At 43.0% G+C, this 255,530-nt stretch overlaps 5 protein-coding genes and 2 non-coding genes across 15 annotated transcripts; 5 read left to right on the top strand and 2 right to left on the bottom strand.

Moving 5' to 3' along the window:
- Window positions 1–51,120: 51,120 nt before the first annotated feature.
- Window positions 51,121–57,173, bottom strand: CCR1 (C-C motif chemokine receptor 1). 2 transcript variants are annotated; one of them, XM_015459656.3, is made up of 2 exons: window positions 56,373–56,955; window positions 51,121–53,569 (listed from the first exon to the last, which is right to left on the bottom strand). In XM_015459656.3, exon 2 carries the CDS (start codon window positions 53,502–53,504, stop codon window positions 52,437–52,439), a length of 1,068 nt encoding a protein of 355 aa, XP_015315142.1. In that variant the 5' UTR covers window positions 53,505–53,569; window positions 56,373–56,955; the 3' UTR covers window positions 51,121–52,436.
- Window positions 57,174–76,343: 19,170 nt separating this feature from the next.
- LOC529196 (C-C chemokine receptor type 1-like) lies at window positions 76,344–211,851 on the bottom strand. 3 transcript variants are annotated; one of them, XM_024982753.2, is made up of 3 exons: window positions 211,533–211,851; window positions 98,671–98,853; window positions 76,344–78,782 (listed from the first exon to the last, which is right to left on the bottom strand). In XM_024982753.2, the coding sequence occupies exon 3, from the start codon at window positions 78,715–78,717 to the stop codon at window positions 77,632–77,634; it is 1,086 nt and encodes a 361-aa protein (XP_024838521.1). In that variant the 5' UTR covers window positions 78,718–78,782; window positions 98,671–98,853; window positions 211,533–211,851; the 3' UTR covers window positions 76,344–77,631.
- On the top strand, window positions 115,830–149,793 carry CCR3 (C-C motif chemokine receptor 3). 3 transcript variants are annotated; one of them, XM_005223030.5, is made up of 2 exons: window positions 115,830–115,926; window positions 146,146–149,793. In XM_005223030.5, exon 2 carries the CDS (start codon window positions 146,157–146,159, stop codon window positions 147,231–147,233), a length of 1,077 nt encoding a protein of 358 aa, XP_005223087.1. In that variant the 5' UTR covers window positions 115,830–115,926; window positions 146,146–146,156; the 3' UTR covers window positions 147,234–149,793.
- On the top strand, window positions 158,158–158,230 carry TRNAS-GGA (transfer RNA serine (anticodon GGA)). Its single transcript has one exon. It is a non-coding gene; the product is annotated as a tRNA-Ser (tRNA).
- On the top strand, window positions 169,196–169,267 carry TRNAY-GUA (transfer RNA tyrosine (anticodon GUA)). Its single transcript has one exon. It is a non-coding gene; the product is annotated as a tRNA-Tyr (tRNA).
- A 21,286-nt stretch (window positions 211,852–233,137) lies between the features above and the next one.
- On the top strand, window positions 233,138–241,291 carry CCR2 (C-C motif chemokine receptor 2). 4 transcript variants are annotated; one of them, XM_024982933.2, is made up of 3 exons: window positions 233,138–233,204; window positions 234,437–234,518; window positions 237,473–241,291. In XM_024982933.2, exon 3 carries the CDS (start codon window positions 237,484–237,486, stop codon window positions 238,594–238,596), a length of 1,113 nt encoding a protein of 370 aa, XP_024838701.1. In that variant the 5' UTR covers window positions 233,138–233,204; window positions 234,437–234,518; window positions 237,473–237,483; the 3' UTR covers window positions 238,597–241,291.
- Window positions 241,292–249,803: 8,512 nt separating this feature from the next.
- CCR5 (C-C motif chemokine receptor 5) lies at window positions 249,804–252,990 on the top strand. Its single transcript, NM_001011672.2, has 2 exons — window positions 249,804–249,918; window positions 251,652–252,990. The coding sequence occupies exon 2, from the start codon at window positions 251,663–251,665 to the stop codon at window positions 252,719–252,721; it is 1,059 nt and encodes a 352-aa protein (NP_001011672.2). The 5' UTR covers window positions 249,804–249,918; window positions 251,652–251,662; the 3' UTR covers window positions 252,722–252,990.
- The last annotated feature ends 2,540 nt before the right edge of the window (window positions 252,991–255,530 follow it).

Here is a 255,530-nt window from a genome sequence, read left to right as displayed (position 1 = left end):
CTCCTACTCTGAGGGAGACGGTCATCTGTCTTTCTCCATCTGACCCGTAGAGAATGGAGATGTCCTCTACTATTCATTCTCTCTCAAAACCACACATCCCTGGATTTTTAGTTCAGCGTGGCTGCCTAGAATAGGGCTAACATCTGCCAGCTTTCCTTACATCTGAGTCTTGCGTTGGCCAATGTGATGCAAGTGAAAGTGATCTGCGGGAATTCCAGGTTGTTTTAAAGGGACAGGGGCTTGTCCTCTGGGGTTCCTATTCCTCCCCTACTAGTTGGGATGCAGACATGCTTTGAGCCCTCTCAGGCAGCACCGACGAGGACGCCACCTCAGTGCACAGAGCAACAAGACGGAAAGAGCCTGGGCCCTGACACCTTTACAGAATAGAGCTTCCGTGTGACCTCAGACTCCTATGTGAGAGAAAAAGGAAGCATGTACTTGTTTTAGGCATGTTAGTGGGTTTTTCTCATGGCAGCTAAGATATTGTTACATTTAGGAAATTGCTATTGCCTTGAAGCTGGCCACCCTAACCAGAAAGCCTATAGCTGGGCTCTCTTAGTCAGTGCCCACCCTTCACCCAATCAGTGGCCACCTTCACACACAGAATAGTTTAGTACTGCTTCCCCAGGAGCTCTGGGAAGGGACATACAATATGGCAGGGCAGACATCAAAATAAGGACTTTGCATGGCATTAGTTAAATGTCACAAGATGTCGATGGATGAACAGAAAGGGATGTCAACTACGCTTGCCAAAAAATCTGAGGGGGTTCTTAGATGGCAAGCAAGATTGAAAACCATCAGGGTGCATAGCCAGAAATGCAGGCCCAAGGGCACGAGGAGCGGGGATGTCAGAAACAGGGCCCTTAGTCTGCTCCCACAGCAGCCGCAGCTCTGCCTCTTTCCGTGTTGCAATCTCACATCAAGGTCTGTAGTAAGTGATTCTGAATGGCTTAGTTAATGCTATTGCCTTGGTTCGTCAGTTCCCTCTGCATCGGGCCATGTCATAACCCACTAGGAGTGCATGGGAGGATATCCACTCCTGGGTCCCTAGGTGGTCACCTCTGCCCACGGTGGGGTAGGCGTGTAGAACTGCTTTCCCTAGGGGTGTATGTAGGAGGTGTGTGCTGCAGGCCAGGCAGTGTCAGCTCAAGGGGACACAGAACACAGACAAAAAAACACCTACAGGATCAAGGAATTAGCAGCAACTTCTTCTGGTGATTTTGGCAGATTATAGGATTGAGGAAGATCTATTCAAAGCAAGAGAAGAGACACAGGATCGGATGAGGCCAGCTGCTAAAGGCATGAGCCAAAAGTGAGGCCCCAGGCTTCTGCTGGAGTGGGCACAGGCAGTACCCCATCTCTGAGTAGGGGGGAAGGATGGGGAGAGTCTAACTAGAACATTGCAGAGAGGACTTTTGTTTTAGGGGGATGAAAAGAGGCTGGCAGGCCCAGGGAAGAGCCCTCCCCTTCAGGTACAAGATAGACCTGAAATCTCAGAAGCAAGACCAAAGCCAGTTTTCAAAAGCGGGACGTGAGGTCTGCCCGAGGTCTTTCCACTTTTCTGTCAAATTCTAGCACAAGATTCCCTCCCACTCTGCTCAGTTCATCCTCCCTCCTGCCCTGCTGCCAGCATTTTTTCATTTGTTCTTACTCTGGCCTCTAACCATGGCTCACTGACTGCCTAGACAAGGCACGGCGGAGTCTGGCTTTTTCCTCCTTGGGGAAACTGCTGGCAAAGAGGGGCCACCGAGGCTGTGCTCCTTCTCCTTACGGTTTCAAAATAACAAGCAAGCTGGAGAGATGAGACAGACATCCCACTGCCTATCAGCCACCCAGTCTCTTCTCTTTTTTTAAGGAAAAGAAATCCAAATGTCAGTTTCTTTCAGCTTGGCTGTCGTCAAGGGACTAAACAGAAAGTAACGGACAGCAAGGGAATTTTTCAGAGGAACTGGTTTGGCTGGTAGGAACATTATTTTTCCCCTCTCCCTCTTGCTGCTGGCTCAGAGCACAGATGGGCTGATTCTCTAGGATCCCTCTTCGATAGTAAAGTGACCTTCAGGGTGGAGACCACCTGCTGAATTGGAGCAGCAGAGACATTGCACTTGGATCTATGCTGGATCCCAAAGAGTCTGGAGGGTCAGCCTCAAGGTTTTTTGAGCTAAGTGGGGAATAAACTTCCGTCTAGTGGAAGACTTCACCACTCAGTGTGTGTCATGGACCGGAAATGTGACTCCCCCTAGGAGCTGGTTAGAAATGCTGAACCTTCTAAATTCAGATTCATGTGCACATGATGGTCTGAGAAGCACGAACTTAAGCCACTATTATCATTACTGTTCACTTGCTGTGGGCAGCTGCATCTAATTCCTGCACAAAGAGGAGATGATTCCTGTGTGGGGTCATCTAGAAAGTGGGGCTAAGAATGGGCTGCTGAGAAGCTCACCATTTTCTCCCTCTTCCAGAAAAAGCATGTGTGACTCTCCAGCAAACCCTCATCTCCCCAGGCCACGCCATGAGGGGTTTGGGGAGCCTGCGCCGTGTTGTTCTGAGCCCAGGTTCTTGAAAAGCAAGGTTTCTGTCAGCGGCAACTGCCTCCATAACCTGACCTACTCTGTCTCCAGAACCAAGAGTGGCAGAGGGTGGAGCTTAAGAGGAAGAAGGTGAGGGGGGCCCACAGTCATTTTGAAACCTTAAGGCATCATAAAATAGATCATCCTTCCAGGAAGCCTTGGCCTTCTGCTTCTAAACTGAGGCGTTTCTAGACTTTGTTTCTGGGGTTGACTGTCACACTCAGCCCATGGTGAGTCAGATTCCATTGCCTAGGAGGGTCACACCCTGATACAAAACTCTAGGAAGTGTACCTCCCAGCCTATCTATCAGGTGAAAACCTCCTTGGGATGTCTCCTAAGGATGACATTCTGGAAAATGGTTCTCCACACGCTACCAACTGGATGCTATTGTTCAAGCGAATCACTTGAAAACATTCAACCCTAGGCAGGCAACTGAAAGTAATGGTGAGATTCAAGGAGGTATTGTTTTAAGCCCTAGTTCTGCAGTAAAGAATCTGCCTTCAATGTGGGAGACCTGAGTTCAGTCCCAGGACTGGGAAGATGCCCTGGAGGAAGGAATGGCAATCCACTCTAGTATTCTTGCCTGGAGAATCCCATGGACAGAGGGGTCAGGCGGGCTGCAGTCCACGGGGTCACAGAGTCAGACACGACTGAGCAACACTTCTTTCACTTTTCTGCCCTTTACTACCTTTTCATCTAGAACAAGTTTCTATTCCCCTGCTCAGATGGTAAAGCGTCTGCCTACAATGCGGACCCACATTCAATCCCTGGTCGGGAAGATCCCCTGGAGAGGGAAATGGCAACCCACTCCAGTACTCTTGCCTGGGAAATCCCACGGATGGAGGAGCCTGGTAGGCTACAGTCCATGGGGTCGCAAAGAGTCGGACACGACTGAGCGACCTCACTTCTTCAAGTTTCTATTAATAACCTCTCTCTAAGCCTTCTCTCCAAGCTTCTGGTAGCCTTTTAATAAACTTCAGTTCTGTGGGAGTCAATCTGGGTTTCCCCATCTGTATGCGGGAGATATAATAACAACAGCAGGTGAAACCTCTTCTTTGAAGGGTTATTGTGGGCTCTGGTTCTAGACCTCGTGCACAGTGAAATCCTCAGTTTTTGATGTGGGTAGGTGCGTGGACTTCATAGGTCTTACACCCCTGGGCCTCTGAAACTTTAATGTCCAAATGTGTCACCTGGAGATTTTGGTAAAAGGCCATTTCTGATTCAGCAGGTCTGGCCTGGGATCTACGATTCTGCAAATGTAAAATCTCCATGGGGATGCTGCTGCTCTTCTGGAGGCCACATGTCCCACAGTGAGACTGTAGACTCTCAACGACAGTGAGGTACATCTCACACCAGTCAGGACGGTCATCATTAAAAAGTCTACAAATAACAAATGCTGGAGAGAGTGTGCAGAAAAGGAAACTCTCCTACAGTGCTGGTGGGAGTTGGTACAGCCACTATGGAAAACAGCATGAAGGGTCCTCAGAAAACTAAAAATGGAATTACCATATGCTCTAGCATCAGTTCAGTTCAGTTCAGTTGCTCAGTTGTGTCTGACTCTCTGCAACCTCATGGACTGCATACATCCTGATGAAACTATAATTCAAGAGCACCCCTATGTTCATAGCAGCACTGTTCACAATAGCCAAAATATGGAAACAATCTAAATGTCCATCGACAGATAGATGAATAAAGATGTGCTACAGTGGAATACTACCTAGTCATAGAGAAGAATGAAATAATGACATTTGCAGCAACTTGCACGGACCTTGAGATTATTCCACTAAGTGAAGTAAGTCAGAAAAAGACAAACACCATATGATATCACTTACATGTGGAATCTAAAATATGGCACAAGCAAAGTTATCTACAAAACACAGACTTGCATACATAGAGATCAGACTTGAGGTTGCCTAGGGAAAGTGGGTGGGGGAGGGACGGGCTGGGGCTTTGGGATGGGCAGATGTAAGCTGTTATATATAAGATGGATAAACAGCACACTACTGTATAGCACAGGAACTATATTCAATATCCTGTGATAAACCATAGTGGAAAAGAATATTAAAAAAAAAGAATGTCTATATGTGTATAACTGAGTCAGTTTGCTGTACAGCAGAGATTGGCACCACATTGTAAACTATATTTCAGTAAAAAAAAAAAGACTGTAGACTCTTTATTAGTGACTTATGGATATTCCTCAGTTACTGTCCCTCAACTGTTCCAAACTTGACTCCACAATTTCAGACACTATAACCACAAAAACCAAAGCAATTGCCATTTTTTACATGACCTCACCATAAGGTTTTTCCTTCCGTTTCTTTTGTTATCGTTGTTAATAACCTACTACCGGGAGAACTTCATTTTGGATAAAATGCCCATATCCTGGCCATGGCACAGACAGATGATGTTTAACCCAGCAGGTAACAGGATGTAGTTCCATCTGGTTCCTGGTGGTGTGCAATTTCCCCATGTGTAGAGGACAACTTTCAGTTTGATGGGGCAATTTTTACTGTGGCTATGTCTTTCAACACACTTCCTTCTTTTCTTGCAAAACAAAGGATGACTTACCCTCTCTTGCAGACCACAGCCTAAAAGAAACCTCAATGGTTTCTTTGAGGCTTGGGCAGGGCCTGGGCACATCCTTGGTCCTCAGTGTGTGAGGTTTTTGGTTTTTATCTATGTGAGCCCCAGGATATAATCTACATGGACTTTACTTTCTGTTGGAATGAACAACTGCAAACCTGTTAGAGAAACATGAGGTTTGCAACACCTCAGAGCTTCAGATTTCAAGTGGAAGTCTCCTTCAGCCCCTCAACAAGGATGGAGAATAGAATCCAGCTATTTTGATAGTCAAGAATGCCTGGGTCACATGATCTCAGTGGCAATGCTCAGAGTTGCTAGATACTAAGAGACTCAAGGAGAAGGCAATGGCACCCCACTCCAGTACTCTTGCCTGGAAAATCCCATGGACGGAGGAGCCTGGTTGGCTGCAGTCCATGGGGTCTCGAAGAGGCGGACACGACTGAGCGACTTCACTTTCACTTTTCACTTTCATGCACTGGAGAAGGAAATGGCAACCCACTCCAGTGTTCTTGCCTGGAGAATCCCAGGGACGGGGGAGCCTGGTGGGCTGCCGTCTATGGGGTCGCACAGAGTCAGACACGACTGAAGCGACTTAGCAGCAGTAGCAGCAGCAGCAAGAGACTCAAAAGCTTTGGGAGCTGAACAGAGTCTGAGAACTTTTGAAGCTATCTCCTCTATGATTCAGATGTAGAAACCAAAGTCAAGAGAGGTTACATGATTTGCCCACAGGCACACAGCTAGCCTGGCCTTCATGCTTATCATAGGATCATCCCACAAGTATTCCAGATTAATTGCTTTGCTTTAGCATTCCCATTATCTACAACTTACAACCATCATGTGATAAAAATAATATGTTATTAACCATTTCTCTCTTTCCTTTAGAAATTTTTCCATTATGGAAACAACAAAAACCAGTATAACTGGAAAATATAACAGCATAATTGGAAAATAGAGGAAGACAAATCACCCGCACAATTTCATTTTGACCCCATATTCCTAACTGGTACTATAAAATCTTCTGGCATTTAAAAAATGTTGCTATTTGATTATTAAAATATAGGTTTCTGGAAATAAAAATTCAAACAGTATAGAAAGCCATAAAAAGTAAGTCTTCTTAATACATATTAGTACGATCAATGGGCACATGAAAAGATGCTCCAGATCACTAATAATTACAGAAATGAAAACTACAATAAAATACCACTTCACACTGGTCAGAATGGCCATCATTAAGAAGTCCACAAATAACAAATGCTGGAGAGGGTGTGGAGACAAGGAAACCCTCCTACAGTGCTGGTGGGAATGGAAGCAGGTGCCACCACTGAGCAAAACAGTATGGAGATTCCTCAGAAAACTAAAACTAGAGCTGCCATATGATTCTGCAATCCCACTTCTGGGATACACCTGGACAAAACTATAATTCAAAAGGCTACATGCACCCCAGTGTTCAGAGCAGCACTACTCACAACAGCCAAGACGTGGACACAGCCTAAATGGCCGTCGACAGATGCGTGGATAGAGAAGAGGCGGCGCACACACAATGGAATACCCCTGCTGCTGCTGCTGCTGCTGCTGTGTCCGACTCTGTGCGACCCCATAGACGCAGCTCACCAGGCTCCCCCGTCCCTGGGATTCTCCAGACAAGAACACTGGAGTGTGTTGCCATTTCCTTCTCCAGTGCATGAAAGTGAAAAGTGAAAGGGAAGTCGCTCAGTCGTATCCGACTCCCAGCGACCCCACAGACTGCAGCCCACCTGCTGAGCCATCATTCAAAAGAATGAAATAATGCCCTTTGCAGCAACGCGGGTAAACCTAGAGACTGTCATACTAAGAGAACTAAGTCAGAATGAGAACGACAAATACCTTACGACATCCCTTATACGTCGAGTCTAAAATACGATACAAAGGAACTTAACTACAAAACAGAACGTTTTCTGTTTGAGCTTCCCGGGTAGCTCAAACAGTAAAGAATCTGCTTGCAACGCCGGAGACCTGGGTTTGAGGCCTGGGTTGGGAACATCCCCTGGAGAAGGGCATGGCAACCTACTCCATGTCCAAGGAGAATTCCTCCTCTGTCCCCCTTTGGCAGGCTACGGTTCATGGAGTTGCGCAGAGTCGGACACGACTGAGTGACCAGCCCTTTCACACTTTGGTGAAATAGAAAGAGACTTACAGACAGAGAACAGACCTGTGGTTGCCAAGGGGGAGAGGGACGGGGAGAGCTGAATTGGGGGTTTGGGACTAGCACATGCAAACTTATGTACAGAACGGGTAAGCAACAAGGTCCTATTTTATAGCACAGGAAACTGTACTCAGTCTCTTATGTGTGTTAGTCGCTCAGTTGTGTCTGACTCTCTGCGACCCCGTGGGCTGCAGCCTGCCAGGCTCCTCTGTCTGTGGGATTTCCCAGGAAAGAAAACATAATGGAAAAGAGTGTAAAAAAAAGACAAGAAGTCTTTTTCCTCACTCCTTTCCTAGCTTTTCTTCTAGTACGTATCTTCTTTTGATTCTATTTCTTCTTGATATTTTAAAATAAACCACTGCACCTTATGTCTTCATTTATCAGCTTGAGGCACTATTTACAGACTTCGTTTTGACTTGTGAGTAACTTATTCACTTATCCACCCCCTTTCTCCCATCTCCAAATCACTGACTGCTGTGTATTTTTACTGCTTCTGATGGTTACCCTTATGATTTTACATCACGCTCAATTTCTATTTATTGACCCGTTAATTTTAGCTAGTGATTCTAGATTCTCCACTATGTAAGACTGAAGGGCTTCCCTCGTGGCTCAGCTGGTAAAGAATCCTCCTGCAATGCGGGAGGCCTGGGTTTGATCCCTGGGTTGGGAAGATCTCCTGGCGAAGGGAACGGCTACCCACTGCAGTATTCTGGCCTGGAGAATTCCATGGCTGTATAGTCCATGGGATCACAAAGAGCTGGACACGACTGAGCGAGTTTCACGTTCATGCTTTTCATGGAAGATAGGAAAGTAATACTCCTTTACTTCCCTCTTCGCTTGCTCCTACTCCCATACTCTCTCTCGTCCGTATCACTTCTTTAACGCTGTCAAGGGTTATAGTACATGCATTCTGTTTAGTAAAGTTGTCCTCCACGTTTTATCAGTAAGTTAATTCTGATCATTGAAAGCCAGTGAACCAACAGTATTTAAAGTATAAAGATAATGTAAATATTATTCCCAACAGAAGCTGCTGTTATGTTGAGTTCTGCAGAGGGGAATGTTCCAAAATCAAGGTCAAGTGGGGTTTCTTTTCTTGAACTTCACCAACTACATACACAAAAACATACTTTTTGGTGAGTTTTATATTTGGGCCATGAGATTCTCTATCAACTACCTCTCTCTATATTTCTCTCTATATATTTTTACAACTTACTGTTTCTGAAATCTTTAGTTGATTGACAATAAAAGCATATGCCTCCTTTGTAATACAGCTAGTTTTAATTATATTATTTATTCAGTTCAGTTCAGTCGTTCCGTCGTGTCCCACTCTTTGCGACCCCATGAATCGCAGCACGCCAGGCCTCCCTGTCCATCACCAACTCCCGGAGTTCACTCAGACTCACGTCTATCGAGTCAGTGATGCCATTCAGCCATCTCATCCTCTGTCGTCCCCTTCTCCTCCTGCCCCCAATCCCTCCCAGCATCAGTCTTTTCCAATGAGTCAACTCTTCGCATGAGGTGGCCAAAGTACTGGAGTTTCAGCTTTAGCATCATTCCTTCCAAAGAAATCCCAGGGCTGATCTCCTTCAGAATGGACTGGTTGGATCTCCTTGCAGTCCAAGGGACTTTCAAGAGTCTTCTCCAACACCACAGTTCAAAAGCATTTATTACAAGCACCAAACTCTACTGACTTTTGACTAGGCTAACTGCACATCTGGGGTGGAGTTTCTTTTAATCACATTTCTAGTTTGGTTTTATGGGTTTTAGTTTTCATATCTTTCTCTTTCTTGGGCAGTACATCATCAAATAATTTCCTTTTCAGAAGGTGTCTGGGAGTCTGAGTTCCTGTATGCTTTTCTCCTCCACACTGGATCAATAATTTGATAATGCATCAAATTCTAGGTACAAAATTATTTCTTTGATCTTTGAAGGTAACTGCTCCATCTTCAGGCACTGGTGTTGCCGATGAGAAGACTGATGTTAATCATCTTACACTTTCGTTGGTTACGTGTCTCTGTCTGAGTGCATTTAGCACTTCTTATACCCAGTACTCTGAAATTACATGAGATTATTTCTATGGATTATTCTTTATTCATTATGCTTGGTACTTGGGATCTTTCAAACCGAAACCTCTGTCTTTCTCCCATGCTGGGAGATATTCTTCAATTATTTCTTTATTTCCTCATCTCCATTTTCACTCTTCCCCTTTCTCTCCTGAAACTCTTGTTACATAAACATTTGCCCATCTGGATTGACCTTTTGTGTATTTTATCAAGTTATCCACTTGTCAATTTACTCTCTATTCTGCAAGATCTTCTAAACTTTATAGTGTAGTCTATTGTTTGAATTTTGTTTTTTATTCCATGCATTATAATTATTAAAAATATAGTTCACAAGTGATTTAAAACAAACTCTTTCCTAGTTTCCAACTGCTCCTTTTTAGAAGACTGTTGTTGTCTTATGGATGCATACTCTTGATTTCCCACAAGGATAAGTCTAGTTTAGGGTTCTTTTTGTTCTCATTCCTCAGGCCCTCCTTCTCCAGGCTCATTTGTTCTCAGTACCTGTCTCAGTCCTTCCTTTTTACTGTTCTGTGTGAATAGGGCCCATCCCTATTTATTTGCACCAGGCTGGGTGTTACTTGAGGTAACTGCAGATCATTTCCTCTCCTCTGAACAAGAAGGCTGATAGTGAGCCTTCTGGGTGTGGAAGGGGAACTGGGGGGCTTCATGTTCAGCTGGGAGAGCAGGGAGAAGGCAAGCGGGCTCCACCCATCCCCACCCTACTGTGAGCCCTAGCCGCTCCCTGTCAGCTTGCATTTATTTGGAAAAATGATTTATCCAGCTTCACCTTTGTGGTACAAACTGCCTCTTCTGGGCCACAGCGTTGGTGCTCAGTGGGGCGGGGAGGGCTGTTCCCAAAGCATTTTAGGTGCTTTCCATCAGTCACCTCCTTTCACACACACTCTGGTCTGTGTACTTGGCACCTCTGGGGCACTGATGAGAAAGCCCCATGCTACCCTGGTCACTAACGTTCACTCTGACAGCTGCTCCCGAAGTGCTATAAGCACTGGCCTCCAAAATTCAGATTTTACAGGCAGTATTCCATCCACTTGCCATCTTTACAAATTCATCATCATTTGGTCTGCTGCCCTCTTCTCTATACACAGTGTTGTGATTTTATCCACCCCTGGAACTCTTAATCTTATTTCCACAAGTTTTCAAAAGAGAGGGGTGATAAATATGGTTGGCTGTCATCTTGAATTTAAAAAAGTCAACTATTACTTAAAATAAAATTTATTTTAAATGAAGCTTAATTTCTTGGTTATAAAGTGATATACATTCATGGTAGATAACCTGGTAAATAATTAAATAATCCAAATATCCACAACTGTCCTAAGCTTTGGGGTAAATTATATTCTAATGACATGATATGGTATAATATTGCATTTTACCAGCTCATTAACCTCCACTTTTGTAACAACACAATGTTCTCTCTCTTTATCATATTCTGTTCCAGTTATTTCTGGGTGTTTACAAGGGAAGGCTAAGAGAGAAGCATATCTCTGGAAAACATAGATAGGACACAATGTGGTTTAATAATGTATTATTTATAACATTGAAAATTTGGGAAAATATCCAGCAATAAGAAAATAACTAAATTATGGTTGAGTCAACAAATACTTCCCAAACAAATGGGGGCTTCCCTGGTGGCTCAGTGGTAAAAAATCTGCCTGCCAGTTCAGGAGATGAGAGTTCGATTCCTGGGTTGGGAAGATCCCCTGGAGAAGGAAATGGCAACCCACTCCAGTATTTTTGCCTGGGAAATCCCATGGACAGAGGAGCCTGGTGGGCTACAGTCCATTGGCTTGCCAAAGAGCCAGACATGACTGACCGACTAAAACCAACCACCAACAACAAATACTATACAGTTCCCAAAAGTGATATATGTGGGCCATTTTTAATGATGTGAGGTAATTTTTAAGGTGAAATACTCAGTGAGATAAAGGACATAAAATTGTATATATCACATGATTTTGATGATATAAAACATAACTATTCATATTAATTAGTGCTATCAGTGAGAGAAGAGGTTATAAGCAATGCTGTTTTCTTCTTTATACCTGTGATGAGTTTGTTTTTAATCTTTGGTATGTTGGTAGAAAGGGTTTCTACTCTGGCAACTGTCCTTCCCCATCTACTTCTTTAAAACTGGGGATTTAAGTAATACTTTTCAGAATCTGTCCACTCAGCTTCCAGCCCACATCCTCCTGCTCCCCACCCGTTTCCCATTCACACTGGTTCTGGGGGAAGGGACTCTCTGGTGTCAAGAATTTTCTAGTTCTGCTTTTGACAGCACTTCGCAAAGCAGTACATCTTGTGACATTTGCTCCTTTATTGGTTTGATATCTGCTGATGTACTTGTTTTGTTTTGTCTTTAAAAAACAAAAACAAAACACAAACACAAAACTTTGGTGGTTATTACCTTTGTGAGGGAGGGAGGATTTCAGAGCTGTTTCTACTCCCACATCTTCCCTGGCCTCCTCATGTAATTAATACACAGGCAAGCCACAGCAACTCTCACTGATTTCACCCTTTCAGAAAAGAGAAACATAAAGCTGAAAACAGCTTTATGTTGTTTGGTTCTGTTTGTTTTTAGTAGCTGTTTACACAAATGTATTGGCTTGAATGGGGTCCTGATTTGACCTACAGTCAAATACTCCTTAAAGTACTAGAAGGTCAATGAAGTGAAGTCGCTCAGTCATGTCCGACCCTCAGCGACCCCATGGACTGCAGCCCTCCAGGCTCCTCCGTCCATGGGATCTTCCAGGCAAGAGTACAGGAGTGGGGTGCCATTGCCTTCTCTGAGAAGGTCAATGAGGAGGACATTAACGAGTTTTCTCTCTACTCTGGTTCGGCCTGTTGGGCTGGCCTACAGTATTCCTCTGCCTCAGACTTGCTCTTGCTTTGGGTCCAAAAGATGGCACAGTCTATTTCCAGTTCTGGGCAGGAAGTGATGAAATGGAATAATGAGGACATCCATCTGGTTGCCTGGAGACCTGGGTTCCGATCTCCCCAGTTGACAATTGTGCAACCTGAGGTAAGTGAAATCCTCAGTTTCCTCCTCTGGGGCAGGACAGCATGCAAAGGGGAAGACTTTGAAGGCCTTAGTTTGTTTAGTATGGTTTCATTAATAATGGAAATAGCAACCACCATTCATGAGAACCATGTATGTTTCTGAGCCAGAAATAATTTCTAATCTTGGGGTCACTGCCACCAAGGGAATGATTTTGCCTGGAATATGGATAGGGAACTCAAATCAGAAGCATGGAAGAAGGAGTCCCAGATTAGAGAATATGATATGATTGTCTACAAATATGAACTGTTGTTAAACAAATCAACAGGACTTGTTCTGATCAGCAATAGCTGTGTAACAAGCCACCCCCAACAGTGGCTTAAAGCAAAACCAACCTGCAGGTGATGGGGCAAGGCAGTTTTTGTTCTGTTGGGGGCTGCAGAAAGACAGTGGCTGGGGCAATGGTTATTGTGAAGCCTTCTTCACTCATATGACTACAGCCTTGGCTTAGAAGACTCGAACAGAGGGAGCTCAATCTATTCATGTATCCATGTATAGATCTATTCACCTCTCTAGTCTCTCTAAGAGGGCTCCCCAAACGGCTTCAGAGTAGCCAGACTCCTTACAGCTGGAACCCCGGAGTGAGTGTCTTAAAGAGACACTGGCAGAAGCTGCGCGGTCTTTTCTAATCTGACTTTAGAAGTCACACAGCATCGCTCCTCCCATGTTCTATTCATTAAGGCAGCCACTGGGCCTGTCCAAGTTCAAGAAGAGAGGACACAGACTCTACTCCTTAACGTGAGGTGTGTCAAAGAATTCACAAGCATGTTTCAAAATCATCACAAGATGCAAGGAAGAATTAATATCAGCAGTACATATTTACAAAATGAAACCAAACTCTGATAGTCACATAACTGCCTGTCTCACAAAGTGTGCAGAGATGTCCTGACCAGAGTCCCCTGGCCTAAGCAGAAACCTCACATCTATACTGGAGGGGGCAACCAGGAGCCAGAAGACTGGTTCAGGTTCCAGTTCTGTTCTGTTGAGCTCTGCAACCCCTGGACATATCCCTTTAGCTTACTGGCCTTGTTTCCCCTGCATATGCTGAAGAGTTGTGTTGAGGCTCTAATGAGAATATGTTTTGTAACAGCAAAGTGTTCCACAGAGCCAGAGATAAACTCCCCACTCCTGTTTCTTGGCTCTTGTGAACACTGATGAAGCCACAGGCCCTGAGAAGCCCCAGTCACATCAAAGTCTAGACCTCTGGGAATCTTCTGTCTGCTCTGCGTGAGAACTGTTGTTTCTTGCCTGTAGCCCCAATTCTACTTGTATCAACAAAAGTGGTCTGTTTACTGGGTTCTTCTTGGTGGGATGGAGAACATGGCGTTCATGCCACACACTTGACCAAAGGTAGATGTGCCTGATTGTAATCACCTCTGTATAATCTTTATGTGATCATTTCTCCAGTGCAGAGGGAAGAGATTCCCTATACCTGCCAGCATAAGGCTGGACTCAAGGGCTGAAGTGGACAGCGCTTTGGGACCCACTGAGTTTGTGCTGGGCTTAACGTCTAGTGGCAGAAAGGCTAATGTGAAATGGACAGAGGAGAATTTCTTCACTAACTCTGTAAATTTAGACTTCCAACAAAGACTTGCTATTATTTTAAGGGGCCAAGTTTGCTTCTTCTAAAAACATTAAAACTAGTTCAATTCCCTCCTCATCTACTGACTACCACTCTGGACAGAGCAGCTGCACAGTGGCACACAGTTCCATCTCTCAGCGCTCCCTCTTTATAGAGAGGACACAGAAAGCCGGTTGCATGCATGACCTGTGATTTAACAAGGGGAGAATAACATACGACTGGCTTGGTACACTGTCTGAAAGCGGAGGGCCATGGTTATACAAGTTTTAAGTTTGATCTGACCTTCATCATCCATTGTCCTGTGTTACTATGCACTGTCACACATACCTACACTGGTGAATTTTAAATTGGTTCCATATTGATGGAAAGTCATTTGGCATACATATGAAAACCCTAAAATATGTAAATACTATTACCCAGAAATTCTGGTTATCCTAAGGAAAAATCATGGATGGTCACTGCAGTGATACATAGAAGAGAAACTCTGACTCTTAAACACTCAGCTCTACATGACTTTGAATAAAGCAAGAACAGTTAATGTCTGTATAGCGCTTATATGAGCCAGACACTGTTTTAAGTACTATACATATTTTCACTATTCATGGGGCCCAGTGAGGATTAACCCCGTTTTATAGAAAAGGAAACTGAGGCTCAGAGAAGTTGATTTTCGTAAGGTCACCAAGTCAGGATTTCAACACAGGTGGTCCAACTGCACAGCCCACAGTTTTAATCATTGTTCTCTACTTCCTCAAATAAACCACAGCCCATAAGCATTAAAAAGATATTATACACAGCCTCACACCATACACAAAAATAAACTCAAAATGGCTTAAAGACAAGTATAAGACAGGACACCATAAAAGTCTTAGACAATAACACAGGCAAAACATTCTCTGACATAAATTGTACCACTGTTTTCTTAGGTCGGTCCCTTAAGGCAATAGAAATAAAAGCAAAAGTAAACAAATGGAACCTAGTCAAACTTAATACAGCAAAGAAAACCATTTTAAAAAAATGAAAAGACAACCTATGGAATGGTTTGCAAATTGATGTGACTGACAAAGTCTTAATTTCCAAAATATACAGTTAGCTCATATAACTCAATAACACACAACCAAACAACCCAGTCAAGAAACAGGCAGAAGACCTAAGTGGGCATTTCTCCAAAGAAGACATACAGATGGCCAGTAAGCACATGAAAAGACGCTCAACATCACCAATTGTGAGAGGAATGCAAATCACCCCAAACCGGTTAGAATGGCCACCATCAGAAAGTCTATGGGGACTTCCCTGGTGGTCCAGCAGTTAAGACTGTGTTCCCAGCGCAGTGACAAGGGTTTGATCACTGGTCAGTGAGCCGGACCCCACATGCTGCAACCAAGAGTTCACACGCCACAACCAAGATCAAAGATCTTCCACAGCTGTGACCCAGTGCAATCCAATAAATAAATGAATATTAAAAAAAAAATAGTCTACAAATAACAAATGCTGAAGAGAGTTCGCAGACAAGGAATCCTTCTACACTGCTGGTGGGAGCACAAATTGATGAAGCCACTATGGAAAACAGTGTAGAAATTCCTCAAAAAACTGAAAATAAGAGTTGCCGTATGATCCTGCAATCCCACTTCTGAACACGTAGGCAGACAAAACTATACCTCGAAAAGATCCATGCACCCCAGTGTGCACTGCAGCACTATTTACACCAGCCACGACGTGGAAGCAACCTAAGCATCCACTGACAGGTGAGTGGATAAAGCAGATGTGATATGCTGTGTAACAGAATACTATTCAGCCATGAAAAATGAAATAATGCCATTTGCAGCAACATGGGTGAACCTAGAGATTATCATACTAAGTCAATAAGTCAGAACGAGAACGACAAGGACCATATATCACTTATATGTGGAATCTAAAATATACAAATGCACATAAATGTGAAAGAAAAACAGACTCATAGATATAGAGAACAGACCGGTGGTGACCAAAGAAGGGACATGGGGGTGGGGGAGGGACCGTCTTGGAGTTTAGGGTTAGCAGATGCAAACTATTACATACAGGGTAGATAAACAACAAGGTCCTATTGCACCGCATAGGGAACTATATTTGATATACTGTGATAAACGGTAATGGGGAGAATATGGGAAAGAGTGTATACATATATATATAACTGAATTATTTTGCTATACAGTAGAAATTAAAACATTATAAACCAACTATACCTCATGAAATAAAATTTAAAAAAATGATGTTCTAGAAGAACACAGGAAAATGTAGATAAGATCAAAATGACAAAGTGGCTTACAAAGCAATACAGTCAGTCTGATTCTTACTTTTTTTAAGGTATATACAAAATGGACAAGAGAAAGCATAGAAGAATGTCCATCAAGATGGAGGGATTGTGTTTTAATTTTTTTCTTTCATAGATTTTCTATAATGACTATTTCTTGCTTTTGAAGCAAAAAAAAAAAATGTGAAGCATCACAGTCATTTAGTTATTCAGTTGAAATGGTGGGAGGTGGGAAGGAGCAGGGGCAGTTGGGGTTCGGGGAGAGTAGGAAGGCGTCATGAAAGAGGGGCTGTTTGGGCCTTGGAATGGCACCAAATTCACTAGGAAAGCAACGGAGGACATGATGGTGGCTCTCTGCTGCTCTGCAAGCCTCTTTTGCCTAGAGACATGGAGTCACAGCCTCCTCTTGGAATCTTTTTTGCAGTCTCTTTGCTGCCATGCCTGCATCCTTTCTCTTGGGGAGGGGTCTGGAATGTAGCAGTGGTTTCCATGGTGCTATTTCAGAGAGAATGAGTCCTTCTACTCAGGCCACACTGCCTCCGTGACACCCCCGACTTGAGGCGGGGGATGGGGTGCTGTGGAAAATGCCTGCGGTTTGCAGAAGCAACTCTGGAAACATCTGCAATCTTCCACTGCTGGAAATGACTGTGCTTCATGCAGAGGTGGGATGGCTTAGGTGTTAAAAGGGCGCCCCGCCAAGAGTACTCTGAGACCACAGAAAGAGACCCCCCAGGGGCACATGGAGTGGCCATTTCAGGGCTGGCCCTGTGATGAGAGTCAGTTGCACACTTTCCCTGTGTGCTGAGTCCCTGCAATGCATCTCAGGGGCTCTGGACCCCATACAGAACTTCAGACATCATTCACAGGGATGAGAACAAGCTGTATCTGGCAGGTTCACCGGAAAAACCCCACCTCTAACTGAACGAAAGGCATCCAATCACCCCAGCAGGAAAGCAATCTCTCAGGTCTGGAAAAAATTCCCTTTGTGTCATCCATTGGTCACCACCAGTTCCCTAATCATTTCCTTTGGAAACTGACTGTGGAATCTCCCGCAGAATTTAGGGAAGAAGACCCAAGCCTTGCCTAGTTCTTAGTGCCTTGCCATCACCTATGGAAGGGAAAATTTTAAAACTCAGCTTTCCTGGTGGCCAAAAAAGCAAAGAAACTTCCTCCCTTGCTTTGATACATGAGAAACCTGATAAATCTGTCCTCTGTCCCTTAAGATAGAACTTAAGTATCTGGAAGAGCTAAGTAAAGCCTTTTGCAGCTTTAAAACCCAGGAATGTTTTTTAAGTGCTCAATGTTTCTGAGATCTCTTTGAAAGATAAACACCAAGAAAAACAGCGCCCTTATCTCCTTGTTACCATGGAGTTCAGTCTGGGCACCTGCTCCAAGCTGTACCTGTTAGCTTGTCACAGTGAAGTGAAGGTCGCTCAGCCGTGTCCAACTCTTTGCGACCTCATGGACTTTACATTCCATGGAATTCTCCAAGCCAGAATACTGGAGTGGGTAGCCTTTCCCTTCTCCAGGGTATTTTCCCAACCCAGTTCTCCTGCATTGTGGGCGGATTCTTTACCAGCTGAGCCACAAGCAAAGCCCAAGAATACTGGAGTGGGTAGCCTATCCCTTCTCCAGCGGATCTTCTGGACCCAGGAATCAAACCAGGGTCTCCTGCATTGCAGGCGGATTCTTTACCAACTGAACTATTAGGGAATCCTGCTTGTCACAGAGACAGAGGCAATTTAGATAGAGGCAATCAGCTAGCACAGCTGCCCCTGCCTCCCAGTTAGCAGGTGAACTTGGGTGAAGTATGAGAGAATGCATAGCAAATGGTGCTGCCCGGTCCTCCTCCTGTAAGACAAGCTGCCGCCCGTCTTAGGCACAAGTTCACAATGGGTGTAGCCACTAGGTAGAAGCTTTCCTTCTGCCTTTGTAATCTCATCAGTGGGTGCCTGTGACACACACACTTATTCAATAGTAAGCCTGTTTTCTTTCCTTTCCACTTACGTGGAGAGGATTCTCTGGGTTGGCAGAATGTCTAATTGTCCCCAATATCTGTGAGCAGCAGATTTGCAGCTGGTTCAAAGGCTGTCCATGACCTGGTACTAGTTATCCTGGCTCGTGGGCAACCCTCCAGTGCAGTGTGCTCATGCTTCAGGACACCTTCACTGAGGAATGAACAGTTTCCTCTCTCTGTTGGCTGTCCCTTAGGGCAGCCCTAAGTCCCACCTTCCTGGTGCCACAGGAATAGGACAGCGGCCCTTGCCCCAGCAGTCCCTCCCCCAAAGGCTGGCAGCTCTGGGTTGAGTTTAGTAACTAGGCTCTTCTCCCGTCTTACAGGCCTGCCACACAGTGCTTCCAGGCCTTTCTGGCCAGGGCTGTCCAAAGCTGAGATGCTGCCAGATTTATCACCAGTGCTAGGGCACCTGTGCCAAGGGAGCCCTAACATACATCAGTGAGGCACCAGCCTGCCCTCCCACTTGGAGAGCTGGGCCAGTGGGTGGCAAGGAGGTGTGCTTTGTGGTACCCTCCACTTCGGCAGGAAGATCCTGTGCCTGGCTGGGTGAGGAGACCACACCAGCGCTCAGCTGTTGACTTTGCTCTCCAAGACGTTCTTTATGTAAAGATCTCTGAGCCCAAACCTGGCTCTTTCCAGGATGTTGGCTGGCGCGGTGAGTAAACGAGAATGGAGGGCAGGTGACACAGGCATCTGGAAGATTCTGGGACCCTCTTCTTCTCTCGCTGTTGTTCTCTTTCTCTCCTTTCCTCTGGGGGCATAATCCAGAGAGAAACCAGGGCTGCTTGGTTTTCCTTCGAGCCATTTTGACACAGCTTCTTGCTGCTCGCGGAGGTGCACTTGTGTTAACATCCTTAAGAAATCCTAGCCCCCTCTTTTCACCCTGTTCAGGGCCGTAAGCCTCTAGGATAACTCATTACATGGTCTGACCCCAAGTCATTCATATGTGGCCTTGGAGGAGGCCATGGGGAGAGGTCTGTGTTTTGGTTACATGCCAAGTCATACGCAAGGATGAGGATGCATTCTTGAGGACAGATTCAGGGAAAAAAAAAAACAAACCTGTCACCCCCTAAGTCTGTTCTTGACCTCAGCTCCTTCTCACTTTCTCATGAAGACAGAACGTATCGATTTCTTCACTTCTCTCTAAAAAAAAAAAAAAAAGGACTTCCTCTCAAGATTCTGGTGATTGCTTTGAGGATCCTTTTGGAGTGAGAAGAATTAAGGTGAAGAAACACAATTTCAAGGGCACACGTTATTATACACAATAGATATATCCCAGAATAATGATTGCTGTGGGGGCAATTCCTTTTCAAATGCAGGAGGTAGGCTTTACTATTAAGTCTTCTAACATGCTTGTTTGAGTAGGACGCATCCAAGGATAATGGAATTACTGATCCAATACTTTCCCCATTTTGAAAGCTGAGCTGTTTACATACTAGATTTTTTTTAAAGCTCTTCAGCGCTTTAAAAAAGATAACGTGTTCTGCTGCAGCACCCTGAGCTACCTGTCTTTACTCTGTGATGATAAAAGTAATACATGCTCAAAGTATCGGTTTTTATACAGAAGATTTTTCTTTGAGTGTATTTAAGTGTATCAGCCTTTTCCTTTATGATTTGCATTTCCTTTGTGCATTTTATTTCTTGTGGCAGCCTGCATAAATGGCCACACTATTTTTGATCCAATTATTCTCCCTCTATGCAGTGTGTCTCTGCAGCCCCTCCTGTTAGGAGGTGCACTCTGTCTCCATCCTTCGTCAGTCTCACTGCTTGCTCTGGCCAAGGGAATGCAGTGGAAGAGATGCTGTGGCAGTTGTGAGCGCAGAGGGCGGCTCTCTCTTGCAATTCCGCCAGCTGCCATGGAATGAGCCCCAGCTGGCCTCCTGGATGATGAGGTCATATGGCCCCGAGACCCGGTGGCCCCAGCCAATTGCGTTTCCAATTAACTGGCAGCTGGCCATAGTTCATGAGTGAGCCCCGAAAGAACCATAAGCACTGTCCAGATAAGGCTGGCCTAAACAGCCAACCCACAGAATCATCAACAACAAAAGATGGGTGTTTCAAGCCATTAGGTCTGGGACTGGTTGGTTAGGCAGAAATCTTTAAGTAAAACACGTCTTGCTGAAGAGAGTCTTTTCGGTCTTGAGATCCTAAAGGGAATTCTATAATTCTTTTCTCAAAGTTTCTCCAATTTGCTTTTCACACTAATGTACCATACTCAATCTGGAATTATTTTTCTGTATGAGGTAAAGAGCTAATATATATCTGCTCATTGCTTCCTATATTTTTGAATTCTTGAAATATTTCATAATACATATTAAAGTCATTTAAAAACACATAGTGACTATTGAAAATTTAGGGAAATAGAACAAAAATAAACTCAAAACTTCAGCAATAGTAACACAACTTAGCAATAACCATTTTTAATGTTATGAGGTGAGGTATTCTGATCTTTTTTCAGAGGGGTAGGTGAAATACCATTCTTTTTTCACTTTGCACTGCATCACATTTCCCTATGTCATTTCAGTTCTCCATAATAATTTTTAAGATCACATACAGTTCGTCATATGGGTATACTGTAATTTATTAACCAGGCACATATTGTTAGGCACTTAGGCTGTCTCCCACTTTTCAGTATGAATGTTAGTACAATGTTGAATATTCCTGTACAAATATCTCTGATTAGTTTTTTAGGATCATATTTAGAAATGTTCCTGGGTGAAAAGGTAAGAACCATTTTAAGAGCTAATGTACAGTTAGCAAAAGATACTCTCCAGAGAGGCTATGTCAGTTTCCAGCCTCCACCATCTGTCAATGAGCAGGTCCATCCAACCACATGCTCCATTCCCATGCTTTTGCTAAGATGAATAATCCAAACTCAGCTGATTCATTTAGTCAGAACAAGATCACACTCTGATGAGAACACAAAAATTGGAAGAAGTACATAGCAAGAAGGAAAAGTCTGTGATAATGAGAATGTGTAGTTTCAGTTCCTCCTCTTAAATTTATTTGACAAAGATACTGTCCCAGTTCACTGTCGCCATCCCTGCCCCACTACACACGGCGTGAACCAAGAGTCAGAATCAGATGTTTGGGACCCAGGAAGGATTCCAACTGAGCTGATACTCAGAGCAAAAGAACACACTGGGGCATCAGCCTCTGTGCTCAGGAGGGTGCACCAGAGGGTGCAGATGATTGATCCTATCAGTGTCTGTTATTAGCCACAGGCTGGGAACCCAAAAATTACCAGCCTACAGAGAAAATTTCTAGTCATGAAGATAAGAGCTCTTATAGAACTCAGCTGCAGGGCACCATCAAAGCCCAGGGACATGTGCTCCATGTAGCTTGGGATGTCAGGGACAGCCTCTCAGAAGAATGGGTGTCCACGGTGGTCGGTGAGGAGTAAGCAGGGCTTAGCCAGGCAAAGAGAGGAGCAGCCTAGGTTCTAAGTAATTACAGGATATCCACAGTGCAGGGCAAAAGGTGGAGAGCTGGTGGAAGGGAGATGGGGAGGAGAAAGGGGCCTGGTCATGGAAAGCTTCCCATAACTTGCTATGAAGTCTCATTCTTTACAAGACCCTATCTGATCTGGTCTCACCATGTTTCTGACCCCATCTCCTACTCCTCCCCCACCCCAAACACTCTGCTTCAGTCACGAGTCTCTCTGCTCCTCTTCAACCACACTTCCACCTCGACCTTTGCACCTACTCTTTTATCTGCCCAGAATGCTCTCCCCCCAGATCTGCATATGGCTTCTAATAACAGAAAATCTGAACAGACCTATAACTAGAAAGGAGATTTAATCAGTAATCAAAATATTATTGATAAAGAAGAGCCCTAGATCAGATGACTTAACTAGTGAGTCCTACCAAACATTTAAAGGAGAATTAGTACCTATCCTTCTTAAATTCTTATATCTATGAGGCCAGCATTATCCATTATACCAAAGCCAGATGAAGAGACAAGAAAACTGCAGACTAATATCCCTTATGAATACTGATGCAAAAACCCTCAACAAAATACTAGTAAACCAAATCAGCAGCATGTTAAAAGGATTGGAAGTCATGGATGGATATGAGAGTTGGACTATAAAGAAAGCTGAGTGCCGAAGAATTGATGCTTTTGAACTGTGGTGTTGGAGAAGACTCTTGAGAGTCCCTTGGACTGCAAGGAGATCCAACCAGTCCATTCTGAAGGAGATCAGTCCTGAGTGTTCATTGGAAGGACTGATGTTGAAGCTGAAACTCCAATACTTTGGCCACCTGATGCGAAGAACTGACTCATTTGAAAAGACCCTGATGTTGGGAAAGATTGAGGGCAGGAGGAGAAGGGGACGACAGAGGATGAGATGGTTAGATGGCATCACCAACTCAATGGACATGAGTTTGGGTAAACTCTGGGAGTTGGTGATGGACAGGGAGGCCTGGCATGCTGCAGTTCATGGGGTCGCAAAGAGTCGGACATGAATGAGCAACTGAATTGAACTGAAAAGGATTATACACCATGACCAAGTGAGATTTGTTCTTGGAATGCAATTATGGCTCAACATATGAAGCTGAATCAATATAATATGCCACATTAACAGAATGAAGGAAAACACCCACATGATCATCTCAGTTAATGGAGAAAAAGCTTTTGACAAAATTCAACACTCTTTAACATCTTTTCATGATAAAAACACTTGACAAGTTAGGAATAGAAGGCATGTGTCTTAACAAAATAAAGGCCACATATAAAAAACCCACAGCTAACATCATACTCAATGGTGAAAAAAATAATGCTTTTCCTCTAAGATTAGAAATAAGAAAAAGATGTCCACTTCTGCCATTTCTACTTAACATTAGAATTGGCAGTTTTAGACAGCTAAGGAAAAAAAGTGAAAAGTGAAGTCGTGTCCGACTCTTTGCGACCCCATGGACTGTAGCCTACCAGGCTCCTCCGTCCATGGGATTTTCCAGGCAAGAGTGCTGGAGTGGACTGCCATTTCCTTCTCCAGGGGAATCTTCCTGACCCAGGGATCGAAGCCGGGTCTCCCCCATTGCAGGCAGATGCTTTACTGTCCAAGCCACCAGGGAAGCCATCAAGGGGAAACAAAAAAAAGTACATGCAAATTGGAAAGTAAGAAACAAAATTATCTCTGTTCACAGATGACATTTAAAAAATTTTTTTACTTCTTACTTTCCAATTTGGATGCACTTTTTTTAATTGGAAAGTAAGAAGTAAAATTATCTCTGTTCACAGATGACATGGGCTATTCCCTGGTAGCTCAGCTGGTAAAGAATCTGTCTGTAATGTAGGAGACCCCAGTTTGATTCCTGGTTGGGAAGATCCACTGAAGAAGGGATAGGCTACCCACTCTAGTATTCTTGGGCTTCCCTGGTGGTTCAACTGGTAAAGAATCCACCTGCAATGCCAGAGACCTGGGTTTGATCCCTGGGTTGGGAAGATCTCTTGGAGAAGGGAACTGCTACCCACTCGAGTATCCTGGCCTGAAGAATTCCATGGATGTATAGTTCATGGGGTCACAAAAAGCTGGACACGACTGAGTGGCTTTCACTTGAATAGATGACATGATCTTATATATAGAAAATTCTCTCTCTCTCACACACACATAAACGGTTAGAACTAGTAAATGAATTTAGCAGAGTTGCAGAATATAAAATCAACACCCTCAAATTAGTTGCACATCTATACAGTAACAACTGAACAACCTGAAAAGGAAATTAAGAACACAGCTACATGTATGACAGCATCAAAAAGAGTAAAACACTTCCATGGAGATGAAAAGCTTGTGAACTGAAGACTACCATTGCTAAAAGAAATTAAAGAAGACACCAATAAATGGAAGAATATCCTGTGTTCATATATTGAAAGTTAATATTGTTAAGATGTCAATACTACCCAAAGTGACCTACAAATTCAAAATCCCAATGACATTTCTTTTCAGAAATAGAAAAATCCACAATAAAATATATGTGGAATCTCAAGGAAACTTGAATAACCAAAATAATTTTGAATAAGAATGAAAAAGTCTCACACTTTCTGATTTCATAACTTACTACATACGAAGCTACAATAATCAAAACAGTATGGTAATAGAATAAAGACAAACACACAGATCAACTGAACAGAACAGAGAACCTAGAATTAAACTCTCACAAATGATTTTTAACAAGAGAGCCAAGACCCTTTGTTATGGATTGAACTGTGCCCTAACAAATGCATGTGTTGAAGTTCCAACCCTAGTTGGAACCCTAGTACTTCATAGTCAAAGTGAAGATGCTCAGTCGTGTCTGACTCTTAGCGACCCCATGGACTACAGCTCACCAGCCCCTCCGTCCATGGGATTTTCCAGGCAAGAGTACTGGAGTGGGGTGCCATTGCCTTCTCTGTTAACAGCAGCTAGGCATATTATATTTACTTTGAGCTGGTATACTTGGTGACAGCCTTAGTGCCCTTGGACACGGCGTGCTTGGCCAGCTCCCCAGGTAGCAGCAAGCGCACTGCAGTCTTCCAGGATCTCCCTGGATGTGACAGTCAAGCGCTTGTTGTAATGCGCCAGGCGCAATGCCTCGCCAGCGATGCGCTCGAAAATAAGGTAACCGTATTTGGACAGAAGGTCTTTAAAGAGGTGATTAAGTTAAAATGAGGCCTTTAGAGTGGAACCTTAATTCAATATGATTGATGCTTATAAGGAGGAAGATATATGGTGGGGGCAGGGGCAGGGGTCACAGAAGAACGATCTTGTGAAGAGATAATAAGAGGGCAGCCATCGGCAAGCCAAGAAGACAGACTTCAGAGGAAACTTGGGTTCTTGGACTTCCAGCCTCCAGAACTGTGAGGAAATAAATTTCTGTTGCTTAAGTCACCCAATCTGTGGTATTTTGTTACGACAGCCTAGAAAATTAAAACAACATTCAGTGGAGGATAGGACAGTCTTCTCAGTAAATTGTGTTTGGAAAATTAGATATCCACCTGCAGAAGAGTGAAATTGGACCTTCACTTTTTACACTACATTAAAAAAATTAACTCAAAATGGCTCACAGACTCTGAGAGGAAACATAGGGAAATGTTCATAACAATGGATTCGGCAACCATTTCCTAAATATGGCAAACTGCATTTCCTCAGAATTTAAAACTTTTGTTCATCAAAGGATATTATCAACGAAGTGAAAAAGCAACCCACAGAGTGGGAGAAAATATTTGCAACTCATATATCTGATAAGGGATTAATATCTACAATATACATAGAATTTGTAAGATTTAATGATGACAACAGCCCAATCATGGGCAAAGGATCTGAACAGACATTTCTGCAAAGAAGATATACAAATGGCCCATAAGCACATGAAAATATGCTCACTGTCACTAATCATTAGGAATTACAAATCAAACCTACACTGAGATGCCACCTCACACCCGTTAGTACAGCTGTTATCAAAATACCAGAGACTAACAAGTGTTTTAGAGGATATGAAGAAACTGGAACCCTTGTGCACTGCTAGTGGGAATGTAATTTGGTGCAGCTGCTGTGGAAAAAGTAAGGCAGTTGCTCGGAAAAGTTAAGAATAGAATTTCCAAATGACCGAACAATTCTTCTTCTGGGTATATATTCAAAAGAACTGAAAGCAGGGGCTCAGACTCAGATATTTGAACACCAATGTTCATAACAGCATTACTCACAATACAAGGTAAAAACAACCTAAATGTCTATCAACAGATGGATGGATAAAATGTGGTATATACACACAGTGGAACAGCTTTTAAAAGGAATGAAATTCTGACACATGCCACGACAAGGATGAATCTTGAAGATGCTAAGTTTAACAAGACAGAGAGAAAGGGACAAATGCTGTATGATTCTACTTGTAAAAGGCACCTAGAATTCATAGGCAACTTCAAAGACAGAAAGTTAAAGTAGTGGTCATCAGAGACTGATAATGGGGACTTTGGGGTTTATTGGTTTTTGGCTGCATGGTTTGCGGGATCTTAGTTCCCCTTCCAGAGGAACTGAAATCCCTGTGCCCCCTGCAGTGGAAGTGTAGAGTCCTAACCATTAGACCACCAGGTAAGTCCTGATAATGGAGACATTTTAATGTTTTATTTCTAATTGGTATGGTGTTTCAGCTGGGGAAGATGAAACAGTTCTGGAGATGGATGGTGATGCTGGTAGCACAAAAATGTGATTGTACTTCATGTCACTGACCTGCACACTTAAAATGGTTAAAGACAATCTTAAAAACCTGGAAGTTTGGGGCAATCTGTTACAAAACTTTGGAATTTATTTAAACTTTCTGTTTGAACTGGCTCTGGCAGGAGGGGGGAGGATACCACCCGGTTCCTGTCAGGCTACACCCAGGGTGGGCAGACTCCTTATTTCTGCCTGCAGAGGTGGGGGTCCCAGCTGCCTCCAAGACTTCCACTGGTACCCCCTGGCCAAGAAAGGGTAGGAGTGTCTCATTATTGCCTCCAAGTGGCTTCCACTGACTACAAGGTGGATGGGGCGATGGCCTTTTTACCCCTTACAATGGTGAAAGCCCTGACTCCCCAAAAACCCTCCTTTGTCAGGATGGGTGAGGGCAGCTGGTTCCTGTCAGAAGAGGTGGAAGTAAAGGCTCCCCACATGGTCCCCTCTGACTTCTAAGGAGAGGGGATCTCATTACAGCCCAGTGGAGATGAAAGCCCCCCTTCCTCCTGGGCATCCGCTGATGCCACCCCAGCAGGAAAGCTGAGGAGCACAGGGTCAGGTGGGAGCTCTCTCCCTCCTTGCCTGCCGGTGTCTCCTGTTTGCCGGCCTCTTCAGCTCCTATGTCGGCATACGTGAGGCCAAAAGAGAACCCAGGGAGCTCACCGCTATGTTGCTTCTTGGTCCTGGGGCGCCTGGTCAGTCTGCCGCCTTCTCTCTGAGACAGGAGGGAAGCAGGCAGTACATGCCCTTAAAGACTGACACAGCTGGTGAGGAAAATTGGAGACAACAAAAACTGGTTCAAACTGATTAGGTCCAAGATGGTGGAAGATTTGACTTCTGGTAGACCTTGAGCCTCATTACGTGCTCATTGTCATGTATTACCTTAAGCTCAAAGACAAAGCCACAGGCACCATGACAGTGCCCAGGCCAACCATAAAAGGTCAAAAAGTGGGCCAGTTCCTGGAAAACCCCTACCTTTCCCTGAATAGATGAAATAATCCTTTCACTCTTTAACCTATGAAATTACTGAGTCCATAAACACCAACCACCTCATACTTCAGGGCCACTCTCAGTTTTGTGAGACAAACTGCATTGTACCTATGGAAGATGTGTCTCTCAATAAATCTACCTCTTACTTAGCATTTTGTCTCTCACGAATTCCTTCTGTGCTGAGACAGAAAAAGCCCGAGTTTCTTTAAGTCCTGAGAAAAGTTGTGCATTTTTGGAGGTTGGGAGGACTAGCCTTGGGCAAGGGAAATGTAGATCCTGAAAATGGAGGTAAGAATGGGTCAAGGGTACAGGTAAATGCTAACGAGGCAGAATGACTGTTCCAGTAGTTTCTGTCTCCTTCAGGAAGGAAAGGGTGGGTGGTAGGTGATGATGGAAGTGTAGGGTGATGGGCTGGTGGAGAATGAAGGCTTGGAATAGCCATGGGGAACTCTGGAAGAGTCTCCTCGTGTTCATGTGTAAACAGCAGCCATCAACAGCAACAGCAATTGGTTATGCTAACAATTACTGAGGGTATGCTATTTGCCAGGCTCCGACCCTTTCAAAACCTTATGACAGGCACACACTTTTGGGATTCCCAATTACTGATGAGGAAACCAAGCCTTACGGAGATGAAGAGACAAACATTTCCAGGCCTGAAATAGTACAGCTAAGATTTGTCCACATGGTGTCTAATTATTGATACAGCTCTCTTGGGTGCTGAGGGTCTGGCTGAAATGACTGCCCATGAACTTGTGAAGTCCTCAGATGTGGGTGAATTTCTCTAGGCAGTTGGGCATAAAAACAGAGGTGGAACGGCTAAATAGTAGCAGGGCTGGGGCCTTCCAGGCTGAGGTGGCAGAGGACAGTGTGGAGAATGTATTGACAAGAGACGGACAGAGGCAGTAACCATGCACCCTGATTGGATCAATAATTAAGTCAAGACAGCAAGGGAAATGGCAGGTCCAAGGTGTCAGAGGTCTTGATGGGGTTGAAGGGAGGTAGAAGTAATGGTAACAAGGGCATGAAGAGTAGGAAATAAAGGAAGCTGTGGTTAGTGAGGGAGATGTTAACGATTTCCTTGTAAAGCAGATCCTGGAGGTGACAATGTTTAGAGTGTGGGTGACTGAGGGATGGGGAGGGCAAAGGATTTGAGGTCAAGAAACTCAAGGGTGGAGAAGTTCACTTGCCCAAGATCACTCAGCTAGCCACTAAGAGAGAGGGGGTTTGTTTTTAAAAAAAATAATTCAAGGATACTTGTTAAAGCACAGTAGGCACACTTTATTTAAGAGGAGGCTGTACAAACCAGTGTAGGGCCTACTGGAATGAATTCTGCAGTAGGGCAGGGATTGGGGGCTAAACTCCAAATAGCAGAGTGAGCAAATGGAAATGTATAGCCAAGGAACAGAGAGTGAGGGAGCAGTGGATGAAGATCACTAAGTGGGAATGCCAGAGGTAAACAGGTAAACTCTGTAGGCAGGCCAGGGTGATCAGACACCACCTGGGGCTGGTGGAAGATGAGGAATCCAATCAAGTATGGAGGATGGAGGTTCCTACTAAACCAGCTTAGCAGGGTTCTAGCTAAAACTGGATTTTACAAGGAAGTGCAGAGATAGGCCTAGGAGAAGATTCAGCAGGCTGACTAAAGTTTGGTCAAGCAAAGAATCGTGGTCGGATTTAAAGTAGACTCCAAACCCAGAGAGGAGGAGCTGACAAGCAAGGGGATGAGGAACAATGGGAACAATGAGGGAGGGAGGGCCCAGGCAGATGCCATTAGTCTCCAAAGACAGGGGTCTTTACCAGGGTGGATGAAAAATATACCCATTCCATTAGGGAACAAAGGATGCTGCTGCAGCAGCCACTGCAGCCACCCCAGCTGTGCACCCGGAGGGGATTCAGGATGGAGGAAAGTCAGATACTCGCCCTAGATGGCTAAGGTGCAAATCAAAGGAATGATTTCAGTGGGTCTAGACTCTTGCCTCCTCCTGTACACAGAAAAGTGCTAAATTCATTAACTGGAGATGTCCGGTTTTTCCTTCAGTTCAGTCCAGTTCAGTCGCTCAGTCGTGTCCAACTCTGTGCGACCCCATGAATGGCAGCACGCCAGGCCTCCCTGTCCCTCACCAACTCCTGGAGTTCACCCAGACTCACGTCCATCGAGTCAGTGATGCCATCCAGCCATCTCATCCTCTGTCGTCCCCTTCTCCTCCTGCCCCCAATCCTTCCCAGCATCAGGGTCTTTTCCAATGAGTCAACTCTTCACATGAGGTGGCCAAAGTACTGGAGTTTCAGCTTTAGCATCATTCCTTCCAAAGAAATCCCAGGGCTGATCTCCTTCAGAATGGACTGGTTGGATCTCCTTGCAGTTCAAGGTCTCAAGAGTCTTCTCCAACACCACAGTTCAAAAGCATCAACTCTTCGGCGCTCAGCCTTCTTCACAGTCCAACTCTCACATCCATACATGACCACAGGAAAAACCATAGCCTTGACTAGATGAACCTTTGTTGGCAGAGTAATGTCTCTGCTTTTGAATATGCTATCTAGGTTGATCATAACTTTCCTTCCAAGGAGTAAGCGTCTTTTAATTTCATGGCTGCAGTCACCATCTGCAGTGATTTTGGAGCCCAAAAACATAAAGTCTGACACTGTTTCCCCTGTTTCCCCATCTATTTCATGAAGTGATGGGACCAGATGTCATGATCTTAGTTTTCTGAATGTTGAGCTTTAAGCCAACTTTTTCACTCTCCACTTTCACTTTCCTCAAGAGGCTTTTTAGTTCCTCTTCACTTTCTTTTGATGTTCTGACTACCTGGTTTTTGTTGCAAAACTCCTATATATCCTGGGCTCCCCCTTACTTCTTTGGAATCGTCCCTCAGAGCTATCTGTCTTCCAGGCTTAAGTCCACAGAAATTCCCTGAATAAAACAGAATTCTCAAATTTTAGGTTTTGCCTTTCTTTTCAGTGGACACAAGTGTTGGTTAGAGCAAAATCAGGGTGAAAGAAGGATACTGCTACTGATGCTCACATCTGCAGGGTTCACTCCCAGACTGTGTGCTGTGCTTGGTACTGGGGAACACGGAAATACAGGGAGCAGGTGCTGCCCACAGGAAACTCACAGAGCACATGTTCAAAACAGAACGATAACCGCTAACTGCTGTTTGGGACAGGCAGCGAGTGACTGTCTTGGGCTGCAGGGAGGGCTGGGGTGGCAAGATCAGCGTCAGGAGCACCTGCAACAAGGAAGTGATGCTCAGGCTGCCTCCAGGGGAGGCAAGAGAGAGACCAGCCCCAGGCTCAGCAGCTGGAGCTTGCCCCCTGTGGACAGATACTCCAAAATATAGGAACCAGACAGAAGCTGAGATTTGCCCAAGTAAGAGATAAACAGACCATGTATTCCACATTCTCAAAGTCAAGATCTTACCATCTACACATGCACAGAAATGCTCCTTGAAGGTCAAAAGGGAGGGGTGTCACTCCATAGGCCTCTTTGGTAGAATCAATCTTGGCTAAGGGGTGTGTATGTGTGCCCACATGGAAGGAACCTGAGATAAACCAAATACGGACTCAAAGCCAGGCAGAACAAGATGACTGGCCAAAGGAAACCCAGAAGAAATGCCGCATATGAATGATTCACCCTACCATGAGGGTGTGGCTCCCTCTCTGAGCCCACCGGTGTGCCTATCCACACGGACTCCTTTTCTTCTGAATAAACACTTCACTCGTTCCACTACTTCCCATCTCTATGTGGACATTCATTCCTACCCTGCTGATGGGCCAGGGCGCCGTCGGTGGCTGCTGCCCCTGGTGGTTCAGTGGCCAGGATGTAGCACGCTCACTTCTGTGGCCGGACTTCAATCTCTGGCCAGGGAATCTCAACCCCTGCTTCAAGACCCTGCAGGCTGAGGCCACCCAAGATCACAGGGACCTTTACCTGGTGGGAACCATGGGTCAGCATCAACAGTGAGATTGAAGGACAGTGCAGAGAAAGGGCCTGGGGGTTCAGGGGCCTCCGAGGGCCTGGCCTGGGGTGCATACTAGGGCTGATGAGGCCAGGCAGGGGCCTCACAAACTATCTTAGATCCTGTCTGAACCTTGGCCTGAATGGCCTCGGTGGAGGAGAGTGGTTGAGAACAATTTACATTTTTTTTAAAATGTGAAAAAGCAGATGACCAAAAAAAAAGAGCCCAATGACTTCAACTATATAAAATACAGTAGTAGACTGTACATGTAAGAATAAGCAGGTTCTTAAAGCAGGATTCCGTTCTCTTTCTGCTTCAGTAAATTTCCTTTGTTATGACCAGCACACTGTTTTTACAACAGAACATGGTTAAAACAAAAAGGAACAAGCATGGAGTTATCAGAATCACTTTTTCCAGACTGGAGAGAAGTCACAAGAAACAATAGAGATGCTTACCCCACCAATCTGTCTCTTCTCTGCCCCGAGGCAAGGCTGCTCAGTGAGGCTTCCTAATCTACAGAAGAAATGCAGTTCCAAGAAGGACTAGGGGGCAAAGAGGGGAAGCGGCAGGCCCGACTGTGAAGAGGTAAAGGGTTCCACACTCCTAATTCTTGCACAGAAATGCACCTGCCTGAAGAGGAGACATGGGCTAAGAAAGGCTGAGGGCTCTTCCAGATGAAGGGCAGCTGGGGAGACTTGGCAACTTGACACAAAGCAAGAACCCAGACTGGATCTGAATTACAGGGAGACATAGCTCACCGGGCAGCTGGCAACACTTGAATATGGACTGTGGACTGGAAAACAGCACTGGATGAATGTTACATTTCCTGACTTTGATCACTGATCCGTGGCTACATAGGAGAATGTTCCTGTTCCTAGAAAATATGCACTGAAGTACTTAGGAGGTCTTCAGGAACATGGTGTCTGCAACTTAGTCTCAAAATTTTTTTTTTTTACCCGGAAAAACAACATATGTATTAAATACAGAGGAAGAGGGGAACAATAATACAAAAGGTGGCAAATACTAACAACTGGCAAATATGGATAAAATGTTCTCTGAACTTGGGTCCTTTGATCCATTTTTGAAATGTCTGTGTATAAATTTGAAATTATATCAAATTTAAAAACTTACAAAGAAGCAAAGGCAGGGGTCAGGGTTGGATTCTGCTTAGGGCTGGAATCTAAACTCAGGGTGAGAATAAACTCAACTTTGTGAAGGGAGCAACTGAACCAAAGTTGGGTTTTTTGCTTTCTTTAGAATCATTCTTTGCAAAAGACTGACTTAAATGTGTTCTTCAAGTATTATTAATAATAATTATCGACCTTTGAGCTTCCCTTGCAGCTCAGTTGGTAAAGAATCTGCCTGCAATGCAGGAGACCCAGGTTTGATTCCTGGGTTGGGAAGATCCCTTGGAGAAGGAAATGGCAACCCACTCCAGTATTCTTGCCTGGGGAGTTCTGTGGACAGAGGAGCCTGGTAGGCTGCTGTCCATGGGGTCGCATAGAGTCAGGCACGACTGCAGCAATTTAGCATGCATGCATGCAATGGAGAAGGAAATGGCACCCCACTCCAGTATTCTTGCCTGGAGAATCCCAGGGACGGAGGAGCCTGGTGGACTGCCGTCTATGGGGTCACACAGAGTCGGACATGAGTGAAGCAACTCAGCAGCAGCAGCAGCATTTGCTTTATAACTGCAAGTCTGTACCTCTTAATCCCTTCCACCTATTTTGCCCAAGTTCTGCTAAGATTCTCACAGGGTTTACAGAGTAAACTCTCTATATCATTAATTTTTGACCAGAGGCTTCTGGACTGAAGGTCACCTGGGAGCAGTATTTCCTGAATGTCCCGTTTAGTTGATTAAACTTAATGGCAACAAGGAGAACAGAATTGCTTTGTGAAGAGAGTGCAACATCCATGTGCTTTGTGCAGTGTGATGAAAGCTGCCCCTCCTGGGTCTCCTTGTGACCTGGAGCTTTAGGGAGGGAAAAATCATTTCACACGAGGAGCCAAAAGCCTTGGGAGGGAAAGGACTGCACACATTAAAAGCTGAGTGAACCTGGCTGAGGGGTCAATGGTGACCGGAAAGGATGAGGGCTCTATGGGCAAAGGTAAACGCGCTGGGGGGAAAGGGGTCTGAGCTTGATTCCAGGGCCCAAGGCTTTGAGGTGTGTGTGTGTGTGTGTGTGTGCGTGCATGTGTCCGTGCATGCGTAGCAGTGATTCTGGAATAGCTGGCAGCTTAGACTAGCAGCCCTGGACAGGCATGGTGTCACACCTTGTGAACGATGGCTGAGCACGTGTGAGCTGAAGGAGCGACAGTGTTGGGGGCCAGTGTGTGACACCTGTAAGGGGTCCGGATGGAGCCAGAGCAGTGAGGACATCACTTCCTGAACAGGCAAGTGTCCTTGAGGCTGAGCCCGTTCGGGCTTCGACAGTGACGGGTGTGCTAACACAGTTTGCACCATAGCCCCATTCAAGTTCTCTCCCGGCCTGCGTTTGGAAGAAGGACTAAGGCTCTTTAAGTCCCCTAGGTTCTTCCACAATTTGAGAAGGGTGGGGCCTCAGAGAAGAAAGCTATATCTTCCTGAACTATTAACTGGTGAAGAAAAGTGTTTCTACCTGGGGGGTGGGTTATCTCCAAAGAGGTCATGTCAGTTCTGTCTTTGGAACTTGGTGGGTGGGTGGACTGCATTTCCTTCCTCTCGTACTGAGGCTGGCCTGTGACTACTTTGACCTAATGTTCTGGAACTCTCCTGGCTCAGGTCTTCAGGCCTGGCAGCTCCTGCTTTCTTCCTCTTGCACGTTCACTCTCGGCTGCTGCTTGCTGCCTCTTGAAATCCAGTGTCCTGCAGTGAGACGCCCAGTGCAGTCACACAGAGGGGCCTCATGGAAAACTGAACTCTGATAAACAGCCAGCACCAGCTTGCCCGCTGGGTGATGGAGAGACCAATTTGGAACTTCTAGCCATCCCAGCACCCTGGTCAATGCCACACGAAGCAGAAGAACCGCTCGGTCACTCGCAGAACCCTAACAGAGAGTAAACAATTTTGTTATTGTTAAGCCATGAAATTTTAGGTTTTTCTTTTAATGCAGCAAATGACAGCACATAATCTAAGCTGGTCAAGTGAATGAGGCAGGAAATGTACAGAAGCCTAATCAATGAGGTCACGTCCCCAGTAAGAAAAGTGACCTGCTCAGGTCACAAAGCTGGCAGTTGAAACAAGGCTGAGGGCCAGGTCTTCTGAAATCTTCTCCTTTCTGTGCAGGAAGACACATTACTGTGACAATTAGAAACCTGAGCCCTTATTGACGGACTCCCCTGTGCCCTGTGCTTGCTCCGTGGGGCTCTCCCTCTGAGACCCCACTGAGGCTCTACGCCCTCTGTTGTCAAGACTGTGGTCAATACCCCGCCTCCCCGATGAGGAAACAACACTGAGAGGAGGTGAAGCATTGTCCACGGTCACAAGGCTATGAAAACTGAGCTGGAATTTGAACTCAAGCTTAACTAAATGGGCCCCAGTGCCTTCCCCTTCGTCACGGGATGAGTTCAGAATTCTGGTTGTAGTTGTACCTGTGGATAAGTTCAGTTCAGTTCAGTCGCTCAGTCGTGTCCGACTCTTTGTGACCCCATGAATCGCAGCATGCCAGGCCTCCCTGTCCATCACCAACTCCTGGAGTTCACCCAGACTCACGTCCATTGAGTCAGTGATGCCATCCAGCCATCTCATCCTCTGTCGTCCCCTTCTCCTCCTGCCCCCAATCCCTCCCAGCATCAGGGTCTTTTCCAATGAGTCAGCTCTTCACATGAGGTGGCCAAAGTACTGGAGTTTTGGCTTTAGCATAATTCCTTCCAAAGAAATCCCAGGGCTGATCTCCTTCGGAATGGACTGGTTGGATCTCCTTGCAGTCCAAGGGACTCTCAAGAGTCTTCTCCAACACCACAGTTCAAAAGCATCAATTCTTCGGCGCTCAGACTTCTTCACAGTCCAGCTCTCACATCCATACATGACTACTGGAAAAACCATAGCCTTGACTAGACGGAACTTTGTTGGCAAAGTAATGTCTCTTAGGCTTATCCAAAGCCTAACATTCCTCGACGTGGCATTTACACATTATGTGAACTTCGCTCCTTTTTCTTGCGAAAATGAAGCGCGCCTCCCTTGGCCCTTCCCTGCTCGGCACGCTGTCACTGCTGTGCAGTTCGCGTGAGTGGAATTCAATGTGACTGCTCATTAAAACGATGAGATACTCTGCAGATGCTAAATCGTAATTCATGTTGAAATGTATTGGTTTTAAACCAAAGTTTTATGAAAGAGCTCCTTCTGCTTTTCTTTTCTTCTGTTTTTTAAATTGTAACTAGAACTCTTCCTGTGCCACTGGAAGTCCTGGCTGGAGTGTATGGACTGACGCGCTTGCATCTGCCTAGTCCTGTGACTGGGGCCATCAGTTGACACCTACAGGGTCCCTGAGAGCAGGGAGGGGAAGATGGTCATGCCTCTGTGACTCACAGGCTCCTGAGCTACCCAGCAACACTGTCAAGTTTCCCTATTCTGTGCCGTGTGTAGCTCAGACCCTCTCACTCTAGAATTCTGTTACCTTCCCCCAACCCCCACAATCGGCAGGTGACCCGCCACTTTTTCAGCAAGAAAACAGAAGCCAATAGGACAAAGCACAAACTTCCTGCTAGAAAATGTCCCTCTCCACCTGCACTTTCACGTCCCTGGGCCCTGTTCCCAAGGGACGCTTGGCCAAGGCAAATCCTGACTCCCTCCGCAGACATGACTCCATCAGCTTTGCCCCCACCTTCCATCTCTCCCTCTCTGTAGCTCAAGCCTTTCCCATTTGATCAAGTCTTGATAAAGTCCTGCCAGTGGCTGCCCAGTCTCTCCCTCCCTCCATAGCTGACCTGGAAGCCAGCTGCTCCTCAACCACTCAAATCTGGCATCTGCACTCCCCACTCCCCACTCCCCTAAAGCTCATCACCTCGCTGTCACTTGTTAAATCTACTGGGGGTTCTAAAGGCTTCCCCCTGCCAGGCTGCTCAGCTGCACCAGAGAACCTGACCACACATATTTCTTGAAAAGCTCTATTTCCTGACCTGGAAAACATCCCTATCTTAGCTTCTCTCCTACCTCTCTGTTCCTTTCAGCCTTTTCTTTGCTTGTCTCTTAAAGGTTGTCCTTACCTTGGTTTCTTGCCCTTTCCTCTTGTCACACAGTCTCAGGACCCCAAGACCTGGCGGGGAGCCAAGGAGAAACTGTACACGAGTGAGTCGGGCTGGGCAGGAGCAGGGCCTGGGGAGTGAAGCAACCAGGGGCCTTGCACCCGTGGAAAGGTGGCAGCAGCAACTCAGCTCCAGCAGACACCTGCCAGGAGCAGGGTCGGCAAAAAACATTTTTTTAAGGGCCAGAGAGCAAATACTGTAGACTCTGTGGGCCAAGATCTTTGCCGTACATTCTTCAGTCCTGAATATTCATTGGAAGGACTGATGTTGAAGCTGAAACTCCAATACTTTGGCCACCTGATACAAAGAACTGACTCCTTGGAAAAGACCCTGATGCTGGGAAAGATCGAAGGCAGGAGGAGAAGGGGACGATAGAGGATGAGATGGTTGGATGGCATCACCGACTGGATGGACACGAGTTTGAGCAAGGTCCGGGAGTTGGTGATGGACAGGGAAGCCTGGCGTGGTTCAGTCCATGGGGTCACAAAGAGTTGGACACGACTGAGCACCTGAACTGAACTGAACAACCTTCTAAAAATGTAAAACAAAGAAATCTTATGTCTAGGGTCACACAGGCCCAGGGCTGGGTGTGGCGCCAGTTCAGACTAGTTTGCTGAGCTGTGCACAAGAGTGAATACAAACCCACAGTGGCCAGAGTTCCCAGTGTCAGGTTTCGCAGAGAAGCCAGAAAGCTGGATTTTTGTTTGAAATCTTAAATGCCTGCATTTAGGCGATCTCTGGCAGCACTGCCTCCAGGTACCCACTGAGCGTCTTGTAGCCACATGTGGTAACCCTAGAACTCAATTCATCAGCAGGCTCCCTGTCCAGGTTGGGCTCACAATCTCAGCAAGTGGCAATGCCCTTGAGTGAACTGCTCAAGACAGACACCTGGGGGCCTGCCCTCGCACTCTGCCCACTTGGCTCTGTCCTCAGTGCCCCTCCCCGGTGCCGGGTCCCCACCATTTCATCCCTTGAGGACAACCTCCTCCTGATAAGAGAGTCCCTGTCTTATCCTTTTCCATACTTTCTGCAGCCAGGATGATGGTTCTAAGATGCAAACCTGGGCACGTCACTCTCAGGTTGAACACTCATTCGCTAAGCTTCGGTTGACTTACAAGGCTTCTGGGGGTCTGGGCCCTCCTCGCCCGCCCCGCCCCATCCTGCGCCTGTCTCTGTGGGCTACTCTCAGTTCCTGAATCGAGGAAAGCCCCCTCTCACTTCCAGGTCTTTGCATCAGCTGCCCTGGCATAGCCTTCACTCCACCCCACACACAAGCTGACAAATTCTTCCTTGAACCTCATCTTAGAGTTATAAACCTTCCCAGATGTCCCCATCTCCTGCCAGCTGGTGTTCTACCTTTCTTTCACCTAACAGCTGTACTGAGACATAAATCACATGCCGCATAATTCCCCATTAAAAAAAAGGCAGATGCCTGGAGGGGTAGACGTGGGCAAGGGAGTATAAGACCTTCCACCGGGGCATGGGGAGAAAACAGAACTGCTCTTTATATTTATTTTTATATCATACTTTGGTCTCCTTTTGGTGTTATTCTAACCTAATATACCAGCGTAGTAGAGCGCAGACATGACAACGAATAAAGACTCGTGTGTTGGAGGTACCCGCTCAGCGCTGTGACTGTCAGCAGCCTGCAGTCAGGAGTGCAGAGACCCCTGCTTCCTGTTCCATCCCGCTGCCTCCCCTTTGGAGGAGAAAACACCCCACCTGTGTGCGACAGGGGCGGCTCTGCCTAAGGGTCTGAGCTTGTCTCCAAGCTGCCCACCCTTCCTCCCTCCACTGCTTTGGGTTTGGCCCATATCACCTGTTTCCCCTTGTCCCTCAGCTGATCTGTCTGCGAAGGGGCCTTGGAGTTGCAGAGGCTCCCCCACCCTCTCCCTGCACGGAACTGAAAAAGCGCAGCTGCATTTCCAAGTAACATCACGCGTCGAAATAGAGAAACCAAGCAGACAGACAGCAAAATCAACACTGTGGAAGTCGTGACGAGACACCTCCGAGAATCTTGCGTTCGCTGTTCCTTGTCCTCATCCAAACGCACTAGGGCTGCTCTCCTAGGCCTCCTTCCTTTTGTCTTTCTCACCGAGTCTCACAGAAGCCTCAGCTTTTTGCCCTTTGCACACCCACGTACACACATGTGAGCACATGCCAGAATTCACGTCTCCCTCTGCCCTGTACCCACCACTCCGATGCCACTGTGCCCAGTGAACTTACTTTGTGCTACTTCGATCTCTACAGCATTGATCTCTGGCTTCCTCAAGGGAGAGGAAGTGAATACAGCTCAACAATGCCTGTCAAATTTTTAGTTCTCTTATAGTGATTATTTTATAATACTTTGCAGATTCATGTTCCACGTGGCATTTCCTGTTTGCCAATTTTGAGGGTGAGAATACAAATTAGGAAATCAATGCAAAGATAAAGAGTAAAATGGATCTTGACACATTGGGTCACTGAACTCAAACCAACAAGAAGAGATTTAAGAGGAAAGAAAGAAAATTCATGCTCTGATACTTAAAACACTTGTCAGGCACAAGAACCAGGTGGTAAGATCAGAGATAGATGGCACTTCAGGGAAAACAGTCATCTTGTGATCAGGCCATGAGTGACAAGTTCTTAACTTACAACTAGGTCAATAAGAAGCAATTGGATAACATTTGCTAGAAAACTCACAGCAAAGATCTGATTATCTCTGGGCTTAGGTAACAAATGGACTCTGCTCCCCATCTCCCACCCCAGTCAACACCTGGGGGAAAACAAAGGGCTACTCTGGATAAATCACCTCTGGGTTAAGTTAAGAACCAGCGTGGGAAAGCATCCAACAACTAACATAGGAAAACCCAGCAGTCGCTTCACACCAGGTAGCTCCTCTAGATGTGAGTGGTTAGAGATAAGGCCTTAGTGTTGATCCTGGTCTTTTTCCAGACGCTCTTCTGTTCTCAACATCTGTGGTCCAGCTCTTGATCTCAGGCTGGTCAAATACTGGCTGACTCTGACAAAGGGCACCCTCTCTTTCTGAATGCATGGAAGAAAACAAGTTCTCAGTCAGTGGAAAAACGCAAAAGGGGTGGAAGACCTTCTGCTGGCTTATTGCAGAGAGTATTACACATTGGAAATGACCTTCCAAGGAATCTTTCAACCTCCAAAAGGGTCAAACATGGAACTGAAAGTCATGAGTGTGAATTCTCATCCTAGTTTTGAAACATTTATCTCAATAGTTGTCAATAAATTTTTAAATGTTAAAAATAATCTATGCCATGAGGACATCTAGGGATCAAGTGTCTGGGTGGGAAAAGAAGTGTACAGGATAAACTGCTAATTGACTGTATGACCAGTTCTAAGAAGGATGGGAGCTGTGTGGGTATGGGTGTGAATTGGTATCTCATTGTGGATTTAATTTGCAATTTGCATTTACTTAATGACTAAAGAGTTAAAAAGTTGGCTTAAAGCTCAACATTCAGAAAACTAAGATCATGGCATCTGGTCCCATCACTTCATGGGAAATAGATGGGGAAACAATGGAAACAGTGACAGACTTTATTTTTTTGGGGGCTCCAAAATCACTGCAGATGGTGACTGCAGCCATGAAATTAAAAGACACTTACTCCTTGGAAGGAAAGTAATGACCAACCTAGATAGCATATTCAAAAGCAGAGACATTACTTTGCCAACAAAGGTTCAAAGGTTCAAAGGTCTAGTCAAGGCTATGGTTTGTCCAGTGGTCATGTATGGATGTGAGAGTTGGACTGTGAAGACAGCTGAGCGCCGAAGAATTGATGCTTTTGAACTGTGGTGTTGGAGAAGACTCTTGAGAGTCCCTTGGACTGCAAGGAGATCCAACCAGTCCATTCTAAAAGAGATCGGTCCTGGGATTTCTTTGGAAGGAATGATGCTAAAGCTGAAACTCCAGTACTTTGGCCACCTCATGCAAAGAGTTGACTCATTGGAAAAGACTCTGATGCTGGGAGGGATTGGGGGCAGGAGGAGAAGGGGACGACAGAGGATGAGATGGCTGGATGGCATCACCGACTCCATAGACGTGAGTTTGAGTGAACTCCAGGAGTTGGTGATAGACAGGGAGGCCTGGTGTGCTGCAATTCATGGGGTCGCAAAGAGTTGGACATGACTGAGCGACTGAGCTGAACTGAACTGAACTGACTCAAGATGTTGAGCATCTTTTCATACTTTATTAGCCATTCATAAATGTTCTTGGTGGAATATCGGTTCACATCTTTTGCCTATTGTTTGCTTGGGTCCATTGTTTTTTTTTTTTTTTTCACTTAATATAGTAGACATTTTCTTTTTTTTTTTAATTTTATTTTATTTTTATTTATTTATTTTTTTTCCCTCTAATTTTATTTTATTTTTAAACTTTACATAATTGTATTAGTTTTGCCAAATATCAAAATGAATCCGCCACAGGTATACATGTGTTCCCCATCCCGAACCCTCCTCCCTCCTCCCTCCCCATACCATCCCTCTGGGCCGTCCCAGTGCACCAGCCCCAAGCATCCAGCATCATGCATCGAATCTGGACTGGCAACTCGTTTCCTACATGATATTTTACATGTTTCATTGCCATTCTCCCAAATCTTCCCACCCTCTCCCTCTCCCACAGAGTCCATAAGACTGTTCTATACATCAGTGTCTCTTTTGCTGTCTCGTACACTGGGTTATTGTTACCATCTTTCTAAATTCCATATATATGCGTTAGTATACTGTATTTATGTTTTTCCTTCTGGCTTACTTCACTCTGTATAATAGGCTCCAGTTTCATCCACCTCATTAGAACTGATTCAAATGTATTCTTTTTAATGGCTGAGTAATACTCCATTGTGTATATGTACCACAGCTTTCTTATCCATTCATCTGCTGATGGACATCTAGGTTGCTTCCATGTCTTGGCTATTATAAACAGTGCTGCGATGAACATTGGGGTACACGTGTCTCTTTCCCTTCTGGTTTTCTCAGTGTGTATGCCCAGCAGTGGGATTGCTGGATCATAAGGCAGTTCTATTTCCAGTTTTTTAAGGAATCTCCACACTGTTCTCCATAGTGGCTGTACTAGTTTGCATTCCCACCAACAGTGTAAGAGGGTTCCCTTTTCTCCACACCCTCTCCAGCATTTATTATTTGTAGACTTTTGGATCGCAGCCATTCTGACTGGTGTGAAATGGTACCTCATAGTGGTTTTGATTTGCATTTCTCTGATAATGAGTGATGTTGAGCATCTTTTCATGTGTTTGTTAGCCATCTGTATGTCTTTTTTGGAGAAATGTCTATTTAGTTCTTTGGCCCATTTTTTGATTGGGTCGTTTATTTTTCTGGAGTTGAGCTGTAGGAGTTGCTTGTATATTTTTGAGATTAGTTGTTTGTCGGTTGCTTCATTTGCTATTATTTTCTCCCATTCTGAAGGCTGTCTTTTCACCTTGCTAATAGTTTCCTTTGATGTGCAGAAGCTTTTAAGGTTAATTAGGTCCCATTTGTTTATTTTTGCTTTTATTTCCATTATTCTGGGAGGTGGGTCATAGAGGATCCTGCTGTGATATATGTCGGAGAGTGTTTTGCCTATGTTCTCCTCTAGGAGTTTTATAGTTTCTGGTCTTACGTTTAGATCTTTAATCCATTTTGAGTTTATTTTTGTGTATGGTGTTAGAAAGTGGTCCAGTTTCATTCTTTTACAAGTGGTTGACCAGATTTCCCAGCACCACTTGTTAAAGAGATTGTCTTTAATCCATTGTATATTCTTGCCTCCTTTGTCGAAGATAAGGTGTCCATATGTGCGTGGATTTATCTCTGGGCTTTCTATTTTATTCCATTGATCCATATTTCTGTCTTTGTGCCAGTACCATACTGTCTTGATAACTGTGGCTTTGTAGTAGAGCCTGAAGTCAGGTAGGTTGATTCCCCCAGTTCCATTCTTCTTTCTCAAGATCGCTTTGGCTATTCGAGGTTTTTTGTATTTCCATACAAATTGTGAAATTATTTGTTCTAGCTCTGTGAAGAATACCGTTGGTAGCTTGATAGGGATTGCATTGAATCTATAAATTGCTTTGGGTAGTATACTCATTTTCACTATATTGATTCTTCCAATCCATGAACATGGTATATTTCTCCATCTATTAGTGTCCTCTTTGATTTCTTTCACCAGTGTTTTATAGTTTTCTAGATATAGGTCTTTAGTTTCTTTAGGTAGATATATTCCTAAGTATTTTATTCTTTCCGTTGCAATGGTGAATGGAATTGTTTCCTTAATTTCTCTTTCTGTTTTCTCATTATTAGTGTATAGGAATGCAAGGGATTTCTGTGTGTTGATTTTATATCCTGCAACTTTACTGTAGTCATTGATTATTTCTAGTAATTTTCTGGTGGACTCTTTAGGGTTTTCTATGTAGAGGATCATGTCATCTGCAAATAGTGAGAGTTTTACTTCTTCTTTTCCAATTTGGATTCCTTTTATTTCTTTTTCTGCTCTGATTGCTGTGGCCAAAACTTCCAATACTATGTTGAATAGTAATGGTGAAAGTGGGCACCCTTGTCTTGTTCCTGACTTTAGAGGAAATGCTTTCAATTTTTCACCATTGAGGATAATGTTCGCTGTGGGTTTGTCATATATAGCTTTTATTATGTTGAGGTATGTTCCTTCTATTCCTGCTTTCTGGAGAGTTTTTATCATAAATGGATGTTGAATTTTGTCAAAGGCTTTCTCTGCATCTATTGAGATAATCATATGGTTTTTATTTTTCAATTTGTTAATGTGGTGTATTACATTGATTGATTTGCGGATATTGAAGAATCCTTGCATCCCTGGGATAAAGCCCACTTGATCATGGTGTATGATCTTTTTAATGTGTTGTTGGATTCTGATTGCTAGAATTTTGTTAAGGATTTTTGCATCTATGTTCATCAGTGATATTGGCCTGTAGTTTTTTTTGTGGGATCTTTGTCAGGTTTTGGTATTAGGGTGATGGTGGCCTATTTTATTTTTAAACTTTACAATATTGTATTCGTTTTGCCAAATATGGAAATGAATCTGCCACAGGTATACCTGCGTTCCCCATCCTGAACCCTCCTCCCTCCTCCCTCCCCTACCCTCCCTCTGGGTCGTCCCAGTGCACCAGCCCCAAGCATCCAGTATCGTGCATCGAACCTGGACTGGCGACTCGTTTCATACATGATATTGAAAGGTTGTTGTTGAATCACGCGAATACACCGGGATTCTTGGCCCCCGGAGGAGAAGAATTCAATCCGGAGCCAGAGACGAGGCTTGATCGCTCAGAGCTTTTGTGTAATAAAGTTTTTATTAAAGTATAAAGGAGATAGAGAAAGCTTCTGACATAGGCATCAGAAGGGGGCAGAAAGAGTACCCCCCTGCTAGTCTTTAGCTGGATGTTATATAGTCACTAGCAGTCTGTTAATGAAAGAAAGGAATATCTTAAAATTCAGAATGGCACCAGGCCCCTCACCCATAAGATGCATTTTGGGATAAATGGTTTATCCTGGGCCATAAAATGATTAACTTGAATCTTGAAGAAGGGCAGACCACCATACAAATAGTTTCATTTACATAGATTAGGGGAACAATATCCATACTGGTTTGTCAAGTAGGTTCTGGGCCAAGAGGCGGAACCGACTTGGAGACAGAGTTTGGGGTAAAGGCATAGTACATTAGCATAGCTTAAGACAAACATTTCCATAAGAAAAAGGCATTGGTTATCTCTAGACTCGAGAATAGCTAACTTCAGGCGAAACCGGGTGTCATTAGGGCAACACAATATTTTAAGAGAAACCTCCCTTTAAATTTGTATAGAGAAGGAAAAAATATTGCTAGTTTGTTTCCTCCTGCCGCTTAAGAGAGATAAAAATGTCTGACACTTGCAGGCTATTTCCTCTATTTGGAGACCCCTGGCCTTCCTGCCTGTTACCCTCTCAATATTACACATGTTTCAATGCTATTCTCCCAATCTCCCCACCCTCTCCCTCTCCCACAGAGTCCATAAGACTGATCTGTACATCGGTGTCTCTTTTGCTGTTTCCATTGTTTTCTTATTATTGAGTTGTATGAGCTCTGTGTAAATTCTGGTTACACGCTGCATCCGACCTGTGTTTTGCAAACATTTCCTCCTAGTCTGTCAGTCTATTTCCTGTCGTACAGTGTTCTTTTGTTCTTGTTTTTTGGCTGTGCCATGCGGTACACAAAATCCTAGTTCTCAAACCAGGGATCGAATCCATGCTTCCGCAGTGGAAGCTTGGAGCCCCAACCACTGAAACGCTAGGGAAATCCATCTTTACGTGTTCTTAATGTTGTCTTTTGAAGTGCGAAAGTTCTGAGTTTTAAAGAGGTCCATTTTATCCATTTTTTTTCCCATTTATGAACTATGTTTTTGGTATTGTACATAGGAAATCTTTTGCCTAGATCAAAGTCTAAAGATTTTTTGTGTTTTCTTCTAAAAGTTTACTTATTTTCTCTCTTACATTTAAGTGTATGACTTAGATTTTGCATACAGTGTGAGGTGAGGGTCTAAATTCATATTTTTGCAAACACAATTGTCTTATTATGAAATAGTTTTCTATAACATTAATGTTGACAGGAACTTATTCCATTTCATGAACATATTTTAAATAGCAAGATCCTGATAAATGCTTAACAACTGTCTCTAAAAAGAAACAAAAACAAACAAACCAAAAAAAAAAAAAAAACCCAAGAGCCCTAATAAGTAGCACTTACGAATTCCCCGGGTGTATATAATCCAAACATTTCCAATTTCAGGTTACCAATGTTACATAGTATCATGGAGTGGGGACAGATCTCACAACTGGCTCTCATGAACTGCTACAAGTTGGCTGCAGCACATTACTGAATCTATTTAATCAATACCAGGGCCATCGGAGGAGTTTTGTTTGCTTCCTGTGTTTTTCAGTATGTAAAAGATGTCCCTCAAAGCAGGAAGCAGCAGTCTGTTTTCTTCCCTGCTATAAAAGAATGCTGGCCCTCCAGAGAGTGTTACTTCTGTCTCACAATGAGCACAACTATGGCAGCAACCTCCCTGTGGCCGTATTTAATAATGCCCATCATATTCACCTTCAGGACAAGTCCCCACCTTACTTCCTGAAAAAGATAAAGAAAACTCAGTTTTGACCAAACGGAAGTACAAAGCTGCTTGAACTTCTGCAATTTTGCAAAGACACACATTCAACATTTAAATTATGGGGTTGACTTCTCTTTTCCTCCCTCTTAGGAACCAAGTATCCAATTAAGCAAATGCGGTAGAGTCAAATATTGGTCTTCACAGGCACTGAGGTGATGTCAATTGTGAATGGCCACAATGTGTCAGCTTCCTGAAGGCATCTGGGCTTCTGAGTAATGTGAGGAAATAACTGGGGTGTGACACTATTTCAAAGAAAATGCACGCAATCTTCCTTTTGAGGAAAACCTTTTTTTTTTTTTTAATAGAAAATTATTTAATTAGTATACATGTGTTCCCCATCCTGAACCCTCCTCCCTCCTCCCTCCCCACACCATCCCTCTGGGTCGTCCCAGTGCACCAGCCCCAAGCATCCAGCATCGTGCATTGAACCTGGACTGGCATCTTGTTTCATACATGACGTTTCACATGTTTCAATGCCATTCTCTCAAATCTTCCCACCCTCTCCCTCTCCCACAGAGTCCATAAGACTGTTCTATACATCAGTATCTCTTTTGCTGTCTCGTATACAGGGTTATCGTTACCATCTTTCTAAATTCCTTATATATGCATTAGTATACTGTGTTGGTATTTTTCCTTCTGGCTTACTTCACTCTGTATAATAGGCTCCAGTTTCATCCACCTCATTAGAACTGATTCAAATGTATTCTTTTTAATGGCTGAGTAATACTCCATTGTGTATATGTACCACAGCTTTCTTATCCATTCATCTGCTGATGGACATCTAGGTTGCTTCCATGTCCTGGCTATTATAAACAGTGCTGCGATGAACATTGGGGTACACGTGTCTCTTTCCCTTCTGGTTTCCTCAGTGTGTATGCCCAGCAGTGGGATTGCTGGATCATAAGGCTGGATCAAAAAAGAAAACCTTTTAAGAAGTGAAAATAAAATGAGGGGGTCCCTGGGGTAGATACTCTTCATATAGTAGTTACTAAATCCCTGTTTGGAGCTCTGTGCAATTATGCAGCTCTATGCACATTGTTCGGAGAAGGCAATGGCACCCCACTCCAGTACTCTTGCCTGGAAAATCCCATGGACGGAGGAGCCTGGTAGGCTGCAGTCCATGGGGTCGAGAACAGTCGGACACGACTGAGCGACTTCACTTTCACTTTTCCCTTTCATGCATTGGAGAAGGAAATGGCAACCCACTCCAGTGTTCTTGCCTGGAGAACCCCAGGGACAGGGGAGCCTGGTGGGCTGCCGTCTATGGGGTCACACAGAGTCGGACACGACTGAAGCGACTTAGCAGCAAGCAAGCAATGCACACTGTTACAAAGTAGGAAGGGGCAGAGACCTGGGAGGCTGGGGAGGGTGAGAGACGAGAGGGACAGGGGACACTGGGGACTAAGAGTGTGGTACCAAGAAGGTTCCGAGCAATTACCACTACCCCACAGAGCTTCAGCCCAAGTCTTTATAACTTATAACTATTATAAGCTACTCTTTTTGCTTAATATGAAAAGCAAGGCTCAGGGACATGGTGAAGCCCTTATCTGGCATCTTCCGGTATTTATATACCTGTGTTTTAAAACTGTGCTCACTGTGTGCACGGGGCCCCTTCTGAACAGAAAACTCAAACTCAGCATTTTCTCATGGCTCCCGCTCCAGCCTCCATGCCCGCCCAGCACTACCTCCTGCTCAGGAATGCTGATGCTGGATGTTCTCGGAAGAGGCATCACTCCTTTTCTTTCCTCTGTCTCTTTCCCTGCTCTTCTCTCTGCTCTTCCCTCTCTCTTTTCCTTCATCAATTCTTTTCACAAAGAATAGTTATTCTTATGGTGTGCTCATTTGAAGTGCTGGAGAGCGCTGAAAGAAGGTACAGAACAAAATAAACCCCCAAGGTGGTGCTTTGTATGGCATCCTCAGAGTCACGCCGAAAGGCCATGCCCAGAATCCCCTGCAGGGTCCAGGTGAGCGCCTGCAGGAGACGACTGCTGTGTGAGTTTCAAGAGTGAAGCAACAGGCACAGTGCTGTGCTCTGAAGGTGATAGCAGGGGCCGGTGTGCTGGCTTACAGGCTCCGCTGATGGTGTAGGGGAGTGTCTGCACCCAGAGTCCACTGCTCCTGCGTCCTGGGGCACCGAGGCATCACCAGGCTGAAAGTGCAGGTTGCCCTGCAGGTCCCAGTGTGTCCTATGGGGTCTGGTGGTGCCCTCTGGAGCCCTCCTCTGCAGTGATGACTCAACCCTGGATGCGGAGGCAACAGCCTGCACAGACTCACCGACTAGCTCCCACAGCGGTATACACTCCAGTTCCCAAACAAACCCGTACCTCCAAAGGTTCCCAAGCTCTCTCAGTTCATCATGCCCTTATTATCTTCATACTTTTTGTTCTCAGTGTCCTGGACCTAAATACCCAACAATTCCACTTCTTATGTGGTTAGATCCAAACAACTGAAGCATGCTTGAAAAGACAATCCATATAAATCGAAAAAAATAATATTTGATTTTTTTGGGGGGGCACCCTGCACAGCTTGTAGGATCTTAGTTCCCTGACCAGGAATTGAACCCAGGCCCTCGGCAGTGACAGCACAAAGTTCTAACCACTGGACCACCAGGGAGTGCCCTGATTTTATTTTTAAACAGTCAGTACAAGTGGGATATGTGCAGCTGCTGGGCATGGCCCAGCTTCTCAAACCTTGGAATCCCACTGGGCACTGCCATCCTCATTTCCTCTTTCTCACTGCTTATCTCAAACCACTGGAAACCCTGCTCTGCAAAAGACATGACAACTTCGAAAGGCATGTAGTACAATCTCATATTGGAATTGTCAACTACCTCACACTAGTAGTTCCTGTGGTGTCCAAGAAATGTCAGGGATCAATTTACAGCCCTTGAAAACTGAAAGAGTTCCACGGCACTCTCGTGAATGCACTGAGACCCCTGGGGGTGGGGGAGGGACAGCGAAAGGACAGAAGATCCAACTTAAAGGGAATCTCACTAGATAGATCTGGGACAATCTGTGCATCAAAAGAAACACAATATTAGGTGGTATGCCACTGGAGAAAAAAGGGAATCCAGGAGGTAGCAATAATATATGTAAATACACACATGAGTGGGATAGAAAAGATTTAGAGTGTCAGCTAATAATAATCACTTATGGATTAACATGTACAAAATACAGTGGGGAAATTTGGTAAACACCTTATAAAACAACGGATGAAGTTTAACATCTTTAGTCGTGAGGCGAGTTGGCAGCATATGCCTTCTGATATTGAGAAGAACACAGCATCACTGCTGTGATTGTCCTGATTTTTTGAATATGTGAATCTAATAAACGGGAGAACATCAGTAAATTCCAAACAAGGAACCACTTGTCAGGTTAAAAAAAAACCGTGAAAGTGTAGTTTTTTGTGTTACAAAGTGATGAAGTCACAAAAGGCCCATATTCTTGAATGAAGGAAACTAGAAAGACAAGGGGACTACATGGAACAAGTGGTTCCAGATCCTGGGACACTAAAGGACATTGCTTGCAAAGTGGACAAAATCAGAAACAGGGCTGTGGATTACATGGTGACGCCACACCTATGTTAGTCTCTAGATTTTACTGTGCGGGAGTGCATCCTTGCCTAAATAAAATTATCTCAAAGTATTATGCTAACAGGTGATGAGGATCCTATTTGCAACTTGCTCTCAAAGAGTTCTACTCTGATGCTGGGAGGGATTGGGGGCAGGAGGAGAAGGGGACAACAGAGGATGAGATGGCTGGATGGCATCACTGACTCGATGGACGTGAGTCTGAGTGAACTCCGGGAGTTGGTGATGGACAGGGAGGCCTGGCGTGCTGTGATTCATGGGGTCACAAGGAGTCAGACACAACAGAGCGACTGAACTGAACTGAACTCAAAGAGTTCTGGAGAAAAAACAGTATCTTTCTGTCTAGGATGAAATGGAGACAAGAGTTAAGAACAACAATATAATGAGGCGGGGCTCTGATCATACAGGAGTGGGGAGGGGAGGGAATGGGAGACAGGCATTCCCTGTTGGGAAGGGCTGGAGGTGTCCTGAGTGACCAAGGAGGTGTCTGGCAGGAGCAGTCAGATCTCTCATCTGATGGAGCTGGAGAAAGGTCACCCCCACTTTCCTTCCTGTATTTCATTTAATCCTCAGAATAGCCTCAGAGTGTATATACTACTCTGATCCTTATTTTATAGTGAAACAGTCATCCATTCAACCAGCAGTTACCGAGCTTGCTATGTGTTAAACTTCATTGAGTTTACACAAAACAAATGTTAAGTGTGATTGGTTGTGTGTGTGTGCACACCCATGTGCGCACATGCATTTAGAAAACAATACTGGAAGGTGATGCACTAAATTACTAATATGCTAAGAGGCCTCATTTGAATAGTGGAATAACAGGTGCTTCCATTTTCTTCTTTGGGCTTTTTGCTTGTTTCCAGCTTTCTACAAAGAACATAGATTGCCATTGTAATAAGTTTAAAAATAAGTATTATTTCAAAACTTGAATTGGAGAATGTTGTGAAATAGTTCTCATTGTGATACTGTAGTGGATCAAATATTATACTTTGATTCAGTGTTATTTTACCAAAGTAGTAAACAAATGTTTCTTAATTCCATTAAACCTCCTCTTCACACTGCAGAAAAGGCTGGCAGGGTTACATGTGGAGAGCTGACCCTGACCTTACCCCTGAGGCCTGTATTCGCCCACATTTCCTGTGTGGAAGCATAAGCCCAGTGCAAACTGACTGCTTCCTCCTTGCACACAAATTCCCTACACCTTCATGACATCATCTTCTTTGCATAAAGAGGAAAACACAGTAGGTCCCTGAGTGAAAGAGCGATTTGGTAAGACCCCCAAACTCTAGCGTCCACCAGAAAGAGGCCGCTCAGTGGTGTCACTGTGTTGTTAGGTGGGACCCCCGTTCACTTAGGCTGCTTTCTGACTGAGGGGGTCCTGCCCCACCTTTGCTGTCCTGGCCCCGTGGGCTCGGAGGCAGGTCCCCCTGCCCGCTGGGGCTGGGCTGACGTCCATGCACCTGTCCACTGCACTGTGCTAATAGCTCAGGGAGGGCAGACGGCCCTTCTGCACCCGTGTCTCCTGGGGCTCAGAGTGCTGGGTTTAAACAAAGCAGGTCCTTGGTCACTGTTGCCGGGCTGAGTTGATTTGCACGAACAATCGTGAGGACACTGGCAAATGAATTAGGGTTCATTCCAGAGGTAGAATTCAGCGCAGGTCCCAACGCCGAAGCTTAGAAATGATTTATTGCCTGGGAAAGTGATCCCAACATGCTGCTGCTTAAAGACAACAATAGTAGAAGAGTAACCACAGTCAAAGGTCATCTTGCTTATAAACATAAATAGGCACAGGGAAGATAAAAGTAAAAGAGATATCAAAGAATGTACAGTGCTGTTTCTGCCTAGGGGATTATGAATGATTTTGACATTTGTTTGTCTTTTTTCTGTTTGTATTTTTAAGCTTTTCCAGTCAACGATTTATGTTATTGGAAAAATTATTTTTTAGAGAAATGTACAACTGAGGGAAAAGGGAATAAAGACATGTCTCACTTCAGGTGAGAGCTGAGGCGTTAAGGACCTTTAGGGTAAATGAATTTCTTTGAGTTAAGGGCTCCTTGACTTCCTACACTGACAGAGTCGCCACCCCTCCTGGTAGACGTTGCCCTCCCTGCCAGCCTCAAACCCTGTCCACTTGCACACGAGGTCACTGTCCTGGTGCTGGGTCTAAGGTGGCAGCCAGAACTCTGACCCATAAGCTACAAGGCCTGCATGGAGGTCCAGAGGACGAAAAGCGACCCTGTCTCCTGTCGCCTCATAAGAATTCCCGCAATAAAGCTCTCAGAAATTACTGCTGCATCCCTCAAGTGATAGGGAAGAGAGATTCTGAAAAATATTCACAAAGACAGAAGTACAGCATCTTATACATTTGGTCTGTGTCTAGCCCACTGCCTGAATTCTTCCAGTTCAGTAGCTATAAAAATTCTACCCAAGGGCTTTCTTAGCTCCACTGCCAACAGCAGTTCCCCAATCCTATTTAATGCTAGGTATCAAGTTCTTCCATCAGGAGCTCGAGGTTCCTCATGGTTTCCAAGCGCCATGGGGGTTGGGTGGAGTGGACGGAGGAGGCCGCAGACTCCTGCTTGGCTCTCAGCTCAGAGCAGAGGCAGCTATGGAAATCAGTTTCCAAGGTTACCGGTGTTGAAGGCGGTGGATGCTCAGTGGCTGGTTCACTAATTAATGTTAATGTTCACAAATCTGAACTCCTGTTTGGGACTAAGCCCTTCTCTATCATCCTTTGTCCCAGTCTTCTGTGATGTCCCATTTCATGTATTCATCTCCTTTCTACAAAGAGAAGTTCATGGAGAAAATTCAAATGCCAGAAGTGATTTTGTCCTGAGCAGCTTGGAATCCCCTCAACCCCATGTGGTTAGAATCCCACATCAGGTGACAGAGTTGCTGGGAGACCAAGCTGCCTCCTCCCCAGCCAGCGTGCCTGGCAGGTCGCTCTTGCTGGGTCCTGCATCCGCCTCCAGGGGCCTGAGTCAGAACCCAGCAGAGAGTTCATGCTCGCCTGTGGAGGGAGACATGGAGCTGACCCTCTCCAGCCTCTCTGTGGACAGGAAGGGGAACCACTTAGCCAGGTGCACAGCCACCAGCCGGTAGAACAACTGCCGCAGGTACTTGCGGAACCTCTCGCCGACAAAGACATAGATCACAGGGTTGATGCAGCAGTGAGTGTAGGCGATCACTTCCGTCACTTGAATGGCCAGGTCCAGCTGTCTGCTCTGCTCACACTTACGGGTGAACAGGGAATCCTGGAAAGCGGCAACGAACACACTCAGATTATAGGGCGTCCAAAAGAGAAAGAAGATGATCATGATGACAAAAATCAGACGCACGGCTTTGGCCTTCTTCTCATTTGGTCTTCTGAGCAGAATCTTTATAATCCCTGTGTAGCAGACAATCATCACCAGCAGAGGCAAAACCAGGCCCATGATGTTCAGTTTCAGAGCCTGGAACTGCTTCCACTTTGTGAAGCTTTCAGGAGGAAAATGAATACTGCAGGTGTGGTGGGTGAACTCCCACTGGGTCTTGGAAAAGTACAAGCCGGGGACAGAAGCCAAGACGGCCAGGACCCAGACGACAATGCTGGTGATGATACCAAACGTGATAGTCCGAGCCCGCAGAGCAAACACAGCATGGACGATGGCCAGGTACCTGTCGATGGTCAGCAGGATGATGAAGAAGATCTCGCTGTACAAGCCCATGAAATAGAACCCAGAGAGCAACTTACACATGGCATCTCCGAAAATCCAGTCATCCTTCACCTTGTAGTCGATCCAGAAGGGCAGCGTGAAGAGGAAGATAAGGTCAGAAATGGCCAGGTTGAGGAGGTAGATGCTGGTCATGCTTTTGAGCCTCTTGTATTGCATGAGGACCAGGACCACCAGGATGTTGCCGACCAGGCCAATGACAAACACCACCGAGTACAAGGGGGGCAGCAGCTGGGCCCCAAAAGCCCTCTCCTGTGCCTTCTGGCATGGGGTCGTGTCCCCATAGTCGTATTCTGTGGTCATGTCATAGTCCTTTGCGGTGGTTGAAGTTTCCATCCTGGCTTCTCCCACGGGTCAAGGGAAATGTTTCCGTATGTATTTGCTGTTAGAGGCAGTGGGCCCTGGACAACAAAAACAAGGCAGTGAGTACACATCCTTAACCCCTGGACAGCTGCTTACTAGTGCGTACTGTGTACCACGCCCTGTGGAGCCAGGGAGACCCAGGTCCTCTGCCCTCATGCAGCCTGTAGTCTACCACACTAACAAACAGGGCGTGCACACATCGCTAACCCAAGTGCTCTGGCAGGGAGTGCCCTGAAGGAGACGTCCAGAGGACGGAGAGCGCAGACAGGGGAGGACAAGGGAGGCCTCACGCGTGTTCACGACCAAGGCTTCCCGAGGGCTTCCCACGGACTCGGCGTTGGGCTCAGTGATAAACAGCCCTTGAGGGGGCACCATGGTCATTCCCCATTTTAGAGGTGAAGGCACACAAGATGGGAGCAAAGCTGCTGAGAACAAGAGCTGGAGCTCAAACCCTGGTGCGTGCCACTCTCAGGCCCATTCCTGAAACCCCCTGCTCTCCTCCCCAATCACAGGGCAGTGACTGCACTGTGGCATCCCCAGAGGAGGCTGGGAAGGAAAACGGTTCTGGACGAAAGTCCAAAACTTACTAACAGATCTTTCTGGCTCTGGGGGCTAAAAAGATTCTCAGCCAGGGGTGATACAGTGCCGTGGGGGCACAGGTAAATGTGAATGTTTTTTCGGTTGTCACAAAAACCGGGGGTCACTACTGCCATTAGGTAGCCAGGCCGAGGATGTATCGCGATGCAAAAATTACCCTACAGCAAACACAAACAGTGCCGCCATAGTGAGATCCTAGGAGGCCAACCCATCCGCCGGCCTGACTTACGCCACACGGTCCTCTGTGGTCACCCAGGTTCTCTGAAGACCCCCTGAGAGAGCCGTGAGGGGGAGTCAGTAACAGTCTGGGAGGAGTGGGGTGATGTGGTAAGGAGAGGGGGCCCTGGGGAAAGAAAGGCTCAGAACAGCCTCAAGGCAGGAAGTGGCACACAGTGACCAGACACAGGGCGGAATTCTCCTAAAAAAAAAATCTTTAGATATTTTCTAACCAGGGTTGCCTCAAAACAAAACTAAAACTACTAGGTAGCCTGCCTTTGTAGAACATCTCCAGCCCCTGCTTTTCAGCACTCCCTTCCATCCTTTCCAATCACTTATTGAAGACTCCTCCCCGAAGGGAGCACAGGTTTTTGTGTAACCTACCATCTCTATGACTTCATGTAAGTTAACCTACCTCCCTGAGCCTCGGTTCCTCATCTGTAATGTGGGAAAGTACCCTTACCTTGCAGGGCTAATGTAAGGCAACGTCTGAGCCTTGCCCTGGAAATTATCAGGTTCTCAGTAAATACGAGGGGACCTCCTTCCCTGCAGATGCCCTGCTCTGAGGCCTGGTGCCACCAGGATGCACCCCACTCCCTATAAGTCTCCCTGTAGTTAATCTGGAAAATGAATTCTGCTTGAGAGTGATGGACATTGACAGTCCTTTCCGTCTGCACTGCACTGTGAACTTTCCAAAATGCTGCCATCAATCTAACTGATTTGACCTAAACATCGATCAGTAAAGTGAGTGGTACCTGTAGCATAATTTCCATCTAAAATCTTCAGACTCCATTGCTCCTCTTTCCACAGACCTTAATGAATGCTTCCTGCTCACAAAATTCACATTTCTGCAGTGGCATTCGGGGATTAAGGCACAGGGGGGTGAGGTGCTGCTGGGCCCCCAGGCTGGGGGGTGGTCATTTCCCATCCAATCCATCCTTAGGGCTCTCTCCTCCATCTCTGAACTTGCATACAGCCAGTCAAGCCTCTTTCTGGAGAAACCCAGGCTGCCACTCACTAAACAAGCTGTGCTGGCAATTTCTGATTTCTGCTGCCCCTGCCAGTGCCGACAACTTCACGTGGCAGTCAGCACTTCTGGGTGGGCTCTCAGGCTTACTGTGTTAGCAGGGGCAGCACAGACAGCAAGGGGTGCGAGGCTGAGCCCGTGAGCCCAGTTTCTGGGGAATGTTGGCAAAGGTGGAGGCAAACTGCGTCAGCACTGTCAGGGGCCATCTGAACAGAGTCACTTCACACCCACTCCCACCTTCAAGCCAGTTCACTATTCCCCACTTGCTGGGCACCAAAAACAGCTCCTGGGCATGTTGTCCCTAAAGGGAGATGGCCTGGGGTGAGGCCCTGGAGGCGAGACCCAAGGAGCATGTTGCCATGTCACGTGCCAGTCCGTCTGCAGTCTGCTACTAACGTCTGCCCCAGGCCGTTGCCCCAGTGGTCCAGCGCCAGCACCCTTTATCCTGGGAGTTGGTGAAGCCTCTGGACAGACAAAGGGCCGTCTGTGGTGGTGGAAGATGCCCAGGCCTGGTGGGGTGCAGGAGCTGGCTTCTACTGGTTCATAAGAGCCAGCCGTGAGCAGCTGTTCTGCATCCAGCATGCTGGTGACTCAAAGTCAACCAGAATGGGAATATTTACATATGGGAATCGGCCATCACTAGAAATCAGGGCACGTTTCTCAGGAGAATTAGCTGATAAACACTTACCAGTGCATCCATGCCCTTCAGTCTGAATAGCCTAGAGTTGTCCTGGAGCCAGAGTGGGGACTTAAGGGTCAGTGAGGGGCACAGAGCCTGGTGGTCGGCTGTGCAAACTTCTGGGGATTTCTAATCCTGAAAGTCTGGGACCCTCCAGACCTACTGGAGGAAAGGCTGAAGTAGATGCCTCCAAGTAGCCCCCGTGTCGCTTCTCTTCAGAACAAAATTCTGACCTTCCTCTTCTTTAGAACAGAATGGATGCCCCTTGCCCTCCCCTGCGCCCCCCCACCCCCACAAGGAGGTCACCTGGCCAGCTGCCTACCTTCTGGTGGGTGAGATCTTACTTTCTTCAAAGACAGTCTACAGTGCTGATTCTGGGGCTCCTTGAGTCTAGCCTCTTAAGAAATTGTCTCAGTATCAGATCATCTTTGCATCTGCAAAGCTTTTACTAATTAGTATTATCCTTTTGCTGCAATTTCCTCTTATACCGTGTTTGGTCTTTGAGTACATGGGGAAATTTGGCAATTGTCAGTGTCTTGAATAGCTTTCGCCAGAAAGTATGTTAATAGTGGGCTGACTTTTTAATCAGTCATCAACAAGCAATCATACAAGAAAGTATACTGTTTTTAGAAAGAACAAGAATCAGCTCAAAACAAAAACAACACCCTATTTTACATCTGAGCACTCATATAAATCCATCCACCCTCAGTATTGCTATACAAAGCACTGCCTTTCATGCATTGGTGGGTTACTTAGGCATTTGACTGGCTCTCAAAGAACTCCCCATCTCTGTGGAGACGGACTGATAAACAAGTCATGTCCTGCAACAGGAGAACTACAGTCCAATCTGGCCACATGCAAACAACGGTGCCTTCAAAAATAACTGACAAGACCGAAGAGACAAGTTCTACTTACTCTGGCTTCAGGGGACTGTGTCCACGAAGTGTTTGTTTCTGAAGCTTTTAGATGCTTTAAGAATTCAAGGTCAAGGTCCTGAGTGAGTCGGAAGCTGTCAGTTTCCTGTGTGATGATGGAGATAGAACTCCAGGTCTCAGGCTTTCAGAACAACAAGAAGGGGACAAAGATCTTCTTTCTTGTACTGCTGGGTGTCCAGTTCCTGAATGCCAAGTTCACTCTAAGGTTTTTTCCTGCTCACTCAGCTGTACTTCTCCTCAGGCGACTCTGCTTTAAGGGGATTGGGTGGTGGGGCTGGGTGGAGTTGAGCAGGGTGAGGTGGGTGGCAGTGAATGTTTCTGGAGCTTCTGAAGCAATCGAGTTCTTGCCCTCAGTAAGTAGTCTTCCTCTTCTTTTTTTTTTAAAGATTGCAAATGGAAGGATTTAAACAGAAAATCTGGGTTCTGGGTCTTCAAAACAATCTGGCTCTACCAGCCCTAGAAGGGCAGGGGGTCATTTCTCTTTGGCACCCCCATGTGCCTGTGCTAGCAACTGCTCACCGCCCCTCTCTGCTCCCCAGTCTGCCTCACAAGCCCCAGGGAGCGGCTCTATGATGAAGAGCCTCCCGCCTGGAGAGAGTACAGGTCTGTTGGATGGCTGTCGGCTGTCTGGCCCCTTCTCTTTGATCTTACAGATTTCCTTTTTGCATCTCATCCATGACAATTGATTCTGACCCAGTCCTCTCTTTGCTTCTCTTTCCTGTCGCAATGTCAATATCCTAGAAAGCTTATGCTCTGTGTAACCAAGAAGGGTGAGGCCAGGCTCCTGGGCTGCAGGGATCCTGTCTGTCAATGAGGCGCACCTTTCAGATTCAAAAGCTACACCAGCAGGTTAATTTCCAAGAGAGGGGATGCAGCGTCCTGACCTTGGAGCGCTCTCTGTTGCCTAATCCTGGGACACACTCGCTCTCTCCAGGGCCAAGGAAGTTGCTTCTGGTCCCAGGTCACATTCAGACACCAAAGCCCAATGGGTGAGCGTCCCACAGATGGACAGAAGGGCCTTTGGGGTGTACAAGTGGCTCCTAGGCAGTAGCCCTCTGCCACCTCCCCATCACCCCATCTCGTCCCCCACCCTCCCACTCCATTCCTCTTTGTTTAATTTCCTTCCCCAGGCTCTCTTTCCACCACCCTTTCTCATGCCATAGGCTCTCTTGGCCCTCCAGCCAGAATTCTACAACCCCAACCTGCCAAACCACAGGGAACGGTCCAGTAGTCCCTCTGCTCTGCTCAGCTGCCCCCTTGTGTGGGTCAGGTTGCAAAGTCAAAGAGGGTGCTGTCGTCCACGCACATCTCTCTCATCCCGCCCGGATCACCAAAGAGACGCTTCCTCCATGAAGCCTTCCACTCTCTATAGCAGGAAGTCATTCGTGACAGGCAGGTGGTGGAGCTCAGAGAGCTTTAAGATTTTGTGGGGGGTGGTGGTGGTGGTGGTAGAGTTTCCCTTATTCACACTTTATCGTATAGGTTGGACATCTGGACAATAAACAGCAAGGCACCACTCAAAATAGCTCAACAATGAAAAAGAATAGAAAGCATAATTTTCTGGGCTTCCCTGGTGGCTCAGTGGATAGGAATCTGCCTGCCAGTGCAGGGGACATGAGTTCAATCCATGGTCCAGGAGGATCCCACATGCCACGCAGTAACTAAGCCTGTGTGCTATGACTACTGATCCTGTGCTCTAGACCCTGGGAACTCTTCTCAGGCATGAGAAGAACCTATAACGCATCTCTAGGAAAAGTCTCTGAGGCCACAGAGGATCACCTATGCTGCAGTCTATCACTCACAGCAAGTCACAGAGCCAAGCCACAGACAAGGCAGTCAGGAAATAGAATCTGCCTTTTCAGGGGAAGAAATAAAGTCACATTGTAAAAGCCAGTGTGTACTGAGATGGAAGAGCTCTGAAGCCATATTTATCTTCTGCCAAAAGCACAGCTTCCTCTAGCTCCCTCATCCAGGGTTCCTGGAATTCCTGTCCTCTGATGGGCCTGTCTTGCCCCATCCTTAGCCACTCACTCCATTGATCCTCCCTAATCCTGGGATTTTACCATCATCCACATCTGTGTCCTTTCTGTCTCGGGTCCCGACACCCCAGCCCCTTGCGCCCCACCCACCTTTACTCCTCACTCCTCGAGCATCTCAGCTCCAGGGGTTCTCGGGTCCCGACACCCCAGCCCCTTGCACCCCGCCCACCTTGACTTCTCACTCCTCCAGCGTCTCAGCTCCAGGGGTTCTCGGGTCCTGACACCCCAGCCCCTCGCGCCCCGCCCACCTTTCCTTCTCACTCCTCGAGCATCTCAGCTCCAGTGGTGCTTTGACCCCAGTGTAACCACTGACGTGTCAGTTTCTCCTGACCCTCAGCCTCCTCGTGCCCTTACTTCCACCTTAGAGTCCAGGGGCCATCGTCACAGTCCCTCCCATACACACATCCTCAACGCCTTCACTCTTTTCTGATCTGGTTGTGTCCACCTGGCACAAACCCAGTCCTGATCAGATCCGAATCCCCACTGGCACTGTGAAGTTGAACGTGGCTGGAGGAAACCACACAATGGAACTGACTGGGACTCCCCTAAATTACTGATGGCCACATGCAAAGGGTCCCTCATGCCCATCAATGGCTTTCCCCGTCTGAGACATTATGTCACACTTTCTGCCTTTTCCCTGAACCTCCAGCACCACCTCCATCATCCTCAGTCTTAGCTGATGACCTTGTTCCCCATGTCAGCAAGAAGACAGAAGGCTCAGAAGAGACTGTTTACATATCCCACCTCCCTTCCCATCCACCCTTCTCTGGCCCTTCTACCTGCCTCCCTCCTGCCATGCGGATGGATTCTCCATGCTCCAAGCCCATCTCGTCCACGCTGCCCGGGATCACATCCTCTCTCATCAGCACGAGGGCATCATTCTAGTCATCGTCTCCAGTATCACCAGTTTTTTTCTGTCTGCCAGATTATTCCCATCAGTATACACACAAAGCTCTTACTTGATCTGAAACAAATAAGTAAAGAAACAAACAAGTTAGCAAGCAAAGTCTCCCTTGATTCCACTTTCAATTCTATTTACTGATGCATTTCTTTTAAAAAATATTTTATTTATTCCACTGTGCTGAATCACAGTTGTGGCACATGGGATCTTCATTGCAGGATCTGTAAATTGTGGCATACATAATCTAGTTCACTCGCCAGGGATCAAACCTGGGCCTCCTGCATTGGGAGCAAATAGTCTCAGCCACTGGACCACCAGGGAAGTTCATCTAATTCCTGATTCATTTCTGCACAGCTCTTTGCAATACTCAAAAGAGCTGTCTTCATTTGCATCCAACTCCACTTCACCCCAGTTTCTAGAACCTGCTCTCCCCTAGCCCCCAGTGATTTCGTCAGGGTCATCAGTGACCTTCCTGTGGCTAAATCCAATGGTCAGATCTCAGGCTGCACTGGACCTGACAGCTCAGCACATTTGAAACCATTGTTGCTCCCTCTTCTTGATACTCTTCCTCTGTGTGTGCAGGATCCCGGTCTCCTGGCTTTTCCCTCGTTTCTCAGGCAGCCCCTTGTCAGTTCCCGCTGCTGGTTTCTGCTCAATCTTCCGGCTTCTTTCCTGGCACGCACCAGGCCATGGTCCTTGAACCCCTCTCCTCCCAATCTACAGTCACACCTTTGATGGCTCTATTCTCTCTCATGGCTGAAAATGTCATATCCACTCTGAAGAGGCCCAAATGTACATCTCCAGCCTGCCCAGCTCCCTCAAATCTAGGCTCACACCCAACACTCTGCTCAATGTCTCCACCTGGTTTTCTCAAAAGCTTTTCAAATAGAATTCCTGATCTTCTCTCCAAATTTTATTGTCGCTGTCATCCACACCTGGAGGTAAATGGCAGCTCCATTCTTCCGATGGAAGCCACCAAAACCTTGGAGTATCACTTGAATCCACTCTTTGGAACCTGACCTGCAATCTTTTTGCAGAATCTGTTGACTCCACTTTCAACATACAAAGACTTCAATCCCTTCTTGCTTTACCCACTGGCCCCAGTTTGGTCCAAACCAAGCAAGACCACAGTCTCTTTCCAATACAGCAGCTGGAGGGATTCCTCAAGGGTTACTTCAGGTCAGGCACACCTCCTCCAAGTCCTTACATTGGCCTGCAAGGCGGTTCACCACCTCCCTCCTCCCCTCTCTGACTTCATCTATTAGTTTCTCCTTCGCTCACTCCATTCCAGCTAAACTGCCTCCCAGGGTGCCTCTGAACACGCCAGGTGCCTTTCCACCTCAGCGCCCTTGCATGTGCTGTTTCCTCTGCCAAGATGCCCCTCCCCCACATGCCCGGGAAGCCTGCTCCCTCACCTCCTTCATTTCTACACGCGTGCAATGCTTTCTCAGGAAGTGTTCTCTAACCATCTTATTAAAATTGAATCTCCTCTTCTCCCACCTGAGAAGTCAATGACCCCCTTCCCAGATTTACTTATTACTTTCTGGGTTACATATATTTAATATGTAGTTGTTGTCCAGTTTCTCTCAATGTAATGACAGCTTCCTGAGGAATGTTCCCTCTTTTGTCCACTGCTGTAGCCCCACACAGCAGGTGCTCAAGAAGCATTTTTTGGCCATGGTCTGCAACATGTGGGATCTTAGCTCCCTCACCAGGGATGGAACCTGTGCCTCCTGCATGGGGAGGGTGGACTCTTAAACACTGGACTGCCAGGAGTCCCACAGTAAGCATTTCTGAATGGCTAAATTGCAAGAAATTTACAGTCCAGATACCCAGAGAGCACATTAGCAACAGCTCTGCAGTTTATCCAGGACCCAGGGCACTACCATCTTTCTAACACACACGGATCAGCGCTGCTCACGGCCACGAGATGGCTGAGCTCATCCAGGCATGATGACATCTAACAAAAAGTGCTGTCTCTTCCTGCTGTTGGTTCTTAGAAACAAGGAAGCTCGCAGCCATTTTGTAAGAAAACATCCACTTGGGAGCTGGATTCTCGGCAGTGAAACCAGGAGACAGTCCCTCCACCTGGCCTCCCTGGGTAGGGCTAGGCAACAGTGACAGGGAAGGGATCAGCCCCTCTCTGTAGTTCTTCTGCCTCAGGGAGCTGCTCAGCAGGAAGCAGACACTGGGGGGCAGGATTTGAGAGGCTATGAACAAAGGGGGAGCACTGTATCTCCTCCCAGCCTCTTTCCTCCTCTCCACAACCTACTTCAATACAGGGGCCTCTGGGGGTGGTTCCTGTCCATAGAGCCCAGAGCATGGCCACTGAGCCCACGAAAGCAGATGCCAAGGGCTGCTAACCAGCCGGTGACAGTTCCCTGAAACAGTACCTACAAGCACTGGGTGCTGGCTCACTGCTAGGCGGGAACTCAGGAAGGAATGAAGACGGTGAGTATGATCCTTTCTTTGTACCTCAGATCTAAGCTGCAGACCGTCACATGTACACATATGCACCCACCAACTCTATCTGCTCTGAGAGCTCTAATTCATGGTTGCTGCATGCTGGTATTCATTCCCTTCCATCTCATTTCTCACATGTCTACCAAATGCCCTCTTTCCTTGCCTGTTGTGTGTGCTAAGTTGCTTCAGTTGTGTCTGACTCTTTGCGACCCTATGGACTGTAGCCCACCAGCCTCCTCTGTCCATGGGGATTCTCCAGATAAGAATACTGGAGTGGGTTGCCATTGCACTAAGGGATGGAACCCATATTTCTTATGTCTCCTGCATTGGCAGGTGGGTTCTTTACCACTAGCACCATCTGGGATGCCCCTTTGTCTGTTCAGTTCAGTTCAGTCAGTTGCTCAGTCATGTCCGACTCTTTGCGACCCCATGAATCGCAGCACGCCAGGCCTCCCTGTCCATCACCAACTCCCGGAATTCACTGAGACTCACGTCCATTGAGTCAGTGATGCCATCCAGTCATCTCATCCTCTGTCGTCCCCTTTTCCTGCTGCCCCCAATCCCTCCCAGCATCAGAGTCTTTTCCAATGAGTCAACTCTTTCACATGAGGTAGCCAAAGTATTGGAGTTTCAGCTTTAGCATCATTCCTTCCAAAGAAATCCCAGGGCTGATCTCCTTCAGAATGGACTGGTTGGATCTCCTTGCAGTCCAAGGGACTCTCAAGAGTCTTCTCCAACACCACAGTTCAAAAGCATCAATTCTTCGGCGCTCAGCTTTCTTCACAGTCCAACTCTCACATCCATACATGACCACAGGAAAAACCATAGCCTTGACTAGACAGATCTTTTTTGGCAAAGTAATGTCTCTGCTTTTGAATATGCTATCTAGGTTGGTCATAACTTTCCTTCCAAGGAGTAAGCGTCTTTTAATTTCATGGCTGCAGTCACCATCTGCAGTGATTTTGGAGTCCAAAAAAATAAAGTCTGACACTGTTTCCACTGTTTCTCTATCTATTTCCCATGAAGTGATGGGACCGGATGCCATGATCTTCGTTTTCTGAATGTTGAGCTTTAAACCAACTTTTTCACTCTCCTCTTTCACTTTCATCAAGAGGCTTTTTAGCTCCTCTTCACTTTCTTCTGTAAGGGTGGTATCATCTGCATTTCTGAGGTTATTAATATTTCTCCCGGCAATCTTGATTCCAGCTTGTGTTTCTTCCAGTCCAGCGTTTCTCATGATGTACTCTGCATATAAGTTAAATAAGCAGGGTGACAATATACAGCCTTGACATACTCCTTTTCCTATTTGGAACCAGTCTATTGTTCCATGTCCAGTTCTAATTGTTGCTTCCTGATCTGCATACAGATTTCTCAAGAGGCAGGTCAGGTAGTCTGGTATTCCCATCTCTTTCAGAATTTGCCACAGTTTATGCGATCCACACAGTCAAAGGTTTTGGCATAGTCAATAAAGTAGAAATAGATGTTTTTCTGGAACTCTTTTGGTTTTTCGATGATCCAGCGGATGTTGGCAATTTGATCTCTGGTTCCTCTGCCTTTCCTAATACCAGTTTGAACATCTGGAAGTTCACAGTTCACGTATTACTGAAGCCTGGCTTGGAGAATTTTGAGCATTACTTTACTAGCATGTGATATGAATGCAATTGTGCAGTAGCTTGAACATCCTTTGGCATTGCCTTTCTTTGGGATTGGAATGAAAACTGACCTTTTCCAATCCTGTAGCCACTGCTGAGTTTTCCAAATTTACTGGCCTATTCAGTGCAGCACTTTCTTTAGTCAGCATTTTATTTCAAGGACACAGAGGCTTGTTTAACCTCCCTTTTTCTTTGATACTCCTCAGTCTTGAGGACTGAGAACAGAAAAGGAAATAAAGCTTTAGATTCCTCAGTCTTGATGACAGAGAACAAGAAAGGGAACAAAGTTTTAGATTGAGAGGTTAATCATAAACTTGGTAAGGAAACTCAATTTTAGTTCCCTTTGTTTCAATTTTCCCCAACTTTTTGAGAGAATGGGTTGATAAACCGCTCTGGTTACTTCCTACTGACCTGGGGGCATAGTCCTGCCTAATTTGGGGAAGGGACAGAGCTGAAAAGAATCCTAAGTTTCAAGCTTAGCATCAATACTTCTTATTCAGAAAACATTACCTCTATCTTTGATTGCTTTGTTGTAGCACATGGAGAAACATTCAAAATTATTAGATGTATTACAATGAAGAAAACGTTTAAATAACACCTTCGAAATATTTTTTAAAAGAGTGGTATTTTAGATGGCAATCAGGAAATTAAGTTTTGGAGTGTTTACTTTTTACTTATATATTTAGTAACCAAGTAGCCTTTTGCTCAGTGGCTATATAGCTTGAGCTGTCTCATTTGCTACTACTATTTTTTAAAGTAGGAGTTTTCATACTTAAAAAGAGGACATTGAGACCATATGGGTGCAGTTGGCAGCTGCTAGTACATATGGTTTAGAAGACGGTTGATGGTGTTGTGAAGTATGATCAAGTTTAGAGAATTCAGGTTTTCAGTAACTTAGAAACGTGTCTGAACACACATTCATAATAGCCATGTAGTTCCACTTGGGATGTCTGAATCATGAAATGAAATTATTTCATTTCAATTTTTTAAATGTAATTTTTTAATGGCTAAAGCATGTTTAATAGGCCACAAAAGGCTGGTCTGATTCGCCTGAAGTTCAAATTCAATCATGTACAAGTCAGAACAATTTCCCCATACCGCAACATGTGAAATTTTCTTCCATCATTTTCCCCCCTTTAATTGCAAATCTTTCCATAAACATCACTGATAATCAAAATAGTTTCCCAACATTGCCAAAGTGGCCAAGTTGCCTCCTCTGGGTCCATTCATGCACCTTGATGCTAGGCCTCTTTTTTTCCCCTAGTTCTCCATGTTGGGGGAAAACTAATCAGATATCATTAACAAACTCAGAGGCATATTAATGGGGAAATGCTTTGCAGGCTATGCATTTATCACTTGCACTTAATTGTCACATAACATACATGTGCTTTTAGCAATAGACTTAAAATAAACAGTGATACATGTCATGAATAGTTATACTCTGTGACAACTTCACTACAGAATTTTCTTTTCATCCTGAACATTGGGGTGTAAGTATGCTTAGAAGTAAAATAACTTTCCATGATGACAGGAAGACAAACATTCAGTAAACAGAGCAACTGAACTGGTTGGCTAATTCTTACAGTCCTGGTCCAGACTTATGTCAGCTGTCTTCTACTGCTGTTGTCTCCGTTTCATCTGGTGTGGGTATCCTTTGGGGTTAACAGTCTTTTCTATAGATAATCCTATGTGGACGCCCTTCTTAAATGGGAAATATGGAATTAAGAGTCAATTCCCTTCAGTTTTGTTGCACATGTGCTAGTCAAGAGTACCTATAAGGTCCTTCTACTTAGCTTGGAGATAGTTTGTTAAATGATATCTTTTCCAGTGTACATAATCTCCTAGCTGCAGGTCACAAGACATTTGGTCTTTATCCAAAGAAAATCACTGTGATCAGACTTAGAAACAAGCTTAGAATATTCTTTTACTAATTCAGTTAAACTTTATAATAATGTAACAGCAACAAGGAGCCATCCTGGACAGAGATAATAAATACAAAGCCTCAGTACATACAAAACTTCATGATCCACAAGAGTTTAATATTGAAATGTAATTTTCTTCTCTAGATTCTCTTTATTTCTATGAAATATAGCAAAATTAGACTGATTCACTTAAAATAGGTCTGTTTTCAATAAACATGACCAAATTATTCACATGAGTGTAACTTCCCATATAAACTCTTTCAAATTGATTGCACTGGAACTTAATAGGAATCTCAGACCGAACTTTTAAAATGCCTCTAAAGGCCAGAATAGCCATGCCAATGGCCTGCCTTAAAATTCTTCCTGTGATATTTATGGATTGGGTAAATTTGTCTCTTTTCCAGGTTTATGAATATTTAAATTCCTGCACATGCCAAGAGATAGTCTTTCCTATTCCCCTGATAAAGTTGCTTAGAACCAAAGGGTCTCTGATTTCTAGAGGAACCAGACAGAGAGAAAAGAAAAATACTATAAGTTTACCCACAGACATAAACTAGCAAAATGTTGTAAATCATAAGTAGCTGAGTAAGAAGGATTTTCTATATATTAAAAGCAAAGATGAAAAAGCCAGTAGTGGACCCGCTGGTGGTTCAGTGGTTAAGAATCTGAAGACAATGCAAGGAACCTAGGTTCTGTCCCTAGTTTAACACGTTAGATGTGGAATCTAAAATAAAACCCAAATGAGCCTATCTATGAAACAGAAACAGAATCACAGACACAGAACAGACTGGTGGTTGCCAAGGGGGCTTGAAAGAGGGATGCAGTGGGAGGCTGGGTTGGCAGATACAAGCTTTTATATAGAGAGCACATAAACAAGGTACTACTCTATAGCACTGGGGTTCCCTCATAGCTCAGTTGGTAAAGAACTGCCCGCAATGCAGGAGACCCCAGTTCGATTCCTGGGTTGGGAAGATCCCCTGGAGAAGGGAAAAGCTACCCACTCCAGTATTCTGGCCTGGAGAATTCCATGGACTGTATAGTCCACCAAGAGTCGGACACAACTGGGTGATTTTCACTTTCACTCTATACCACCAAGAACTATACTCAATATTCTGTGACGAACCATAATAGAAAAGAATATTTTAAAAAAAGAATGTGTATAGAACGGAATCACTTTGCTGTATAGCAGAAATTAACATAACATTGTAAATCAACTATACTTCAATAAAAGGTATGAAAACTGAAAAAAAAATTTTTCAATACTTGTACCCAGATTTTTAGAGCAGTGTTATTTACAACTGCCAAACATAGAAGAAACTGAGATGCCCTTCAGTGGGTGAATGAATAAACAGACTGTGATACATCCAGACAATGAAATATTATTCAGCACTGAAAATAAACGAGCTATCCAGGCCATGAAAAGAAGCTTAAATACATATTACTAAGCGAAAGAAGCCAATCTGACAAGGGTACATATTGTATGATTCCAAAGCATGACCTTCTGAAAAAGGCAAAACTATGGAGACAGTAAAAAGATCAGCAGTTGCCAGGGATTAGGGAGAAAAAATGCAAAGGCAGAGCACCTTTTGAAGGGCAATTTTTAGGGTTATGAAAATGATACCATTGTGATGGACACATATTATTACTCATTTACCTAAATTCATTAGACTGTACAACACCAAAAGTATAGCCTATTATAAACTAGGGACTTTGGGTGATGATGAGTCACTGTAGTAGGTTCAACAGCTGTGACACTGTTTGGGGGATGATGATAATAGGGGAGGGTGAGGGTGTTTGGGGGCAGTGGGTGAACGGGAAGGGAACTCTGTCCTTTCTCCTGGGTTTTGCTGTGAACTTGCAACTGCTCTAAAAAATAAAGTCCATTAAAAAAATCTTATGAGGCCACAGGTAGCTTAAATAAAGTTGAAGTAACTTTGCCAGAGGTCCCACAGCTGCACAGTGATGGAGCTGCAGGCAGAGCAGGCACGGACCCCCTGTCTCGCTCCAAGGCCTCACCAAACCAATACATTCTGCAGCTTCTATGGATCTGATCAGAAGCTACCTTTCTGTGTGACTTGCCTTTATTCCTTCTGCACATGAATCACCTGTGCAGACTGCAATCCATTTGGAGTGGGACCTGACAGCCTGCATTTCTAGGGAGCTCCCTGCTAACAGGGATGGAGCAGGTCCGGAGGGGACACTCTGAGTCACCAGGGCTTGTGTTCCATCCGCACCGACCTGCTGGTTGAGTCCTGCACACACCCCGAGTTTTATCATCACTGTCTTACTGATGCTACCTGCACCCAGAATGTCTTACTGCCGCATCTTTGCTTGTTGAAACTCATAATCTCCCTTAGATATACACATTAAAATCTACTCTGAAGATAAATCAGCACCTGACCCTCAACCACCCATGAGAGGCAGAAGTGATTTCTCCCTCTGACAGGCTTCCCTTGCCTTCGGCACCATTTCTTGCAGCGCTTGCTTCTCCTTATTAACTGGCGCCTCCCTCCTCACTGACTGTGCATGTGTTCACTTTTGCTATTTTGAAAGCACTTTCAGGAGAGGAACTCTATCTCTTTCATCTTTATAGGTTTCTTAACAGCAAGCAGGGCTTTGTACACGGAAAGGAACATGACCTTGCCTTGCCCCTTTCTTATTTCCCTGACACTGGCCCTCTCTTCTGTAAAATGGAATGTTTGGAGTGCAGTGAGGTTTAAATTAAATGTCATATGTTAAATGTCCACAGTAAGCCCCTGCCTGATAAATACTTATTGAATTGGATTTTCCTCTTTTATTATCTGAATAAGGAAAGGAGGTGGGCATGAAAGTGAGTTAATGACAGAGCCAGGCCTAGTACCAGGTAACTCAACCTTTATTCAAGTCATTCTTCCACTCTGTCAAGCTCTGGGGGACCTTATTTCAGTTATGTGAGTACCTCCCAGTCATTTATGTGACTAAAATTTATCAGTATTTACAGAAGAAACCTAGAATACTGTTTTCTGGTTCACATTTCTTGCACAAATCATTGGCTAAAATTCAGATAAGGCTTACAAATTAAAGGCATTGATGTATCCTTACATCTTGGTAAATGTTAAAGTAACATAATATATTGAATACCCATCTATAATGTAATGATATGTCTACTTAACTCAAAATAGCCGAATTCAAAATAGGAAATGGTTCCAGATTAAACATGATCATATAAGAGAAGATAAATGGTTATGATCAACCAGAGTGATTCTGCTCAACTGGGACACCTTGGCAAACTCTTGATTTCTCATTTCCTTCATCTGTAAAACGCAGATACTATTAATACCAATCCCCTTACTCGCATCTCATAGTTCATGAAATGAGCAAAAATTGCCAATTTATATAAATGCTATAAAATATAGCAAACTGTCCATGTGCAAAGCATCATTAGCAATAGCTGTGGGCATAATCCAGAGCTGGGGCTAAAGGCAATTTCTGTGAATATACAGAAGGTAGAAGTCTTGGGGAGGACCAATGACTAAGTATTTCGCCTACTATTATTATTTTTTAGATTTATGGTCTTTGCTCCAACTGCTCCAGGTATGAGATGTGGGACACGTGTGAGGAGGTCAGAGAGCAGATTGCTTCTGGAGCCACCTTCCCTGTTTTAGAATAAGAGAAGTTGGTTTATCTGATGTAGGCACATTGACTGGCAGTGCAGGCTTGCAAATTCCTTCAGTATTATATCTTCTAGACTGCATAGGGTACTGAGTTATTAAACTTTTTCTATGGAAGTAGCTGAAGATGACATGCAAACTGAGTTGTGTGGACTCAGGAAGATCTGCACAAAGGAAGATGTGCACAAAGAACTGCACATCCATATGTCTGTATAAAACAAACAGAATCGGGACTTCATTAAGGGACCTGAGGAATAAAGTATTCTCTAATAAATGTCTTTATAATCACAGTGGAAAGGAAGAACTAGGACACCAAAGGAAATGGGACTCCACCATAGTAATCTGTTGGTGGAAGCCTGGAGGAGTGGGAGAAGGAAGGAGTCCATGGCTGTGTCTGATGCCAGAGAGGTTGTGCCTTCTCTAAAGATGGGGAATGTAGAGGCTCTGGGAGGTGCCCTATTCTAGACTGCCAAGGAGGATGCCAAATCACCCAGGAGGATGGCTTTTTCTCTTAGCTTTTGGCGGATAATCCAGGAACAACCCAATGTGACTTTCAACTGAGACTCCAGACCTAACGACCTCTGTGCCCTGAAGGTCACAATGTCCACAGGAGGTGGGCTAGTGAGCTGCAGCAACTACGGGACAGGGCACTTGGGCTGTCTGACTTTTGCACCCAGATACTGCTAATGCATGAAATACTTCATCATCTCTCTGGTTGCCTCATCAAATGTTTGCTGTCATTGACTTATGATCGCAAGCACCTTCATTTTCTAAGGGAGGACAGAGAATAAATTTAATTGACTCAGGGGTGGTGAGGAGGACAGAAAAGGAGGCTGGAGGGTGATGTGGTCTTTCTTCCCTGTCTGGCTCCCTGAATTGCATCTGAGCCCCGATGTTGGAGGACTAAGCTGCTTTCATTACGGACTGTGAGATTCTTGCAGGTCTGAAGAATTGTAGGCTGTAGGCTCAGAACTGTCTGTGAGTTACCTGGCCCAGCGCTGGGACCTGGAGGGCTGGCACCCTCACAATAAAGCCCATTAGTGAAGGTTTCAACGATGCTAGCAAGAGGCTTCTCAGGCAGACTGAGTCGGGGCTGGCCGAGGCGGCGGCAGAAGTGCTGTGGTGACAGCATCTAACAGACTGACTTGTGGACACATGTGAGGACCCACTTGGGGACCCTTTGAAATAACTCAAGAATATATTCTTGACTGGGCAGAGGGGAAACTTTCAACCTCAATTCAGTGCACTCTGGGCATACTCAAAAAAGAATCCACTGATTGCCCTGACTAGGACTTCCAAAACTATGTTGAAAAATAGTGGCAAAAGTGGAAACTTTGTTTTTGTTCCTGATTTTAGAAAAGAGTGTTTTCAGTTTTTCACCACTGAGAATGATGTTTGTGGTGAGTTTGCCGTATATGACCTTTATTATGTTGAGGTAGGTTCCTTGTATGTCCATTTGCTGAAGAGTTTTTATCATAAATGGGTGTCAAATGTTGTCAAAAACTTTTTATGCATCTACAGAAGAGACTGGCTGGCTATACAGTCCATGAGGTTGCAAACAGTCAGACACAATAGAATGATTAACACCTTCACTTTTTTCATTGAGATTATCATATGATGTTTATTTTTCAATTTGTTACTATGGTGTATCACATTGACTGACTACATAGACTGAAGAATCCTTGCATCCCTGGGATAAACCCTACTTGATCATGGTGTATGATTCCTTTAATGTGTTGTTGGATTCTGTTTGTTAGTATTTTGTTGAGGATTTTTGCATCTATGTTCATCAGTGATATTGGCCTGTAATTTTCTTTTCTTGTTGTATCTTTGTCTGGTGTTGGTATCAGGGTGATGGTGGCTTTGTAGAATGAGTTTGGGACTGTTCCTTCCTCTGAAATTTTTTGGAAGAGTTTGAGAAGGATAGGAGTGAGCTCGTCTCTAAACATTTGATAGAATTCACCTGTGAAGCCATCTGCCCCCTGGTTTTTGTTTTTGTGGGAGATTTTTGATCACAGTTTCAATTTCAGTGCCTGTGACTGGTCTGTTTCATAATTTCTTATTTCTTCCTGGCTCAGTCTTGGAAGGTTGTACTTTCCTAAGAATTTTCTAATTTCTTCCAGGTTTTCTATTTTATTGGCATATAGTTGTTCATAATCTCTTATGATCCTTTGTATTTCTGCATTGCCTGTTGCAATCTCTCCTTTTTGTTTTTAATCTTATTGACTTTTCTTCCTTTTATTCTTGATGACTCTGCCTAATGGTCTGTCAATTTTGTTTATCATCTCAAAGAACCAGCTTTGGCAGTCCTAGCCATGGCAATCAGAGAGGAAAAAGAAATAAAAGGAATCCAGATTTGAAAAGAAGTAAAACTCTCACTGTTTGCAGATGACATACTATACATAGAACACCCATAAAGATACCATCAGAAAAGTATTAGAGCTAATCAGTGAATTTAGTAAACCAACAGCATACAAAATCAATACACAGAAATACTTTGCATTCCTATACATTAACAACAAAACAATCAGAAAGAGAAATTAAGGAAACAATCCCATTCACCATTGCAACAAAAAGAATAAAATACCTGGGAATAAATCTACCTGAGGAGACAAAAGACCTGTATGCAGAAAACTGTAAGACACTGACGAAGGAACTCAGACAACACAAACAAAAGCAGCTAATATCATGTTCCTCAACGGGAAGAATCAATATCATGAAAAAGACTATACTTTTCATAAAAACTCTACAGATTCAATGCAGTCCCTATCTAATTACCAGTGGCATTTTTCACAGAGCTAGAATAAAAAACTTTATAATTTGGATGGAAACACAAAAGTCCCTGAATAGCCAAAGCTATTAGTCAAAGCTAATCTTCAGAAAGAAAAAAGGAGCTGGAGGAATCAACCTTCCTGACTTCAGTCTATACTACAAAACTACAGTAGTCAAGACAGTATGGCACTGGCACGAAAAACAAAAAACACAGATCAATGGAACAAGACAGAAAGCCCAGAGATAAAACCGTGCACCTATGGGCACCTTATCTTTGACAAAGGAGGCAAGAATATGCAATGGAGAAAAGACAACCTCTTCAATAAGTATTTTGCTGGCAACCCTGGATAGCTTCATGTAAGTAATGAAATTGGAACACCTCTTCACATCATACAGAAAAAGAAATAAAAGGAATCAAGATTTGAAAAGAAGAAGTAAAACTCTCACTGATTACAGATGAAATGGATCAAATACCTAAATTTAAGGCCAGAAACTATAAAACTCTTAGAGGGAAATATAGGCAGAATACTCATTGACATAAATTGCAGGAAGATCCTCTTTGACTTGCCTCCTAGAATAATGGAAATAAAAACAAAAATAAACAAATGGGACCTAATTAAACTCTTTTGAACAGCAAAGGAAACTATAAACAAGATGAAAAGACAACCCTCAAAATCAAAGAAAGTATGCAATTGAAGCAAATAACAAAGGATTAATCTCCAAAATATAAAAGTAGCACATGCAGGTCAAAGTCAGAAAAACAAACAATCCAATCAAAAAATGGGCAAATGATCTAAACACACATTTCTCCAAAGCCATACAGATGGCCAATAAACACATGAAAAGATGCTCAACATCACTCATTACTAGAGACATGCATATCAAAACTAGGGTTTCCCAGGTGGTACAGTGGTAAGAATTAGCCTGTCAATACAGGAGACACGAGACATAGGTTCCATCCCTGGGTCGGGAAGATCCCCTGAAGTAGGAAACGACAACCCATTCTGGTATTCTTGCCTGGGAAATCCCATGGACAGAGGAACCTGGCAGGCTACAATCCATGGTGTCGCAAAGGAGTCAGACATGATTTAGCGACTAAACAAGCACAACAACACATGATAATGCATATACATGGAATCTAGAAAAATGGTACTGATGAAGTTATTTTCAGGGGAGGAATACAGACCAGAACTGTGGACAGACTGGAGGAAAGACAGGGTGGGACAAACTGAGAGAGTAGCGTTGAAACAGATAGACTACCATGTGTAAGAGAGATAGCTAGTGGGAAGCTGCTGTGTGAGCAGAGACCTCAACCCACTGCTCTGTGTCAGTCTAAAATGGTGAGATGGGGATAGGTGGGAGGAAGGTTTAAAAGGGAGGGGATGTATGTATACTTACAGGTGATTCACACTGCTGTACAGCAGAAATCAAGACAACATTGTAGAGCAATTATCCTCCAATTAAAAACAAATTTGAAAATGAATGCTTAGAGGGTAACTTCAAAAAATTAGATACACACAAATACATATAAAATAGATACACAAGTCCTACTGTACAGCACAGGGGACTCTATTCAATACCCTGTCATAATCTATAATGGAAAAGAATGTGAAAAAATATACATACGAATAACTGAATCTCCTTCTTGTGCACCTGAAACTAACACAATGCTGTAAATCCACTCTGCTTCAATAAGAAATAAAATGAATTGAAAAAATAGTCCACCTCAAAAAGAAACTTTGAAAAATAAAGAAATAAACTCTGGGGTGGAGCCCAGCTCTGCCCTTTGACCACTCTGTGGTGTCTGCCAAGTCCCTTCCTCTCCTCATCGATCACATGGGGTAACACCAGCATCCCCACCAACCTCGAGGGGTTGATATGGAGACTGCTGTCAAAAGGACAGGATGGACCGTGGGCAGTTGGCAACTGTACTGTGCTTTGCCCATGTGCTGACCGATCATCAGACCAACACCCCTGGTGTTCTACAACCCAGCCCTAGTCTTGAGGGATGATCAGTTCAGTTCAGTCGCTCAGTTGTGTCCGACTCTTTGCAAACCCATGAACCGCAGCACACTAGGCCTCCCTGTCCATCACCAACACCCGGAGTTTACCCAAACTCATGTTCATTGAGTTGCTGATGCCATCCAACCATCTCATCCTCTGTTGTCCCCTTCTCCTCCTGCCTTCAATCTTTCCCAGCATCAGGGTCTTTTCAAATGAGTCAGTTCTTCATATCAGGTGGCCGAAGTATTGGAGCTTCAGCTTCAGCATCAGTCCTTCCAATGAACACCCAGGAATGATCTCCTTTAGGATGGACTGGTTTGATCTCCTTACAGTCCAAGGGACTCTCAAGAGTCTTTCCCAACACCACAGTTCAAAGAATCAATTTTTTGGTATTCAGCTTTCTTTATGGTCCAGTTCTCACATCCATACATGACGGCTGCAAAAACCATAGCTTTGACTAGACGGACCTTTGTTAGCAAAGTAATGTCTCTGCCTTCTAATATGCTGTCTGGGTCGGTCATAGCTTTTCTTCCAAGGAGCAAGCATCTTTGAGGGATGATAACAGGTGTTATTTGAGAAAAGTTTTTTTCTACTTTAAAACTACATTGGCAGAGTGAAGGTTAATCATATTTAAACCTGTTCCTCACTGAGTATTTCTTAGAGACGGTAATGTCCTGTGAATCTCCATGAGTGTTTTCCACACAGTGTCTGAGAGGCCCTGAGGGCTCCCACACCACATCCTCTGCTGGAATGCTGTATTAGATAACACGATGATCCCTGAGTGGAGGACGAAGGTGTCAGACTTGGTGTCACCTCTGATGTTAATGCTTGGATCACAGCAGATTGGAAGGACAAATGAGTTCATTTAACCAATGAAGTGTTAATGTGGGGTTACAACCTGGAGGACAGAATGTTCCTGATACCAGAAAAACCCCAGGAGAAATCCCCGATGTGCATGATGAATCTGACCAAGATCTCCCAGAGTCACCAGTGCCCTTCCAGAGTCCACACAGGCCCCTGAAAGTCACATTTCTAACAAGAATCCTCTGTGAGCATGATTCTCAGAGATCAATTGGCGCATAGGAAAGGCCAACATTGTAATAACAGACACTAGAAGAATGTATTTTTAATACCACTTAACTGTAACTTAAATATCAATAATAGGGTACATTTTGAGTGTATTCTACCACAATAAAAATGGGGAGGGGAATGAAAAAAATAATACCCATTAAAAACCTTAGAATAGGACTTCTGCCTTGGTCATTCAATTCTTCCCATTCATTTGTCCACTGACACTTAGGCTGTTTTCATACCTAGACTATTGTGAGTAATGCTGCAATAAACATGGGAGAACAAGACATTTCACTGAGATAATGACTTGATTTCGTTGAACTCCGGGAGTTGGTGATGGACAGGGAGGCCTGGCGTGATGCAATTCATGGGGTCGCAGAGAGTCGGACACGACTGAGCGACTGAACTGAACTGAACTGATACTACATACACAGAAGCGGAATTGCTAGGTCATACAGTAGCTCGACTTTTAATTTCTTAAGGAGCCTCCATACTGGTTTCCACAGTGACTGCACCCGTTTACATTCCCACCAACAGTGCACGAGGGTTCCCTTTTCCCTACATCCTCAAAACTCTTGAAATCTCTTGTTTATTTCAAAATAGACACTCTCACAGGTATGAGGCGATATCCTACTCTGGTTCTGACTTAACATTTCCAGGATGATCAGTGATGCTGAGCACTTACTCATATATTTCTGGGAAATCTGTATGTCTTCTTGGAAGGTAGGTATGTCTAGGTAGGTCATTTACCCAAAGTGAATTATGGTATCTTCCGGTGGAAGAACTCAGTGTTGGGCCCCAAACCAATGCTCTGAAATGATTTATTGCCTGGGAAAGTGATCCCCACATACTGCTACTTAAAAAAACAACAGTAGAAGAATAACTACAGTCAAAGTTCATCTTATTTGTAAACATAAAACATGTACAGAAGAGAGAAAACTAAAAGAAAATATTAACCCATCAAAGAATGTACGGTGCTGCCTCTGGGTAAGGGATTATGAATAATTTTGAAGTTTTTTTTTCTCCTTTTGTGATTTTAAGCTTTTCTGGAAACAATTTTTATAACTGGGAAAATCACTTTTAGAGAAATGTACATCTAAGGGGAAAAGGAAGAAAGGCATGGTGGACAAGAGGTCCTATCTTAATTCAGGTGAGAGCTCAGATGTTAAGGACCTTTAGGGTAAATGCATTTCTTTGAGTTAAGTGGTCCTCGACTTCCTACACTGACAGAGTCCCCACCCCTCCTGGTAGATGTTGCCCTCCCTGCCAGCCTCAAACCCTGCACACCAGGTCACTGTCCTGCTGATCGGTCCAAGGTGGCAGCCAGAACTCTGATCCATACAGCTACAAGGTCTGGATGGAGGTCCAGAGGAAGAAAAATCAACCCTGTCTCCTTCTGCCTGGTAATGATTTCTGCAGTGAATCTGTCAGAAATTACTGCTGCATCCCTCAACTGACAGGGAAGGGAGACTCTGAAAACTATTCAGAAGACAGGAATGGTAAAAGGAAGTAATGACTACTTCCGTTCCACGGCAATTTCAAGAAGTACAGCAGTGTATACATTTTGTCTGTGTCTAGCCCGCTGCCTGTATTTGTTGATTTTAGTGACTATAAACATTCCATCCAAGGGCTTTCTTAGCTTCACTGCCAAAAGCAGTTCCCCAATCCTACTTCCTATTAGGTGTCAAGTTCTTCCATCAGGAGTTCTAGATTTCTCAGGGTTTCCAGGAGCCTAAATGCTGCCCTAGGAGTGGGGGTAGGGAGGTGAGAGGTGGCTGCCGGCTCCTGCTTGGCTTCTCTGCTCGGAGTGGAGGCAGCTATGGAAATCTCTATCTCCAAGATCACTGGTCTTGGGGGTGAGGGTAGCAGATGCTCAGTGACTGGTTTACAAATGCTACTGTTCAACAATCTGAACTTCTCTTTGGTACCAAGCCTTTCTCTGTCATCCTTTGACCCAGTCTTCTGGGATGTCCCACTTCATTTATTCATTTCCACCATCTCATCTATATATCTCATTTTCCACCACAGAGAAGTTCATTGAGAAAAATCCAACCGTAATGGTGATTTTGTCTAGAACACCTTGGAGCTCCCTCAACCCCATGTGGCTACAATTCCAGGTCAGGTGTCAGAATCTGGCTGGGAGACCCAAGCTGCCTCCTCCCCGTCAGCATGTTAGCAGCTTATGGTTTCTTTGTCCCTGATGGACCTGAGGGGCCTGAGTCTGTACACAGAACAGCGTTCTTCCTTGCCTGTGTAATGGACATGGAGTTGACCCTCTCCTGCCTCCTCGTAGAGGAAGCAGCGACACTTAGTCAGCTGATAGAGCAAGTACCATAGAACCCTGCGGTACCTCCTGCAGAAAAGGACATAGACTATGGGGTTCATGCAGCAGTGTGCATAGGCAATTGCCTCTGTCACTTCAATGGCCAAGTCCAGCTGGCTGCAGTGCTCACACAGGGAATCTTGGAAAGCAGAAACAAACACAGTCAGATTGCAGGGCGTCCAAAAGAGAAAGAAGGTGATCATGATGACAAAAATCAGACGTATTATGTTGGCCTTCTTATTCCAAGTTCTGAGCATAATCTTTATAATCTTTATATGTCCATAGCAGACAGTCATGACCAACAGAGGCAATATCAGCCCCAAGATGTTCAGTTTCAGAGCCAGGAACTGCTTCCACTTTCTTCCATGGCTTTCAGGAGGAAAATGAAGACTGCAGGTGTAGTGGGTGAGCCACCACTGGGTCTTGGAAAAGTACAAGCCGGGGACAGAAGCCAAGATGGCCAGGACCCAGACGACAATGCTGGTGACAGTACCAGAGGTAATGTTCCAACACTGACGTTTAAACTGGGGGTGGACGTTAGTCAGGTACCTGTCGATGGTCAGCAGGATGATGAAGAAGATCTTGCTGTACAAGCCCAAGAAAAAGAACCCAAAGAGCAACTTACACATGGCATCTCCAAAAATCCAGTCATCCTTCACCTTGTAGTCGATCCAGAAGGGCAGCGTGAAGAGGAAGATAAGGTCAGAAATGGCCAGGTTGAGGAGGCAGATGTTGATTATATTTTTTATCCTTTTGTATAGCACCAGGACCACCAGGATGTTGCCGACCAGGCCAATGACAAACACCACCGAGTACAAGAGGGGCAGCAGCTGGGCCCCAAAAGCCCTCTCCTGTGCTTTCTGGCATGGGGTCGTGTCCCCATAGTCGTATTCTGTGGTCATGTCATAGTCCTTTGCGGTGGTTGAAGTTTCCATCCTGGCTTCTCCCACGGGTCAAGGGAAATGTTTCCGTATGTATTTGCTGTTAGAGGCAGTGGGCTCTGGACAACAAAAACAAGGCAGTGAGTACACGTCCTTAACCCCTGGACAGCTGCTTACTAGTGCGTACTGCGTACCATGCCCTGTGGAGCCAGGGAGACCCAGGTCCTCTGCCCTCATGCAGCCTGTAGTCTACCACACTAACAAACAGGGCGTGCACACATCGCTAACCCAAGTGCTCTGGCAGTGAGTGCCCTGAAGGAGACGTCCAGAGGATGGAGAGCACAGACAGGGGAGGACAAGGGAGGCCTCACGCGTGTTCACAACCAAGGCTTCCCGAGGGCTTCCCACGGACTCGGCGTTGGGCTCAGTGATAAACAGCCCTTGAGGGGGCACCATGGTCATTCCCCATTTTAGAGGTGAAGGCACACAATTTCTGAGCAGTCAGGACACAAAGCTGCTGAGAACAAGAGCTGGAGCTCAAACCCTGGTGCGTGCCACTCTCATGCCCATTCCTGAAACCCCTGGCTTTCCTGCCTCCAATCAGGGCAGTAACTCTGAACTGTCGGGTCCCCAGAGGAGGCTGGGAAGGAAATCAGTCCTGCCTGAGAGTCCAAAATCTTTGTTTTTGGATTTCAAACATTTTATTTTCTTTCAGGGCACACCTAATAGCATTGTATTACAGGAATCAAACAGTATAACAACAAAAATTTTTTTCTTAAGGATCACTTACATTCCTCATTCAAAACAATTCCTCCTAGTACTCAATATGAACTACAAGTTTACCCTAACTATTTTGCTCATCATGATTGGAGAATTTCTACGGTGCTACACTAGATGAGGCTGTTACTACCTAGGCAAGAAAAAAAAAAATGTGTCATTTGCAACACATGAATTGGTGTCATAGCTGTAAGTTTTAAAGAATCTTTTAGATAAACCTTATTTTATAGAAAAAGTTAAATAGAAACACTAATGTTGGAGTTAAACTACCCGTATCTTGAACTGCATCAGATGCAAGGTATCTTTCTTGCTTTTGAGGTGAAAAAGAATCTCAGTTAGAAGGGATACAGTGCCCTCAGGGCACAGGACAATGTGCATTTGCCTGTCACCAAGCCTGGGGGACACTACTGTCATTAGGTAGGAAGGGCCAAGGATGACCTGCAATGTAAAATTCACCAAACACAAACAGTGCCGTGGCGCTGAAACACTGGGTGGCCGACCTGCCCCACCAGCCGGGCCCATGTTACACAGTCCTCTGCAGTCACCCAGGTGACTCTGTAGACCTTTCATGACAGCTGTGAGGAGGAGTCAAAGGGAAGCACAGACTGGGAGGAGTGGGCTGACCTAGTAAGGAGAAGAGGGGGCTCCAAGGAAAGAAAGGCTCAAAACAGCCTCAAGATAGGAAGTGTCACACAGGGACCAGACAGAGGCTGGAATTCTCCTAAAATAAATTATAGGAGATTTGTAACGAGGGTTGCCAGAAAGCAAAAACAAACAAAAAACCACTAGATAGCCTGCCTTTGCAGAAAATACCCAGCCCCTGCTTTTCAGCTCTCCTTTCCATCCTTTCCAATCACTTATTGAAGACTCCTCCCCAAAAGAGCACAAGCTTTTGTATAACCTACCAGCTCTGTGACCTCGGATAAATAACCTACCGCCCTGAGCCTCATTCCTCACCTATAACGTGGAAAAGTACCCTTACCTTCCAAGGCTGATGTATGGGAATGTCTGAGCCTTCCCCTGGATATTATCAGGTCCTCAGTAAATACGAGGGGACTTCCTTCCCTGCAGGTGCCCTGCTCTGAGGCCCAGCACCACCAGGAATATCCCAGATTTCAATCTATTCTTGCCAATGTACCCCTCTCCCTACAGGTCTGTCTGTAGTTAATCTGGAAAATGAATTCTGCTTGAGAGTGATGGACATTGACAGTCCTTTCCATCTGCACTGCACTGGGAACTTTCCAAAATGCTGCCATCAATCTAACTGATTTGACCTAAACATCGATCAGTAAAGTGAGTGGTACCTACATCATAATTCCCATATAAAATCTTGAGAGTCCAGTGCTCCTCCTTCCACAGAGCTTAATGAATGCTTCCTGCTCACAAAATTCACATTTCTGCAGTGGCATTCGGAGATTAAGGCACAGGGGGGTGAGGTGCTGCTGGGCCCCCAGGCTGGGGGGCGGTCATTTCCCACCCAATCCATCCTTAGGGCTCTCTCCTCCATCTCTGAACTTGCATACAGCCAGTCAAGCCTCTTTCTGGAGAAACCCAGGCTGCCACTCACTAAACAAGCTGTGCTGGCAATTTCTGATTTCTGCTGCCCCTGCCAGTGCCGACAACTTCACGTGGCAGTCAGCACTTCTGGGTGGGCTCTCAGGCTTACTGTGTTAGCAGGGGCAGCACCGACAGCAAGGGGTGCGAGGCTGAGCCCGTGAGCCCAGTTTCTGGGGAATGCTGGCAAAGGTGGAGGCAAACTGCGTCAGCACTGTCAGGGGCCACCTGAACAGAGTCACTTCACACCCACTCCCACCTTCAAGCCAGTTCACTATTTCCCCACTTGCTGGGCACCAGAAACAGCTCCTGGGCATGTTGTCCCTAAAGGGAGATGGCCTGGGGTGAGGCCCCGGAGGCGAGACCCAAGGAGCATGTTGCCATGTCACGTGCCAGTCCGTCTGCAGCCTGCTACTAACGTCTGCCCCAGGCCGTTGCCCCAGTGGTCCAGCGCCAGCACCCTTTATTCTGGGAGTTGGTGAAGCCTCTGGACAGACAAAGGGCCGTCTGTGGTGGTGGGAGATGCCCAGGCCTGGTGGGGTGCAGGAGCTGGCTTCTACTGGTTCATAAGAGCCAGTCATGTGCAGCTGTTCTGCATCCAGCATGCTGGTGACTCAAAGTCAACCAGAATGGGAATATTTACACATGGGAATCGGCCATCACTAGGAATCAGGGCACGTTTCTCAGGAGAATTAGCTGATAAACACTTACCAGCGCATCCATGCCCTTCAGTCTGAATAGCCTAGAGTTGTCCTGGAGCCAGAGTGGGGACTTAAGGGTCAGTGAGGGGCACAGAGCCTGGTGGTCGGCTGTGCAAACTTCTGGGGATTTCTAATCCTGAAAGTCTGGGACCCTCCAGACCTACTGGAGGAAAGGCTGAAGTAGATGCCTCCAAGTAGCCCCCATTTTCCTGCACCTTCAGAATGAAACTCTGACCTTCCTCTTCTTTAGAACAGAATGGATGTTCCCCCAGGAGGTCACGTGGACGGCTGCCCTGCCTTCCGGCAGGTGAGATCCTACCTCCTCCTAAAACAGCACACAGTCCTAATTCTGAGGATCCTTGTGTCTAGTCCTCTTCAGAAAGTATCTCAGTATCAAATCATCTTTGCCTCTGCAATTGTTTCTCTGATTAATCTTACCCTTTTTGCTAAAATTGCTTCTTACGGCACATTTGGGCTTTGTTTCCATAGAGAAATTTGACTGTTGTTAGTGTCTTGAATAACTGTCCGCAGAAAGTACCTTAATACTGGGATGACTTTCTTAATCACTCACCAGAAACCATTGTAAAAGAAAGTATCCTGTTTTTAGCAGAAAGATAATCTCCCCCAAAATAAAAAGAACACCTTAGGTTATGTCGGAGCACCCAGTTGTTTAAATCCATGCATCCTCAGTATTGCTACGCAATTCGTTGCCCTTCAGAAACGTCGCTGGGTCCTTAGACATGTGACTGGCCCTTGAAGAATTCTCCACTTCTGACAAGACAGACAGGTAAACAAGTCATGTCCTGCAATAGGAGGACTGCAGTCCACACTGTCCACATGCTAACAACAAGACCCTCACCAGTAACTAACACAGAAAAGACAAGTGTCACTTACTCTGGTTTCAGAGGACTGTGTCCAGGAGGTGTGTGTCTGAAGGACATTCCTCTCTTCTCCTATCTCGACCACCCTGGACTTCCAGATCAAGGAATTAATATCAGGAAGCAGAAAAGTAGCATCTGGGACTTTGGAACTCCTCTGCCAGCACTTCTGGTAAATTGCCAGGCTTGCACACCAAGGCCACTAGACCTGGTCCCTTTGGAGAACCTTTCATTCCCGTCTGGGGATTTTCTACTAAAAACATCCCATTTGTGAGGTGCCGCTTTGACCAAGGCCACCACCAGCTTAGGGGGACTTGGACGTCCGTCTGAGCCTAGGGCTCTTTGTTTTTTTGTGTGTATGCGGCTTCCGTTTGTCTGGTGAGGATTTTGATTTTGCTTTCAGTTCTGCGTACAAGGCTGTTTCATGCCATGCATTGTGGCCATTGCTTCCTCTTCCACATCTGACACTCCCCCAGGGAAGACTGGCACACTGGTCGACCTATAGCTATGAATCTATTGCTTAGAAGAATGAGATCCCACTGTGATTCTGTTTGACCAATGCACATTCTTTAAAGTAATGAGAGGTGGCCTAAATTAGTATACTATTCTTCAGCTAGAATTGTTTTGTCACAGGAATGGAAAGGCTGGGAACACTCTCCACTCCATCTGTGCCAGGCACTCTGGTCTCACTCCCGTGGGGGAACTGAGTCACTCTGAACCCCCATAGAGCATCTCTGGGTTTGTTTTCTTTCAATAGCTGAGCCAATCTGTTTGGAAGCCTTTCTTGATCTGGAAGTTTTAAACTGTACCTCCTCTGATTTTCTGTCTGTGTGGACAGAGCTTATCTGTCCTTTGTATTTTTCTATGTATTGTTTCGGGATGAACCACTCTGGCATTTTGTATGATGGGAAATTCTACTCGCTCATTGCAAGCCACTTTGGGAGTGGAAATGGAATCTTTGAGCTACACCTTGTCTGATCTTTTGTTTGTGGGACCATATTTGTTTTGTGCATGAATGTGCAACAGCATTTGCACTGACTGGCTGAGACAAATAATAAGGCTCACGTGTCACAACACAAGCTAGGCTTCAATAGTATGTGAACAGAGAACTTCCAGATGTTCAAGCTGGATTTAGAAAAGGCAGAGGAACCAGAGATCAAATTGCCAACATCCATTGGATCACAGAAAAAGCAAGAGAATTCCAGAAAAACATTTACTTCTGCTTCATTGATTATACCAAAGCCTTTGACTGTGTGGATCACAACAAACTGTGGAAAATTCTTAGAGATGGGAATACCACACGGCCTTATCCACCTCATGAGAAATCTGTATTCAGGTCAAGAAGCAAGAGTTAGAACTGGACATGGAAAAACAGACCGATTCCAAATTGGGAAAGGAGTATGTCAAGGCTCCATATTGTCACCCTGCTTATTTAACTTATATGCAGAGTACATCATGCGAAATGCCGGGTTAGAAGAAGCACAAGCTGGAATCAAGATTGCCGGGAGAAATATCAATAACCTCAGATATGCAGATGACACCACCCTTATGGCAGAAAGCAAAGAACTAAACAGCCTCTTGATGAAAGTGAAAGTGGAGAGTGAAAAGGCTGGCTTAAAATCAACATTGAAAAAGCTAAGATCATGGCATCTGGTCCCATCACTTCATGACAAATCGATGGGGAAACAACGGAAACAGTGACAGATTTATTTTGGGGGGCTCCAAAATCACTGCAGATGGTGACTTTATCTGTGAAATTAAAAGACACTTGCTCCTTGGAAGACAAGCTATGATCAACCTAGACGGCATATTCAAAAGCAGAGACATTACTTTGCCACCAAATGTCTGTCTAGTCAAAGCTACAGTTTTTCCAGTAGTCATGTATGGATGTGAGTGCTGGACCATAAAGATGGCTGAGCAACAAAGAATTGATTCTTTTGAACTGTGGTATTGGAAAAGACTCTTGAGAGTCCCTTGGACTGCAAGATCAAACCAGTCAATCTTAAAGGAAATTAACCCTGAATATTCATTGGAAGGACGATGCTAAGGCTAAAGCTCCAGTAGTTTGGCCACCTGATGCAAAGACCTGACTCATTGGATAAGATCCTGATACTGGGCAGGACTGAAGGCTGGAGGAGAAGGGGATAAAAGAGGATGAGATCGCTAGATGGTATCACCAACTCAATGGACATGGGTTTGAACAGGCTTGGGAATTGGTGATGGAGAGGGAAGCCTGGCATGCTGCAGTCCATGGGGTCGCAAACAGCTGGACACGACTGAGCGACTGAACTCACTGTGACAATACCAGGGTACCATTCCCTATTATGTTGGGCTTTGCCTGTGGTAGAACGTTGGTTGGAATTTTCCCTCTTGCTAAGGGTGACCAGAGCTCCATTCCAAGCTGTAAATGCCCCCTGCCTTCCAGGGTATTTTTACTAAACTGGGACGTCTTCAGGTATGTCTCCAGGAAAAGGATTTGCTATTTCTTTCTGCCTGTGCCCTAGCCCTCTGGAACATTTATCTACTCCAGCTATAGATCCTGAGACTGAAGGAAAAAGTGGGGAAAGAAGGCTTTCTTAAACTCCAGCAGAAAAACTGTGAGGTTTCTGGCTCAGTCTTTATGTACCACTTAACTTGTATATAACCTATATTTAATTGGCTTAAAAGTAAACTCTTACAAATTAAATCCAAATGTCTAAAAAACTGACCAAGATCAATTTTAGAACCATATGATCTGGTAAATATTCAGTATTGACTTGCTATCTGCTATTTAAGGTGGATTAGGCTTGCTGCTTTGACTAAAACAGTCTTTAGGGTCAGCAATTTTAAGTAATGCAAGTGAGATAAGAGCTTCTGGGTAAACTCTTTAGGAAAAATTGTTTTAGAAATGTGTACTTAAGAATGATCTCCCCAGGTATTTGGTAGCTTAGAAATTTTGAGTTAAGTTAAATGACAAGTTTATCAAATAGCTAGGTTATTTCTAAACAAAATAAGATACTGAAACATTACTGAATACTGCCTTCCTTGGGCAGAGAGAGACTCATAGGTATTTAGGAAACTAAAGATACTGGTGGCACCCTGAGATATAATAAAGTACATGCCTTTAGAGTTTTGCATGATCAAGGTTTTCTAAAACAGGATTAAACGTAGTTGGGTAAATGGATTTAAGTATTGCCTGGCAGTTTCCACAAGCTGTTTTGGGTTTCCCAGGTGACTCAGTGTAAAGAGTCCACCTATAAAGACTGAGATGAGTGAGAGTTATGGCTTTGATTCCTGGGTGGGGAAGGTCACCTGGAGGAGGAAAGGGCAACCAGCTCCAGCACTGCTGCTTGAGAAATCCCATGGACAGAGGAGCCTTGAGGGTTACAGTTCACGGATCGAAAGGAGTTGGACACAACTTATCCTTGAGCACTGAGCCCAGGTGAAAACTTTTGACCTCCAGGTAACTTGAAGATATTTCAGAGGACCCCTGAGTCATCTCAGAGAGAAATATTTAACTAGGATTACTTGCTATTATTAATTACAATCAGTTAAATTTAATCCCAATATTTGACCAAGTTTCTTTGCCAGATTACATCGCAATCAGATGTATACCTATGCATCCTCCTCTTTTTTAAACTCTTTCCGTCATTTATAAACAGTTATTGCATTCATCTTCAAGAAGCTTTATGAGAGGGACCACCTTTGACAAACACAGGCTTCTGATAATTTTCATGTCACACTGTAACAGGAGGGAAAGGGGCAGGGCACAACTTTTGAAAGAATGACATAGCCAAGGACACAACACAAACCAGTTAGAATCAAATGGGACCAAGATGGCAGACAAGACTAGAATTTAATCCTCAATCTGTAAGTGAAAGGACACACCCAGAGGTGCCCTGACAGTTCAAGGCACTGTGAAAAGACCAAGACGGGGGCGGGATCCTGGAAATCTCCACCCCTTCCCAAAAGGAGTTGGAATAATCCTCCCACTCATTAGCATATGAAATTACCCAGCCTACAAAAACTAACCATGCCAAATTTCAGGGCTACACTTGCCCTCTATGATGGCCCACACTCTTTCTGTGGAGTGTGATTCTGTCTGAATCTGAATAAATCTACTTCTTACCTATAACTTTGGAGAAGGCAATGGCACCCCACTCCAGTACTCTTGCCTGGAAAATCCCATGGATAGAGAAGCCTGGTGGGCTGCAGTCCATGGGGTCGCAAAGAGTTGGACACAACTGAACGACTTCACTTTCACTTTTCACTTTCTTGCATTGGAGAAGGAAATGGCAACCCACTCCAGTGTTCTTGCCTGGAGAATCCCAGGGACGAGGGAGCCTGGTGGGCTGCCGTCTATGGGGTCGCACAGAGTCGGACACGACTGAAGTGATTTAGCAGCAACCTATAACTTTGTCTCTCACTGAATTCTTTCTGTGGTGAGACATCAAGAACCTGAACTTTATTAGATCCTGAAACCAGGTACCATGGGTTTTGGCTGGGTTTGAGTCCCAGCCAGGTGGGTTCAAGTCCCAAGCAGGAAGCCTTCCAGACCAGAGGTTCTTTTTTTTTTTTTTCAATTGTATTTTATTTTTAAACTTTACAATATTGTATTAGTTTTGCCAAATATTGAAATGAATCCGCCACAGGTATACCTGTGTTCCCCATCCTGAACCCTCCTCCCTCCTCCCTCTCCATACCCTCCCTATGGGTTGTCCCAGTGCACCAGCCCCAAGCATCCAGTATCGTGCATCGAACCTGGACTGGCGACTCGTTTCATTCATGATATTATATATGTTTCACTGCTATTCTCCCAAATCTCCCCACCCTCTCCCTCTCCCACAGAGTCCATAAGACTGATCTATCCATCAGTGTCTCTTTTGCTGTCTCGTACACAGGGTTATTGTTACCATCTTTCTAAATTCCATATATATGTGTTAGTATACTGTATTGGTGTTTTTCTTTCTGGCTTACTTCACTCTGTATAACAGGCTCCAGTTTCATCCACCTCATTAGAACTGATTCAAATGTATTCTTTTTAATGGCTGAGTAATACTCCATTGTGTATATGTACCACAGCTTTCTTATCCATTCATCCGCTGATAGGCATCTAGGTTGCTTCCATGTCCTGGCTATTATAAACAGTGCTGCGATGAACATTGGGGTACACGTGTCTCTTTCCCTTCTGGTTTCCTCAATGTGTATGCCCAGCAGTGGGATTGCTGGATTATAAGGTAGTTCTATTTCCAGTTTTTTAAGGAATCTCCACACTGTTCTCCATAGTGGCTGTACTAGTTTGCATTCCCACCAACAGTGTAAGAGAGTTCACTTTTCTCCACACCCTCTCCAGCATTTATTCCTTGTAGACTTATGGATCGCAGCCATTCTGACTGGCGTGAAATGGTACCTCATAGTGGTTTTGATTTGCATTTCTCTGATAATGAGTGATGCTGAGCATCTTTTCATGTGTTTGTTAGCCATCTGTATGTCTTCTTTGGAGAAATGTCTATTTACTTCTTTGGCCCATTTTTTGATTGGGTCATTTATTTTTCTGGAGTTGAGCTGTAGGAGTTGCTTGTATATTTTTGAGATTAGTTGTTTGTCCGTTGCTTCATTTGCTATTATTTTCTCCCATTCTGAAGGCTGCCTTTTCACCTTGCTAATAGTTTCCTTTGTTGTGCAGAAGCTTTTAAGTTTAATTAGGTCCCATTTGTTTATTTTTGCTTTTATTTCCAATATTCTGGGAGGTGGGTCATAGAGGATCCTGCTGTGATGTATGTCGGAGAGTGTTTTGCCTATGTTCTCCTCTAGGAGTTTTAGTTTCTGATCTTACGTTGAGATCTTTAATCCATTTTGAGTTTATTTTTGTGTATGGTGTTAGAAAGTGTTCTAGTTTCATTCTTTTACAAGTGGCTGACCAGTTTTCCCAGCACCACTTGTTAAAGAGATTGTCTTTAATCCATTGTATATTCTTGCCTCCTTTGTCAAAGATAAGGTGCCCATATGTGCGTGGATTTATCTCTGGGCTTTCTATTTTGTTCCATTGATCAATATTTCTGTCTTTGTGCCAGTACCATACTGTCTTGATAACTGTGGCTTTGTAATAGAGCCTGAAGTCAGGTAGGTTGATTCCTCCAGTTCCATTCTTCTTTCTCAAGATCGCTTTGGCTATTCGAGGTTTTTTGTATTTCCATACAAATTGTGAAATTATTTGTTCTAGCTCTGTGAAGAATACTGCTGGTAGCTTGATAGGGATTGCATTGAATCTATAAATTGCTTTGGGTAGTATACTCATTTTCACTATATTGATTCTTCCAATCCATGAACATGGTATATTTTTCCATCTATTAGTGTCCTCTTTGATTTCTTTCACCAGTGTTTTATAGTTTTCTATATATAGGTCTTTAGTTTCTTTAGGTAGATATATTCCTAAGTATTTTATTCTTTCCGTTGCAATGGTGAATGGAATTGTTTCCTTAATTTCTCTTTCAGTTTTCTCATTATTAGTGTATGGAATGCAAGGGATTTCTGTGTGTTGATTTTATATCCTGCAACTTTACTATAATCATTGATTAGTTCTAGTAATTTTCTGGTGGAGTCTTTAGGGTTTTCTATGTAGAAGATCATGTCATCTGCAAACAGTGAGAGTTTTACTTCTTCTTTTCCAATCGGAATTCCTTTTATTTCTTTTTCTGCTCTGATTGCTGTGGCCAAAACTTCCAAAACTATGTTGAATAGTAATGGTGAAAGTGGGCACCCTTGTCTTGTTCCTGACTTTAGAGGAAATGCTTTCAATTTTTCACCATTGAGGATAATGTTTGCTGTGGGTTTGTCATATATAGCTTTTATTATGTTGAGGTATGTTCCTTCTATTCCTGCTTTCTGGAGAGTTTTTATCATAAATGGATGTTGAATTTTGTCAAAGGCTTTCTCTGCATCTATTGAGATAATCATATGGTTTTTATTTTTCAATTTGTTAATGTGGTGTATTACACTGATTGATTTGTGGATATTGAAGAATCCTTGCATCCCTGGGATAAAGCCCACTTGGTCATGGTGTATGATCTTTTTAATGTGTTGTTGGATTCTGATTGTTAGAGTTTTGTTAAAGATTTTTGCATCTAAGTTCATCAGTGATATTGGCCTGTAGTTTTCTTTTTTTGTGGCATCTTTGTCAGGTTTTGGTATTAGGGTGATGGTGGCCTCATGGAATGAGTTTGGAAGTTTACCTTCCTCTGCAATTTTCTGGAAGAGTTTGAGTAGGATAGGTGTTAGCTCTTCTCTAAATTTTTGGTAGAATTCAGCTGTGAAGCCGTCTGGACCTGGGCTTTTGTTTGCTGGAAGATTCTTGATTACAGTTTCAATTTCCATGCCTGTGATGGGTCTGTTAAGATTTTCTATTTCTTCCTGGTCCAGTTTTGGAAAGTTGTACTTTTCTAAGAATTTGTCCATTTCTTCCACGTTGTCCATTTTATTGGCATATAATTGTTGATAGTAGTCTCTTATGATCCTTTGTATTTCTGTGTTGTCTGTTGTGATCTCTCCATTTTCATTTCTAATTTTATTGATTTGATTTTTCTCCCTTTGTTTCTTGATGAGTCTGGCTAATGGTTTGTCGATTTTATTTATCCTTTCAAAGAACTAGCTTTTGGCTTTGTTGATTTTTGCTATGGTCTCTTTTGTTTCTTTTGCATTTATTTCTGCCCTAATTTTTAAGATTTCTTTCCTTCTACTAACCCTGGGGTTCTTCATTTCTTCCTTTTCTAGTTGCTTTAGGTGTAGGGTTAGGTTATTTATTTGACTTTTTTCTTGTTTCTTGAGGTATGCCTGTATTGCTATGAACTTTCCCCTTAGGACTGCTTTTAAAGTGTCCCAAAGGTTTTGAGTTGTTGTGTTTTCATTTTCATTAGTTTCTATGCAAATTTTGATTTCTTTTTTGATTTCTTCTGTGATTTGTTGGTTATTCAGCAGCGTGTTGTTCATCCTCCATATGTTGGAATTCTTAATAGTTTTTCTCCTGTAATTGAGATCTAATCTTACTGCATTGTGGTCAGAAAAGATGCTTGGAATGATTTCTATTTTTTTGAATTTAACAAGGCTAGATTTATGGCCCAGGATGCGATCTATCCTGGAGAAGGTTCCATGTGCACTTGAGAAAAAGGTGAAATTCATTGTTTTGGGATGAAATGTCCTATAGATATCAATTAGGTCTAACTGGTCTATTTTATCGTTTAATGTTTGTGTTTCCTTGTTAATTTTCTGTTTAGTTGATCTATCCATAGGTGTGAGTGGGGTATTAAAGTCTCCCACTATTATTGTGTTATTGTTAATTTCTCCTTTCATACTTGTTAGCATTTGTCTTACATATTGTGGCGCTCTTGTGTTGGGTGCATATATATTTATAATTGTTATATCTTCTTCTTGGATTGATCCTTTGATCATTATGTAGTGACCATCTTTGTCTCTTTTCACAGCCTTTGTTTTAAAGTCTATTTTATCTGATATAAGTATTGCTACTCCTGCTTTCTTTTGGTCCCTATTAGCATGGAAAATCTTTTTCCAGCCCTTCACTTTCAGTCTGTATGTGTCCCCTGTTTTGAGGTGGGTCTCTTGTAGACAACATATGTAGGGGTCTTGTTTTTGTATCCATTCAGCCAGTCTTTGTCTTTTGGTTGGGGCATTCAACCCATTTACGTTTAAGGTAATTACTGATAAGTATGATCCCGTTGCCATTTACTTCATTGTTTTGGGTTCAAGTTTATACACCATTTTTGTGTTTCCTGTCTAGAGAATATCCTTTAGTATTTGTTGGAGAGCTGGTTTGGTGGTGCTGAATTCTCTCAGCTTTTGCTTGTCTGTAAAGCTTTGGATTTCTCCTTCATATTTGAATGAGATCCTTGCTGGGTACAATAATCTGGGCTGTAGGTTATTTTCTTTCATCACTTTAAGTATGTCTTGCCATTCCCTCCTGGCTTGAAGAGTTTCTATTGAAAGATCAGCTGTTATCCTTATGGGAATTCCCTTGTGTGTTATTTGTTGTTTTTCCCTTGCTGCTTTTAATATTTGTTCTTTGTGTTTGATCTTTGTTAATTTGATTAATATGTGTCTTGGGGTGTTTCGCCCTGGGTTTATCCTGTTTGGGACTCTCTGGGTTTCTTGGACTTGGGTGATTATTTCCTTCCCCATTTTACGGAAGTTTTCAACTATTATCTCTTCAAGTATTTTCTCATGGTCTTTCTTTTCATCTTCTTCTTCTGGGACCCCTATGATTTGAATGTTGTAGCGTTTAATATTGTCCTGGAGGTCTCTGAGATTGTCCTCATTTCTTTTAATTCATTTTTCTTTTATCCTCTCTGATTCATTTATTTGTACCATTCTATCTTCTAATTCACTAATCCTATCTTCTGCCTCTGTTATTCTACTATTTGTTGCCTCCAGAGTGTTTTTAATTTCATCTATTGCATTATTCATTTTATATGGACTCTCTTTTATTTCTTCTAGGTCCTTGTTAAACCTTTCTTGCATCTTCTCAATCTTTGTCTCCAAGCTATTTATCTGTGATTCCATTTTGATTTCAAGATTTTGGATCAATTTCACTATCATTATTCGGAATTCTTTATCAGGTAGATTCCCTATCTCTTCCTCTTTTGTTTGGTTTGGTGGGCATTTATCCTGTTCCTTTATCTGCTGGGTATTCCTCTGTCTCTTCATCTTGCTTAAATTGCTGAGTTTGAGGTGTCCTTTCTGTTTTCTGGCAGTTTGTGGAGTTCTCTTTATTGTGGTGTTTCCTCACTCTGTGTGGGTTTGTACAGGTGGCTTGTCAAGGTTTCTTGGTTAGGGAAGCTTGTGTCGGTGTTCTGGTGGGTGGAGCTGTATTTCTTCTCTCTGGAGTGCAATGAAGTGTCCAGTAATGAATTATGGGATGTCTATGGTTTTGGGGTGACTTTGGGCTGCCTGTATCTTGGAGCTCAGGGCTGTGTTCCTTGCTGCTGGAGAATTTGCTTGGTATGTCTTGCCCTGAAACTTGTTTCACCCAGAGAGGTTTACAGCGTTATGTGGAGAAGAGAAGAGTGAGGAGGGAGTTAGAGGTGACCTGAATGAGATGAGGTGGAATCAATAGAGGAGAGAGTGGGCTATTCAGTAATCTCTTCCTTATGTGCACTTCACAACTGGACCGCTCAGAGTTGTTCACAGAGTTATACAGAGAAGAGAAGAAAGAGGAAGGTGGCAGAGGTGGCCAGGAGGATAAATGGGGGGAATGAAAAGAAGGGAGACAGATCCAGCCAGTAATCAGTTCCCTAAGTGTTCTCCACCATCTGGAACACACAGAAATTCACAGAGTTGGGTAGAGTAGAGAGGGGTTAGGGAGGAGACACAGGCGACCTAGTGGAGAAAAAGGAGAGTCCAAAGGGAGAGAGAGCAGTTAAGCCAGTAATCTCGCTCCCTAGTGAAAAATGGGTACTGAAGATTGGGTTCTTAAAGGTACAAAATTGGTAACAAATACATAAAAGCAAAAATTAAAAATCTAGAGTAGAGTTTGGAATTTCAAAAATACGATGTTAAAGAAAAGAAGAAGGAAAAGAAAGAGAAAAAATGAACAAACAAAAACAAACAAGGTCACAAAAATTATAAAGAAAATATAGGTACAAAATTGATAACTAATACCAAAAAGCAAAAGTTAAAAATCTACAGTAGAGTTTGGAATTTCAAAAATACAATGTTAAAGAAAGAAGAAGAAAAAGAAAGAGAGAGAGAAAAAAAAACAAACAAGAACAAACAAAGTCGCATAAATTATATAAAACAATACAGGTACAAAATTGATAACAAATACCAAAAAGCATAAATTAAAAATCTAGAGTAGAGTTTGGAATTTCAGATATACAATGTTATTTAAAAGAAGAAGAGAAAGAAACAGAGAAAAAGAAAAAGAAAAAAGAAAAAAGGGTCACAGAAATTATATAAAAACAAAAACAAAACTATAGGTACAAAATTGATAACAAATACTAAAAAGCTAAAATTAAAAATATAGAGTAGAGTTTGGAATTTCAAAAATACAATGTTGAAGAAAAGAAGGACAAAAAAAAGGTCAAAAAATTATAAATATATATATATATATATATATATATGAAGTTTGCTTTAAAAAAATAGGGTCTTCTTTTTTTTTCTTTTTGCAAAGTAATCGGTTATAAAAGTGGAAATTAAAGGAATAATAGAGGACTTAAAATTTTTTTTTAATTAAAAAAAAAAAGAAAGAATGATCGTACAAATAGTAAAAATATATCTAGGACTTTCTCTGGTTTTGTTGTGAGTATTGTGGGTTCAGTTCATTTTTGGCTACTTCCTTGGTCCGACTTATATTTCTCAAGATCTATAGGCCCCTTCCTATGTAGATGGTAGTAACCACAGGGTCTTAATCTATAGCCTGTAGCTTCCAAGGCGGTTCCCTCTGTTATAGCTTCTTCTGTTTGCTGGTCTCTTCAGTGTCTGGTTTCCGCCCTGACACAAAGGGGATGGTGGAGGACATTTTTTTTTTTTTTTTTTTTAGGCTCACTTGTTCAGTAGCGCTGAGGGGAGGTAGGGAGGGATGCTGCAAACAAATAACACTGGCGTGTGCTCGCAGTGCCTCAGCCACACTGGGTCTGCCCCCCGTTCACGGCGCGTGTAGCCTCTGCCCACGCTGCTCAGGCTCTAGGTTGTTCCGCAGGGAACCATCCACGGCCGGCCCTGGGCTGCCTGTACTTCCCAGGTCCAAGCCGCTCAGGTTCAGGCACTCGGGTAGTCCTCAGAGGCCCAGACTCTCGGTTGGGCCTGTGTTTTGTGCCCTTCCCAGATCCGAGCAGCTCAGGTGATGAGGTGTTTTGCGTGCGCGATTGCTGCGACTTATCACCTCCCCACCGCTCGGTTATCTAGTTGTGCACTGGTACACCTTCTCAGGTAGATGTTGACCGTCCAGACCCCCAAGAAGTTTTAGTTAGCAAAGAAGCCTGCTTACAGTTTTATAGATAATGTCTCTCTGGGGCTGCGATTGTCCCCTTCCGGCTCTGGCTGCCTATCACCGGAGGGGGATGGTCTGCCGCCGGCTATCTCTGTTCAGTCCTTTGTTCCGTGCGCGGGCCTGGCGGTGTCATAGGTTAGGGCTGGCTTTTCACGTGGTAGATATCCCACAGTCTGGTTTGCTAGCCCAAATTATTTCGCTCAGATAGCGCTCGGGGTATTCAGGCCAGATTCTTGTGATGCAGCCCGCGCGGCGCCTCCCTGCCCAGCCCCCACTTGCTAATGGCGGATGCAGGCGTCTGCGCTGCTTCTCCCCTGGGGGAGTTACTGTAGGGCTCGCAATGTGCGGGTTTTAATTATTTATTTTTCCTCCCTGTTATGTTGCCCTCTGTGCTTCCAAGGCTCGGCACAGATTCGGCAGTGAGGAGGTTTCCTGGTGTTTGGAAACTTCTCTCTTTTTAAGACTCCCTTCCCGGGTCGGAACTCCGTCCCTCCCTCTTTTGTCCCTTTTTTTGTCTTTTATATTTTTTCCTACCTCCTTTCGAAGACTTGGGTTGCTTTTCTGGGTGCCTGATGTCCTCTGCCGGCATTCAGAAGTTGTTTTGTGGAATTTACTTGGCGTTTAAATGTTCTTTTGATGAATTTGCAGGGGAGAAAGTGTTCTCCCCGTCCTACTCCTCCGCCATCTTAGCTCCTCCTCGAAAGTCTGCTTTCTTCCAGACCAGAGGTTCTTAAGGTGAGGGCCCTAGACCAAAAGCATCAGCACCTTGGGAACTTGTTAGTGGTGTGAGATTTCGGCTCCTCCCCAGACTTACTGAATCAGAAATTCTGTGTTTTAGTATGCCCTTGACTGAATGTTTGAGAACCACGGATCTGGTTTTCCACCAGGCATTTGGCCCAATGTTTTACATGATCTCTCTCTAGGAGACCTGGGCTGGCCCTGATGTGAGTTGAGAAGAATTCTTTTGCTTTCAACTTGAGGCTGAAAGAGGAAGCTGCTCAGTGGCCCATTCTGTTCCCTCTTCCTGTCACCTACACCCAGGGCCCCATGACCTTTCAAAGCTGAAAGGCAAACTTGTTAGTGCAAACACACATACGTACCTGCACACACACACACTTGGTCTTTTTGTTTTTAAAACACAGGTGAGCATATGATACACATTTTCCCCCATCTTCCTTTTGTCACTGAACATCATACCCAAGAGATTCTTCCCAACCAGCACACAGGACCCTGCACTTAGGCAAAGGTCCTGTTGTAGTGGAAACGGAGAGAGTAGCAGTGAGGCACACACCACATGATTCTGACCCTGACTTTGTCTAGGACTCTGATTCCATGCTTCAGCACCCCGTCCAGTGTCAGCCCCATCCTGGCCCACTGGTCCCTCCAGTTTGATCTCACAGACTTCCTTTTTACGTCTCACCATGACATCTAGTCCTAACACAGTCCTGTTTCTGCTTCTCCTTTCCTGTCACAACAACAACATCCCAGAAAGCTTATGCTTTGTGTAACCAACACAGGGTGAGGCCAGGCTCCTTGGCTCCAGGGAGCCCACTTGTCAATGAGGCACACTTTTCAGATTCAAATGCTGCACCAGCAGATTAATTTCCAAGAGAGGGGATACAGTGTCATGACCTTGGAGAACTCTCTGTTGTCTAATCCTGGGATGTACTCTCTATGTGGGGAAAGGAGGTGGCTTCTGCTCCCAGGTCACATTCAGACTCCAAAGGCCGGTGAGTGTCCCACAGATGAAGAGGAGGGCCTTTGAGGCACAAGAGTGGATCTTCGGACGTAACCCACCCCTGTCCCCTCCACATCACCTCATTTCATCCCAGGCCCTCCTACCCTGTTTTTCTTTGTCTAATTTCCTTCCCTAGTCTCCTTTTTCACCACCCTTCCTCACTCCATATTTCTCCTCTCTCCTTAATCTCTGCCTCTCCCTACCGACTTGGCCTCTCCCAGGCTTCTTGCACGCCCCCAGAATTGTACAACCCCCAACCTGACAAACCACAGGGAAAGGTCTAATAGTCCCTCTGCTCTGCTCAGCTGCCCCCTTGTGCTGGGTCTGCTCCCAAAGCAAAAGAGGGTGTTGGACATGTCCCGGGTGATGCCTCTCATCTTGCCTGGATTACCCAAGAGGACACCTCCTCCATGAAGCCTTCTGACCCTCTACAGCAGGAAGTCATTAATGACAAGTAGATGCTGGAGCTCGGAGAGTTTTAAGTTTTTTTGGGGTGGTGGTAGATTTTCTCTTATTCACACCTAGTTGTATAGGTTGGACATTTGGACAATAAACAGCAAGGCATCAAAATAACTCAAAAATGAGAAGGACTACAACCTATAATTTTCTGGGCTTTTCTGGTTGTTCAGCAGGGAAGAGGGTTTGATTCCTGGTCCAGGAGGATCCCACATGCTACAGAGCAACTTAGCCCTGCACCACAACTCTTGGCCCTACCCCAGCTGCCAAAGCCCACGTGCTAGAGCCGGTGCTCTGTGACAAGCAAAGCTCTCAAAGGAGAAACCTGCACACTGCAACGAGAGAGTAGCCCCTGCTCACCACAGCTAGAGAAAGACCAATCAGCAATGAAGACCAGCATGGCCAATGAATACATAAATAAAAAGAAACTTTAATTTTCTAAAAACCTTGGCTGGTAGCTCTTGTTTGGTACCACTCTATAAAGTTCTCTTATACAGTTGTTCTTTTCACTATCTATATACCTCTCTGTCTTTGCAGCCTAATAAACAATCTCAAAACTTTGGGGCTTAAAATCACAAGGAGATTGTTCTATGATTCTGTGAGCTAGGCAGATGTTCCCACATAGCCTCAATCCTACGTCTGATGGTGGGCACTGCTTGCTGACTGGAGTGCCTCAGTTTTCCACGTGGCTCTCGTCTTCCAGTTGGCCAGGCTGGCTTTATGCATGATGGACGGTCTCAGGCATGAGAAGAACCTATAAAGCATCTCTAGGAAAAGTCTCTGAGGCCACAGAGGATCACCTATGCTGCAGTCAATCACTCACAGCAAGTCACAGAGCCAAGCCACAGACAACGCAGTCAGGAAATAGAATCTGCCTTTTCAAGGGAAGAAATAAAGCCACATTGTAAAGGCCAGTGTGTACTGAGATGGAAGGGCTCTGAAGCCATATTTATCTTCTAGCAAAAGCACAGGCTTCCTCTAGTTGCCTCACCTGGGGTTCCTGGAATTCCTGTCCTCTGATGGGCGTGTCTTGCCCCATCCTTAGCCACTCACTCCATTGATCCTCCCTAATCCCGGGATTTTACCATCATCCACGTCTGTGTCCTTTCTGTCTCAGGTCCCGACACCCCAGCCTCTCGCACCCCATCCACATTTACTCCTCACTACCTCGAGCATCTCAGCTCCAGTGGTTCTCGGGTCCCAACACCCCAGCCCCTCGCGCCCCACCCACCTTGACTTCTCACTCCTCGAGCATCTCAGCTCCAGGGCTTCTCAGGTCCCGACATCCCAGCCCCTCGAGCCCCGCCCACCTTTACTCCTCACTCCTCGATCATCTCAGCTCCAGGGGTTTTCGGGTCCCGACACCCCAGCCCCTCACGCCCCGCCCACCTTTACTCCTCACCGCCTCGAGCATCTCAGCTCCAGTGGTGCTTTGACCCCAGTGTAACCACTGACGTGTCAGTTTCTCCTGACCCTCAGCCTCCTCGTGCCCTTACTTCCATCACCTTAGAGTCCAGGGGCCATCGTCACAGTCCCTCCCGTACACACATCCTCAACGCCTTCAATCTTTTCTGATCTGGTTGTGTCCACCTGGCACAAACCCAGTCCTCATCAGATCTGAATCCCCACTGGCACTGTGAAGTTGAACGTGGCTGGAGGAAACCATACAATGGAACTGACTGGGACCCCCCTAATTACTGATGGCCACATGCACAGGGTCCCTCATGCCCATCAATAGCTTTCCCCCTCTGAGACATTATGTCACACTTTCTGCCTTTTCCCTGAACCTCCAGCACCACCTCCATCATCCTCAGTCTTAGCTGATGACCTTGTTCCCCACGTCAGTGAGAAGACAGAAGCCTTAGAAGAGACTGTTTACACATCCCACCTCCCTCCTTCCCATCCACCCTTCCCTGGCCCTTCTACCTGCTTCCCTCCTGCCATGTGGATGGATTCTCCATGCTCTAAGTCCATCTCGTCCACGCTGCCTGGGACCACATCCTCTCTCATCAGCATGAGGACATCATTCTAGTCATCTTCTCCTGTATCACCAGTTTTCCTGCTTTGTTGGGTTATTCTCATCAGTATACACTCATGCTCTCACTTAATCTGAAACATATAAGCAAACAAAGAAGTAAGCAAGCACAGTCTCCTTTGATTCCACTTTTGTCTTTAACTACTGAGTCATTTCTTTTTAAAAAAAAAAAATTGTTTATTTATTCCACTGTGCTGAATCACAGGTGTGGCACATGGGATCTTCACTGTGAGGTTTGTATGTTGCAGCATGTGGGATCTAGTTTGCTGACCAGGGATTGAACCTGGGCCCCCTGCCTTGGGAGCAAAGAGTCTCAGCCACTGGACCACCAGGGAAGTCTCATATGATTACTGCTTCACTTCTGCACAGCTTTTTACAATACTCAACAGCGTTGTGTTTATTTGTATCCAGCTCCAGTCCACCCAAAGTTTCTTGACCCTGCTCTCCCCCTAACCACCAATGATTTTGGGAGGTTCACCAGTGACCTCCAGGTGGCTAAATGCAATGGTCAGTTCTCAAGCCTCGTTGGACCTGACTGCTCAGCACATTTTACACCATAATTGATCCCTTTTCTTGATACTCTTCCTCTGTGGATGCAGGACACAGTTTTTCCCTGGTTTTTCCATGATTCACAGGCAGCAGGCAGCCCCTTCTCCACACCCACTGCTTTCTGCTCAATATTCCAACTTCCTAACCTTGGCATGCCCCAGGCATGGTCCTTGAATCCTCCCCTCTTTCCGATCTACAGTCACACCTTTGGTGGCACCATTCTCTCGTGGGTCCAAACATCACGTTGACACTGAGGACGCCCTAATGTACATCTCCAGCCCACCCCACCCCTCAAATCTAGGCTCATACCCAACACTCTGCTCAGTGCTTTCACTTGGGTCTCTCAAAAGCATTTCAAATCAAATTCCTGATCTTTTCCCCAAATTTTGTCACTGTCATGAACATCTAGAGGTAAATGGCAGCTCCATTCTTCTGATGGAAGCTACCAAAACCTTGGAGTAACACTTGAGTCTACTCTTTTGAACCTGACCTGTGATCTTTTTGCAGAATTTGTTGACTCCATCTTCAAATATATAAAGACTCTAATACCCTCTTACTTCATCCACTGGCCCCACTTTGATCCAAATGAACTAAGACCACAGTCTCTTTCCAATACAGCAGCTGGAGGGACTCCTCAAGGGTTACTTCAGGTCAGGCACACCTCCTCCAAGTCCTGACATTGGCCTGCAAGGTGGTTCACCACCTGCCCTCCTCCCCTCTCTGACTTCATCTATTAGTTTCTCCTTTGCTCACTCCGTTCCAGCCAAACTGCCTCCCAGGGTGCCCCTGAACATGCCAGGTGCCTTTCCACCTCAGGGCCTTTGCACATGCTGTTTCCTCTGCCAAGATGCCCCTCCCCCACATGCCCAGGAAGCCTGCTCCCTCACCTCCTTCATTTCTACACACGTGCAATGCTTTCTGAGGAGGTGTTCTCTAACCATCTTATTAAAATTGAATCTCCTCTTTTCCCACCTTAGAAGTCAATGACCCCCTTCCCAGATTTACTTATTACTTTCTGGGTTACATATATTTAATACGTAGTTATTGTCCAGTTTCTCTCAATGTAATGACAGCTTCCTGAGGAATGTTCCCTGTTTTGTTCACTGCTGTAGCCTCACACAGCAGGTGCTCAGTAAACATTGTTTTGGCCATGGTGTGCAGCATGTGAGATCTTAGGTCCCTTACCAGGCATGGAACCTGTGCCCCCTGCTTGGGGAGGGTGGAGTCTTAACCACTGGGCCACCACGGAAGTCCCCCAATAAACATTTTTGAATGGATGAGTCATAAGAAACATAGAGTCAGGATGGTCACACAGCTGGTTAATAACAGCTCTGTGACTTATCCAGGACCCAGGGCACTTCTATGTTTCTAGCACACACAGACAAGCTCTGCTCACGGCCATGAGATGGTGCAGCTCATCCAGGCATGATGACATCTAACAGAAAAAAGTGCTGTCTCTTCCGGTCGTCAGTTCTTAGAAATAAGGAAGCTCAGAGCAGAGACACTGTGGGCAGGTTTTGAGTAGTTATGGACAAAGGGGGAGTGCTGTATCTCCTCATGGCCTCTTTTCACCCCTCCACAACCTGCTCATAAGCACAAGGATCTCTGGGGGCGGTTCCTGCTGGTATAGAGCCCAGGGTGTGGCCACTGAGCCCATGAAAGCTGGGGCCAAGGGCTGCTAACCAGACCATGACAGCTCCCTGAACCAAGTACCCGCAAGCACTGGGTACTGGCCCATTGTGGGCTGAGCCTGGTGTGAAGGCAGGGAGGAAAGAAGAGGCTGACTATGACCCTCTGTACCTCAGTTCTAAGCTGCAGACTGTCACATGTGTATGTACGCACCCACTGACTCATCTGTCTGCTCTGAAAGCTCTAATTACATGGCTGATGCATGCTGGTACTGATTCCCATCCAGCTAATTTCTCACATGCTTATCAAACACCCCTTTTCTCTGCCAGTTAAGGGTTTCAAAGTTGCATTAATCAAGACCTGGAACTCATGTTAACTCAAGGTCAGGTCTGTGGGCCAGCAGCAGCAGCAACACCTTGGGAGCTTGGTGGAAATGAAGACACTCAGGCGCCACCTTGTGACTTGCAGAATTTCAGCATGTGGGGGTGTTGGATTGGGAAGCTATGGTTGAACAAGCTTTCCACATGCTCCTTATTGGTGCTGGAGTCTGAGAATCAGTGCTGGATCCTTGCTCTTAAAGTGTGATGAAGACCTGAGTGCTTATCAGAAATGCAGACTTTCACCCCATTGCAAACCTACAGAATCTGCATTTTTTTTTTTACCAGTCTCCCCAGGGATTTCTTCACATATTACAGTGTGAGACACTCTTGTCTACAAAGTCACAGTCTGGTTAGGACAGAAATCTGGTTGGGTTCAAGAGATGCACAGAGGAAAGTAGGCGGGGTCCAAAGTGTTTTGCAGAGACATCGCATTTGCAGAGACTTAATCTGATACAGACCACGAGCAGGAGTCTATCAGAGAAATAGGCAGAGGACTAGGGTGTTGACGCCAAAACTCATCCTCTCTTCACCAGTGCTGAATGTGAATACAGAGACAGAGTTTTGGGTAAAGCAGAAAACAGTAGCTTTTATTGATTTACCAGGCAAAGTGGCCACATCGGACTAATGCCCAACCAAACTGACTACACTGAAACCTTTTACTAAGAATCTCAGATTGGACTTTTTAAAGGCCTCTCAAGGCCAGTAAAGCCATGCCAATGGCTTGCCTTGCCTTCAGATTCTGCCTGGGATATCTACAGATTGGGTACATTTATCTCTTTTTCAGGTCCCCCCAAAAATCTAGACAATTTCATTCCAGAAAAACATCCACTTCTGCTTCATTGAATACCCTAAAGCCTTTGACTGTGTAGATCAAAATAAACTGTGGAAAATTCTTAGAAGAGATGGGAATGCCAGACCACCTTACCTGCCTCCTGAGAAATCTGTATGAGGGTCAAGAAGCAACAATTAGAACTGGACATGGAACAATAGACTGGTTCAAAATAAGGAAAGGAGTACACCAAGGCTCTATATTGTCACCCTGCTTATTTAACTTCTATGCAGAGTACATCATGTAAAATGCCGGGCTGTATGAATCACAAGCTGGAATCATGATTGCTGGGAGAAGTATCAACAACCTCAGATATGCAGATGACACCACCCTTATGGCAGAAAGTGAAGAGGAACTAAAGAGCCACCTGATGAAAGTGAAAGGGAAGAGTGAAAAAGCTGGCTTGAAACTCAACATTCAAAAAACAAAGATTCATGGCATCCAGTCCCATCACTTCATGGCAAAGAGAAAGGGAAAAAGTGGAAGCAGTGACAGACTTTATTTTCTTGGCTTCTAAACTCACTGTGGATGGTGAGTTTAGAAATGAAAATCAAAGACGCTTGCTCCTGGTAAGGAAAGCTGTGACAAATCTAGACAGCTTACTAAAAAGCAGAGACATCACTTTGCTGACAAAAGTCCATATAGTCAAACTATAGTTATTCCAGTAGTCATGTATGGATGTGAGAGACGATAAAGAAGATTGAGCGCTGAAGAATTGATGCTTTCAAATTGTGGTGCTGCAAAAGATGCTTGAGAGTCCCATGGAGATCAAACCAGTCAATCCTAAAGGAAATCAACCCTGAACATTCATTGAAAAGACTGATGCTGAAGCTACAATCCTTTGGCCACCTGATATAAAGAGCTGACTCACTGGAAAAGACCTTGGTGCTGGGAAAGACTGAAGGGAAAAAGAGAAGGGGGTGGCAGAGGATGAGGGGATAGACAGCATCACGACTCAGTGGACATGAATATGAGCAAACTCCAGGAGATAGTGAAGCACAGAGGAGCCTGGCATGCTGCAGTCCATGGGGTCTCAAAGAGTTGGACATGACTTAGTGACTAAACAATAACAACAAAATATCTATTAATAGATTCCTGCACATGCCAAGCGATAGCCTTTCCCATTCACCTGATAAGGTTGTTTAGAACAAGGGTCTCCAATTTCTGGAAGAACCAGACAGAAAAAAAAGAAAAATATTTTAATTTTACCCACAGGTGTAAATTACCAAATTGTTGTAAATCATGAGTAGTGTGAGGAAGAGGGCTTTTCTATATTTTAAAAACAAAGATCAGAAGCCAGCAATGGATTTCTCTGGTGGTAAAGTGGTTAACAAATGGCCTGCCAATGCAGGAGACAAGAGTTCGATCCCTGGTCCAGGAAGATTTCACATGTTGCAGAGCAAGTAAGCCCATGCACCAAACTACTGAGCCAGTGTGCTGCAACTGCTGAAGCCCATGTGCCCTGAGCCGGGCTCTGCAACAAGAGACCAAACTGCACTGAAACGCCTGTGCACTGCGACTAGAGAGTAGCCCCACACCCTGCAACTAGAGAAAGTCCAGAGGCAGCAACAAAGACCCAGTACAGTGAAAAACAAATAAATAAAGAAGCCAGGAATATGCGAGACAAGTCACAAGATTATGACCACATTCAGCAGTTCATTTAATTCCATATAATTATCTTTGATCTGCCTGAGTCCAGAATACCACTAGTTTTGATGAATGGATAAAGAAGATGTGTTACACACATTCAGTGGAATATTACTGAGCCATAATAAGAACAAAATGATGCCATTTGGGGCAACATGGGCAGACCTAGGGATTATCACACTAAGCGAAGTTAAGTCAGAAAGAGAAAGACCAACATTATAGGATAACACTTATATGTGGAACCTAAAATACAACACAAATGAACCTATCTATGAAACAGAAACAGAATTATGGATGGAAAATAGACTGGCAGTTGCCAAGGGGGAGGGGTTTGGAGGAGTGATGGAGTAGAAGGTTGGAGTTAGCATATATAAACTTTTATATACAGAGTGGATAAACAAGGTCCTACTTTATAGCATAGAGGACTCTACTCAATGTTCTATGATAAACCATACTGAGTATTTGGAAATGCGTATTTTTTTTAAAGAATATGTATAACTGGATCACTTTGCTGTATAGCAGAAATTAATATGGCATTGTAAATCAACTATACTTCAAGAAAAAATATTAAAACTAAAAAAAACATATTAAGGAAAGACTTGCACCTGGATATTTGGAGCAGTTTTATTGACAATTACCAAACCTAGAAGTAACCAAGATACCCTCCAGGGTGTGAATGGATAAATAGCCTGTGATACATCTAGACAATGGAATATTGCTGCTGTTGTTGTTCAGTCGCTCAGTCGTGTCCGACTCTTTGTGGCCCCATGGACTGCAGCACGCCAGGCTCCTCTGCACTTCACTATCTCCTGGAGTTTGCTCAGATTCATGTCCATTGAGTCAGTGACACTATCCAACTATCTCATTCTCTGCTGCCCCCTTCTCCTTTTGCCTTCAATCTTTCCCAGCATCAGGGTGTTTTCCAATGAGGCAGCTCTTCACATCAGGTGGCCAAAGTTTGGAGCTTCAGCCTCAGCATCAGTCCTTCCAGTGAATATTCATGGTTCACTTCCTTTAGGAGTCACTGGTTTGATCTCTTTGCTGTCCAAGGGACTCTCAAGAGTCTTCTCCAGAATCACAATTTAAAAACATATTATTCAGCATTAAAAAGAAATGAGCTATCAAGCCATGCAAAGAAGCTTTAAAAAATGCATATTACTAAGTGAAAGAAGCCAATCTGACATGGGTATATATTGTATGATTCCAACTATAATACTTTCTGTAAAAAGGCAAATTCTCGGGACAGTAAAAGATCAGCAGTTGCCAGGGATTCAGGAGAAGAGATGGAAAGGCACAGCACGCTTTTAGGTGATTTTTCAGGTTGGGAAGGTGATACCATAGTGACGGATACCTATAATTACACATTTATCTAAACGCATTAGACTGGATGACAAAGGGTGAACCCTACTGCAAACTATGGACTTTGGGTGATGATGAGTCAATGTAGGTTCATCAGCTACAACACAGCCCCACTCGGGTTGGGGATGTCAGTAACGGAGGATGCTGAAGGTGTGTGGGGGTAGCGGGTGAATGGGAACTCTCTGTCCTTTCCCCTGGGTTTGGCTGTGAACCGGAAACGGATCTAAATAAATAAAGTACATTAAAAAAAAATCTTATGAGGCCACAGGTAACTTAGATATAGTTGAAGTAACTTTTCCAGAGGTCCCACAGCTGGAAAATGATGGAGCTGAAGGCAGAGCAGACATGGACACCCTGTCTTGCTCCAAGACCTCATCTTTTTTTTTTTAATCAATTTATTCATTTTAATTGGAGGCTACTTATTTTACAATATTGTGGTGGTTTTTGCCATACATTGACATGAACCAGCCATGGGTGTACATGTGTCCCCCATCCCGAAACCCCCTCCCACCTTCCTCCCCATCCCATCCCTCTGGGTATTCCCAGTGCACCAGCTTTGAGTGCCCTGTTTCATGCATCAAACTTGGACTGGTGATCTATTTCACATATGGTAATATACATGTTTCAATGCTGTTCTCTCAAAACATCCCACCCTCACCTTCTCCCACAGAGTCCAAAAGTCTGTTCTTTATATCTGTGTCTCTTTTGCTGTCTCACATATAGGGTCATCATTACCATCTTTCTAAATTCCATATATATTCATTAATATACTATATCGGTGTTTTTCTTTCTAAATTAATCCACTCTGTATAATGGGCTCCAGTTTCATCCACCTCATTAGAACTGATTCAAATGTGTTCTTTTTAATAGCTGAGTAATATTCCATTGTGTACATGTACCACTACTTTTTTATCCATTCGTCTGCCGATAGACATCTAGGTTGTTTCCATGTCCTAGCTATTGTAAAAAGTGCTGCAATGAACTGGAGAAGGCAATGGCAACCCACTCCAGTACTCTTGCCTGGAAAATCCCATGGATGGAAGAGCCTGGTAGGTTGCAGTCCATAGGGTCCCTAGGAATTGGACACTGAGCAACTTCACTTTCACTTTTCACTTTCACCCATTGGATAAGGAAATGGCAACCCACTCCACTGTTCTTGCCTGGAGAATCCCAGGGACAGGGGAGCCTGGTGGGCTGCCGTCTATGGGGTTGCAGAGTCGGACATGACTGAAGTGACTTAGCAGCAGCAGCTGCAATGAACATGGCGGTACACGTATCTCTTTCAATTCTGGTTTCCTCAGTGTGTATGCCCAGCAGTGGATTGCTGGGTCGTATGCCACGGCCTCATCTAATCAATACATCCTGCAGCTTCTATGGATCTGATCAGAAGCTACCTTTCTGTGTGACTTGCCTTTATTCCTTCTGCACATGAATCACCTGTGCAGACTGCAATCCATTTGGAGTGGGACCCGACAGCCTGCATTTCTAGGGACCTCCCTGCTAACAGGGATGGAGCAGGTCTGGAGGGGACACTCTGAGTCACCAGGGCTTGTGTTCCATCCACACCGACCTGCTGGTTGAGTCCTGCACACACTCCAAGTTTTATCATCACTGTGTATGGTGATGCTTACTGATGATACTTGCATCCAGAATTAATATCTCTGCTTATAAAAAATCATCATCTCCCTTAGATACGTAAATTAAAGTCCACTCTCAAGATAAATCAGCACCTGACCCTCACCCACCCATGGGAGGCAGAAGTGATTTCTCCCTCTGACGTATTTCCCTTGCCTTCAGCATCATTTCTTGCAGCACTTGCTTCTCCTTATTAACTGGTGCCTCCCTGCTCACTGACTGTGCATCTGTTCACTTCTGCTATTTTGAAAGCAACCTGAGGAGAAGAATTCTCTTTCATCTTTACCGGTTCCTTAATAGCAAGCAGGGCTTTTTACACAGAAAGGAACATGACCCTGCCTTGCCCCTTCTCAAGTTCAGTTCAGTTGCTCAGTCATGTCGGACTCTTTGCGATCCCAAGGACTGCAGCATGCCACGCCTCCCTGTCCATCACCAACTCCCGAAATTTACCCAAACCCATGTCCATTGAGTCGGTGATGCCATCCAACCATTTCATCCTGTCATCCCCTTCTCCTCGCATCTTCAGTCTTTCCCAGCATCAGAGTCTTTTCCAGTAAGTCAGTTCTTCACATCAGGTGGCCAAAATTTTGGAGTTTCAGCTTCAACATCAGTCCTTCCAATAAATATTCAGGACTGATTTCCTATAGGATGGACTGGTTGGATCTCCCTGCTGTCCAAGGGACTCTCAAGAGTCTTCTCCAACACCACAGTTCAAAAGCATCAATTCTTCACCACTCAGCTTTCTTTATAGTCCAACTCTCACATCCATACATGACTCATGGAAAAACCATAGCTTTGACTAGACGGACCTTTGTTGGCAAAGTAATATCTCTGCTTTTTAGTATGCTGTCTAGGTTGGTCACAGTTTTTCTTCCAAGAAGCAAGTGACTTTTAATTTCATGTCTGCAGTCACCATCTACAGTAATTTTGGAGCCCCCCAAAATAAAGTCTTTCACTGTTTCCCCATCTATTCACCATGAAGTGATGGGACCAGATGCCATGATCTTAGTTTTCTGAATGTTAAGCTGTAAGCCAACTTTTTCACTCTCCTCTTTCACTTTCATCAAGAGGCTCTTTAGTTCCTCTTTGCATTCTGCCATAAGGGTGGTGCCATCTGCATATCTGAGGTTATTGATATTTCTCCTGGCAATCTTGATTCCAGCTTGTGCTTCATCCAGGCCAGTGTTTCTCATGATGTACTCTGCATATAAGTTAAACAAGCAGGGTGACAATATACAGCCTTGACATACTCCTTTCCCTATTTGGAACCAGTCTGTTGTTCCATGTCCAATTCTAACTGTTGCTTCCTGACCTGCATACAGATTTCTCAAGAGGCAGGTGAGGTGGTATGGTATGCCCATCTCTTTCAGAATTTTCCACAGTTGTGATTCACACAGTCAAAGGCTTTGGCAAAGTCAGTAAAGTAGAAACAGATGCTTTCCTGGAACTCTTGCTTTTCCAATGATCCAACGGATGTTGGCAATTTGATCTCTGGTTCCTCTGCCTTTTCTAAAACCAGCTTGAACATCTGGAAGTTCATGGTTCATGTATTGCTGAAGCCTGGCTTGGAGAATTTTGAGCATTACTTTACTAGCGTGTGAGATGAGTGCAATTGTGAGGTAGTTGAACATTCTTTGGCATTGCCTTTCTTTGGGATTGGAATGAAAACTGACCTTTTCCAGTCCTGTGGCCACTGCTGAATTTTGCAAATTTGCTGGCATATTGACTGCAGCACTTTCACAGCATCATCTTTCAGAATTTGAAATAGGTCAACTGGAATTCCATCACCTCCACTAGCTTTGTTCGTAGTGATGCTTTCTAAGGCCCACTTGACTTCACATTCCAGGATGTCTGGCTCTAGGTCAGTGATCACACCATTGTAATTATCTGGGTCATGAAGATATTTTTGTATAGTTCTTATGTGTATTCTTGCCACCTCTTCTTAATATCTTCTGTTTCTGTTAGGTCCATACCATTTCTGTCCTTTATTGAGCCCATATTTGCATGAAATGTTCCATTGGTATCTCTAATTTTCTTGAAGAGATCTCTAGTCTTTCCCATTCTATTGTTTTCCTCTTTTTCTTTGCACTGATCACCTAGGAAGGCTTTCTTATCTCTCCTTGCTATTCTTTGGAACTCTATATTCAGATGGGTATATCTTTCCTTTTCTCCTTTTGCCCCTTCTTATCTCTTTGATATTGGTTCTCTCTCCTACATAATGGGACGTCTGGACTGTGGTGAGGTTTAAATCAAAAGTCATGTGTCAATGTTTCGCTCATAGTAAGCCCCTGATAAATATTTACTGAACTAGATTTTCCTCTTTTATTATCTGCATAAGGAAAGGAGGTGGGCATGAAAGTGAGTTAATGAGAGAGCTGGGCCTAGTAGCAGGTAATTTCCCCAATCAATCAAGCTCTCCTATACTTCGTTTTGGTTGTGTGAGTACCTCTCAGTCACTTATGTGACTAATATTCATCAGTATTTATAGAAGAAACCTAGCATATTGTTTCCTGGTTTCACATTTCCTGAAAAAATCACTGGCTAGAATTCAGATTGTTGTTGTTCACTCAGTCATGTCCAATTCTTTGCGACCCCATGGACTGCAGCATGCCAGGATTCCCTGTCCTTCACCATCTCCTGGAGCTGCTCAACTCATGTCGGTGATGCCACCCAACCATCTCATCCTCTATCCCCCCTTCTTCTCCTGCCTGCAATATTTCCCAGCATCAGGGTCTTTTCTAATGAGTTGGCTCTTTGCATCAGGTGGCCAAAATATTGGAGCTTCAGCTTCAGCATCAGTCCTTCCAATGAACATTCAGGGTTTATTTCCTTTACGATTGACTGGCTTGATCTTAGTGCAGTCCAAGGGACTCTCAAGAGTCTTCTCTAACACTATAGTTCAAAAACATCACTTCTTTGGCACTCAGCCTTCTTTACGGTCCAACTCTCACATCCACACATGACCACTGGAAAACCATAGCTTGGACAGACCTTTGTCAGACCTTTGCTGACAGACCTTTGTCAGCAAAGTAATTCAGATAGGGTTACAAACAAAGGAATTGATGTATCTTTACAACTTGGTAAATAGTAATGTAATATAATATATTTAATATCCATCTTGAGCCAGGCGTCCTGGAATGTGAAGTCAAGTAGGCCTTAGGAAGCATCACTATGAACAAAGCTAGTGGAGGTGATGGAATTCCAGTTGAACTATTTCAAATCCTGAAAGATGATGCTGTGAAAGTGCTGCACTCAATATGCTAGCAAATTTGGAAAATTCAGCAGTGGCCACAGGACTGGAAAAGGTCAGTTTTCATTCCAATCACAAAGAAAGGCAATGCCAAAGAATGCTCAAACTACCACACAATTGCACTCATCTCACACGCTAGTAAAGTAATGCTCAAAATTCTCCAAGCCAGGCTTCAGCAATATGTGAACCGTGAACTTCCTGATGTTCAAGCTGGTTTTAGAAAAGGCAGAGGAACCAGAGATCAAATTGCCAACATCCGTTGGATCATTGAAAAAGCAAGAGAGTTCCAGAAAAACATCTATTTCTGCTTTATTGACTATGCCAAAGCCTTTGACTGTGTGGATCACAACAAACTGTGGAAAATTCTGAAAGAAATGGGCATACCAGACCACTTGACCTGCCTTTTGAGAAGCCTATATGCAGGTCAGGAAGCAAGAGTTAGAACTGAACATGGAACAACAGACTGGTTCCAAATAGGAAAAGGAGTTCGTCAAGGCTGTATATTGTCACCCTGATTGTTTAACTTCTATGCAGAGTACATCATGAGAAATGCTGGGCTGGAAGAACACAAGCTGGAATCAAGATTGCCGGGAGAAATATCAATAACCTCAGATATGCAGATGACACTACCCTTATGGCAGAAAGCAAAGAGGAACTAAAGAGCCTCTTGATGAAAGTGAAAGAGGAGAGTGAAAAAGTTGGCTTACAGCTTAACATTCAGAAAACTAAGATCATGGCATCTAGTCCCATTCCTTCATGGGAAATAGATGAGGAAACAGTGGAAACAGTGTCAGACTTCATTTTGGGGGGCTCCAAAATCACTGCAGATGGTGACTGCAGCCATGATATTAAAAGACGCTTACTCCTTGGAAGGAAAGTTATGACCAACCTAGATAGCATATTCAAAAGCAGAGACATTACTTTGCCAACAAAGGTCCATCTAATCAAAGCTATGGTTTTTCCTGTGGTCATGTATGGATGTGAGAGTTGGACTGTGAAGAAAGCTGAGCGCCGAAGAATTGGTGCTTTTGAACTGTGGTGTTGGAGAAGACTCTTGAGAATCCCTTGGACTGCAAGGAGATCCAACCAGTCCATCCTAAAGGAGAGCAGTCCTGGGTGTTCACTGGAAGGACTGATGCTGAGGCTGAAACTCCAATACTTTGGGCACCTCATGCGAAGAGTTGACTCCTTGGAAAAGACTCTGATACTGGGAGGGATTGGGGGCAGGAGGAGAAGGGGACAACAGAGGATGAGACGGCTGGATGGCATCACCGACTCGATGCACATGAGTTTGGGTGAACTCTGGGAGTTAGTGACGGACAGGGAGGCCTGGTGTGCTGCGATTCATGGAGTCACAAAGAGTCGGACACGACTGAGCGACTAAACTGAACTGAACTGAATATCCATCTATAATGTAATATATGTCTATGTAACCCAAAACAACCAAATTTAAAAATAAGAAATGGTTCCAGATTAAATACGATCATATAAGAAAAGATAAATGATTATGATCAACCACAGTGATTTCCACTCACTAGACACCTTGGCAGTCTCACTTGATTTCTCATTTACTTTACCTGTAAAACACAGACACTATTAATATCACCCCCTACCTGCTTCTCAGAATCCATGAAATGTGGAAGAAATTGCCAATTTAAGGAACTGCTATAAAAATATAAGAAATATTTAATGTACAAAAAATCATTAGTAATATCATTGGGTATAATCCAGAGGTGAGGGAAAGGCAATTTATGTAAAACATATAGAAAAGTGGAATAGGATTAATGGTACATGGGACATTGCAGAAGAAATGATTAGTGAACTTGATGACATCAATAGAGAGTATTCAAAATGGGACTGAGAAAAAAGAATTTAAAAATAAATTAAAAATCATCAATGAGATAATTTTAAGATGTGACCTAATGGACGAATAATTAGAGTCCCTAAAAATAAGCAGTGGTGAAAAGACAATTAGAAGTAGTGGCTCAAAACTCACGTTTAATTGAAAATATTAATCCGCAGATCTGAGAATCTTATTGATATCCAAGTACAAGTAACCTGAAGAAAACTACACCACAGCATAACATAATGATGATATTTCTGATTAGAAACAACTCAAATGAGGAAATACTAGAACAACACATTTAGGGTAATGAAAAAAGATTCAACTGAGAATCTATACCCTGAAGAATTATCCAAAAAATTGAGGGTGAAATAAAGATGGTTTCAAACAAAAGTTGAAATAATTCATCACCAACGGAACAGTGAGGGTTCAGGATGGGGAACACATGTATACCTGTGGTGGATTCATTTTGATATATGGCAAAACCAATACAATATTGTAAAGTTAAAAAATAAAATAAACAAACAAAAAACATAAACTTCTAATTTTGGAGTAATTTCAAACTGACATAAAAGTTGCAAAGTTATTATGAAGATATTAGATAAATGCTGCCTTTAGATACCAACTTCACATATTAAGAAATAGATTGGTTAAAAGTAAAAGAAAAGAGAAACATATAACATCAGTGTTCATTAAAAAAATACAAATTAAAATATGATATACCTCTATTCCTTTGAGTGACTAAAACGGAAAACCATACTACAAAAGAGACAAAATATACAGGAGAAAATAACAAAATACCTGGAGGGAAAAATGGATGAGATCCAAAATGTGATTAATAGGAATCAACTAATCAGAGTGGAAGGAATTATACAAAATTGAGATTGAGGACTTTCCAGATTAAAGGAACAAAAGTGTTCAGATTGAAACAGTCTATTGAGTTCTTAGTATCATGAACAGCACCCAGGCTCAGACACATTCTTGGGGACATTTCAGAAAACCAAGGATGCAGAAAGGTTCTTTCTGAAAATAAGAATGGATTTGAAATAATATAATGAAATATCATTAGCTACAGAGGATGCTAAAAGATGATAGATGGTTTTTGAGTTCTAAAGGAAAATAACTTTGAGCCAACATTTCTCTGCTCAAACTATCAAAGTATATAAGGTATGAAGGCAAGACAAAAACATTTCAGATGTGTGAGGATTCAGAAATTCTATCTATCATTGTTCTCTCATTGAAAGTTACTTAGGGCTGTACTCAGGCAAAGCAAGAAAGGAAGGTGGAGGGCCCGGGAGCCAGGGAGCCCCACCCAGTAGGATAGAAGTTTCCAGAGGACAGTGGTGTGGCCTGGGAAGTGGATCCAGGTCAGGACAGTAAGGATGGGGAGCTCTTAGAAGTCATTTCCAGCGGAAGGAGGACTTGACTGAATAGAAACTATACTGCAGAGGTTGGGGGAAGGTGAAGATGTGAAGAAGGCCAATCCTTAAAAGGCATGAGAATCACCAGGAAAAAAAATAAATAGTATAATAAAAGAAAAATAAATAAATAACAAACATACTAAATGTTGGTGAGGATGTAGAACAACTAGAACTCCCACACTACTGATGAGGATATAAGATGGTACAGTCACTTTGGGAAAGAGTTGAGCAGTTTTTAAGAAACTTCAATATGCATCTACTATAAAAGTCCAGGCATATATCACCCCTAGGTATTTACTCCAGAGAGAAGAAAGCTTATGTTCAAACAAAGATCTGTTACACATGTTCATAGTAGCTGTATGTGTAGCAGCCCCAAATTGAAAACTGCCTCCATGTTCATCAGCAGTCCCAAGTAGGTGAGCTCAGAGAAGGGTGTTCTGCATTAGGAAACAGAAACGTCTTACACAGCAAATGGAAGAGCTGATGTGCATACAGGATCCTGCGCTAAGTATGCTGTGCCCACATGTACTTGTAACGATGCTGGTTGATCGGTCATTTTCAAAGAAGATTTTACATGTGGTTCAAGTATTTGAAAATGTGAAAAAGAAAAAAGTCCAAAATGAAAAAACTCAGCTTAAATAAAACCAATAAATGAATTTGATTGTTGCATACTTTACACTCTACTGTGGCCAAAAGTTCTAGGAACTTGCTCCAAGCGCTCTCACTCCATTACCACACCACCATAGAGCCAAGAAGGCAAACTTCTTTTGGACATGCTTTTAAATCCCATTCAAGTTGCCAGGGTTCTGATTAGGTTATACTTCTTATGGGAAGCTTCTGGCCTCCTTCTCTTTACTCACCAACATCAGTTTCTTCTGCATGTTCATTGCTAACCCTCATCTGCTTGGATTGCTTATGCACTATGAGTTTTACCCCTGCAGTCAAGATAAATTCTCTTCTCCCATTTATCTGATGATAAGTGCTGCTGGGGCCAACTAGGTAGTGTAGCTGTGGTTCTGTGCTCACAAGTCCTTCAAGCACACCTAACTCAACAGTTGAAATTTAAAAACAATTTGTGGGTACTATAAATACACTGGTCCCCAGTGGACTGAGGTATTTCAGAAGGCAAGAGACAATGAAAGCAATATTCTTCACTAGGACACTGACATGTCAGATTCTATTAAAGCATGAGTTATTTCTGGAGCATTCTTAAAGAGATGGGAATACCGGACCACGTGACCTGCCTCTTGAGAAATCTGTATGTAAGTCAGGAAGCAACAGTTAGAACTGGACATGGAACAACAGAAAGGTTCAAAATAGGGAAAGGAGTACATCAAGGCTGTATATTGTCACCCTGCTTGTTTAACTTATATGCAGAGTACATCATGAGAAACTCTGGGCTGGAAGAAGCACAAGCTGGAATCAAGATTGCCAAGAGAAATATCAATAACCTCAGATATGCAGATGATACCACCTTTATGGCAGAAAGCAAAGAGGAACTAAAGAGCCTCTTGATGAAAGTGAAAGAGGAGAGTGAAAAAGCTGGCTTTAAACTCAACATTCAGAAAACTAAGATCATGGCATCTGGTCCCATCACTTCATGGTGAATAGATGGGGAAACAGTGAAAGACTTTATTTTGGGGGCTCCAAAATCACTGTAGATGGTGACTGCAGACATGAAATTAAAAGTCACTTGCTTCTTGGAAGAAAAACTGTGACCAACCTAGACAGCATACTAAAAAGCAGAGATATTACTTTGCCAACAAAGGTCCGTCTAGTCAAAGCTATGGTTTTTCCATGAGTCATGTATGGATGTGAGAGTTGGACTATAAAGAAAGCTGAGCGCCGAAGAATTGATGCTTTTGAACTGTGGTGTTGGAGAAGACTCTTGAGAGTCCCTTGGACAGCAGGGAGATCCAACCAGTCCATCCTATAGGAAATCAGTCCTGAATATTCATTGGAAGGACTGATACTGAAGCTGAAACTCCAATATTTTGGCCACCTGATGTGAAGAACTGACTCACTGGAAAAGACCCTGATGCTGGGAAAGACTGAAGATGAGAGGAGAAAGGGATGACAGAGGATGAGATAGTTGGATGGCATCACTGACTCAATGGACATGAGTTTGAGCAAGCTCCAGATGATGAAGGACAGGGAAGCCTGGTGTGCTGCAGTCCATGGGGCCACAAATAGTCACACACAACTGAGCAACTGAACTGAACTGAACTGAAAGATCTAAAAGCAGATTTTGGTATGACCAGCAGACATAGCTAGATATTAAGGATGCATTAATGATTACCAAACCAGCCACATAGGGTATTCAATTTTTATTCAGTATAACTCTGATTTTTACTTGGCAGAGAAGAACAGGGGAAATGAGTTTCCAAATCCCTTATCATGTCCATTGTGAAGGCAGAGAAAATGCAGGCACTGCTTGTCTCTTGATAACCCTTCTGCAGCGCTGCGGAAGTATTAAAATAGGGCAGCTCTATCGGCCTTTGACTGTTGACACTGCTACTTAAGCTGTGACTCACACTCTTGGGCCTCTGCTCTTGTGGACCCTAACTGCTTGGTCTTCACCCAGAGACTCTGGAGAGGAGGCAAGGTAGGTTTTGCTCCATCAAGGTCAGTGTAGTCATGGGAATGTAGTGGTTTCCTCTCCTACTTCCTGCAGCTCAGTGTTCTGTGAAAGCACCATGGGGCCAACCCAGGCTTGTAAATGAGGCCAAGCAAATGAGACCTGGGTTCCTTCTTACCCAGGGCAGCCCTATTTTTGCAATTTTATGGAAGATATCAGTTAAAAAGTTTCAGTGCTGAAAAAATGTTGGAGAACCACCAGGCTACTTTGGGACAGCATAGTTCAGTGGTTGAGATTATGGTTCTGGAGCTTGAAAACATGGGTTGAAGTTCAAGTTCAACCACTCCTGGATTCTGTGTGCCTCACGGAGCAAGTAAATCCACCCTCTGAACCTTATACACCTATTCCGGGTCCAGAATAGGAATCAGTGGTGGTTATTAACCCTACTGTCCGGTTCTATTAGTAAGTAAAGAGCTAGAGGGGAATGGAGCTAAGATTCAGGAGGAGAAGGGGAAACAGCTCCTGGTTTGTGAAAGACTTGGGGCCTGACTCCCTTGACAGGTCTGAAATAGAAAAGGGTTTACTTGTGTTCTTTCTTCTAATGATAAACTCTCCTTTCATCATGTAAAAACAGGTCTAGAGAAGTTGTGACTTATACCAAAGTTAAATTAGAAATGTATATTCTATATTCTGTTTCTGTATGCATGTAGCTGTTTAATGTTCTTCTGGAAGTCTCAAACTTTTTCTTATTCAAATAAACAAGGCAGTTTTCTATACATGAGGACCTGATATGAGCTTAGGGAAAAGCTGCAGTCTGGAATAAAGTGAAAAAAGGTGTTAAAACCTAGGAGGGGGTAGAGTTGAGGCTGACCAGATATAAAACTAATATTTAATATATATTCTATGTGTGTGTTGTGCTCAGCTGCGCCCAACTCTTTTCGATCCCCTGGACTATAGCCCAGTAGGCGCCTCTGTCCATGGAATTTTTCAGGCAAGAATACTAGAGTAGGTTGCCATTTCCTGCTCCAGGGGATCTTCCTGACCTAGGGATCAAACCTGCATCTCTTGTGTCTCCCTGCACTGGCAGGCAGATTCTTTACCACTGTGCCATCTGGGAAGTCCATATTATATATAATAGACGGATTAAAAATGAAAACCAATATGCAATTTTTAACCCATTACATCAATAATAATGATATAATAGTACAGACTTTATTAAAAAAATTTTTTTATATAGTAATTCTCAGAGCAATGGAAGCTAGGTCAATATAAACTTAAAGAAAGAAACGTCTCCCCCTTCTTTGTTATTCTGCACTGTCACAGTGAAAAATCTCAAGCATCAGCTCTCTTTGGCCACATCACACTTACACTGCAATACACAGAGAAGAGACTCTGGTGGACAACAGGGTACAAGAGCCAATGGCATGTGCTCTGAAGGATGCTTCCAGAAGCCTTTAATTACAAGACCTGGCCTTTCTCCACTCGAGCCTTTTCATGAGAATCACAGAGTTCACTAAGTTCAACATACGCTAAGAACACAGTATTAGATTTAGTCTGCTCCTAACAGAAGGGGGGGAAAAGAGATGAGGGCAAACGTACTCTATTCAGAACTGCAACAGAGGAGCGACAGAATGTGATTCACTCAGTCTACAGGGAGGGCACCACGCCTCTGTGGAGTCCAGGGTCGTTCCAACTCCACACCAGAAGGAGAAACTGTTGTGAGTGCATTAAAACACCGAGAGTGACCTGTGTCAAAACAAAGTCTCCTTACAGTCGGTTTCCCTGCCTGTTAAAGGGCTTTCCTATCTGCCCTTCAGTCTGAACCTAACAGTCCAGACAAATGAAAGCAGAAATGCTCCTGCCAGCTGCTACCCTCTCTTAGGATGTTTACTTGATGCTTTCTCTTCCCCTCCTCTCGGAACAAAGGATGTTGGTATTAAGGGTCAAAATTAAGCCACGTAACGTTCTGACAGAACCTCCGATGGCAGGAAACTCTGTTAGCATTTTGACAGAGTGAGTCACTTGGCCACGGAGCCCCAGTGCAGTGACTGTGGTGCCACCAACATGATGCTGGAAAACGTGAGGGAAATCCAGGGCTTTTTTAAAAGGATTTTTTTAAAGAATCCTGTTTTTCCCAAGAGGTACAAACTAAAAAAACAAGTTGGCACTTTTTTTTGCCTATAAAATTGAGAATCATTAAAGAAGTTAAAGAAATAGTATGGCAATATCTGATGTGCTGACAGTGTGAAAAAAACAGACACTTTCATGAACTGCTGTTGGGAATAATGCTAAGTCACTTCAGTTGTGTCCGACTCTGCGAGACACCATAGACAGCAACCCACTAGGCTCCCCCGTCCCTGGGATTCTCCAGGCAAGAACACTGGAGTCGGTTGCCATTTCCTTCTCCAATGCAGGAAAGTGAAAAGTGAAAGTGAAGTCGCTCAGTCGTGTCCGACTCTTAGCAACCCCATGGACTACAGCCTGCCAGGCTCCTCCATCTATGGGATTTTCCAGGCAAGAGTACTGGAGTGGGGTGCCTAAAGTTACACCTTAAATGCAACTGTTTGGCAGAGAAATCTGGCAATAATGTATCAAAAGCTTTCAGAGGGCACAAAGTTTTAGTAGCAAGTCCAGTGAAACAATCAGAGATGTGCACAACACTCTGTGAATAAGGATGTGTATCACAGCCTTATTAATGACGGAGTAATACTTTATCCGATCTAAGTATCTAATAATAATGGACCACCTGAAAAATTAGTAAATATATGCACATGATACAATGCTTACCAGCCATTAAAACTGGCATTGCAAATCATTCTTCTAAGAATATTTTGTTATTTTTTTCTTCCAGTTTTATCGAGATATAATTGACATACAGCATTGTATAAGCTTAGGGTGTACCACAGAATGATTTCACTTATATACATCATGAAGTAACAGTAAGTTTAGTGAATACTCATCATTTCAAATAGACATGATTAAAGAAATAGAAAAAAATTTTTTTCTTGTGATAAGAACTCAGGATTTACTCTCTTAACACCTCTCATGTATAACAGCAGTGTCAATTATATTCAAAATGTTTTACATGACTAGTATTTTTTTATTTTGTAACTGGAAATCTGTACCTTTTCACCACCTTCATCCAGTTCCACCTTCCCTTTCTCCCCACCTCCCAACTCCCACCTCTGGTAACCACAAAACTGACCTCTTTTTCTATGAGTTTGAAATTATTCTTTTTGGTATGTGTGCAACTTGGGATTTTCTGAGGTAGGACATTTTAAACTTTAGGAACTAATGGCATTTTCCCAATAATTGTCCCAGAGGGAACTTCTAGGAATATCTATTTATTTGAATTTTATGTTGATAAATTAAAATGACCACGAACTGTAATACAAAAACAAAATCCCAAACCAACCTGCCCTGTGACCCTCTGGGCTCGAGTGTCTCAATGCCATAAAGTTTCAGAGTCAAGTCAGTTTAAAAAGTCATAGAGCCAGGACTCAAAATCACATATTTAAATAAGAAAATGAGTCCCTGGTGGCTCAGTAGCAAACCCGCAATGCAGGAGACATGAGTTTGATCCCTGAGTCAGGAAGATCCCCAGAGAAGGAAATGGTAACCCACTCTAATATTTTTACCTGGGAAATCCCATGGACAGAGGACGCTGGCGGGCCTCCAGGTCCCAAAGAGTTGGACATAACTTAGTGGCTAAACAACAACAATAGTTACAAGTAAACATCGTTTTAGGACACAGAGCCCATTTGCTAAATCTGTAAATGTTTGACTCATGGGTGAGGCATGTAATACTTTCTACTATAAAGATTCTAGTTTGGTCTGAGTTATTGTGAAAATAGAGTCATAATGTACTTTCACAAAATTATTTGTTAGGCACTTGCTTCTGTTGTTCAGCCACTAAGAGGTATCCAACTCTGTGACCTCATAGACTGCAGTACACCAGGCTCCCCTGTCCTTCACTCTTTCCCAGAGTTTGTTCAAATTCATGTCCACTGAGTCAGTGATGCTATCCAACCATTTAATCCTCTGTCGCTTCCTTCTCTTGCCCTCAGTCTTTCCCAGCATCAGGGTCTTTTCCAATGAGTTGGCTCTTTGCATCAGGTGGCCAAAGTATTGGAGCTTCAGCTTTAGCATCGGTCCTTCTAATGAATATTCAGGGTTTATTTTCTTTAGGATTGACTGCTTTGATCTCCTTGCAGTCCAAGGGAGTCTCAAGAGTCTTCCCCAGCACCACAATTTGATAGGTGTTTGTTATCTGTTTTCTATTTTGGGAACCACTGAGAATAAAACCAACATCCATGTGTACACAGTGTTCTAAAGTAAAAATACATAAGAGTGAGAGGAAAACATGGAATGGAGCTGAGTTTATGGCCACTGAGTGCCTCATGAAGATGTACTTCTTGGCTTGGCAACATCCTTTGGCAGCAAGGTATTCTCTCCTGCTCAAGGTTTCTGCCCTCAGCATCCCATGGGTGTGGTATTATCTAAACCTCAACACGTGCTATGACCTGGCTTAAAGAGCAGAGTTTAAGAGAAGTCAGTGAAATCTGTTTTGGGATATATGGAGAAATTATGGCCTTGAGCCCTGCTCTGTGTCTTACAAGGTCTGTGCCATAAGAAATGCCTTTCAAAGAATTGTATTGAAACTGCAGGCATAGCCACTTCTCTAACTAGGTTCATGTCAACAAATGCTTCATTTTTTCCACATCAAAGCAAGGAGCCTCTACCTCATACATAACAAGGATATGATAATAATAACAATATTGATAGTAATAAATAACAGTTGCTTATTGATCATCAATTGCATAAATCTATACTAGGGGTCTTACATAGGCTATCCAATTTATTGCTCATAAAATCCTCTCATAAGACTAAGAAAAAAAAAAAGGCTGTTTATGCCAATATCAAAAAAGCTTCAGAACTACTGGTCTAGAGCAGATCAATTTTAATTGATTTTAAACTCCTCTTTCCACCAGTAAGTAGCTAATGACACAGGGTAAGTAATCTATTTTTCTGAGCCTCACTTTTTTCATCTACGAACATTTATCCAACGATGCACATAAAGCACATAAGGTAAATGCAACACTATGGTTGTTTAACCCCGTGGTAAGCTCAGGCTGCCCAACTCCACCTTCGGTAACCTTAAGTCAGCAGCTTGAACTTGGCCACAAGGAGAGTCTTTGCACCAGGGAACTGGAAACCAGCAAACATTTCAAGGCCTTTTTTGTTTCTTTCTTCCTAGTGGATTGTTAAAACACTTACCAGCACACTACTGCTATCTACACACCATGAATGTAAGGAAAGGTATTTCCATCTCTTTCATCTTAAATCTGCAAGGACAAAGGGATCTGATAACATAACAGATTTTGTATCTGAGTCCACAAATCTTTGGTTTGGGCAGAAACCAAATGCTTGCCCTTTATACGGCTAGCTGGAGCTCAATTTCTTATTTGCAGGGGGATTCCCTTACACTTGGGATGTACCAGCTCATGAGACCACTGCTAGATCAGTCCTCTTTCTGGAGGGAGGCAGGGGTCTTGCCGCACTGCCATCTTGGGGTGGGCTCTGCTTCATGCCACACAAACAGAAGTTCAAACCATGGGCTTGTGCCTGTGGGGTGAGGCATCTTGTACTCAGTTCATACTTCCCTTTTCTGAACTTTCTAGTCTCATTACTATCTTCCTTTTCCCTCTGTGGGTTTTCTTGAGGGGAGTAAGCTGTGGTTGGTGGTATTTTGTTGTTTTCTGGCCTTCATTTTTTTTTTTAATTGAAGCATAGTCGATTTGCAGTGTTGTTAGTTTCTGATGTACAGAAAAGTGATTCAGTTTTTCTGTTTTTAATTTTTAAAAAAGATTTACTTATTTATTTTTTGGCTGTGGTGGGTCTTTGTTGCTGCACACTTGCTTTCTCAAGATGCAGCGAGCGGGGGCTACTCTTCATTGCAGCGTGTGGGCTTCTCACTGCGTGCCTTCTCTTGTTGTGGAGCACAGGCTCTAGGCACACGGGCTTCAGGAGTTGCAGCCTGCGGGCCCTAGAACTTAGCAGTTGTGGTGCACGGGCTTAGTTGCTCCGAGACATGTGGAATCTTCCCGGAGTAGGGATCAAACTGGTGTCCCTTGCATTGCAAGGTGGATTCTAAACCACTGGGCCACCAGGGAAGGAAAAACTGGCAGATTTAAGCACAAAGGGCCAATCTGAATTCCTGCTTCAGAACGATGAGACGAGAGGAAGGAGGAATGCATGGCACTGCCAGGCCACAGCAGCCCAGCAGCCACAGTTCCATGGTATGGCATAGCTAGGGCACTCCTGGATGGCAAGGTGGAGGTGGAGGTGGGGTTTCACAGGACAGATGGACATCCAGCCAAATTGGGCACATGAGACATTGAGCATTATTTTGGGGAAGTTACAGGAAGGGGGGAGGGGTGACAGACCACCTCGCTGTGTTACTTTCTCTTATCTAATCTGCTTCCCTCTCGCTTCCGCCTTGCTATCCAAAGTCACCACTCAGGCCACCCTAGGCCTCCCTTGAAGGGTTGGCCTCTTCTACTGGGCCCTGCCTCAGAAACCCGGTACCCTAGGACCTGGGCTTTAATCTCTGACATTGAGTGGCTAGGCCCACTGTCCCTTTCCCTTTGTTCAAGCAACAGGAAATGGCGGTGTCTCACAGCAAGCAACAAGTGCCCCAGTATGTCAACCTGCTTTGAATCATGGCTCTATTAGATGCCATGTCTTTTTCTTTGCCTGAGCCTCCATTTTCCCACGGGTAACACAGAAGCAATATCATTCCCTTCTCAGAATTGTGGCAAGAATTAAATGTGATTTACTATGTACCTGGTACTTGGTTGGTATTTGGCTGATGGGTGTTATGTAGCTATTTATTTCTGCAACCTAAGCCTCACTCAAACCAGCCAACATGTGCTGAGTATCTCCTACATGCAAAAAAGTTGTCCAAGAAACCCCTTCTCCCCACCCCCATGCTGAAAAGGGGAAGGAGAGACTATCTTAAGGAAGTCCTCTAAAAACTTCCCATCCAGGGCCAGCTTGAATTAGCACTTATGGTCTTGCATGCCCAGTTCTAAAACTCTTTGATTCTGAAGAGTTATGCTATGTACTATCTAACACGCATTATTTTACTGAATCACATAACCTGTATTACGCCTTTTCTTCCCAACTTGATTGTAAGCTTCTTAACAGCTGGACCCATGTCCAGTCCTCCTTTGTGGGTTTTCCACAGTGCCCAGCATTGAGCTGCATGCATACGAGGCGGCTGATATGGAGACTGGTTGATTAAGTTTGATGCCTTGATGTGTGTGTGACCACAGGTGAGAGTATAGTTTGACATCTTTTATTCCGAGTATGATATTATCATGTACCTGCTTGAATAAACTTATTTCCTCACTTCATTCTACCTCAGGGAACAAGAAATCTTACTGCTTCTGAGAAGTAAGTGAGAGATGAAGGGATCAAAGACAGAGAGATTTTGTTTACGGCTGGCCCAGAATCTGGGCAGGGGCGAGCCGTGTGCCTGTAGGAATCTGAGACACTGACAGAAGCACTGGAGAATTGGTTGGTGACTCCAGCAGGGTTTGGAAACTTAAGCCTAGAGATGTTTGCAAATAGAATCACTATTAGGAGTGATCAGGGTGCACCAGAAGACTGGTAGAAAAAAGCGCAAGTGCCTATAGCCAGAAACAGATCAGAGATGCCTCTCTTAGGTAAAGGGCTCGTATACAGAATAGGTTACAAACTCCCACAAGTCAATATTGAAATGACAAACAACCTAATTATTTTTAGACCAGCAAAAGATTTGATCAGGCACTGCACAGAAGATGATAACCAAATAACCAACATATATGTGAAAAGATAATCAATATCATTACTCATTTGAGAAATGCAAATTAAAACCATAATGATATAGCAGCCCATACCTTGATATTTGGCAAAACTAATACAATTATGTAAAGTTTAAAAATAAAATAAAATTTTAAAAAAAGAAAAAGAAAACAAGAAAAATCTCTAATAGGCAATACCAACTATTGACGAGAATGGAGATGAACTTGAACTCTCACGTACTGCTGGCAAAAGAATAATAAATTGGTACAACCACTTAGAAAACTGTTTAGCAGCATGTAAAGCTAAACAATGCCTTCTCTATGACCCCAAAATTCTACCTCAAAGTATGTACTCCAGAGAAAGAAGTGTATATGAACTCTAAAGATATACACAAGAATGTAGCTACTAATTTTACTCAGAACAGTCTCAAACTGAAAACCCCCGATTTTTATCAACAATAAAATGGGTAAACTGGGTGCTATGTGCTGTGAGCTCAGTCGCTTCAGTCGTGCGCAACTCTTTGCAACCCTACGGACTGTAGCCCACCAGGCTCCTCTGTCCATGGGATTCTCCAGGCAAGGACACTGGAGCTGGTTGCCATGCCCTCCTCCAGGGGATCTTCCTGACCCAGGGATTGAACCTGGGTCTCCTGCATTGCAGGCAGATTCTTTACCACTGAGTCACCAGGGAAGCCCCAAACTATGGTGTCTTCACACGATAAAATGCTATGTGACAACATAAAAGAACAATCTGCTATTACTACACACAGCACAGCCAGAACTAATCTATAGTAATAGAAACAAAACAGCAGTTGCCTCTGTGGATACAGACTGGGAAGAGACACTAAGGAATGGTCTGGGGTTCTGGCACTGTCCAGTCATGGTGGTTACACGGGTGTGCATACGTGCAAAAACTTGGATTAGTATGCTTTAGGCATTTTATTACACGCGTGCCACATTTCAAATCTAAAATCTTCAAAAATGCTTATTTTGAGATATCTGCCCAGGAATGTGACTGCTAGATCGTGTTGTAAGCACGTGTTTTGATTGTGTGCTCAGTTGCTTCAGTCGTGTCCGACTCTGTGTGACCCTATGGACTGCAGCCCACCAAGGCTCCCCTGTCCATGGGATTCTCCAGGCAAGAGTACTGGAGTGGGTTGCCATTTCCTTCTCCAGGGGAGCTCCCCGACCCAGGGATCAAATCCAAGTCTCTTACGTCTTCTGCTTTGGCAGGTGGGTTCTTCACCATTAGTGCCATTAGTCTTATAGGAAACTGCCATATTCTTTTTCAGAGTGTCTGTATTATTTTATATGCCCGACATCAATGTAGGAGTGATCCAGTTTCCTCCTTATCTTCTCCAGCATTTGGTGTTGTCACTACTTTTTATTTGTCATTCTGATACGTGTGATGGCAGTTTTAATCTGCATTTTCCTAATGACTAATGATACTGAATGTGTCTTCAAGTGCTTAGCTGCCATATACATGTCTTCAGTGAGGTTCGTGCCTTTGCCCATTTTTTTCTTTTTTCTTTCTAACCATATGTAGATTTCTTTATTCGCTTGAGATAAGCCCTTTTAAAATTTCTACCTTGTTGGAAAAAAAAAATCTTTGTTTATTTTCTAATCAGATTGGTTTTTTGCTTTTTAATTTTGAGAATGCTTTATATTTTAGATATGAATATTTTATTGGATATATTGTTTACTGATTTTTTTTCTGAGGTTCTGGCTTGTATTTGAGTCTTTCAAAGAAGCTTTTAATTTTCATGAAGCCAAATTTATCAACTATTCTTTTTATGGATAGGGCTTTTGGCATCAACTCTAACAACTTTTCACCAAATTCTAGATTACAAAGATTTATCCTTTGCTATCTTCCAAAGTTTCATAGTTTTACATTTTACAATGAAGTATGTGATAAATTGAGTCAATTTTTCTATGTGTCTTTTTAAGTTTTTTATTGAAGTGTAGTTGATATTTATTTTTAAAAAAATTTTATTGAAGGATAGATGATGTAAAGTTTAGGTTAAAGTTTATTTATTTTCTGTCTATGGATATCTAATTGCTCCAGCATTATTTATGAAAAAGGCTCCTGTTCTTCTGTTGAAAGGTACTGTGCCTTTGTCAGAAAGCAGTCGGATATATTTATGACTCTGGTTCTGTAATTTTCTATTTTCTTCCATTACTCTATGTGTATATCCCTCTGCCTAAACCATAGGTCTTTTTTTTTTTTTCCTTCTAACTTCATTTCATAGTTTTCATTGCAAATCTTGACTATGTTTTGTTAGATTTATACCGAGGTATAGTCTAAAAGATTTTGGAAGCAATTATAAATGGTATTTTAGTTTTGGTTTCTAAGTGATCACTGATACATAAAAATGTGATTGATTTCTGTTTGCTGATTTTTTTCCTGCAACTGAGCTAAACTTGTTAGTTTCAAAAGTTTTGGGGAGAATCCCTTGGGATTTTCTATGTAGACAACAACGTCATCCTCAAATAAGGGCAGTTTATTTCCTCCTTTTCAATCTATATGCCTTATATTTTGTTTCCAGTCTCATTGCTCTAGCTAGGACTTATGGTTGGAGAAAAGTGACTGAACGAACATTCTTGCTTTGTTCATGATCTTGGAGGAAAGCATTCGTCTTTCATTATTAAGCATGAAGCTATCTCTAGGCTCTTTGTAGATACTTATTAAGTTATCAGTTCACAAAGGTTTTTATCATGAGGGGGTGAAATACTTTGTCAAATGTCTTATCTCTGTTAATAATCAACAAATTGGTCTGTTTCTCTTAAATTGTTGCATGTATAAGCATAAAGTTGTTCACGTGCTCTGTGTGTGCTCAGTTGCTTAGTCATGTCCGATTCTGTGTGACCCTATGGACTGTAGCCCACCTGGCTCCTCTGTCCATGGGACTTCCCAGGCAAGAATACTGGAGTGAGTTGCCATTTCCTTCTCCTGGAGATCTTCCTGACCCAGGGATCGAATCCATGTCTCCTGCATTGTAGCCACATTCTTTACCACTGAGCCAGCTGGGAAGCCCCAAAGTTGTTCCCAGTATTCTCTTAACTGTCCTTTTAATGGCTGAAGAATCTGTATTCATTCTTGACATTTTTTCACTTGTGACATTGTCACATTGTGACATCTGATCTCTCTCTCAGATCTTGCTAGAGGTTTATCACTCATTTTTAATGACTTTTTGAAGAATCAGCATTTTGTTTCAGTGCTTTAATCTGTTTTCTGTTTTAAATTTTATTACTTTGTGCTCTTATCTTTGTGGTTCCTTCTTTCCGCTTAATTTGGGCTTATTTTGCCCTTTCTCTAGTTTCTAGAGGAAGAAACTTAGATTATTGATTTGATTCCGCTCTTCTTTTCTAATGCAAGCATTCAATGCGGCAATATGTTCCTCTCAGAATGGCTTTAGCTGCACCCCACATATCTTGATGTTGTATTTTTGTTTTCACTTAGTTCAAAGTCATTTTTATTTCCTTTGAGACTTCCTTTCTGATCTGTGGATTGTATAGACGTGTGTTTTAATTTTTCACACTTTTAGAAATGTTTGTCATCTTTCTGTTTTTTTTTTTTAATTGACTGCATTTTGATCTGAGAATATATTCTATATAATGCAAATTTTAAAAACTTTTTGAGGCTCTAGATATGGTTTATCTTGGTGAATGTTCCATAAGCACCTGAAAATATTTACTAGTTGTCAAGGCATTGGAATCTACATTAATTCCCTTCCTGGTCAAAATACCTAGAGAAATATAGGAAGGTTACATCCCACACTGCACAAAAACCCACCTTCAAACCCTGCTGAACTTTCTGTCTTCTTTTCCTACATCCTTTCTCATCTACTGCCCCTTTGCTTGGCACCTTTCCTTCGCCCTCCTGGCCCCACACAGCCCTCTCAGTCTCCCTGGTGCCAGCCTCATCGTTCTTCCTAGACTTCATGTGACACCCACTCTGCATTACACCCTCTCTCTTCTTACCTATTTTTTTTCTCTCTCAAGTTATTTAAAAAAAAATGTGTCTCCTCCCTGAACCCCTGCCATCATCACCCTAAGAATTTTCTTTGTGATTCAGCCCCCTTAGAACACAGAGGGGATGGTAAACAGCCACGAGCTTTCTCACTCTCCTAGGGCTGAACGTGACCCCACCCTCGTATCTGTGGTGCAGGTGCCTGGGTGGCCATCTGCCCTGAGGTCTAAGATGTGGGAAGTTTATTTACTGCTCCTTCTAGAATCTCTGAATAATGACAGACTCTTGATGCCCTGGATTATGTTGAAATCTGCTACTGATAATTCATAGCTCTCACTGAAGTGGGAAAATGCTGTAATTGATTTGTTCTGCTTTATGCTAACTGTAGAAACTTAGGCATCAAGAAAGACCTGGGCACACATTTGTCCTCTGCCATTTGGTAACCACAGCTTTATAATCTCCTACTGCTTTGATCTTCATAAGGAAATTGCATACCTGTACAACTGTGAGGATAAATGTCATAAAGTACGTGGCACCAAACTCCTCAGAAGATGATAGTCACTCTTACTGTTTGTCACTTCATAGTTATGTTGTTGCATTTAATGTTATTAAAATGGCATTAAGTGTCAGTGTGTCTTTTATCTTCCTCTTTTGAGCTTGTTCTTTTCTGGTCAGATAGTTATTAACGCATGCATACACAGAAGTATTATTAATTTCTAGACAGACAGACAGACTACATTCTAGCTACTGACGCATTCATGGGTGGCCACATGACTGAGTCCTAGCTGACGGAATGTGGACAGAAATGATATGAACGATTTCTCCACCAGCTCATAAAAATCCTTCCATGAGCATTCCTTCATACTCTTCTCCTTCCTCTCTGGTTGATGCAGCTGTATACATTTGGGTCTTGAATGCCAACTTCAGTGATGGTAGACACTGTATGTAGATGCCTAGGTGCCTGAACTAATGATTAAAGGCAGACTGCCACCAATAAACCTGATTGCTGTACATGATCAAAAAATACACTTCTAGACGTTCAAGCTCATTGTACGTTTTGGAGTTTTGTGTCAGCTAGCATTTTCTAAGCTAAAATAGAAATTGGTAATTTTAAGTAGTGCCATACAAAAATCAAAAATATATAACACTGGCTTAAAGTTTAGGCAGTAGGCTGCAAAGAAACTGATCTTAGAAAGTGGAAAGATGTGACTGCCGGGAAGTGGGGCTGGAGGGAGGGATGGAGTTCAAAGGGGCATAAGGAATCTCTTGGAGGGGATAGAAACACTTATATCTTGACTATGGCGGTTGTAACCCAAAGGTATACGACTGTCAAAATTCATCAAACTGTAGACATTAAGTGGATATACTTTATTGTCCAAAAGTTACATCTTAATAAGCTGTTGAAAAATCAAGCAACTTCCATCTATGTTAAATGCCCTATCTTATAAGGGCCCAGACCCTGAGGGGAGGATTCATGTGTGAGTGATTTATTCAGTGGGTGCTCTCAGAAGACACCAGCAAGAGAGTGAGGGAACAGGACAAGAAGGGAGGAAGCAAGCAGCAGGATGTGGTCTCAGGCAGAGATCCCCCAGGGCCTCTGCCTGATCCTGAGCGGGCCCTGGGACAGGAGCCTCGCAGTGTGTCCTGCCTCAGAACAAGGCAGTGAGAGGGGTTCCTCCTGGCTCTATGAAGAAGACTGGGGCTGAGGAGTCGGGGGCACGATGGTTCCTGAGCCTGATAGCCCTCCACAGCCAGTCACAGGTGCCAAGGCTGGAAGCAAAAGAGCACAGAGGCTGAGGAAGGAGAGCCAGAAATGGGAAAGGGACTCAACGGGATCCAGCAGAGCTCTGCCAACATATGTCATATTCTCCTAGAAGGAGAACGTGTTCCTTATTTTAATGAAGTGTAATATGCCTGCTTTCTTCAGATTTTTTTTTCTTAATGTTGAATTAAAGCAAAGGTGTTCTGACATAAAAATCACCTGTTGAATCTTGGTCATGGACTGTTGGAGTGAATTGAAGGGCCAGCACCAACTGACCCACTGCCCACTCCTTGGGCCTCATCTGCAGACTCCTGGAGGAATAGCGGACACAGTGGTCAGAGGAGAGAGATGGAAGCATACAGAGGTGTGGGTTCCAGAATAAGCCCCACCATTTTTCTAGTTGTGTTATCCTGAGCTGTTGCTTAACCCACTTGTCTCAGTTCCTCCTCTGAGAAATGGTAAAAAAACAAACTCATTTACCTCACAGGGTCACTGAGAGGCTTAAAAGAGACAAAGTACATAAAGCCCTTAGCAGATCCCTGGTGTGACATGTGACACAAGTGTGCAGGAAGTGTTGTTTACATTTTTGAACGGTTTCTCTCACATAACTTGCCCACCCCCAGGGCAGCCCCCACCCTGTCACTCCTGGTCACTGTCTGAGTTCACTGATGCTGCCTGGAGCTCAGGACTGATACACCTTTCCTCCAACCCCCTCACTAGCTCTCTCATCTTTCCCAGAGTAGATGCTCTGGCACATTTGAAAATTCACTCAGGATTTGCACGGCTCAAAACAGAGGCTTGACACGTTTAGAAAGTACCCAGATTAATCTTGGGGGTGAGAAACGGAATGTTTCTTGCCATATCAATAAACAAAAGGATGTCACAGTCATCAGCGATTGCAGCCCTGCAACCCCTGAACGTGAGCCAGTGAGGACTGAGGAAACTCAGGAGGAAAGGAATACCGGCCATGTAGCAGTCCTAAGACTGCAGCCACTCCTGATGGTGAGCCCCGAGGGAACCAGGATGCGAGCCCAGACTCCTGCACTTGCCCATACACAGAAAAGCACTAAAGTCCTTAACTTGGAGATATCTGTTTTTTTTTTTTTTTTTAATTAACAATCATCTTTTGATGTACCAACTATCTGCCCTTTGTTGCCAAACTTCTATATAACTTAGCTCCCCTCATCGCCTCCTCAGAGCAGTTCTCTCAGGGTTACTTGAGATGCTTCCTGGGCTTGAAGTCCTAAAAGTTCCCACAAAATAAAACATAACTCTCTTTTAGGTTGTGAACATTTTTTGTGTCTACAGAGATGAGATGCAAAACAACACCCCAGAGGAAAACAAATCATCTAGTCCTCTCCATCCCAAGTCACACTTCTAGGTGTCCTTCTGGCCACTGGGCTTTATAGAAGCCTCTATAACACTGTGTCACATGGTTGTGAACAAAGCAGAAGCTAAATTTTCTCATCTGGTAGAAAATTTCTGTCTGCCACTTGAAAAAAAAGGAAGAGACTAACTTAAATATCTATTATCTCTCTATCCCTCGTATCTCCTGTTTCTCTTGTCTTTTTATCTATGCTCTCGCTCTCTCTTCTCTTTTTATATTTCCAAGGGCCCATCTTATAGTTCAAGATATTGTGGAAGAAAAGATGTCATTTACTCCACTTGACAGACATCTGGTGAATTTTCTGTTTATGCAGAGATGCACTGTATTTGCACCTCATTAAGAGGTACTTCCCATATCTTGGGGAGAAAACTGTTATTTTCTGCATCATTTCTAAATCATCGTTCACTTTTTTCTTCATCATTTATTTTCTAATTTTGATACTAGATTTTTTTCAATGTTGACAAGAAAGAAAGAAAAAGTGCAAAATGAAACATACAGAATAGTCAGATCAACAACCACCCAATTTTTCATGGAAATGGCCTAAAGGGACCTGGGCTCTATTCTGAAGCTAGTGTGAATATGCAGGGTGTGATAGTGAAAAGCAAACACCCAGCAGGCCTTACACCTTTATTACAGGAGGTACCTATGAGGGAAAATGGGCAAGAATGGTCAGGCCTCAAGTGAAACAGGGAGCAAGGGGAGGATGGCAGATGATTCCCAGCCTGTTGTGTAGACTAAGGGGAGTTTAGCATGTCTACTTGGGACCTCTCCAGCTAAAGGCAGCCATCAGTGGAAGCCTTGTCTCGCAGGAGTGGGCCTGCCTCAGGTTCCATGCTGGATGGGTCAGGGGTGGGGCAAGCCACAGGAAGTTTGGCTTTGGGGAAAGCAGAGTGTTGGTTTCAGAGCCCAGCAGCAGGGCTTGGTCAACCACACACCCTGCACTTGGAAGTGTGCCAGGTGCTTGCAGCTGTCCAGTGGGTGGCTCACTGTATCCTTGGTTTAATTCTAGATTTGAGTTGCAGGCCAATGCTAAGTGTAGACCCTGCTCTTCTGTTCAAATCTTGAGATGTCCACTACCTCCCCAAGTAATACAGCTTCCACATGGTCACTCCAACTTGTCTTGTATTAACAGTCTGGAGGGGGGCAGCCCTTTTTGTAAAGGTTTGCTTCTGCTGATTTGGGGGTTTACAGAAGGGCAGGGTACTGTCAATGGAGACAACTCAGAAATACACTCGACCACCAAATGCCAGAGGCAGGCACCACTGACTGCATGAATCCTTCCATTAACTCCCCTGGGAGTTAATGTTCCCCTGGGAACATGTCAGTAAGAGAAAGTAAATGGCTGGAACCCACCTTCCTGCCCCAGGACCCTGCAGCCAGGAGCTGGTGTTGAAGATAGGATAAAGGAACCCAAGTACTTCTTCCTGATGCTCAACAACCACTTCCTTTCACACGCTCAAAGCCACAGTTGACCTGAGCTTGCCTGCAAGAAATTTCTGACCTTTCATATAGCTTCTGAACATCTTTTGTTTGTTTTTCCCTCAGATGTTCCTATATTCCTAAGCTGTCTTCTGTTTGGTTTGTTGTCGATGTCATTATTTTGGTTGTTTTCTCCAAAATGCTTCTGCTTTAGTTTTATCTACATTAAGAATCTGAAAAGATCAGAGGTATTAGAGTTCGGGGTCAGGTTTTCCTGCGTACCTTGGAAACTCATGAGCTGACTGTCTCAAGTAGCCTGAAAGAAGCACCAAAAATCTCCTGCCCATCCTGGGAAAAGTCAGACCAAACAAGCCACTCTGGACCTCAGGGAAGTCACTCTGGCTCTACCTTTACAATCTGCCATCCTTATCTTCAGCTGAAAGCACAAGTCCTTCAGATGGTGATGCAGGGCAGGAAAAATGAGCACCAGTGAACAGTCTAAACTCTTGAGGTAAGGGACTTCCCCGGTGGTCCAGTGATTAAAACTTTGCCTTCCTGTGAAAAGGGTACAGGTTCAATCCCTGGTTGGGGAGCTAAGATCTCACATGCTTCATGGCCAAAAACTCAAAACATGAAACAAACAAAATCAGTAAATACTTTAAAAAATGGTCCACATAAAAATACCTTAAAAAAAAAAAAAAGAAAAAGAAAACCCTAAGGTGGAACCTAGCTCTGTCTTTTAGTCTCTGCAGTGTTTGCCAAGTTCCTTGTTGAATCTCAGTTTCCTTGTCTACAACAGCATCCCCACATACCTCGAGGGGCTGCTTAGGAGACCCTTGTCTAAATGAGAAGATGGGCCAGAAGCGGGTTGGCAACTGTACTGTGCTGTGCCCACACGTTGACTAGTCATTAGACAAGCACCTGCAGCATTCTCCTACCCAACCCCAGTCTTGAAGTATATTAACAGTTGTTATGTGAAAAAAAAAAAAAAAAAAAAACACACACAATGTTTTCTCTACCTTAACACTAGGTTTGAGGAATGCAAGGTTAACCAAATTGAAACCTATTCCTCACTGAGGCTTTCTCAGACACTTTAACGTCCTGTGAAGCAATCTCCATGAGTGTTTTCCACACAGTGTCCGAGAGGCCCTGAGGGCTCCCACACCACACCCTTTGCTGGAATGCTATATTAGATAACACAATGATCCCTGAGAGGAGGATGAAGGTGTCAGACTTGGTGTCACCTCCAATGCTAATGCCTGGATCATAAGAGACTGGAAAGACAAATGAGTATGTTTAACCAATGAAGGGTTAATGCAGGGCTACAACCTGGAATGAATACTCTTGATACCAAAAAAAAAAAAAAAACCCCACAGGAGAAATTCCCAACATACATGACAAATCTGACCAAGATCTCTCTGAGTCACCAGTGCCCTTCCAGAGTTTACACAGGCCCCCGAGTCACATTTCTAACAAGAATCCTATGTGATCATGATTCTCAGAGAATAACTGGCCCATGGGAAAGGCCAATTCTATAATAACAAAGCAACGGTGACTTGTTTTCTCCTATTCAGAGGAGAGGCTTCCAGTTCTCCTAACTCTTCTCTGACTGTCTTTGCTGACGACCTGAGCCGAGATGCTGACTATCAAGCTTCCTCAAACTGGGGCCCCAGGATGCCCATGAGCCCTCCCAGCAAAGTTGTTGTCTTTCCTTCCTACCTTTTCTTTATCATTTGAAGTATAAAGCACATTCCTGCATATACAGCAGATGTCTGATGAACACTTGGTGAACTTCATTGCCTTGTCCACTTTAGCCACTGCATCACAGATTGCACCATCCATGGTCAGACTTCTTCCCAAAACATTGGATGAGCACCTGCTCTGTGCCCAAGACCATCCTGGGTGCCATGGACACATCAGCACATGGAGCAGGCACATGGCTCTTCCCCGTGAGGCTTAGGTCTCAGTGGTATTCTACTCATCCCTTACATTTGCTTAGCTTTGGACAGTCCTCAGAGACTTTTTGCATATTTATCTTAGCTAGTTCCATGGCAACCCTATGATGTAGTTATTATCATTCTAAGTTGACAGATGAGAAAGCTGAGGTCCAGCAAGATTAAACGATTAACCCAGGCCATGCAGCTGTGGGTGCCCTAACTGAAATTCAAGTTCAAGTCGTCTTGGGTTGTTTAAACCCATAGTACAACTTGCCTCATCTAAGTCTCCCATTCAGCTCTGCAGAGTAATTACAAGGAAATCCCAATTTCATTTTTTATCCTGTCTCCTGACAGGTCAATGCATGCTTATTCAAGAATTGATCCCTCTTCCAAAACAATGAGCAATTCCAAGGGAAGACAGAATCCCCCAAACAGTTACTGACATCAACAGCATTCTTCTCAAGGATTACTCAACTGAGGGCTTGCTTAGTGTGTGATCTCAATCATAGAAAAGAAGAACTACTCCAGACTTGATTATCTTTTCAAAAACTTGCAAAACCTGAGAAGCTAAGACTCTTTGAAACAGGAAGCTGTCTTGTTTCCTACCTTACTAATGTCTCTGGTGGTATCAGATGGTATCTCCGTTTCATGAGTGGCAAGACCTAAGCTACCACTGGACGCATAAAGGACTTTGCTAAATTAGCAGGTACCATCATCTTCTTTTTGTTCTCATCTGGGCAAGAACCTACTGAATGCAACAGAAGTGGTTTATTCAGGAGAGGTTTCCAGGAAGACAGTCAGGTTTCTAGGAAAAAGGAGATGGAGCAAGGAGTCTTGGCAGGTGGAAGTTACACCTCCCAGGAGTGCTCTTGGATGGACGGCGTGTAGAGGGAGGTCGGCTGTGCTGCAGTAGGTAGTATGGGGCCAAAGTGGGATTGCTGATTGTAAGATATGTCAGTTTTCTTCTCGCTTTTTCCCATTTTGCCTTTCTCTCACCTGTATCATGATGTGTTTGCCTTTCCACTCATCCAAACTCAGCCTTTTACCCTCTTCAGTCAACCTGTCCACAACTGTGTCCATGTTGTCTTCCCTCTGCTTTCATAAATTCTCAACAATTGAGAGGATGGCCACTCCAAAAGGGTCCTCTTTAGTAGTTTTGCGTTCGTAATATTGATTAGTAAGAAGCAGTGAAAGTATAACTGACATATGTGTGCACATACATGTATATTACATTTGTATATATATACATTTTTATATTTCACTGAAAATCCACTCTAAGTCAGGCTGTCAGATGAATCAGCTGATCGGTTGATTTGGTCTTTTTATGTTTGGATCTACGAAGTTGACTGCTTTTCTTGGATCTATATTAGAGGGTAGGGATAGAAAGTCTTTCTAATCTTCTGGGAAACCTTCAACCAGTTGGAGATGAAAGTTAACTGTGTTCGGCAAGTGTTTTAAGGGGAGGGAGTGGGAATATGGGGTTGTTGGTTCATGGAAGCGATAGGAATTGGAGCATGTCTGCAACTCATTTCAGAAAATGGTGACGATTATCATGAACTATGCAGGCTGAGTTATTTCTCTAGGGAGGGGCTGCATGACTCAATAAGAAAAAGGCAGATATATCCAGCAGAATAAAAAGGGTAAAAGGCACAAACAGATAATTCACAGAAAAGGAAATACTAATGACTAATAATTACAGCTAAAAAAACCCCTCAGTTATTAAGTATTAGTTACATAAATAATGACACCCTTGTTACCTGTAAAATTGGCCAAGTAATTTTTTTCTTTTAGATCTTGGTATTGATGGGTGCTTGTTGAGACTGGCACCAATACGAAATAGAATACAAATTGTTATACAACTTCTGGAAACAATTTGGCAAAATGCACCAAGAGCCTTAGAAATGTGACTAGAGGTAGAAATTATCCTTTGAGAAATCCACTTTAACAAACTAATAAAAATACAAAGACATTTACTGCAGCATTATTTGTAAAGGTGCAAGGGAACAACTTAATCACACGACAGTAAGACAATGATTAAAAAACCATAAATATACAGTATGTTGAAGTCATTACAAATTATATTTTCATATAATTTTTAACCACATGGAATTAGATGCAGGTGGGGCTTCCCTGGTAGCTCAGTGGTAAAGAATCCACCTGCCAATGCAGGGAGATACAGGTTGGATCCCTGGGCTGGAAAGATTCCTTGCAGAAAAAATGGCAACCCACTCCACTATTCTTGCCAGGGAATGCTATGAACAGAGGAGCCTAGAGGGCTACAGTCCATGGGCTCATAAAGGAGTCAGACACGACTCAGTGACTGAACAACAGCAATAAAATTTTAAGTACCAGAATACAAAAGGGTGTGCAAATGTGATATCAACTGTAACAAATATGCCTAGAAAAGAGGCAATGGTTCTCTCTTCAAGACAGGTGGAGGTGGAAATACCAGGGGCCAGGAAACTGACCCTCAGTACACTGAACACTCCTGCCATGTGTACTTTGACTGCACAGGCATAATTTCCCCATAAAACACTTTTCAGGACCATCTATTTCAATGAAATCACGTATCAGCCTGCATACAAACATTAAACATCAGCCACACTGGAAAGACCTGGTATTAGAACATAGTGATTAAATCTACTCTTTGAACAAAGAAGTTGGTAAAAACTATTCCAAGTTACTTTGCAGGTGGATGAAACCAAGTCACTTAACTGACTACATTCCAAGAATGGAATATAATCTTTGCTCTAATAATATTAATGACTGGAAGCTGAGGAAGTCCATGTGCTGCCCTAAAATATAAAAGCTGGGAGATGCCTGCAGCTGGGAAGAAGACTTCATCTATTCAAGATTTCAACCTTCAGAGGTGCTTGTGTATTTCCAGGGAAGGAGCTCATTGGCTCACAAGGCAGCCCATTCCATCCTGCACAATGTGGTTCTCACCAAGGTCTTTCCCACATGTGACTGAATGTAGTTTCCTCTACTACCATCAAATTTCTGCTCTCTGTAGAGTCTGCTTCCTTTTTCTACAGCAGAAGCTATCACATTATAGATTTTCCCATCTCAAGGGAACCCAGGACATTCTAATCCAATTCTTTTTTTAAAAAAAGATTAGAAAACTTTCAGTTCAGTTCAGTTCAGTTCAGTTGCTCAGTCGTGTCCGACTCCTTAGAAAACTTTGGTCCAGATCAAAGATGTACACATATTGGGATAAAAAGAAAACAAACTAAAGTAAACCTGAAGACTTTTATTTTTTATATAAAACATTCCAAGTTCTGCGAAATACCGTTGATGTTTCTAGACCTTTATCATCCTAGCCTGTTCTATGCTGCAGGTGGATACCAATGCTCATAAGATGTGGTACCTGAAGAGAATCTAACATTTCAAATGCATAATCTGAAAAGTGAAAAAAGGTAAAATTTTTCTGCTCCATCCTTCTATCCACTTAAGAGGCATTTATTAGGCAGCTATTACTTGTCAAGCATTGTACTGGGCAATAGTCCTGCATTGTCCAAGAGAGTGGCTACTTGCCACATGTGGCCATTCCAATTTAACTTAATAAAATTTGAATAAAATGAAAATCTCAGTTCTTCAACAGCAGTAGCCACATTTCAAGTGCTCAATTAGGTGCTTTACTGAACAGCACAGACACAGAACGTTCCATCACTGCAAGAAAGGTCTACAGGATAGTGCTGTACCAAATAACTGTTTTTTCTGACTACCCAGGTTTTCTGTGGAAAGAAATGAAAGGGAAGGAGGATTGGCTTAAGATTGTGTACATGGGAAGCAATTCAAGGTGCTAGATGGACAGATAATTGGATGAATACATGAAAGGGTAGCTGAGAAGACAAGTGGATGGAAAATCAGACGGGTAGATTTCCTTTGTTATGGATGATCTATTAATATTGATGAAGACTGAACCAGCTCTTGGGATTGGCTTCTAAAGAGCTTGCAATTGAGGATACTCTTAGTTCAACTCTTAAACTTCCTCTTTTCTTCCAACTTAAAAAGGTTGGAGGTATGTAACTCAGAGATAGTAAAGAGATTCAAAAACTTTAGGAGAGTACAGCCTGTCACTTCTCTCTCTCTCTCTATTCCTGTCATATTTGTGAAAGATAACTATTTCTTTGTGAAAGAATTATCAATAATTCTTCATTGGAATGTCAGTAAATAAATGGATTAATATATTCTTGGGTTCCTATTAGGCTATTTAATTTGGTACAGATCCAAAACCATTTGTAGAAATTCAAACTCATTTACTGTAACTACAGATTTTAATGAAGGCTGAAATACCTTTTTAAAACATTTTGGATACCAATCACTGTGTTTTCTGTAACTCTGAGTAATGGGCTACAGACTGGTGATTTGTGGAAAGCTAAGAATTTCTCTTTAGATGGAGGAAATCCTATTTTGGAAAAGACGTAAGAAATTCTGAAAAGGGCTGAAAACTTGAAAAAATAGAGAATGTCAGTGAGTAGAGGGAGAGGGAGAAGAACTAGCCTGCATTTGCCTGGCACTGTGTGCTGATGTTCTCACATGGGTTCATGTAGTCCTCACATTACTCCCCCCTCCTTGCAACACTTTCTTTACACAGCTTCAGGGACACCAGTTCTGGGTTTTTTCTGATCTCGCTGTCCACCCTTTCTCAGTCTTTCTGTGTCCTCCTCATTTCTCCGACCTCTGACTTTTGGCATGCCTGGAGATGCAGTCCTTTGCTGTCTACACCTATGTCTCGGTGCTCTTTTCCAGAATCAAGGCTTTACATCTATGTGATGACAACTGTCACTTTTGTATTTTCAGTCAACAGTTCTCCCCGGAGCCGTTTGTCCAACTGCCTACTGCACATCTCCACTTGGATGGCATATAATCAATCTCAGACTTGCTTGCCCCAATTCAGGCTTATTTTGCCCCAGACTTTATCTCTGTTGGTGTCAACTCCATCCTTCCAGTTGCTCAGACAAAACTCTTGGAGTCGTCGACTATTTCTCATTTACTCATACGCTGTCAACAAATCCTGTGGCTAGCTTCCGCATTTATAGAGAATTCTATTCTCACCCTTTCTACCTCTACTGCCAAGCCCTGCCCAGTGTCACATCTTCCCTGTATTATCAAAAGTGCCTCTTTCAGTTCAGTTCACTCACTCAGTCGTGTACGACTCTTTGCAACCCCATGAACTGCAGTACACTAGGATTCCCTATCCTTCACCAACTCCCAGAGCTTGCTCAAACTCATGTCTATTGAGTCGGTGATGTCACCCAACCATCGCATCCTCTGTCATCCCCGTCTCCTCCTGCCTTCAGCCTTTCCCAGCATCAGGGTCTTTTCTAAGGAGTCAGTTCTTTGCATCACGTGGCCCAGTATTGGAGCTTCAGCCTCCTTACTGGTTCCTTGTTTCTAATTGTGCTTCCATAGTCTATTCTCCACATGGCAACCAGAACAATCCTTACAGAATATGAGGAGGATAACGTCAAGTTTAATGGAAACTTACCTACAGTCCCTACTCCTTTCAAAGAAAAGCTGAAGTTCTTCCTGGCTGCATAGCTCCATAGAACCCCTGCCCACAGCTCCTCATGTCTCTGTGACTCCCTCTCATAATACTCATCCCTCATTTCTCTTTCGGCCGTACTAAACCCTTCTGCTCCTCTAAGAATCTGTCCAGCCACTCTCTCACCTCAGGATATTTGCACTTGGTGTTCCTCTTATCCCCCAGAAACCTGTTCAACTCACTCTCTCGCCTCCCTCCAGACTTTTCTCAAATGTCATCTCATGAGTTTCTTGTTGACCCTCTCCAGTTTAAACTGCCTCTCTCCAATCCCACCCTACTGCTGCCTTCTCTCATCTCCTTTACCTTTCTCTGCAGCACTCATGACCATGTGAGACACTGTAGCTTTTGGCTATCGATTATTCCCTGACTAGAATATAAGCTTCATGAGGTCAGAGAGTTTTGTCTATACCGTTCACGGATGTGCCGTATTGCTGGAACAGTGGCCGTATCGCTGGAACAGTGCCTGGCATGTCATAGGTTGCTATTAACTATTTGCTGAATGACTGACTGGAGAACCCCATTTGCTGAATGAATGAGGCAGTAACTCTTCTTATCACTAGGCTACACATACAGATTCTGAGGCACAGAGAGGGTAACCTACTTGCTCTATGTCACACAGTCATTTCTTCAAACTCAGGAATTCAATCATTATCCTATACTGAAAAGGACCAAGGATATATAAGCAAGAAAAATCTTATGACTATGATTCCCTGGCACCAATACCCATGAAACCAAAAGTATCTAGGGCCTTAGGCTTGGAATCTGATCTTAACAGCAGGTGGTCCTGCAGGAATGCTGACCACTTGGAGTCTGTGGGCAGAGCTCTTCTAGATGGACAGGCAGATTCAGGATGGTAGGCAGTGACTTCACAACCTCCTCTCTTCTCTATATTCTTTTTTTTTTTTAAATTTTTAAATTGGAGTATAATTGCTATACAATGTTGTATTGGTTTGTGCTGTAAGTATACATTGATCCCCTCGCTCCTGAGCCTCCCCGACCCCATTCCAGCCCTCTAGGTCATCACAGAGCAGCAAGCTGAGTTCCCTGTGCTACACATATGCTTCCCGCTAGCTTTCTGTTTCACTCACCCTAGTGTACATATCTCAGTGCTACTCTCTCAAATCGTCCCACCCTCTCCTTCCCCTGCTGTTATATATACTTCAGAAGATTCATCAAGTTCACCTGAGAGGCTGATCCTCCTCAGAAAGACTCAACACTTAAATACACACACACACACACACACACACACACACACACACCAGATTACTGATGTTACTAAACTGGGATATCATTCAGCACGTGGCCCTTTTTCAGACATGACTGAGTTCAACCAAACTCCCACTACTGTCAAGGATCAGCACTCTTCATCACAGGCATAGCACTTTTCCACTTTAGTAAAGTTTTAGAATAAAACAGATTTCAAATTAATAATATCTTTTTTGTCCTTTGGGGACTTTGAAAGGTTGGAGGGTGGATGTCTAACTACAATCAGGAACCAGAAACACCACTATTATTTAACATCACTGTGGAAGTTCCCACCAAAGCAATAAGGTGAGAGAAACAAATGAGAAATACCAGAAAGGAGGATATAATTCTGTCAGTGCTTCACAAATAATTTGATTATGGACCTAGTAGTCCTAAAGGAATTTATTTTTAAAAGTCGGTAAGGTAGTCAGCTTAAAACACGTATTTTCTTTCATACTACCAACAATTGTTTAGAAAATTTGTTAGGGAAAAATATGTCATTCACAATAACCTGAGGAATATAAAGGTAGATAAAAATGTAAAAAGAAACATGCAACACCAAAAACTTAAAGCCCTATGGTAAGCAGAGTAATCAGATATAGTATGTTCCCAAATATAAAAGCCTGACATGTAACATTATCAATTCTTCCTAAACTTATTTACAAATGTAACAAAATTTCACTCAAAATTATGTTTTTGTAAGTATTGACTACGGGATCCAAAAGTTTATCTAATAGGACAAATGGTTCTAAAAGATAAGACATACTGGAAATGAATACTGAAACGCAGTTGTTTAATCAGATAATATACATAAATAATCTAATAAATCTACACAAACAATTTGGAGGCATCCAGGGAGCTGGTGTCCCACGGGCCACCTGTCTTCACGCAGGTGCCCACTGCGGTCATCTGACCTGCCGTCTCACTCTTCCCGTGGAGGCTGGCCGAGCCCCTGCCAATACAGGTCTCAAGACCCGAAAAGACGCCTCCCCTCTCCAAGTCTAGGTGGTTGGATGCCAGCTCAACCCAAGATCAAAGGGGAGAACCTAGCCCTTAATCTGAAACAAATTTCAGATCTCTTAATCTGAAAACAAAATTCAAATGCTTTGCCTAGTGTGCCCTCTTTTTTAAGTTCCTTAGATTTCAGTTTGTGGTTTCAAGTTCTGATGAGTAAACCCTTCATCTTGTAATTTGCCTAGGTTTTCACCCTAGAAAATGTCTGCCAAATCTTCTAGCAGTGCCTGCCTAAAAACATTAGCTTTCAGAGACAGTTTAACTGATAAGGAAATACAGAAAAATTTAAGATTTTCAGTTTTAAAAATGATAATCCACCTACCTCTCACAACTATTTTGATTATTTGCCTGTTGCCTTTTATATGTACATATAATTTCACGTTGTTGCAATCTTTGTTTGCATTCTCTTTGTTCTTATAAACATCTGTCTGTGATTTTATCTGGTATCCAAAACTACTTTTAATGACCACATAATAATCTATTCTTTAAACGGACTACAATTTATTCAAAACATCCTTCATGTGTCAAACATTTAGATTGCTCTCATTTCTTGTTTTCTACTATGAGAACAATGCCACAACGAACATCTTTGTGCACATTATGTGTTGGTAATACATTTTCGACCTTTTCCCCTCAGGGTAAAATCACAGGACTAGAACTAATGGATGAAAGCCATGTGTATCTCGATGGCTCATGTTAGATACAAAATTTATTAAAACCAGTTACATTGCACCAGCAATGAGTAAGTGTTCCAGCAATGAATAAGGTTCACTGCAAACTCACCAGCACTGAGCACCACCACTGGATTTTTTTTTATATATAATCGGAATGACATTTCAAACTTAAATATATTTTCTAAAGAAGGATCCCCAATTCTAAATTTTTTTTTTCAATTCAACTTTGCAACACTCACTAAAATTTTACACTGGTGAATGAGAATTTATGAAGTTCGAGATATCCATCACCTCATCCCATTTATCATAGTATAGACGGAGGTTGCATATATATTTATTGGAGCTGGCCAGAAAAGAATGGCAGGGAAAGGGCTCCCTGACTTCTGACTTCAGAAATTATAAGAAAAGAGACCCTGGAAGGAAGCAGTCACAGCTGTGTGTCCTATCTCTCCCATCCAGGCTTTGACCAGAGTTAGGGGGTTTGGAGAGCTGTTTGATAAACTAGGAGACTCTCAAGAAGATATCTCTCTGCCAAGTATCTCCTTACCCACATGGGGTGGCCAGAGCAGTTAAGGTGGTGGTCAGGCAGAAAAAAGATCTGGTTTGCAGTCTTGCGTGTCCCTTGGTTTGCACAGGACATGCACATGGAGTCAAAGAGGAGCATGTCTGACGGGCGCCTGCCAGTTCAAAAGAAAGAGTAGAGCTTGGGCCAGGAACTCGATGGCGGTGTGGTTCTCCATTCTACAGGGTTGAGTGAAGACTCCATCACCTTGGAGAGGTCACTGTGCCTGGGGAGGACTGAGAATGAATGGATCCTGAGGTCATTACTACAAACACTGCAGCAGATGCCAGCACAAAGACTCAGGGTTGGGACTGGGTCGACCCCCACCTTAGCAGACACCAGTCACGTCAATCAAGAACCAACAGGAGATTAGAGCACCCTCTTCTCCCTCTGCCCATGCATCGAGTCATGCTGGCCCTTCTCTACTGCCATCTTAGAAAGGACCAATGAGAGGAGACAAGGAACTGAAATTACAAGCTGATTAACAGAGGATGAGTAAAACCTAAAGTTATCATTCAAATGAATGGAAGGATAAGACTAAATTTAAACCACTTAGGACTAAAATTTGTGAATACTGTTTTCTTTTACCCAGCAGGTGGGAAGCTGGTAAGAGATTCAGATAGTTTTGGAAACTAAAGAAACTTCATTTACATTGCACAACCAAATTGTACTATGGGCATTTTTAGTGAATCAGCTAAAGGAGTATGATGTCAATTTATGTAAAACTTTGTATCCACGTATGCATATATAGAGAAATGTTAATGGTAGTAAACTCATCATGGTGAGATCTGGGGTGGTTTTTACTATTTTTTTCCTTTTCTTTATGATTGATGTTGTTCATTTATTATTACTATAGTATTTTTCCAAACTGCAAGGACTGTGATTAGGAGTGCAGACAGGTAAAAATTCTATCTGTTTTTGTGTCTCTGATCTCATGTAACTAGGGGTCAAGGACTTGACTTCTAACTCTACTTGTTTTCCAGTGCTTTGCAGTCTAGACCCCTTCCCCCTCACAAGATTCTATAATCTTACACTCATCATGTAGGATTTATGGAAATGACACATGAATTAAAGATGATCTTCAAGTTGGAAAACACTTCAGTGAAATTCTTTTTTAAAGTTTGACTTGTTTTCAGATCAGTCTGTGAGAAAAGGAAAGAAAATATAAATAATTAATGATGAGTAGAGGCTCTTTCCACTCTTGCCTTAAACATTAAGGTTTAGAGAGATACTCTCATGACCGAAAATGCATAACAGACCAAATGATGGGTACTTTTTCTCAGCTGCTGTGTATTATGCCATTGGGAATTTTTAAAAAGCTGGTAAGATCATATAAGTCAGTTGCTACTCAATTCCATTTTTAACCTCGAAAGCCTGAATGTGTCACTGATTAGTAGATGATGGACCAGGCCAGAGCTATGAAAATAGATCAAGTTCTATCCAAGAGCCTCTACTTTTTCCCGATTTCATGTGAAACCACTTCTCATTGCCTTTCTTTCACTTCTGCTTTCTACCATACAGTTTTTTCTTTTTCTAGTTTAAAATATGATCTCATGTAGACTCTCTGATTTGATGCTCACCACATCAAATGGGTGGCTACCATGATCCTTATTTTGGAGATGAATAAACGAGGCTCAGAGTTAAGGGCTTGTCTGAGTCTTCTCACTGGCAAGCAGAATGGCCAGGAACCGCTCCTATGTCTCTCCTCTCTACAGTCACTTGGACCACACAGAACCCCAACAGGTGCTGACTTTAGGGTCCCAGTATTTTCTTAGGAAAGCAAAGACAATCCTTGCCATCGGCTCCAATTACTGCATTTCTAAGCCCTGCCTTGAGAAATACCTGCTGACGTATGTTCATGACCTCACACTTGTGCTTTCACAGAAAAGAGAAGGTTAGCAGGACTCCTGAGGAAGCAGGGTAGGGGTTAGCTGCCTTTCATGGACTACTCCCTTGTCTCTTTTTCCTTCTTCTCCAGCCAAGGCTGTAATTCTAAGAAAAGCAGGCACTGACCCTAGGGATCCTGGTCTAAAAAATCCAAAATCTAAGAAGTAGTCCCATTGGTACATGCTCAGCCTCTTTATGAGGGAGAAACTCTAAGGGGTCTGTTGTAGGCACATGACTGGCTTATGTCAGCATTGTCAGGAACAGGAAAAGGGGACGCTGCTTACAATTGTTACAACAGTTAATAACTACTACAACAGCTAATTATAATAATTATTATAAGTTAAAAATCACTGTACTTGAATCCAGTGATGAGAGAATTGAGCATAGATACTGAAGATCTAGCCTGAACTTTTGAAATTGCTTACTAAAGGATTTTAGACTCCTTATTAAATTTCTTTGAGGTTCAATTTCCCCATTACTGTATTTTTAAATTTTGCATTTTATGTTATGGAGCCATGGAAATGGGTAGTTATTTCTAAGGATAATAATCACTATTATTAGCATTTGGTTTTTAAATGGATGATTTTGAAGGTCATATATAAACCATAAAACATAAAACAAAATTTTTAAATACAGTGATAATATAATTATTATAAGATTATTGTTAACATTACCCAACCTATCTCTTCCTGTTTTGTATTTCTTCTTCCAAATGCTTTCAGGATCAACATCTCCGCTCTTCACTACCATCCACAATGTTTGTTTCTTTTCCCATGATGGATCATGCTGACTCTCAAAACATTGCATCTTTCACTCCTAACATTTCTCCCCGCCCCATGGCATATCTGATACACCTTTGGAAATATATGCTGAAGAATGTATAGGCTATTTATTCCGTGTGGTTTTAGTGGGTAAGTGAATAAACTGACTGGTGTGGGTCTCAAGGAGCGATCATCGTTAACTGTGGGGTTACTTTTGCCTTCTTCTATCACAGGGACAAGGGAAATGGCGACCTCAGCTGATGGGATTGAAACTGTGGGTGAAGTTGCTGGGACCACACCCTACGACTATGAGGCGGCACTGCCGTGCGAGAAGAGCAACGTCAAGGAGCTGGCGGCCCAGTTCCTGCCCCCGCTGTACTCCCTGGTGTTTGTGACCGGCCTGCTGGGCAACGTGGTGGTGGTGGTGATACTCACAAAGTACAAGCGGCTCCGGATCATGACCAACATCTACCTGCTCAACCTGGCCATTTCTGACGTGCTCTTCCTATTCACGCTGCCATTCTGGATTCACTATGTTAGGTGGAACGAGTGGGTGTTTGGCCACCGCATGTGTAAGTTGCTCTCCGGGCTCTATTACATGGGCTTGTACAGTGAGATCTTTTTCATCATCCTCTTGACCATAGACCGGTATCTTGCCATCGTCCACGCCGTGTTTGCCCTTCGAGCCCGGACAGTCACTTTTGGTATTGTTACCAGCATCTTCACCTGGGTCCTGGCAGGGCTAGCAGCCCTCCCTGAATTTTTCTTTCATGAGACCCAAGAGGAGGCTGGACAGACTTTCTGCAGTCCTCTTTACCCAGAGGATAATGAAAATGCCTGGAAGCGATTCCATGCTCTGAGAATGAATATCCTGGGTCTCGCTCTGCCTCTGCTTGTTATGGCCATCTGCTATTCAGGAATTATTAAAACACTGCTGAGATGCCCCAGTAAAAAAAAATACAAAGCCATTCGACTTATTTTTGTAATTATGGTGGTCTTCTTTATTTTCTGGACACCCTACAATCTGGTTGTCCTACTCTTTGCTTTTCAAATGCACTTGAAGGCTGATTGTGAACAGAGCAGACAGCTGGACCTGGCCATGCTGGTGACAGAGGTGATCGCCTACACGCACTGCTGTGTCAACCCCGTGATCTATGCCTTCGTTGGTGAGAGGTTCCGGAAGCACCTCCGCCACTTTTTCCACAGATATATGGCCACCTACCTGGGAAAATTCATGCCATTTCTTCCTAGTGAAAAACTGGAAAGAACCAGCTCTGTCTCCCCATCAACAGGGGAGCAGGAACTCTCTGCTGTATTTTAGGTCAGATGCAGAACATTGCCTAAAGAAGATGTACAGAACAGATGAAGCCAACACATCGACCTCTTCACCAGTCCTTTGGACTTCCAGCACAATGGCCATAGCTCTTGAAGCCATTAAAATATATACACAATGGTGACGGTGTATCTATGCACCCCAAAGTCATTACCAAAGGTCAACGGCTGGACAATGACTTCTTATGAACCCTGAAAAGCAGAGCTTTGCTTGATTCACTCGAGTCACATAATTTTAATGCACCTGAATGTTAGATGGTTACTATATGCAGCTATAACTAGTCAAGCTTTTTATATCTTAAATCTTAACTTCAGCCAGTTATTGATATAAATGAAACATAATAAACATAAATGAAATATTAATAAATCAATTACATTTCTTCTTACTATTACAATGTAATAAATCAGCTTATTGCAAGGACTGATGCTCAAGCTGAAACTCCAATACTTTGGCCACCTGATGCAAAGAGCCAACTCACTGGAAAAGGCTCTGACACTGGGAAAGATTGAAGGCAAGGGGGAGAATAGAAGAAGAGCAATTTGGCATTTTCAGTACAGAGAATAACCCACTCCAGTACTCTTGCCTGGAAAATCCCATGGACGGGGGAGCCTGGGAGGCTGCAGTCCATGGGGTCGCTAAGAGTCAGACACAACTGAGCAACTTCACTTTCACTTTTCACTTTCATGCACTGGTGAAGGAAATGGCAACCCACTCCAGTGTTCTTGCCTGGAGAATCCCAGGGATGGGGGAGCCTGGTGGGCTGCCGTTTATGGGGTCACACAGAGTCGGACACGACTGAAGCGACTTAGCAGCAGCAGCAGCAGTACAGAGAATAAAGGTCCTGCTCATAGAAACTTCTCAGAGCCCTGAGATGTGTGGACACTATCTTAATTTACCCCACTCTCACTGTTTATCCAGTAACTGTGTGTTAGGTGATACAGGCAGGATGCAAAAACATTGTCTTAGGTTAAGTGAAGGATGCCAAACTGTATTAGACAAACACGTTCCTTGCCCCCATGAAACGTTCCCTATAGTAGAGGATGTAAGACAGAAACAAATAACTCCAGTGCAAAGAAGAGCATACTCAATGCTACACCTGGGTCAGGAAGAAAGACCATTTCCACTGGAATCTGAGGGAGGAAGACTTAATGGAGGAAGTAGCTTTTGAGCAGGTCTCTGAAGAAGTGGGAGGTTTGGGGGTAAGGCTCTGTAAGCCAGTGAGGAGAGGGGAAGGCACGAATGTGGGTGGATGGCAGAGTGAGGTGGGGAGGCTGGGATGGGGATGATGTTTAGGCAGAGTACCTCAGGCTTTATTGGGGAAGGCATGGGGAGCAAGGAAATCAAAATGGTGTGTCAGGAAGATAATTCTGGTATCACATGGAGGATGGAGCAGAGGCCCCAGAACTGTGGAGGGAGCTAAGTTAGGAGACAAGTGCAAGTGTGGAGGCAAGGAAAGATCAACGACTGATCAAGAGAGGTGCCAGGAGCACCCTGAGGAGAATCTGGCCAAGAGGCAGTGTGAAGGAAGAGTTAAAACACTAGGAACAGTATATGGTTGATGCGGGGAAAAAAGGTGGGGGCAAAACAGAACGTTAAAAAACGAAAAAGAGACACACACATTTTTCATTGTGTTTAGAAGCGCTGACCATCTTCTTAAAATGGATATAAAGGAAAAGAGGAACAATGGTTGTCTTTAGGGAGGGGCATGTGTAGAGAAGAGAAGGAGGATAGTTCTCTGAACACTCTTCTGCATCTTTTGGACTCTGAAACATGGGAACGTGTTGTTTTTTTTTAAATAAACATTTTAGAACTATATTTTAAAAATGAAAGACTAGGCTACTGTTCATATATAGTATCCATTCTACTAGCCATAAAGAGATTAGATGTCCTCTGCCATGAATGAACCTCTGACCTGGTTAGATTATTTCTAAGATCCTTTATAGCCAAAGTAAACTCTGATCTTGATAAAGTTTTAGAAAGTAGATGCTCAAAGTCTACAAAATACATTGCTGTTGTTGTTGTTTTAAAAGGAGGTGACACAGTGAACAATTTTACAGCATCACCTCCTACTGGCCATGACACCAAGTGCAGTTCCTGTGCTCACTAAGGTATACTCAGTTTTCACGTGTTCAGTCATTCATCTGGTCATGTATCCATTCATTCAAAAAACATTTGCTGAGCACATGTCATGTTCTTAACTAAGCCCCTCAGGAAGCTACTGTCAGACTGAATTAGACACTGCTTTGTCCTACGCTGTCCAAGTTCAAAATCATGTCTTAAAAACTGCCAATGCCTAAATTCAATCCAAATGACAGAGACCTCCACTGTAAGACCAGTTCAGTTCAGTTGCTCAGTCATGTCCGACTCTTTGTGATCCCATGGACTGCAGCACACCAGGCTTCCCTGTCCATCACCAACTCCTGGAGCTTACTCAAACTCATCTCCATCGAGTTGGTGATGCCACCCAACCATTTCATCCTCTGTCAGCTCCTTCTTCTCCTGCCTTCAAGACCAGAAAACACTCCAACTCCAGAACATTTCACATTCTAGTCAAACGCTTGGAGAAATGATGTACATGCTCTTAGCTAGCCATGCAATCCAGCCTCAGCTGCTGGTGAGTGGCCTTGAGGTTTCTTACCTTCATGTGACCCTGTCTAAAAGGTCTTACCTCAGTCCAACCCTAAATGGACAGCACAGGATATGAACTGTGGAACACTAAACCACACAACATGAATCTCAATTTGGCTAGGAAACTCTGAAGTTACTTTTTCTCTTTTTTGTGGTTCAGCCAAAATGTAAATGAAGCAATCATGTACAAACTATACACCTCTGATTCTCTCTCGCACTATGAAGTATCTGCCCTTAGATAACCTCAAGTGCAGGACTATAGGTGCTGCTTTATACTCCCTTGATCCTGAAAGCTTTCAGTTCTGTGGCCCACACAAAGCCGCACAAAACCAAATCATGGATTCAGCATGCTCCACCCTGCTCCCCATCCCCATGCTGTCCAATGGAACCAACTGCAATGGTAGAAAAGTTCTACATCTGTGTTGTCCAATGTAATCACTACTGATCACATGCACTTACTGAGCACCTGAAATGTGGCTAGTGAGACTGAGGAAGTGAAGTTTTCATTTTCATTCCATTTTAATTAAATAGCCAACATGCGGCTAGTGGCTACTTCATGTGGTTAGTGGTGCAGCACTAGCCTCTTCAAACTTGCCTCTTCATCTCTGCTCTGCCTGTACATCAAGCCTCCTGTGGTCAGCAATCACATCTTGAACACTGTGTGACAGGCTAGGGAAAATGCCAGTGATGCAAAGATGAATAAGATTCATTTCTGGAAAACTCACCATTCAGTGGAATAGACTCAAGTGACTATAATGAAATGTGACAGGTGCCCAAAAGCCCCTGCAGCAGAAACAGAATGAAATCATTGAAGAAAAGTACACAGAGAAAATGCTATTCTGATTAGGCTGGGTTCCCCCCAAGGCAATTCCTGAGCAGGAAGTGGAGAACAAAGAGTTTATTTGAAAGGAAACTCCAGGAAGGAGTGGGGAAGTTCAACAGGAGAGGAAGATGCCAAACAAGGGTACATTACAGTGTACCTTCCACTGAGGGGTAACTGGAGCTCAAAACCACTAGAAAACTGTTGGGAAACAGTGTAACTCACAGTCCTCCATTATCCCATGTGAGGGGGAAGAAAGTTGGGGTATTAACATTGCACTCCGATTGGTCATTGGCTGACTGGCACTAATTTACCAGGACTTTCAGCCTGCCTGGCGCTCAGAGCCCTTCCAGCTTTGGGAAAAGCTCCCCGGCAACAAGATGCAGATATGGATGCTGGAAGCCAGCTGGGCACACTCAGTTAAGGCTTGAGGGATAAAGTGTTTGCTACATATTTGAAAGACTTTTTCATATACCAAAGAGGGGAATCGAGAGCAACGTCCAGCCAGGTAGGTCAATATGCTGGCAGCCACGACGACACAAAAGTGCACTAGAGAGAGTCTACTGTGGTGAAGACTAGGGTGACCTTGACCATGGCAGGTGACCTTGAACACACCACAGTGCTGACTTTCCTGACGCTCCTCTTTTTTTGCTGAGAATCATATCCTGGTGGTTTAAAAAATACAATCCTTTTCCAGCTTGACTTTTTGAAGTTTTCTTCAAATTCCAGAGCCAAATTTCTAATCTTCACAACTTCTGAACAAAGCAGGTTTATGTCCTTCACAGTCTGTGGGCTTTCAATCACTGAGGTTTTCGCCACTTTCTGCCCAGATAAACCCTGGGTTTAGTTAAGGCCGCCATTTCTCTTCTCAATTCACTGATCCAATCCAGGATTTGGTGAACTGTGACCCAGGGGCCAAACACAGCTCACTGTCTGCTCTGTGAGTAGAGTGTCACTGGAGCACAGCCATGCTCGTTTGCTTATGAGCTGTCTGTGGCTGCTGTTGTGCTGCCATAATAGAGCTGAGCAACTGCGACAGAGGCCGCACAGTCCACAAATCCTGAACCATTTACTTTCTTGTCTCTACAGAATAAGTTTCCTGAACCTGGATAATTCATGCCCCACAGGATCTGTGGCTCTGATATGCATAGCCAAAATAAGAGAGACTAGACTTGGGGCAGGGCAGGGGGGTTACTCAGCATGTGAGGTTTGTAGACAAGCTGCCGAAATACACAGATTAGTTCTAGCTTGACCATGGATGCAGTTCTAAACAATCAAAATAGGGTTAGACTGTATAGTAGTCAAATGCTGGTCACTAATGCAAAAATGCTAATAGTCTATACCAAGAGAGCACACTGAAAGTTTCAGCTGGGGCAGCCAGACCCCACAGATGCGGTATTCTAAAGCAGGCCATATGCAGAATGGACACAGGAATTGTTAAAACATATTTCACAACTCTTGAGACACTTCACCTCTACTGGGGACAAAGAAATTGAGTTGATTAAAATTAGGGAGACACTTAAAAAGAAACTCTCTGCTGAGGGCTGCGGGTACCACCTCTCTCTCAGGGATGGGGAGGAAGGCAGGCATGGTGGGTGCTATCTCTCACCTCAAGCTTGTTAAGAGCTATGCCAATGGAGCCACACAAAGAGAATGATACAAGTCACTCAGGTTAAAGAAGATCTGACTCTCATTCAGGAAATGGGGAGACCAGAGACAGGCCAGCCATCTGCTCTGGGGCTGGAGTAGAGAAAAACTGCCACTACTTTGGGATAGATCTATGCTTTCAGAGTTGATTTTGGCAAAGAACGTGGGATTGTTTTCCACAGACCAAATGAGAAAGAGCTGGCTGGGGGATTTCTAATCTTGCCCAAGAAGACTGCCTGGATGGAGTTTGTCTGTAGGATGAGAAAAATATGTGTGCACTGGACAGCCAAAACAACAGGATACTCCTGTTATGCTGAAGACGAATATTCCCAGGGACGTCTTTAATGCCTCCACAAAAGCAGTCCATGAGAGAAAGAATCAACCTTTACACCTGCCACTCCCACGGGTGGAGCTGGGGGTGAAGTCACCACCTGATGATAGGGTTAGTCAATCAAGAACTTTCCTTCCTCTCCCAGCGCCCACCAGTGGGGGGACTAGAAACCATGTTTAGCAAGCAGGGGGAGGAGCAAGAATGCCAAGGAAGGAGAGAGACAAGTAGGCTGGCAGCCCGCGTGCGTGGTTCATCCCTCTGCCAGCTGGGAGGTGGAGGAAGGTTTAAAAGTCAAAGCAAGTTGACCTTTGCTATTCATATGGGGATCAACCATTCAATTTCTGAATTGGAGCCCTCTCCTTTTAGTGAGTTCAAATGATTATGGGATTTTTTTGCACCTAAGCTTAATGACAGAAGTCATGGGAAGGCGCAACTTTTCACTGGGGCTGGAAGAACTTCAGCCTCTAATTAAGTTTAAAGGGATGTGAGACATGAAAGTAGATTCTCATAAGCCCTATTGGTTCAACATACTGGCAGTAAATTCAAGGACCCCAAATTTCAGCTCTTGAGGTCCACAGAGGGCTTCCATGAATTTGTAGGACTGTTCTGCAGGACTTAAATGGATGTTAGAGCCCCCAGATCCTGGCTAAGAAATAAGGCAGAGAGAGAAAAAAGCAATGATGCTTAATACATATAGAGAGATATAAATACATGTTAATATAGGCTAAGGTAGAGAAATACTTAATAATGCCTTTACAGTTCTATACACCTAGATTTTGCCTCGTGGCTAAGCAGGAGCTAATCCCCTGGCCACTGCCCAATGAACTCTGTGATGACCTAGAGGGTAGGATGGCTGGGGGAGGCTCAAGAAGGAGGGAATGTGTATATATAGTTGTGATTCATTCACACTGTTGTAGGGCAGAAACAACACACTGTTATAAGGCAATTATCTTCGAATTTAAAAATAAATTTAAAAAATAATAAATAAAAAAGAAGACTGGTTACCTCTTGTAATCTAGACTTTCTGAATTGAGGAAAGCCTCTCAGTTTGCAAACAGGACAAGATTCTTCGTGGCTTAGTTTGGGTCCCAGGAAATTGACCCCTGGTCTCAGGTTGCCCCTTACTTGCTAACGCCCGCTTCACTTAGTCGCAGTGGGAAATGTGAGCACTAGGGGGCCTTCGTCAACCCCAGAGCTGCTGCTAGCCCCATGCAGTCACTCAAGAAAACAGTGAAGCAGAAAAAAACGTCCATATGCTAGGTGGGAGGTGAGGTTTTGATGATGTCACAGCAAGAAACTCAGGAATGCCTATATCTGATCCTGTCTGACTGAAGTCGCAAAACTCTAGGAGTTGTCATTTATATCCCAAGGAATTGTGCGATGCAGTGGCCACAAGAGGGAGAAACAGACAGAAACACAGTTTCACTTTGTTATTACCAGGGCTAATTCCCAGTTTCCTAGTGTATGGCTTTGGTAAAGCTGGTTATCATTCAAGTCCTAAGAAATTACACTGCTGCTGCTGCTGCTAAGTCGCTTCAGTCGTGTCCAACTCTGTGCGACCCCATAGACAGAAGCCCATCAGGCTCCCCCGTCCCTGGGATTCTCCAGGCAAGAACACTGGAGTGGGTTGCCATTTCCTTCTCCAATGCATGAAAGTGAAAAGTGAAAGGGAAGTCACTCAGTCATGTCTGACTCTTAGCGACCCCATGGACTGCAGCCCACCAGGCTCCTCCGCCCATGAGATTTTCCAGGCAGGAGTACTGGAGTGGGGTGCCATTGCCTTCTCCAAGAAATTACACTATCTCCTCTTAAAAAATTCAGATCTAATGCCAGAGATCACATGCAAGCAATGGGTAGGCTGAAAACATGTGCTGCCAGAGGAGAGTAGGAGGATGGCAGAATCTGCCTTCATGGGGCCCACTCTGATTCCACATACAGCCTCTTGGAGGATGGAAACAGACTAGACTTGCTGGGGCACGCATGGGACCTTTTAACATACAAAAGCCCCAGCTGCTAGTAAGTATGGCCCAATCTATATTCTGAAATCTGTAAATCAGAACAGCAACTCCTCTGACCCAGGACATGTGAGAAGGGACAGATGGACAGATGTTCTGCTCATCCTACTATTGCTCAATCAAGATGCTGTTCATTGGTCAAACCTCAGCTGGTCACTTCAGTGAACATCTATAATCATCCTAGTCTTTATGCAAGGAGGTAAGTTCAATTCAGTTCAGTCGCTCAGTCGTGTCTGACTCTTTGCGACCCCATGAACCGCAGCACGCCAGGCCTCCCTGTCCATCACCAACTCCTGGAGTCCACCCAAACCCATGTCCATTGAGTCTGTGATGCCATCCAGCCATCTCATCCTCTGTCATCCCCTTCTCCTCCTGCCCTCAATCTTTCCCAGCATCAGGGTCTTTTCAAATGAGTCAACTCTTCGCATGAGGTGGCCAAAGTATTGGAGTTTTAGCTTCAACATCAGTCCTTCCAATGAACACCCAGGACTGATTTCCTTTAGGATGGACTGGTTGGATCTCCTTGCAGTCCAAGGGACTCTCAAGAGTCTTCTCCAACACCACAGATCAAAAGCATCAATTCTTCAGTGCTCAGCTTTCTTCACAGTCAAACTCTCACATCCATACATGACCCCTGGAAAAACCATAGCCTTGACTAGACAGAACTTTGTTGGCAAAGTAATATCTCTGCTTTTTAATATGCTATCTAGGTTGGTCATAACTTTTCTTCCAAGGAGTAAGCGTCTTTTAATTTCAAGGAGGCAAGGAGGTAAAGGGGATGGTTAAAACAAAACAAAAACATAGTAGCTTGTCTCACGAAGATGAGAATTTATCAAGTTAGGGAGTGTGTGGATATTCTGTTGTCCCATCCAGATCCACTCTCCACCCTGCTCTGTGCCTGAAAAGCTGCCTTGAATGGACCAAACCAGTTTTCTCCCTTGTTCTCTGGACTAGGTCTATAGGGAACACTGTCAGGAGTCTGGAAGAAGGGAGAAGAGTGAGATCAGAGTATTTATTCCCCCAACCCTCTCCCTGCAGCAGCACTGGGGGCTGGTGGCACAGCAGATCCATTTCTTAGTTCTGGATCTTCCTGATTCCTCCCACCCCTCACCCCTTTTTACCTGTTGTTGCTATTCAGTAGCTCAGTTGTGCCCAACTCTTTGCAACCCCATGTACTGCAGCACACCAGGCTTCCCTGTCTTTCACCACCTCCTGGAGCTTGATCAAACTCATGTCCATTGAGTCAATGATACCATCCAACCATCTCATCCTCTGTCATCCCCTTCTCCTCCTGACCTCAATCTTTCCCAGCATCAGGGTCTTTTCAAATGAGTCAGCTCTTTGCATAAGGTGGCCAAAGTATTGGAGTTTCAGCTTCAACGTCAGTCCTTCCAATGAACACCCAGGACTGATTTCCTTTAGGATGGACTGGTTGGATCTCCTTGCAGTCCAAGGGACTCTCAAGAGTCTTCTCCAACACCACAGTTCAAAAGCATCCATTCTTCTGCGTTCAGCCTTCTCTATGGTCCAACTCTCACATCCATATATGACTACTGGAAAAACCATAGCTTTGACTAGATGGAACTTTGTCGGCAAAGTGATGTCTCTGTTTTTAAATACACTGTCTAGGTTTATCAAAACTTTTGTTCCAAGGAGAAACCATCTTTTAATTTAATGGCTATAGTCACCATCTGAAGTGATTTTGGAGCCCAGAAAAATAAAGTCAGCCACTGTTTCCACTGTTTCCCCATCTATTTGCCATGAAGTGATGGGACCGGATATCATGATCTTAGTTTTTTGAATGTTGAATTTTGAGCCAGCTCTTTCACTCTCCTCTTTCATCTTCATCAAGAGAGTCTACTTCCTCTTCACTTTCTGCCATAAGGGTTGTGTTATCTGCATGTCTGAGATTATTGATATTTTTCCCGGCAATCTTGATTTCAGCTTGTGTTTCATCCAGCTCAGCATTTCACATGATGGACTCTGCATATTAGTTAAATAAACAGGGTGACAATATACAACCATGGTGTACTCCTTTCCCAATTTTGAACCAGTCCGTGGTTCCACATCCAGTTCTAACTGTTGTTTCTTGACCTGCATACAGGCTTCTCAAGAGGCAGGTAGGCTTCCCATCTCTTTAAGAATTTTCTACCATTTGTTGTGATCCACACAGTCAAAGGCTTTAGCTTAGTCAATGAAGCAGAAGTAGATGTTTTTCTGGAATTCTCTTGTTTTTTCTATGATTCAACAGATGTTGGCAATTTGACCTACAGCTGGTAACAAAGTTACTCATCTCAGGGGACTGCATTCTCCCCCCGACCCTACTAACCTTTGTAAATGGTCCCTTGATTAAACTCCTCTCAAACTGCCCAATTTGAGTGTGTCGTCTCTTGCTGGGACCCTGAGTGACAATGAGAAGACAATATATGGCACATGAAAACAAGCTGACAACAAAAGAAAAAGTATGGAAAATGCATGTTCAGTGTTCAGGGAAGACTTCCTGAAAGAGGAGGGGTGAAGCTGGGCCCTAAGTACAGGACACTACACCTCTGAGGAAAGCTGTAGGAAAGGGTTATGCAAGGCAAAGTTGAGAATGAACAACAGATGTTCAAGGAATAGAGACTAACAGTCAACGTGGATGGGAGTAATCAACAAGTGAGGAAGCAAGGACATGCTGATGCTAAGGGTCTGGATGTACCCTACTGGCAACCAGAGTGACACTGCTACAGATTCAAACTGGGGTGGGGGTTGCTTGGTTCATAATGGCTCCTACAGTGATCATCACCAGGCTCCTCCTAGGTTCTCCTTAATTTGTTTGATCCAAGAGTGATAGATTCTAGCCTGACCTAAGCTAGGCCAATCAGAATCGAAAAGTCAAATGAAGACACAAAGAGATGGGTGGCAGTGACTACTCCTATGGCTGTGGCCTAGAATGGGGCTGCGTGATCTCCTCTGAGGTCCTTCTCACCTTTTCACCTTCCGTGAACTGTCCAAACCACAGGCATACAGTCATTCTTGACTCAAGTTGGGTCATTTATAAATCAAGACAAAGTGATGTAAAAATGAGTGCTAGAAAGCAGGCTGCAGGCATCAAAGACTTTCAGAGAGACGAGACTCACATCCATATCCCAGAACGAGAAAATGGCAGCCCATGGGCTAGAGCAGTGAAGAGTTAGTCAGGCTATCACCTTGCACTGTGGGCCCACTGAAGACAGAGCTTGGCCAGGGATGGGGCAGGTGGCAGGAAGGTGCTACTATGCAACCTCCTAGAAGGATGAGGGATGCCAGAACCAGAGGGTAGAATGGCTGCTTCTGAAGGCACTGAGAAACTCAGGGCAATAAAAAAAAAACACTCAAATACCAAAGTTTTCATCTTCAAGTTAGAGAGAAACAGCATTTCTGTGACCACGTTGGGCTATTGGAAACCAACTCAGAGCCAGAACTGGCAGGTGTCTTAATGTAAACTGGGCTTCCCTGGTGGCTCAGAGGTTAAAGCATCTGCCTGGAATGCAGGAGACCCGGGTTCGATCCCTGGGTCAGGAAGATCCTCTGGAGAAGGCAATGGCACCCCACTCCAGTACTCTTGCCTGGAGAATCCCATGGAGGGAGGAGCCTGGTAGGCTATAGTCCATGGGGTCGCAAAGAGTCGGACATGACTGAGTGACTTTGCTTTCACTTTCTTTAATGTAAACTGAACTCACACATTTGCCAAAAAGCATGAATGAATGTTAAGGCAGTAATTGAGACAGGTAAGAATGGGACTACCTGGACAGAGGCAGAGGTCCTGGGAAGCCCTGACCCTCACTGCCCTCTGGCACACTCTCATCTACACCTTTCTTTCCAAAGAAAGCCACTTTTCCTTAGCATGACAAAGTTAACAGTTCACTCCATGTCCAAACTTTAAGGTTGCTCACCTAATAAACAGAATTTGAATTCAACACAACCCAAAAGATAAAATGCAGAAATCAGAGTAGGGAAGAAAATTCCATAAGGAATTACAGAAAAATTTCAATACATATTATCAAAACGCTGAATTTGGATTTTGAGAATACTTAGTAAAAGTGAGCAGAAGAGAATTTTAATTGGACTGAATTTATTTATATGTGCACTCATCAGAAATACTAAACTCAATGGCTGAGGTTCTGTGAGTTTGTTGACTGGGCAAATACAGACTTAGACCAAATGCTCATCCATGCTAGGTGAGTGTCATGCTAGGCCAGGGACCCCCTGGAAGAACCCAGAGGAAGACTATTCATTATATCACCTCTATCACGTGCATTCTGACTTGTCGACCTCACTCCCTCTCTCTCTACTGCAGGGAAGACCATTCTCTCTTTTGTCTTGAAGACACGATTGGAGACAGAAGGTCATCTGCAATGGTGGTAGGATGGGCTATAATTAAAATATTAATACAATTCTTGATCTCAGTAAGGTAAGGAGTATATTAAGTGTGGATGTTTTACCATCCAAAGAGACAATGTAGGTGTGGCCATTATGGAAGTCAATAGGCAAAGGATGGTGATCTGGGCCCAAGGAGGGATCTGACACACCCAGAAAACTCTTACTCAAGAAAATTTCAAGTCTGACAAAAGTCAGATCTGCCCTGATTACTTTAGCTGAGAATGTATCCTCTGTCCAAATTCTCAGAAGCGAGTAATTTTACATAAACGGGCACTTGATTGATAAGAAAACTAGACTTCGTTGAGAAAACTACACTTCATTGAGAAAAAGCTTTAAAAAAGTGCCACTTGTGAAAACCTTCACCCTCACCTTTCTCAAGTGGACCCTCAGCCAATTTTCTGGAATAACAGGCACTAGGAAAAGAAAAGAAACAGTCTAACAAGGTCTTCCTTGTAGCTCAAATGGTAAAGAATCTACCTGAAATGCAGGAGACCTGGATTTGATCTCTGGGTTGGGAAGATCGTCTGGAGAAGGGAATGGCAATCCATTCCAGTATTCTTGCCTGAAGAATCCCATGGACAGAAGAGCCTGGTGGGCTACAGTTCACAGGGTCACAAACAAGTCAGACACAACTGAGCGACTAACTCTACCACTACCGGGAAAAGAAATATACTTTTTAGTAGATGCCAATAGTAGAGTACAGTAATTCCAAAAGACTCAAGGAATCACTGAGGTCAGCCTCAGAGTAGTGCTCATGAGAATCAGATGATGGAGTTTTGATGAATTTTGTATCACTGTGGACTGGATAGGGCCCTGAGCCTACCTTGTGATTTTTTTTCCCCAGGCCTCAAGTGCTGTGTAGGAAGAGATATACCCAAAAGGTGGGATTCCCACACTGGCTTTCAGACAGTAGAGAATGGTTACTATGAGAGGAAGGTCCAAGTGGGAGTAATTGCAGGCCTCCTGTTCTCCCAATCAAGACCAGAAGACTATCCTATGAAGAAAAGAGCAGAAATCAGTGTCCCATCACAGAGAACAAAGATGCAGGCATACTGATTCCTATAATAGTACCTCCTGATAATTCTCCAGTTGGCCGACATAAAAAACTGATGGGTCTTAGAGAAGAACAGTAAAATATTACAACTAAGTCAGATAGTGCCTTTAATTGTATACATTCTTTTAAATTTGGTTCCACTGCTGAAGCAAACCATTACAGTGCTGGTAATTACCATGCAGATATTCATCTAGAATAGGGGTTGGCAAATATTTCTGAAGGACAAGTTGTTGCATTGTGTTGGTTATCTAGGGCTGTAAAATAAATTACCCCAAAACACAAAGGCTTGGAACAACAACACTCATTTATTATTTTAGAGTCAGGAATTCGGACAATGGGAACACCTAAAAACATTCATATCTCATATAAATGCTCAACAAATGGAAAAGAGGTTCTGATAATATGGTGTGCTGGTTGCCCTCCTGTAACATATTTATCATGGGGCTCATGAACAAAGTAAACAATGGTACTTAAAAACATGGACTTCTACTTGTTGAGGCTACCTTGGTTCCTACCATGACTGTGTGCCAATTTTCCTTCAGGAAAAAATCAACCTAAACTCCAATATGGCACCATGCTCAGAGCAAACCAGCCAGCTTCCAGCTACATTATGGAGGGGGACAGGATTTGTCTTTAGTGGACTAAATATTCTGTAACTGGACTGTTTCCCTTACTCATGCCTCTGCTAACTCTGTCTACCCTTATATCTCCTGAAGGCCTTATACATCATCACAGTACCCTAACCATAGGCAAAGAGTTTATTTCACAGCATAAGGTGGAGGGGTTTAGGCTGATGCCCAATGTGGCCTCTTGGTCTTGGTTCTAGTATGAACTCACATTTATTTAGAATCAATTGGACCTGTAGAATGGTGGGAAGGCCTATTGGAGAATTTACTAAGAACAATGAGAAGCAGCTAGTTGAGCCCTTTAGAACTTCAGCCATTCTTGAGACTCAGGGGTACAAGTACTGTGAAAGCTAGAACTGAATCTCAAGGCTGAAAACAGGGCAGTAAGTTAAAAATCTGCAAAAGGAGTCCCCACACCCTTCTTCACCCTGCACAGACCAGGTGATTATCCTACTCATCCCCACAGGAGACCCTCATGTGTCTCCAGAGTAAATAAACTCAAGGATCTCCACACTCAGAGGCACACAGTGGAGGGCAGGGGTGAGTGCTGGACTCAAACCAAAGAGATTAGAGCACACCATCTCATGCCAAATACCGACACTGCTAGCCCCACTTCAAAAACACCAACTTTCAAAAACTCTCCAGCCAGGAAGAGCAGGAGATGAGAAGATTCTCCTCTGCAGAAACAAATGATCCCAGAGATAGATACCCACAGGTTGTGCCACAGTTCAGGGATCCCTCAACAGAAGGATGAGCTCACTATCTAAACACCTATGATAACACCACCTGTGGACAAGCTCTGCCCACTCAATGCTCCCCACCAGCTTTGGTCTCACTTGTAACTATAAATGGAATACCAAGGACTGCAAGACATTGAGGACAATAGCCTACTCGGGAGACAGCATCTGGAATGAAAACCCAGGAGAAAAGGAATTCAGAGGCAAGGGAAACATGGGGACATGGAAAAAAATGAAAAAAACGAAAACTAAACAAACAAAAAACCCCACCACACATGTAATATACATTCTGAATTCTCAGAGAGATAAAAAGTATGGCTTCTGGAAGCAAGGAGAAAAGGGAAAGAGAGCAAGAACATTCAGAGAAGAGGAAATTAAAAATATAAATTTTAAAGAAAAGTTAACGGAAGGTATGAAAGATAAAGTGTAGAAAGTGAAGTCCTTCATTCGTGTCCGACTCCTTGTGACCATATGGACTATAGCCTACCAGGCTCCTCTGTCCATGGAATTCTCCAGGCAAGAATACTGGAGTGGGTTGCCATTTCCTTCTCCAGCAGATCTTCCTGACCCAGGGATTGAACCCAGGTCTCCTGCATTGTAGGCAGATGCTATACCGTCTGAGCCACCAGGGAAGTCAAAGTTGAAAGATAAAGTTGAATAGAAAAACTAATAGGAAATAGATCATAATAACAATTTTTATTATTTTCCCAGGACCTGGTCGAAGGGTTTTATAAATTAACTCATTTAATCCTCATAACAGTTCTCTTATGTAGAGATACTCTCCACAGCACATCCTTATGAACTATAAATAAGTTTATTGAGAGCTATAAGAAGAAATAAGTAAGTATACTGGGAGCTATAAGGAGGGAAAATGGGTAACAGAAAAGAACAGAAATGGACCAAGCAAAGACACAACACTGACTGATAAAAGACAGCGGGGCAGCAGTTGCACCATTCTGAGAAACCACTACATTCAATCTGGAAATCTATACAGAGGCAGAGTTTTGATCAAGTATGAAGGTAGTATACAGGTACTTTTAGGAATGTAAGGACTTTGAAATTTACCTCCAATTTACCTGTTCTCAGGAAGAGACAAAAGATATGCTTCAGCAAAATGAGGACTAAGCAAGAAAGAGGGGGTCTCAGGATCCTAAAAACAGTTTAGCATAGGAGAGCGACAAAGGGAACTCACCCTCAGAGACAGTCCAGACTGGTCCTGAAGACAAAACATAGAAAATGTGGGGTCTGGACATTCTGAAAAATTACTATTGGGCAATAACTGACAGATCAAACTGAAGAATTTTGGAAAACCGGTAAGGCGGATATAAAACAAAGTAGATGGGAGGAAGCCAATCAACTGCAGGAACACAATACATTGCTCCACAGTGAATACTATTTATGCAGTTTTCATGGCATGAACACTAACTAGCGGATTTAACCAGAAACCAGACAATTACCATATTGAGAAGATGTAGAAAGGGGAAGGAAGTGTGAGCGAGCTAGTCCTCCCCTACAAGAACAGGAAATCAGTAAGTAAGGCCGAAAGGTGTTAGACTGTAAGGCAGCAACTGAAGCATATTACTTAACAACTGTAGGTAAGCAGCAGGAGAACTGACCAACAGAGATGAAAATGGTTGCCTGGGAGGAGTGGGGCAAAGGTGGGGAGAAGTGGAGCAGAAGATGCTATTTGTAATTGCTTTTATTTTCTGTCCTCTGTGGCCAGCATCTAATTTTTTTTAACTATGCCCTATTATAACTTTCATAAAAACAAATTTTAAAATTTTGATGTCAATATATGTGAAAATAAGTGCAAAAGGAAAATAAGAATGGGAAAGTAAGATTAAGCCATAAGCAGAATCCCTTACTCCATATGCTCTAAGGCTCTGACAAGTGGAAAACCTAAGCTCAAACTTGACTGTGTGCTGGTTTTTTTATTAATAGTAACCCAAACAACTAACAAAACACTGTCCAAAACAGTAACCAAAACATATTTAGATTATCAGAACTATATAGTAAATTAGAGGCTAATTAATTACACATTTTGGGTGAACGCTGAATGGTCCAATGTTAGCTAAAATACCTGGCCACAGCTAAGGCCAAATGGATGGTCACTTTCAGAGGAAAAAACTGCTGGGATTTACATACAATCTGAAACCTTACTTTAAATTATAATTATAATTTCAACTGTATCATTACAAGTGAGTGTTCTCATCTTTAAAGTCTGACATCGTGGTGCAGAGATAATCACGTCTCTGCGCTGTCAACATTCAGCAGCTCCTGTGGTCATTGCTGAAGGTGGCTGAGGACCAAGGTCTTGGGCTTACCATGCCAGTGTGGGAAAGTGCTCACAGTGATGTTGCTGTGGACTTTCTAAGCTTTCCTTTCCTTATCTCTAATGGTAATCAACTAAAGTAACAGTTTGTCTCCTCTTTAACTCCTGGAATTAAAGATACCATCACTGGTTGCTAATGCAATCTCACTATTAGTGCACAGCTTCAAGAGGATGCCTTCTGAAGAGTGTTCTTAAAAGCTGACTATTTGGACGCCTCTTGGGAGTCACTTCCACTCCTCTCAGCCTTTTCTGCTGGGGCTCCAGTCAGCTTTGAACAGGTGTAGCCTGATGGTGCCTGGTCTGGGCTGGTACAATGCCTCTCCTCACCTACCCCAGGACTCCTCCACTGACACTCAGCACCGTGTACATGAAGGCTGGGAGTGCAGGCAACTTGATGTCCAATGGAAAACAGAAGCTGACAGAGAAATGTGTCTGCCTCCACCCCTCGAGATGGACAATCTTGAGAAGCATCTCATAGCATCCAGCTCCTGTGGTAGTGGCCACAATGCACTTACTATTTCCCTGCCTACTACCCCATCCCTCACCTCTGCTGCCTGCAATCACACACACTGATGAAGTTCTGGCACATAAATCTTGATCCTAGGCTCTGCCTTGTGGGAAACCCAAGTGAAGACAAGAGATGACAATTATTTTCTTCACTTTCATTTTAAATATCTAATATTTTCCCATGCTTGTTTCATACAAGCACTTGAGAAAGGGTTGTTCTTAAGTCTTGAATCTAATAAGGTGCCATAAGTAATCCAAATGTCACTAAACATTTTTTAAAAAACTATCTCAGATTCCACCTGCACCTCAGCTGTCATCATAGGCACACTTATGGAGAGAAAGGACAGCAGGATCTCTACAGCTGTACCTAGTTAGAAATACTTGTACTTTCAAGATGACTTCTTCAACGGGTCCAGTATATCAGTTATTTTTCCACAAGCAACTATTGATTGTTACCAAGTTTTCCTGTGATAGCACTGTTAACTGTAAGGTGTATTAGTTCACTTTCTTTTGGTCAAGCAGCCTTTCTAACACATCAAGGATGCTATTCCATTTGTCTAAGCATTTTGGAGAAATGTGTATCAAAGCAGTTTCACTATCCCGTATATGTCACACATTTTATCTTGGGCTAAACACTGAATAACACAAGTGGCCGTCTACCTTTGTGCTTATGACCAGCAATCTGCTATATTATGCAGTGTCATAGGTACTTTCTGAAAACACAGCTGAAGGTGTGAACAAAACACTGCATGCTTGTGATCCCTAAATCACTCACAGGTTCACCATGTGTTTTCCATTATCAGTGACAATTACAGAACATTCTAGTGATTTTCCATTCCATACATGTTTTTTCTTTCCTTCAGATTCACTAAGTTGTTATCTGCATGAGACCCAGAAATCTCTTGACAAACAAAATAAGAGGCATACTAGAATTGTGTGGTTACAAAATGTTTCAAAAAAAGATACCTGGTTGTCTCTGCATATCCAAATAGCAGGTACATTGTACACAAAACCAGCACATTTAGGATCATCAGTAATCCGTATTTTCTAGAAGGATCTTTGCATCTAGAATTCATAGCCTGGACAAATTTCAAGACTCTTCAACTTCTGAAAATGTTTGGGAACCTCTAAAAATACTTTTGACAAGCTTTTTGTTTCAATTTTAGCCTCTGTTTTCAACTGTCTTTTGAAAACAAAGATTCTGCCTTTGCAAAACATTCCTTTTTAAATTTCCTTATTTTTCAATTGGAGGATAATTGCTTTACAATGTTGTGCTGGTTTCTGCCATATATTAACATGAATCAGCCATCGGTATATATCCGTCCCCTCCCTCTTGAATCTCCCTCCTAGTAAAACATTCTTGTGAAGTAGATTATTTCAAAGTTTGATTAATGAAGCAAAATGTTTCCCTTCTCTCCCCAACATTTTCTTTTTTAAAAAAATACCTCATATTCTTTTTTATGTCAGGATCAAAGAAAATTTATCATGAAAATTTTCATATATTCTTCTGACATCCTTTTGGAAAATTTTAAGGTGAAAATCTGCACATTTTGCTTTTAATTCATCTTCATAGGATGAGAAGAACTCTCAAATAGAAAACTTTATCCAAAGATTCCTGGCTAAAATTGAATTAACTAAGACTCGATTACAGTTCTTAAAGGTCATTTTGTTTAATTTTACAAATAATTCTAGCAGGTCAAGCAACTATAAATATCAAAATTATAACTGACTCTCCAAAATCTTTATTCTTTTATTCTATTCTACCTTTTAATGCTATTCATACCCTTTAATATTCTTATAAACATTTCTCAGCCTAAAATTGACACAATATACTTGCTATAGTACACAAATAGAACAAATTCTTAAGAAGTTCTTGTTTTTAATGCCAGTCTATTTGTCTGTTTCCCCATAATGAATCACAGCCTTGTCATGATAAAGGGATTTGCATAACTCAGTGAAGCTATAGGCCATGCTGTGCAGCGCCATCCAAGACAAAGGGGTTATTGTGAAGAGTTCTGACTAAACGTGATCCGCTGGAGCAGAAAATGGCAACCCATTCCATATTCTTGCCTCAAGACCCCCTTGAAAAGTATGAGAAGGCAAAAAGATAAGACAGGAATATGAGCCCCCCAGGTCGGAAGGTGTCCAATATGCTGAGGAAGAGCGGAGGGCAATTACGAATAGCTCCGGAAGAATGAAGTGGCTGGGCCAAAGCAGAAGTGACACTCAGTTGTGGGAGTGTCTGGGGGTGAAAGTAAAGTCTAACGCTGTAGAGAACAATATTGCATAGGAACCTGGAACGTTAGGTCCATGAGTCAAGGTAAATTGGACACGGTCAAGCAGGAGATGGCAAGAATGAACATCAACATCTTAGGAATCAGTGAACTAAAATGGATGGGAACGTGTGCTGTGCTCAGTTGCTTCAGAAATGTCCAACTCCTATGACCCCATGGACTGTAGCCCTCCAGGATCCTCTGTCCATGGAATTCTCCACGCAAGATGACTGGAGTGGGTTGCCATGCCTTCCTCCAGGGAACCTTCCCAACCCAGGGATCGAAACCACATCTCCTGCTCTCCTGCACTGCAGGTGGATTCTTTACCCACCAAGCCACCTGGGAAGCCCAAAATGGATGGGAATGGGAGAATTTAATTCAGGTGACAATATTATATCCACTACTATGGGAAGAATCCTTTAAAAGAAATGGAGTAGCCCTCATAGTCAACACAATTAACTATGCCGCACAATTGCACTCATTTCACATGCTAGCAAAGTAATGCTCAAAATTCTCAAAGCCAGGCTTCAATAGTATGTGAACTGAGAACTTCCAGATGTTCAAGCTGGATTTAGAAAAGGCAGAGGAACTAGAGATCAAACTGCCAACATCTGTTGGATCATAGAAAAAGCAAGAGAATTCCAGAAAAACATATACTTCTGTTTCATTGGCTACACTAAAGCCTTTGACTGTATGGATCACAACAAACTGTGGAAAACTCTTAAAGACATGGGAATACCAGACCATCTTATTGCCTCCTGAGAAACCTATATGTAGATCATGAAGCAACAGTTAGAACCAACAAGGAACAACAGACTGGTTCCAAATTGGGAAAGGAGTATACCAAAGCTGTATGTTGTCACCCTGCTTGTTTAAGTTATATGCAGAGTACATCATACAAAATGCCAGGCTGGATGAAGTACAAACTGGAATCAAGATTGCCGGGAAAAATATCAATAACCTCAGATACGCAGATGACACCACCCTTATGGCAGAAAGTGAAGGGGAACTAAAAAGCCTCTTGATGAAGATGAAAGAGGAGGGTGAAAAAGCTAGCTTAAAACTCAACATTCACAAAACAAAGTCATGGCATCCTGTCCCATCACTTCATGGCAAACAGATGGAGAAACAATGGAAACACTGAGAGACTTTATTTTCTTGTACTCCCAAATCACTGCAGATAGTGACTGCAGCCACAAAATTAAAAGACACTTGCTCCTTGGAAGAAAAGTTATGATAAACCTAGACAGCGTATTTAAAGCAGAGACATCACTTTGCCCATAAAGGTCTGTCTAGTCAAAGCTATGGTTTTTCCAGCAGTCATTTACGGATGTGAAAGCTGGACCATAAAGAAGGCTGAATGCCAAAGAATTGATGCTTTTGAATTGTGGTGCTGGAGAAGACTCTTGAGAGTCTCTTGGACTGCAGGGAGATCAAACCACTCAATCTTAAAGGAAATCAGTCCTTAATATTCATTGGAAGGACTGATGCTGAAACTGAAGCTCCGATACTTTGGCCACCTGATGTGAAGAGCTGACTGATTGGAAAAGACCCTGATGCTGGGAAAGACTGAAAGAAAAAACAGAAGGGAATGGTAGAGGATGAGATGGTTAGATAGTGTCACTGACTCAATGGACATGAATTTGAGCAAATCCCAGGAGATAATGGAGGACAGAGGAGCCTTGTGTGCTACAGTCCATGGGGTCACAAAGAACCAGACATGTTAGTGACTGAACAAAAACAAGTTTGCCTATTTATTTAACCAATAGAAATATCTTACTTTTGTACATAAAATCGACAGTTTATTACCATCAGTTTTTGCAGCCCTCTTGGAATATTCAATGTTTATATTTCAATTGGTTGACTGAATTTCAACATATAAAAGCAAGTAAGGTCACTTTTCACTCTTAAGTTACTTCTAAATGCTTATATATCTTTGGAACTGAATTCAGTTACTTATAATAAACTTATGCTTGTGTTTCACATATTTATATGATGTGTATCTGCACAATCACATGACCATTGATCACGCAAAAGTTCCAAAATCCCAAAAATAACTGATGCAGGCAACTAGCTTTTTGCTCTTCCAAACTAAGGTCAAAGTTGAAGCCCAAATTAGATTCTTTCAAGTCATATTTTTTTCACCTGCCTCGTATTACCTCAACCATATTTTTGAATGGCATTTAATTCTTACATCAACTATATCCATACTGAAAGAAAGAAAGTGAAGTCACTCAGTCGTATCCAACTCTTTGAGACCCCATGGACTGTAACCTACCATGCTCCTGCAAGTACTGGAGTGGGTTGCCAATTCCTTCTCCAGAGGATCTTCCTGACCCAGTGATCGAACCTAGGTCTCCTGCATTGCAGGCAGACACTTTACCGTCTCAACCACCGGGCAAGCCCATATCCGTACTGGGTACTGGTCAAAATCTACATTTTGTCTCTTGTGACTCATGAGAAGTTAAAAGAGAAAAAAAAGACAGAACATCTGTGTAGTTATTTCCATAACCATAGCAATTTCAGAAGTCTTATAAGAATCCTAAACATATATTGGTGTAATGCTTTTTTCTTGGGCTTCCCTGGTGGCTCAGATGGTAAAGCATCTGCCTGTAATGCGGAAGACCCAGGTTCGATCCCTGGGTTGGGAAGATCTCCTGGAGAAGGAAATGGCGACCCACTCCAGTATTCTTGCTTGGAGAATTCCGTGGATTGAGGAGCCTGGTAGGCTACAGTCCACAGGGTCACAAAGAGTCAGACATGACTGAGCAACTTCACTTCGCTTCTTCACTTTTTTCTTACCGTGCCGGAAAAGTCAATAAATTATTTTTAAATTATGCAAAAATTTAACTCATTTACCAGCTGAGACAGCATCTTGAAGCTTGAGATGATCTAGCCTCTGAAGCAGAGCCAGGAACCACAAGGTGAAGATGGGTGGAGAGACAGGAGGTTGTGACACATCTCATGTTTTTACCTCATGATCCACTCATAAATACTGTTTCCGGTCTTCACACCTCTAAGCTCCAGTAGTTTCAAGGTTTTAGAGCCCAAGTGACCCAAAAAAGTTCTTAGTTGGAAACTGAGAGTGCCACCTGACCCCACTGCCATTTCCTTACACAATCAGAGAAATGGTGAACAACAGAAAAAAGAAAAACATATAGATACATATACATGTGTATATACATATTCTGGCAGGGTATGTATAATATATGAAACATAGGGGAATGCTTGTGCATTGCCTTATACCCCAAAGTAGGAACTAACAGAAACAACCCCAGTCCTACAGACAGATCTATGAATGTCTCAGGTGACTGAGGGATGACAGACTAGGCCACCTCAAAGGACTCCGTCCATGGAGGTGGTGGCCACAGAAAAGGGGAACCTAAGATAGTAGTGGAGGATGAAGGGCTTAAGAACCAGGTACAAAACAAGTATTGTTTCTGCCTATAGTTCTCATCCCTCTTTACTTCTCCCATTATTGTGTTTGAGTTATGCTGGTTCTGCTTAAATGTAACATTTGGTTCACAGGTTACAGATGATCAGCTGGGCTGAAGTGAAAGTCCAAAAGAAACTAAGATCACTGGGAGAGCATGGGCTTGGACAACTGAGCTCAGGGACTCATCTCTAGATGTGGCACTTGATGACTTTGGCTACCCTCCAAAACACACTTTAGGCATATAATTTTACTTTTATAGAATGATATTATACATGCATGTCTGAAGGTATCTTTTTAGCACAGTTTTTTGTTTCTCTCCTTTTTTTCCTACCAGTCTTTTCATCTCCTCTCTGCCCTCTCCTATCTGATATCCCCCAAGTCTCACAAATGGCCCTTGTTCTCTGTCCTAATGCACCATATCCATACACAGTTGTCTGGGGTTTTGTTTTCCTTTTTTGCCATTGTTTACAATACACAATACACTGTTCTTTGCATCTTACTTTCGAACCCAACAATACTTTGTGGAAATTATTCCTAATCAGCTGGTTTGGCTCTAATTCTTTGTGTTTAACGGCATAATAATATTCTAGAGTATGGCTGAGCCATAATTTATTGAACTTTTCTGTGCTGTGTATATGCTTAGTCACTCAGTCATGTCCAACTCTTTGCGACAGCATGGACTGTAGCCTGCCAGGCTCCTCTGTCCATGGGGGTTCTCCAGGCAAGAGTACTGGAGTGGGTTGCCATGCCCTCCTCCAGGGGATCTTTCCAACCCAGGGACTGAACCCAGGTCTCCCGCATTGCAGGTGGATTCTTTACCATCTGAGCCATCAGGGAAGCCTGAACGTTTCTAGTATTTAGCATTAATCACTTTTCAAGATTCTTCTTTTTTACTTACATATCCTTACATGCCAGTCACTGGTACTTCTAATTCTATGGCATTGGCTCCCAGGTATGGGATTGGTGGGGCACAGGATATATGTTTTAAATTTTATTTTTTTTATTTTTATTTTTTAAAATATAAATTTATTTATTTTAATTGGAGGTTAATAACTTTACAATATTGTATTGGTTTTGTCATACATCAACATGAATCTGCCACGGGTGTACACGTGTTCCCCATCCTGAACCCCCTTCCCTCCTCCCTCCCCGTACCATCCCTCTGGGTCATCCCAGTGCACCAGCCCCAAGCAGATTATTTTATAAAACAATAATAATAATTTACTTTTCCACAGACAGCATATGAAGAAACCCCTCATTTTTCCTGTCTTTCACCAACTCATTATACCAGGCATTTCCACTCTTCTTAATGTGGTCAGTACGATGGACATAGAGTGATTTTTCACTTTGAATGTAATTTGCTTGTTTGAACATATTTTATATTTTTTAGCCACTTGGATTTGGTCTTCCATGAGCTGTCCACTCATTAGATAAAAAAACAGACACACAAAGATGGGAAGGATAAATAGTTAGAGATGAATTCTACATACAACACTATGGCAACTCATTGGAAAACTGTGAAAAAGGGGAGGATGACTAGAAATTTTTTAATTATCAAAATTCACTCAAGAAGAAGTGGAAAATACAAATCGGCTGGTTAACACAGAAAATTAGAAAGGTAAATTAATATCTGCTTTTTAAAAATATCAGAACCAGATATACTAATAGTTAAATACTATCTAACCTTTTTAAAGAAGAGATAATTTCTGTGATATTTAAATTGTTGTAGCTCATAGAAAACTACAGAAAAATTCCTATTTAATTTTGTGAGGTCAGTCTATTTTTAAAGAGAGAAAGTGCAACTATATGTTAATCTCACTTATAAATTTATAAGTAAAGGTCAAAACATTGGGGAATAAAATCTAGCAGTACATCAAAATAATAATTTACGGTGGTCAAGTGATGATAGCTAAACATGAAAAGGAATCCAGATTAGGAGTTCTTTTCTCTTAATGCATTAGATTAACAAACTAAAGAACAAAAACCAAATAACTGCATTAATAGATACTAAAAAATTATTTGATAAAAGCTCAGCAATTATCTCCAAAATAGGGGAAATTATGAAACTATCTGTGCTGACATCTGTTACCAAAAGTCCTCAAAATGTATCACCCCAAACTAGCCAAATAAGTCAGGCACCATCTATCAATGTCTGCTACCCTCATTATAATTCAATATTACCTTAGCGGGTTTAACAAACACCAGATAAATGTCCAGATAAAACTCTGGACATTCATATACCTAGAAAATTCAAGAGAAAGAAACTTCTGGAACACATACTAATCAACAGTGTTTCCTTATAGTAATGATATGGAATAAGAATGTAGATGCCATAAAAGAAAAGGTAAACATACACACTTTTCCACTTTTTGTAGGACAGAGGAGACCAAGGGTCCCTAACCTCACGGTCAGTACCCTGTTGGGAACCGGGCTGCGCAGAACAAGGTAAACAACTGGCGAAACAGAAACCATCCCCCACCCTGTTCTGTGGGAAAACTGTTTTCCATGAAACCGATTCCTGGTGCCAAAAAGGTTGGGGACCACTGGAACACACCACAGCAACCCAATATAAAAATAATTGGAGAAAATACACTTGTAACAAAGAAGACCAATAAAGTATTGATATCTACAATATATAGCATTCTTACACATTTGCAAGCAAAAGACAAACAACCCCACTATAAACAAGTGTTGAAAGTCACACCTTGATGAGATAAGGAACTAAACTTTATACCGCAGAAAGCAAGTTTCCCCTCAAAATGGTTGCTTCTAGCAAAGGAAACTGTGTCAGATTAACAATCAGATTATAGCCTCCTTTAAACCCTCCTCGCAACATCACCACCTAAAATCGTATGCCCTCAAGTGCTAGTCTTATATCTCATATCAGGCTGCTTTGGTTGTGGATGAAAGAGAAACATGGGCACCATTTAAATCTCTGGAGCACTGATTCCTGAATCCAGCTTGACAGTACCCCTGTGAATTCTACTTCACATGTATTGGCCCTGAAATCCTGCTGAGCTGCAGAGGAGGTTCTGCTGGCCCTGGATGGCCTCAGCCTTCTTTATACTCCTGATCTGTGGTGTGGCTCTGAAAGACACATCACCTGGCTTTTGGAAGCAGATTTAGGTGTTGTCTGCAGTTTTACTGCCAAGCCCCATCCACCAGACTGAGCAGTTTGGATGGAATCAGAACCTGGGTCAAGATACTCCGTTAGAGTTTGTGTAGGATGCACCATGGGACACTTCTCCTGGTGCGAAAGAGCAGTCCAGCCATTCCCCTGCCCCTGTTCTAGGTGAGTCCCCACTCATCCACATTGTTGGTTATGATACAGTGACCTGGGCAGAGGTGAAGAGCAATGAATGAAGTGATCACAACCCACCAGTTTCTGAACTGCCTCTTGGTCCCAGCCCATGTGTACAGCCTTCATGACCTGGGAATCACACTCTTTACCCTGGAGGTTGTGTGAATCCTCTACAGAAAGCACAGTCATCTAAGAGTAACAGCAGAGGGAGTGTGTGGAGACAACCAAGAAGGGGTAAACAAGGTGTGGATGGGGGAGGCATCTACAGTCTCTCTACCCCAGAGAGAAGGTGGATATGACAAAAGCAAGGTGGGGAGTCTCTCAGGCAAACTGACACAGAACTGTGACACATCCCAGGAGTGAGTGGGCTTAGAGGTTAGCAGGGGACAGGGAGATGCAGACTTTCGAAAAGTAGGGGGAGAGATGAGTCATGCAGATAATTCAAAACCTGCAAGGAGGAAATTAAGCACTTAAAATCAAAGGTTGTTAGTTTCCATCCTTCTATAGAAGTTAAGATAAAAGGGCAAAAAGACCAGGTAAGAAGAGGGGATTTCAACACAGGGATCAAAACTGAGGCAGCCTGGGCTGATAGAGGGGCAAAGATGTTTTTGTTAATGACCCATGATCCTAGCTTAAGTCCATGAAGAATCAGGCAGATTTTTGCGATTTTTCTGAGAGCTCCCATGGTGCCCACCAAACATGTAGGAAGCAGTGTCCATGGATGCAGTCCTGAGCTAAAATTTATGACAGATAGAGGGGAAATGTAAGACCTACTCTCAGGGTGAACTATTAGAAGACACTCAACAGCAGCGCTGACTGGTTTGATGTAGGACCTTTTACTCTGATATGAGGTGGGTGGACCAGCAACATCCACATCACCTGGGAGCTTATCAGAACGGCCCAATATCAAGTCCTACCCCATACCTACTGAACCAGAATTTGCACTTTAGGAAGATTCCCCAGACATCGTGTTTGAGAAACACTGATACAGGCAATGAGGCAGAATGAAGAGACTGCCTGGAGGCGGAACTGTTGCCCAAAGCTTCATGGATAAGTTGGGTCTTGGACAATTTTGCGTATGGATCCTGAGTGCTGGGAGGGAAGAACTGGAGGTATCCTCAAGGCCCACGTCAAATGCTTCACACATGCAAACTCAGGATGACACATCCACCCTGTCTATCCTCTTCTCAGCAAACTTCCCTGGGATGTTTCAAGCCCAGTAATGGCTCTGGTTATCAGGTGTGAATTGACCCACTCAAAGAAACTGGCCTGGGCTACCAATACCCTTCTGCCGTTGCTTTCTGACTGAACTCTAGAAGTGGGCTGGGGTTTCTGCAAGGGGCCTCAGAATGACCTCGCTATACCAGGCCTTTCTCTCCCTTACTCATGTGACCTTCCTATTGGGAGAAATATGTATTTAGGTACAAGTAATATACTTCTTTCCTATTAAGATGCCTGCCTTTTGCTTTTAGGAAACCCACAAAAGGGAAAATTTCAACTCAATCCAAAGAAAGGGATAACTCATATGTGAAGAATGGCCCTAATCCCTTAGCAAGGGATTATGTTCTAGGTCCAGAAAGGGGAGATTAATCCTGCACTCTTAATGGATGCTTTGTGTGAGGCAGATGCAGCCTCCACACCACATTTCCCCCACCCAGACCACCTTTTCCTGAACTGTGTTTCAGCACCTGACCTACATTGAGGAGTATTCCACTTTAAAGCGGCTCTTTGCAGTGCTGTGCTGTATCTACTCCATGGGTCTTGTTAAGGATATTGATTACACTGCCCTAGTAGCTGCCATCACGTGCTCCGTGATACACCAGTGAACAGCTGTGACAGAAAATTAGGAGAAAAAGGAAAAAGAAGTCAAAGATTCTCTTCTGTGCTCCAGAAGCTCTGGAAGCTAGTCTGTTTGCTGTGAAATTCACGAGGTCTTTAATACATTAATGTGGAACACTCCAAGAAGAAGATCTGATAGATAGGGGCTTTCCAAACTTATTTAACCACATTTTTCAAGACAATCTTGTCTGTACAGACTTCACCATGTTCATTTCGTCTCAAAGAAGACCCACGAGAGACACTTTTCTCGAATTCAGTACCAAGAACGGCATTTCCTGGGGAACTACTCTGCTGATTTTGTGAGTCCTGACAATTCAAAACTAACCATGTTTTACTCTTTTCATTTGCTTCTGAGCTGAGGGCAAGACACTGGAAGGCCTCCAGAAAGTATACCAAAATTTGGAGCACTCCCTCTGTGGCCTGACTCACTGCTGTCCACTTGTTTTCCTCAATTTCCTCAATGATTTATCTGAAACGTTTCTCTTGACCTAGCTCTATGTAAATCACATTAAATCTTTTTCCAAACAAAAATTCAGAAAGGCTAAGCAACTCACCCAAGGTCACACAGCTTCAGTTCAGTCGCTCAGTCATGCCCGACTCTTTGCAACCCCATGAATTGCAGCACGCCAGGCCTCCCTGTCCATCACCAACTCCCGGAGTTCACTCAAACTCACGTCTATGGAGTCGGTGATGCCATCCAGCCATCTCATCCTCTGTCGTCCCCTTCTCCTCCTGCCCCCAATCCTTCCCAGCATCAGAATCTTTTCCAATGAGTCAACTCGTTGCATCAGGTGGCCAAAGTACTGGACTTTCAGCTTTAGCATCATTCCTTCCAAAGAACACCCAGGACCGATCTCCTTTAGAATGGACTGGTTGGATCTCCTTGCAGTCCAAGGGACTCTCAAGAGTCTTCTCCAACACCCCAGTTCAAAAGCATCAATCCTTCAGCACTCAGCTTTCTTCACAGTCCAACTCTCACATCCATACATGACCACTGGAAAAACCATAGCCTTGACTAGACAGACCTTTGTTGGCAAAGTAATGTCTCTGCTTTTCAATATGCTATCTAGGTTGGTCATAACTTTTCTTCCAAGGAGTAAGCGTCTTTTAATTTCATGGCTGCGGTCACCATCCGCAGTGATTTTGGAGCCCAAAAAAATAAAGTCTGACACTGTTTCCACATCTATTTCCCATGAAGTGATGGGACCAGATGCCATGATCTACACAGCTTACCAGAGAGGAATTCAAGATTCACCCTCAGTTTTGCCCCTCTTTGAGGCCTAAATTCTCCTAGGCCACCCTCCTAGTCCTGTAGGGCCCATGAAAGACCTGGATGTGTTGGCAACAATGTTGGCAGGAAGTGATCATTACTGAACAATAAGGATTTGGCTTAATCTTTCCTCTGCCTTTGCTTGTTTCGTACTGCCTAACCTCCTCCACACTCACACTTTAGGATCCCTTCCCTATTTTTCAAGACTTCTCATCAGCTCCCTAAGTCCAAGACCCACAACCTGTGTCTCACAGCTCCAGCACATGTACTTCTAAATAACCAGATATGTGAGAACAATGTACTGAGTGGTCAGCACAGACACTAGCCATAATAACAGGGGTGATCAATTCCAGCTGAATCTCTCCACCTGCACACAACAGAAACCCAGCCACAGGGGTGGCTTGACTAATTATGGACTTGTCTCACTCGCACAAGTACCCCAGCTTCTGTGTCCAGCTCTCTACTCTGCATCTCTAGAGTAATGTTTTCATCCCCTTGCTGCCACATGGGCTCCAGATGGCTGGCCCACTGCCAGCCTCATATTTGCATTCTAAACAGGAAGGAAAATGAAGAGATAAATTAAGAGGAAGAGGTAGGGCAGCAAGAATATGAGAGAAGAACAATTTCCTAGGAATTTCTAGTATATTTCCCTTTCAGTCTCATTGGCCAAGACGGTGCCACACAGCCATCCATAGCTAGAAGGGAGACTGTCCTGAATGTAAACACAGTTAGAAAGTAAGGAGAGACACAGAGGTGGGGCAGTAAGCTGGTATGATCTGCCACGCCAGTTCAGTTCAGTTGCTCAGTCATGTCCCACTCTTTGCGACTCCATGAACTGCAGCATGCCAGGCCTCTCTGTCCATCACCAACTCCCGGAGTTCACTCAAACTCATGTCCATCGAGTTGGTGATGCCATCCAGCCATCTCATCCTCTGTCGTCCCCTTCTCCTCCTGCCCCCAATCCCTCCCAGCATCAGGGTCTTTTCCAATGAGTCAACTCTTCGCATGATGTGGCCAAAGTATTGGAGTTTCAGCTTTAGAATCAGTCCTTCCAATGAACACCCAGGGCTGATCTCCTTTAGAATGGACTGGTTGGATCTCCTTGCAGTCCAAGGGACTCTCAAGAATCTTCTCCAACACCACAGTTCAAAAGCATCAATTCTTTGGCACTCAGCTTTCTTCACAGTCCAACTCTCACATCCATACATGACCACTGGAAAAACCATAGCCTTGACTAGACAGACCTTTGTTGGCAAAGTAATGTCTCTGCTTTTTAATATGCTGTCTAGGCCACTCCAGTGTTCTTGCCTGGAGAATCCCAGGGACAGGGGAGCCTGGTGGGCTGCCATCTATGGGGTCACACAGAGTCGGACATGACTGAAGTGACTTAGCAGCAGCAGCAGCAGCTAGGCTGGTCATAACTTTCCTTTCAAGGAGTAAGCATCTTTTAATTTCATGGCTGCAGTCACCATCTGCAGTGATTTTGGAGCCCCCAAAAAATAAAGTCTGACACTGTTTCTACTGTTTCCCCATCTATTTTTCATGAAGTGATGGGACCAGATGCCATGATCTTAGTTTTCTGAATGTTGAGCTTTAAGCCAGCTTTTTCACTCTCCTCTCTCACTTTCATTAAGAGGCTTTTTAGTTCCTCTTCACTTTCTGCCATAAGGGTGGTGTCATCTGCATATCTGAGGTTATTGATATTTCTCCCGGCAATCTTGATTCCAGCTTGTGCTTCTTCCAGCCCTGCATTTCTCATGATGTACTCTGCATAGAAGTTAAATAAGCAGGGTGACAATATACAGCCTTGACATACTCCTTTCCTATTTGGAACCAGTCCTATTTGGAACCAACTGGAATTCCATTACCTCCACTAGCTTTGTTCATAGTGATGCTTTCTAAGGCCCACTTGACTTCACATTCCAGGATGTCTGGCTCTAGGTGAGTGATCACACCATCGTAATTATCTGGGTCATGAAGATCTTTTTTGTACAGTTCTTCTGTGTATTCTTGCCATCTCTTCTTAATATCTTCTGCTTCTGTTAGGTCCATACCATTTCTGTCCTTTATCAAGCCCATCTTTGCATGAAATGTTCCCTTGGTATCTCTAATTTTCTTGAAGAGATCCACGCCAGAGGCCACCCCAAATGCTTGAGTTGGGTACAAGATACAAAAAGCAGGCAGCAGGAACTAGAAGGGAAGCACCAGGGCTGAAAGGGTGGGCAGAGTCAAATAGGGGGTGCACCCAGGGTCACTGTGCTGCATCCCAGGCTCCCCTTCAGATCAGAAGGATTCATTCCCCCAGTGCTGGGAGGGCTGCCAATACAGACACAGCTGTCAGCCTCCTCTGGGCATTACTTTGGCTGAAAAGAGTCACAGACCCTTGACAGCCTTCATCCACTGCCTCCCCTGTTCATAACTCTACAGGGTTCTCTCAGCTCCAGAGCTCCCCATGGAGTCAGCTGAGGCCTTTGTTGAGACTGCATGCAGCCCAGTTTCTCCCTCTTCTCAATCTACTTCCTGTCTTTCCCTGCCACCTGAGCTATCCTAAGCACTCCTGATAAACACCCAGCAGGATGATTTCCCAGAGATGCAGTCTACATCAAGGAATAAGCCACTTCTTTCAAGTTCAATCCAACACGTGTGTGGTGAATGTGAGTACATCTGAAGCCCTGTGCTGGGTGCTGGGAATGGAGGGGGCAGGGAATACAAACGTGAACAAGCATTAGTCTCCACCTTTAAGGAGCTCCTAGGCTTGTGCAAGGAAGCCGGGAAAACAAGGAGCTAAGACACAAGCCCGAACAGAGTACAGCAAGGATAAAGTACAATGGATATTCACAGGAGGGAGGTGTTATCAATAGTCTGGACTAGAGTAGTAACAGACTAGGAAATCTGGAGAAGCTTCAAGGAGAGGGAGCCTTTGAAATGGCCTCTGAGGATGATACGGCAGAGCCCACGGCAGAGAAGCACTCCAGGCAGGGCCAGTGAAGCAAAGGCACAGAGGCCTGGGTGTGGGCCGTGTCCACAGGGTGGTAAAACAGAACGGGAAGTGAAATTGAGCACTAGCTCCAAGTCAGACAGCCAGGGTTTGACTTTCATCTCTGCCTTCTCTGAAAGAGGGGGATCAGGAATATTCCTTAACCTGTCACAACCAGGACTTTCTCCTCTGCACAACAGTAATTTTACATTCCCTTTCCCCAGAGGGCTGTGGTGGAGACTGAGAAGCTAAGACATGTAGACCACTACAGACACCTGAGGAATCCTGAGGCTCAGCTGAAACTCTAGTTGTTATCACACAAGTAGAGATGTTGAGGAGGCTGTGGTGCTCAGAGTGAGGTCCCCAACCAGCAGTGTCAGCAACACGTTAGGAAAGCAGTCTTGGGCCCCACTCACCCCAGACCTACTGAGCCAGCAACACTCTGGGTGGGCCTGTCAATCTGTACTTCAGCAAGGACAAGCAGGAGAAGCACTGTGAGGGAGGGCTTGGAAACAGTGCAAAAAGCCCATTCGGGGAGAGAGCCGAATCATTTCCGTAACCTTGTCTTTCACCCCGCTTCCTTAGACTCATACTGAAATAGCAAAAGAGACATCAGAAGAAGAAACACCCAGGGCAGAGGCTCCTCTTTACTCTTCTTCCTTTAAGGCGCTATTAAACAGAACAAGAGACAACTTCCCAAATTCCACAGACTGTTAGACCTGTGACAGAATCCAGTCTTCTTTCCTTTACTTTTGGAGAAGTTGAGGGGTAACAAGCCGTGGTCAATGTCTCAGATTCACTGGCAGAGTCAGGACTGAAGCTCAGGCCTCCTAGCTTCAAACTATGATGACTAAAAAATGAAATTTTTTGGTCAAAGAGGAAAGTAACTGATAAAGTAGATCAAAATGAAGCTACAGGAGATCTGTGTGAATAATTAAGAGCCAGTGGAGTTAGCGAGCAGAAGGGGTACATCTACAGTACCATTTTTGCAGAATCCTCAACCAAAATTATCAACCAAACATCTATTAAGCCTCAAATTCCACCGTTGTAAGTAAGAGCTTTTCACACACGACAAACCAGGCAAGCCTAAACCCACTGCTACCTCAAAATTAGAATATCCAGAAGGCTTTAATTATAGAAGGGATGAGGAGGAGAAGGAAGCAAGACACATTTTACAGAGCCATACAATAGAAAGCTATAGCTCCTAAGTTCTTATATTTAAATGGATCTGTAAAGGGGAAATGATGCTAAAGCTGAATCTCCAGTACTTTGGCCACCTCATGCGAAGAGTTGACTCATTGGAAAAGATTCTGATGCTGGGAGGGATTGGGGGCAGGAGGAGAAGGGGACGACAAAGAATGAGATGGCTGGATGGCATCACTGACTCAATGGACGTGAGTCTGGGTGAACTCTGGGAGTTGGTGATGGACAGGGAGGCCTGGCGTGCTGCGATTCATGGGGTCGCAAAGAGTCGGACACGACTGAGCGACTGAACTGAACTGAACTGAACTGTAAAGGGGAAAATAGCTAAAATGTTACACAGAGAAAGGGTTGTAAAAAGTATCTACTTTAAAGTCCAAATTTTGTGAAACTACAAAAAGAGACTCTTGAAAATTAATGCCTCAGTCTTAATAAAAAGAAGTGGTGAGCCCAGCTGGAGTTAGGTGAATCAACGTGGCCTCTGTGTAGGAGCCCTCCCCTCACAGTGCTTCTCCTGCTTGTCCTTGCTGAAGTACAGATTGACAGGCCCACCCAGAGAGCTGCTGGCTCAGTAGGTCTGGGGTGAGTGGGGCCCAAGTGAGCAGACGACAACAAAAAATTAACAAGGATTTCTAAAAAGGAGCCCGACTGAAGTAAGGAGATTTTTGGTTGCTCTTAGCTCTGGGTTTTACCAAGATGTGGCTGGAGGAGGGATAGGCAAGGACAATTTCGTAGGCTGTTCCTTAAACAAGCCTGCTGCTCCTGCTATAGGGGCAGGTGACAACTAAAATCCATGTGGTGCTCTGCTCACCCAGCTGCATGCTCAGACCAGTGTGGGGTGACACGTGTTCCTAAGCTCTTAAAACCAAAGGACGGAATCATGCTGCTGGGTTGCCTTGTAATATCTGTCATTTAAGTCTGTTCAAAGTAACTGCTTGGCAACCCATTCAGTATTCAGTTCAGTCGCTCAGTCATGTCTGACTCTTTGCGACCCCATGAACCGCAGCACGCCAGGCCTCCCTGTCCATCACCAACTCCCAGAGTTCACCCAAACACATGTCCATTGAGTCGGTGATGCCATCCAACCATCTCATCCTCTGTCGTCCCCTTCTCCTCCTGCCCTCAATCTTTCCCAGCATCCCATACCTTTAAACAAATGATGGGTTCTTTTCAAATAATACCCTTATTTTCTTCATAAACTCCCAAACTCAGAAGACCCAGTGAATCATTCAGAATCAGTATCCTGGTGTTTAGACAAAGCAGGAATCTTCCCTCAGAGAAGAAGGTGAGCAGATCTACTTTTAGGAAGGGGCACCGAATACAGTGCAGTCGTTCCTGCTTCTGGAGGCAGAGTCATAATTCCCCTTATTATTATGTAAAGTTTTTAATCTTGTTTGTTTCTGCAATGTCTTTTCTCAAGATCTTAGTGATTTTGACAGTATATCTAGGGATCTGCTTTCTTGCTTCATTCCATGACACCTCCACACTCTACGTGACTAAAAATGGTCATATTGACTCACTTGTAGAAATCCTTCCCCAACATCAACTCTTTAAAAGGTAAAAATTAAACAAGTGGTAATGGTGGTGGCCTCCTCACTTTCGCAAAAGGAACAGGAAAGAAGTAGCGCTCTCCTGGGAAGAAACTGGATTCCAACAAGTACAAACCAAAGGGAGCTGACTTGTGTGCTGTTGGAAGATTTCTAACTCACTGTGTGGGAGAGGACGGACGCATGACCCCCGCATATTCAGCATCTGACCACTCATTTCCACCTCTTACTCCTATCCTTAAAAAGCTTCTGTCATGGGAACTTTGCCTTTCTTGTTTCCCTGCTGGTGTCTGCTTCAACAGGCTGTGCTCAATGCAGCCACCAGAGTGATGTGATCCTGTTACTACATCAGTCACTTTGCTACCCAGGGCCCTCAGATAGTTTCCCAGCTCACGCCCAGTAAAAGGCAAATCCCTGCTGAAAGCCTACCTGCCCCACACAATACAGGGCTCCCCACTACCTCTCTGCCCTGGGTCTCCATACTTTGCCCCTCACTTTCTCTGCTCCAACTACTCTGGCCCCCTTGCTGTTTCTTTGTGTACAAGAATTGAAATTTCTTCAGGCCAGACATGTATCTAAAAATGGAACTGCTGAATCAGAGCATCTCTACATTTTCTAGATATTGCCAAATTGCTTGTCAAATGGGTTTGCCAACTTACATCCCTACCCACATTATGGGAAAGGGCTGGTTTCTCCAAATCCTCAATGAAAATTGGCTTTTTCATCTTTACTAAGCAGATGATGGGAACGGTTAACCCGATACTGTTTCAGTGTGCACCTTCTTGATTACGATGGAAATTTAGCATATTTTCCTGTCTATTGGCCATTTGTTTTTCTCATTCTGAAAAGTTGGCAAGGGATAAAGGAGATTTTAGTAACTCAATTTCTTAGAAAAGTTTATTCGGTTTTTCTATTTTTCATGAGTCAATTTCACCAATGTATAATTTTCTAGGAAATTATCCATTTTGTCCAAACTTTCAAATGTACTGTCATAAAGTTGCTGCAAGCATTCTATCATCTCTGTTCTAGTTTAGTCTTTTGTGGCTGTTGTTGATAATATTGCTTCTCTGTGCCTTTTCTCATTCTTTTTTCCTTCATCCATCTTGCTTAGAGGTGCGATCCCTGAGACTGTGAATGATCTCGGGTCAGGTAAATAAAGTTACGAACAAAAGTTTCAGTTTTCAGATGCTTTTGGATTTCAAACTGTGGACTTGCAGATTGTGGACTGATGCTTTCATTTTCATTCAGCTCGAATTACTTTGTCACCTCTGTTCTGCTTTCATTATTAACTCATGAGGCATTTAGAAATTTATTTTTTCAGTTTCAGAAACATGTTTTTTTGGTTTTTACAATTATACAAACACAATTTTTAATTTAATAAACTGTAGTCAGAGACTGTGGTCTGTGTCATAACACTTCCTTATTTTCTAGTAACTGTATTATGAACTCGGATCTGGTCAATATTTATCAAGGTCTCTACACAGTCTTGGTTCCAGAGCTGCTCCACTGGTGCACCATGAATGGACTGTAGGTTTTGTAACATACTGATTTCTTCAGCCCTCAGGACAGTTGGGTAGGGCCTTCTCATAGGCAACCTCATGGGTTTTCTGGAAGGCAGCCCCTTGCCCGGGGAAGCGCACAATGTAGCCCCCACGAACAGTAAACTCATGACGTCCACCTGGCCCTGTGCTCTATGGTAATGTGCTAAGAGCCCAGACAAGGGGACACCCACATCACCAGCCAGCTGCAGAGCTCATGGCTGCCCAGCAAGGACAAGGGCTCTGCGGAATTGAGGTTCACAGTCCAGGTGCCTGGGAGATGGAGCACAGGCTTCTGGTTAACACTGGGGGCTGGGGAAGCTTGGTGGGGCTCCCCGCTTTAAGCAGCTGTGTGCACTCTATGTTCTACATATTTCGTCACTTGTGTCCATTTGTGCTTGATGCACCCTTTTAGTGGCATCCAATCTAACTACAGGGTGACTGTTCTAACAATATTTGTGAGCTTTGAAGAGTTGCACAGTTTTTAAACTCTTAACACATTTCATTGCCTTTGATATTCATTTGTACTTCAACATTGTAAGACATTTCAACATTATATTTGTTAATGAAAGAGAAAAACTATTAGATTCTTCAAATATAATTTTAACTGTTGTAAAATTTTGTATGGTTGTAAATATTTTGCTTTAATTTTTATTTAAAAATTATTACTTGTGTAAATAAATAAAGCTTCCCATTTATTGTGATTAGCATGAATTTGAAATTATTATTATCAAAAATCTTGATCTGAAAGTGTCCAGCAGTTTCAAGCATAAACATGATAAGGGTTTATGTTTATAGGAGAAACTTTCTCATTTAAAATTGGGAAAATATTTTATTTGTAAAATTTATTTAAAACCAACATTAGTATTTTATTATATTATAAATTTTATATCTTCTAAGACTAACAAAATGAAAATTACTTTTTAAATAGACTGTTGCTTTAATACTACATAGTCTTCTTTTCCAAATTAAGGATTTCACATAAATTCTATTTTGATCTTAGTAATCTTTTGACTTTTTTAATAGAATAACTCTTTCCGACCCCTTTATTTTCAATCTATATGGTGATCTTATAGGAGTTCCTGTATAAGCAATGGGTAATAATTTGCTTTTAATGAATAATGTTAATCCATTTACTTTTTACTTTTTTGTGGTTTTTGATATAATCTGGCTTTAGCCATCTTGCTTTATTTTCTCTTATCTAACCTAATATAAGAATACTAGAAAAGAAAAGCTATGAACAACCTAGACAACACATTAAAAAGCAGAGACATTACTTTGCCAACAAAGGTCCGTATAGTCAAAGCTATGGTTTTTCCAGTAGTCATGTATGGATGTGAGAGTTGGACTATAAAGAAAGCTGAGCACCAAAAAATTGATGCGTTTGAACTGTGGTGGTGGAGAAGACTCTTGAGAGTCCCTTGGACTGCAAGAGATCCAACCGGTCAATCCTAAAGCAAATCAGTCCTGAATATTCATTGAAGGACTGATGCTGAAGCTACAATACTTTGGCCACCTGATGCAAAGAACTGACTCATTGGAAAAGACCCTGATGCTGGGTAAGATTGAAGGCGGGAGTAGAAGGGGACGACAGAGGATGAGATGGTTGGATGGCATCACCAACTCAATGGACATGGGTTTGGGTGAATTCCGGGAGTTGGTGATGGACAGGGAAGCCTGGCATGCTGCAGTCCATGAGGTCACAAAGAGTCAGACATGACTGAGTGATTGAAATGAACTGAATTTAATATTTATTTCTCAAAAATTTTAAGTTCAAGAATGTTATGTAAATTGAATCATACAGTATGTAACCTTGTGAAATGACTTCTTTCTCTCAGCATAATTCCCATGAGATTCGGCTATGTTGTGGTATCAATAGTTTGTTCCTATTTATTACTGAGTAGTATTCTGTGGTGTGGATGTACCTCAGCTTGTTTAAACAGTCAACCACTGACAGTCATCTGAGTGGTTTCCATTTTTTGACTACTATGAATAAAGCAACTATAAACATATTGAAGAGCAGAGACATTACTTGGTCAGCAAAGGTCCATTTAGTCAAGGCTATGGTTTTTCCAGTGGTCATGTATGGATGTGAGAGTTGGACTATAAAGAAAGCTGAGCACCAAAGAATTGATGCTTTTGAACTGCAGTGTTGGAGAAGACTCTTGACAGTCCCTTGGACTGCAAGGAGATACAAACAGTCCATCCTAAAGGAGATAAATCCTGGGTGTTCGTTGGAAGGACTGATGTTGAAGCTGAAACTCCAATACTTTGGCCACCTGATGTGAAGAGCTGACGCATTTGAAAAGACCCTGATGCTGGGAAAGATTGAGGGCAGGAGGAGAAGGGGACGACAGAGAATGAGATGGTTGGATGGCATCACCGACTCAATGGACATGGGTTTGGGTGAACTCCAAGAGTTGGTGATGGACAGGGAAGCATGGCGTGCTTCGGTTCATGAGGTCGCAAAGAGTTAGACACGACTGAGCGACTGAACTGAAACATTTATCTACGAGTTTTTGTTATGAACATAAATTTTCATTTATCTGGAAATAAATACTTAGAAATTCAGCAGCTGTGTCATATCATATTTGCAGATTTAATTTTAAGAGACTGCCGACTTATTTTCGGAATGACTGTCAAGTTTTATTTACGTCCTGACCAGCGATGTGAGCACTTCTTTGCACTGTCACTAGCATTTGGTTTTAGCCAATCTGATAGGTGTTTAGTGATAGTTCATCCTGACTTAATTTGCATTTCCCTAGAGGACAGTGATGTTGAACATTTTTTCATGTGTTTTTTGGCTATTTCCTCTTTAGTAAAAGTCTGTTCATGTTTTATGTCCTTCTCTTTAGTTATTATTTTTCTACTGTTGAGTTTTGAGAGTTCTTCATACCATACATTCTAGATGCTAGCCCTTTGTTGGATATGTGTGTTACAAATAATTTCTCCACTTTGAACTTTCCCTTTTTGCCTTCTTAAGAGAATATTTTATAAACCAAAAGCTTTTAAAGTTTAACTTTATCAACTTTTTCTTTTATGGATCATGTTTTTGGTACCAAGTCTAAGATCTCTGCCTAATACTACATTCCAATTTTTTTCTTTAACAAAAGCTGTAAAAAACCTTTAACATTTAAGTCCATGATCCATTTTGAGTTGTTTTTTGTATCTTTTTTTTTTTTCTTTCCTAGGTCAACTATTTGCTTAAGTACCATTTGTGGAAAAGTTTTTTCTTCCTCCCAGGAATTACCTTTGTGCCTTTGTCAACAATCAGTTGCCCACATTTATGTGGGTCTATTACTGGATTCTGTTTCACTTACCTATGTGACTATATCTCCACAAACAATGCAAAGAAATAGAGGAAAACAACAGAATGGGAAAGACTAGAGATCTCTTCAAGAAAATTAGATATCACGGGAACATTTTGTGCAAAGATGGGCACCATAAAGGACAGAAATGGTAAGGACCTAACAGAAGCAGAAGATATTAAGAAGAGGTGGCAAGAACACACAGAAGAACTATACAAAAAAGATATTAATGACTTGGATAACCACAGTGGTGTGATCACTCACCTAGAGCCAGGCATCATGGAGTGCGAAGTCCAGGGGGCCTTAGGAAGCATTACTAGGAACAAAGCTAGTGGAGGTGATGGAATACCAGCTGCTGCTGCTGCTGCCGCTAAGTCGCTTCAGTCGTGTCCGACTCTGTGCGACCCCATAGACAGCAGCCCGCCAGGCTCCCCCGTCCCTGGGATTCTCCAGGCAAGAACACTGGACTAGAATTCCAGTTGAGCTATTTCAAATCCTAAAAGATGATGCTGTTAAAGTGCTGCACTCAATGTGCCAGCAAATTTGGAAAACTCAGCAGTGGCCACAAGACTGGAAAAGGTCAGTTTTTATTCCAATCCCAAAAAAGGGCAATGCCAAAGAATAAAATTCAAACTACCATACTACTGCGCTCATTTCACATGCTAGCAAAGTAATGCTCAAAATCCTTCAAGCTAGGCTTTAACAGTATGTGAACCAAGAACTTCTAGATGTTCAAGCTGGATTTAGAAAAGGCAGAGGAACCAGAGATCAAATTTCCAATATCCATTGGATCACAGAAAAAGCAAGGGAATTTCAGAAAAACACCTACTTCTGCTTCATTGACTAGGCTAAAACCTTTGACAGTGTGGATCACAACAAACTGTGGAAAATTCTTAACAGACATGGGAATACCAGACCATTTGACCTGCCTCCTAAGAAACCTGTATGCAGGTCAAGAAGCAACAGTTAGAACTGAACATGGAACAACTGACTGGTTCCAAATGGGAAAGGAGTACATTAAGACTGAATATTGTCACCCTGCTTATTTAACTTACATGCAGAGTACACCATGTGAAATGCCAGACTGGATGAATCACAAGCTGGAATCAAGATTGCTGGGAAACATATCAACAACCTCAGATATGCAGATGATACCACTCTTATGGCAGAAAGCAAAGAGAAACTAGAGAGCCTCTTGATTAAGGTGAAAGAGTGGGGTGAAAAAGCTGACTTAAAACTTAACATTCAAAACATGAAGATCATGATATCTGGTCCCATCACTTTATGGCAAATAGATGGGGAATAAATGGAAACAGTGGTAGATTTTACTTTGGGGGCTCCAAAGTCACTGTGGATGGTGAATGTAACCAGGAAATTTAAAAGATGCTTAATCCTTGGAAGAAAAGCTATGACAAACCTAAGGAGTGTATAGTCAAAACTATGGTGTTTCAAGTACAGATGTGAGAGTTGGACCATAAAGAAGGCTGAGCGCCGAAGAACTGATGTTTTCAAACTGTGGTGCTGGTAAAGACTCTCAAGAGTCCCTAGGACAGCAAGGAGATCAAACCAGTCAATCCTAAAGGAAAGCAATCTTGAATAGTCACTGGAAGGACTGATGCTGAAGCTAAAGCAGTAATACCTCTGGCCACCTAATGGGAAGAGATGACTCATTAGATAAGACCTTGATGATGGGAAAGATTGAGGGCAGAAGGAGAAGAGGGTGACAGAAGATGAAATGGCTGGATATAGCATCACTGACTCAATGGATCTGAGTTTGAACAAACTCCAAGAGATAATGAAGGACAGGGAAGCCTGGTGTGCTACAGTCTATGGGGTTGCAAAGAGTCAGACACGACTTAGTGACTGAACAAAATAAAAATCTCCACTAATTCCACATATTAATTACTATAGCTATATAGTAAGTCTTGAAATCTAGCAGACTAATCACTCTCATTTTGTTCTTCATTTCCAAGATTTCTACAGCTTTTCTAGTTCCTTTGCTTTCCATATAAATTACAGAATAATCTTGCTTATATCTATAATAATCTTCTTGAGATTTTGAAATAAATTGCATTAAACTTATGTATTAGGTTGGGCTTCCTTCGTGGCTCAGCTGGTAAAGAATCCTCCTGCAATGTGGGAGACCTGGGTTCAATCTCTGGGTTTGGAAGATCCCCTAGAGAAGGGAAAGGCTACCCATTCCGGTATTCTGGGCTGGAGATTTCCATGGGGTTGAAAACAGTCGGACATGACTGAGCGACTTTCACTTCACTATATATTACTTTGGAGATAACTGGCATCATTACTATGTTGAGACTTCTAAAGATCTTTAATTTCTTTCATCAGTTTTGTAGTTTTCAGCATAATCATCCTGTACAAGTTTTGTTAGAGCTATACCTAAATATTTCACTTTTTGAGCAACTGTAAGTTGTGTTACATTTTTACCTTTTGTGTCCATGTTCATAGCTAGTATATAGAAACACAATTGACTTTTAGTTGCTTACCTTGCATCCAGCAGCTTTATCAAACTCATTTCTAGGAGATTTCCTTGTAGATTTCTTGAAATTTCCTATGTAGTCAATTATATTATCTGCAGATAGGGACAGTTTCTTACTTTTGCATCTGTACACTTTTATTTCTTTTCTTCCCAATGGCACTGGGCAATAAAAACTCAGCATGATGTTGAATAGAGTGGTAAAAGTGGGCATTCTTGGCTTGTTTCTAACTTTATAAGGAAAGCATTAAATTACTCACCATTAACCATAATGCTATCTAGGTTTTTTTGCAGTAGAAAGTTTTGCTTTATTCCTGCTTTTCTGAGATTTTTTTCATGAGTGCATCTTTAATTTTGTCCAGTGCTTTTCTGCGTCAGCTGATATGATCCTCTGATTTTCTTCTTTAGCCTTTTAATGTAGTGAATCACATTACATGATTTTCAAATATGCCAACCTTGCATCCCTGTAATAAACCCCCTGTGCTGTGCTTAGTCACTCAGTTGTGTCCAACTCTTTGCGACCCCATGGACTGCAGCCTGCCAGGCTCCTCTGTCCATGGGGATTCTCCAGGCAAGAATACTGGAGTCGGTTGCCATGCCCTCCTCCAGAACAAACCCTCTAGGTCATGGAATATAACAGTTTTTAAATACTGATGAATTCTATTTGTTAATATTTTCTTAAGGATTTTTATGTCTGTAATCATGAGGGATATTGGTCTGCATTTCTTTTATTGTATTAACTTTTCCTAGTTTTCATAAAAAGATACTTCCAGCTATATTAAATTGTAATTGTTCCCTCCACTTCTACCTTCTGGGAGATGCTGCATAGAAATGGTTTTAATTCTCCAGTGAAAACACATGGACCTGGAATTTTCTTTTTAGGGAAAGTCTTACATTATTAATTTAGTATCTTTATTACTTTGCTGACAAAGGTCCGTCTGGTCAAAACTATAGTTTTTCCAGTAGTCATGTATGGATCTAAGAGTTGGACCATAAAGAAAGCTGAGTGCCAAAGAATGGATGGTTTTGAACTGTGCTATTGGAGAAGACTCTTGAGAGTCCCAAGGAGATCCAACTAGTCAATTGTAAAGGAAATCAGTCCTGAATATTCACTGGATGGACTGAAGCTGAAGCTAAAGCTCCAATATTTTGGCCACCTGATGTGAAGAACTGACTCACTGGAAAAGACCCTGACACTGGGAAGGACTGAAGACAGGAGGAGAAGGGGATGACAGAGGATGAGATGGTTGGATAGCATCACTGACTTGATGGACACAAGTTTGAGCAAGCTCCGGGAGTTGGTGATGGACAGGGAGGCCTGGCGTGCTGTGATTCATGGGGTCGCAGAGTCAGACACAACTGAGCAACTGAACTGAATTCAAATGATGTACAGAAAACTTACCTCCTCTACTTCCCTTTACTCTTCCCCATTTATATTTTGTCTTAAAATATTTCCTCTACATGTTTCAAACCACATCAAACAGTGTTACAATTTCTGCTTCAATCATCAAAAGTCAGTTATGAAACAGTATCAGGAGGAAGATGTGTTTAACTTTTTCCATTGTCCCTGCCCTCTTACTGATGTTCTAAGATTTTTAAATTTTATTTTCTTTCTGTTTCAGGAACTTCCTTTAGCCATTCCCTAAGATAATATGCTCCTTCTTTTCTCTCATCTTATGTCTTAATTTTCTCTTCATTCTTCCAGGGTATTTTCACTGGGTATAGGATTCTGGATCAAATAGTCCTTTTCCCCAGCATTTAAAAGACTGTACCACTAACTATGACTTCTGATGAGAAATTCATTGTCATAATTGTTTGCCCCCTATAGATAATGTGTTTCAAACTACTTTCAGGATTCTTCATTTATCTTTAGTTTTCAGTTTGACAATGATGTGTCTTGGTGTGGATTATATATTTTTCTAAGCTTATGAAGTTTTCATCTTTTATTTATTTGAGTACCCTTTCAGACTCATTTTCTTTCTCCTCTCCTTCTGGAAGTATGATGAATGAATATTGGATTCTTTTGTTATGATCCCTCAGATTCCTGAGCTTTTATTCTTTTCTTTTTTCCTCAGTCATTTTTTCTCTCTGTTGCTCAGTACAGAACATTTCTATTGTCCACTTTTCAAGTTCACTGATTATTTTACTGTCACTTCCACTTCTGCTGTTGAGCCCATGAAGCAATTTTTTGTTGTTTTTATTGCATCCATATTTTTCAGTTCTATAATCTCCATGTGGTTCTTCTTAATATTTTCTGGGTTTTTTTGCTTGAGATTTTCTATTTCTTTGCTGAGATCTTCAACTTATTCATGTTTAAAGTGTGTTTACAATTGCTCACTGAAGTCTTTATATGATGGCAGCTTTTAATTATTTATATTTCTAGTGTCTCTATCATCTCAGTATTGGGAGCTATTTGTTGTCTCTATTCATTCAAGTTGAGATTTTATTGCTTCTTGATATGACAAAGTGACTTTCTACTGAAACCTGGACATTCTGAGTAGAATACAAAACTGTGGATCTTATTTTTAAACCCTTTGTTTTAGTTGGCTTCCTTGGACACTGCTCTGGTAGGGGAAAGGGTGTTTATGGCTTCTTAGTGCCATGTAAAGGTAGATGTCCAGATTTTCTCATTTGGTCTTCACTGACACTCAAGGAGGAGGGCTCTTGTTACTGCTAGGTGGAAGTGAGAGTACTCACTAGGTTTCTGCTAATACTATTCTGGATGGGGGGGGGATGGGAATGCCTCATTCCTGTTCCTCCATGTGGCCTCCACTGACACCACATTACCACTGGGCCTCGTTAATGAGTGGTTGTAAAAGTCCTGGCCTTCCCACTGGTTACCCTCTGACAATAACACACTGGATAGTGGGAGGGACCCTTTTTTTACTGCTAGGTGGAAGTTGAAATACAGGTTCCTCACATAGTCTCCACTGACACTGAAGGGAGGAGGGGGTAAGCCTCATTACCTGGTGGGGATGAAAGTCCCCACTCCCTATATAACTTTCTTGACACCATTCTGCCACAGGTGGAAGGGAGAAGTCTGGGCAATCTCATTAAAGCCTTGACACTGGCCTTTGCCAGCCTGGGTGAGGCTGGGGCCACAGTTCCCTTTGAGGCATCTGGCTGGAGTAGAGCATTTAACGTCTGAAAGTTTTCTGTCTTTCTAGTCCTTGGCTAGAGAGAGTAGTATTTCATTGGAGTTAGTTTTTGTCTATACTTGTTGTCAGTTCCAGGTTCCTAGTTTTTCCAGCACCCAGCCCAGGATATATGAGATGCAAAGAAAACCCAATGAACTCACCACCATGCTGTACTTGGTTTAACTTCTAGCTGGTTTAGCTTCTTCTCTTCACCTTTCAGAGTTTTCTTATTTGTTTTATATACAATGATCAGGGGTTTTAGTTGTATTCAGTGGGAAGAATAGGGGAAAGTACTTTTAGTCCACTTTCCTGGAAGTTCCTGTTTGTTTAATTTTATGTCCACGTCCCACAGTTAGACTGTACGAGGTATGTCTATTTTGCTTATCATAGCAATTCCAGGAACTGGCACAATATCCAGGTGATATGAAGAGAACAGTGCTAAAAGGAAGTAGAATTAAATCTTTAAAATGTAGACTTTTGATGGTAGGACTACAGTGATTTTTCCCTTCTCTCTATACATTGTTCAGTCGCTAAGTCATGTGCGACTCTTTGCAACCTCATGGACTGCAGCATGCCAGGCTTTTTGCTCAAACTCACGTCCATTGAGTCGGTGATGCTCATCCAACCATCTTATCCTCTGTTACCCTTTTGTCCTCCTGCCCTCAATCTTACCCAGCAGCAGGGTCCTTTCTAATGAGTCATATCTTCACATCAGGTGGCCAAAGTATTGCTGTTTCAGCTTCAGCTTCAGTCCTTCCAATGAATATTCAGGGTTGATTTCCTTTTGGATTGACTGGTTTGATCTCCATGCAGTTCAAGGGACTCTCAAGAGTCTTCTCCAGGACCACAATTTCAAAGCATCAATTCTTTGGCTCTCAGCCTTCTTTACAGTCTAACTCTCACATCCATACATGACTACTGGAAAAAGCTTAACTTTGACTATATGCACCTTTGTTGGCAAAGTGATATCTCTGCTTTTTAATATGCTGTCTAGGTTTGTCATAGCTTTGATAAATTTTTCAAAAATTAGTATCTATCACCTTTATAATGGAAGAAATGAGCTTTTTTTTTTCCTGATTTATTTTTTTCCTTTTGTTTAACTTTTATTTATTTTTTTAATTTTATTTTATTTTTAAACTTTACAATATTGTATTAGTTTTGCCAAATATCGAAATGAATCCGCCACAGGTATACATGTGTTCCCCATCCTGAACCCTCCTCCCTCCTCCCTCCCCATACCATCCCTCTGGGTCGTCCCAGTGCACCAGTCCCAAGCATCCAGTATCGTGCATCGAACCTGGACTGGCAACTCGCTTTTTAAAAGAAGAAGTCAAAGCTCAAGTTTGGTGAATATATATCAAGAGCATCCATTTTTTTGAAAGAGAGTTATTCTCCAGATTCAGATAAGTCATGTTAGAGGTCTGGGAAGAATTTGCAGATATAAATGGAAAATTGTTGTCAAAGATATTCAGAGTAAAAGAAGAGGCCAAGACTGGAGTTGGAAAGATATCCTTGCTTCACTTCATTTATATGTATCAATAAAAGAAGAAATTCTGGAGTATTTACTTGAATGAGATTGGCACCAAACCTTCACAAATGCCGAGCAGAATAATTAGAAGCTAATTCACAGATATTAAAAGACACTAATTATGAGGAGCCTGACAAGGGACACGTTAAGCCCCCAGAAATGACAGACATGAGAGGAAGGGGTGGAGAAGTGGAGAGGAATTTAAAAACAATACTCATTTGCTCTGGTTAACTCAGTGTCCAAAGTTCATGAACATCTTGAATAACACTCTTTCATTTCTACTTCCAACTTCTGACCTAAATTTCCCTGCAATTAGTCCACCATGCTTATGAACTTCTTGTTTAGCCCCTCTTGTGCATGCTTAAGCAACAACTTTTCAGTTCCACCCTACTTGCCCATCCCTATTTTTTTGTTGTTGCTTAAACCCTTTGCGGAGTGCCATCATACTCCCGTGGCAGGGCAATCAACTCTTCCACTGTTAAGACAACATACATCCACTACTAACAATTCATGCCATACCAAATACACTTCCCTTTCTAATGAAGTTACTTAATTGGTAAATCCAAGAATGCCAATGAATGTTACTGATAAGATATTTGGCAGACTCTCTACTGCCTAGTACATATCTTGGCATTTGGAGTTCAAATAATGAGAAATAGATTTAATTAACATTGACCTAAGGCATAGCTCAGTCATTGGCGAAATGAAGACTGGCTCAACAATAGTATCTAGCATTGGCTCATTAATAGCTTACTATTACCCTCAAAGAAGGTCTTTAGGGGTAAACTAAATGTCTGACAGTGAACTGTTTCCTAATCAATGATTTAGCAGTTACTGGAATGACAGCACTAAAGCTGTGCCTTATTGGAATAATAACTGGCACAAAGTTGGGAATGACAGCTAATGACAAATAACAGAATAAGATTTCAAAAACATCTTGACAGCTTGAAATAACCAGTTAAAACTAAGAGGATAAAGTTTAATGGGAATGTATATAAAGTCTCATTTTTCAATGCATTAAAAACTAACATCTCAAAAATGTCAAATATGATCATAGCTAAAGTATTAATATTATAAGTTAATAGTGAACATGATCCATTTATATTTTATCAATTGACATAATACTATTGGAAGGTAATTGGGTAAATGTTTCAACAGTCATAAACTACTTTTTTCTCTTTGACACAGGAACTCCATTCCTAGAGATTTACAGTGAAAAAAATTATCTAAAAATAAGAAAATGCCAAATGCTGAAAGAAACTCATTAAGGCACTATTTATAATAGCAAAAGTCTAGAGACAAATGTACAATAATAATGATAATGCTTAATAATTTGATATACATCAAGAACATTGTGTGTGTGGTATTCACTCAGTCATGTTCAACTCTCTGAGATCCCACAGACTGCAGCCCACCAGGCTCTTCTGTCCACAGAGTTCTCCAGGCAAGAATACTAGAGTGGGTTGCCATTCCCTTCTCCAAGGAATCTTCCTGACTCAGGGATTGAACCTGGGTCTCCTGTATTGCACGCAGATTCTTTACCATCTGAGCCACCAGGGAATTTGAACCACATATCAAACCACGTATTTGAACCACATATTTGAACCATATCAACCACATTATATGCCTTAAAAAGGGAAATTTTAATCTACAAACAATAAATACTGGAGAGAATGTGGAGAAAAGGGAACCCTCTTGCTCTGTTGGTGAGAATGTAAACTGATACAACTACAAAGGAGAACAGAATGGAGATTTCTTTAAAAACTGGAAATAAAAGTACCATATCACACAGCAATCCCACTACTGGGCATATAATTAATATCACTACTGGGAAAAAAGTTTTTTTAATTAAAAAAAATTTTAAGGATATTTTAAAAGGAAGAAGTGTTATTCTAAAAACAATATAGCATCAGAAATAAAGCTTGCAGTATGTGATAAAAATAAAATTATTTCCCATTCTGTGAATTGCAAAATTATATGTGCTTATGCATATTCTGGACTAAAATTATGAACAAGAATTGCATAAAAACAAAATAAAAGCAATCTCTATTAGCATATTGTGTGGCTTTTTTTCCTCCTCTAATACTTATTACTTTAATAGCATATAAAGTAATGAATTTTTAGCTGTATAAGACAGGATGAGAGACATCTAAATTTATATCAGCTTATGGTCATAAAATACCCAATAGTTTTCATTAGGGTCAAAGATGTTAAATGGAAGAAGAGTTATGTCCCCAAAGAAAGAGTTAACCAGAAATCTACACAAACAGAAATCAGAACACTGAGCAAACAAGTGTTTGCTACTTTGCCTAGTTCACATCTAGAATATTTTATGAAAGTCTAAATGCCATAATAAGATGGAGCACATCTCTACAGAACTAATCCTTGATGACATTCCCCAGAAGGTGTGGTTTCTCTTTTCTGCTACTCTGGAACTAGAATCTGACTGGCAGGACCAGTTCAGTCCACCTCGAATTAAAACAGCACAAGGGTATTTTTCTACTATAATATCAAAACCCCACAATTTTTTTTTTAAACTGTGATGCTGGTACAAAAGTGGACAGATATAACAACAGAACTGAATATAATAACAGGCTTATAAGTATAAGATAATTTAATATATAATAAACATGTCATTGCAAATCAGTGGAGGAAAGATGGATACTTTTTTGGAATGAGGCTCTTAATTGAAGTCTTCTAAAGTTAACTAACCAACTACAAGAGGATGCATTCTTTTTCTTTTTATTAATTTATTTTTATTGAAGGATAATTGCTTTACAGAATTTTGCTGTTTTCTGTCAAACCTCAACATGGATCAGCCATAGGTATACATATATCCCCTCTCTTTTGAACCTCCCTCCCATCTCCCTCCCCATCCCACCCCTCTAGGTTGATACGGAGCTCCTTGTTTGAGTTTCCTGAGCCATACAGCAAATTCCCGTTGGCTATCTATTTTACATATGGTAATGTAAGTTTCCATGTTACTCTTTCCATACATCTCACCCTCTCCTCCCCTCTCCCTGTGTCCATTAGTCTATTCTCTATGTCTGTTTCTCCATTGTTGCCCTGTAAATAAATTCTTCAGTACTGTTTTTCTAGATTCTGTATATATGTGTTAGACTACAGATTTTTATATCTTTATCTTTCTCTTTCTGACTCACTTCACTCTGTATAATAGTTCTAGGTTCATCCTCCTCATTAGAACTGATCAAATGTGTTCCTTTTTATGGCTGAGTAATATTCCATTGTGTATATATATACCACAACTTCTTTATCCATTCATCTGTCAACGGACATCTGGTTGCTTCCATGTTCTAGCTATTGTAAATAGTGCTGCAATGAACATTGGGATACATGTGTCTTTCAATTTTGGTTTCCTCAGGGTATATGCCTAGGAGTGGGATTGCTGGGTCATATGGTGGTTTTATTTCTAGTTTTTTAAGGAATCTCTGTATGGTCTTCCATAGTGGCTGTATCAATTTACATTCCCACCAAGAGTACAAGAGTGTTCCCTTTTCTCTGCACCCTCTCCAGCATTTACTGTTTGTTGACTTTTTGATGAGGGCCATTCTGACAGTGTGAAGTGATATCTCATTGTAGTTTCGATTTGCATTTCTCTAATAATGAGTGATGCTGAACATCTTTTCGTGTGTTTGTTAGCCATCTCTATGTCTTCTTCGGAGAAATGTCTGTTTAGGTCTTTTTCCCACTTTTTGATTGGGTTGTTTGTTTTTCTGGTATTGAGTTGTATGAGCTGCTTGAATATTTTTGAAATTAATCTTTTGTCAGTTGTTTCATTTGCTATTATTTTCTCCCATTCTGAGAGTTGTCTTTTCACCTTGCTTATATTTTCCCTTGCTGTGCAAAAACTTTTAAGTTTAATCAGGTCCCACTTGTTTACTTTTATTTTTATTTCCATTACTCCAGGAGGTGGGTCATAGAGGATCTTGCTTTGATTTATGTCATCAAGTGTTCTGCCTATGCTTCCCTCTAAAAGTTTTATAGTTTCTGGTCTTATATTTAGGTCTTTAATCCATTTTGAGTTTATCTTTGTGTTGTTAGGAAGTGTTCAAATTTCTTACTTTTACATGTAGCTGTCCAGTTTTCCCAGCACCATTTGTTGAAGAAGCTGTCTTTGCCCCATTGTATATGCTTGCCTCCTTTGTCAAAAATAAGATACACATAGGTGCATGGGTTTATTTCTGGGCTTTCTATCTTGTTCCATTGGTCTATATTTCTGTTTTTGTGCCAGTACCATACTGTCTTGATGACTATAGCTTTGTAGTTTAACCTGAAGTCAGGAAGGTTGATTCCTCCAGTTCCATTCTTCTTTCTCAAGACGGTTTTTGGCTTTTCAGGGTCTTTTGTGTTTCCATATGAATTGTGAAATTTTTTGTTCTGGTTCTGTGAAAAATACCATTGGTAATTTGATAGGGATTGCATTGAATCTGTAGATTGCATTTGGTAGTATAATCATTTTTACAATATTGTTTCTTCCTACCCAGGAACATGGAATATTTCTCCATCTGTTTATGTCATCTTTGATTTCTTTCATTCAGTTCAGTTCAGTTCAGTCGCTCAGTCATGTCCGACTCTTTGCAACCCCATGAATTGCAGCACGCCAGGCCTCCCTGTCCATCACCAGCTCCCAGAGTTCACTCAGACTCACATCCATTGAGTCAGTGATGCCATCCAGCCATCTCATCCTCTGTCGTCCCCTTTTCCTCCTGCCCCCAATCCCTCCCAGCATCAGAGTCTTTCCCAATGAGTCAACTCTTCACATGAGGTGGCCAAAGTGTCTTACAATTTTCTGTGTACATTTCTTCTGTTGCCTTAGGTAAGTTTCTTCTTAGATATTTAATTCTTCTTGTTGCAATGGTGAATGGGATTGAGGATATATTCTTAATTGAGGTATTTCAAATGTTAAGGAGTGCCCCTAAGAAATGGATTAAAGCTAAATAACACCTCTATACAACGTTTAAAATGGAAGTGTTTTACATTCCAGACAATAAATAACATTCTATTGTAGGGGACACAAATGATACTTTCATTAGCTGTTTCAAATGCCCATACCTTAATACCAGCTAGATTTTCCCCAGCTTTAGCCCAAAACAGGGTAAGGAATCAATTCCAGTCTCCTCATTTCCCTGAGGGTCTGTGGTTTGTGCCCCTATAGATGCTAATTTCCATTTGGTCAAGGTTCTTACTGTGAGCAATAGAAACAATTCCAATTGATATATGAGCAAATAATTTTATTGATATCAATATTTGCCATAATTGATGAGGAGACTAAGAATCTAGGTTTGGGCATAAACTAAGGCACATCCATTATCCTGATGACATGAGTGTTCTACTTCTGCTGTTGCTGAAGACCCTGTCACCCAACACTGGTCAGTCAGTGACAACACAGCCACTGTGAATGAGCTCCACCTGAACACCACTTACTCCAGATGAAAATTTCCAGATGGCAGCAAATGGTCAGGCCTAGATCACATGCTCATCTACAAGGTGTCAGAGAGTGAAAAGGGGGCATTTCTCCCCTGATTTGTCTTCCAAGGGAAAGTAGAGCTTCCCCTTCCTTTTCTGAGTTACTTTAGAAAATACAAAGAGTGTTTTCATACCAGGGAGTCAAAATAATACATGCTCATTTTATGCCACCAATGACATATCCACCTTTCTCCTAAAGGCTCAAGTGAGGTCATATTCTCTTCTTTCTCTCCTGATCAAAACATACATTCAGGAAAGCATCTTATTACTATTTTCACATGGAGAAATGACAGATAATGGAAAGTGCACTGGTACCTTGCTTCTGACAGTATTTGGCCTCAGACCAATTACATAAACTATATTTGAGCCTTGAGTTCCTCATCTTTAAAATGGGAATCCCATCATATAACCTCACAGGGTAGTGGCAAAAATTCAAAATGTCACAGTATATCTGAAATGTTTCCTATAAGAAGACCAAAAAACAGGGCATGAATAAGTGTGGAGTCCTAATATCTTAGATAGACAGGCTACTGTAAAGATGTCTATTTTCCTCAAATTAAACTAGAAATTCAATATAATTTAATATTTTTTTAAACTTTGACAAATGATTCCAAGTTTACAAAGAAAATAAAATGTAAGACCCCAAACAATATTTGAGACAGAGGAATAAAATCTCATCCTTTCAGAGATCAAAATATTTTATGAAGCAATTATAATTAAAATGGGGGATTCTGGCGCAGAAGTAGGGAAATGAATGAAATGAAATAGTCAACTCATGTGTGTATAGGGATTTAGTATAGAATAAAGGTGGCACTTCAGATCATGTGAGAAAGATGGGTTATTCAACTAATGGTGTTAGAAAAATTGATTCTACACTGGAAAAAATTAACTCTTCATACTATAGCTAAAAAATAAATTTCAGGTGGATTAATATATAAATGTAAAAAAAAAAACCCTTTTTAAGAACTGAAGAAAATACAGAAGAATACGTTTATTCCTTTAGGATAGGGAAACCCTTTCTAACAAGTAAAGCACAAAATCACAGCAATAAAGGAAAACAGTTGGACACAATGAATCAAGTTAAAAGATACAGGCAATAAAACAGAAGTAAATATTTACTACATTTTACAGACCAAAGATTATCATTTAGCTTTAAATCATAACAGTAACTCCACATAAAGATATCTATTTTGTCCAACATGGCTCCTCAAAGCAAGCCAACTACTTCATCTTAAACCAAACTTTGGGCTTCCTGGGTAGCTCAAATGGTAAAGAATCTGCCTGCAATGCAGGAGACCTGGGTTCAATCCCTGGGTCTGGAAGATCCCCTGCAGAAGGGCATGGCAACCCATTCCAGTATTCTTGCCTGGAGAATCCCATGGACAGAGGAACCTGGCAGGCTACAATCCATGGGGTCACAAAGAGTCAGACATGACTGAATGACTAACACATACACAAAACAAACCACTGGTCTGTTCCAACACTGAAGGGAAACACTGACAGAGCAGCTAAAGCACACCTTCAGAAAAATCAGAAAAAGGTATTCCTTATAAGATGCTATTGTTGGTATATTCAGTTAGAACAGAGAATGAGCTGCATCTTAGTCCCCAGTAGCACACCCACCACACAACCATTCTCACAGGTCCTGAATGACTCTGCTGTATTTACCAACAAATTATCTCCTATGTCTGTCTTCCACAATATTGTGATATAATAAGAATACACACACACACATAATGATGATTGGTTGATGTGGGAAAAACTCCCCAATGATGTGGGATCAGAGTATTCTGTAGGAAGAGGAAACGGGGTTTTCCTTTAGGTGAAGTGCTGTGAACAGAATACAGGAAAAATAGGAGTTTTTCCTTTTTAGTCTTTCTAAGGGTTTTCAATAATAATATATTTTTGTTTTTATTTAGATTTTGCTTTGCTCTACATTGAAATCAATTTGTGGGATGCAGCTAACATAATGCTTAGAGGGAAAGTGACAGCACTAACCTTCTATATTAAAAAAGAAAAAAAGTCATAAATTAATGACCTCAGCCTACACTTTAAAAAACTAGAAAAAGTAGGACAAATTAAACCAAAGTAAACAGAGGAAAAAATAATAATAAAAGAGCATAAATCAATGCAGTAGAAAACAACTAATAAAAACAGAGAACAATCAATGAAAAGCTAGTTCTTAGAGATCAATAAAATTAATACAACTCTAGCCAGATTGTCAAAAAGTCATAAAAAAGAAAGAAGTTACAAATTACCTATATCAAAAGTGAGGAAGATAACATCACGACGGATCCTAAAGATACTAAGGGAATATTATGGAGAATTCTATACAAATAAACTAGGCAGTTAAAATAAAACAAATTACTTGAAAGACAAAACCAAAAATCACCCCCACAAAAAACAGATAAACAGAATAGACTAAGAACTATCAAAGGAGATTGTAGGTTAAGGAAAAAACCCACAAAGAAAACTCCAGATGGCTTCAATTTTATTAGACATTTCAAGAAGAAACAATAACAGTTCTAACAAACTCTTTTATAGAACTTAAAAACAAAGTTGGGAAAAAAAAAAAAAAACCTGAAAATACTTCCCAACTCATTCTATGAGATTAGCATTACCCTGACACCAAAATCATACAAAGACAGTATAAGAAAGCAACAGGTCCATATGCTCCATGAACACAAATGAAATATAAGATATCCCATGCATAAACTGAGACTTCACACTGTCCTACAAATACAAGCAATTCAGCATTGTTGGCTGCCCTTCCGGGTCTGTTAAGTCCTGCCTCTTTTATTAGAAGGCATCCTTCTTGAGGACAGAAGTCTCAACATTTCTCTCCTCACAGCACCTCCCTTAGTCCTTAACATTTGCTGACCCATCACTACACAGATAAGACATTAAGTGCGTCCACAAATTATTTTATAGAAAAAGCAAGAGAAGAAAGGGATTTTGTATGAGAAGAGAAAGGAAATTCTTGTGAGTTTTGTACAGATGGGGCCAAAGGAAAATTACACATGTGAAAATAAAGAGTATGTGAAACAGTGTCCTTGGTACTCAACAAATGCAATAATTTCATTTTTTTTTTTTTTGAAAATGACAACTGTTTCCATGTTTGAATACAAAGCTTTATTGAAAGCAAACTAGACAGTGGTTCCTCATTCCTGAGGTTGCTGATGATGACTTCCTCTTCTCATTGATTACATTTGGTGAAACAATTCAAAGGCTGAGATATAAACACATTCTGTTTCAGGTGCATGACCTTTCTCCTGGGCTCATCACAGGAGCAATTATACCTGAAGACACAAGGTCCTACCAGCAGAACTCTCCTCTTTGGCCATGTAGTTCTGGACCTTCTAAACATCAAAGCAGAGAAAAGGCCAGAGGAAGTGACTCATTTTTGCCTGATGCAAATTGCAAGCTTCTAATGAGGAAAAGCAATATGTACATCCCTAGCGTGTAAAGTCTGTATAATTTAGGACTTATGGAGCTGAAGAGATTGAGGATGACACTGGAGGTATGGTAGGCCACGGAATGTCAAATGGTGAAATCCTGGTAAGATTAAACATTAAAACCCTCCTCTTTTCCAGTTCCCTGTAGGATGTGAATTACAAATCATTGATGGGGGCAAAACTGGGATGAAGCTGGAGAACATATTACCAACTAGGCACTTAAAAATGTTTGTGAGAGCTAGCTTCTCTGGATGAGAACTCAACCTACTTCCATGGTGACCAATGGATATTAAATCTAAAAATCCTGAATCAGAAGAGACCATCTCTTCTCTGAGTTACTGCCTAGGACTCCAAGGAACTCCAACACATTAACCTTTCCTGATTACTTTTATTTGCTACTAGCCTAGGAGTTTCCTGAAGCGGGTGGTGGTGGCAGGAGGCAGGACTGTGTCCTATTCAATTTGTAACCTTAGCAATGGATCCAGAAGAGCTGTTCCCTGAAGGTTTGCTGAACTATAAGCATGCATGTCTTTTCCTATTTCTTGCAGACTATTCCAATGATGTGTTGGGCATCTGTCTCCCTCACTAAACCATGAATTTCTTGAGGGTGAAATCCATGTTTGACTTATCTTGGTACACCCATGCTCCCTGTATTGAAAACCATGCCTAAGACAGAGTGTGCATGAAAGCACAAAAAGAGCCTCCCTAAACTTTATCAATATACCTCAATAAAGCTGGAGAGGAAAAATGAGGCTCCTTTCTGACAGTCAATTAGTTGCTTTACTACTTTCCTGCAGCCTACAGCTTACCACCTGGGGCATCTAAAGTTATCTATTAGTGAAGTGGTTCTCAAACTGATGTGGATTCGAATTATCTAGAGGTCCAGGTTCTTTGATATACAATAGGGCCTGGGCCTTTGGTTTCACTAATTTTCCCAGATGATTCTAACTCCAACCCAAACTGGAGAACTAATACTTTTCAGCAGTGCCTATCAACCTTTTTCATGTTGTACCATCATAGAGCATGATACTTATTCATCATATTGCAACAAACAAGATGAGGCTACTTGCAGCCAGGGGACTCAAACTCTTATCCACCGAGGATGCTTCATTCACTGGGAACACCAGCTGGAGTGCTCTGCAGAACCCTAATACTCAAACAGCGATCTGGGGATGAACAGCTTCAGGATCAACCAAGACCTTGTTAAAAATGCAAATCTCAGGCCTCCCCAGGCTCCTGAAAGAGCATTTTAACAAGATTTCCAGAAGATTTGCAAGAACATGAAAGACTAAAAAGCCCTGATTTTAACTCCCCTAACCTTGAAACTTGACTTCTTGACTTCACATTCAAAGATGTCTGGCTCTAGGTGAGTCAAGTGTGCCTAGGAAGCATCACTAGAAACAAAGCTAATGGAGGTGATGGAATTTCAGCTAAGCTATTTCAAATCCAAAAGATGATGCTGTGAAACTGCTCCACTCAATATGTTGGCAAATTTGGAAAACTCAGCAGTGGCCACAGGACTGGAAAAGATCAGTTTTCATTCCAATCTCAAAGAAAGGCAATGCCAAAGAATTGGCATTCTCAAAGAATTGTTTGAGAATGTTCAAACAACTGCACAATTGCACTCATTTCACATACTAGCAAAGTAATACTCAAAATTCTCCAAGCCAGTCTTCAACAGTATGTGAACCGAGAACTTCCAGATGTTCAAGCTGGATTTAGAAAAGGCAGAGGAAGCAGAGATCAGATTGCCAACATCTGTTGGATCACTGAAAAAGTGAGAGAGTTCCAGAAAAACTTCTACTTTGGGTTTATTGATTATGCCAAACCTTTGACTGTGTGGATCACAACAAACTGTGGAAAATTCTTACAGAGAAAGGAATACCAGACCACCTGACCTGCCTCCTGAGAAATCTGTATGCAAGTCAAGAAGCAACAGTTAGAACTGGACATGGAACAACAGACCGGTTCCAAATTGGGAAAGGAGTATGTCAAGACTGTATATTGTCACCCTGCTTATTTAACTTATATGCAGAGTACATCATGAGAAATGCTGGGCTAGATGAAGCACAAGCTGGAATTAAGATTGCCGGGAGAAATATCAATAACCTCAGATAGGCAGATGACACCACCCTTATGGCAGAAAGTAAAGAAGAACTAAAGAGCCTCTTGATAAAAGTGAAAGAGGAGAGTGAAAAAGTTGGCTTAAAACTCAACATTCAAAAAACTAAGATCATGGCATCCAATCCCATCACTTCATGGCAAATAGATGGAGAAACGATGGAAACAGTGAGAGACTTTATTTTCTTGGGCTCCCAAATCACTGAAGATGGTGATTGCAGCCATGAAATTAAAAGATGCTTACTCCTTAGAAGAAAAGTTATGACCAACCTAGACAGCATATTAAAAAGCAGAGACATTACTTTGCCAACAAAGGTCCATCTAGTCAAAGCTATGGATTTTCCAGTGGTCATGTATGGATTTGAGAGTTGGACTATAAAGTGGGCTGAGTGCCGAAGAATTGATGCTTTTGAACTGTGGTGTTGGAGAAGACTCTTGAGAGTCACTTGGACAGCAAGGAGAACCAACCAGTCCATCCTAAAGGAAATCAGTCCTGAATATTTACTGGAAGGACTGATGTTGAAGCTGAAACCCCAATACTTTGGCCACCTGATGTGAAGATTACTCATTGGAAAAGATCCTGATACTGGGAAAGATTGAAGGCGGGAGGAGAAGGGGATGACAGAGGATGAGATAGTTGGATGGCATCACCAACTCAATGGACATGAGTTTGAGTAAACTCTAGGAACTGGTGATAGACAGGGAAGCCTGGCATGCTGCAGTCCGTGGAGTTGCAAGGAGTCAGACACAACTGAGTGATTGAACTGAACTGAAGTAAGTGTATACTGTCACCCTGCTTATTTAACTTATATGCAAAGTACATCATGCGATGTGCCAGGTTGGATGAATCATTAACTGGAATCAAGACTGCTAGGAGAAATATCAATAACCTCAGATATGCAGATGACACCACCCTTATGGCAAAAATGATGAGGATCTAAAGAGCCTGTTGAAAGTGAAAGAGGAGAGTGAAAAAGTTGGCTTAAAACTCAACAATCAAAAAACTAAGATTATGGCATCCAGCCCCATCACTTCATGGCAAACAGATGGGGAAACAATGGAAACAGTGAGAGACTATTTTCTTGTGCTCCAAAATCACTGTAGATGGTGACTGCAGGCATGAAATTAAAAGATGCTTGCTCCTTGAAAGAAACGCTATGAGCAACCTAGACAGCATTTAAAAAGCAGAGACATTACTATGTAAACAGAGGTCCATATAGTCAAAGCTATGGTTTTTCCAGTAGTCATGTATGGATATGAGAGTTGGACCATAAAGAAGGCTTGAGTGACAAAGAATTGATGCTTTTGAACTGTGGTGTTGGAGGACTGCAAGATCATGAAGCCAGTCAATCCTAAAGGAAATCAGCCCGAATATTTATTGAAAGGACTGATGCTGAAGCTGAAGTTCCAATACTTTGGCCACCTGATGTGAAGAGCTGACTTATTAGAAAAGACCCTGATGCTGGGAAAGATTGAAGGCAGGAGGAGAAGGGGATGACAGAGGACGAGATGGTTGCATGGCATCACCAACTCAATGGACATGAATCTGAGCAAGCTCCAGGAGATGGTGAAGGACAGGGAAGTCTGGCGTGCAACAGTCCATGGGGTTACAAAGGGTTGGACAAGACTGAGCGACTGAACAACAAACCTTGAAACTCTAACTCTTCTCTGACCCAAACAAAACCTATGTGTGTCCAGGAAAAGACATGACTCTTCCTTCCCTGTAGTTGACTCAGAGAAGCAGGGGAAGTGGGGCAGAAATCTGCTGAGCTCAGCTACAACCACTGTTTTACACTTGAGGTCACTGGAGGGGACTGGGGGTGGGGGTTGTGGTATACGTGGTGTTTCATTCCTGGCAGAGCAGCGCTGAGCCACAGTTTAATGAACATAATCCTAGATGTTTTTTTAAAAAAAAGTAAGAATTCTAAAAGATGGTGAAGAAAAGTCTATACTCTCTCTCTACACCTGAGATATATCCAGGAAAGTTTTCTCTTCTGTTCCTGCGACCATGACTCTAGTTCATTCATTCACTCATTCATTCCTTGAGCATCGATTTTGTGGCCAGTATCACATTCAGTTCAGTTCAGTTCAGTCGCTCAGTTGTGTCCAACTCTTTGCAACCCCATGAATCACAGCACGCCAGGCCTCCCTGTCCATCACCAACTCCCGGAGTTCACTCAAACTCACGTCCATTGAGTCGGTGATGCCATCCAGCCATCTCATCCTCTGTCGTCCCCTTTTTCTCCTGCCCCCAACCCCTCCCAGCATCAGAATCCTTTCCAATGAATCAACTCTTCGCATGAGGTGGCCAAAGTACTGGACTTTCAGCTTTAGCATCATTCCTGCAAAGAACACCCGGGACCGATCTCCTTTAGAATGGACTGGTTGGATCTCCTTGCAGTCCAAGGGACTCTCAAGAGTCTTCTCCAACACCACAGTTCAAAAGCATCAATTCTTCAGTGCTCAGCTTTCTTCACAGTCCAATTCTCACATCCATACATGACCACTGGAAAAACCATACCCTTGACCAGATGGACCTTTGTTGGCAAAGTAATGTCTCTACTTTTGAATATGCTATCTAGGTTGGTCATAACTTTCCTTCCAAGGAGTAAGTGTCTTATAATTTCATGGCTGTAATCACCATCTGCAGTGATTCTGGAGCCAAAAAAAATAAAGTCTGACACTGTATCACATTAGGTACCAGAAATTAAAATCTGAAACAACATTTAGGTTGTTGCTCAAGCCTCTGCCCACAGCCTCTCATCCTCCCAATCCACACTGCCTACTACACCAGACTACCCTTCATAGAATGTGTATTTCAGTATCACTCCCATGGTCCAGGTGCTCTCAAGGATGCCAACCTTCTTTATTTGCTGGCCTATCTCCTAGCATTTTCCTATATAGACCTACCAATCCCTGAAGTTGGACTTCCCTTTAAATATGGTGAGCACTTTGCTGCTGGAATCAGATTCAGCAGGTCTAGAAAGCAGCCCAAGCCTCTGTATTTTTGTGAAGTTCCTTGATTGGGGCTGATGTACAGCCATGACTGAGAAACACTTGTTAACAAGATCAGAGACATGACCCCTGTCCTCTGGACACTCACAGCCCAGCCATGCAGTGTGTGAAGGCAATGATAATTGAAAGTGGGATCCGTGGTACTCAGTACAGTGTTGACATCAACACAGGTGCCCCAATCCTCGTCAGGACATCCAGGAGGCTAGCTGGAGGAGAGGGGATCTGAAATGCTGTTTTGTAGGATAATGAGAGGAAGTAAGATACTCAGGCAGGAGATTCAGTGTGAAGCTTTGTAACACCTCAGGGAACTAGAGTGAATTTAGAGTGCAAGGTGACATCAGGAGGAGAGGAAGGTGAGTCAGACAGTCAGATTTCAGAAAGTCTGCTACGCCACACTAGAGAATCTGGTCTTAATCACACAATGGGGTGCAGGAGGGCAGCATGGGAGATTTTAATCGGGAATACAGACCTAAACTTGAGTCTCAAATAAACAGCCTGAAGGTTTTGCAGAGGATGTGTGAGAAGACAGGGGTGGGGCTGAGGGCATGGAAGTCCAGCACAAGAAGGCTAGTTGGAAAAGCCACATGGGGTTAAGCAGAGTGACAGAAAGACAACTGTCATGACTTGCTTCTGCTTCTTGTGGCTAGGCAGCCTCCATCAAGTCGTGTCATTTCTCGGGGCCTCAGTCTCTTCATCTGTAACATCAGTGGGTTGCAACACATAACCAGAAAGATCATCCTCAGTGTTACAAACCCATGATGTGGTGAAATTTAGTCTGGGAGACAGTTTGTGTTCTGGTTTTTTTTTTAATTGTGGTAAAATACACATAACGTAAAATTTACCATTTTAACCATTTTTAAGTGCACAGTTCAGTGTTATGAAGTACATTCACACTGTTGTGCAACCGTCACCACCACCCCGTCCACCTCCATAACTCTTTTATCTTCCTCAGCTGAAACTGGCCCCACTGAACACTAACTCCCCGTTTTCTCCTCCTCCCAGCCCCTGGCAATCACCATTCTACTTTCTGGCTCTATGAACTGAACTACTCTAGAAATCTCATACAAGTGGAATCATAGAGTATTTATCCATTTGTGACTGGCTTATTTCACTTAAAACAATGTTTTCAAGGTTCATCCTTATTGAAGCTTGTGTCAGAATTTCCTTCCACTGTAGACATATACCACATTTTGTCCATCTATTCATCTCTTGATGAACACTTGGGTGGCATCTACCTTTGACTTTTGTGAATAATGCTACTACAGAGATGAGAGTACAAACATCTGTTTAGGGCAAGTCCTGCCTTCAATTCTTCTGAGAATATACTTAGATGTGGGACCACTGGATCCCATGGTCTATATTTAATTTTTTGAGGCACTGACAAAACTGTTTTCCACAGTGGCTACTACAGCATTTTACATTTCTACCAGTAAAGTACAAGTTCCAATTTTTCCAAACCTCATAACACTTGTTATTTTCTGGGGTTTTTTTTGATAGTACCATCCTAATGGGTGTGAAGTGGTATTTCATTGTGATTTTGATTTGTATTTCTCTAATGATTAGCAATGTAGAACAACTTTTCATGGCTTTGCTGGGCATTTTCTTTTTTGGACTTATAAGCTGTTCAAGCCCTTTACCCAATTTTTAATTAGGTCTTTGCTTTTTTGTTGTTCAGCTATAGGAGCTCTTTATATATTTTAGGTATTAATCTCTCATAGATATATGATTTACAAATTGTTTCCATTCAATGGATTGCTCTTTCATTCTGTTGAGTGTGTCCAGTTTGTCTGTTGTGACTTTTGATGACTGTTCCTTTGGCATCAGATCCTAGAAGTTACTGCCAAATCCAATGTCATGAGGCTTTCCTCTATGTTTCCTCTAAGGTTTTTATAGGTTTAGCTCTTACATTTGGGTCTTTTATCTATTTTTAGTTAATCTTTGTATATGATATATAGTAAGAGTTCACTTAAGTCTTTTGCATTTGGGTATCCAGTTTTCCCAACACCACGTTGAAAATACTGTATTTTCCCTATTGAATTAGCTTGATGCCCTGTCAAAATTTATTCGACCATATATGTGAGGGTTTATTTTTGAGCTCTCTAATGTATTCAGTGTATTTTTCTTTACACCAGAACAACCGTTTTGACTACTGTAGCTTTATATAAGGTTGAAATCAGGAAATGTGAGACCTTTAATTTTGTTCTCTTTTAACATTATCTGGCTATTTAGGGTCCTCTGAGAGTCCATATGAATTTTAGGATGGATTTTTGTTTTTCTGTGAAAAAAAAAAGTGCTTTAATTTTTATGAGGGTTGCACAGACTTTAATCTGCAGATTATTTTAGTTAATACTGACATCTTAACAACATTAAGTCTTCTAATCCATGAATATAGATTACCTTTCATTTAGTTCTAACTTCTTTAATCTCCTTCAGAAACGTTTTGCACTTTCAGTGTGCAAGTTTTTCACCTCCTTGCTTAAGTTTACTCATATTTTATTCTTTTTGATGCTATTGTAAATGGAATTCTTTTCTTTCTGCTTTTCAGAAATGCAACTGATTTTCATGTATCGATTCCGTATCCTGCAACACTGCTGAATTCATTAGTTTTAACAGATTTTATATAGAATCTTCCAGGTTTTGCACATATAAGATCAAGTCATATGCAAACAAAGACAATTTTACTTCTTTATTTCCAATTTTGATGCTTTTCCTTGTCTATTTTCTTTTCCTTGTCTAGTTTCTCTGGCTAGGACTCCCACTACTTATTAAACAGAAGTGGTGAAAATGGGTATCTTAATCTCATCACTGATCCTGGAGGGAAAGATTTCAGTCTTTCATGGTTTGAAAGCCTTTTTAATCTATTCCTGGGGTTAAAGAACTTCAAAAGTTTGCTAAGTAAGAGATCGCTTTATTAACATAACAGGCAACAATGCTGAGAGATCAGAAAGGAAAGAGAAGGGGTAAGAAGTATCTGGTGAGTATACAGATTTGAGTGGGCTGTATATACTTCTAATTTTCCATAGGTATTAAACAGAGTGCAAAAGAAAGAATGAAAAATAAAGCAAGGTAGTAGGAGAGGCAAAAAGTCTTAATCAAAGTTGACTGAGCATCACTGAATGAAATGGCTTTGCGTTTATATCCACGAATGACTTCCCAAGAAGCCCCCAGCCTTGACTGTAAGCTAAACAAACAGACAGCAACAACAGACCCGACACCTAAAATCAGAAGCCTTGGAAGAATGAAAAAGGAATTGGGGGACTCACTCCATGTCCATTCCAGAAGTAGTCTCCTCTCGGGTTCTGACCCTCAACAAGCTACATAAAAAGAACCCCAGCTACATTTATTGAAAGATGGAAAGTTTGTCTAAAAATACAGGAGAGGGAACTGAAACATTTCAGAGAAGGCAGGGCTCAGGAGAAAGAAACAAAAAGAGGAAGGTAAAATTCTACTTACAAAAAAAAGAGGAATGGAAATTGAATTTTCTTACAAAGAAAGTCCAGAAGCTTCCCCCTGTTCCCTGACTACTCCAACAAAAAAGGGGAAAAAATAGTCAACGGGAAACAGCTCTGAGAAAAATAAGTCTCTGCACCATTACAGTTGAGAATTCAAGCAACCTGCAAAGTTGGACAAATTCGTGACTAAAAGTGTGTTTGAAATGAAAAGGCTCTTCTTAAAATCACCCATCTCTCCCGTCTCAGAGAGGAATCTAAGGCTGAGAAGCCTCTGAAGCTCCACCAGAGTTACAGAGCTAACAAAGGTCAAAGACAGGTTGGAAAGTCATTTTCCGACGTTGTCCTGTGCTCTTTTCTCTGGACTCCCATAGTGATTTGATGTGCTCACTGCACTGAACTGGAATCTCGCCCCTGACATTTCCTCAGGACCAAGTTTACATTTGAGTCTGTGGTTCTCAGAGTAGGGTCCTGTATCAGCAGCACTAGCATTGTCTGGGAACTTGTTAGAAACGCATGTTCTCTGCCCTCCAGTCCTACAGAATCAGAAACTCTGGGAGTAAGGACCAGGTTTAACAAGCTCAATGGGAAATTCTGATGCATTAAGTTTTGAGACTTGTTGGTTCAAGAAATACACCCCTTTTATTCATTATAACATGAATAATGATAAACATGTTCTTTACAATTTAAAGAGCTTTTAACCTGCATTGTTCTTTATTTTAGTTGTCCAGCAGGGGTGGGGGTTCCTCTTAAAATCTCTGAAAGTAGAAAGTGAGGTACTGATATATCCATTTTATGGCCTCAGAGCTGAAGTTGAAGGAGGGTAAGTGGTACTGAGATGGCAGGTCTAGAGAGGGCAGAGCCAAAACTGCAAGGGAGTCTTCTGCCTTGAAAATCAGCATAGTTGTCCCAAGGTGCTCCTCGATAAAACTTACCACTTATCACTCCTAAATAAAATGGTATGGACTAGGGCCAACTTTCAGACCATTCTTAGAAGCATACAATGCGAGGCCAATTGTGTCATGGGTACAGATGAGGAAATAATAATACTAAGAGCTCCCATTTTCTGAGGACTTAGACAGGATCTTGTTGGGGAGGAAGCAGTCTCAGAGACACAACGCTGCCCACTCTAATCACCAGGTGGGCCTACAAGAGCTGAGATCAGGATGCTGGTGTCTGGCTCCAGAGCCTGCCCACCCACAGAGGTTACATGAATTGTACTTGGTCATCCAGAGCATGAGGGGGCAGTACTGGGCTCACACTAAATTCTCTCAACTTAAATGCAGTGCCCTATCAACCTACAGAAAATCACTTCTCTCTAGACCAATGGCTTTCAAACATAAAATCCATCAGAATCACTTGTAAGGTTTGTTTAAACACAGATTACCCCACCCCAAGAGCTGCTGATTCCACAGACTGGAGTGGGACCGACGGATCTGCAGTTCTAACAAGCTCCCAGGCAATGCTGATGCTGTGGACCACACTCTGAGTAGTAAGACTCTAGACTCCCTAGCCTCAAGAGTGACCAGGCCGATGCACCAAAGGAGTAAGAAGCAAAGTTCTGAGTCTACTATCTTCACTGTCAGTCCTAGTCAGCAATGTACCCACAATCCCATGCATTTTGCCTTCAGCTTCTCATCTGTATCCATCCCTCCTTTCCCTTCCAGTCCCTCTCTCCAGTTACCTCATACCAGGTAACACCAGGCCTCCTGGCACTAGCCTCAATCCATTCTGCTCACCTCCATCAGATTTATTTTCCTTGTCAGAGCACCAAGTCATATAAGGCCTGAACTTATCATTAAAGGTTTTCCATGACTTCCGTGAGTCAACCTAACATTTTGGCCTTATCTCCAGTAACATGTCTTCACCACATCTTTGTCCCTCTTTCTCTCTCATTACTTTTGTTTATGCCATCTCTTCTAAGGGAAATCTCCTCCCTCACCATCCCCCCAGATTTAAATTGTTCAGAGCTCATCTCAAATGCCGTTCCTCCCATGAATCCTTTTTTCTCCGAAACCCCCAGCGGGAGGTCCTTCCTCCTCTGAGCTCTCCAAAGCACAGATATCTACACTGGTGGCCATTATCTTATGCTGCCCTGCATTAAAATTTCTCCATTCTGTCACACTGCCATTCCCTTGAAGGTAGACACCTTGTTGTGCCTTATGCATCTTTCTATTTCATCAGTACAGTACCCAAAACACTTTGGGCCTTCAGTCAGCATTTGGTGAATGAATGTATGTGTTCTATTTCCAGTCATATTGCACATGAATCATTAGTTTTCCCTGATAGGGATCTAAAGAGTAAATAATAAAGATCAGTGCAAAGTCATTAACAAACACTGAGGACAATTTATAGGGACATTCTAAGGGTTAACCTAGATAGCATATTGAAAAGCAGAGACATTACTTTGCAAACAAAGGTCCGTCTAGTCAAGGCTTTGGTTTTTCCTGTGGTCATGTATGGATGTGAGAGTTGGACTGTGAAGAAGGCTGAGTGCTGAAGAATTGATGGTTTTGGTGGTGTTGGAGAAGACTCTTGAGAGTCCCTTGGACTACAAGGAAATCCAGCCAGTCCATTCTAAAGATCAGCCCTGGGTGTTCTTTGGAAGGAATGATGCTAAAGCTGAAAGTCCAGTACTTTGGCCACCTCATGCGAAGAGTTGATTCATTGGAAAAAACTCTAATGCTGGGAGGGATTGGGGGCAGGAGGAGAAGGGGACGACAGAGGATGAGATAGCTGGATGGCATCACCGACTCGATGGACGTGAGTTTGAGTGAACTCCGGGAGTTGGTGATGGACAGGGAGGCCTGGCGTGCTGTGATTCATGGGGTCGCAAAGAGTTGGACACGACTGAGCGACTGAACTGAACTGAAATGAAGGGCTAATCATTACACATTGCAATGCTCATCCACCCGAAGCCAGCTAAATATTGGCCAAGTTAATGAGCTTACAGAAAAAGATAATAAAATATTATGAAAAGCCCCAGCTAGTCCCTATTTCGAGTAATAAAATGATGCCCTATGATAATATTTCATGAATAGTATAATTGCTGGTTCTCTTTACATATGAGCAATGAGTAAAGCAAGATATGAGAGAGAAGTCTGAAAAATCCTTGTATCTGGCTGCCACAAAGTTCTGAGAATAATGGCCTTTCTGCCCTTCTGCCTTCCAAGCATAGGCACGTTCTCCTCATTGGAGACCTCTAACCACACAGAGAAGGGAAGCCATGTGAAATCCATACAAGGTGAGGGATTCGGGAAAATGCAATTTCTCATTTCCCTTCTATATGCTCCTGATCCAAAGCCTTTACTACTTTATATTATACTTAACGGAGAAGGCAATGGCACCCCACTCCAGTACTCTTGCTTGGAAAATCCCAAGGAGGAGCCTGTTAGGCTGCAACCCATGGGGTCGCTAAGAGTCGGACACGACTGAGAGACTTCACTTTCACTTTCATGCATTGGAGAAGGAAATGGCAACCCACTCCAGTGTTCTTGCCTGGAGAATCCCAGGGACAGGGGAGCCTGGTGGGCTTCCATCTATGGGGTCGCACAGAGTCAGACACGACTGAAGTGACGTAGCATATTATACTTAAACTCCTTAATATAGCATTGTACAGTCTGGTTATAGTCAAGGTTATGGTCTTCCCAGTGGTCACACACAGTTGTGAGAGCTGGACTGTAAAGAAGGCAGAGTGCTGAAGACTTCATGCCTTCACACTGTGGTGCTAGAGAAGACTCCTGAAAGTCCCTTGGACAGAAAAGAGATCAAACCAGTCAATCTTAAGGGAAATCAACCCTGAATACACACTGGAAGGACTGATGCTGAAGCTGAAGCTCCAGTATTTTGGTCAGCTGATGTGAACAGCTGATTCACTGGAAAAGTCCCTGGTGCTGGGCAAGACTTAGGGTAGAAGGAGAAGAGGGCATCAGAGGATGAGGTGGCTGGATGGCATCACCGACACAATGGACTTGGGCAAACTTCAGAAGATGGTGAGGGACAGGGAGGCCTGGCAAGCTGCAGTCCATGAGGTCACAGAGTCAGGCACGACTGGGCGACTGAACAACAGTCTGGTTACTTCTAACCCAAAAAACATTCACACACACTCCATCAGACTGATTGTGCTCTGGCCATACTGGTCTTCTTTCAGTTCCTTGAAAACACTGATTTCTCATCCATGGGTTAGTAACTTCTTCTTTGGTTGTGTTCTTTCTGTTATTAAGACATGCATGAGATGGAGATGGGAGCCATGTTGAGTCTCAAAATCAAAGGCAGGATGAGTTTCCACAACTCTTGAACAAAGGCTGGCCGCTGTAGCCCGCTCTTCCCCAGGTGCACAGTGTATACAAGGCAGCAGGCCTATGGAGGCAAGAGGACTCAGAAATCACTTGGAAAAAGAGCATGAATCACATCACCTGTTGTTACAGCTCCAATATCCTCACAGGGCAGGCAGTTTGGGCCAACACGCAGAGTCTGGTTCTGGCTTAGGGAACTAGACAAAGACAAACACAAAATAGCTGGATAGGGAAAGACAAGCATAAAAGGAGAAGACCAAATGTTCTTTCAGAAGTAAAGTTCCACAATTTGTAAAGAAACAAAATGGTAATGAAGACATTCAATACCTATAGCTTAAAGTCAGAGGATTGTTTGTCTTAAGAGGGTCTTAAGTCAGATGACAAGGTTCTACCATGCCTGATAGAACAATGGGGGAGGAGGTAGAAATACATCTAAATGTCTAACTCTGACAGAGACTACTGGTTGCCTTCTAATAGCTCTTCTTTCTTAGTAATTCTATGTTACTTAGTAACAAAATCCTAGACAAGGCAACGATAGCCAGTCAAAAGATGACTTTTCTCAGCTTCCCTTGCTACTAAGAATCATGGAATTTTGGCCAATGAGAAGTGAACAGAAGTGCTGTGTACAGCTTCTGCAAACCTTACACTTAGATGCAAAGAGATGAGTTCCTTTTTTTTTTTCCTTCCTCTCTTGCTCTTTTCTGCTGTCTGAATATAGGCAAGATGGCTGGGTCATTTTAGACCACCAAGTGACCTAGAGGATAGCAGTTTTGTACTAGAGACAGTGGGGTGGCAAAAACAGAGGTAATAATAAACCTCAGTATGTTAAGATGGCAATATTCCCCAAATGGATCTACAGATTCAACTCAATCCCTATGTAATTTCAGCTGGTTTTTGCAGAAGTTGATACATTGAACATAAAATTGATATGGAAATGCAAGGGACCCAGAATAGTTAAAAGAATCTTTAAAAGAAGAGTAAACATGGATGGAAGATTCATACTTGTTGACTTCAAAACTTACTACAATGCTTCAGTTATCAAGACAATGGATAAATGGTATAGTGAAGTGTTAGTCACTCAGTCATATCCTACTGTTGGCAACCCCATGGACTGTAGCCCACCAGGCTCCCCTGTCTATGGAATTCTCCAGGCAAGAATACTGGAGTGGGTTACCATGTCCTTCTCCAGGGGATCTTCCTGACCCAGGGGTGGACCTGGGTCTCCTGCATTGCAGACAGATTCTTCAGTGTCTCAGCCACCACGGAAGCCCCATGGAATGGAACTGAGAGTCCAGAAGTAAAACTTTATATTTATAGTCAACTGATTTACAACAAGGGTGCCAAGATCATTCAGTAGGGGAAAGAACAGTCTTTTCAACAAATGCTGCTGGGATAACTGAATCAGTTCAGTTCAGTCGCTCAGTCGTGTCCGACTCCTTGCGACCACATGAACCGCAGCACGCCAGGCCTCCCTGTCCATCACCAACTTCCAGAGTTCACTCAGGCTCATGTCCATCGAGTCAGTGATGCCATCCAGCCATCTCATCCTCTGTCGTCCCCTTCTCCTCCTGCCCCCAACCCCTCCCAGCATCAGAGTCTTTTCCAATGAGTCAGCTCTTCGCATGAGGTGGCCAAAGTACTGGAGTTTCAGCTTCAGCATCATTCCCTCCAAAGAAATCCCAGGGCTGATCTCCTTTAGAATGGACTGGCTGGATCTCCTTGCAGTCCAAGGGACTCTCAAGAGTCTTCTCCAACACCACAGTGCAAAAGCATCAATTCTTTGGCACTCAGCCTTCTTCACAGTCCAACTCTCACATCCATTCATGACCACAGGAAAAACCATAGCCTTGACTAGACGGACCTTTGTTGGTAAAGTATTGTCTCTGCTTTTGAATAGGCTATCTAGGTTGGTCATAACTTTCCTTCCAAGGAGTAAGCGTCTTTTAATTTCATGGCTGCAGTCACCATCTGCAGTGATTTTGGAGCCCAGAAAAATAAAGTCTGACACTGTTTCCACTGTTTCCACATCTATTTCCCATGAAGTGATGGGACTGGATGCCATGATCTTCATTTTCTGAATGTTGAGCTTTAAGGCAACTTTTTCACTGTCCGCTTTCACTTTCATCAAGAGGCTTTTGAGTTCCTCTTCACTTTCTGCCATAAGGGTGGTGTCATCTGCATATCTGAGGTTATTGATATTTCTCCCGGCAATCTTGATTCCAGCTTGTGTTTCCTCCAGTCCAGCGTTTCTCATGATGTACTCTGCATATAAGTTAAATAAGCAGGGTGACAATATACAGCCTTGACGTACTGCTTTTCCTATTTGGAACCAGTCTGTTGTTCCATGTCCAGTTCTAACTGTTGCTTCCTGACCTGCATACAGATTTCTCAAGAGGCAGATCAGGTGGTCTGGTATTCCCATCTCTTTCAGAATTTCCCACAGTTTATTGTGATCCACACAGTCAAAGGTTTTGGCATAGTCAATAAAGCAGAAATAGATGTTTTTCTGGAACTCTCTTGCTTTTTCTATGATCCAGCAGATGTTGGCAATTTGATCTCTGGTTCCTCTGCCTTTTCTAAAACCAGCTTGAACATCAGGAAGTTCATGGTTCACGTATTGCTGAAGCCTGGCTTGGAGAATTTTGAGCAGTAATTTACTAGTGTGTGAGATGAGTGCAATTGTGCAGTAGTTTGAGCATTCTTTGGCATTGCCTTTCTTTGGGATTGGAACGAAAACTGACCTTTTCCAGTGCTGTGGCCACTGCTGAGTTTTCCAAATTTGCTGGCATATTGAGTACAGCACTTTCACAGCATCATCTTTCAGGATCTGAAATAGCTCAACTGGAATTCCATCACCTCCACTAACTTTGTTCATAGTGATGCTTTCTAAGGCCCACTGGACTTCACATTCCAGGATGTCTGGCTCTAGGTGAGTGATCACACCATTGTGATTATCTGGGTCGTGAAGATCTTTTTTGTACAGTTCTGGGGCGGCGGCTGGGAGGACCAACCCCACGTGCAAGGAGCGGTGGCTGCGCGGGTGCAGGAGGGCCTAGAGGCGCTATCTCACATTGAAGGTCAGGAGGGGCGGCAGTGAGGAGATATCCCTCGTCCAAGGTAAGGAGCAGCGGCTGCACTTTGCTGGAGCAGCCGTGAAGAGATACCCCATACCCAAGGTAAGAGAAACCCAAGTAAGATGGTAGGTGTTGCAAGAGGGCATCAGAGGGCAGACACACTGAAACCATACCCACAGAAAACTAGTCAATCTAATCACACTAGGACCACAGCCTTGTCTAACTCAATGAAACTAAGCCATGCCCGTGGGGCAACCCAAGATGGGCGGGTCATGGTGGAGAGATCTGACAGAATGTGGTCCACTGGAGAAGGGAATGGCAAACCACTTCAGTATTCTTGCCTTGAGAACCCCACGAACAGTATGAAAAGGATAACTGAATAGCCACATGCAAAAGAATGAACCTGAGTCCCATCCTGAAGCCAACTGGGCGTGAGGGTCCAGTGAGACTACGGATGCTTCATTACCCAGGGCTGTGCCAGCAATGGGACAATCTACAAATCTCATTCCCTCAAAAAACAAACAAATTCGAATGACTATCTCATATCATATGCAAAAATTAATTCAAGATGAATCATATAACTAAATGTAACACCTAAAATGATTAAACTCCTAGGAGAAAACAGGAGTAAATCTTTATGACATTAGGTTAGAGTGGTTTCTTAGATATGACACCAAAAGCACTAAGAACATAAGAAAGAGTAGATAAACTGAACTTCAAAATTAAAAGAACATTTGTGCTGCAAATGATATCATCAAGAAAGTGAAAACACAACTAACAAAATGGGAGAATATATTTACACACAGCATATCTAATAAGAGACATATCCAGAATACACAAAGAATGACTACAACTCAGTAACTGAAAAGATAAATAACCCCGACAAAATGTGGGCCAAGGACATGAACAGATATTCCTCCAAAGAATATACAAAAATGGCCAATAAGCACATGAAAAGATGCTCAATATCATTATCTACTGGAGAAATGCAAATCAGAACCACAATGTGATACCAATTCACACCAGGGTGGTTACAATAAAAAACACAGATAACAACTATCGCCAGCAAGATGTGGAGAAATTGAAACTCTAATACATAGCCGGTAGTAATGTAAAATATACAGCAGCAGCTTTGAAACCAACCTGGCAGTTTCTCAAAAACTTAAACATACACTTACTATATGAGCCAGCAACCCAACCCCTAGGTATACATCCAAGAGAAATGAAAGTATATATCCACAAAAAAACTTGTATACAAATGTTCAAATGAGCTTTATTCATAATAGCCAAAAAAGTAGAAGCAACTCAAATATGTCAACTAATGAGTGGATAAATAAAATGTGGCTTATCTATACAATACTATTCAGCCACAAAAGGAAAGATGTAATAATACATGCTATGACATGGATAAAGCTTAAAAACAGTATGCTATGCAAAAGAAAATAGTCATGAAAAACCACATACTGTATGATTCCATTCACATGAAATGTCCAGAAGAGACAATTCCATAGAGACAGAAGTAGAACAGTGTTTGCCTAGATCTGGCATGGCAGGGGGACAGAGACTGGGAGAGGCAATGCAGAGTGACTGACAATGGTACAGGGTTTCTTTTGGGGTGATGAAAATATTTTAAAATTAGCTTACGGTGATGGCTGCAGGACTCTGAATATGCTAAAACAAAACATTAAATTTATACATTAAATGGGTAGATTTTATGGTTTGTGAATTACATCTCAATAAAACTGCTTTTAAAAAATCAGTAGGGACCTACTGTCTAGCTCAGGGAACCCTATTCAGTGTTCTGTGGTGACCTAAATGGAAAGGAAATCCAAAAAAGTGAAAATATATGTATATGTAACTACAGAATGATCTCTGTTCATTTCCAAGGCAAACCATTCAATATCACAGTAATCCAAGTCTATGCCCCAACCACTAACGCTGAAGAAGCTGAAGTTGAATGGTTCTATGAAGACCTACAAGACCTTTTAGAACTAACACCCAAAAAAGATGTCCTTTTCATTATAGGGGACTGGAATGCAAAAGTATGAAGTCAAGAAACACCTGGAGTAACAGGCAAATTTGGCCTTGGAATACAGAATGAAGCAGGGCAAAGACTAATAGAGTTTTGCCAAGAAAATGCACTAGTCATAACAAACACCCTCTTCCAACAACACAAGAGAAGACTCTATACATGGACATCACCAGATGGTCAACACTGAAATCAGACTGATTATATTCTTTGCAGCCAAAGATGGAGAAGCTCTGTACAGTCAACAAAAACAAGACCAGGAGCTGACTGTGGCTGAGACCATGAACTCCTTATTGCCAAATTCAGACTTAATTGAAGAAAGTAGGGAAAACCACTAGACCATTCAGGTATGACCTAAATAAAATCCCTTATGATTATACAGTGGAAGTGAGAAATAGATTTAAGGGCCTAGATCTGATAGATAGAGTGCCTGATGAACTATGGACGGAGGTTCGTGACATTGTACAGGAGACAGGGATCAAGACCATTCCCATAGAAAAGAAATGCAAAAAAGCAAAACGGCTGTCTGGGGAGGCCTTACAAATAGCTGTGAAAAGAAGAGAAGTGAAAAGCAAAGGAGAAAAGGAAAGATATGAACATGTGAATGCAGAGTTCCAAGGAATAGCAAGAAGAGATAAGAAAGCCTTCTTCAGCAATCAATGCAAAGAAATAGAGGAAAACAACAAAATGGGAAAGACTAGGGATCTCTTCAAGAAAATCAGAGATACTAAAGGAACATTTCATGCAAAGATGGGCTTGATAAGGACAGAAATGGTATAGACCTAACAGAAGCAGAAGATATTAAGAAGAGATGGCAAGAATACACTGAAGAACTGTACAAAAAAGATCTTCATGACCCAGATAATCACCGTAGTGTGATCACTGACCTAGAGCCAGACATCCTGGAATGTGAAATCAAGTGGGCCTTAGAAAGCATCACTACAAACAAAGCTAGTGGAGGTGATGGAATTCCAGTTGAGCTATTCCAAATCCTCAAAGATGATGCTGTGAAAGTGCTGCACTCAATATGCCAGCAAATTTGGAAAACTCAGCAGTGGCCACAGCACTGGAAAAGGTCCGTTTTCATTCCAATCCCAAAGAAAGGCAATGCCAAAGAATGATCAAACTACCGCACCATTGCACTCATCTCACACGCTAGTAAAGTAATGCTCAAAATTCTCCAAGCCAGGCTTCAGCAATACGTGAACCGTGAACTTCCTGATGTTCAAGCTGGTTTTAGAAAGGCAGAGGAACCAGAGATCAAGTTGCCAACATCTGCTGGATCATGGAAAAAGCAAGAGAGTTCCAGAAAAACATCTATTTCTGCTTTATTGACTATGCCAAAGCCTTTGACTGTGTGGATCACAATAAACTGTGGGAAATTCTGAAAGAGATGGGAATACCAGACCACCTGATCTGCCTCTTGAGAAATTTGTATGCAGGTCAGGAAGCAACAGTTAGAACTGGACATGGAACAACAGACTGGTTCCAAATAGGAAAAGGAGTTCGTCTAGGCTGTATATTGTCACCCTGTTTATTTAACTTATATGCAGAGTACATCATGAGAAACGCTGGACTGGAGGAAACACAAACTGGAGTCAAGATTGCCGGGAGAAATATCAATAACCTCAGATATGCAGATGACACCACCCTTATGGCAGAAAGTGAAGAGGAACTCAAAAGCCTCTTGATGAAAGTGAAAGCGGACAGTGAAAAAGCTGGCTTAAAGCTCAACATTCAGAAAATGAAGATCATGGCATCCGGTCCCATCACTTCATGGGAAATAGATGTGGAAACAGTGGAAACAGTGTCAGACTTTATTTTTCTGGGCTCCAAAATCACTGCAGATGGTGACTGCAGCCATGAAATTAGAAGACAATTACTCCTTGGAAGGGAAGTTATGACCAACCTAGATAGCATATTCAAAAGCAGAGATATTACTTTGCCAACAAAGGTTTGTCTAGTCAAGGCTATGGTTTTTCCTGTGGTCATGTACGGATGTGAGAGTTGGACTGTGAAGAAGGCTGAGCGCCGAAGAATTGATGCTTTTGAACTGTGGTGTTGGAGAAGACTCTTGAGAGTCCCTTGGACTGCAAGGAGATCCAACCAGTCCATTCTGAAGATCGGTCCTGGGTGTTCTTTGGAAGGAATGATGCTAAGGCTGAAACTCCAGTACTTTGGCCACCTCATGCGAAGAGTTGACTCACTGAAAAAGACTCTGATGCTGGGAGGAATTGGGGGCAGGAGGAGAAGGGGACGACAGAGGATGAGATGGCTGGATGGCATCACTGACTCGATAGACTTGAGTCTCAGTGAACTCCGGGAGTTGGTGATGGACATGGAGGCCTGGCGTGCTGCGATTCATGGGGTTGCAGAGTCGGACATGACTGAGTGACTGATCTGATCTGATCTGATAGCTGATTTACTTTCCTGTACAGCAGAAACTAATACAACATTGTAAAGCAATAATACTCCAATAAATATTTTTTTATCAGGGAAAATGGACTATTCATGATATAGTTAATTAGCATACAGGACAAAAATTAGATCCTTATTGCACATTGTATTAGTCAATCAAGACTCTTGAGAATCCCTTGGACTGAAAGGAGATGAAATCAGTTGATCCTAAAGGAAATCAATCCTGAACATTCATTGGAAGGACTAATGCTGAAGCTGAAGCTCCAATACTTTGGTCACCTGATGCAAAGAGATGACTTATTGGAAAAGACCCTGATGCTGGGAAAGCCTGAAGGCATGAAAAGAAGGGGGTGAAATTTATTCCTGGACTCTCTCAATTATAATCTGTTTATCTACATGTTTATCCTTATGCCAGGATAAACTGGCACTAATTACTACAGCATTGCAGTAAGTTATGAAATTGGAAAGCTGAAATTCTCCAAAGTTGCTCTGCTGGTGCTATCATCATTTCAATTGTTTTGACTATTTGGTATCCCTTGAAACTTCCATGTATTTGAGGATCAGTTTTTCCATTTCTACAAAAGGCCACTGGAATTTTGATAGGGATTGCATTAAATCTTTAGATAGCTTTGGGCAATACTGCGGTCTCAACAATTTAAGTCTTCTAATCCATTGACATGTGCTGTCCTTCCATTTATTCAAGTCTTCTTTAATTTCTTTCAGTGTTTTATAGTTAGGGTATACAAGTCTTTAACCTCTATGCTGCTGCTACTGCTAAGTCACTTCAGTCGTGTCCAACTCTGTGCGACCCCATAGACAGCAGTCCACCAGGCTCCCCCGTCCCTGGGATTCTCCAGGCAAGAACACTGGAGTGGGTTGCCATTTCCTTCTCCAATGCATGAAAGTGAAAAGTGAAAGTGAAGTCGCTCAGTCGTGTCTGACTCTTAGCGACCCCATGGATTGCAGCCTAACAGGCTCCTTCGTCCATGGGATTTTCCAGGCAAGAGTACTGGAGTGGGGTGCCATTGCCTTCTCCGTTTAACCTCTATAGTTATATTTATTCCTAGGTATTTTATTCTTTTTCATGCCATTATAAGTCAAATAGTTTTCTTAATTTGCTTTTCAGATTGTTCATTGCTGGCATATAAAAACATAACTGATTTTTGTGCCCTGATTTTGTTTCCTGCAACTTTGCTAAATGTGTTTATTAGCTCTGCTAAGTCCTTTCAGTCGTGCCCGACTCTGTGTGACCCCACAGACGGCAGCCCACCAGGCTCCCCCGTCCGTGGGATTCTCCAGGCAAGAACACTGGAGTGGGTTGCCATTTCCTTCTCCAATGCAGGAAAGTGAAAAGTGAAAGTGAACTCGCTCAGTCGTGTCCGACTCCTAGTGACCCCATGGACTGCAGCCTACCAGGCTCCTCCGTCCATGGGATTTTCCAGGCAAGAGTACTGGAGTGGGGTGCCACTGCCTTCTCCAGTTTATTAGCTCTAGCAGAGCTTTTTTGTGACTTCTTTGGGGTTTTCGATATGTAGGATCATGTCATCTGTGAAGAGAGATAGTTTTACTGCTTTCTTCCCAACTTGGATGACTTTTATTTCCTTTTCTTGCCAGATTGCTCTGGCTAGAACTTCCAGTACAATGCTGATCAGCAGTGGAAAAAGTGAGTGTTCTTGTCTTGATCTTAGAGAGAAAGCTTTTGGTCTTTGCGTATGATACCAACTATGAGGTTTCACATATGACTTTTATCACATTGAGGAAGTTTCCTCGTATTTCTAATTTTTTTAGTGTTTTTGCTATGAACAGGCATTTAATTTTGCCAAATGCTTTTTCTGTGTTAACTGAGGTGATTATATTTTTTTCTCTCATTCTGTTAATGTTATGTATTACAATGGTTGATTTTCTTTTACTGAACCATGCTTACATTCTTTGGATAAATTCCAGTTGGCCATAGAGTATGATCTTTTCAATGTGCTGTTGAATTTAGTTTGCTAGTATTTTGCTGTTAGTTTTGCACTGTATTCATAAGAGATACTGGTCTCTGTCTGGCTTTGATCTCAGGGTAATACTGGTTACAAAGAATCAATTAGGAAATGTTCCCTCCTCTTCCTTTTTTAGGAAGAGTTTGAAAAGACAGATGTTAATTTTTCTTTAAATGTTTGGTAGAAATCACCAGTGAAGCCACCTGGTCCTGAATGCTTTCAGTTGATTTCTGATTCAATCTCTTTAATTTTTAATAGATCTTTTCAGATTTTCTATTTCTTCTGAGTCAGTCTTGGATAATTTATGTGCTTCTAGGAATTTTTCCAGTTTATCTAGGTTATTTATTGGTGGACATTGCTCATAGTGTTCTCTTATAATCCTTTTTTATCTCTGTAAATTTGGTAGAATAAGTACTTTCACCTGATATTATTTATATCTTTTCTTTCTTAATCAGTGTAGCTAAAGGTCTGTCAACTTTGTTGATCTTTTCAAAGAACAAGCTTTTGTTTTCAACATGATATATATAGAGAGAGAGAGGGGGAGAGAGAGAAAGAGAGAGACATATGCATGTGTATATGGGGCTTTCTGGGTGGCACTAGTGGTAAAGAAGCTGCCTGACAGTGCAGGAGACGTGAGATGTGGACTTGATCCCTGGGTCAGGAAGATCCCCTGGAGGAGGGCATGGCAACCCACTCCAGTATTCTTGCCTGGAGAATGCCATGGACAGAGGAGTCTCTGGCAGGCTACAGTCTAAAGGGTCACAAAGAGTCAGACATGACTGAAACAACTTAGCACACACATATGTATATGTCTGGGGCTTCCCAGATGGCACTAGTGGTAATGAGCCCAACTGCCAATGCAGGAGACATAAAAGAGATGCGGGCTTGATCCCTGAGTCAGGAAGTCCACTGGAGGAGTGCATGGCAACCAATTTCAGTAATACCGCCTGAAGAATCCTGTGGTGGGCTATAGTCCACAAGGTTGTAAGGAGTCAGACACAACTGAAGTAGCACACACACGTATATGTCTACATATACAGGCTGAAAGCAGGTTGAAAGCATTGATAGGTATATATTTCCAACTAGTCACAATGATAGGTATACATTTCCACTAGGCCCCTTGATCCACTATCTTCCATCAGCCACTGCCCACTCAGCAGCCCAGGATGAGTCCTCATTCATGTCCTCCAATCAGAATCTGCCATACCAGCTTTGTGGGTTTCTTTTCATGCCACCTGTGCCTGCAAAGAACATGATCTTGGTTTCCTGCAGCTGGGTATAACATCGTGTTCTACCCTAGGACACCTCAGAAGCCACACTCAAATAGTAGATGATGTCAGAGGTGGACCTATAGTCCCTAATTTTATGTATGAAACCTCATCCTGTAGATACTTCGTTCCATCTTCCTCCTACTCATTATGCCTTGGGGTGGGGGGCAGGTAATGGTGCTGAGAGCGACTTCTAGCTTCTCATTCCCCAGAACCAGCCCCCAACCCACTTTTGTCATGTCCTGGGAGGTAGCTGAAAATGTCTTCTAAGTACTCTGTTCTGACCAATTCTCAGCCAAGATTTCCTCCCCAGAGCAGGCCACCTCTGAGGCATCCAGACTGAGATCTGATTCTAGTCACAGAGTAGTCTGAAGCATCTGAGCTATGGAAAAACACCCCATTATCTCCCTACTATATGGTTCAAGTGATATCAACTTAAGTCACTTGACAGCAAGTGAATGTATTAAAGATCCTGACCTCACACTATTTCCCCAAGGTTTATTTGGCCTAAAGGTATGGAAACATCAATCTGCTACCTTTACACTCTAAGTTAATACAGACTCAAATTGCCATTTTGATGGCGTTTTTATTTCTATTCTTCATCATATATTCTAGTCTGTTCTTGGTTTACTTGGAGATGCTATTGAACTTGGAGGGTTAAAAAAGAAGGAGAAATTCAAGTCTCACCTCTGAGTGTTACTTGACACTTTTCCTTTCCAAAAATCATGTGTTGTTTCTGGGCTTTTCTGCTTAGACTATGTGCCCTGTTGTATTACTTTGTCACTTGGAACAAAAACAATGGAAATAGTTCGTACAATTTTTATCATAAAGACATGACCAGAACATGAAGGAACATAAAACTGTGCTTCTTTGATGGGTATTAGTCTAGATTATTGTTTTTAACCAAAACTGAACTGAAGATGTAAAATCCTAGAACTCACTAATCTATTTTAGTAGGTCACAGGAAGCAGGCAAACCATAGAAACCACAATCAACCAAAAGCATCGCTGTTGAAAAAAAAAAATGGCAAGAGTTTAACCTTCTAAAGGTGTTAACTGAATAAATCCAACTGACAATGTCAAGGGGACATCCTCAAAGCACCTCAGGGTGTTGACAAACCTCTCCTATCTCCTTGCTCCAGCAGCCATTCTCTCTAGCCATGCTTTTCCCCATGTTTTAATTGAGTACTGCCACCCACGGAGGGGCAGAGAGGTTCTTGGAATAAATCTAACTTTCAGCTTCAATAGTCTAACCCTCAACTCAGCTGTTGATCTTCAGATTATGAATAATCAAGAATCTTAAAACTTTCCATGGCCAGTGTTGTTGGTCTGGTTCTTCCCTCTTCATTCAGGGAGCATGAACTCTATTTCATTGGTTTACAGAAGAATTGATCACCTCCTCAACCCTGGCCCAGGTCACCTTGAGATGATCACAGCCATGTCTTCTATGTGACCCTGCTTGGTCAGCAGTCACACCGGAGACAGAAGTCTGGCGACATGTTTTCCTCTAAGTCTGGTCATACTCCAGACTTACTCCAAGGTCATACTCCTTTTGCCAGTCCTGAGAATTTCAGAAACCATGAACCCAGTGCCAACAGGTAGATGGATGTGGGCGGGGGGTGGGGGGTGTGGTTCTCAAACTCAAGGAGAAGTATCTTTTGTAACTCTTTCTACGTGCATAAAGAATTCTAAGGTGTACTAACTTTGGTTCCCAATTTTCCGACTATCTACATGGACCCTGTGAAAAGAAAAGAAAAAAATTTGACTTGATAGCAGTGTGGCTATTTGCTATTCTTCCCCAGATCCACTCTGAGCCCTGGAAAGCTGATGTCCTGTGCTATATCACCTAGACTCCCTACTGCACCTTCTTCTCATTGGGTTTAACCCAAAATTACTGGGATGTGCTGCAGGAGATCAGAGTGGGAACAGAAGGTTTCCTGCTTGGCTGCAGTTCTAGTAGTGCCTGTATCCTTCAACTTTCAGCTCTCAGTAGGACTTAGGTAATACTGTTTATTCTTTTGACTCTTCAAGCACAGGGGTAACAGTTCCCACTTTTGCTAGCATCTCTGGGCACCTCAACACCCTTGCTGGTTCTTTTAATCCTGTCAATGCCTATGTACATATACTTATCCTTATAAAGTCTTCAAGATGTCAGCCAACTGTGTCATATGTTCCCTGCGGTAGAGATAAGGCAAAGATTTGAATTCAGGCTCTACCACTACTTACCTCTGAGCATCTCTCTGTTTATAAAATGACAGACCTGGAGTCAATGATGCTTGTGTGAAGGCAGAAATGTAGAGTGGTCCTAATCAGCAATAGCCAAATTTCTGGGTCTTGACCTTCCCCATTCCAGACTGACTCAAAGGAACTAGTTGCAAGATATCATAAGTGGAAGTGGATACAGTATCAGTGGGGTGAATATGACCTGTTTTGTTATTGATATCTCAGGAAAAACCACATTAGGAGATCTGGGGGAACTTTCCCCATTCCTGTTCAAGCAAAGAATTGTTTCTTAGAGGAACAACCTGAGGCCCCTTTGCTTAGTACGAAAAACAGGTCTTTTGACCATGTATGCAGGATACATGGTCACAACTTATTGAACTCTAGAAAGGACACCTGAACTTCCCTGAGTGTTTTACTGTTATTCTTCTTCACTACTATTTATTGAGAGCCTACTATGCGCCAGGTATTGTACTAGTTGCTTTACGTTTATTTACACCTCAGAGACCCCAGACACCTTATTATTCCTAATTCATAGCTGGGGAAAATAAAGCTTAGAAACTTGCCAAGGCTATCTGAGATCCTTGTTTCTACATGGCCTATCCTGGAAAATTTCCCATGTGCTTTTGGGAAGTACACTGTATGCTGCTGTTGTTTGGCAGAGTTGTACATATACATCTGTTAAAATCTCATTGGTTTATTGTGGTATTCGAGTTTTCTATTTCCTTACTTCTGTATGACTTTTTTTCCCATTACTAGGAGCGGGTTATTAAAGTCTCCAGTGATTATTACTTCTTCAGTTCTGTCAGTTTTTGCTTCATATATTTTGATGATCTGTTATGAGGTGTAAGTGTTTGTAATTATACCTTCTTGCTGTACTGAGCCTTTTATTACTATGTAGTGCCCTTCTTCATGATCCCTTGTAAACTTTTTTGAACTTCATGTCTATCTTGTCTGATATTAGCATAGCCACCTCTGCTCTCTTGGTAACAGCTCCATGGAACATATTTCTCTGTCCTTCACTGTCAATCTCTTTGTGTCTTTTAAAGTGAGTCTCTTATTGATGGTATTTAATTAGGTCATATTTTTGCTTTGCTTTGTTAATTCATTCTATCATTCTTTATCTTTTGGTTGGAGGATTTAATCCACTTACATTTCAAGTAATTACTTACAAGGAATGACATTCTGTCATTCTGCTATTTGTTTTCAATATGGCTTAGAACTTTTTTGTCCTTCATTTCCTGCATTACTGTCTTTTGTGCTTAGTTGATTTTTTTGAAATGGAATGTTTATTGCTTTTTATTTTCTTTTGTATATATTCTATAGCTATTTTCTTTGTAGTTACCATGAGGGTCACATTTAACATCCCAAAGTTATAACATTCTAATTTCAATTTGTACCAGCTTAACTTCAACAACATACAAAAACTCTTTTATCTGTGAATGTCCTAATTTCTCCCTCACCCCTGAAGTATAGTTTTGCTGGTTTTAAGAAAAACAAGTTTACAGCTTTTTTTCTTTTAGCAGTTTGAATATATGGGTCCACTGCTTTCTGGCCATTTAAGTTTCTGATGAGAAATCTGCTTATCATCTTATTGAGAATCCCCTGTTTGTGATCATTTGTTTTTCTCCTGCTGCTTTCTGTGTCTTTGTCTTTTGAAAGTTTGATTATAATGTGTCCTGGAGTGGGTCTCTTTGAACTTAATCCTACTAGGAGTTCACTGAGTTTTTGGATGCTTATATTCATGTCTTCCTTTAAAACTGGCAAGTTTTCACACATTATTTCTTCAAATATACTCTCTGCCCTTTTCTCTCTCTCTTTTATCCTGGGACACCCACAAGTCCCTTAAGCTCTGCTCACTTTTCTTCAATCTTTTCTTTCTGTTCTGCAGACCCAATAACTTCTAAGTTTGTTGATTCTTTCTCTTGCCTGCTGGAATCTACCTCTGAATCCCTTTAGTGAATTTTTCATATCAGTTATTGTATTTTTCAGCTCCAGAATTTCTTTTTGGCTTCTTTTTAGATTTTCCATCTCTTAACTGATATTTGCTTTTTGATCATACATAGTTTTCTGGATTCTCTCCATGTCTCCTTTTAAGTCTTTGAGACTCTTTAAGTCTTTATCTAATAGATCTACCATCACATCTTTTTCAGGAACAGTTTCTCTTTGTTTATTATTTCCCTTTGAATGGACATACTTTTCTGTTTCCTTACATATTTTGTGATTTTTTTTTTTTTTGGCTGAAATTGGACATTTGAACCTAACAACATGGTAATTCTGGAAATCAGATTCTCCCCTTCTCAGGATTTTTTTTTTTTTAATTGAAGGATAATTGCTTTACAGAATTTTGTTGTTTTCTGTCAAACCTCAACCTGAATCAGCCATAGGTATACATAAATCCCCTCCCTTTTGAACTTCCTTCCCAACTCCCTCCCCATCCCACTCCTGTAGGTTAATACAAGAACCCCTGTGTGACTTTCTTAGCCATACAGCAAATTTCCTCTTGGCTATTTATTTTACACATGGTAATGTAAGTGTTTTGCTTTTTTTTTTTTTTTTTTTTACAATTGTTCTTGGTTTGTTTTTGTTTTGATTGCTGTAACCTCTCTCTATGCCAAGGATCAGCCTGTGAACTTAAGGTCTTCTCAGGTCTTTTCAGAGCCTGTGCTCTTCCCTGAATATGTGGTGGTGGTTTAGGCGCTGAGTCGTGTCCAACTCTTACAACCGCAAGGACTGTAGCCTGCCAGGCTCCTCTGTCCATGGAATTCTCCAGGCAAGAATACTGGAGTGGGTTGCCATTTCCTTCTCCAGGGGATCTTCCCAACCCAGGAATCGAACCTGGGTCTCCTGCCTTTCAGGCAGATTCTTTCCAACTGAGCTACGAGTGCGGTCCCTTTTTAATTTTCCCTGGAAATGGAGCTATTTTTGAAGGTCCAAGTTTTTAATGTGTGACTCCCAAAAAGGGAAAAATAGAAAAATCAAATACAGAAAAATAAAGGGCACTGGCTCTTTAAATACCCTGAAAGTCACTTCAGCCAGAGAGGGAGGGGCTTACAGCTATGAGGGGAATACAACAACAATGGCTGCCCTTCTCTGTTTGCATTCCTAAGATCAGAAGCAGTCATCAGTGATCAGAGCACAGATCCCTGATATTTGAAGGTCAGGGCCCAATTTGTGCCCACCTTGGCTTCTGCAAGCTACGTGCAAGCTGCCCTAGGAACACATGCAGAACTGCCTGCCAAAGTGCCTGGGGTAGGGAAGTAGGTGGGGGTTACTGTGCCAAGAGCTGAAATTGGCCATAGTTAACTGCAATTGGTCATCCAAGCCTTCTCCTGAAAGTTGAAGACCCTCAACAGACTCCAGAGTTCCAAATCAGTTGGATTAGACAGCTTCTGCCAGTGAAACTGTTGTCTAGGTGAGAAAACTGACTCACGGTACTTCCTAACCTACTATCTTGCCAAAATCTCAATGGTGTTTTCTTGTTTTTTTTTTTTTAATTTTATTTTTAAACTTTACATAATTGTATTAGTTTTGCCAAATATCAATGGTGTTTTCTTTTAGCAAAACTTTCTTCTCAAGATTGGAACCTATAACAGCTGAGGATCTTCTTACTAAGGAAATCTCTGACAGAAGAGACCATTTAACATTCCCTTTTCATTAAAAAGTTCTGTCTAAATAAGTTTTCTAACCAAGTCCCAAATTCTTGATGCCACTGAAATCAGAGCATATGGTCAACAAAACCTAATTTCCTTCACCATCACCAGCAGCCCCCATTAGCATTTATCCTCTAGGAAATGAAATTCTAGTGTGCTCGTTTCATGCAAATCATTACCGGCAGAAGAGAGTGAAAGATTTCCAGATATAGAGAACCACAAGATAAAGAAGCCCAGAGTCGTTAGACCCAGGAGCAAACATGGAGTGTGCCTGATTTAAACCCTCAAGGTTGCATAATCAAGATTTCAAAATTAATTCTACTCTGGAGACTTCAACCTAGTGTACATCGTTCTTGGCTGGAAAAGAAGAACTATATCATTCTTTTTTTCAAATCTTTACCATTACTTGCCCTTGTATCTCCGCCTTCTCTTTCTGCAGGAAACTTTATTTCCTACTTCTGCACGCCAAGTTTCTACCTCCAGATCTGTTTGGTTCAGTTGCTGAGAAGCCTGACACACCAGTGCCACTTAAAAGAAGCCATCTACCGGTGAGTTGGGGGTGCTTTTTCCATCACTTTATGAATCAAAGGCTCAAAGCATCTCGATGCTAGATGCAGGGACTGGGAGTCTGTATTGCCCAGGAACTTGGGGGATGATTAAGATAGGAGAAAGGGGTGGAGAGTGGCATCTGTCCCAGGAAAGATAGAGAGATCCCAATGGCAGGAAGGAAGCATAAAGCAGAGGGAGAACTCCATCAGAGCTCAGTTGGTAGGAGAGGGTTGGGCTAAAAGAAGACAATTAAGAAAGTAGGACAATCAGGCTTCTCAAATACTGCTCCTCTCATTCTGCCCCTCCCAGCCCCCAAGGACTGTGAAGAGCTGGAACTTTCTACCCTGAATTTCTCCCCCTCTAGTCCATATATGTGATAGTACAGGCCCTGCACCAAAATACACTTCTTACCTCAATTCAGAGGCTGAAGTAAGGGGTTCATTTTTCTGAGAGGCAGATTTAATCAATTCTGGTTGATGTGTCTTGACACTTGAAAGTGACACCTAAACCAGTGCTCTTCAGCCTCCTTGCTACGTGTCTGCTGTGGTAGGAGCTAGGTGACACAGGAGTAGATGATAAAAAGGTTTCTGGCACTTGAGAGGCAGGTGAACAACAAAGCATAGGAAACACACGGTGGAAGTGGCTGGGGCAGTTCATCCCCAATATGAATCACCAGAACAAGGGTCTGCACTGTGTGTTTCTGACTGACAGGCTTCCTGTGTAATCTGAAAGCCAGCATTTCAGAACCACTGATCCAGTCTACACTGTTCCATACAGATGAGGAGACTAACTACAGAACAGCCCAGAGGGCCTGTTACAGCTAAGAGGCTATGTGCAAGGAACCCCAATATTTTAGTTGTTGTAACAGCTCCCACTAGATTACCTGGGAGTCTAGCCCACAGGGGAGCCCTCTGTTTCTCAGAAGCTTGTAGCCTACTAGTTCTCCATTATTCACTTCTCATTTGATATTTATATGTACTAGGCTGGATTCTAGGGCACTAAGAGTTCACTGCAAAAACAAAGCTCTCTACCCTCTTGGAGCTTATTTTACTGGCAGCAATGTGCGTGTATGTGTGTTTTTTTGTGCTTGTGCATTTATAGGTAGAGCACATTTGTATGGGCAAGTGTGTGGATTTTAAGGCTAAATGCCAAAAACATTCTGTTCAAGGCATGAAGAACAACCAAAAAATCAGTTACTTCTACATTCTTCTACATTCATCTCTGTTCTCAGAGTCTGAAGATGCAAACCCTTGAAGGCCTTTGAAATGGAATAGCCCAACAGTTCAAATTCCAGCTCAGCCATTACTTGCATTGTGAGTCTGGGAAAAAAATTATTTAATTCATCCATGCTTCTATTCCTTCACTTTTAAAATGTATATTTATCTCACAAAACTGTTGTTAAGGATTACATTAATTAACATATGAAGAGTATTTAGCATAGCACATGGAGCCTAATGAACAGTCAATTAATCACTATAGTGTTAATTCTTTAGGTGGATACATTTTTTCCTCAAGTTTGACCAGAAGTATTATTTAGTTTCTGCTCATTTAAAGAATCTAGTTCAGTGCTGTGAAATTCAAAATCTGTGAAATGTATCAATCACAAGAGAAAGTGAAAAATAAGGCGTGTACACAGATTAAAAACAAATCCAGTCACTGCCAGGAAAAAAATAAACATTCTTGAAAACAATTCTAATGTTGTTAATTGTCACACTTACTATGAGTTTTACGTATTTTTTCAATGAACATATTACTGGTACCTCCTTTAGCCAGGTGCTATCATAAGTGCTGAAGACAGAAACATAACCTAGTCCTCTCTCTCAAGCAGCACACAATGGGTACATGATAATGTGTTTATCATAAAGGCATGCACAATGTTTTGAGATGGTAAGAATGATATGACAGAGGAGGATGGTTGGAGTTCACAGAGAAGGGGAGAGGGCTTCCCAGGTGGCACAGTGGTAAAGAATCTGCCTGCCAATGCAGGAGATGCAAGTTCAATTCCTCGGTTGGGAAGATTCCCTGGAGTAGGAAATGGCAACTCACTGCAGTATTCTTGCCTGGAAAATTCTGTGGACAAAGAAGCCTGGCAGGCTACAGTCCCTGGGGTCGCAAAAGAGTCAGACACGACTGAGTGAGCGGGCGCACGCACACACACACACACATCGCAGGATGAACAGGAACTCACCAGACATTTTAGGCAAGGGGGCAAACATGTGCAAAACCACTGAAGCCTGAAGGAAATGATGAGCCTGGGAAAAGTGGGGAAAAGATGGGTATGGCTGGACCACAGGATCTGGGATTTGAGAAGTGATTAGAGATGAAGCTGAGAAGAAAGGAGCTTAGAAAAGCCATGATGAATAGCCTGGGCATTGCCTTTGAAGCCCTACCATATACAAATCATGGGGCCACTTGAGTTTTAAACTGAGAAGAGCATGATCCAATTTCAGTTTCAGAGAAGACAGATTGAAACAGAACATGGTGAGGAAAAAGGCAAGAACAAATAAAAGAGCTCAGCAAAGCCAGGATGCATAGGAGGCAAGAGAGTGGCAGTTGAAAGAGGTGCAGAGGGGATGACTCTGAGAGGTGATTATGAGGCAGAATCCATATAACATAATAATAACAGCAACAATACAGAGCATTTTTCTGTACTAGATGCTGCACTGTCTTTGTTTCCACAGCAACTCAGCATGGTTATTATTTTAAACAAAAAGAAACTGACAGTTGAAGAAGTAATTAACCTCAAGCTACACAACTTGGGACGCTAGAGGCAGGATTCAAGTCTAGGTCTGTTTAGCTCCAAAGGCCTGGCTCCTAATCTTCTGAAAAAGAGTGGACCCAAGACAATGTCAAATCTTACTTCTTAAATAATGGAGTACATGACATTGGTCAAGATAAAGAATCCACAAGCAGAAGCGACTTTCCAGGGGTGTTCAGTTTGGGGTGGGTTGAATTCGAGGTACCTATCTGATACCCACTTTGCTCTCTGTCTAAAATAGAGTATGGCTCCTAAATATTGATTAAATAAATAAGTCTATGGGGATATATGCAATAGGCAATGGAAAATTCAACTCTGAGGTGGGGCTGGAAGGCAGAGCTTTGGGAAGCATTAGCCTACAGGAAACTTAGAACCTGAAAACAACTCAGGAAGAACTTTGGAACAAGGGTTAAGAGGTAAATGGTAAAGAAATGGGAGCCAAGGATGGTGCCTAGGGACCCTTACAGCGTAGGTAGCGGGAGGAAACACCAACAAAGAATATGAAAAAGAAGTGGTAGGCCAGGAACTAGCCTGCTACTGCTAAGTCGCTTCAGTCGTGTCCGACTCTGTGTGACCCCATAGACAGCAGCCCACCAGGCTCCCATCCCTGGGATTCTCCAGGCAAGAACACTGGAGTGGGTTGCCATGGCCTTCTCCAATGCATGAAAGTGAAAAGTGAAAGTGAAGTCGCTCAGTCATATCCGACTCTTAGCGACCCCATGGACTGCAGCCTATCAGGCTCCTCCGCCCATGGGATTTTCCAAGCAAGAGTACTGGAATGGGATGCCATTGCCTACTGGAAGCCAAACAGGTTTTTTTATTTTTTAACTTAAAATTTTTTTTTTCTTTTTGGCTGTGCTATGCACCTTGTGGGATCATAGTTTCCGAACAAGGGATTTAACTCGGCCCTCAGCAGTGAAAGCATGAAGTCCTAAGCGCTGGACTGCCAGGGAATTTCCAAACCAAAAGTTTTAAATGAAAGTGGTCATCAGAAGGATCAAACGTTTGACGAAGATGAAACTAAAAGCCAGGGTGTTTACAACTGGGCTGTCATTGCAATCCTGGCAAGAGAAGTTTTGGCAAAATGATGGAGGCAGAAAGTTGAGAGAGTGTTCAGAACATTTTGGGTGGCAAGTAACAGAAAATGCAACTCATAATGGCTCATTATGAGCATCCCCAGAAGCTCCCTAGTGGAGTCCCCTTATATACTATCATCCAGTAATGAGTCACAGGCCTAGTAGAGAAAGCAAGTGTCCAGCACGGTCAGCCTTACAATGAGAGTCAGGCTCTGCAGGAAGGCCAAGGTGTTGGGAAATGGCTGTGGAAAGATGACTGGTGTCTGTGATCAGGAATAAGGGGAAGTGGTGAACTAGCACACACACTTTCAAGGAGATGGCTGCCAAGGAAAGACAAAGCCTGGGATGTTGCTTAAGTGGAGCAGGGACCTTCGTTAAGACTGGGGATTGTAGCCATTGTGCTGTATGTCATCATCTTGTCCTCTGTTTACAGGACCGAGGAAGATGGATGGCAATGATACATTCAGCCACAATGTGCTTCCCACATCTCACTCTCTGTTTACAACAAATGTCAAGGGGAATGATGAAGAACCCACCACCAGTTATGACTATGATTACAGTGAACCCTGCCGAAAGACCAGCGTGGGACAAATCGAAGCACAGCTCCTGCCGCCGCTCTACTCGCTGGTCTTCATCTTTGGTTTTGTGGGCAACCTGCTGGTTGTCCTTATCCTAATCAACTGCAAAAAGCTGAAGAGCATGACTGACATCTACCTGCTTAACTTGGCCATCTCTGACCTGCTGTTCCTCCTCACCATGCCGTTCTGGGCTCACTATGCTGCAGACCAGTGGGTTTTTGGGAATGTGATGTGCAAATTTTTCACAGGGCTGTATCACATTGGTTATTTTGGTGGAATCTTCTTCATCATCCTTTTGACAATCGATAGGTACCTGGCTATTGTCCATGCTGTGTTTGCTTTAAAAGCCAGGACAGTCACCTTTGGGGTGGTGACAAGTGGGGTCACCTGGGTGGTGGCTGTGTTTGCCTCTCTCCCGGGAATCATCTTTATCAAATCCCTCGAAGAACATTCAGGTTATGCCTGTGCCCCTTATTTTCCACTAGGATGGAAGAATTTCCATACAATTATGAGGAGCATCTTGGGGCTGGTGCTGCCACTGCTTGTCATGATCATCTGCTACTCAGGAATCATAAAAACCCTGCTCCGGTGTCGCAATGAGAAGAAGAAGCACAAGGCTGTGAGGCTCATCTTCGTGATCATGATTGTCTACTTTCTCTTCTGGGCTCCCTACAACATCGTCCTTCTCCTGAGCACCTTCCAGGAATTCTTTGGCTTGAGTAACTGTAAGAGCAGCAGTCAGCTGGACCAAGCCATGCAGGTGACAGAGACCCTGGGGCTGACCCACTGCTGCATCAACCCCATCATCTACGCCTTTGTTGGGGAGAAGTTCAGGAGGTATCTCTCCACGTTCTTCCGAAAGCATATTGCCAAACACCTCTGCAAACAATGCCCAGTTTTCTATGGGGAGACAGGAGATCGAGTGAGTTCAACATACACCCATTCTACTGGGGAACAGGAAGTCTCAGCTGCTTTATAGAAGAGTAGAAGTTCACCTGTTATTTTCAAAAGGGGATAGCAATCTATATATGATAATAAGCCGCCAGGGTTTGTTGAAGAACAGAGGAGTCTAAAGTTTCTAGAGTAAGTGCCCAGGAACTTCAGGATTATGTGAATCAATGAAGACTTAGGTTACTCTTGTAGAGTCACCATGCTCAGGGAATATTCCAAAACAACTGTGGGCAGAGACTTGGAATCTCCAATGAGCTCATTGCAGTTCCTAGAAAATGCCATATTGCCTTGTGTTTGTGCTCTTCCCTCCACCTCCCCCCGCCCATCCACCACTTTGCTTACTCTCGGATTCTATCAACCTCTTTAATCCTCTGGAGATTGGGAAGAGGAGTCAGGCGAGGGTGAATGGAAAGAGGGGGAGTAGAGTTCGGACCAAGGGGAAGGAGGGGAAAGTATAAGCATGTTTAAGCCTTTACGAGGACACAGGTAAGGGGTTCGCTTGCCCAGCCAGGCAGCAGCACTGGTCCTTAGCACCCTCTCCTACCATATTTAACTTTAGAGGCTCTCCTAGGTCGTGGCGAGCAAGGGAACTGTAAGAACTCTCTGGGAGCTTTGGCTAGGCCCATGATCCTCTTCTGCTAAGTGCATGACACATTTCTGCTTCATTACAGTTTAACTATGACAACCACACAAGCTACATTTGAAATCTATTCAATACCTTGCCCCATTGTACATATGCTTCTTAGGCCTCATCCCTCTGTACAAAAATTTTTTTAAATGTTTGTTTATAAAATACACATAATCTTTAGTGAGATGAAAAAATAAAAGCCTTTGTTTAAAAAGGGAAAGGGGAGGGGTGGAGGTGGTGATTATGAGAAAGGAGTGGGCTCTAGAGAGTTCCTCCATGAGGAGTGGAGGAGCACGCTCACACCAGATGCACAGGAATGTTTCCAGAATTGGTCAAGAGCAAAAGTCAGGAAGGATGCGCCAGAACCCCTAAAGGGATCTGATAGTATTTTGTTTCTCTGTGGCTTTTCCTGCTTTCTTGCTGCCCTTGCCCACCTGTCTCTCCACAGCCTTTACCACAGTTCCGCCTGTAGGATTGCCCCACCCCAAAAGCCGGTTTGTAGAGGTCCAGGAGAGTGGCTGTGGGGAGAATGTGAAGGAAATTGTGAAACAAGAACCCCTATTGGGCCTGGGGGAGGGAAGACAATCAGTGGGGATACTGGGGTGAGTGTTCAAAGCAGAGAAGGGGCCTGTTCTGAAAAACAAACATCAGCCTGTGACCTCAGGGTCTATTACCAGGCCAGGCAGGCCTAGATGAGGAAGACTCTAGACAGGCTGGAAAAAAAATGTTTTCCAAATTACCTTCTGGCAACTCATTTTTGCACACAGGCAGAGAGTTCAGATACACAAACACACACACACACCACACACACACATGTATTTCAATGTAAAGTAAAAATTAAATGAAAGCTGGAAACTGAAACCTAAAATTGTGGTAAAGTATCATTTTTAAGATACTATTATGCCAAGCCTAAAAATACTGTATTAGTCATAGAGACAATTCTGGTATTGGTGGAGCACATGGTGTGTTTGGGAGACTGCTGGTTCAACATAAATAAATATTGTCAGGGAGCTGGAGGTCTGTGAGCTATGGGTTTACTAGCTTATGGTGATATAGCATCTACATAATCTCAGATTACAGCGCGCACACCACAACTGCCATCTCAACTGTGTGTCTTTATTCTGACTTTGTACCAAAAATCTTTTTTGCCTCATTATGAAGTCTAGAAAGTCGTGGATTTAATCCTATTTGAATGCTTCATGCTTTGCTGCATCTTTACTGATGCTTAGATGGGTCCTCTCTTTGGCCAGTGGGAACTCCTAACAGGGAGTAGGAGAAGTTCACCTAAGCAAGCAAAGACTTTGGTCTTGGCTTGAGCTAAGCTAAGAATATATCTACGTGTTAGAGCATCTCCAATCTGATGCAGGCAAGAAACACAGGGATCCTGGAACCTGGCAACTGGGGAACTGGAAGTTACTAAGGTTTTACTTTCTTACTTCATGTCTAGAGGCTTCAGAAAGAGGTGTATGTTGTGTTGGGGGGGGGGCGGCTTTCACCTTCAGATATCTGTATTATCCTAATGAATGCATTAAATTTTGTTTTGATGATGAAATGTAAATATTGTTTTAAAAAACTATGACTTGAAAACTACCACAATATTATAAAGCAATTGTCCTCCAATTAAAACAAATTAATTTTTTAAAAACTATAACTTGGAAAATGAATCAACACTCTTAACTATACTGTTTTTTAAGAACTTTCTGATTACCAGTTCCTCTGTACTTCTTCTCCCAGACTCTGATACTCACCATTCTATTCATCTATGAGTCTGACGATTTTAGATTCCACACACGAGTGAAATTATGCAGTTCCTGTCCTCCTGTGTCTGACTTATTTCATTAGCATCATGCCCTCCAAGTACATCCATGTTGTTGCATACTGCAGAATTTCCCACTTTTTTAAGGCTAAATTATATTCCTTGAATGTGTAGACGTTTTCTTTATCCATTTATCAACATGCATAGAATTGTTATACAGGATGAGTAAGTACTAAATAGTGTGCTTATATAATAATACCCTATTGTATACTTAAAAACTGTTAGAAGTGTAAATCTCATATTCTATTTCTACCACAATAAAAAAGTCTTAAACTGCCAGTTTTGTTATGCGGTGGTGTGACAAACTGTCTCACTGTTCACAACTTCTCACTGTTCCCCTGTGTGATTACACATGCCTGTCCTTGATGTGTGACCTGCAGCGTACCCTACAGGAGGGACACCCCTCAGCCCGACCACAGGCGGCTCGGCCAGGAGACAGCACAACTGACACCTGCTTCATCCAAGCAGGTGCTGAAATGCCTCGATGGAGTCTCTGGCTCTCCCTGCTCAGCCGCAGGAAGGTCCACCCCAGACCACAAGTCCCTCAGCCCAGGTGCCTGGTTGAGTGAGTGGGAAATCGCAGAGAGCAGAATTGGGCCCCAGCTACCCAGCAGCCACATGTCACAGGAGTAAGCAGTCCACGTTAGCTGTTTTAAGCTTCTGAGTTGTGGGGGTTGTTTACTAAGAAGCACAAAAGTTAACTGATACATACGTTATATAGTGCCTCCATAAATAAAATTTGGAAAATTGTTTTTCCATGATGGAATTCAATGTGACAAATACACCTGAGGAGTCAGTGTGTGTCAGCCTGGGGAGGGCACATAGAGATGGTTATGGTATTCTCATGCCCTTAGACCTCCCAGCCCAGAGACAACTGATGGGGAGGAGCAGGGGAGAAATAATCATCACAATAGAGTATTAATAATCACAATGCATTATGCAAGGCAGTGTATGCAAGGCACAGAAACAGACCTGTGTGTGAAATTTTTTGAGAGCCCCAAGGAGAAAGTGAGTCTGGCATCATAGTAATAATAGCTACAGCAGGATTTTATTGCCACCAAACAAACTGCCACTTAAAAGCTGCCAACCATCTCTAGAACCATTTTCTAGAAGTGGAAACCCCAAGTCTCCTTTATCCCAGGGACAGCATTCAAGTGGGCCGTTTGAGGTAAGCAGATGTCAGGAAAGATGATCATTCCAAGGGGTGGGTATCATACTTAAGACTCTTGGTGAAGCTGGCACTTGGCACCGTCCACCCCATACCATCCTCCTCAATCTGTGGTAACTGGGACAGTTTGAGTATTTTTCAGAGAGGCCCTGCCGTCTCCTGGAAGTAAGCCATCAAGACCCTACCTCTTTGCCCTCACTTTTTCTCCCTATTAAAATTTCTCTGACAAATTGAAATGGCCTCAGGTGAGATTAGCCAGTGACAAAGGTCACCAAGGGCCACCAAGAGAAAACCCAACACGAGTGAAGAAGTGTCTGGGCTGGTGAGCGGCCTCCACGAGGCAGCCTATGAACTCAGGGAGGGCCAGCCCTGGGTGTGGTGAGTGACTGAGTTGGCTATGTCTCCAGATGCCACAGTCCGGCACATTTATCACTAGACATCCTTGGGACTGCCACACACCGTCTCCACCATCACCTGTCTCCCAATCTCCTCTTTCCTGCTCAGGGGGCTTGCTGCCCAGTGGATGCCCCACCCAGGAACGAGGTACTGGCCTCCCCTTCCAGCAAGTTTCCACTCCTCACACGTTTCTCTCAGAGGTCCCTCCGTTGGCTTTGAGGAGAGGAACCCCACCCTCTTTCCCATCAACCTCACCCACTTCTAAAACCTTTTCCTGCCCAAACCTGTCTCCACCTTGTACAGGACACAGTGAGAAGAGTTGTCATGGTGACTAGGGGCACAGAGCTGAATCTGTCACACTTAGAAAGCCCTGGAGGAGGTGTTCAATCCTAGGTGTCAGTGGTTTTTTGTAGAATTTCAGGGTACTTAACACCTCGTTGTCCTCAGCCTCAGGCCATAGTTGCCAGTTCTGGGGCAACAGGAAAAGTCCCACCTAATATCCTGTTATACAGAGAGCAGAATATAGAGGTGAAGGTGTGACCTGACCCACTGAAGACTGTGCTAGGTCTAGTACACACCTTAATCGTACATTAGACTTCTGTTACCACACTTAGGGGCTTCCCTCATAGCTCAGTTGGTAAAGAATCTGCCTGCAATGCAGGAGACCCAGGTTCGATCCCTGGGTTGGGAAGGTCCCCTGGAGAAGGAAATGGCAACCCACTCCAGTATTCTTGCCCAGAGAATCCCATGGACAGAGGAGCCTAGCAGGTTGCAGTCCATGGGGTCGCAAGAGTCAGACACGACTTAGCAACTAAACCACACCTCACCACACATAAAGTTGCATTAGCTTCATGTCTGCACGCTGATCTAAAAGAAATCCCAAAGTGCACAGATCAGGCTTCTCAGCAGGGTTATGGGGTTTCCACCAAGTCTGGACATATCTAACAAAGTGATGAGGTGGACAGCCTATTAGTGTCTACTCAGCTTGATGATCTGCACAGGGCTAGGGGAGCATGGTGCGTGGGCTGGGTAAAGGGGTCCAACTTGGAAGGGTCCAAAGGACAGTGATCAAGACCATCCCCCAAGAAAAAGAAATGCAAAAAGGCAAAATGGTTGTCTGAGGAGGCCTTACAAATAGCTGAGAAAAGAAGAGAAGCTTTGGCAATGCCAAAGGAGAAAAGAAAAGATATACCCATTTGAATGCAGAGTTCCGAATAGCAAGGAGAGATAAGAAAGCCTTCCTCAATGATCATTGCAAAGAAATAGAGGAAAACAACAGAATGGGGAAGACTAGTGATCTCTGCAAGAAAATTAGAGATACCAAGGGAACATTTCATGCAATAAAGATGGTCACAATAAAGGACAGAAATGGTATGGACCTAACAGAAGCAGAAGATATTAAGAAGAGGTGGCAAGAATACTCTACAAAAGAATATACAAAAAAGAGCTTCATGACCACGATAATGACGATGGTGTGATCACTCACCTAGAGCCAGACATCCTAGAATGTGAAGTCAAGTGGGCCTTAGGAAGCATCACTACAAACAAAGCTAGTGGAAGTGATAGAATTCCAGTTGACCTATTTCAAATCCTGAAAGATGATGCTGTGAAAGTGCTGCACTCAATATGCCAGCAAATTTGGAAAACTCAGCAGTGGCCACAGGACTGGAAAAGGTCAGTTTTCATTCCAATCCCAAAGAAAGGCAATGCCAAAGAATGCTAAAACTACCACACAATTGCACTCATCTCACACACTAGTAAAGTAATGCTCAAAATTCTCCAAGCCAGGCTTCAGCAATACGTGAACTTCTAGATGTTCAAGCTGGATTTAGAAAAGCCAGAGGGACCAGAGATCAGATTGCCAACATCCACTGGATCATCAAAAAAGCAAGAGAGTTTCAGAAAAAAACATCTGCTTCATTGACTATGCCAAAGCCTTTGACTGTGTGGATCACAATAAACTGTGGAAAATTCTGAAAGAGATGGGAATACCAGACCACCTTACCTGTCTCCTAATAAATCTGTATGCAGGTCAAGAAGCAACAGTTAGAACTGGACATGGAACAACAGAATGGTTTCAAATTGGGAAAGGAGTACATTAAGGCCATATATTGTCACCTTGCTTATTTAACTTATAGGCAGAGTACATCATCCAGAATGCTGGGCTGGATGAAGCACAAGCTGGAATCATATTGCCAAGAGAAATATCAATAACCTCAGACATGCAGATGACACCACCCTTATGGCAGAAAGCAAAGAAGAACTAAAGAGCCTCTTAATGATGAAAGTGAAAGAGGAGAGTGAAAAAGTTGGCTTAAAGCTCAACATTCAGAAAACTAAGATCATGGCATCTGGTCCCATCACTTCATGGCAAATAGATGAGGAAACAATGGAAACAGTGACAGACTTTATTTTCTTGGGCTCCAAAATCACTGCAGATGGTGACTGCAGCCATGAAATTAAGAGACACTTGCTCCTTGGAAAAACTATGACAAACCTAGACAGCATATTAAAAAGCAGAGACATTATCTTGCTAACAAACGTCCATCTAGTCAAAGCCATGGTTTTTCCAGTAGTCATGTATGGATGTGAGAGTTGGACTATAAAGAAAGCTGAGCACCAAAGAATTGATGCTTTTGAACTGTGGTGTTGGAGAAGACTCTTCAGAGTCCCTTGGACTGCCAGGAGATCAAACCAGTCCATTCTAAAGATCAGTCCTGGCTGTTCATTGGAAGGACTGATGTTGAAGCTGAAACTCCAATACTTTGGCCACCTGATGCAAAGAACTGACTTACTGGAAAAGACCCTGATGCTGGGTAAGATTGAAGGCAAGGGGATGATAGAGGATGAGATGGTTGGATGGCATCACTGACTTGATGGACATGAGGTTGAGTAAATTCCGGGAGTTGGTGATGGACAGAGAAGCCTGGTGTGCTGCAGTCCATGGGTTTGCAGAGTCAGACACAACTGAGTGACTGAACTGAACTGAATGGACAGACACAGTGGGAGTGAAGAGGACAGGATGGTGGCCCCCCATTCCCACTCACCATGAATGGTGTCTGGAGCAGTAGATGAAGAGGAGTCATGGGACCCCAGCATCACTGCTGAGGCACACAGGTGCAAAAGGTAATACTGGTGGGGGTGGGGGATTCTTCCTGTATCTTTGAGAACCATGGGGATTCTCTGGCTCTGCTGGTGAAGGGGGCTTCAGGGACACTAGGAGTTTCCTCCTTGGTGGAGATATCAGAGCACTGACAGCAATACCCACAACATGCTGTCCAAGTGAGTGACCCAGGGAAAGGGCTCACCTAACAACAGAGCTCTGTCACATACAGTTACTGCATTCGGTTGAACAAAAGGAGCCAGACAGAAAGAGGACAGCATTTGTGATTCCATTTATGTGAAGCTATAAAAGAGGTACGTCTCATTCATGCACTGAAGACAGACTGGCCCCTGCAAGGTGGGGCTGGGTGTGAGGGCATGTTCTGGGGTGACAGGGCTGCTCTCTATCATCTGGTGACAGGGATGTATGTGTATCAAAACTTCCCCAAAATGTACACCTAGGACTAGTGTGTTTTTGCTACATGTAAGTTACACATCAATCTAAGTAACAATTAAAGAGATGTATTTATAAAGAATTTTTAACAACATGGGTACATACCTATACTGTAATTTTTAGCCAAAAAAAGGAGCAGCATAATGAACTGGTATGTGTGTGAGAACAATTAATCAAAAAGTATGCATGGGAAAAGGTCTGGATTAAAATACATCATGTGTTGAGGGACTGTTTTGAGATTGTGAGACAATGACTAATCTTTTCTGTACTTTCTATTTTTCTGTTTTTCCTAACTTGATACAATGAGCATGATGTGTTAGTTTTAGAATTAGATACATGTTTTAAAAACTAAGAGATTCGTGTGCTATCTTTTCAGCCCATCTCACTGCTGACATCGATAGAGTCCGTGTGAGCCCCCAGGGTTTCAGTTCATTGAGCTCATGCAGTTGGCCCTCTGAACCCAAGAAAAGAGTAGGTGTCCTCCCCATCTTGTGTGTGATGCTCTGAGTCATGGTCCAGAGATGGCGTGGGCAAGCAGAGAGAAGCTGCCCTCAGAACTTGGGTACAATGACTCGACCTGGAGCAGCTAGTGAAAGCTTGGCCAGCACCCCAGGAGGAGGGCTGGGCATCAAGTCCAGAGCAGCAAACCAGCCAAAAGTTCATTCCTCACGGAGAGTCTGAAGACCTGCATATCAGAACCAGAGCCCTGGAAACTGGAAGGGCCAAGGTAAGAAGATAAGCAAAGATGGGAAAACTAAGTCATGGCATGATAAACCACTGGTTTGCCTTGCTGTTGTATCCAGAGCAATAATTTATTGATTAAATGCTGAAGATGTTCCCATGGGTCCTCCCTTCCTTGTGCATCCCTGGAATGAACCCCTATCCCAAAAGGTGACCTGAATGTCCCCCTAAAAGGGGACACACACACACTGCTAAGCTGTGCTTCCTTGTTTCAGCCTGTGAATCCTCACCCTGTATTGCCCAAATGTGTCTTTTCCAAAGCAACTTGGCCATGGAGTCATTTTGTATTTCAGGAGGGAGGTCTCCTGGGGCCCCTAAAGTCTAGCACATAATTTGACAAAATAGGAAACAGAAGCTCAGAGAGGGGTAGGATCTGGCTAAGGGCACACAATGAGTCAGCAGCACAGTCTGGGTGACTCTGAGCCTGCTTCACTACTCTACACTGCCCTCTGGGGGTAAGCGTTCCCTCAAGTCTACAACCACCCCAATGACAACCCGCAGAAGACAGGGCAGACAAACCCCAGGTCCATGTGGTAAAGTACAAAGCAACCAAAGCCACACACAGACACATTATGTTTGTCCTGCAGCATCTAAGAGTTCTACCCAGTGTATTACCAGTGAACACACAAGGGTCTCTTCACTGAGACAAAATTATATTCCCTGTTTCCTGTGAAATTTTGTATTAATTTATTTGCTACCCATTTTGTAAATGCTTTCTCAAGCATACTTTGTACGACACCACTTAACTAGCCCACAGAGAGCCAGTACCAACAAAAGGCTCTACACCTGTTCTGTCATTTGATCTTGACCACACATCTGTCAAGCACATTTGTGATTGGGGTTTTTTTGCCCTCATTTTACAGATAAGAAAACTAAGATCTGGAAAGCTTCGGAAACTTGTACAGATCAAGTGGTAAACAGTAAAGCTGAGGATTGAGCCCAGCCTGGAGAAGGCAATGGCACCCCACTCCAGTACTCTTGCCTGGAAAATCCCATGGATGGAGGAGCATGGTAGGCTGCAGTCCATGGGGTCGCTAAGAGTTGGATACGACTGAGCGACTTCACTTTCACTTTTCACTTTCATGAATTAGAGAAGGAAATGGCAACCCACTCCAGTGTTCTTGCCTGGAGAATCCCAGGGACGGGGCAGCTTGGTGGGCTGCCGTCTATGGGGTCACACAGAGTCGTACACAACTGAAGTGACTTAGCAGCAAGCCCAGCCTAGTGGCTGGACTCCAGTTCTCGACTGCTGTCTCCTGAATCCACATACAGCGTGAATTTGAACACTTTTTTCATGATTCATTGCCCTGGTTTTGATTGCCAGTTGCTGGTTCTTTCTGCCCTATTCTGGCTTTCCCCAGCAGTCATAACCCCCTACTCTGGAGCACCAGCCATTAGCTTCTCCCTTTCAGCTCTGCTTTGCTGACAAGGACCCCAAGAAACCAATTTTATTAGAATTTTATATAATAAATCTCTCTAAGAATCACTGAATGAGTACAAGTCTGATTTTTTTTTTTTAGTGTACATTATATGCTACATTCTCAACTTGGATGTCTCAACCAATCCTCCCAACAAACCCAAGGAGCAACTACCATTATTCAGCCCATTCCACAAATGAGAAAGGTGAGGGTAGGGTCAGGCCTTGAGTTCAGGCAACTGACTGCAGAGGCCACTTCAGCAGGTTTGGGGTCTTCTCAGATCACAAGTCAGTGTTGGCGTGTGTTTCTTAGCCTGTGGTGGAGGAAACAAAAGCACGCAGAGGGCCCTCCTGTGGCTCAGGGCTGGCTCTCAGTTCTGTTCTATGTTCTCAGTTCTGTTGTCAACAATTGAGGTTTTTAGATAAGTAACCAACCACCAAGGAAGCCTGGGGTGACTGGAGATATTGAAATAGAATCCTGAACTTGACCCTTTTCTTCTGCCACTTGCTGCCTGTTTCATGTTGAAAAACTCTCAAAGAAATTCCAGATAGACTGTATCCTTGGAGTGTGGGACTCTGCTACCTATGTCACAGTACAGCTACCCACAAACATGGGCTGCCTTGGAGGGCTGCAAAATGGTGAACAAGGAGGCTAACATTTTATAATGACGTGCCCCAAAGGTACTTGATCTGGAGAAAGATGGGCAACACGTTCAGCTCACAGGTGAACGTACAGTAAAAACCCTTAAGCAATCAGCTATTTTAGTTTGCAGAGGAAAATAGTATTGGGTGGTGAGTGTATGTGTGTGAGTTGTGGGAGGAAAGGGGGTAGTGAGGGAGTGAACAAGTGGGGGGCATGCACGCTCAGTCCCTCAGTTGTGTCAGATTTCTTACAAACCCAGGGACTGTGTGTAGCCCACCAGGCTCCTCCATCCATGGATTTTCCAGGCAAGAATACTGAAGTGGTTTGCCATTTCCTCCTCCAGGCGATCTTTTCAACCCAGTGATCAAACCCACATCTCCTGTGTCAGCAAACAGGTTCTTCACCACTGAGCCAGCTGGGAAGCCCAGGTTTATGGAGGATCACAGGGTCAATGTGAGATGTTCCCCCCACTTTAAAGTCAGTTTCAGTTGGCTTCTGTGGAAGACAAATAGCAAGTGGGTCAGAATCTCTCACCCTCTGAGCCTCCCCATTGATAAGCCCTGCAGTCTAGTACAAATCATTTGTCTCTTGGACAGCAGTTTCTTTCAGTAAAACATGGCCCTTTGACTAGATGCTTATGAATGTTCTAGTTCTAATATCCTTTAATTCCTTCTTTTTTCTAACCATTTGGGTAGTTGGGTGAACTAAGAAGCAAAAAGAAATTGCGTAATCAGGGAAACCCATGAATAAAGTTTCAGATTAGAGATCTATTTTCTAGTCTATTTTAAGCTCAATTTAAGAAAAAAAAAAAAGGACTGTTCTTTGATGATTTTTTGCACAGCCAGATACTTATTCAGTAAAACTCCGCCCCCAACTCAGAAGAAACTGTGCATTTCCTACTTTTATGCTGTCTATATGTTTGACTTGCACAGCTCAGCTGGTCAGAGGAGCTGAGACATCCGTTCCCCTACGAGAATCTCTCTCGGTAAGTCGTCTCTCAGCTAACTTTGCCTATTTCTTAGCGCAGCTTGAGTGATGAGTAAAAGCCTTTACAGGAAACCATAGAAAACATCAGAAATACACCAGGTGCTCACTGAACTATCTTAAAATATAATCTTTAAGTAAGGAAAAAGTTAGAGTTTAGAATCAGTTTCAGACTGTGATAACATCAAAGATACAAAACAGGATTATGAATGAAAGACTATAAAAAGCCTTCACCTTTCAAAAGAAAGATATTTTCAGAGAATAATTACTGGCCAAAACTTTGACAGACATTCCCTTTTGGTTAGGAGAAATAAAAGCTCCTCAGCAGGACGCCCCTGAACATGTGCCCGACCAGAGGCTGCGTCTAAGTCTCCTTTTATTTCTGCCAAGAAAAGAAGGAAGCCTGAAAATTGTCCAAATTGATAACAAGTTATAAGTATCAAATCAATTTTCATTGCACATCTAGTTGATTCTTTTTCTGGCTCAGAATTTAAAGGTGAGATTTTTCTGTGTGCTTTTCCCAGCTGCTTAATCTGAGGTACTGGGAGCTGGAGTCTCACAGGGACTAATTAAAGAAAATTCTCAGTCAAGCAGTGGGACCTAAATAGACCAGGCAAGTTAGTGGGTTGTGAAGGAACTAAGCTAACACAGGACGCATGCTAGGAGATGAAACACTGTCCACTTGACCATTTCTTATGTATTAGGGGAGGGGGTCCTTAATCATAGCAGCTCAGAAACTACAAACACAAACTTCAGAGAAAATGTGAGAACGGCAATCGGGACTTGACAACTGGCTACTGGCTCCTATGACCTTCTCCAGGGACTTGGGCATCAGTCTGTTTCATTTTGAGTACATCAAGGCTCCAGGCTGACAATCCTGCTTGTAGTTCTCTCACCAAGGAGTGAAAGACAGGGACTGTAGCAGATAAGAGTTACAGTGTGCACTGCCTGCCTTCAGAATTAGTTGCTTACTCCCTGTGGGTCTTTGGGGAAGTTACTCATCTTCTCTGTGCTCCGAGGTTCTTATTTGCAAAACGGGGACAATAAACCTGACCTGCCTCACTAAGTCACCTTGAGGATTAACTGAATGAATGAAGTGAAGCTTAGAACAGTGCTTGGTAGGCAGAGTGCCCTTGAGAACTGTTCATTACCACCAGCAAGCTCCTAATGATGCTATGTGTAAGCTAACTCCAGGGAATGACAGCTTAAGAACAGACACGGTTGGACAGTCCCTGACCCAGTTTCTGGACATTGTTATCACAGCTTCATTCACTGCACTTGGCCACGCAACACCCAATTTTATTTGGTGAGAGGGCTGATGCTCTCCGTCTAGTAAACAGAGTGTTAGTCGCTCAGTCGTGTCTGACTTTTTTGATCCCATGAATTATAGCCCACCAGGCTCCTCTGACCATGGAATTCTCCAGGCAAGAATACTGGAGTGGGTTGCCATTTCCTCCTCCAGGAGATCTTCCCAACCCTGGGATCGAACCCAGGTCTCCTGCATTGCAGGCAGATTCTTTACCATCTGAGCCACCACGGAAACCCAAAGCAGAGAAGCTAGCAGCAAACTAATATAAAAAGTTCATTGTTTGACCAAAAAAGGGACTTCAGTTAAATGTAGAAATCTATGTATCAATTTTTAAAACCTACTTTAGTATGTAAAATGGTTTGCATTCACGATGGACTGCTAAGGACATTCTAGGACTTTATAAAAGAGCTTTTCTTTATTTACAGAGTCAAGCAAAATGGATTATCAAACATCAACTCCCCTCTATGACATTGATTATGGGATGTCAGAGCCATGCCAAAAACTCAACGTGAGGCAAATTGCAGCCCGCCTCTTGCCCCCACTCTACTCGCTGGTATTCATCTTTGGTTTTGTGGGTAACATGCTGGTTGTCCTCATCCTGATAAACTGCAAAAAGCTGAAGAGCATGACTGACATCTATCTGCTCAACTTGGCCATCTCTGACCTACTTTTCATCATCACCATCCCATTCTGGGCTCACTATGCTGCAGACCAGTGGGTCTTTGGAAATACAATGTGCCAGTTATTCACAGGGTTCTATTTCATTGGTTATTTTGGTGGAATCTTCTTCATCATCCTCTTGACAATCGATAGGTACCTGGCTATCGTCCATGCTGTGTTTGCTTTAAAAGCCAGAACAGTCACCTTTGGGGCGGCGACAAGTGTGGTCACCTGGGTGGTGGCTGTGTTTGCCTCTCTCCCAGGAATTATCTTTACCAAATCCCAAAAAGAAGGCTCTCGTCATACATGCAGCCCACATTTCCCATCCAGTCAGTATCATTTCTGGAAGAATTTCCAAACTTTAAAGATAGTCATCTTGGGGCTGGTGCTGCCACTGCTTGTCATGATCGTCTGCTATTCGGGAATCATAAAAACCCTGCTCCGGTGTCGCAACGAGAAGAAGAAGCACAAGGCTGTGAGGCTCATCTTCGTGATCATGATTGTCTACTTTCTCTTCTGGGCTCCCTACAACATCGTCCTTCTCCTGAGCACCTTCCAGGAATTCTTTGGCTTGAATAACTGCAGTGGCTCTAACAGGCTGGACCAAGCCATGCAGGTGACAGAGACCCTGGGGATGACGCACTGCTGCATCAACCCCATCATCTACGCCTTCGTGGGGGAGAAGTTCCGAAACTATCTCTTACGGTTCTTCCGAAAGTACTTCGCCAGCCGCTTCTGCAAAGGCTGTCCAGTCTTCCAGGGAGAGGCTCCAGAGCGAGTAAGCTCCGTTTATACACGATCCACAGGAGAACAGGAAATCTCTGTTGGCTTGTGATCTGACTCAGTTTATATCTGCAAACTGTGGGGGAGTAGTTCTTTTCAAGAGGAAATTACTGTCAACAAGGATTTAAGACTTCATCCGTCAGTTTGGCATCAGTTCTAAATATATTAGATATTTCAAGTCCATCAATTCTAGAAAGCCAAACCAAAACATGCTGATGAAATAGCAATCTTCTCACCATCCCCCTCCACATACAATTTATTGGCAAGCTCTCCCCTCACTACAAAAGGTTCAATGTCTTAAAAAAAAAAAAAAAAAAAAAACTTCTCAGAGAATTGTTAATTCCTGAGTTTGGTTACCTGAACAGGAATAACAAAATGAACTGAGGAAAGTATTGTATAGTTTCTTATCTGGGTAGGGCCATAGCCAGGTTGCAAATGTGATTAAAATAGGTCCTTCTCTTGCCATGGAGAGAAAAGACATGCCAGTGATCAGATAAGGAATGACATCTTCCATGCGGGATCTCCCCCAAAAGGTATATTAATAAGTTCCACAGACACTGGTGCCAAAGAAGAGCCCTGTGGTCTGCTGAGAGCTGGGAAGGCTTCTTCACAGAAAAAGGACTGGAGGTCAATGGTCTGTTGGTGGAGAAGGAAGCTGAGCTCCAGGATGCAGGCAAAACTTGGCTGTGGGGAGACAGGCACTGGCTGGGGGAACTCCTGGGACGAAAAATGAGGCTGGCGCATGAGAAAACTGGATGGCATTGCTCATCAAAGTCTGAGAGCAGAGTGGGGAGCCCTGGCCAGTGTTGCAGAAGGCTCATTCCGTAACCAAAGGATGGCCTGGAAAGGTGAGCATTCAGGTCAAGGAGACCAGCAACAATGTGATCAAGTGAGGAGGCTCCACTAAAGTTGAAGCCAGAGATGGGAAGGATGGATACCTCCTCACAGCACTGAGGATGAGAGTCAGCAGAATTTGGGGTGGATTTGACTTGGCAGTGAAGGGCAGAGAGGAATCAGAGACTCCCTAGATTTGAGGCAAGCATCAGAACTGCCCTAAAAGAGACATCAAGCATGGGAGGAGAAGGAGGTTTAGGTCAAAACAGGGGTTGGTGGAAGAGAAAGGGTCCAGTTTTGTAAGCTGAACACCACCCTAGGCAGACAGACCCTGGGCTGTCTGCCGTTGACTGCTCCAGCCACCAGAGCAGTCCTTCCATCCTGGCTCAAACCATGAGGCATCCCCAGGTGGCTCTGAAATACTAGATTTACAAATGCACGAGTCTGAGGTCCAGAAACACTTCCAGGTCAGATATGACATTTGGGTGGTACTGATTACATAGTTAACAAAAATCCAAAGCTTTATAAGCACTGAGTACAGAGGCCCGGAAGAGCTGAGGGAAGCCTAAATGACTGCTATCAATAGATAAAGGGAAGAAGGACACACTCATTTGGAAACAGGTCGCTTCAAGCTTTTTAAACCACAGAATACACAATTTACCAACCTCTGTGCTTCAACCTGAATGTGGGGGCTAGAGATACACATTCCAGATGCATTTCTGAACAAACCTTATCCAAACACTAAGAGACTTCTTTCAAAGGAAGAACTGTGTGGGATTTTTGCAGTTTGCTAGTTATATTATTATTTTGTATATGCCTAAGACTGTTTTGAGTCCAGGGGTAGCTAAGACCACCACTGTAAAGATTAGGTGGGAAAACACAAAGGTATGAGAACCTCTCAAGAGATTAAGATGTCAGAAGAAGAGGTACTACTGATTTTTCTCCAGCTCTAAAGTGTGAAACTTGAGGGTTGTGGCTGTCAATAGGAAGTGACTGGAAGGGTCTTTTGTCTTGCTCTTAAAGTTGTTGAGAGTATACACGTGGCATATGAGCCTCGTCTCTGGGTCAGTTCAAACATTCTGACATATATATATATACACACACACACACATATACATATATATGACATTATTATGTATATAGACAGTTACAAGTTGCTTGAAAGAAAATATGCATCTAATAAAAACTCTAAAAAATAATTGACTGTATTCTTGTTCTTTCAGCCAATGTACATTTAGAATACTGCACATAAAATTGTGAGAGAACTTTTTAAGTAGCTTATTTGGAAAATTTCACACACATACAAACACACATATTGAGGATTACTTTTTCTAATTGTTTTTTAAAGTTGACCCTCTCACTGGGTAAAATTGCCAGAATAATTTGTTTTTAAAGACGCTATCTCTCAGAGTGGAGATCCTGAGCAACTGACCCTGAAAACTTTTAAATTTCAAACTTAATTCTCTACTCAAGCAAAAGAATTGACATGATTCTTCAGAGAAAATCAATGTGTGATTCAACACGTTAGCTGTCTAGGTTGGACAATGGAAAAAACACAATGTTGTAACTTGGTCATTCATCTGTAATCTTGTGTTGCAGACACATGATACAGAAAAAGGTCATCGGTGGCTATAAAGATTGCTTTTGTTTCATTTGACAATCTCTCCCCAAAACCTGGCTGCCATTGCAGTGATGGCAACGGTGTTCACATAGACTTCTGTGCACGTGCCTCCTTCCGTCAAGGAGGACAGGTGCTCTAGGTAGAGGTGACCTACCTGGGCACATTCACACAGTTTTCCCCCTGCTTCCCTCTCCTCTTCCAAGCACACTCTAGAGTCGGTTGCCATTCTAACTTGGAGGTCTGTGACAAGGACAGCTTCTCCCTAACAATCCTGAAGGACTGCCTTCCATCTCACAGGGCACAAGGAGGCATGAACTGAGGTCAGGTGGGAGGGGCTGGGGTTAAAGCAGAGGGAAGGACCAGGGAGAAAGGAGGCCTCCCCTGTAAGATGAAGGTGGCTTCATAG

This window comes from Bos taurus, chromosome 22 (assembly GCF_002263795.3).
Source record: "Bos taurus isolate L1 Dominette 01449 registration number 42190680 breed Hereford chromosome 22, ARS-UCD2.0, whole genome shotgun sequence".
In the NCBI taxonomy this organism is placed as follows: domain Eukaryota; kingdom Metazoa; phylum Chordata; class Mammalia; order Artiodactyla; family Bovidae; genus Bos; species Bos taurus.
This window is presented reverse-complemented; position numbering and strand designations above follow the sequence as displayed.

What these genes read in the sequence shown, in the direction of transcription:
- CCR2 (XM_024982932.2), top strand. Translation starts at nt 237,484, where the DNA reads ATGGATGGCAATGATACATTCAGCCACAATGTGCTTCCCACATCTCAC.
- CCR1 (XM_015459656.3), bottom strand. Translation starts at nt 53,504, where the DNA reads ATGGAAACTTCAACCACCGCAAAGGACTATGACATGACCACAGAATAC.
- CCR5 (NM_001011672.2), top strand. Translation starts at nt 251,663, where the DNA reads ATGGATTATCAAACATCAACTCCCCTCTATGACATTGATTATGGGATG.
- LOC529196 (XM_024982753.2), bottom strand. Translation starts at nt 78,717, where the DNA reads ATGGAAACTTCAACCACCGCAAAGGACTATGACATGACCACAGAATAC.
- CCR3 (XM_005223030.5), top strand. Translation starts at nt 146,157, where the DNA reads ATGGCGACCTCAGCTGATGGGATTGAAACTGTGGGTGAAGTTGCTGGG.